The 215,360-nt window shown below is 47.0% G+C and overlaps 81 protein-coding genes across 81 annotated transcripts; 42 read left to right on the forward strand and 39 right to left on the reverse strand.

Moving 5' to 3' along the window:
* Positions 1 to 342: 342 nt before the first annotated feature.
* J7337_002040 (uncharacterized protein) lies at positions 343 to 760 on the forward strand (the record flags this gene model as incomplete). The annotated part of the gene is made up of 2 exons (XM_044819773.1): positions 343 to 682; positions 741 to 760. 2 exons carry the CDS (start codon positions 343 to 345, stop codon positions 758 to 760), a joined length of 360 nt encoding a protein of 119 aa, XP_044684073.1.
* Positions 761 to 1,275: 515 nt separating this feature from the next.
* On the reverse strand, positions 1,276 to 1,762 carry J7337_002041 (uncharacterized protein; the record flags this gene model as incomplete). Its single annotated transcript, XM_044819774.1, has 4 exons — positions 1,276 to 1,329; positions 1,379 to 1,426; positions 1,486 to 1,687; positions 1,749 to 1,762. The coding sequence occupies 4 exons, from the start codon at positions 1,760 to 1,762 to the stop codon at positions 1,276 to 1,278; spliced, it is 318 nt and encodes a 105-aa protein (XP_044684074.1).
* Positions 1,763 to 2,610: 848 nt separating this feature from the next.
* Positions 2,611 to 3,464, forward strand: J7337_002042 (uncharacterized protein; the record flags this gene model as incomplete). Its single annotated transcript, XM_044819775.1, has 2 exons — positions 2,611 to 2,758; positions 2,812 to 3,464. 2 exons carry the CDS (start codon positions 2,611 to 2,613, stop codon positions 3,462 to 3,464), a joined length of 801 nt encoding a protein of 266 aa, XP_044684075.1.
* Positions 3,465 to 4,157: 693 nt separating this feature from the next.
* J7337_002043 (uncharacterized protein) lies at positions 4,158 to 5,434 on the forward strand (the record flags this gene model as incomplete). The annotated part of the gene is made up of 4 exons (XM_044819776.1): positions 4,158 to 4,676; positions 4,742 to 4,904; positions 4,958 to 5,150; positions 5,203 to 5,434. 4 exons carry the CDS (start codon positions 4,158 to 4,160, stop codon positions 5,432 to 5,434), a joined length of 1,107 nt encoding a protein of 368 aa, XP_044684076.1.
* Positions 5,435 to 6,603: 1,169 nt separating this feature from the next.
* J7337_002044 (uncharacterized protein) lies at positions 6,604 to 8,442 on the forward strand (the record flags this gene model as incomplete). The annotated part of the gene is made up of 1 exon (XM_044819777.1): positions 6,604 to 8,442. The coding sequence occupies one exon, from the start codon at positions 6,604 to 6,606 to the stop codon at positions 8,440 to 8,442; it is 1,839 nt and encodes a 612-aa protein (XP_044684077.1).
* A 113-nt stretch (positions 8,443 to 8,555) lies between these two features.
* J7337_002045 (uncharacterized protein) lies at positions 8,556 to 9,796 on the reverse strand (the record flags this gene model as incomplete). The annotated part of the gene is made up of 4 exons (XM_044819778.1): positions 8,556 to 8,650; positions 8,725 to 9,464; positions 9,515 to 9,662; positions 9,766 to 9,796. 4 exons carry the CDS (start codon positions 9,794 to 9,796, stop codon positions 8,556 to 8,558), a joined length of 1,014 nt encoding a protein of 337 aa, XP_044684078.1.
* A 352-nt stretch (positions 9,797 to 10,148) lies between these two features.
* Positions 10,149 to 11,863, forward strand: J7337_002046 (uncharacterized protein; the record flags this gene model as incomplete). The annotated part of the gene is made up of 2 exons (XM_044819779.1): positions 10,149 to 11,503; positions 11,566 to 11,863. The coding sequence occupies 2 exons, from the start codon at positions 10,149 to 10,151 to the stop codon at positions 11,861 to 11,863; spliced, it is 1,653 nt and encodes a 550-aa protein (XP_044684079.1).
* A 344-nt stretch (positions 11,864 to 12,207) lies between these two features.
* J7337_002047 (uncharacterized protein) lies at positions 12,208 to 13,161 on the reverse strand (the record flags this gene model as incomplete). The annotated part of the gene is made up of 2 exons (XM_044819780.1): positions 12,208 to 12,993; positions 13,045 to 13,161. The coding sequence occupies 2 exons, from the start codon at positions 13,159 to 13,161 to the stop codon at positions 12,208 to 12,210; spliced, it is 903 nt and encodes a 300-aa protein (XP_044684080.1).
* A 1,390-nt stretch (positions 13,162 to 14,551) lies between these two features.
* J7337_002048 (uncharacterized protein) lies at positions 14,552 to 14,956 on the reverse strand (the record flags this gene model as incomplete). The annotated part of the gene is made up of 2 exons (XM_044819781.1): positions 14,552 to 14,671; positions 14,780 to 14,956. 2 exons carry the CDS (start codon positions 14,954 to 14,956, stop codon positions 14,552 to 14,554), a joined length of 297 nt encoding a protein of 98 aa, XP_044684081.1.
* Positions 14,957 to 15,688: 732 nt separating this feature from the next.
* On the reverse strand, positions 15,689 to 16,570 carry J7337_002049 (uncharacterized protein; the record flags this gene model as incomplete). Its single annotated transcript, XM_044819782.1, has 1 exon — positions 15,689 to 16,570. The coding sequence occupies one exon, from the start codon at positions 16,568 to 16,570 to the stop codon at positions 15,689 to 15,691; it is 882 nt and encodes a 293-aa protein (XP_044684082.1).
* Positions 16,571 to 16,994: 424 nt separating this feature from the next.
* J7337_002050 (uncharacterized protein) lies at positions 16,995 to 18,444 on the reverse strand (the record flags this gene model as incomplete). The annotated part of the gene is made up of 6 exons (XM_044819783.1): positions 16,995 to 17,769; positions 17,819 to 17,850; positions 17,903 to 17,935; positions 17,990 to 18,068; positions 18,115 to 18,329; positions 18,376 to 18,444. The coding sequence occupies 6 exons, from the start codon at positions 18,442 to 18,444 to the stop codon at positions 16,995 to 16,997; spliced, it is 1,203 nt and encodes a 400-aa protein (XP_044684083.1).
* Positions 18,445 to 20,288: 1,844 nt separating this feature from the next.
* J7337_002051 (uncharacterized protein) lies at positions 20,289 to 23,069 on the forward strand (the record flags this gene model as incomplete). The annotated part of the gene is made up of 1 exon (XM_044819784.1): positions 20,289 to 23,069. The coding sequence occupies one exon, from the start codon at positions 20,289 to 20,291 to the stop codon at positions 23,067 to 23,069; it is 2,781 nt and encodes a 926-aa protein (XP_044684084.1).
* Positions 23,070 to 23,892: 823 nt separating this feature from the next.
* J7337_002052 (uncharacterized protein) lies at positions 23,893 to 25,214 on the forward strand (the record flags this gene model as incomplete). Its single annotated transcript, XM_044819785.1, has 2 exons — positions 23,893 to 24,861; positions 24,915 to 25,214. The coding sequence occupies 2 exons, from the start codon at positions 23,893 to 23,895 to the stop codon at positions 25,212 to 25,214; spliced, it is 1,269 nt and encodes a 422-aa protein (XP_044684085.1).
* Positions 25,215 to 27,347: 2,133 nt separating this feature from the next.
* J7337_002053 (uncharacterized protein) lies at positions 27,348 to 29,211 on the reverse strand (the record flags this gene model as incomplete). The annotated part of the gene is made up of 3 exons (XM_044819786.1): positions 27,348 to 28,210; positions 28,262 to 28,796; positions 28,912 to 29,211. 3 exons carry the CDS (start codon positions 29,209 to 29,211, stop codon positions 27,348 to 27,350), a joined length of 1,698 nt encoding a protein of 565 aa, XP_044684086.1.
* A 1,235-nt stretch (positions 29,212 to 30,446) lies between these two features.
* On the forward strand, positions 30,447 to 30,872 carry J7337_002054 (uncharacterized protein; the record flags this gene model as incomplete). The annotated part of the gene is made up of 2 exons (XM_044819787.1): positions 30,447 to 30,710; positions 30,816 to 30,872. 2 exons carry the CDS (start codon positions 30,447 to 30,449, stop codon positions 30,870 to 30,872), a joined length of 321 nt encoding a protein of 106 aa, XP_044684087.1.
* A 2,088-nt stretch (positions 30,873 to 32,960) lies between these two features.
* Positions 32,961 to 33,765, reverse strand: J7337_002055 (uncharacterized protein; the record flags this gene model as incomplete). The annotated part of the gene is made up of 2 exons (XM_044819788.1): positions 32,961 to 33,262; positions 33,309 to 33,765. The coding sequence occupies 2 exons, from the start codon at positions 33,763 to 33,765 to the stop codon at positions 32,961 to 32,963; spliced, it is 759 nt and encodes a 252-aa protein (XP_044684088.1).
* A 1,116-nt stretch (positions 33,766 to 34,881) lies between these two features.
* Positions 34,882 to 39,889, reverse strand: J7337_002056 (putative NRPS-like protein biosynthetic cluster; the record flags this gene model as incomplete). Its single annotated transcript, XM_044819789.1, has 3 exons — positions 34,882 to 38,596; positions 38,641 to 38,940; positions 38,988 to 39,889. The coding sequence occupies 3 exons, from the start codon at positions 39,887 to 39,889 to the stop codon at positions 34,882 to 34,884; spliced, it is 4,917 nt and encodes a 1,638-aa protein (XP_044684089.1).
* Positions 39,890 to 43,471: 3,582 nt separating this feature from the next.
* Positions 43,472 to 44,429, reverse strand: J7337_002057 (uncharacterized protein; the record flags this gene model as incomplete). Its single annotated transcript, XM_044819790.1, has 2 exons — positions 43,472 to 44,364; positions 44,417 to 44,429. The coding sequence occupies 2 exons, from the start codon at positions 44,427 to 44,429 to the stop codon at positions 43,472 to 43,474; spliced, it is 906 nt and encodes a 301-aa protein (XP_044684090.1).
* Positions 44,430 to 45,747: 1,318 nt separating this feature from the next.
* Positions 45,748 to 48,033, reverse strand: J7337_002058 (uncharacterized protein; the record flags this gene model as incomplete). The annotated part of the gene is made up of 4 exons (XM_044819791.1): positions 45,748 to 46,327; positions 46,387 to 47,034; positions 47,091 to 47,673; positions 47,727 to 48,033. 4 exons carry the CDS (start codon positions 48,031 to 48,033, stop codon positions 45,748 to 45,750), a joined length of 2,118 nt encoding a protein of 705 aa, XP_044684091.1.
* A 555-nt stretch (positions 48,034 to 48,588) lies between these two features.
* On the reverse strand, positions 48,589 to 50,114 carry J7337_002059 (uncharacterized protein; the record flags this gene model as incomplete). The annotated part of the gene is made up of 5 exons (XM_044819792.1): positions 48,589 to 48,658; positions 48,707 to 49,280; positions 49,330 to 49,589; positions 49,644 to 49,958; positions 50,014 to 50,114. The coding sequence occupies 5 exons, from the start codon at positions 50,112 to 50,114 to the stop codon at positions 48,589 to 48,591; spliced, it is 1,320 nt and encodes a 439-aa protein (XP_044684092.1).
* Positions 50,115 to 50,945: 831 nt separating this feature from the next.
* Positions 50,946 to 52,548, forward strand: J7337_002060 (uncharacterized protein; the record flags this gene model as incomplete). The annotated part of the gene is made up of 4 exons (XM_044819793.1): positions 50,946 to 51,129; positions 51,185 to 51,902; positions 51,952 to 52,194; positions 52,248 to 52,548. 4 exons carry the CDS (start codon positions 50,946 to 50,948, stop codon positions 52,546 to 52,548), a joined length of 1,446 nt encoding a protein of 481 aa, XP_044684093.1.
* A 239-nt stretch (positions 52,549 to 52,787) lies between these two features.
* On the reverse strand, positions 52,788 to 53,822 carry J7337_002061 (uncharacterized protein; the record flags this gene model as incomplete). The annotated part of the gene is made up of 1 exon (XM_044819794.1): positions 52,788 to 53,822. The coding sequence occupies one exon, from the start codon at positions 53,820 to 53,822 to the stop codon at positions 52,788 to 52,790; it is 1,035 nt and encodes a 344-aa protein (XP_044684094.1).
* A 3,780-nt stretch (positions 53,823 to 57,602) lies between these two features.
* On the reverse strand, positions 57,603 to 57,857 carry J7337_002062 (uncharacterized protein; the record flags this gene model as incomplete). Its single annotated transcript, XM_044819795.1, has 2 exons — positions 57,603 to 57,768; positions 57,826 to 57,857. 2 exons carry the CDS (start codon positions 57,855 to 57,857, stop codon positions 57,603 to 57,605), a joined length of 198 nt encoding a protein of 65 aa, XP_044684095.1.
* A 355-nt stretch (positions 57,858 to 58,212) lies between these two features.
* On the forward strand, positions 58,213 to 58,458 carry J7337_002063 (uncharacterized protein; the record flags this gene model as incomplete). Its single annotated transcript, XM_044819796.1, has 1 exon — positions 58,213 to 58,458. The coding sequence occupies one exon, from the start codon at positions 58,213 to 58,215 to the stop codon at positions 58,456 to 58,458; it is 246 nt and encodes an 81-aa protein (XP_044684096.1).
* A 1,128-nt stretch (positions 58,459 to 59,586) lies between these two features.
* Positions 59,587 to 60,165, forward strand: J7337_002064 (uncharacterized protein; the record flags this gene model as incomplete). The annotated part of the gene is made up of 1 exon (XM_044819797.1): positions 59,587 to 60,165. The coding sequence occupies one exon, from the start codon at positions 59,587 to 59,589 to the stop codon at positions 60,163 to 60,165; it is 579 nt and encodes a 192-aa protein (XP_044684097.1).
* A 574-nt stretch (positions 60,166 to 60,739) lies between these two features.
* Positions 60,740 to 62,299, reverse strand: J7337_002065 (uncharacterized protein; the record flags this gene model as incomplete). The annotated part of the gene is made up of 1 exon (XM_044819798.1): positions 60,740 to 62,299. One exon carries the CDS (start codon positions 62,297 to 62,299, stop codon positions 60,740 to 60,742), a length of 1,560 nt encoding a protein of 519 aa, XP_044684098.1.
* A 640-nt stretch (positions 62,300 to 62,939) lies between these two features.
* Positions 62,940 to 64,771, reverse strand: J7337_002066 (uncharacterized protein; the record flags this gene model as incomplete). The annotated part of the gene is made up of 5 exons (XM_044819799.1): positions 62,940 to 63,486; positions 63,536 to 63,649; positions 63,808 to 63,916; positions 63,964 to 64,117; positions 64,160 to 64,771. 5 exons carry the CDS (start codon positions 64,769 to 64,771, stop codon positions 62,940 to 62,942), a joined length of 1,536 nt encoding a protein of 511 aa, XP_044684099.1.
* Positions 64,772 to 65,669: 898 nt separating this feature from the next.
* On the forward strand, positions 65,670 to 67,274 carry J7337_002067 (uncharacterized protein; the record flags this gene model as incomplete). The annotated part of the gene is made up of 4 exons (XM_044819800.1): positions 65,670 to 66,141; positions 66,196 to 66,346; positions 66,396 to 67,051; positions 67,102 to 67,274. The coding sequence occupies 4 exons, from the start codon at positions 65,670 to 65,672 to the stop codon at positions 67,272 to 67,274; spliced, it is 1,452 nt and encodes a 483-aa protein (XP_044684100.1).
* Positions 67,275 to 67,298: 24 nt separating this feature from the next.
* J7337_002068 (uncharacterized protein) lies at positions 67,299 to 68,519 on the reverse strand (the record flags this gene model as incomplete). The annotated part of the gene is made up of 2 exons (XM_044819801.1): positions 67,299 to 68,056; positions 68,105 to 68,519. 2 exons carry the CDS (start codon positions 68,517 to 68,519, stop codon positions 67,299 to 67,301), a joined length of 1,173 nt encoding a protein of 390 aa, XP_044684101.1.
* A 1,246-nt stretch (positions 68,520 to 69,765) lies between these two features.
* J7337_002069 (uncharacterized protein) lies at positions 69,766 to 70,640 on the forward strand (the record flags this gene model as incomplete). The annotated part of the gene is made up of 4 exons (XM_044819802.1): positions 69,766 to 69,927; positions 69,988 to 70,053; positions 70,104 to 70,451; positions 70,506 to 70,640. The coding sequence occupies 4 exons, from the start codon at positions 69,766 to 69,768 to the stop codon at positions 70,638 to 70,640; spliced, it is 711 nt and encodes a 236-aa protein (XP_044684102.1).
* Positions 70,641 to 74,595: 3,955 nt separating this feature from the next.
* On the reverse strand, positions 74,596 to 75,573 carry J7337_002070 (uncharacterized protein; the record flags this gene model as incomplete). Its single annotated transcript, XM_044819803.1, has 2 exons — positions 74,596 to 75,366; positions 75,415 to 75,573. 2 exons carry the CDS (start codon positions 75,571 to 75,573, stop codon positions 74,596 to 74,598), a joined length of 930 nt encoding a protein of 309 aa, XP_044684103.1.
* Positions 75,574 to 76,021: 448 nt separating this feature from the next.
* Positions 76,022 to 78,028, reverse strand: J7337_002071 (uncharacterized protein; the record flags this gene model as incomplete). Its single annotated transcript, XM_044819804.1, has 3 exons — positions 76,022 to 76,330; positions 76,382 to 76,649; positions 76,701 to 78,028. The coding sequence occupies 3 exons, from the start codon at positions 78,026 to 78,028 to the stop codon at positions 76,022 to 76,024; spliced, it is 1,905 nt and encodes a 634-aa protein (XP_044684104.1).
* Positions 78,029 to 79,554: 1,526 nt separating this feature from the next.
* On the forward strand, positions 79,555 to 82,640 carry J7337_002072 (uncharacterized protein; the record flags this gene model as incomplete). Its single annotated transcript, XM_044819805.1, has 4 exons — positions 79,555 to 79,964; positions 80,012 to 80,598; positions 80,809 to 80,977; positions 81,023 to 82,640. 4 exons carry the CDS (start codon positions 79,555 to 79,557, stop codon positions 82,638 to 82,640), a joined length of 2,784 nt encoding a protein of 927 aa, XP_044684105.1.
* A 2,997-nt stretch (positions 82,641 to 85,637) lies between these two features.
* Positions 85,638 to 86,475, forward strand: J7337_002073 (uncharacterized protein; the record flags this gene model as incomplete). Its single annotated transcript, XM_044819806.1, has 2 exons — positions 85,638 to 86,093; positions 86,146 to 86,475. 2 exons carry the CDS (start codon positions 85,638 to 85,640, stop codon positions 86,473 to 86,475), a joined length of 786 nt encoding a protein of 261 aa, XP_044684106.1.
* Positions 86,476 to 88,077: 1,602 nt separating this feature from the next.
* J7337_002074 (uncharacterized protein) lies at positions 88,078 to 89,348 on the forward strand (the record flags this gene model as incomplete). Its single annotated transcript, XM_044819807.1, has 4 exons — positions 88,078 to 88,543; positions 88,592 to 88,680; positions 88,728 to 88,896; positions 88,945 to 89,348. 4 exons carry the CDS (start codon positions 88,078 to 88,080, stop codon positions 89,346 to 89,348), a joined length of 1,128 nt encoding a protein of 375 aa, XP_044684107.1.
* Positions 89,349 to 90,087: 739 nt separating this feature from the next.
* On the reverse strand, positions 90,088 to 92,141 carry J7337_002075 (uncharacterized protein; the record flags this gene model as incomplete). The annotated part of the gene is made up of 2 exons (XM_044819808.1): positions 90,088 to 90,594; positions 90,648 to 92,141. The coding sequence occupies 2 exons, from the start codon at positions 92,139 to 92,141 to the stop codon at positions 90,088 to 90,090; spliced, it is 2,001 nt and encodes a 666-aa protein (XP_044684108.1).
* Positions 92,142 to 94,768: 2,627 nt separating this feature from the next.
* J7337_002076 (uncharacterized protein) lies at positions 94,769 to 96,421 on the forward strand (the record flags this gene model as incomplete). Its single annotated transcript, XM_044819809.1, has 4 exons — positions 94,769 to 95,413; positions 95,461 to 95,784; positions 95,840 to 96,023; positions 96,075 to 96,421. 4 exons carry the CDS (start codon positions 94,769 to 94,771, stop codon positions 96,419 to 96,421), a joined length of 1,500 nt encoding a protein of 499 aa, XP_044684109.1.
* A 120-nt stretch (positions 96,422 to 96,541) lies between these two features.
* On the reverse strand, positions 96,542 to 98,312 carry J7337_002077 (uncharacterized protein; the record flags this gene model as incomplete). The annotated part of the gene is made up of 7 exons (XM_044819810.1): positions 96,542 to 96,627; positions 96,679 to 96,984; positions 97,038 to 97,251; positions 97,303 to 97,437; positions 97,489 to 97,696; positions 97,746 to 97,824; positions 97,874 to 98,312. The coding sequence occupies 7 exons, from the start codon at positions 98,310 to 98,312 to the stop codon at positions 96,542 to 96,544; spliced, it is 1,467 nt and encodes a 488-aa protein (XP_044684110.1).
* Positions 98,313 to 99,246: 934 nt separating this feature from the next.
* On the forward strand, positions 99,247 to 100,719 carry J7337_002078 (uncharacterized protein; the record flags this gene model as incomplete). The annotated part of the gene is made up of 1 exon (XM_044819811.1): positions 99,247 to 100,719. One exon carries the CDS (start codon positions 99,247 to 99,249, stop codon positions 100,717 to 100,719), a length of 1,473 nt encoding a protein of 490 aa, XP_044684111.1.
* Positions 100,720 to 101,487: 768 nt separating this feature from the next.
* On the forward strand, positions 101,488 to 103,185 carry J7337_002079 (uncharacterized protein; the record flags this gene model as incomplete). Its single annotated transcript, XM_044819812.1, has 1 exon — positions 101,488 to 103,185. One exon carries the CDS (start codon positions 101,488 to 101,490, stop codon positions 103,183 to 103,185), a length of 1,698 nt encoding a protein of 565 aa, XP_044684112.1.
* Positions 103,186 to 104,480: 1,295 nt separating this feature from the next.
* On the forward strand, positions 104,481 to 105,994 carry J7337_002080 (uncharacterized protein; the record flags this gene model as incomplete). The annotated part of the gene is made up of 2 exons (XM_044819813.1): positions 104,481 to 104,759; positions 104,813 to 105,994. 2 exons carry the CDS (start codon positions 104,481 to 104,483, stop codon positions 105,992 to 105,994), a joined length of 1,461 nt encoding a protein of 486 aa, XP_044684113.1.
* A 187-nt stretch (positions 105,995 to 106,181) lies between these two features.
* Positions 106,182 to 107,593, reverse strand: J7337_002081 (uncharacterized protein; the record flags this gene model as incomplete). Its single annotated transcript, XM_044819814.1, has 3 exons — positions 106,182 to 106,717; positions 106,766 to 107,331; positions 107,385 to 107,593. 3 exons carry the CDS (start codon positions 107,591 to 107,593, stop codon positions 106,182 to 106,184), a joined length of 1,311 nt encoding a protein of 436 aa, XP_044684114.1.
* A 2,212-nt stretch (positions 107,594 to 109,805) lies between these two features.
* On the forward strand, positions 109,806 to 110,587 carry J7337_002082 (uncharacterized protein; the record flags this gene model as incomplete). The annotated part of the gene is made up of 2 exons (XM_044819815.1): positions 109,806 to 110,077; positions 110,137 to 110,587. The coding sequence occupies 2 exons, from the start codon at positions 109,806 to 109,808 to the stop codon at positions 110,585 to 110,587; spliced, it is 723 nt and encodes a 240-aa protein (XP_044684115.1).
* A 246-nt stretch (positions 110,588 to 110,833) lies between these two features.
* Positions 110,834 to 111,924, reverse strand: J7337_002083 (uncharacterized protein; the record flags this gene model as incomplete). The annotated part of the gene is made up of 2 exons (XM_044819816.1): positions 110,834 to 110,994; positions 111,045 to 111,924. 2 exons carry the CDS (start codon positions 111,922 to 111,924, stop codon positions 110,834 to 110,836), a joined length of 1,041 nt encoding a protein of 346 aa, XP_044684116.1.
* A 408-nt stretch (positions 111,925 to 112,332) lies between these two features.
* On the reverse strand, positions 112,333 to 113,292 carry J7337_002084 (uncharacterized protein; the record flags this gene model as incomplete). The annotated part of the gene is made up of 1 exon (XM_044819817.1): positions 112,333 to 113,292. The coding sequence occupies one exon, from the start codon at positions 113,290 to 113,292 to the stop codon at positions 112,333 to 112,335; it is 960 nt and encodes a 319-aa protein (XP_044684117.1).
* Positions 113,293 to 122,277: 8,985 nt separating this feature from the next.
* On the forward strand, positions 122,278 to 123,880 carry J7337_002085 (uncharacterized protein; the record flags this gene model as incomplete). Its single annotated transcript, XM_044819818.1, has 2 exons — positions 122,278 to 123,551; positions 123,601 to 123,880. 2 exons carry the CDS (start codon positions 122,278 to 122,280, stop codon positions 123,878 to 123,880), a joined length of 1,554 nt encoding a protein of 517 aa, XP_044684118.1.
* A 705-nt stretch (positions 123,881 to 124,585) lies between these two features.
* On the forward strand, positions 124,586 to 126,771 carry J7337_002086 (uncharacterized protein; the record flags this gene model as incomplete). Its single annotated transcript, XM_044819819.1, has 5 exons — positions 124,586 to 124,711; positions 124,763 to 125,227; positions 125,276 to 125,389; positions 125,443 to 125,632; positions 125,684 to 126,771. 5 exons carry the CDS (start codon positions 124,586 to 124,588, stop codon positions 126,769 to 126,771), a joined length of 1,983 nt encoding a protein of 660 aa, XP_044684119.1.
* Positions 126,772 to 128,326: 1,555 nt separating this feature from the next.
* Positions 128,327 to 129,070, forward strand: J7337_002087 (uncharacterized protein; the record flags this gene model as incomplete). The annotated part of the gene is made up of 1 exon (XM_044819820.1): positions 128,327 to 129,070. The coding sequence occupies one exon, from the start codon at positions 128,327 to 128,329 to the stop codon at positions 129,068 to 129,070; it is 744 nt and encodes a 247-aa protein (XP_044684120.1).
* A 2,026-nt stretch (positions 129,071 to 131,096) lies between these two features.
* On the forward strand, positions 131,097 to 131,417 carry J7337_002088 (uncharacterized protein; the record flags this gene model as incomplete). The annotated part of the gene is made up of 1 exon (XM_044819821.1): positions 131,097 to 131,417. The coding sequence occupies one exon, from the start codon at positions 131,097 to 131,099 to the stop codon at positions 131,415 to 131,417; it is 321 nt and encodes a 106-aa protein (XP_044684121.1).
* A 1,514-nt stretch (positions 131,418 to 132,931) lies between these two features.
* Positions 132,932 to 133,492, reverse strand: J7337_002089 (uncharacterized protein; the record flags this gene model as incomplete). The annotated part of the gene is made up of 1 exon (XM_044819822.1): positions 132,932 to 133,492. One exon carries the CDS (start codon positions 133,490 to 133,492, stop codon positions 132,932 to 132,934), a length of 561 nt encoding a protein of 186 aa, XP_044684122.1.
* Positions 133,493 to 133,555: 63 nt separating this feature from the next.
* On the reverse strand, positions 133,556 to 134,390 carry J7337_002090 (uncharacterized protein; the record flags this gene model as incomplete). The annotated part of the gene is made up of 2 exons (XM_044819823.1): positions 133,556 to 134,248; positions 134,301 to 134,390. 2 exons carry the CDS (start codon positions 134,388 to 134,390, stop codon positions 133,556 to 133,558), a joined length of 783 nt encoding a protein of 260 aa, XP_044684123.1.
* A 911-nt stretch (positions 134,391 to 135,301) lies between these two features.
* J7337_002091 (uncharacterized protein) lies at positions 135,302 to 136,516 on the forward strand (the record flags this gene model as incomplete). The annotated part of the gene is made up of 1 exon (XM_044819824.1): positions 135,302 to 136,516. One exon carries the CDS (start codon positions 135,302 to 135,304, stop codon positions 136,514 to 136,516), a length of 1,215 nt encoding a protein of 404 aa, XP_044684124.1.
* A 269-nt stretch (positions 136,517 to 136,785) lies between these two features.
* Positions 136,786 to 138,664, reverse strand: J7337_002092 (uncharacterized protein; the record flags this gene model as incomplete). The annotated part of the gene is made up of 4 exons (XM_044819825.1): positions 136,786 to 137,632; positions 137,679 to 137,937; positions 137,981 to 138,097; positions 138,145 to 138,664. 4 exons carry the CDS (start codon positions 138,662 to 138,664, stop codon positions 136,786 to 136,788), a joined length of 1,743 nt encoding a protein of 580 aa, XP_044684125.1.
* A 761-nt stretch (positions 138,665 to 139,425) lies between these two features.
* Positions 139,426 to 142,555, reverse strand: J7337_002093 (uncharacterized protein; the record flags this gene model as incomplete). The annotated part of the gene is made up of 3 exons (XM_044819826.1): positions 139,426 to 139,777; positions 139,827 to 140,077; positions 140,207 to 142,555. 3 exons carry the CDS (start codon positions 142,553 to 142,555, stop codon positions 139,426 to 139,428), a joined length of 2,952 nt encoding a protein of 983 aa, XP_044684126.1.
* Positions 142,556 to 143,419: 864 nt separating this feature from the next.
* J7337_002094 (uncharacterized protein) lies at positions 143,420 to 145,079 on the forward strand (the record flags this gene model as incomplete). The annotated part of the gene is made up of 2 exons (XM_044819827.1): positions 143,420 to 144,427; positions 144,486 to 145,079. 2 exons carry the CDS (start codon positions 143,420 to 143,422, stop codon positions 145,077 to 145,079), a joined length of 1,602 nt encoding a protein of 533 aa, XP_044684127.1.
* Positions 145,080 to 146,975: 1,896 nt separating this feature from the next.
* On the reverse strand, positions 146,976 to 147,974 carry J7337_002095 (uncharacterized protein; the record flags this gene model as incomplete). Its single annotated transcript, XM_044819828.1, has 3 exons — positions 146,976 to 147,399; positions 147,453 to 147,905; positions 147,955 to 147,974. 3 exons carry the CDS (start codon positions 147,972 to 147,974, stop codon positions 146,976 to 146,978), a joined length of 897 nt encoding a protein of 298 aa, XP_044684128.1.
* A 3,416-nt stretch (positions 147,975 to 151,390) lies between these two features.
* Positions 151,391 to 152,035, reverse strand: J7337_002096 (uncharacterized protein; the record flags this gene model as incomplete). Its single annotated transcript, XM_044819829.1, has 2 exons — positions 151,391 to 151,960; positions 151,994 to 152,035. The coding sequence occupies 2 exons, from the start codon at positions 152,033 to 152,035 to the stop codon at positions 151,391 to 151,393; spliced, it is 612 nt and encodes a 203-aa protein (XP_044684129.1).
* Positions 152,036 to 154,240: 2,205 nt separating this feature from the next.
* On the reverse strand, positions 154,241 to 156,092 carry J7337_002097 (uncharacterized protein; the record flags this gene model as incomplete). Its single annotated transcript, XM_044819830.1, has 7 exons — positions 154,241 to 154,456; positions 154,512 to 154,919; positions 154,974 to 155,237; positions 155,295 to 155,556; positions 155,612 to 155,736; positions 155,799 to 155,892; positions 155,965 to 156,092. The coding sequence occupies 7 exons, from the start codon at positions 156,090 to 156,092 to the stop codon at positions 154,241 to 154,243; spliced, it is 1,497 nt and encodes a 498-aa protein (XP_044684130.1).
* A 1,214-nt stretch (positions 156,093 to 157,306) lies between these two features.
* On the forward strand, positions 157,307 to 158,642 carry J7337_002098 (uncharacterized protein; the record flags this gene model as incomplete). The annotated part of the gene is made up of 2 exons (XM_044819831.1): positions 157,307 to 158,170; positions 158,229 to 158,642. The coding sequence occupies 2 exons, from the start codon at positions 157,307 to 157,309 to the stop codon at positions 158,640 to 158,642; spliced, it is 1,278 nt and encodes a 425-aa protein (XP_044684131.1).
* Positions 158,643 to 158,988: 346 nt separating this feature from the next.
* J7337_002099 (uncharacterized protein) lies at positions 158,989 to 160,394 on the forward strand (the record flags this gene model as incomplete). Its single annotated transcript, XM_044819832.1, has 3 exons — positions 158,989 to 159,135; positions 159,187 to 159,956; positions 160,022 to 160,394. The coding sequence occupies 3 exons, from the start codon at positions 158,989 to 158,991 to the stop codon at positions 160,392 to 160,394; spliced, it is 1,290 nt and encodes a 429-aa protein (XP_044684132.1).
* Positions 160,395 to 162,496: 2,102 nt separating this feature from the next.
* Positions 162,497 to 163,260, forward strand: J7337_002100 (uncharacterized protein; the record flags this gene model as incomplete). The annotated part of the gene is made up of 2 exons (XM_044819833.1): positions 162,497 to 162,793; positions 162,847 to 163,260. The coding sequence occupies 2 exons, from the start codon at positions 162,497 to 162,499 to the stop codon at positions 163,258 to 163,260; spliced, it is 711 nt and encodes a 236-aa protein (XP_044684133.1).
* A 376-nt stretch (positions 163,261 to 163,636) lies between these two features.
* J7337_002101 (uncharacterized protein) lies at positions 163,637 to 165,383 on the reverse strand (the record flags this gene model as incomplete). Its single annotated transcript, XM_044819834.1, has 4 exons — positions 163,637 to 164,006; positions 164,057 to 164,685; positions 164,734 to 165,149; positions 165,200 to 165,383. The coding sequence occupies 4 exons, from the start codon at positions 165,381 to 165,383 to the stop codon at positions 163,637 to 163,639; spliced, it is 1,599 nt and encodes a 532-aa protein (XP_044684134.1).
* Positions 165,384 to 165,890: 507 nt separating this feature from the next.
* J7337_002102 (uncharacterized protein) lies at positions 165,891 to 167,458 on the reverse strand (the record flags this gene model as incomplete). Its single annotated transcript, XM_044819835.1, has 2 exons — positions 165,891 to 167,254; positions 167,305 to 167,458. The coding sequence occupies 2 exons, from the start codon at positions 167,456 to 167,458 to the stop codon at positions 165,891 to 165,893; spliced, it is 1,518 nt and encodes a 505-aa protein (XP_044684135.1).
* A 627-nt stretch (positions 167,459 to 168,085) lies between these two features.
* J7337_002103 (uncharacterized protein) lies at positions 168,086 to 168,674 on the forward strand (the record flags this gene model as incomplete). Its single annotated transcript, XM_044819836.1, has 2 exons — positions 168,086 to 168,343; positions 168,624 to 168,674. 2 exons carry the CDS (start codon positions 168,086 to 168,088, stop codon positions 168,672 to 168,674), a joined length of 309 nt encoding a protein of 102 aa, XP_044684136.1.
* Positions 168,675 to 169,150: 476 nt separating this feature from the next.
* Positions 169,151 to 170,873, reverse strand: J7337_002104 (uncharacterized protein; the record flags this gene model as incomplete). Its single annotated transcript, XM_044819837.1, has 6 exons — positions 169,151 to 169,156; positions 169,188 to 169,628; positions 169,676 to 170,549; positions 170,615 to 170,659; positions 170,765 to 170,779; positions 170,839 to 170,873. 6 exons carry the CDS (start codon positions 170,871 to 170,873, stop codon positions 169,151 to 169,153), a joined length of 1,416 nt encoding a protein of 471 aa, XP_044684137.1.
* Positions 170,874 to 176,940: 6,067 nt separating this feature from the next.
* Positions 176,941 to 177,575, forward strand: J7337_002105 (uncharacterized protein; the record flags this gene model as incomplete). Its single annotated transcript, XM_044819838.1, has 3 exons — positions 176,941 to 176,958; positions 177,014 to 177,232; positions 177,288 to 177,575. 3 exons carry the CDS (start codon positions 176,941 to 176,943, stop codon positions 177,573 to 177,575), a joined length of 525 nt encoding a protein of 174 aa, XP_044684138.1.
* A 3,464-nt stretch (positions 177,576 to 181,039) lies between these two features.
* On the forward strand, positions 181,040 to 183,085 carry J7337_002106 (uncharacterized protein; the record flags this gene model as incomplete). The annotated part of the gene is made up of 3 exons (XM_044819839.1): positions 181,040 to 181,332; positions 181,389 to 181,597; positions 181,650 to 183,085. The coding sequence occupies 3 exons, from the start codon at positions 181,040 to 181,042 to the stop codon at positions 183,083 to 183,085; spliced, it is 1,938 nt and encodes a 645-aa protein (XP_044684139.1).
* A 944-nt stretch (positions 183,086 to 184,029) lies between these two features.
* On the reverse strand, positions 184,030 to 185,265 carry FCK3 (putative glycosyl transferase fck3; the record flags this gene model as incomplete). Its single annotated transcript, XM_044819840.1, has 2 exons — positions 184,030 to 184,657; positions 184,709 to 185,265. The coding sequence occupies 2 exons, from the start codon at positions 185,263 to 185,265 to the stop codon at positions 184,030 to 184,032; spliced, it is 1,185 nt and encodes a 394-aa protein (XP_044684140.1).
* A 737-nt stretch (positions 185,266 to 186,002) lies between these two features.
* FCK2 (Cytochrome P450 monooxygenase fck2) lies at positions 186,003 to 188,017 on the reverse strand (the record flags this gene model as incomplete). The annotated part of the gene is made up of 7 exons (XM_044819841.1): positions 186,003 to 186,193; positions 186,254 to 186,355; positions 186,419 to 186,714; positions 186,765 to 186,889; positions 186,951 to 187,285; positions 187,334 to 187,516; positions 187,594 to 188,017. 7 exons carry the CDS (start codon positions 188,015 to 188,017, stop codon positions 186,003 to 186,005), a joined length of 1,656 nt encoding a protein of 551 aa, XP_044684141.1.
* A 281-nt stretch (positions 188,018 to 188,298) lies between these two features.
* Positions 188,299 to 189,108, reverse strand: FCK1 (Bifunctional cytokinin biosynthesis protein; the record flags this gene model as incomplete). The annotated part of the gene is made up of 2 exons (XM_044819842.1): positions 188,299 to 188,908; positions 188,963 to 189,108. The coding sequence occupies 2 exons, from the start codon at positions 189,106 to 189,108 to the stop codon at positions 188,299 to 188,301; spliced, it is 756 nt and encodes a 251-aa protein (XP_044684142.1).
* A 3,164-nt stretch (positions 189,109 to 192,272) lies between these two features.
* Positions 192,273 to 193,529, forward strand: FCK4 (putative alcohol acetyltransferase fck4; the record flags this gene model as incomplete). The annotated part of the gene is made up of 1 exon (XM_044819843.1): positions 192,273 to 193,529. One exon carries the CDS (start codon positions 192,273 to 192,275, stop codon positions 193,527 to 193,529), a length of 1,257 nt encoding a protein of 418 aa, XP_044684143.1.
* A 484-nt stretch (positions 193,530 to 194,013) lies between these two features.
* J7337_002111 (uncharacterized protein) lies at positions 194,014 to 195,353 on the forward strand (the record flags this gene model as incomplete). The annotated part of the gene is made up of 2 exons (XM_044819844.1): positions 194,014 to 195,183; positions 195,207 to 195,353. The coding sequence occupies 2 exons, from the start codon at positions 194,014 to 194,016 to the stop codon at positions 195,351 to 195,353; spliced, it is 1,317 nt and encodes a 438-aa protein (XP_044684144.1).
* Positions 195,354 to 195,812: 459 nt separating this feature from the next.
* J7337_002112 (uncharacterized protein) lies at positions 195,813 to 196,616 on the forward strand (the record flags this gene model as incomplete). The annotated part of the gene is made up of 2 exons (XM_044819845.1): positions 195,813 to 196,080; positions 196,126 to 196,616. The coding sequence occupies 2 exons, from the start codon at positions 195,813 to 195,815 to the stop codon at positions 196,614 to 196,616; spliced, it is 759 nt and encodes a 252-aa protein (XP_044684145.1).
* Positions 196,617 to 196,627: 11 nt separating this feature from the next.
* On the forward strand, positions 196,628 to 197,173 carry J7337_002113 (uncharacterized protein; the record flags this gene model as incomplete). The annotated part of the gene is made up of 2 exons (XM_044819846.1): positions 196,628 to 196,965; positions 197,011 to 197,173. The coding sequence occupies 2 exons, from the start codon at positions 196,628 to 196,630 to the stop codon at positions 197,171 to 197,173; spliced, it is 501 nt and encodes a 166-aa protein (XP_044684146.1).
* A 382-nt stretch (positions 197,174 to 197,555) lies between these two features.
* Positions 197,556 to 198,777, forward strand: J7337_002114 (uncharacterized protein; the record flags this gene model as incomplete). The annotated part of the gene is made up of 2 exons (XM_044819847.1): positions 197,556 to 198,077; positions 198,130 to 198,777. 2 exons carry the CDS (start codon positions 197,556 to 197,558, stop codon positions 198,775 to 198,777), a joined length of 1,170 nt encoding a protein of 389 aa, XP_044684147.1.
* A 914-nt stretch (positions 198,778 to 199,691) lies between these two features.
* On the reverse strand, positions 199,692 to 200,969 carry J7337_002115 (uncharacterized protein; the record flags this gene model as incomplete). Its single annotated transcript, XM_044819848.1, has 1 exon — positions 199,692 to 200,969. One exon carries the CDS (start codon positions 200,967 to 200,969, stop codon positions 199,692 to 199,694), a length of 1,278 nt encoding a protein of 425 aa, XP_044684148.1.
* Positions 200,970 to 202,629: 1,660 nt separating this feature from the next.
* Positions 202,630 to 204,156, forward strand: J7337_002116 (uncharacterized protein; the record flags this gene model as incomplete). The annotated part of the gene is made up of 1 exon (XM_044819849.1): positions 202,630 to 204,156. One exon carries the CDS (start codon positions 202,630 to 202,632, stop codon positions 204,154 to 204,156), a length of 1,527 nt encoding a protein of 508 aa, XP_044684149.1.
* Positions 204,157 to 205,190: 1,034 nt separating this feature from the next.
* J7337_002117 (uncharacterized protein) lies at positions 205,191 to 205,742 on the forward strand (the record flags this gene model as incomplete). Its single annotated transcript, XM_044819850.1, has 1 exon — positions 205,191 to 205,742. The coding sequence occupies one exon, from the start codon at positions 205,191 to 205,193 to the stop codon at positions 205,740 to 205,742; it is 552 nt and encodes a 183-aa protein (XP_044684150.1).
* A 3,162-nt stretch (positions 205,743 to 208,904) lies between these two features.
* Positions 208,905 to 211,137, forward strand: J7337_002118 (uncharacterized protein; the record flags this gene model as incomplete). The annotated part of the gene is made up of 2 exons (XM_044819851.1): positions 208,905 to 209,119; positions 209,178 to 211,137. The coding sequence occupies 2 exons, from the start codon at positions 208,905 to 208,907 to the stop codon at positions 211,135 to 211,137; spliced, it is 2,175 nt and encodes a 724-aa protein (XP_044684151.1).
* A 769-nt stretch (positions 211,138 to 211,906) lies between these two features.
* Positions 211,907 to 212,625, reverse strand: J7337_002119 (uncharacterized protein; the record flags this gene model as incomplete). Its single annotated transcript, XM_044819852.1, has 2 exons — positions 211,907 to 212,126; positions 212,606 to 212,625. 2 exons carry the CDS (start codon positions 212,623 to 212,625, stop codon positions 211,907 to 211,909), a joined length of 240 nt encoding a protein of 79 aa, XP_044684152.1.
* A 792-nt stretch (positions 212,626 to 213,417) lies between these two features.
* J7337_002120 (uncharacterized protein) lies at positions 213,418 to 215,090 on the forward strand (the record flags this gene model as incomplete). Its single annotated transcript, XM_044819853.1, has 3 exons — positions 213,418 to 213,747; positions 213,795 to 213,853; positions 213,908 to 215,090. 3 exons carry the CDS (start codon positions 213,418 to 213,420, stop codon positions 215,088 to 215,090), a joined length of 1,572 nt encoding a protein of 523 aa, XP_044684153.1.
* Between the last annotated feature and the right edge of the window lie 270 nt (positions 215,091 to 215,360).

Below are 215,360 nucleotides of genomic sequence, written 5' to 3' on the forward strand. Positions count from 1 at the left end.
ACACCTGTATGTACGTGTCGGCCGCCCGTACAACGCCACGTTGATATTGAGCTGCAGTCTGATGCTGTACAAGAATTACGAAAATCAGCTATCGGACATCATTTCCTAGTTGAGGATGGCTGTCGCAGTCTAGAATTGTCTGTCTCGCAAGTGGCGGGCTCAAAGGCAGAGGCAGTTTACGATACCAATGGCGCCACAACGTATTAATCCTCTCTGATTAAGTATATAAGCAGGCTCTGCTATTCCCTCTCTCCCATTCTTCTTAACTCAACTCACTTCAACATTTCAGATACATCAGTACCACAATTCTTACTATTTCCCTACATTGATCTTCATTCCATCATGGGTGATACACGATCCGTTACGATTACAATCGTCAACTCAACCGAGTTGACACTCACGCTTTCTCAGGACAAGCTGAACAACGGCAATTGGGTGACTTCTCCACCAGGCACAATCAACCCAGGCGAAACGACACCGCCCTTCGAAGCAACTGCCGGTTTTCAAGAGAATGGTGTAGACGGTAGCGTCGTTTATGGCAGTCAAATTGGTCTAATTACCTTTTCCTTCGACAACCCCAACAGCGGCCTGAACACATTTTCTGGAAAGACCGAAAATCCCAATTATAACATTAGTCATTCGACTGGTGCAGGTGAAGTCGCTGATGTGACCTACATACTTGGTAAGATTAATTTCCATACCTTTCTTTTTATCCCATTGTTTTCTAACTGTTTATCCAGAGAGCGATCCTACCAGCTAAATCCTAACCGCTGTCAACTTCTGTGAAGAAGTCGTAATGAAGGGGTCATGCTGGGTCTCTACGGTTAGGGGTTTACTTTCTCTGGCCGCTATATTTCTCATTGTTTCACCGAGTGTTTCGTGGTGGCATGAGCTCTCAGCTGCGACTCTTAACTATAAATAACACATTACACATCTCGAAATATCCTAGTAGCAGAAGAATGGAATAGCACAAAATTCTTTCCTTAATGGCCACACTGCCTAGTGCGCTTACTAAATCAAAAAGTAGGCAGGAATATGCCTCTGTAGGTTCCGTATTATTGCCAAGGTCCTGGTTCAGACCAGCTTCACCAGACCTGTTCTTACTCTCGAACAGCTCGTGCGAGTCTTAGAAAGCATTGAGATAATTGGACTTTCTATAGCGTGTTTTTAAAACATCGGTCACTTGTACTAAAGTAGTGACAGTTTAGACACGTGGATGTCTTGAATCAAGTCTATGATCAAACTGCCACGTTACACTACAAATGTTCTAGCCCTTCAGTCAGCCTCAGCACCCTGAGCGCCACACTTCTCTTCGCAGTAATAAGTGAACTATGGACTGATTAGTATCTATGATTCATCTTAGTCTTTCTAGTCTTACCTCATCGCCACCGATATGGCCCTCTGCCGAGTTACATATCGTTCCATCCTAGTGAAATGATTAGCAAAAATAGCAACTAAGTTTAAACTACTTGGTCTAAAGCTCACAAAAGTACAATCGGTACATGTGTTCCACCACTCATCCCCCTTGCTTCGCTGCTTATACATATCGCAAGCGCACTTGGTAGCATCGGGAAGGACTTCATAGGTGGTTTGCCAGTTGTAGCTTGGGCTGAATGGGGTTCCACCAACTGGGGATGACATCCTGTTAGACACACAAGCAGCGGCCTTGTGGGTAGCAGCATGAGCACTGTCGAAGGTGTTAGCTTCTCTGGAAGAAGACGTTGGGGGGCTGGGTAGGCACGACAAACCCGCTGACGGCCATGATGGCCAGTGTGAAGAGAGAAAATTGCATGATGAAGAAGAAACAAGAGAAAGTGATAGGTTGAGAAACTTGGGTTGTCTGGTCTCATTTCTTCGGTACTTGAGCTTGAGTCTTTATACAGTTTGTCTCTCTCCTCCATTTGATCAACTTCTTGCTTCTTGCCGGTCCGAGAAGAGTTGCTATGATAATACAAAGACTTACATGACAACTCTTTGAGCCCAAATAGGATATTCGTAAATCGATCATCGGTGAAGCCGTGCGTCGGCAGTTGAATTTGGCATAATATTCGCGCCTATCAGGTAACACGAATATCGTAGTTTCATGCCATGATTCAAGAACCCAGCATAGAAGAGTCCAACGTCTTTCTCTATACGAGCGGCTGAAACTAGTAGTTGGGTTGCCCCACCAATGAACTAACTGGAATAGTGACTTGATCATCAACAACCCTGAGGAACATGAGACGATTCTCCACTTATGAACTACACGATTCGCTTCAGAATAGGAAAGTGCGTTATTTAGCTACCCCAGATTAAAGTTTATTGAGATAGGGATTGACATCATGCTTAAAAGCTGTCATACGTATGGAGTGACGTAGAGTCGTGATCTATTTTCTCAATAGCACTAGGAGAACCGTTAGACTTAGTGCTGCTACGCAACGTGAAAGTCGGAAGCTGATACTTTCATTGCAAAAAGACCCAACATTTGATCATTAGGTTTGACTTTCTCACCCGAGCATAAATACCTGGCTGTCTCCGACTTAGCCAAGAACAAAGCAAGCACACCAACTCAGTCAGTCACATTCTCCTTCATCATTTCATATCGAACTCAAGTCCGATAATCTTTATAAGATGCATCATCTCGGCCTCGTCTACGCCTTGCTCATCTCTGCTACTGGTGCGATTCCGGTGGAAGATTCACCCTTCCCAGGAGCCATCAAGTGGACTCCCAACCACCAAATTCAGCCCAGCGATGTTATTGTTCCTGTGAAGGGCGTTTGTAAGTTGACATTCTACACATCGCCTTGAGAAAATATGCTGAGAACCTGATAGCCTACGTCGTCAAGGAGGAGGCCTACCTTGCCAAGCTCAAGGCCGAGGGCATCAAGATCGGTGCTCCCAAGCTGGACCCGTCTTGGGTCTCTTACAACAGCACCAATCTTCCCAAGGCCAAGTACCCCAAGGTCTCAAAGGGCCAGCTCGGAAAGAGGGACGACTGTGACGGCACCTTCTACATCACCACCGACAAGACTGAGACTTTTGTCGACTGGGACGTGCAGATGTCGCCTGTTGTCTGCGCCGTCGGCGACATGGACATCAGCGTGTCTTCAGGCTACAGCGTTTCCAACACTGTTGGAGGCAGTGCTGGGGTCGATCTCACCTTCGTCAAGGACAAGCTGGCTGGGTCTCTTGGTATCGACTATAGCCGCACGTGGACCACGCAGACCTCCGTCATCACCAAGGCTACTATCAAGGACGGTCAGTGTGGTGTCATGATCACCAAGCCTCTCACCACTCGCCGTTCTGGTCGTCAGTTCCGTGGCTGCATTGGATCTGCTACTGAGATTGGTACTTGGTATGCTGACAGCCGTGGCGAGGGAAGCTACAACGGCATCACATGGATTGAAGGTGCTATCTCTGCTTGTGCTAAGCCTGGTAGCAACCCTCCCCTATCTCGATGCAACGGAGAAGGAAACTTCCGATGAGCGGAGAGAAAGTTCAAGAGTGAGGGGCGATGAGACAAGATGTCCTAGTTGGGGAGAATCAGGTCTCTGGTTTCAGGGAGAAATGCCGAGAAGGAAGGCATTTAGATCGCTTAGTGGCTGTGATGGAGCTATATAGAAACTTTAATTACAACCCTTCCGGGGAACCCACCTTGTTGGAGCATATCATAAAACTTACCGTTGTCACGTAAAGTCCCTTTAGTCAAAACAGGACAAATCAGCCCCCTGAGTGCAAAGTCCAGTGCCTCGCCGGCTTCTCGTTTAGTGCCCACAAGGCTTCCTACAATGCTCAGCTTCCTTTTCATGATAAGAGCTGCGGTAGAAAAGTTGCTTCTGACAACCATTCCCGTCATTTTATAACCCGCGATTCCCAGTGATGAGAGAACGACGGGAGATGACTCCCGGGAGTTCTCTTTACCTGAAATCCTGCTTTTTAACTTTTCTTCTTACATAACCCGGATCGGAGACCGGATCTGGGTCCGGGTACCGGGTACCGGGCGGCGGCCGGACTAGTTTCCACACTCGCGCAGTCCCATTCGGGAACATGTAAAGACCAGCTGCTTAGCGCATAAGGCAATTCCATTATTTACTAGTGCTCCCGCCAAACAGTCTCGAATATTTAGATCCTCGAATATCAACAAATTGCTTTCTGACCTGCTCTCACACACAATCACCATGGGCAATTTCAAAGTCTGTATAGTTGGCGGTGGCCTAGCAGGCTCACTACTGGCTAACGGGCTCATCAACAATGGCATTGACACTATTGTTTTCGAGAGAGATGAGGAAAGCCTCAAGAGGGAAGGATACCAGATCCGTCTGGGTGATCCGGCTTTGACGGGCCTGGCCTCGTGTCTGACCGATTCGCAGTTGGAATCAATCGTGCAGAGGCTCGGGAGATACTCTGGCTCTACCAAGACGGCTCCAAGTATCTGCAACACCAAGTTCCAGACTATCCTTGACTTGTCGGCGCTCCCGACTTACTCCAAGTCGGCGGCCATCAATCGCGTTGTGCTGCGTGATTTGCTTCTTGGCCCCGTCGTTACCAAGGGAAGGGTCAAGTTCGGCAAGCAATTCTCACATTACGAGATCATCAAGAATGGGCCTGGTGGGAGCGAGAGTGTCAAAGTGAATTTTAAGGACGGCTCGTCGGAGCATTGTGACATTCTTGTCGCTGCGGATGGTAGCGGATCAAAGGTAAGGCATCATTCATGCTCAATCACACCCACCTCATTAGAACGGCTACCAAGATCAATGCACAGATAAACAAGCAGATTGGGGCAAGGAATCTGGTGGATATGAGTAGTCATCTGGCCTTTTTGTCAAAAGGGAATGCTACCAAGGCACGCCTGCGCCAGCTGCCGCCCCGTCTTCTGAATGGACCAACCCTAACCTTCAAGAACGGCATCTCTCTCTACTACGCGCGTAGGATATTCCTGGCTCAGATACACTTGCATTTCACCACTAACATTGTCCAGTTTACTTGCCGGCACCTCAAAAGACGGGTGGAGATGGAGAGCAAGATGATGATTTTGACTTCGACGAAAATCAAGCATCATTCTACTGGGGCCTAAATGTTCCCCGTGAGCTGTGCCCCTTCAGCGACGCTGAAGATATTCCCGACAGACGACAATTTTGTCTTGACATAGTTCGCGACTGGGCTCCAGAATAGTAAGCTTGACACTCCATCGCCGTACATATGTCAGTCACTAAACCTCGTCAGCCATGTCATGCTCTCCGCTGGAGCCAGTGATGAGGACAAGATCACAATGACAATGCTCCGGGCCAGTACAAAGCTCCCCAAGAACTGGCGGGAGCGACTTCAGGCACAGAACGGCAACAACGCGGAAGAGGGCCACCCACGCGTGTGGCTCATAGGCGACGCTGTACATGCCATGCAGCCAAACCGGCAAGTCGATTCACCATCTCCAGATAAGAACTTTCTAACAAGATAAAGTGGAATGGGCGGGAACCAAGCCATGCGAGACGTTGCCGACATGTTGCCTGAGTTGCTAGAGCTGAACAAGGCGGCCGAAGCAGGTCCGTCACTGAGCACCACGGAGATCGAGATTAGGTGCCATGCATACGAGAAAAAGATGTTTGACCGCTCATTTGCTTGGGTGGCTAAGAGCGGGGCACAGCCCTGCCGGTAAGTCAATACCTATCTTGTCCTGTTATACAGAGCTTTGAAGTGCTGACCTTGTCAAGACCGTCGACCTCGACGGGCTTCTGGGCAAGGTAATATCCCTCGTAGCAGGCTTGCTGCTGCCTGTAGCAACTATCTTGTTCAAGGCAGTCAAAAGATATAATGAATAGATGTACGAGAGATGGATTCGTCATATGACGTTGACTTGGCTGGCGATATTGCGCCATCCCGGCTTTTGAAAACACCGAGACGGAGGCCGGCCATTTTGAAGGCCGTGATAGCCGGTGGTAGCGTTTAGAGGCGGGGTATTTATCTGGGGTATGGGGTTAAAGTTTGGGACAGGATCACTCCAAATCTTGTAGTTATGTTATGCTTGTATCCGTATCATCATATAGCTTTTCAATTGCGTAGATAGGCTATTCCACTTGGTACAGTCAAACTCGGACTATTATTGACATGTACCACGTGATGCTCTGGTCAGCAGCAACCTCGCCGTCCAAATATTCTGCCAGCCCAATATGCATGCCATGTTATTTCGGAGATAGTCGGAGCTAATCATGTCCCACACACTCGGCAGTTACATTCACTAATTGTCCCCAACATCCCCGCATTCTGACGGTTAGTTTCATCGGTAGTCCACTTACAAAACTCAAAGACTTTCTGGGGTACGTTGTATACAACCCATTAATTCTTCTCTTTCTCCTCCCTTTCTACTCCGGACTCACAAAGCCATACGACAAATGCCCATGTAACATGCCAACCAAAAGGCTGAGCGATAGCCTGCGGCGTCGATGTGTGGCAGCATGCGAAAGCTGCAAACGCCGAAAAGAGCGATGCGACGGCAACTTGCCATGCCGTCGATGCGCCATCCGCCAGATCGCCTCGGCATGTCGCTATTCGGCTCCAAAACGGCCTGTGTCCATCTCATCCCGCCAAAGTCCCAGCGTAGGAGATCCAAAAGACGCCCCGGAGCCGCTGATGGACATGATGCTGAGCTATTCGGCGGTTGCCCAGGACCAGCCACTTGGCCAGACGGCGAGCCAACTTGAAGACTCGTTTTTAGACATTGGCACAGCGTTTCCCGACACGTATCGACTGGCGGAGAACGACCAGCAAGGCTCTGTCTATTTTGGGGATGCGGCCAATGAATCCTTTCTTCAGCAGATCCGTCAACTCGTGGCTCGTATACTGGGGCCATGCTCTTTTGCCGAACAGCCGATACAGTATCATACCAATCATGACCCCTCTTGTCCAGTGTCTGTGTCCGATCCTCCACCAAAGCCCAGCCCTTTGGATGCGAAGAAGCTTGTGAGTTGGGGCATGCTGGCGACAAGCCATTTGCTGGGTGCTTTGGACGAATCAGAGGTACAGACACAAATAGAAGAGTGGCTACAGCAAGACAACAGTGCTGAACATCTCTCCTCCGCGATTTGCTATCTGATTCTAGCAAATGGTGCACTTACGTGCCCGGCTGATGAAGACGCGACCGCCGAGGCATACTACACATATGCGAGATATCTGACAAATTCGAAATCAAACCAAGGGCCAGATCTCTCGTTGATCCTTTGTCACAACTTGATCGCTTTCTACCAGATAAACTCAGGAAGACGAGATGCCGCCTATCACTCCATCGGAGTTGCATGCCGACTTGCATGCGCCGTGGGCATTAACCGAATGGACAAACCGCGCCACATGAGCCACGCTGATTTTGCATTCCGCGAACGTCTATGGAACGCATTACGGCTGTTCGATTCATTCGCCAGCGGTTCTCTAGGTCGACCTATCAGCACCTACGAGACCCGCAACACAAAGGCCGAAAAGGGCTATTCCTCCGCCATCGACATGGCAGCTATCATCCAAGCCGTTATGAGGGAAGTCTACGGCCCTTCCAAGGTCTCCAGGCACTTTATCACAACCATGACTCAGGAGCATCGCTCGTGGGCGACTCGCATGACCTCTTGTCCGAAGACGAATGGGATAGAGTCCGCGGAACAAACCCAGGGATACGACTCGGCACCAACTCTGGCATCGTCTAATATAAAGGAGTCATACTACTGGTCAATCATGCTGCTGACACGGCCTGTTCTCCTTGATCGAGCGGCGAAGCAGGCGATGCGTGGATCGGTCGGTGATAACAGCTATCGCGATCAACAAGGGGCCTCCCCATCACAGTCCGACACAGCGCTTTTGTATGCTTCAGCTGACTCGGCGGTGCGAATAGTTCGCTTGTTGGAGACAGTTCTTACCAGGGAAGACCTGCCCAAACGGCTACCATTTCCAGTCCACTCCGCCTTTACAGCTGCTCTAACACTAGGTGTCGCTACATTTGCAGACTTGGACCATGTTTTCCCACTGCGGCCAAATTTGGAAATTGTGGGACAGTTGCTGCAGAGGTTTGAAAAACATGACAGTATTGCGAGGTACTACTGTCAAGTTGTGCAGCAGCTGAAATCTGCATGTGACGAGTACGTGGAGCAGCGGAATACCCGGATAGTTGAGAAGCAGGTCGGTGATCTGTTCGGACGCCTTCAGGAGAAGACTTCTTTGTCAAGACACGAGCGCGGGATGACGGACAGTGGGTGGGCTGATGGTGAGACGGCTACCGCCCAGGGGATGCCCAGCCCTTTAGCTTCTCTACCAACCATCTGTTTGACGGAGAATTCAGCCCTAGATGATGAAACTATCACAGTTGGTGGGGCCTTTCCCGATATCTCCTTAGACACGTTCGATGAGTCTTCTTTGATTGACATATCTTGTATTGAAGATACTTCTGATGTAGGTAGCCTAGCATATTCTAGCTTGAGCTGGTTCCAATGAAAGCGAGAACATGTATTTTATTATAATAACGTATGTGAGGCGCGTGATGTGAGCCATCAGCGGTGGGTTATATCAACCAATGTTTCTAGTCCTTGCTAACGCTGGCCCACAAGTCAGATCTCCAAGTTGTAAACCTTCCCAGGCTGCGTATCAATAGCTCTAGCCGCTGTCTCCTGCTCCAGCTTATCTTTCGCGGCAGTGACATCCACTCTGAAAGGTTTGATAATACTTGAAGAAGTTAGCTGTGTGATAGGATTCGAGACAGGACTATAATAATCTCACTTTTGATCATTGAGGCAGAAATGCTGCTAGGTTCACCGAGCCACTTTGCCTGCTTGACAAGGAACTCGGCTGCCGAGCCTTGGAACGGTCTGCCATCAAGATTTGCTCGACCGCCTACTCCCATGATAGCAACAGTGGGCTTAGGCGTTAGATATTGGGCGATGCCTTGGTAGACGCCCAAGTGACTGTTGAACAAGATGCTTTTATCGTCAGCGACGAAATTATACATCAGCTGGCCGCCGTCAAAGTGCGACATGACGTGCTTCCGACGGTCCTGCACATAATCGGCAAAGGCCCGTGTCCCTGGGTCCATCTTTTCCTCGGGCAGAAACTCCTTCATTTTGAAAAGGCCAAACTGCATCAGTCTGGTAATGTCCAGGGAACACGCATAGGGGGTCACTTCGCCGGTATAGCGCTCGGCGGTATCGAATTCTTCGGGCAGGTCGTGTGGTGTAACTGCCGGGATCAAAGAGTGCAGTGAGGGCCATACGTGGACTGCCGCTGTGGCATACTTGACATGGGGCGTGGGAGGCGCCGTCGGTGGTGCTGGAGCTCGATCAATCATGCCTTCCGCAGCCTTTCTCAGAATCTCCTTGCTGAATAAGGGCACTCTTTCACCGCCGCTGACTGGGATTAACTGCGTGTCGGGGACGCCTGCATCTCGAAGGCATTTGATAGCCTCGCCATTGGCAATCACCGTAGCTCCTGTTCTGAGAGCCAATTGATCCGCGCCGGGAAGGCTGTCGGCGAATTAATTTCTCGTACAAGTGAGATACTGGCTTAGACTTACTGATCGAAGTGGGCGTGCGAGATGACGATGTAATCCAGTTCAGTTACTTCCTCAAGCTCGAGGTATCGTTTCAGACCCGGAGGTTTGTCGAGCCAAGTGTCGTGAAATATGGTTAAGCCTTTCCATTTCAGCCGAAAAGTTGTTGTTCCTGTAGTATTCCATTAGTAAGTGAACAGAGATCCCGTTTCCAGACTTCGGCAGCCAGTATAGTGGAAGTAGATTGAGATGCTTGCGAATTTCAGGAAACATACCGAAGAACTCCAGTGTCGCTTCTACCATCATGGTTGCTCAAAGTCTTATGAGAGAGGAATGCGTGGAAAACAAAACCCTTCTTGACGGCTGTCGAGGCTCTGTGATATCAGAATCTTTGCGGGGGTGGAGGCGGAGGTGGGGGCGGTGTTTGCTCCGACCCGGCCGGCTTCCGGTCTTCCAGACCCCGGTTCAGGGCTTCCAAGGTTCCGAAATACCAGCAGACCCGAAAATCACATCACTAATCTTAAGTATCCGTTAGAGCCCTGAATACATAGCGGCTTCTTGGCCAAGTCTACATACCTCTCATCAATAACGACCCGCCAGGACTCAACCCTCATTCTATCCGCTGCACACATCAAGCCATTCCTCTGACCGTACCAACATGGGAGAACCAGACAACTGGGTGCCCGTACAGGAAGGCCCTGCTTTTCAGCCGCGTAAACTCAAGGTTGTTTGCATAGGCGCTGGGTACGCAGGGCTGATGCTCTCGTATCAGTACAAGCATGGAGACACGCCTTTGGAGCAATTTATGGATCTGAAGATCTATGAGAAGAATGATAATATCGGGGGAACTTGGCTGGTTAATAAATATCCCGGGGTTGCGTGCGACGTTCCCGCACATATCTACACATTCCCCTTTGAGCCGAATCCCTCTTGGAGCCAGTTCTATGCCACAGGTCCAGAAATATGGAGATATATCAAAAATACATCCGATAAGTATAAGTTGGACGAGCCTGTCATACTAAATACTGAAGTTGTGTCCTCAGTTTGGGACGATGACACCGGCAAGTGGCGCCTCGAAATCAAACAGGGTCATAGTCATGATATCATCCAGGAGGAAGCAGATATCGTCATCAACGCCACTGGGTTCCTCAGCAAATGGACCTGGCCTACGATACCTGGACTGGATAAGTTCAAAGGGAAAATGGTCCACACCGCTGCCTGGGATACAAGTCTGGACTGGTCCGGCAAGAGAGTCGCCATCATCGGAAACGGCTCTTCCGCTGTTCAAGTCCTTCCACAAATGCAACCTACAGCAGCCAAGATCGTCAACTATGCGCGCAGCCCGCTTTGGATCAGTAGCGCATTCGCCTCAGAGTTTACACCTGAGGGCAAGAACTTTACATACACCGATCAAGAGATCCAAGCATTCAAGGACGATGAGGGCATGTTATTTAAGCTCCGTCATAGTATCGAGCATTCCTTCAACAAATTCTTCAAGGTCTCTCTTAAGGATAGTCCAGAGCAGAAACAGGCTTTCCAGTTCTTCAAGGCAAAAATGGAGGAAGCACTCAACCACGACCCCGTTCTGTGTGCCAAACTTATCCCGACATTTCAAGTCGGTTGTCGCCGACTCTCTCCCGGTGAAAACTATCTTCAAGCACTACAGCAAGACAACGTCACCCTCCAAGATGAGGCTATCCAGGAGATTGTTGAGACTGGGATCCGCAGCCTAACAAAGACGGAAGAGTTTGATATAATTGTCTGCGCGACAGGCTTCGATGTCAGCTTTATTCCGGGATGGAAAGTTGTAGGCCAGAATGGGATTTCACTTGCTGAGCAGTGGAAAGATGCCCCAGAGGCCTACTTTGGGGTATTTGCTGCCAACATGCCAAATTTGTTGACTGTCAACGGACCAAACACTCCTTTAGCACATGGAAGCTTACTGGCCGTGATGTCGTTCACGGTGGACTACATCGCAAGATGGATCCGGAAAATATCGACACAGAATATCAAGTAGGTCATACGTTGTTGCCAACTCACGAGAGCTCATGCTGACTGACTATCGCTCCATCTAGGTCAGTCCAAGTCCGTCAGGATGCGTTGGATGACTTCAATACCTACGCCCAAGAATTGATCAAGGGGACTGTTTGGACGGGCGACTGCAGGTCCTGGTTCAAAAAGGGAAAGGCAGACGGTAGGGTGACGGCTATGTACCCTGGTAGTGTCATTCACTACAAGGAGATTCTTGATGAGTTTAGAACTGAGGACTTCGAGTATAAGTACATCAGCGGGAACAGGTTCCGGTTCATGGGCAATGGAATGACCTTTAGGGAGAAGAACGACGAGGACTTGGCATGGTATATGCGGAAATAGCGAAGTAGGACTTGTTCAGACTTGGACTTCAGTCACATTTATACTTATATAGTGAGATTGTCCCTTTTGCGCATACAGTAACTCTAAAAATGAAGATAGTGCTGACCTTGTGGTAGACGATTCTCAGACAATACGATCTTGGTAACTTGCCTATAGCTCCACTTCCTCGAACGATGTAAGACTCGTCGACCCTTTCGCCTGTTGAAAAAGAAATGCCGCCAATTAGCTATCCTATCCATTTTTCGACCATCGAAGTGTAGCTAGGGACGCTCATATGTAAAATTCATGTTATAACTGTATTAAGGAGAGATTATGACTTCTAAGTCTACAAGAGATCAAGCATCCTAGATAGTATCCTTCAGGAAGGCCAACTGTTTCTCGACATTCTCCTCAAAGGCCTTGCCATGATAGGGGTCGAAGTGGCCAGAACCCTTCAAAATAACCAGCTTCTTCGGCTCATAAGCCAAAGCGTAGGCCTTAAGCTGCGTAGTAGTCGGTGCACATAAATCCCTGTCTGCACAGACCAAGAGGAACGGCGTAGGGGCGATGCGGTGAACAAAAGCCAGAGGTTCAAATGCAATCATGTCAAGAAGTGTTTGGGGAGTGACATTAGGAGACCAAGGCAGATTATCCTTATTCAAAGCCTTGATGAAATCACAGAGGTTCTCATCGCGTATAAGGGCTTTTGTGTCCTGCTGGAGACTCTCCTCGGGAGTCTCAGCGAAAAGCTTGATCAGCGGGGCGGGTTTGCCAGCTTTGAGCTGTTGTCGGCTGCTGTACAGGGACCCGATCATGGGTGCGAGGTGCGTGCTAAGCAGTTCCCCAGATACAAAGGGGACTTGTGAGATCACCGCTCGAATACGCTTATCGAATGCTGCGGCGTGCAGAACGGAGCCGCCGCACATGCTGGTGCCCCAGTAGACGATCCTAGAAGAATCGACCTCGTCCAACGAGGCAACGTAATCAAAGGCATCTGAGTAGTCGCGACCGGTCTGAATGGGGTTCGTCTCATTTCGTGGAAGACCATCGCTTGCACCCCAATTGCGATGGTCAAAGAGCAGGACTCCATAGCCAGCGGCTTGGAACCGGTGGGCAAAGTTGGGGCAGAACTGCTCCTTCAAACCTGCCAGCTAGGATAGACATTAGTGGATATTCCAGTTGATTGCTCTAAAGAAGCTCACTCCGTTCGCCATAATGATGCATGGGTGCTTCCCATCTCCACTGGCGGTGTAGAACCAACCCCTAAGGGTTAGTCCGTCAACAGTGGGGAACTCAACGTCTCGACGGCCTGCTGCCATTTTCTAGGAGATAATGGTGATTGAGAATAAAGCAACTATTGAAGGATGGTCATAAGCAGAAGTGATTTCGTGACAGGTCAAATGCCCTTCTTAAGTATGTTTATAAGTTCATATTGACCATAGACCTGCTCGTGACAGTTCATCGGCTGAAGCAAAAGTCCTTCAGGCTTTCGGATCGGATCCAGGCCATACATTAGTAGCCTTCCGATTCGGAAACACAGACTGAATAGGGTTGACTACTACCCTGAATACCAATCATCATACACTCCATAGTTAGTAAGGAATAAAGAGCAGCCTCAGACCTGGAGATTTTAGTACTATAGATCATCAATGCGCGCCATCACAGGGCTTGGCTACCGCGAAATTATTACAAAGCGGCGCTACTGTATTGAGAGAGTTGCCAGAGGCACCACGAACCATAGGAATAAACTTTTCAAGGGTTGGCAGGGTTTTAATATATAAAATCCACTTCAGAGAGGGTTCGATATCCACCTTTCGTCAGCACGGATACAAAGATAAGGGCGAAATAAAACACCGAGGTTATGATTTGCGATCTTGAGTTTTATTGGTATCGGTCCTTTTTTATCCACCAAGTAAATAGCGAGTTTCTAATTTTGAACTGGATCATATGTCTCGGCAGTTGAATAGTCGGTAAGGAGGGCCGTGACAGGTGTTTACAAGGACCGAAGAAGAAACCTGACTTGGAGTATTTACACCAGCTTGGTATCACCAGTATTTAGTCTCTCGTTTATCTTCGACTCAAAACTCTACGAACCATAGCGTCAAAATACCCACAATGCAACTCTCGAGCATCTTGGTCTTGGCAGCTGCCTTTATGCCTTTCGCCACTGCAGATAATTGCGTGTCGCGAACCACGCCTTGTGTAAGTGGACATCATCTTTGACGTAGTGGTAAATTACTCATAATAAATACCAGTCTCCAATTGAAGTCTGCCAGAGTTTAAGTGGCATCAATGTATGTGGCACAACAGAACATGCTAGCCAATGCTCTACAATGGTTGTTCCTGACGACGATTCTGGATCTGTTTCGGTAAGTCTAAAACAACTCCAGCCTCATGAATGAGTAGCTAATAGTCCAAAAGTGTAAGTGCTGTAAGGCCTACGAGCACGTCGCATAAGTTTGCCTAAGTCAAGTTCCTGTACTACAGCAAGAGTTCTCATTGAAAAGGCTAGATTGAGTTATAAATATTATTATCTTTGGCTTCTACTACCTATAAAGTATTAAGGGTTGGACCATCTGTAAATTTACCATCATATGCCATGTTATTGATGTCCACCAAGAATGCACGCGATAAGCGCCAACAGTCAGTCAGCATTACTATAAGATCGTTATTGTCCGCTACTTTGACCATAGAAATGTAGCCGTCGTCTTACTCCTTCTCCTTCCTCTGATGCTCAATACACTCAATGTCAGTCGCCTCAAACTTCTTCTCGGGTGCATCCTCAGAGTACTTCCCGAACACCTCGGAAATCTCTTCGAGCGATCGATTCTATGAACACAGTCAGCACAGGTCAATGATGAAAAAGCATGCCAAGGCAAGCCTATCGTGGTGGTCAATGGTGGGTCACCAATTGACACGAGGGCGTTGATTGATGACGTTGATGCAGTCATCTATGCGTGGTTTCCTGGTATGGAGTTTGGTAATGCGCTGGCTAGAGTGGTCTCCGGAGAAGTATCGCCATGCGCTCGACTTCCAACTACGTTTTGGGGTACGGTGGAAAATTACCCAGCTGACCACGTGGAGAGCCTTATGACTCCTAACAAGGAGATACATTATCGCGAGGGTCTCTACGCCGGGTACCGTCAACAGTCACTTCAGGCATACACCCCGCGTTTCGCTTTTGGCCATGGACTGTCATACACCGCATTCAGCTGTTCTATCAAGAGCCCGGCCTTGTCTGCATTTGGTCCGCGTCAAGAAATGGTAAAGGTCAGTGTAGAAATTCGAAACACTGGGTCGATGGCTGCCAGTCAGACTATTCTCCTTTCCATCGAAGCCTTGGAGCCAGCGACACCAAGACCAAGCGTAGAGCTACGAGCATTTGCAAAGACGGAAGTTCTGGAGCCGGGAACTTCCCAAGATATGGAGTTCTGCTTGAAAGTTCGGGACTTCTCGTATTGGGATGTCAAAGACCATCTTTGGCGCGTTGACGCGGGAAATTACATGAAAGCAGGGCGAACTCCATCAGTTATTGGGAGATCAATACCTGTAGTGGCTGAAAAATCGACTGTCCCGAAGTTTAACCTTTCGCCAGTGGAATACAGTACGGTAATAGACCGCATTAATATATGCATTAAACACTAAATATCAAGAGAAAAGTGTGAAGAGATTATTTATTGATCTTGACCCTGAATTGGCGGGCTTAAAAGTCCAATCCTAAAATACCTCGCCTCGGCCAGGTCTCACAGCCAAATGGGACCGGTGACAAGAGGAGCAGGTTATGTCAAACATCTTGGCCCAGAGGTCCAGATGGGCTATAGAGTCATGGAATCATTTTACTTATAATTATTTAGTATGTTTGTTCGGAGTCTCAGCAAACAGTTTATATATAGCCATCATATCCTCCTCCCCCAATCCATTTTCGTGAGCTTCTCTATAGAGAGAATTGCAAACTTGGATAAATGGGGTTTGAACTTGCGCACCTTCAGCTGCAGATTTGATGAGTTCTGTGCTGTTATAACAGTCTTTGATAGCAGCCTGCGGTGTCCAGTCCCCTTTGAGTATCTTTCCGATCTTCATCTTGGAGTATACGGATGCCATAGGACTATTGTTCAGAACCTCGCCAAAAGCCTCCAAGTCTAAGCCTTGAGCTCGTGCAAGATTCATCGACTCAGCAAGGCCCGTTGTTACGGAGATTAGGAAAAGGTTGGTCGCATATTTTGCCTTCAAGCCAGACCCGATTGGGCCACAGTAGATAGCGGCACGAGTGACAGGATCGACGACGGGCTTGAGTTGTTCAACAACCTCTCGGTCTCCAGCCATCATGCCTACAAGTTTTCCTTGCTCAGCTGGGACTTTACTGCCACTCACAGGCATCTCGACAAACTTCCCTCCCGCATCTTGGACCTGCTGCGCAAGCTTATGGCTGAAGTCAACAGACACAGAGCTTGTGTTGATGAGCGTTTTGCCACGGATGGCTTTCATGAATTTGTCATTGGCTTCGCTGTCGATCATAGATTGGATTGCTCGGCCGTCGAAGAGCATTGTGAAGATGACATCGGATTTCTCGACTACCTCTGAGGGCGTCCTTGCGGCTGTAGCACCAGCCTCAACGAGGGGCGTGCATTTGGCAGCATTTCGATTCCAGACGGTGACGGGGAATTGCCGACGAAGATTGAGGGCCATGGGCGTGCCCATCGTTCCCAAGCCTAGGAAGCCGATTCTCATATTGGCTATAAGGCGTATTGATGGAATTTGGAGTATACAGAAAATACACTATTCCGTGGGATCACTTTGTCTAATGAAGGCTTCGATCACGGCCAGTAAGTGATTTGGAGAGAGTTTGGTTAATTTTATGCCAGAGGAGAAATAATGCATCGTACGCCCTTGGCAATACAAGTCGCTCTACGGGCGCACCGGCTTTGGCAACAAACCCGATGGGTTGCGAAACGCCGATGGTAACCGCGAAGACATATTGACACCTGGACTACACCAGTTTAGATAGGATTGTATAAGGTACCTAGCTATGTCACTTTCTGTAGGGTAGAATTGAAGAAGCATGACGTTGATATAAGAATGACAGTAAGTATTAATTTACAATATAATAAATACAGGCGTAGCGAAGTACAACCCCCTCCGCAAGCCTTCCGCTCTATTGCGAGCAAGATGAGCAATCAACATTTCCATCCTTTTCATAATACTTAGTTCCGCTTTGAGATGAAGTACCAGAATCTCCCGGATTGCCACTGTAACTCGAGCAAAGACCCCCATTAGGAAGTCCTACGTAATCACCGAACTGGCAGCTCGGGTTGCCGTCGCAGCGCTGCATACACTCCTCAAAACTACCAACATAGACGTTGAAGTCTATTTGTCTGAAAAACACTGAGTTATCAACATCCACTGCCGTGTCGCAAAGGACCTCGAACTTGCACTGGCATGCGCTTTGAGGTGTGTAGGTGGTGCAGATTGGACCGACGGAGCGGGTCTTGGTAGTGATGGATGTAGTCTTGTCGACTTCGGTGGCTATCTGGGTGATGGTGGAGGTCTCTTGATCATCAGTGAAGGAGGTCAAAACTGTGGTAGCGTCGGCGGTTGTGGTTTCAGTGATTTGGGGTCCTGGGAGAGTGACGGTCACGTATCGAGTCTTTGCTGGAAGTGTCGTAGTGATGGTCACTGCAGGCTGGGTCTCCGTGTGGACATTGACAATCGTTTCCGGATGGGGCTCAACAGTCTCGGTGATGATGGAAACAGTCCCCTCGATAGTAGTTTCTTGAACTCCCATACAGGCACAAGCACTGCTGTACTGTTCGGCATCCGTGCATGATCCAGCATAGGATGGGATATCGGTTGGCCTGAGGATGTTCTTGGTGGATCGAGCGGCAATAGCACGCTTCGAGGGGAGGCCATAATAGGTTGTTTCCGTAATGCTAAAGGAGAGTCAGAATGAGACTTCACGAATGAGAGGTCAGTACATACGTGTTCACGTCAGTCTGAACAACTGTTTTGGTCTATGTTCTGTCAGCCCTTACATTCCTCAAATGGGTATCTCGATATGCTTACGTTGACGTCGGTTTCAAGGTAAGGGTCTGGTGTCTGTAAAACAATCAGCAATATGATCTCATGACGTATGAGCTTTCTAGAACTTACAATAGTGATGGTGACGGTCTTGGTAGGAGTGACAGCAACATAGACGGTCACAGGGTCCGATGTGACGCTGGTTGTGGCGCTAGATGGTGTCAGTTCTGCCTGCAGCATATGGACAGGGGGCCTACGTTTGATCGGACTGTGTCGCAGTCGCTTCATCCGTCTCCGGGCCCAGAGTCTCGGTATCCTTCAGGGTCACGGTCGATTGCTCCCCAGTCGCAGTCACAGTCGTTGCTGCAGGGACGGAAGTGTATCGAAGGAATGAAGAGCAGTCGCTCTCATGTGCAGGCGGCCATCTTCGAGCTCGACAATTAGAAAGTCCAACTGCTTTGAGGCATGTGTCCTGCGATGGTCAGTGAGGGAATGTTATAGTGAATATTTGTATTTACCTTGGTACAAGTGCCTGCATCGGCAGACACTGATGCGATAAGCAGAGCGGATAGCAATGTCACCTGCATTGTGAATTGTCTACGTCACGCGAACAGGAATGGCTGAACTAAAAACGCCATGAATCGAGGAGAACGGGATTCCTTATTTACTTGCTATCGGCATCTATTTCCGGTCCCTTTCGTGAATCTCATCTCATGAAGCTGTTGGTGAGAAAATAGTGCCGTAAAAAGCAGCCCATCTATAAACTATCGATTCTCAGAAGCATTCGGATCTTTGATAGCCAATCAAATGTTCCCTCACTGGCCCAAAACCTCCTAGCTTCGATTCTGCTTCCAATAGCGGCGGGCCTTACCCGACGCAATTTCCCGTTACGCGAGCTGACTACCCTAGAAGAAAGCCACCCGGTAAGGCTAGCCCTCGAAACTTGTAAAGCTCAACTTTCCAGAAGTTCCCAGCGGACTTTTTCCTTTTCTTTATACCACAGTCCTTCTACTGAAGATGTTTCGCAAGGTAATCCATAACTTGAATCCTCTGCGTGGACCCAGTGTGTTTGGAACGTTCATTTAGTGACTGGGAAATTTTGGGGATTGCCACAGCAATTCGCGCCTGTGAAAGGACCTTCTTATTTTCTGATTTGCGCTATTGGAGCATTATTCCGCGATATGCTCTATAACTGATGGAACAAGTCATCCCTGTCTCTGAGAGTCGCCGAGTAATCATTTCCATTATCGTTACACCATAACCGAATGGTGTGTGAACTGCCATTTAAGCCCTGTGTGCCGGGATAAGCTCTCAGCCACACGTCTCAATGCAAATAACACATCTAGATAACAAAGCAACCGCAGATGACGTCAAATAGGTAGTCGTTCCAGGCTCTGTTGTTTGTATTGTGAGGCCCAAGACGAAGTCTATCGTATATTGATAGACCAGCTCGGTTCAATTCCGTATATGGCGCGACGTGTAGGGCGTTGTCTAGGGATCATCGGTCTCAAAGACGTGGAATGCTGCAAGATTGTCAACCTATGTCTTGTCCTTAACTTCCCTAATGTTTTCGAGAAACTCAGGCTTATTGAATCACGCTCTCTGATAAAAGGCCTGCACATAGCAAGCAGACATCAAATTTCGCTCGGTCAAATATTAGACATATAGGGTAGTTTACTGCAGATAACGTACCAATGATGAGTCCAGGTGACAGGGCCGAAAGCCGAAGCGGGAACGTCTGACATTTGGCCAAGTCCGGAGCTTCCGATTGCTCCGCGTTTTTCCCAGTTGGAGCTGCATGTAAAATCACCTATTGCAGCTACCGCTTTTGTTGCTGAATCCCATATTTATCAGGGTCTCCAATCCAGAGCGGTGGCGTGACTTACGGCAAGCATATTTAGAAGATTAAATAGTGTCAAGCGCTATATCGCGCTATTGGCTTCCAGGCTTTCGCAGAACTTTGACAGACAGAGGCTAGTGGCTAGTCTCAAGCTGAAGTCAGGGGTAGTTTAATGTCAGTGACCACAGAAAACAACAGAATTATTTTCATCATGGAGGTCATTGCAATCAACCAGGATAATACTCTTGAACTGTTCATACTAAATGCCGGAGTGAAAAGACTCTCAAATGTAGCCAAACAACATCTCAATGCACCTTTTAACCATTCTGATTCCGCAAAGGCGGAAACATTTCACTTTCGGAACGGCGGACGAGGCGTTCGCTAGTTGTCACCGATTGAGCGGACCCGTTGATTTTGCGTAAATAGTCTCATCGCGTAGAGATAAGTGTCTCGACGACTCTCAGGGTCTAAGGTCACTGTAGCCCGCAGCCAGTATCCTCATAAACAGTCGACATGCCGCTGCGCGAATCTTGCTCTTTTTGCTAACCATCCCAACGCCTCTCTTGGCTACCACACTCGTTATCTTTCGCCATGCGTTCTGCCTTTGCTCTGGCGGGCCTGGCTATCCTGAGCAACATTAATGTTGCACTCGCAGGTCCATGCAAGCCTCATGGTACGACCAGTCACACCGAAGCAACATTGACGACAGCTGCCCCGACCACCTCCGAGACAAAGGAACCCCTCGTTGTCAAGAACGTGATTGGTAACGGAAACTTCGCCGTCAGAGACCCCACTAACCCAAGCAACATCCCCAATTACACCGTCGAAGGTCAGGGTCAAATCGTCGAGAATAAGGGCTATACCGGCGACGGCAGCAAAGAGAAGGGTTGCGTCGAGCTGCAAGCTTCCAATACCCCTACCGGACGCAAGCGAGCGATTGGAAACATCGTCAGCATCTCTCAACAGCTTGACTCCCTCGACATCAAGAAGAAGTACACTATTCGCTTCTTTTACGCCGTAATTACTGCCAGCCAGATCAACGTCTGTACCCTGAGCGCTTCCATCGCCGGTCATGTGTTCTATACATCCACGATCCTTAGTATCGGAACGGCTATTGACTGGAATACTGTTCTTGAGCAGACTGATGTTCCCAACGCGCAGGGTGCCTTTTCAGTGTCAGTCAATTGCCCTATTGGTGGGATTGCGGCTATTTATGTCGACTCGATCTTTATGTCTAACCAGGTCACTCCTGAGACGATCGACGATGTAGCGATTGACTTTGGCGATGGAGGTGTCGCTACTACTACCAGTAGGTTGCCGGCTGGAACTACGACCTCCAAAGCACTGAGCAGTGAGGAGAGCACCAAGTCCTCCACTGGAACAGATGCCTTCACTTCGGAAACTGGACGCCTGACAACTAGTCTTTCCTTGGGTCCTGCTACCGAGACTTTCCATCCATCAACCAAGTCTTTCACTACTGTGTCTTTCATCGGTAGTGAGACCACTGTCAGTCAGGAGCCTAGTACTGCGAATGAGTTCACTGTCCCGACTCTGGATCCATCTACAGCATCAGAGAAGCAGTTCACAACCCTCACACTGGACCCAACCACCAGCGCCCCCCGTCCTTCAACCGCAAGTGAGATCACCATCGATACCGCAAGCTCCTTGCCGACTGGCTCGCGCGTCTGCCCCGCAGGAGCCCCTCCACCAGGATACTGCACCCCTGTGCAGCCAGAGGTAACCCAGATGGTGTCCCTGCCTGGAATTCAACAAGTCGATGATAATGACCAACCCACCGCCCCGAGAGCCTGCTGGGCTTTTGGAAAGGCAAAGCGTGGTCCATGGGGTCAAACAAGGTCAAGCCACCCTAGGCAAAACTCCATCGCGGATTGTGCTTTGCTTTGCAAGCAAGTAGGAGATGCTTGCAAGGCCTTTGCGCTGGGCACCTTGGGCTCGGAGCCTAGCTGCTGGATGCTTGGTGATACACTGGGCGTCGCTGGTATTGATCTCAATGCGCAAAATTCTCTGATGTGGAATGATTATGATTGCTTTGAGTGTCATGATTGCGACATCAAGAACCCAGCGGATATCGAGACTTCAACCCTTGCACCATCAACCACCACACTTGCAGCGATTGAGACTACATCGTCTTCTCCCTCCATTCCTACTCTTTGTCCCAACTGCCATCTGAAGAGCTCGCCATCTTCTGACCTCGTCTGTGAGAAGATTGGTAACCTCGGCACTGTTGATCTCGAGCCTTATGCCAACAACGACTTCGACATTGCCACTATGCAGACAAACTCGGAACAGTGCGCGACTATTTGCTATCAGATAGACGGCTGTGCTGCCTCTGCTCACGATGCCGCGCGTGGACGATGCATCTTTACCAATGTCGCTATGACGAGCAGCTCATTCCAGGTAGCACAGAACTTAGACGCTCATGATTACATTCTACCATGGAGTTCTCGGGGCTGCTGGTCCTGCTCCACTGACTGCTCAGCTCAGCATGATACCACCAGCCAGGCTCCTAGCTCCACTGAACATACCGTTGAATCTACGACGATGATTCCTACACGTACTGAACCTCTTACCACCTTCAGCTCTTCTTACGTCCCAACAATTACGGAGTCTTCCATGCCTCAATGCACTCTTGCTTTATCCGATGGATGCACCTTTGATCAGAACGACTATGACTACCAAGATTGTAATAAACAGGGAACTATGAGGAACACTTTTACACTTGAAGACAATGAGTACCCCTGGCAAGAGGGTGCTAACAGTTACCAAAACTGTGTAGCCTTGTGCAACCAGATGCCCCACCGCTGCAAGTCTTCCGCATGGGATCAGAACCAACAAGCCTGTGTCTTCTCCTCCAACTCCATCTTCACCTCCGCCTTCACCCCCGGCAACAGTGGCGACCAAGACATGCAGTGGAGTGACCAGAGCTGCTTTAAATGCTTCTGCCACGACCAAGATCGCGATGCATACTCCGCGTCGCTGAGAACTTCCCTCCCTACAGCGACTTGCGCACCAAGCATTACGAGCGAGGACGCTGTTTGTTCGCTCAAGCAGGCTGACATGGGTGATTTAGTCTGCCAACATCAGGGTTATTTCCCGTGGCAGTGGGATGAGGCACCTTCCAAGTTCCCCAACCAGGATTCGGAGGAGCGTTGTGCAGCTCTTTGTAACTCGAACCCTGACTGTCAAGCATCGGGCTGGTCTGAGGAGTATGGCAAATGCGCAATTGGAGTTTGGCAGCTTAAGGGTATTAATTGGCAGCAGTTTGGTGAGACGAAGTTGAGCTGGAGTGACAAAGGCTGTTGGGACTGCTCTGACTGTATCAAGAGTCAGAAATGGCGAATTTGGAACTAGTTTCTGCTCTACGGAGAAGACCGTTGTAGTAAAGCTTAATTGTGTGCTGATGGCGCATTCATAGAAATAGAGATTCGATGACCCGATTGTATTTCAATCAATGATGTCCATGTGCTTCATAACTCAACCTGGAATTGACCCGACGGAGTAGTACGTAATTCGGATCCTTTCGGCAAGGATTAGCACCGTTCTCTAGCTACAGAGGCTGCAGGGAATGCAAACTACAGGAATCATCTTTCTAGTGAAAGCCAATGGAATAGAAAAGGTGTTCTTCGGGATAGCGGACAGAGCTCTATGAAAATATGCTAGATTTACCGCTTAACGCGACGAATACGGCCAACACGAACAACACGAACAACACGGCTGATACGACAAATACGATTTGTGGAGTAACTAGTGTGCAGTTAGAATAAGGGCATCGAGACGGGTGACCAATAACTAGGCTCCATTGTCGACTCATGCTGCGATGGCTTACACTAACTAAGGCATTTATGGCCGTTATATCCGTTCTAGAAGCTCTCGCTTTTGGATCAATGAATCTCAAGGAGTTCCATGATTCTGGTTTTTGAATTTATTTCACTGCGGATGGAAAATCCTCTCGCTCATTTGGCCATCCCATCGGGCCCCAATTACCCCGAGGTGCTGTATTTCTTACTCGCGCCTTTTGCAGTCGAGGCTTGTGGCTGGGAGTTAGTATCATAACTGAGAGCTTAGCGCCTTTTGTAATGTTCCGCGGTTATAAGAGCTCTGCTGGAAGCATCACTTACCGAATCATTCTCCCATCAGAGTATTCCAGACAAATTGACAATCTGTTGCGGTCAATATGATGCATATCATCATTGTCGGCGCCGGTCCAGCAGGCCTTGCAGCCGCCCTCGCACTCTCCCAAACAACCATTCAAGGCTCACCACCTCACATCACGATTCTCGAGCTGCGCCCGAAAGTCGAAACCCTCGGAGGAACTCTTCTGTTGACGCCTTTGGCACTACGCTACCTCGATACACTTGGCGTCGGATCACGATTACGGAAGCTGGGTATCCCGATCCGCGGTATCGACGTAGTGTCTCTTCGAACGGGCCATAGGCTGGGCGTGATGTTACCAGGAACAGATGGGCTGAGAGTGATGAGGCATCATCTCGTGCAGTGCATGGCGGATGCAGTTGCTGAATTGCCGAAAGACCTGGTCACCTTACGATATAGTGCGAGGGTCACCGACATACAACAGGTGGACGACCAAGAAGATGATGAGGGAACTGTTCGTGTTGATGTTCAATTTGATGCTGACAAGTCGCAAGATTTCATCAGCTGTGATGTTCTGCTTGGATGCGACGGTATACACTCTTTCGTTCGGTCCACGGTTGTCGATCGTGAACGGAAGAAGACATATTCCGGTCGTGCCATCGCTTACGGATACGTCGACAGTGATTCTATTGGACAGATTGGTGCCACGAAATTGGGTGAGAAGCCAATCCTCCGGGATTCTACCATGATTCAAGGTCAGCATGGATCGTTCTTGATGACCTACTTCGAGCCATTGCGGGAGAAGGTATACGCTCTAGCTATCATGCCAATGGCAGAGAACCAAGACTCAAGGGAAGGATGGAAGGCTTTAGGGGAAGACAAAGTCACACTCAAACGGGATATCATTGGTCGCTTCAAGGATGGCGGTATCAAAGGTTTAGAGCTTCTCATTAACGAAAGCGACTGGTACTTCTATCCTGTCTATATACTTCCTCCTGGGGGAAAATGGAGCCAGGGGAGAGTGCTTCTTCTTGGGGATGCCGCTCATGCTGTAAGCAATGTAACCCTTTCACACTGATAACATCATCTGACATCAAGAAATAGATGCCACCACAGGGCGAAAGCACAGGTATCGCAATCGAAGACGGTGTCCTGTTCGCCCACGTGCTTAGCGAGGGGATAAAAAAGGGCGTCCCTTATGTGATGGAAGCCTACGAGGCCTTGAGACGGGATGATATTAAGAAGCTGTACGACGAGACGATGTTTCGCTGGAAAGCTGGAGGCTCGTCTTCGTGGCTATGGAGCATTTTTATGGAATTCGCGACTTGGGTTTATCTTCTTCTTGCCAACTATCGACAAGAAGATTACTTTAAGCGGGATGTGAGAAGCTTCAAGCTTCCGTGAGCATAACGAGCGCTTTATGGATAGGCTCTGGAACAACCTTGCACAAGAAGATTCACAAACTGGCAGCAATCGTTATCAATGACACCGCGGCCAATTTATGAGATAATTTAAGATTTTTATAATACTCTAAGTGGATGCTTATGGAGGAGGACCTGAATATAGCTGAAAACAATACCAGGCTGCGCCTCCACCAATAAGTATGCTGCGCCACGACTGATAAGCTGCGCCTCTATCAATAACTACTTCAATTCCACAAATTCCTCTCTAGCTTTGCCGCCCACCAGAGGCATCGAATCCATCAAATCGCGTTGACGAACTTCATCATGGCCTCATCCACATCCTACAGTCAAGGAGAAGCCTCACAGCGAGCTCCGTACAGGCGAACCAACGTGGGATGGGTCTCCCCCTGTATGTACTTGCTGACCTCGACCCTGTATTCTAATCATTAACGCCAACGGTAGCCCAACCGCCAAAAGCAACTATCAACGATAACTACGGCCCTGCGCTCACAAACGAAGAACTATATGCTGTAGCGCGCAGCCTCTCTAAACTAGACCAGTTTCTTCTTCTCTATTGTCAGCACTTCTGCCAGCAAATCGCGTCTGGAGAACTCAACCCAGGCGATGTACCTGCGCAGAGACTGGCTCTGAACGACTTGGAGGATCTTCAGACAATCATAACTCAGATTCAAGATATTAACAACGGCCGGTTCATCTTCAGCAGCCTCTATCTAAAGGAGAGGCATATCCTTTACTATTGGGGAAGGGCTTTTTCGTTTCTCTCTCAGAATCTCTTGGCCGGGGATGAAATACACCAGCCCTCGCTGGGGAACCTCAAGAGAATCATCGAATATGCCTCTGATATAGAGAGTGCAGTACTTGATGCAGGCTCGGCGGGAGTGCTGACATCTGAATATCGATTGGTCCTTTCCGAGCGATGGGATCTTCTTGAAAGTGCACTCAATCTATACCATCAGCATTCGCAGTCTCTTCGCACGGTTGCAAAATGGTGAGTCATCCAGTACATTATAAAGAAGCAAGCTGAAACATGTTGTAGGCCAGAAATAGCACGAAAGATCCAAGCGGCACCAAAAGTGGTGCCTCGAGACACAAAAGAAGGTCTTCCTACGCAGTCCGGTGTGCGTGTATCTTTTGACCAAACTTCGGACATAAACTTACCTTTACCTTATAGACATTCACCACGATACTCTGGCTGACATTCATCGGGACTACCTTGTCTAATGTCTGGACCTTTGCTCTTGCCTACAACTACTCAGAACATAAACCCGGAACTATAAAAGACGCAGATTTCTGGTTTCTCATGCAAAGCTGCATCACCCAGGGGTTCACCCTGATCATCTCAGGCATTCCTTTAAGGGCTGATCCCCGATTGCGGAAGCGCACTTGGGTACCTCCCATGCTGCTAGCATTGATCTGCACGATCACAGCCCCACCACTATATCTCACAGCTCCGACAGAGTGGTCGAGCTTTGTTGGTCTCATAGCCACAGGCATTCAAGCCTTTATGGTTCTGCAGCTTGTGACAGTTTCAGGATGAGTGCGGGACTATAGTTCTCATGGCTGTTCTGGTTTGACTCATGCGAACTAGCTTTTCAAGAATCCCTTATTAATGTGTATAAGAAGCCCACCCTGGGTGGTAGTTTGATTGAGACAGATTGACGAGACTTTAAGCTAGAAGGTGGAAAAGCAACAGCCGAACTTACGATCAGCAAATTTAAGTTTCATTGCTACCCTACTACTTGCTGGACAGAACGCTAGACTTTCTACTTGACATATGTACAAGTAAATAAAATACTCGTGATGTAATGTTTGAGTAGCTTAGGAGGCGTATGAATGGCTACCCATTTTGCTTCGTCAGGGATATCGGGTAATCACAACTCAGCGTTATCGTCTAATAGACCTTGAACTTGTGTTACGAAATAAATATCCAGCTCAAGTACTCTTACTACTACAGTAGCTTCGATTCAATCAAGTATTGTATCTCCTTTGCACCCGGATTTACCACAACATCAACAAAAGATCACATAGTCATTCACTCCCCAACATAGTCCTATCTAGCGGGCACTTTGAAATAGCTTAGATTTAGTAGCGGTATAGAAGGTCATTAGTTCTCCTAGGCCGCCATGATTCCAGGCGCCGTACTGGGATCAAAGACATTCCACACAAATGGCATTCCTTGGCTACATCCATCAGGACCAAGCTTTCTCCCCTTGACCTCTGTGCTGAACTTCGATAGAGTAGCTGAATACACTTTGGCAGCTATACGTGCCTTGTTGTTGATGTGGGAGTGGAACTCGGTGTCGTTAAAAAGGAAACGCAGCGAATCGGAAGTATCAGCAATAGGTGCTTGGTTGAACGAAGCTACAAGCGCGATCTGCTGTATCGAGGCTTCCAAGTCAGGGAGAAATGGTACGAGGCTGGAGACGCCCTTTTCCTTTGGCAGCGGTCGGTAAAGAGAGAATGGGTGCATTGGCAGAACGGCACTGTAGTGTACAAGGCTATTGCTGTTCAATGAGCCGTGAAGAATTGAGATGAGATAGGCGTGATGCGACAGCACGTCCACGAGTCCGCGTTTGCTTGAGATAGAAGCTGGGAAGTCGACGATATCGGCGGCGCGGGCTGCTTCATGAAACCATGCGACGAGCTCCTTGTCCGCGGTGATCGCGTCGTCCGACGAGTAGTATGCGTCAACATACGCGGTGATAAATGTTCGTAAGGCACCGAAGATGACTGAAGCATCCTCGTAGTAGGGAAATGACTTCAACTTAGGACCATAATCGCAGTTTATCAAACCCCGCCTGGTGAGCTTCGTCTCCAGATAATTCGCCTGCCAGGGAGCGGACTCTGATTTCCAAAGCTGCTTACTGTAGTCGATAGCCTGGTCACCATTCCAAGCAAAGTTCTTCTCAATCTCGCCTCCGGGGTTGACTAGAGTCTCGCTAGCTCCCACGCGGTATGCGAAAGAGTTAACGGCCACTACGAGACTCGATTAGGCGTGCGATTTGAGCGAGGTTGGGAGTAACTTACCGCGACGCATCAGACCCCAGACTGGGTGCATGTCACTGAATGATCGGGTGGCCGACATGTAGACGAGGTCGGAAGTGACGTGAACTGCGGAGAGGTGATACCACTGATTATGCCAGACATCGTTCATGTTGAGCAGTATCTTGGCCAGCGTCCAGTCATTCTCTTCATCTAGAGGAGTATAGACCAAAGGCGAACCGTTGTTGGGACGAATGGCCAGTGGCAAGAAGTCCTGCGAAACAGGATGAATGAAGAACAGCGCCTCACAAGCACCAGCGTAGCGACCTTTTGTCAAAGTCAGATTCGCCAGGGTGCTATGGTCCACGATGAATAGGCGGCCTTCTTTCTGGAGAGATCGCTGTGTCTTTGTCGTGATCTTTCGCGCAATCTTGTCGTCGACACGTAGTGCCACGCGTTCGTCTGGTTTGACTCGTCGTAGGCTTTCGGGATGGACAGAAAGGCGCTCCATGGAGAAGGACAGATCTGACTTGGCATTCCGAAGGACTCCTGCGGCGAGTCCATCTGGAACGCTCTTCTGCTACTGGCCATCGTATAGCTTGAAATAGGCTTCGAACGAGTCTAACTGGAGAGTCTTCTCAGAAGAATTAGCAACGATAATGATCAGCATTCCCAGACGGATGGTTATGACATACCCCGTTGAGGGATGCCTGGGCCTGAGCAGTATCCTCGTCAACATGCTTGTAGATAGATGCCTCAGATTTCTCAAAAGCGCTGTACTGGGCCTTGATGGCATTTTTTCCAAGCGGTCCCGCGGGCCATGGGTTCACACGGATGAGGGTATCATCCGTTCCGTACTGGAAACCCTGTCGTGTCTTTTCAACCTCGGCGGCGCGGCCTGAGTCGGTGCTTGACGGGAGTGAAAATAGGCGTGGCTGACTCGCTGCGCTCAAGGCCCCGGCGACATTGAACAGTAACGCGAAGTTCAACAACATTTCGAATCCACGGCCAAAAAATAAAGCTAAGGACTAAGGTCTGGTCGATGTAGCTGTCGGGCAAGGCATGTCCTTGATACATATAATTGCCATCCAGCATCGGGCGCGCGCACAGCGAGAGAAAACGGCCGTCATGATAATTGTGCAGTAGCGGTGCTAGTGAATTGACTTTGGCTATCATTCCCGAATTACCCGTGTGAGCGGCTTAAAGTTTGAACTTGTGACCGGAAGTTGCCTACGGGGCCGCGAACGCCAATGAACTATGAACAAGCCTCGACAAATTCTAGAATTGTAGCGGCTATCTGTCGCGGTGCGCGCGTCTATAGATGAAACTCGGGCCCGCGGGAGCCGGGGATCGCAGGCCCCCCTAGCAAAACAACAAGGTCTAACCAAGCACCGACGTCAATTGCATAATGCGGAAACCAAAGCGTCAGCAATAAATAGCCTATGTTGCGCCATTTCTCAAACTATCTAGATATTGCAACAACGGTTTGGAAGCGCCCAGCGAACGAAAAAGACCACCGCCCCTAACTTTACCCCATCATGTTCGAAAATCTCAGTTTCCGAATTCCCTACCCTCCGCCACAAGAAGGATTTTGGGGGGAGCCAACTTCTACCTTAAATTGGTGCGAGGAAGTCAGTTTATTTCCCATATCCTTGAACGCTTCCAATTTTCCATCAACTGGTTCAGATCTAATACATACACCAGGACTATGTTATCAGCCACTATGCTGCGGAAATCACCAACACCTTGACCAACGCGCTCTTCATCGCGCTTGGCGTTCGCGGAGTACGGAATTGCTTCAAGTACAAACATGACACCGTGTTTGTCATCGCATATCTGGGCTATTTATTAGTTGGTTGCGGCAGTTTCGCTTTCCACGCAACCTTGTCATGTACCGTACTCCCTTTCCGGTAAGCGGTGCAAGCTCGCTGACAAGTGCCTAGATCCAATGCAGCTCGTAGATGAGCTCTCCATGATTTATACGACATCTATCCTCTGCTATGCAATCTTCACACATGATAGGTCTCGTTTGTTCTCCATAGCTCTTGGCATCGGACTCGTTGTGCTGTCTATCTCCATCACAGTACGTGCTTGGAATCCTCCCAGCGTAATAATCCTCTAACTTCACTGTTTCTCTCAGGTATATTATCACTACATTCAAGACCCTACATTTCACCAGAATGCCTTTAGTATCCTTTTCCTCGCCACAGTCTTCAGAAGTCTGTACACGATGGAAGCAATTTTGCGTCCCAGCCTGAACAACAACTATGTAAACAAGTCCCCGGGGGCTTCACTCTCAGACGGGGAAGCGCGATCTTCTGGTCAAAGGCCTCAGGTTATAATTCGTGAGATGCGATGGATTGTGGCCATGGGGTTCATCACCTGTGCAGCTGGTATTGCGGCCTGGAAATTCGACAACGTGCACTGTAGTGATCTCGTCCGGTGGAGACATCAGGTGGGATTGCCATGGGGAATACTTCTCGAAGGCCATGGGGTACGTATGACTTCGTGATTCTCGCGTTCAGACAGCTAACAAGTGGCAGTGGTGGTATGTTACTGCACAGAGATAGTGTATTATTCTTTTACTAATGATGTCTAGGCACCTGATGACTGGGCTGGGTGTGAACTACTTTATCACCTGGGGTATTTGGCTTAGGCACTGTTTAAATGGCCTGCAAGATCAATACACCTTGCAGTGGCCACATAAACTGCTGTCCCTTCCGAATGTGGTTCCCTCGGTGAAAGACTCGAAATACCAGAGGTTACAGTATGCAAAGGATGATACATTCCTATCCACGAGTTTGGGAAAGAAAGAGATGTAGTTATGCATCATCATCGCTGTCCTTGCTGGTACCAATATGATAGAAAGTACAGACGAGAACGCAAAGGTATGACTATCACGGACGAAGATGTTGTCTGAATGAGTGGCTTGACTTGGAGATAGTATGCGGGTCAACGGAATATCATAGTTAAGTCTGGATAAAAGAAATATTATTAAATATTTATAAAATGCAACCCTTTCTGTTCTCGCAGAATTTATCTATACACGTGATCTAATAGACTGTCCTTGACTATCCTACAAACTATTCAAAGGCAAGTGTGAAATCTCTATACCAAGAACAAACTTTCCGTATAAGGGCCGTATCCTGTTCAGAGCCATTAATTCTCCACCTACGTCAAAGTTAGCCACTGCCACGGTCAAAGTATAACACCGGAATATAGGAATTGTTTAACAAGACATACAAGGCGAATGTCCCATCATCGCTACAAGAAGCGAACAGCGAGGGACACGAAGTATGAATAGCAATGTAGTTGCAAAGCTCATTATGCGCTTTACCGCGAGATACCAAAGCACCTGCAGCTCGGTCCAAGATAAAGATATAGCCATCTGATTTGCAGAACTAGCCAGATGTGTATAAAACTGAATGCAAGGATAGTTTACCGTCACCCCCAGTAAGAACGAGAGATTCATCATCTCCCCAAAACAACATCCAATTACATAATCACTAGGAGTCCCGCCATATGAAAGGGGTCGAATGGAGCCAGAGGTCGAGTTGGCCAAGGCCATCCTCCCACTTGCCAGCCGCACTAGAACGCTCTCTGAATCCTTACTTACTGAGATAGAACTAGGGCGGCCGGTAAGCCGTATTGTGAGCTCCAGATTTTGATCATCTGTTGTGTAGATATTAAGTGAGAGTCTATCATCGATAGCAGCGAGGCGTTTTCCATTAGCGAACAATTCAGAAAACTGCACACGATATTTCTCCCAAAAATTCGGTGTTTCGACCTCAATGTCGCCCTTCATGAAACCATGAACGTTATCTAAACAACTAGCGAGGAAAGACCGGCTATCTGGCAACCAAGCACAATGCGATAGCGGTTCTCCGCTGATGTGTCTGAAACATCTCAACAAAGACGCACTCTGTGTGAAGGTTAGTAAAGGTCTTGTAAGGCGCTGTTGGTATGGAGATAAATGAGAAGTCTTGAGACTCCACAATCACAAACTCATCTCGACATCCCAAAGACGCAAGTAACCATCACGACAACACGTCAGTAACGTGGAACTATTGGGCCCCCAAGCAGCGTTAGATACCCCTCCGTCATGCCCTGGGAGAGAGACCTTGGGACTCCCTGTATATACGTCTCAGGCAAGAACAAGGCTTCAATCTTGACAAACTGCCAAGTACCTACCATCAGAGGGAAACTCAAGAGACTATATCTCAGAACCACCGCTGTCGACGGTACATATCCTGGAAATGCTCATCTCTTTTGATGGAATGGAATTAATGGCCTATATTTGCCCCGTAGCCTTCTCACAAGCTAGCGGTGCAGTAGGGTTATCCCAGATATCTTCATCGGGAAGCTGTATAGACGCGGTTACAAGCGCTGTAGTCCTTTCTGGGGCCAGATCAAGGACTCTTGGATCATCAGGTAACATCCACGATCATCGCGCACCTTAGCTCGATATGCTTTAAGTAAAAGCCAGTGATAGGGTGAGGGTGAATCAACTCGTGTCTGACGAAGATATAAGACGGAATGAAACTGTGTCACCAGCATTCAATGATGCCAAGGCTGAGCTGATGCATTATGAAATGCTTCCCAGTTGCTGCCTAACAAATAAGAGACGAGCCACAATACAGAATGCACGTCACAAGAGAGTAAGCAGGTCTGACTAAGCTTTCTGTAATACTGAATACTCAGTATAAGAGAATTGTTGAGTATTGCATTTGTAACTACCTTTCAATTAACTATAATCAGTTTCTGTGTCGCCGATATTCTCGCCATTCTTTATCCGGTCATCCCACCACTTGTGAATGTCTGGTGCTCCCGACACCAGCATCTTGACGTCTCCATCAATCAGGAAACTGTCCAGGGCACTCTCTTCAAAGTTATCCATGTTATCCATTCGCAACGCGCGAAGAGAGTAGCTTTGACAAAATGATATCAAGTTCGGTGCCAAGACTGAATGCGGTTTGGTAATGAGATGAGGGAGTCGTTCCATAAATCCTGTTCCTCTTCTACCCTCCATTGCCGAGATAGATTCAGCTGAACATAATTAGATTTGACCAAAAATGGGGGAAGCAATACTTACCTAGTCCAAAGCGAATAAGCTCACGCTCCGTTTCTAAGATGCGATAATTCGAGAATATCGAATTGGCTGTCTCCATCTTGCGTGCGATGATGTGCAGGTAGTATACCAACAATTCAAAGGGATAAGAGTTCTCAATCCAGATATCCCAAAAGTTTCCACCGTGCGCCATCTCAATGGATGAGACCATGTCATTCCATATAGGCTTCTCGATGATCCACTGGAGAGATTCCAACAACCAAAGTTGATCACCGAAAGAATCGATAGACCGCCCGAGAGTAGCCGCTGCTTTGCTCATCAGAAACTTCTCGCGGTCCTGGAATGACATTCTCGAGCGCCATACGATAGGGTTTTGCAGATGTCCCTCAAAGATATCCCTGATTTCGCCTGGCGCGACAAATATCGCCTCCGAGTCAAGCCACATAGCCATGTCGTAGTCAAAATGCTCGGCCGCAGACATCTTCTTGATCGATTGATAAGCATATTTGTCGAATTTCTTCAATAAACCGCTCGTGTCTTCGGGTGTTAGGTCCGTTCGCAATCTGGCGGGAAGGATGTCGTAAAGATTCACGATGTTGAAAATCGGATCCTTCCCGGGAACATTATCCTTCGGTGTTTTCCAACGACTGAAAGTTTGGTGACAGTCTTCAAGAGTCGCAAGGAGCTTCGTAAGCCCTTCGACTTCGGCGGAGTTGGATACAATGATGTGCCAATCCACCTTGTCATGATCGACGCAGAGACACTTGACGGATTGAAAGTAGCGAAAGACTTGGGGGAAATGTCCATCCTCGATATAGTGTTAGATTTGCGAACACAATGGTGAAGAAGGAGGGTCTCACAAAGGTTGGCAGTAATACGGCGAGGCGCTTGGTTTCTATGGGTTGCACCTCGCTGAATACGGGATGTTCAGGTTTGTAATTGACGAGCCGGTCGGTGTATCGACTATCGTTGGCCGGCTGCGGCGGCCATGATGGCGGGTCTGATGGAACCCATGGAGTCTCGATGTCGTTCGGTCGGAATGGGAGGTGAGGCGATGTGTGAAGCGCGAAGAAGACGACCGTGGAAAATGTCAGAACCGAAACTCCAATTAGAGCGTTTTTGAGCCTGCATCGCCAGTTAGTGTTGCTTACAGGATGCCTGAGACGGGAAGCTAACTTGCCACGAAAGATAGTTGGGCTTGACAAAGAGCTGTTCGTACGAGTATGACATCTTCATGTCAAACATCCTATTTACAACAGCGGCGAACAGAAGATTATCTTGGGGAGGGGGAATTTGGTTCAGGGATGGAGAAATGCGAAATGCTTCTAAATCCCATAAATCACATGATGGAGTCCAGACCGCGAAACCTTTAGCAGCATGCCAGCTCGTGTTCTAGCTCTGCGACTAGTAAAGCTTGTTCTATCCCATTCCTCTAATAAGGCTAGCGAAGCACATCGCGCAATGAAAGCAGGTCGCTAAACTGAAACTAAGCCTGAATTAATTGACTGGAATGAAGACCATCTATTTCTACCGAACCAAACCCCATGACAAGGAATTCTATATCGCTATGCCACCCAATCACTCCCCCACATGTAAATCAAATCCGTTTTCCGCTAAACTCCTCTGCTGGCCAACCCTGCATCGTCCTCCTCTCCTCGACAACATCGCCACCCATGATAAGCGTATGCTCCAGTAAGCAGCTATCACTCTTCATCAGCGCGCCACTCAGAAGTCGGCTTCCTGTTCGGAGTACGCATCTATCACCAATCTCGACTCTGTTCAAATCGAACTTGCCACGTGTGTTAATGTGCGCGACGACACTGGCGTCATCGACGACAACGCGATCGCCAAGCGTGATAAGATCAGGCTCAGTGAACATAAGGCTTGGGGTGCCATTGACGAAGAGCGCACAGTCTTTGCCAATCTTGGCGCCCATGAGCTTGAAGTAGATAACCATCCAGTGAGTACCAGTCAGCAGATTCAGAATACCATTGCCTTTGTAGCACTGCCGGCGAAGGCGCTCAATGCCGAGGAAGATCTGCCAGCGCTGGCAATACGGAGACTTGTCCCAATCGTAGTTACCAGCCTTGCGACGGCCCATGAGTAGCCACTTTGATCCAATGATGATCGCCAGCGCAAGGACAGATTGAATGGTGGAGAGAACGGCGATGCCGGCAAACATGGTGAGGAAGATGGCGACAAGGTCAAACCAGACGTTCATACCACGAGGAAAAGAGCTTCGGAACATGATACCAACGAATTGAATAGATGAGACGCTGGGAACATCCCAGTATACGGCGGTGAAGACTGTGAAGAAGGCAGAGTAGCAGAAGATGGCAAAGGGGCCTAGGACATGATAAGGTGCTAGCTTTAGATAGAAAGCTCGACCGAATGGAGAGAGATGCTGTGCCCAGTTTCCTTTGCCATCACTGCCTTCGGTGTCGCTTCCTGATGTGATGCTAGGCTGTGTATCTGGACGTTCTTTCTCGTCATTCAACTTCTTTTCGTTCGTGAGGGTATCCTCCGACTTAATGTTGCGGATGTGAGAGCGAGAGACCTTGGTATCACTACCGGTCAACAAGCACACTGCATCTCCTGCCTTGGAGCCAACATAGGTACCGTCAGAGGCATAGTTTCCGTTTCTCTTGGTCAAGGCACCGGAGCCCATAGTGGTTCGTTCACCAACAGTAACACCAGGGAGAAGACAAACACGATCCGCGATCATGGCACGGTCCTGGATGGTGACCTTCTCAGACGCGATCGCATCAGAAGTGACGAGATGAGAACGGGAACCAAAGACTACATCGTTACCAACGTCAATGAGATGATAGTCTCCGATGCTAGGGCCAGTACCAGGCCAGTACACACGTTCACCAATCTTAGCACCAAGTATTCTCAACGCAATAGATGTAGCCTCGTAGTGCTGACCAAACAAAGATGTCATCCGATGTAATTTGCCCTCAGGCAACAGCGTCTTGATCAAGTTCGCCCTCCAGATATCCACCGTGGATCGCGAATTGGCTTTGAGTTTGCCAAAGATGCAGTCCAGAGTAGACTTGACTAGGATGACGAACCCAAAGAGAAAGAATGGACCGAATAGACATCCGAGAGCAAGAGCGAGGTAATGGTATGCGATTCGGTTGGGCTGCGTGAACCAGTCCACACTGCTTCTCAATGGAGCCTTGTGGTTAACCTTTTGACCCTGTGTAGTTACCATGCCGACAAGACCGGCCATCCAAGGAACTGCGGAGAGGAATAAGCCGATGAGCTTGAGAGGCATTGTGAAGAGCAGGCTCAACGCCCAGTGAGGCTTGGGCTTCTCACTTGGAAGCTGGTCTCTGTACTCCTCACTTGCATCCTGCATCTCCCAGCTCGATGAGTTGAAGCCAAGGCATGTATTGGGAGGCATGATAGTTCCAGGCGCGATGATGGAAGACACTCCAACAGAGCAGTTGCTTCTAATGGTGATGCGACCAAGATACATCGACGTATTCCCCTCAGCAGCAAAAGGTCGACAAATGCACTTTGTAAGGTTACAATCATCACCAATATCAATCAAATCCCACTCTCCAATCGCCACACCCTCCAGCTTCACCTTCTTCCCGATCTTGGCCCCCATAAGCCGACAGTAGATCCTCTCCGTCGTCTCATTTGCATCAAAGAAGCCCTTGCCACAGATTGCAACAATCTTTTGCACAAGCCACCATCGGGTATGATACATTCCCCACATCGGGTACAGACCCTCGCGATAGCGGCCGATGATGAGCCACTTGCAAATGATGCCGACGATGGGTGATACAAAACCAATGATGATGCGCGCGATGAGCATGGAAACGGTGAGGTTGAGAAACCGTCCGGGCAGGGAGTGGTTGGTAGGGAGTTTTTGAGAGTGCGCGAGGGTCACGAAGAATATTGTCCATTGGACTGCGCGGCGGAGGGGGTAGAAGACCACGAGGGGGAAGAGCTGCAGGATCATGAGGAAGGGGTTCGTGGAACTGCAAGTCTCGGTACATCCGACGATAGCGCTTGGCTGGTCAGACTCATCGGTCTTGCTATCGAGCATCTTATCAATTTGTACAGCGATGGAAGTCACGGTGCCGCCGTTGAAGACTGCTGTGATGGGCAGGCTGATGCTGAACTCGGAACGGAGCATTGAGAGAAGACGGCCGGCGCGGAGGGAGTCACCGCCGAGGCTGAAGAAGTCGACGTCACGGGGGATGTCTGCGGGTGGGATGGATAGGACCTCGGCGAAGGTTTTGGTCACTAGGCCTTCTGTGCTGGCTGCTAGTTTGTTGAGTGATGCCAATTGGAGTTGCTCGAGTTCTGAGCGGAGTACCTCGACGTCGATCTTTCCAGATGAGTCCTTTTGGAATGGGTGAGGCATGAGGTGTATCTCGGTAGGGATCATGTAATTGTCGATTATTGATGCCAATTGGTGTCGAATGCTGTTGACAATATCAGAGCCGACAGAACCTCCAGCTTTAGGCGCAAGGACGACTTCAGGCGAACCATCATGATTGCTGGGCAGGCAAAAGACGTCAAGCTCTGGAGCCATGTTCTGAACGTGAGTCGCAAGCTTGGTGTAGTCAACAGCACAAGACGAGCACTGTATGGCCTCTGACAGAGGGGTATCAGCAGGAGGACAAACGGCATCCCAGTGCCTCCCCATATAAGGCGTATCATCAGTAACAGAAGGGAGTCCCAGCCGTTGACCAAGCTTTATGCGTAGGACCTTGTTGTTGTTCTTAGGAAGGTCATCCATGTAAGTGATCAACACGGGCCACTTTGCCTGCTGAAGAGAAGACTTCAACGCACCGTGCAGCGTCCTCAGATCAACACGCGGAGCACCCGGAGGCGTGACAAGAACGGTAGCGACAACCTCTTGTAGAACATCATGCGATGCCGAGAACGCCAAAGCCTGCGAAACCCTCCCGTGTATAGGCGAGTCACTCGTTTTCGAAGCCGTCATGATAGCATTCTCAACCTCAAATGGAGATATCAACTCTCCACCACGGTTGATGACCTCTTTACTCCGACCGGTGATGTAAAGATATCCATCTTCGTCCATGTATCCAAGATCACCAGTGTCGAACCAGCCGGCCTCGTTGAATGGTGACTTGTCATATGTCCCATCAGGCTTGAGATAGCCCGGGAAGAGAGGTTCTCCGCGAACGCAGATACGACCGACGGTGCCGTTCAGAACGGTTTGTTCAGACCAGTCGAGGACTGTGAGTTCGGGGCCGGTGCTGATACCTGATGTACCTTCGCGATCGAGACGGTAGTCTAGTGGGGGTGTAGAAATGGGCATGCATCTGTTCCTGTTAGCATGTATCATCTTGAAGGTGAAATGACTTACTCTGTCATTCCATAACTCGGTAAGACGACACAGTTGAACGTGTCCCTCAATTGATACGCCAAAGACGGTAATAGGCCACCAGCAGCGTTACAAGCTAACCGTATCCGACTCTTTCGAAGAGCTTCGGGTCGCGCCGCGGCTTCTGCGATGATGATGGAGTGCATCGATGGTGAAGCGTAGTACCATGTTGGTTGAATAGTCTCAGCGACGTCCCAAAACAGATTGGCATCGAAGGAGGGACAGCAGACTGTAGAACCGCCGGAGAAGATTGGTGCAAAAATGTTGCGAACTAGCCCTCCTCTGCATAATATTAGCAAAAGCGAGTCAAAGACGAGTAGGTGGCTTACACGTGGTAGAGGGGCATCATGTTCAGACAAATGTCACTGGCTGTGAGACCCCATGATTCAATGACGAATGCAACACCAGCTATGATGGAGTGAACTGTTAGTGGGACTACCTTCTTGGTGCCCGACGTTCCACTCGTGAAGAGAATCAGACCAATGTCATCAGCCTTGTTAGCGACTCGCTCAGCGCTGGCAGTGGGGATAGCTTCTCCATCGACTGTCCTTAGCGAGATGCCCTCATCTCGAGTCCAGTTCATGATGAAGATCTGGATCTTGTTATCTGATACCCAATTGGCATCAAGCTGCAGTTTTGTGTACTCATCCTTCGTTGTGAGGATAAAGTCTGCTCGGGCTTGGAGAATGTCCGCTCTGAATTGTTCTGCTCCAGCGGCGGGGTTAATTGGCGATGCGGTGTAGTAAGTCGTGACTGCGATGCATGTAGCTGCTAGTAATGGACCATTTGGTAACGCGATAGAAACAACAGGCTTTTTATCTGATATATTGACGGGAAGTCGGAAGTTGTCAACGAAGTGTCGTGTTTCACGGTGGGAGATGACATCCTCATCTGTGGGGGCTCGTAGGGCTGGCTTGTCATCGCGACCAATGAACTGCGCAAAGGATGTATACGACCTCTTGACTAGCGTTGAAGCTCGTTCAATTAGGGAAGAGATCTCGTGGGTGCCTTTTGTCTTGGCCTCTTCCGGAAGCTGGGTGTAGATGCGTGTATAAGTCTTGATGAGTTGGAAGACTGGCCATGGACCAGGCAATTCCTCAAGGAGATGACATAGAGTGTAGAGGGAGGAGATGGAATGCTGTTGGGTTGTAGGAATGGCAGCCAAGAGATCAGCTCTGCCTGGGTTCAGTGCTACAAGGGACTTGAACTGTTGACTCTCCCTGACCGCCATTGGTGGGATGTCACACAGCTCCCGTAGTAAACACAGCACACTCATATCTCGATCAACAAAGCGTTAATAAAGATGATCCTTTGATTCTGAGTAATGAAGATCTGATAATCCTCTTCATCACAGCGCTCTCGCATCTCTATATAACCATCCGTCCAGCCTGGCAGCTCTCATCACAGCCCTTCCACTTTTTTACCCAATTTCGTCTCGCCGGCAGATCAACAGGCAGAACATGAAGTCTAATCTGCAATGTCACGTCCAAAGATCAACCAAACCTGAAATCAAATCACGGAGGTCCTACCGCCGGTCCACTCCATCCCACTTAGACTTATTGGCGCCCCGATTTACGACAAGGGATTCTCCTGTAGATCCGATTCGATCTTCACGGCATTTTCTCTTGGGCTCCATACTAACTAGCTAGATAAGAGGTGAGTGGGTGGACCGTCCGGCATTGCCACGGGTTAATCACAACTGGCAAGCACGACAAGTTCCACGAGTGCCGGCGCTTGCTGGTTACTAAGATGGTACTAAGGGGCGGAGTGACATATGATTTTTCCTTGGTGGCCGTGCAGAAGCGGTTCGTGCGCTGATGTCACAAAAAGACTTACGACGCGAATAGTGTTCTTGACTCGCGAAAAAAGTCCAGTTTGAGGCTATGGTTATATCCACCGATTGAGTTTACGTCAATGTAACAGGTCGAACCGTAAATGCTCCTTGTTCATCTATTTCCCGATTGGCAGGGGTGATGTAACATGGTCTTTGAGCCGCATGGTGCAGGGATCTACGACCCCGGTCTCGGAGGGAAAACACGTAAGCTCAGCTCATGAGCCCTGATGATACTGATTTGATAAAGTGAGTGAGTTTCAAAAGGTTCGGGGATCACTAAGGCATTTGTAGATCGGTAGTTGGACACGAGGTGGGCTTGGTGATCCTGAGTCAGGCAGGGTTGAGAGACTGAGCGGCCGAGTGGCGCAGCGGCTGGATGCGAGGCATTGTGCGATGCAGGTGATATAATTGAGCGTGCTATCATTACCATCTTAGGCAAAGAAAAAAATTCCCAGCTCTGTATGATGATTTCAACTCTTAGCCACAAGTCTTGATTGCAAATATTCGATTTTCCGCACAGGAGTCACTGCCTGGCTGAGACGCGTATCTCATGGCGTGTCATGACACTTGCTCCAGTAGACATTCTATCAATTAAGCGAATCATCAAGCTTATCCCCATAAATTACCAGCGTCCCAAAGAAAAGACTATCATCAGGATAATCTCAATCTCGCGGGATAATGAAACCTTCGATAAAGTATTTCCAGATTATTAACGACCTTCCAAAGTGGGACTTCGACACGTCATCTGTCATTGGGCCTCCCGTAAATCTATATCAAGACAGCCCCGCCCATTAAACTATCCGTCACTGCGGCTTTCCCGCCTCTTTCTGCTCCCCGAAGCCTTACTGGACTTCATCTTACTCTCTTGAGATTGGGCTGACGAATGGCTTTGTTAATGTCATGAGAGCAACTGCCGAAAGAGCCATTAGTGGCTAACAGACTCATCATGCACAGGTTGCCTTGTGAGGCGGTATGGGTTACGAGACTCGAATGAGAAGTATCTAGTCTTACACAGAAGATAAAATCGTTCAGGTTTCGTACTGGTATCAGTAGCAAGTAATCATGGCTAGGCATCGACTCCCTACTCATGCCGCATCTCACTCGTCTAACGAGATAGCAGTTAGATATCAATGCACAAGCTTGTAATCTCATTACGAGATGCAATAATTTTCATGTGTTAGAGAGCAATAGTGACTCGTCGACTTCCGGTCATCTCTATTGTTGCACAGGATATCCCAGCACTCACGCTCCAACCAATCACTATCACGCTCAAATGTCACACTCCGTCTTATCTGCATAGCACCACACCTACTCTTACCGTCGATGCTACAGACCATCCTGCCGCTTTTCCCGCTTCTTCTGATGTACGCTAAAGCTTTATTCACTGGTCTTATCTCCTCCATGCCCTGGGCTGCAGTTCGTCGGCGCTAATGTAATAGAGATCTTCCAGCCATTGACCTCCCTGTCTACGCAGTGGATTCCTCATTGAGATCGAGCATCATTGGAGATTTACGTCTTGATTAGCGGCAATTTCATGCAATTGAGTTTGGCCGTTGATTTCAATACCGCTCGCGATCAGCACAAACCCCAAACTCCCCTCGAGTATATTTTAACTATTATATTAAAACCGAAATGTATTTTCTAACCTTATAACTGACTTATAAACTTAATACTACTACTACCTTCTAATTACCTTAAACCTTCTTCTAACCTTTATTTTAGCTCTAATAGTACTAATATATATATTATTATAAAACTTTTTTTAAGCTTTTCTTATATATTAGTATTTTTTAATAAATCTAATTATTATATATTATACCTAAAAGTCCTTTTTAATAAATTACTATCTATATATTAAATATAAATATAATTTAAATATAGTTTTTTTAAAATAGCTTTTTAATTATTTTAATTCTCTTTTTATTTTTTAAATTATATAAAAAAATAGTATTACTTTTTTTATTAAGTAATATTAATAATACTTATAAAGAATTAAGCTATTATATAAGTAATAGTCTTATAATTAAATAAAGTAAGCTTAATAAGAAATTTATTACTTAGCTAATTAAAGTCTTATATAAAGATATACTTTATAATAGCTTTATAATTAAATTTATTATAGCTATAATTATATTATAAAGTTACTTTATATATTACTATAGTAAAAAGTATAATATTAGCTTTATAAATATAATTATTAATATAAGTTTAATTAAGATATTTTTACTAAAAGACTAGTTTTATTAAAGCTATTATTTTAAAAAACTAAGTTATTTATAGTATTAAGCTAACCTTTTTTAACTAAAGGATTAAAAGTAACTTTTTATATATCTTTAAGGCTAGCTAAAGAGTTATTATTTAAGTTCTTATTATATTAGCTTTATATTATAGCTATTAGTTAGTTATTATAGTATTAATATCTAAATTATAGGCTAGAAGTGTTATTTATAGTTAAGGCTTATAGCTATAAGCTTATTCTAGTAGAGAGAACCTAGAGTATATTTTAAATATCCTAATACCTTTGATAGGGCGGTATTTATGTTCTCGTGGATCACGGTGTGAGGTATCTTATTTGCGAGGGGATGAAGGCCTGAAAGCCCATATTCCCCGGCATGCTTTAGTCCAATGGCGTCCTGATGTTTGTGGTGGAGCGGGTGGCAAGGCTACTACGCCAAACCAATTACGTTCTCTCAAGACCGCAACCTAAATGCGCAATGAACACTAAGTTGTAAGCCAAAGCGTCAAATCCCGGCTGAGAAGAAACGTGTACTGCGTGGTAGGAGTTGATTCATGATTGACTACGTATTCAAACTGTAAGTCCCCTCACATAGAATGCTCTGGAACTATAATATGGTATACATTAGATTAAGTCATCTTGGATTCCCCTAGCATAATTCCCCGCGCCCTGAGGAAGATTGTTCTTGATTTCCGTATGTCCTTCTTGTTAACCAAGAACTGCATTATGAACAATTAAAAGAGTCAGGCAAGCTTCCAGTTTGTTGGGGGAGCAACGAGATGGCTTTCTGGGTTCAAATGGTGGTCAGCCTGATAGCTTGTACCGTGCCCTTCCCGCCAACGATGAATCCTAATCTCTTGGATCAAAGAGCAAAAGGCTTGGGTGACATCCTCAGTGGGTTGTTTCATGTGCTTCCAGAGTTTTTCCGGTTTGGTGTTTGCCCTCCATACTATCAGATCCAGCGGAGTTTGGTCGTAGGCGTCTCTGCCATCTGGATCCGGTTCTGTAAGACCCTGCTTACGCAGGTACGAAATGTGATCCAGGTCTCCGTACATAGCTGCGTAATGCAAGATAGATCTTTTCATAACGGTGAGAAGATCAAGTCTTGCGCCTCTTGTGTGGAGAACATCAAAGACGCTATTACACCAGGGAATACAAGACGCGAGATGGATAGGTGTCCAGCCATGTGCATCCGGCGCATCGATATCGGCTCCTCCCTTCAGAAGTGTCTCCAGCTTTCCATTGCAGTCCCATGGCTCAGCCGCATTGCGACTTGCCTCGATGAGGTGATGTATTGGAGCAAAGCCTGTAACATCGGCCTTATGATTCGGATCAGCACCATGCTTTAGCAGAACCTGAACTACTTCCTTTGAGCCTTCGTCTACAGAGGCGCAGGCAGCATGCAATGCGGTACATCCCTTCGAGTCCTGGATATCAGGGTTGCTGCCCAATTTGAGCAGAGCCTCAACGACATCAACCCATCCGTAGAAAGCAGCGACGTGGAGGTGAGTATGGCACCACACGTTATTGACAAGATCGAGGCGAGCCAGGCGCCAGAAGATGGTGAGTGTGACATTCAGGAAGACAAAGTCATCAGGATCCTTCTCGACCTGGACAAAGTGCTGTTTGCGACCGTCTATTGAAGTGGTCAGTCGCATGGTCATACTTAGGGAACAGAGTAGATTAACGAGACTTAGACATGGTAAGTGTTGACAGATCTCAAACACTTAGGTAGAAGAAAGGTTTGGCTTATATCATGTGGTGACGGAGGTCCAGCATGAACTCGTAGATTGTGGGAGCAGTCAAGCTTTTTATGCACAGTGAGGAGTCAGTCGGGCTATGGCAACGCAGACTTCGAGAAGCATCCTCACTGATGGATACTTAAAGCTTATGACGTCGCTCAGCGAGACATATCGAGCCAACACACTGAAAAGTCCCGATTAACTTTAGCTTTCCAAAGACAATATGCGCATAGGGGGCCTCAGCAAAGATAAGTCACCCAATCGTCGAGAAGCATTCTCACGGAGCTCTAACATTCAGACTTTGTGAGAGGGGAAAGCATCCGTTGTTCTTATTGGGCGGGATGTTCTGCAGAGTATACCTTAAACGCTATGTGTTATCGATAAGCTAATTCTGACACATGAGGACAGTTTAATAAGCCACCAGTGAACCATGTTGTTTCCTGGGAGTGGCTCAGATCGTTCCACGCGTGTTGTAAGTAAGTTTACCAAGGCTTATCTTAGGAAATAACTCGCATAGCTCTCTTGTCATTGGTCAATTGAGTTTAAGCTCGGCGTGGATTATAAAGCTCTAGTGGAACGTCAGTCACGCAAGCTCACGTGTCGAAGCATGTCAATCACTTTTCACCAGTGATCGACGTTCGATATGTCGCGTGGCTAGATGTATCATCTGTAGTCAAGAACTTTCTTTAGCACGGACAATTTCTTTCAATGTGTGGCTTCGTTGCCTGGAATTTCAAAGTCTAATTCTGTCTCGTCGAGGGGACTGCTTCGAATCACTCGCCACCAATCGTGGCAAAAGGTTATCTGATTTGTCCATGTCTAGGTTAAAGTCCAGCCACTTTGGGCGGACGAACGGGTTCCGTGCCGTCAGCCAATCCATACCATCGTGGCTGAATCCAGATGCGAGCCTTGCCTCAACTCTCACAGTAGGTTGACTGTGAGCATGCTCTGAACCTATCACTACAGTTCATTTCGGCATTTCCAATAAGAGCCCTTGTAAGTGATTCAGTTCATGGACAGCGCGGCATATCATTGGTTCTAGCCGTTTGACTTTCGCCCGAGATGAAGTATATCACGCTTGAACGCAAAGTACCTTATGTCGGATTGGGCGTAGAACATGTCAGAATTGAAGACATAACATATCAAAACACTGATGCATTGCGGCTTACGATCCATGTCCAGACGATAAGAAATCTTCCTAAGTTCAGTGAGTTTTTCTCTTGGCAGTAAATAGCATTTCCCCCGCAACCCCAATACCCCACGTGTTCCAATCAAACTCAATTCTTGTCCTGATACAGTTTCTTCCAGTAAATCGCGTCAACCTTGACGATAGCAAAGCGGAGAAAGGGCCACGACTGCATTCGCGTGCGGAGAGTCTTTCTCCACGTCGCGAGAAGGTTCTGGTCATATGCCGTCATATCAGGTTGCCGTTTCTGCAGACAGAGCATGTAGCAGAATAGTCCGGGATATGCTAGACAGTTCCGTGTATATGCAGGCCAGAACGCTGATTGATGTCTGGCATCTAGGCCACGGATGAACTTGATGACTGTTTGGATGAGACCGCGACAAGCTTGGAGGACTGTCTCTACGGAGGATTGCATGTGGGTGAGCTGTGTGTCACTGTCGATAATGGGACGTAGCAATGCTCGCAAGACGAGGATATGCGTGGTGTAGTATGCTACGTAGAGGGATCTGTGACTCTTGACTGAGTCATCTGCGTCGCTTTCGCTCGGCTCTGGTCTGAGAGCCAGAGATTCTGGTAGGTCTTCCAGCCATTTGAGTAGCTGCTGACGTGGACCCCGAGCCTGTTCAAGTAGAGAGTCGAGGATTTGAGGCCGTGATGCAGCACGAAGGGAGCTATTGCTGTCAGTCCGGAGCAATTGGTGGTCATAAATGGGGCTACGAAGGGGTCTTACAAGAATTGCCGACAGATTGCAGAAGTGATCTCGGTCAATGAGCACAAACGGATAAAATAGTCAAGTGACTGATCCCGAATGTTTTCCGGTATGCTGGCTGTAGGATCAATGGTAAAATCGGCAGATGTAAGTGGTGAAACATCCCAGTCGTCGTCAGATATCATGGAAGATCGTCCATGAGTTACTGCACGCCAAGTATACTCAACATAAACAGCCCACCATAACCGTCTCCGAAGTCGAACCTCCCACGCCGGTAACTTCCATCCACTCGGGTTGACATTCAAGCCAAGTGACTGAGCCATGGCCAGCATAGAAGCTGCCAACGACCATACAAAGGGGTTCTCCACAACGACGACATCAAAGGGAGTGTGATTCAGTAGGAGGATAAATATCTGGATGGTTGAGAGACGAGGAAAGTGGAGTTCCTTTTGTAGACAGGTGTAGGAGACTTGCCAGAGATCGTTGACATCCGGCTTGAAATATGCACTGTCAAGACAGAGTTTCTCATCCCAGGGCGTGAAGGGCAGTGCAAGCGCGTATACGCCCGCAAGTAAACCAGTAGATGCCTCTGCGACAAACCTATTCAAGTCTTCAAAGATAAGAGAGCGAGAAAGGATGGGTAAATCTTCGAAAACAAATCTGAAGTACCTGTACAATAAGTAAGTAAGTACATGTTCAAAGTAAAGAGAAGGATAGAGGCATACAACTTGACTAAAGCCACGCCTGTTTCTCGATCCACCAATTTCTCAAGATGTTCCCTATCACCAAGCGACGACATACACTTATCCACAATCTTCTGACTCTCAATCGCAGTCCCAGTCTGACTCTGCAAAAAGTGAATCGGAGGATTCGCCGGAAATGCATGTTGCTGCCGTCGATACGCAACGCGATAAAAGTCGACTTCATCACTACTCGAATACGGGAAGTGATTAAGAGAAAAAGGATCAGATTCGTTGGAAAAGCCAATTAGTGAGGTTGAGTGGTCTGGCCGTTGGTCGAATGAGAGGCGTTCGAATAGGGCTGTTGGGCTGGCGGGGAGATCTGCTGATTTACCTGGGGTGAGGGTAGGGATTTCGCCGTAGTCTGAGGGCGTTGGATCATCAAGGGGTTCGAGATTGGGGAGTTCGCCGTTGGCGAAGAAGTCGAATGGTTGATCGCTGCCGTCTATGCCGTGATCGAATGAGATGTCCCAGTTGATACCGCCCCCAGGTGAGAAAATGGATTGCGACACTGTGCCATCCAGAGGAGTCAAATCGAGGCCTGTGTCAATGCCTGCAGATTGGACCTCTATTATTCGTCAGGTTATATCTTTTGCATCATTGTTCATTGTCTCATCTCACCATCCGGCATCCGCAACGCCTCATAAACATCAACATCCTGCGCAAGCGGCTGCGGCACAACAATCGGCGTCCCTCCACCACCGTCAGAATCCAGCCTTCTCGTGCGACTATCCCTGGGCTTCTTATTAGGATTTCCCACAAACGTGCAATCGCGTCCAGTGCGATCGCAGAGCTGGCATGGACGCGTCGGATCAGGGATGTTGCAGAGCACTTTTCGAGCGCGACATAAATCGCATGGTCTTTGGGACTTGGAGCGGTAGCGTCTTACACCCGCGACTTGACGATGCGGGTGCTCGTCATGACTCATTGTGAGGGGGATGCTGAGGTGAAGCTCGCGGTATGCGATTGATGAAGTGAGTTACCGATAGCGGGGTCCGAGTTGGCCGATAACCGGCACGTGATTGAAGCCAGTAAGGTAGTTAGCGTTGGTGGACATGATTGATGTCTGTCATGGAATACAGATTATCGCATTGTACGACATGAAATAAAAGTCTAAGGAATAAACGAAGGCAATTTAGGGCGATATTAGTGATATTTATTCCATAGGTTCATAGCCTTAAGGTCTCTTAAATGAGGGACTGCTTTGATCTGTATCGCTGAGATTCCACAACCTTATCATGGAGTCAATCATGGGATCAGTGAGTGTCATATTTCTGGTTGATAGTTATTTGGTATTCCTGGCTCCCACGATTGTTACAACTGATTATTCTACAATTGATTCTAATGCCGGAAAGAAATCATGTCCCGCTCTCATACCAGCTCAATGTTCACATCATGACTCGTTCTTCAGTGTAATTAAGAAAGATTTGCAATTTCTCTACATACTACACAATTAAATTCATGATACCAACTATCCAAGTCACTAATTCCTGTTGGCGCGAAGTTTATCATATCGCAAAACCGCTCCCAGAAGAACACTGGCACCAAGCGCACTGCATCATGTTAGCACTCCCAACTCCTCTACGACGAAGAAAACTTACCAATCTTCAGGCGAGCAATACTCTGTTGGGTTATGGCTGATCCCCGATCTCGTCGGCGTAAAGATCATACTCGTAGGACAAACCCGATTTGTGTAGCAGCTATCATGCCCCGCACCACTAATCATATCCCTCCAAAGCTTCCCCTCCCCAACCGTCGAGCAGACATCCTTCGCGCTCTGCTCCACCACCGAAATACACTCCTGGTTAAACTTGACTGCAGGACTATCCACAAGAAGCTCCCAGTCAACCTCACAGCCCTTCTCACTATCGTCGTGAGAAATGCGCTGGAACTCGGCTTCGCATTCTTTTACCATCTCGGCGAGGAATTCATCCTTGACGTGGCGGAGGTCGAGGGTGAATTTTACGGTGTGCGCCATTGTGTTGACGGTGCCGGGGTCGGTGGTGAAGATGCCGGTTGTTGCGAGGCCGTCGTGCTTTTTGGCGATTGTGTTGGCGGCGACGAGCATCTTGCTGGCGGATAGGACGGGGTCTTTGCGGGCGTAGAGTGGTGTTGTGCCTGCGTGGCTGTCGCGGCCTTTGACGGTGATGTTGAACCATTTGAATGCTTGGACTCCTATATCCGCTGTTAATCCTGTACAATGCCCGTAAAGGGATTTTCTTACCGTGCACAACGCCAATCTTAAGACCCTCGTCTTCAAGAATGGGACCTTGCTCGATGTGAAGCTCGAAATGCGCGGCGAAGGGATTTGATCGATATGAAGCAGGCTGGTCACCGCAGTAGCCTATCCTGTCGAGCTCCTCCTTCATCGACTTGGGGTCAGCAGCCAAAACTTCCCTTAAATTCCATGCAGTTTCGAGAGGGATGACATCGGCCCAAACACCTGAAGACACAGCCATCTTGGGAAAGCGAGCACCCTCCTCGCTACGAAAAAGTCAGCCAAGTCCTCATCGCGCTTACTCGTGGCGGGATACGTACTTGGTCCAGTTCACAACTCCAATAGGCCCCGCAGTCTCATACCCATGATCATTCAAGGTTCGCAAAACCTCAAGACCCGAAATGACACCAAGAATGCCATCGTATCGTCCACCAGTAGGCTGCGTATCCAAATGCGAACCCATCATGACTGGGGGCAGATCATTGTTCTTGCCTGGTCTAATCGCAAATAGATTCCCCATTTGATCAATTGAAGTCTTTAGTCCAAGCGACTTGGCGTAGGTGATGAACCAATCTCGAACTTGCTTGTCCGAGTCGTCCAGACTGAGCCGCGCCATGCCAGTTTCTGTGGAAGCCCTAGGGTAAATGGGTTAATTTTTGAGAATATGGTGGGTTTGTGAGAATAGCTTACTTTCCATAGCGGTGCGCGGCGCCGAATTGACAGCTTTCGTGAAGTGATTTTGCGAGATCGACTTCGCTGATTTTGAATGGTGGTAGATCGAGTGAGCCCATGATGCTGGTTCTGATTTGTGTGCTGTTTGTCTCTAGAGGTTGGTGATTTCGAGCAAGACCTCAAATGTCTAACCTTAAGATATCTGCTGTTAATATTCAATCTTTCGATAACAGCACCTTGATAAATCCAAGTCTTGTCTAATTATGTATTATCTCCCCTCAATTGTTATCCTTTATCGTCCCCGACGGTCATAATTCCTCTCAACATTAGCAATCACGGCCGAGTGCTGCGAGTGGGGTCATTATCCGCCGTCGGCCGTCGGCGGAGACTAGTCTCCATTGGGAAGCTTATTGGAGCTCGGAACTGAACTGCAATCTTGCCGATGAACTATGACATAACCTTTGTGCATGGCTACAAGGATAAAAACGCGGGGTAACAGCCAGTAACTTTATCTTCAATTGACTTCTAGAGGCAGTGATTGCTGAGGAAGTTTGTTTATAACGGCTTCTGATTGATTGCGTTGTGGATTGGCTTTTTTAAATCTCATCGGAGATCATCGGAGCATGGTTCATCGCCGTAGCTCCAGTCTTCAGTCTGGAGAGTCTTATCGTCTCGTATCAGTCTTATCTCATCTCTATCACATATAATCCTTCAAAAAGGAAGGATTTACCATAATCATCTCCACTAGTGGAGTATTCCCATCTCCGCCGACGGTTTGTTACAACTTGACTATCAGACTATCAAATGCGGGGGTGGATAAGTGACCATCGTGCTGCAGATCACCTGGTGATAGCTCGGATATGCAAGTGACCTTAAAAGAACCAGTAATCCACATTTCACTTCTCGTATTCTCGCATTGCCTTGTTCAATACATACTCAAACTTGTCACGATGGAAGCCGCAGAGAAACAGTCGGAGCTCAAGATGCCGCTTGAGCAAGAGCTCGATCAGAACTCTGGCGAGATGAATGACCTCACGGAAGTTGAGAAAAAGGTGTTGTCGAAATTTGACAAGTTTGTTATGCCGCAGATGGCTCTTCTTGTTCTATTCGCTTACCTCGATCGAACAAATATCGGTAAGGACCTTGCAAACCCCAACTCCAGTTCCGAAAGCTAACCATGATACTCAAGGCAACGCACGTGTATTCGGCTTCGAAGAAGATACAGGCATGCATGGAACTCAATTCAACGACGTATCAATGTATTTCTACATCTCATACGTCGTCTTTGAAACGCCATGGGTCCTCGCCGTCAAGAAATTCGGTCCAGGTCGTGTCCTTGCTATCGCCATCATAAGCTGGAGTTTCATCACTCTGGGAACTGGCTTCGTCCACAGCTATGGCCAAGTCATAGCCTGCCGAGTCCTCCTCGGTTTCTTCGAGGCTGGTCTTTTTCCTTCTCTCACCTTCGTCGTCTCTCAGATCTACCCTCCTGCATCGCAAGGAAAACGCGTTGCGGTCCTTTATGTCTCGATTGCACTTTCTGGAGCCCTTGGTGGACTTATTGCGTATGGGATTCAGTCGATGGGTGCGAGACATGGGTTGTCGGCTTGGCGATGGCTCTTCATCATCGAGGGTGCTATCTCGCTTGTCATCGGAGCTGTTTGCTGGCTGAGTCTTCCGACTTCTCCGCAAACAGCTTGGTTCCTCTCAGAAGAAGAGAAATCAACTATGATGCTTATCAAAGAGCGCAACCATCCTTTCAAAGAAACCGAAGGCTTCTCGTGGAAGCAGGTCGTCATGGCCCTCACGGATCCCCTCGTTTGGCTTGCTTCCATCTCACTATTCTGCGCTTCCATCGCACTTTTCGGCTTCGGCACATTCCTCCCAACTCTTCTCAAGGGCCTCGAGTAAGTATCTTGACCGCTTTGATTCAGATTCAACTAATCACTTATGCAGTTACACTTCTCTACAAGCCAACTATCTTAGCATTCCTGTCTACGTTCTGGCATCCATCTTCACTGCTGCCACCACCTACGTCTCAGACCGCCTCAACCGCCGAGCCATCTGCCTCATCCACTCCCCACTACTAGTCATCGTCGGATATGCCATAGTCGTTGGTACCGGGCACAAAGCCGCGGGTTTCTTTGCCATGTTCCTCGTCGGCGGTGGCGTCTACTCTTTCAACACTGTCTTGGTAACGTATGTCAACACCCCAACTCTGTGAATTGAAGCACCGCGCTAACGATTTGTAGATGGGTATCAAACAATATGCAGCCAGACTACAAGCGCTCTGTTGCGATTTCCATGCTCATCTCACTCGCAAACGCATCTGGAATGGCGGCGTCACAGATCTATCCCATCGGGGATGCTCCTCGCTACGTCATGGGTAATGCAATCTCTCTTGGAGGAGAGGTCTTGGCACTTGTTTGCGTTGGACTCATTTATGCTCTTCTGAAGTACCGCATGCGACAGAAGGAGAAGTTGATCGCGGAGGGTAAGGATAGCAATGGAAAAGAGGGAGATCAGAGCTTGGAGTTCAAGTATGTCTTTTAAAGAGCTCTGATACGCCAAAACACAGATACCCGGTTACAGAATGCGAGGTTGCAATAACAAGACTTAGAGTTATAAAGCGTTGGTCATGATAGAGTCGACTATTGTTACGTGCATTGTCGAGAATGGTAGTGTCATTGAGTGTTATGTATTAAAATAGCTATATACTCGAAGATATTTTGGGCTTCATGACTGAAGCGCTATATACTTTGCTATATGTACTAGTAGAACGGAGCAGCAGCTTAACCACCGTAGCCAAAGTCAGGGAAAGGAGTTGTGCTCTCGTCACAGGCGAAGCGAACAAAGTACTTGTTATCGCTACCATCACCGTTGACAATGACCGTTCCATCAGGAGCCTGCACCTCAGCGATGAAGTTAAGATCGCCCTGAGCATTAGCCCACAGGAGTCGGAAGGGGGTATAAGTGCCAGCCTCGAGGTGAATGGTGTAAGACTTGGAAGTGCCACCAGGGTAGTCCTGCTCAAGGTTGGCATTCTCACGAGTCCAGCCAGAGAGGGCATTGTCGCCGAACCAGATGAGGGTGATCTCATCAGAGTTGGGGATGGTGACGACGTAGTCACCGCTCTCGGGGGCGTAGAGGTATGCGCGGTGGTTGACGGCCTTGTACTGCCAGAGCTGCTCGGGGCTGTCATCGTAGATGGCGAAGACAGTGTCGGAATGAGTACCGGGGGTGATACCGATGCGAGTGGTCTCGCCCTCGTGGGTAGGGGTGGCGGTATGGAAGAAATCAACGTCGAAGGAGGAGAAGTCAGGAGGATTATCGTTGTGGAAGCTGTGCTGGTAGATGGCATACTCCAGGCCAGCGTTGTCGCAAGACTGGTCTGCAGTGGGCTCAGCAGTGGTAGTGGTGGTGGTTGCGGCATCCGTGGTGGTCTCGGCCTCAGTAGTAGTAGCCTCAGCAGCAGTGGTGGTACCCTCGGCAGTGGTGGTAGCAGCAGTGGTGGTGTCGGCAGCGCTTGTCTCAGCTGTAGTAGTACCGGCAGCACTTGTCTCGGCAGTAGTGGTGCCTGTCTCAGCAGCGCTGGTCTCGGTGGCGCTAGTCTCGGAGACAATCACAGTAGCGAGAGTGGAGCTCTCCGAGACAACAGGGACGGAATAGTCCGTGCTAGTAGAAACAGCAGCGGTCTCAGTACCAGTGGAGGAAGGGACCTCAGTAGAGGAGACAGCAGCAGCAGTTGTGGTGGTGCGAGGCTTGCAGGGGCCAGCGGCAGCGAAGCTGGCAAAGGCCAAGCCCGCAAAGGTAACGAACGACTTCATATTGGTAAAGAACGTGATGAACAGTAAAGAATGACTGGGTGGAAAACAGAATGAACGAGTGAGTGAGTGAGTGAGGGATCTGCAGGCAGAATAAGGATCGTCCCGCTGTTAAATACAAGGTCTTCTACTCCGTAATCTACTCTTCTAATCTACTCCCATGTCAAAGAGGCGTTTTACTAGAAATGGCAATTTCATCGCAGCGGTCCAAACACTGACTCGTCTTTACGAGGGTAATATAACCATACTGCGCCAGGCTCAAAACTTTCAGCTGTTGTTTAAATTGCGACGTTGCTTTGGCTGAGCTAAAACCCACGCTGTATCCCGAATACCCCGTATTCCTCTTGGCATGGGCTCATGTTTTGTTTCTTTGCAGGGTTCAGGGATGTTTGATCTAGTTAGCTGCTCATCAAAAGGCAGAGGCTAGCAACGGTCATCGCGGTTTGTTCAGATGGTAGGGCAGTGGTCTGGGCCATCTCTGGTACTAAACCTGAAACCCGGTTACTGGTTGAAATTTACGTCATGGCGTTTATGTTTCTTGATGAGCCAATCAAGTGTCGAACAGCTTTTTTTAGTGCACTTGCACAGACTGTAATTTCTAGGCCGTTAGCTCGAGGACCGTTGAGGCTTGAGCTGCCCCTTTACCCTACAGTTTCGCAGCCCAATGGGATGAAAAGAGCAGCAGACTATTGGAACTAGTACCTGGATCCGTCCCTCAGCTGACAGCCTGGCTGCATCGTTACTGTCAACTCTCACGCCTTTTTTGTGCAGCTATTTTCGCATCATAACAATAACGCAAAGTCGCGATTTGAAAAGAAGAAATCACGCACGCGGTGAGGCGCAGCCCAAAGTGTTTTCGCTATCTTGACAGTTTTGCAACGCCGAAGCCTGCTCTAGATTTCCGCACCCCCAGCGGGGACCTAGAGATATCTTTGATTGCCGTAGCGCCACTCAGCACCATTTTACGCCACAGCTCTCGCTCCAGGATGTTCAGCGCTGTCTCTACCCCCGCTGTTGCCATTCACGGCTAAACACCATAGCGCTGACCGTCCGAACAAGCAAAGATCTGCCCCTAAAGCTAGGGCTTCAGAGACCTCTGTACCCTTAGTGATCCCACAGTCCAGTAGGACCGGGTAAAGCCTCGAATGTTGCTGGAACACTGTCGAGCTGCCAACCTCGGAGGTTTAACGCAATGCTGGCGTCGACCCCTGCTTCTACTGCTAAGAGGGCATCTTCAGCTGTGAGAACTCTCTCGCGTTGCGTTGAGGTAGGACGTAAGTGACGTCTATGTCGCCGTTGTTTCCAGTCGCTGATAAGCGCTTGGTGCTATGGCCATAGAATGTCTTAGTGATAATCAAATATCTGTGTTGAGGTGACTCATCTTCACGTGGGAGCTGTGATAAACTGATAAGGTTAAGGTGTGAAAAGCAGCTCAAGCCCCCTATTCACCCCACGCGACGCGACTGTCATCAGCTACGTCTGGTCAGCTCTAGGGTAGTAACAATGACGTTTGTATCCCTCTTGATTCCGCAAAGTTGTCGGTTGATCATCAGTCCATTCAACTAAGAGTGCTAGAGATATGCCGGTAAACGCTTTTAAGCCAAGGCTTTGATTTCGTCGACTGTGCTAGGCCTTGCATCCTTTGCATTTGTTCTATCTTAGAATCAAGTTTGGTTTCATGGTGAAGTGAGCTACCCGGTGTGTTTCTTGGAAGAAATGGTATTAGAGATGAAGAACGGGAGTTAATTGATGTCTTCCATAGAAATATCACTTCGCTAGTGTTTGTTACAATTGAACGATGCTAGGACGACTTGGCCACTGAGCCTTTATTGAGCTGAGTGTTAAGACATGCGCAGATCGGGGAGTCCGACGATCGGCGCCGTTAGCTTCGGGCGGAGTCCGCGAGATCTTCCCCACATCTCACGCAGACCCACGCCATTGGGTCAACGTCCGAGGGCTCTGTTGTTTGCGGTAATAACAGACTTATGGCGCGGAAACGGTCTGTCACGCGATTGCTGGAGCAGATTGAGGCTTTGGAGGGCAAGTTTCGGGTCATGACTGAGGAGAACACCGTAACGACGACGCTTCTGCAACGATTGAGCATGATAAAGATATTGAATATTTGACAGACAGGTACCGATTATGCATGCTGTGGCTCAGAATTCGAACCACTTTCATGACTGGTCGTTTCTATCTCTCTCCTCACTGGCGACAGCTCTTTGACTATGACATTTACATGTTTATACCTTCGCCGTTCTCTGTATGTAACTTCGAAGCTTGTCTGGGACTATTCGTGAGACTCCCAGTGGTCAAATGTAATGCAATAGGTGCAGATCAGAGCATGGTAAAGCCGAATGCCACTCATGTTTTCACCAGCTCCGTTTGCGAGGGTAAGATAGTACCGGGTTGTGGTATTGTTAACTTCGGACTTCAAACCTTACAAGACACTCGATGTTCAATGTCGAGAACTTGGCTCGATAACAAAGTCTCCCAACAACGATCTGCGAGGTGCTTGGCCTGCGTTTCGTTGGCAATGAGAAGATTCTGGTTGAGGCTATGGCCAATGGTACCGAGCCCAGACTTTTTCTCATTGGGCTGCTAAAAGAGGTACTCGCAGGATTTACAATTTGTGGATTCGTATGTACATAGTCAAGTCGATCTAACATCAAGAGAAGCCGTTCTTGATCCCCATCCGAGACTCGAGCCTGTTGGTTATTGAGGTTTTGCCACAGGGAACTGTGCAATATGCAACTTGGCCGATCCTAATGGGACCAACTTTATCTTTTCCTTCTTATCCTTGCCCACCACTGGGTCGATTGCAGGCCACGCTGCTGTGTCATTGTCTCCTAGCCAGGCAATCCTTCCAAGCATCGACTGTAAGAAAGACAGGGGGAGCATCCTTTGCAAAGATCGGATTGGGCAGGTCCCCAACGGTTGATGTAGACTTCTCGACGATGATGCTATCTGGATCGATTGCGTACTGCCAGAGCTCAGTCGGTTCTAACACGGAGTCGTGGGATTTGGGGTGCACCTCCTCATCTGACAGAGGCTTGCGATCGGTCTAGTTCAGTGGTTGGTGGTGCGTCTCCGTATAAGGGATATCGAATGTATAGAGCAATGGGCCGTAGTATATACTAGCAGATGAGTTACGCATTGTCATCCGAACCTCCATAGGTAGTTCCAGCGTCAAAGTCGTGGTTCCCGGAAGAATTGCTATGTGATGCAACCCAGAGTCATCTGGAGTGACTATCTTGCTCCGGCCACCATTCTTCTCGATATTCGCCCTCGGAGTGGTCCAACCGGGGATCCTGACGGCAAAGTCGAATTTAGTGTGACTCTCAATCGTGTTTTTGAGGACGGATTCAAATGGATAGCTCGTTTCGCATTTGACTTTTCTCATGATATAAGCCATTGAAAGACCACAGTAAACACAAGTCTAGAGTCTCACCTTTGACTGTTTTGCCTTTAATCTGAGTTTCAACAGATGTAGGTCCAAGGAGAATGTGCGCAAGACTGCTTTCATTGATCTTCGCATGAGACGAGGCTACGTACTAAGCATACGCTTGACGGTGGTTGACTGTACAGCAGGGCTGGGTACAAGAGATGAGTTTAGGAGCGTTTATCAATTGTAAAGTTGTCGACTCACAAAATTGGGTTCCAAGCCGTATGTATTGGCGTAAGAAACGACATTGAAAAATGGGTTTTGGGTCAGATTCCCTGAGAAGACTTGGTTTGTTTGCGTGACATACTGGCGAGAGCACCCTGCATCGAATTAGCAGTGTGTTATACTGAGCGCAAGATCATTCTGTCCTTACAGTCTGGGCTCATGGCGGCTGGAAATGCGTTGAAGGCTGCAAGTTCTGCTTTGTCTGCGAAGCTGTTGTCCCCATGAATACGGTATAGGAAGGCGTAGGAAAAGACGCACTCGACTGCCATACAGAGCTCTGACCTAGATTTGTGTGTTTAGTTTCACAATTTGGGGGTTCCCAATCATTCGGAGACGTACTGGGCTTCAACGTACCTAGTGGCGGGCGCCATGTTTTAGCACAGTGTTACGATAGAGTAAGCGGCAGGGCTAAAGCCCATGCTTCTCGTACGTGTCATGTGCCCAGCACGCTCCCGTGTTGGTTGGAGGTTGGATATGTCGTAAACGCTTCTGAGTGGACAGTGATGCAGCGAATGCCAGGTCTCTCAATGATTAATCAGCCGTGTCCCCTGTATATATCCCCTGCTCTCCCAGCTGATCTGATCTAAGAGTTTACACTGTTAGTTCTCCTCCGCCCAGCCAACGATTCTTCTCGGCCACAATATCAGTAAGTCATGAAAAGCAGTCGTTGGAATTCTCCATTGACCGTTCCATAGAAGAGTATCAGACGCATCCATCATTTTAATAATGCCTGAGAGTACCGAAGCTACGAAGCTGGCTCAGCGCGCATTGAAAGAACATGGACCCTTGAAAGAGGTAGAGCCCAACATTGTCGGCATCGATGGGCATCGCTTTCGTATCAACTATGGAGTGCCGCAAGAGGTTACAGATAGACTAAATGCGCTCTGTGATCAGGATGAAGTCAAGTACGAGGATATCCCTGATGATTTGAAGGCATATGAGGTCAAGGAGGACTCGAATAATGGCAAGTAGTTGTGCGATCAACACAAGAGTTTTGACTGTCAAAGACCCGGTTCTTCATCATACCTCAACCAGATAGTTGAGGATGGCGCAATACAAATGACATTCTAATTGCTTTGCAGCTTTCAGAAATCACAACCCCTTGCACAATTGCTACGATACTTCTCATGGGAGGAATGAATGGTATTGTTATTGGCTACCAACGCGTAATTTAGGTGCACCGCGCGGCACAATCTGGAGTCCAGAACATATTAACTAAATTTGCGGCATTTTTTGCCGCTGTTTCTTTCCAAGCTCGTGCACTAACAGTTATCGTCTTATCGGCTGTTTAAGCCTCTGATGATACCGCCTTACGGCCCGACCAAGTGCATTTTGAATGGATAGGATTTGTCTCAAAAGTTCCTTACATGTGATTTGCTGGTACCAGTTGATCATAATCACCAGAGCGCGCCTTACCTGTGCCTGTTAATTGCACTGCCATTGGTTAATAACTGCCGAAAAGAGGTCAGGGCCCCCATGCTGTTGGTTCTACTCCGGAAGCACGGCACAAAAGTATGCTGGTTAGAACCAACAGCATATACGAGGGTCGAACAGACGGCGGCCACGAGTTACACCGGGGAAGAAAGGCTATGCCGTCCAAGACTCTGATACAAAAATTCCTGTGCTCATCCAGCGTGATGTATCCCGACTTTTATTGCGCCAAGGAAAAGTCTGAGTGGTATTCATTGTGTGATGCCTGAATACTGCCATTGCAGAAAGTCCAATTAAAAGGTACAACAAGAAAATAGAAAGAGGGAGAATGGCAGGAGGCACTAATTGTAACAAAAGGACCTTGCTGGACTAGAAGCGGAGGGAACCTCGTCTTGTGATCCTAGAATATGCTGTTGGCTCTAAGTGCATTTTCACAATGCTCTCCAACGGCTAACGCAGCATTTATTGTTTGCCGCTGGATCTTCTGTTCCCACGGCCTAAACACCGAGCACAAGATCGCCTATCCGTTTTTCTTGATGATGGATATAAAAGGCTGGGCTCATCCCCAAGCAATTATCACATCTCCAGAACACACACGGCTCAGCAGCTACCTACCAAGCACATTAGTCTCAGTATACTTTGATCCAACCAAAGATTCAATATTGAATCATGCATTTCACCCAGATTTTTCTCACCTCCCTGGCCACTCTTGACGCTGCATCAGCTGTGACCATTCGCAACTTCCGCACTGGTACTTGCAAAGGCAATTACCGAGAATGCACAAGAATTCAAACCTACTCCTGCTGTGCTGAGAGAATCGGTAATGTCTTCTCTTCCAGTCTCATCAGCGGCATGCCTCCTACAGGTATTGGAGCTATTTGTGTTGGAAAGCAGGGCAAGAATTGTGGTGAAGTCAAAAAAGGCGGTTTTGGATCGCCTCTTTGCCTTGGGAGTGGCAACTCAAAAGGAACATTTTGGTTTGACTGTGCTCAAACCCATCATTGCCATGCCCGTCGTGGTGCCAGATCACTCGATGTCCAGTTGCGGGATATATCTACCCCTGACAAGATTTCGACCCCCGATTTTGTTGGAATCGATGATCATAGGTTTTTCACAAACGAGACTACTCCTGAGGAGATCGTGCGTGGCTTGCTCGAGTTGGTTGAGACTGATGTGAGCTATGATGACATTCCGGTCGAGTTTAAGAAATACGAGGCAGGTAATCATGGAGCTGAGATGGATGAGTGAGAATTTTAAGATTTATTTGATAGGGTGGAACACGAGACCGAACCAAGAGTGTTCTCACACTAATAGATATGTTGGCATTGTGGTGGAATGTGATCTGGGGTGATACTGGGGGATCGGATTTGGACCAAGACAGGGTCGTGCGTGGAGGGAGAAGCTGTACAGGCCAGATAGCAGAAAATACTCTGATTTAGTCAATGATTTCCCAGATAACTCGCGAAGATCGCATATAGCAATCACAAACTATGTACAGTGGTTGAGTGTGCACATGGGCAGTCTACTCAACCATTTTCGTAAAGTTATATCATCTTAGCTGTGACAAGTGAAATCATTCGATGAATCGAGGCGTAAATCGGATTTCAAAGCCACCGAGGCTCATGCGCTTGTCACAAAAAAACAATATTTGACTTGAGATAAGGCTCGACAACCATCAGCTCTCGTAGTATATCCCTATCTTCCTTTCTGACATATTGTCAACACTTGCCAGTTTTCCATTTCACTTGCTGCTCCTCTTCATTTCATACTCCCGAATTTCACTCTTTCTTGGTTTGTGTGACGGTGTAAACTTCTTCCCGACCTACGCTGCCTGCATGCGTATCACCTTGTCACAGTTCAGTATGCACAATGGGTCAAATGCATTTTTCATCTGTGCCACCGAGTTAGAATCAGACATAATTGGCAGTTCGTTACTTACCGATCGCATCGCATCCACAGCCTCTTTACCGAGTTCCTTCTCCAAATAGTCCCTCTTCACAAGTCCGACGCCATGCTCGCCCGTCGCTGTGCCTTTCATCTCGATAGCCTTGTCGACCATTCTGTGAACAACTTCTTCAGCGATGTGTCGCTTCTCCTCGGGGAAGAGTAACAGGGTATGGAAGTTTCCGTCGCCAACGTGCCCTACGATTGAGCCAAGCAACCCTGACTTCTCGATGTCGGCTTTGGCAAACTCAATGATATCGGGAAGCCTGCTTAGAGGAACAGCGACGTCAGTGGTCCAGACTTTATCAGTTGGTGAATTTCTCATGGCTAGCATGCTCCATAGTGCGTTCTTTCTTGCGGACCACAATTCGTTGCGCTCAGTCTCGTCGGAGGCGAATGTGTATGTAGTGCTGTGGTTTTGCTTCGTGATACTTCCGACTTGTTTGGCGAGGTGATCCACGATGAACTCATCGCTCCCTGTGAACTTGAAGAACAAAGTTGGATCTTCCTTCCATTTCAACCTTGTCAAAGCAGAATCGTTGATGCTCTTCATCTGTACTTCGTCAAGGATCTCAACAGCCGCCACATGGATGCCATTGGACAGCACTTCGCGCACCGCAGATGCCGCATCTCGAAGTGTTGGAAAGGTACATACAGCCACGGCTTCGCAAGGCGGCTTGACTGCTAGCTTGAGAGTAGCTTCTGTAACCAGTCCAAGTGTCCCTTCACTTCCGATGAAGGTTCTTGTTAAATCATATCCGGCGCTCGACTTTCTTGCCCTCTGCCGAGTCTTGATAATCGTGCCATCGGCAAGAACCACGGTGAGTGACAAGACCCAGTCTTTCATAGTTCCGTATGCCGCTGCGTTTGTCCCAGAGCATCCTGTACCCACCATTCCTCCAATCATAGCGCCAGGACCAGGATCTGGTGGGAAGAACAAACCGTGGCCTGCTAGCTCTTCGTTAAGGTCCATCCACCCTATTCCAGGCTGCACAACACAGTCGAGATCATATTTGTTGAGCTCTACTATGTTGTTCATTCGACCGAAGTCAATACATATGCCCTGCAGATGGGGTATGTACTGGCCTTCGATCGACGTCCCTCCCGAGTACGGCGTGACTGGCAGCCGGCGTCGAAAGCATACTTTCATAAGTTCTGAAACCTGTTCTGTAGTCTCTGGGTAGAGAATTACTTGCGAAAGGATGGCCGACTCTTCAGTCCAGGCGTACGACTGATAGTCTGAGCCAGAATGGGTAACGAGATCGGTACGTTCTGTTGAGACATTCTCAGGCCCCAAGATAGCAGTGAACTCTTTACAAGCGCCGTGAATATTTGATGCAGACAAGTTATGCTGAATCTCGGGAGTGTCCACCAATGCCTGTGTCGATGATAAATGCGTTTTGGTTGGTTGGCTACTGACACTCAGCGCTCCAGCCATGCCGACTGTTAATGCTGCCAACCCCAGTACGTATGACCCTTGGTGAAGTTAGTCTCTGTTCTATGAACGCAATCAAGGACTTACCTCTGCTACTTGTGTGCCATTGCTTTGATACCAAGGTTGATGGTTTTGGTGTGTTTGAAGCTGACCGAAAGAACTGGGTTGGTAGTCGAGTCCGAGAAGGCGATGGTCGTGGCCCGACACATGGTACCCGCTGTAAAGATTTGTGTAGAGCCGACATAACAACTTTGGTAGATCACAGCGAGTCTGAGGAGAGATTGAGTTGGAACAGAAAGAAGCAATTAATAGTAATTAATTAATAATTTCAGATTCTCTTCTTTACCCACTTCAATTTCTCATTGACCGTCCAGTTTCCAAGTCACTTCGGCGATGGTGCCATCGGCTATGGGCAATACCATTCCCGAGAAACCAATTTCCATTCTTGGAGTAGCAGAAAAGACTACTGGTTCTAGCCACATCCCTTCAGCCAATGCCATGGCAAGTCATAGGTAAGTTAACCTCCGATCCCCGGACACCCACCAACCCCAACAACATGCCAAGAATATGCAGTTTGTCACGTTACAGCCACGGATCAAGACTACATATGCCGAGACTACAATAGAGTCTCATAGCCCCTTTGTTATTCTATAGGCTCAGTGTTTGCTATTCCCAGATCGGCCAGAAAGTACATGGCTTGATACTGGAACGAGTCCGGGTGCGGAAACTCCATGCCATTACTCGACTGGACGCCTGAAAAGACGCCGTTTGCCAGGTATGTAGGCCAAAACCCGCCTCCCTCAAATCCCGAGCTTTGGTCAAATGCGAAGTTGTGGTCTTCAAAGCCTGTCGCGTCATGTGCGGCTTGGTCAGCTGGTGCAGTGTTCCTCTGGACATCGATTTCGAGGACCTGATTCGCGCTGGTATTTCTCATCTCAGTACTTATTCCCTCGCCTTCTACGTCGTCTCCATTTGAGTTCGTGGGCTGTGTCTGTGATTCTTCCGCGGGTGGGCGATTCAGGATATCCATGAAGAAGTTCTTGATCCATCGCGCCAAGATGTAGACTGATTCAAACTGCTTGAGAGCCAGTAATCCGGGCCGGATCTTGACGAAGATCTGGTCACTTTGGGGCGCTGATGTTTTGACATCAACTGCAAGAGCCATCATCGCAGAGAAGAGAGCAGAGACACTGAGAGTTTGGTGAGTCCACTGTGACAAGAGCTTCCCGAAAAACTTACTATATCATGGGAAAGTGCTCCGGTGTCCAGAACAGCAATGAGTTCTCGACCAGGCTGAATATATGTGCTGCCGCGTCAAGGACGGGCTTGACCTCCTTAAGGCCATTGCACTGCCTTTGCAGCCTCTGGCTGAGGTTTATCAAGTAGTAACTAACAAATCAGCCTCGTATTTGACTACCGAGAGACTTCATACGTACTGGTAGCAGACTTTCAAAGTCAGACTTAGATGATGATGGCCATTTGAGAAGTTCAAGCCTTGACAAGAATCATACCAAGCTTGCAGTGTTGACTGGATATCTCTCATGGCTTCATGTAGCAAATGAACTTCCTTGCACAGCGAAAGGCGAGATGGCGAGCAATAGGAGAAGTACAGCCGGGCCACTGTTTCGTTAGTGCTTTTAGTAAAGATTGGACATTGGCGAACCTACTGGCTTTACTCAACTTGACCTGTGATACGATGTATTGTACCGTCTCCGGGCCTTCTTCAGTGAAGTCTTCTTCAGAAAGTTCTTCGACATCGTGATCTTCATCGTTGATAACCATTGGTGTCCCGGTGGAGATGGCAATCTGACGATCAAGGACCTGATCTGTTAGTTGATGTTTGCTATCACCAGAGGTACTCACATAAAGACACCACCAGATGCGCTTCCACCGCGACCTCTCCTCTGGCGCCATCTTGCTATTCCTTGTGCTCCTATGATATCCTGTACACTGCGCAGATCGTATCGCAGCAGCGAGCCACCAGTGGCAATCGTGATAAGCTGTCGGACTTCCAAACCAGTAGTGAAGCAGGTAAGACGACAGGATCATATGTGTACGACTCGATTCTCGATCAGCATCAAACGCTGCGCTGGCCTTGTTGTACAGAGCATTGTTGGCATCCCATCGAGTGCTGTAACCCATGAGATGCAATACTTCGCGATCACAATGCAATGATGCCACAAAGAGGACACTTCGGAGTAAGGTCGCGGATATTGTCCTATCCTCGAGAGACGCGAGGAAATACTTTTTGCCAAGGATCGGACAAAAGGTGTGAAATCTGTTGAAGTAGGCCTTGATGAGACGGTCCACCAAGTCTGGTGATGGGAGATCCGACAGTGTTGTCTTCTCACGAGGTATGGTTGGTCGACTGTAGACACTGTCCCTTCTCGTGTCCCGTGTTACGCTCTGAACAGTCTCGTTACAATCCCCAATTAGACGGTGAACACTGTTGTGGCCGGGCGTGTAACCTCTCATTACATAGGAAGCGTACCAGCTCTCTCCAACGACGCTTGGTTGGGTGTTAGGACTCGCATGCTGATCGGAGGCAGGCCTAGTGATAGTCGTATCGCCCGGTTGTTGCATTGGAGCCCTGTTGTGCTCCCCTTCTGTCGGAGAGTCTCCCGTAGTCAAGGCCATAGATTCATCCTCATTGCTTGGGGCAATGCCAGGACTGCCTGAGCTGCGACGTGATTCGATGTTAGGCAGCAACGTGTATCTCCCATCAGGACCTCTACAAGGCAAAGATCAGTCTCGCTTCACTACACGGTCATGGGGACCCTACCTTCGACGTTTGGACTGGATAAGGGCGCACTGCCCATCATGGCCACTCTTCCTGCAGGGAGAACATGGCACCCCAGTAACAGATCCATCGCACTTGGTTCTTCGCCGATTGCAACGCTCACAAGCCGTACCTCTCTTCCTGCCATGGTTGAGCGTTCTCCTGCTGCGCCGTAAAGAGCTTCCTTGGTCCATTGCGCCCAAACGTGATCTGTAACTGCCTACTCATTACACTCCAGAAACTGCATCCCTCTTCTTCCCCGCCTGGTGCAATCCAGGGCGTGCCACCATAGTGGGCCTGGATCAAGGATGTAGTCTACCCCGCAGACTCACCACGCTAGATCGATTCAAGCTTAACCGACCTGTTTGTTTACACAGAGATGTTAGCGGGAATTACCATAGCCGATGGTCATCCGCATCATCGGTTATGGTTAGCCCTGTAGATCCTCCACCCTTCACGTTTCCCTTCTCAAACTAGAAAGCTACCAAATGAGATGATCTTGGCCCAGAATGCTCGTCTATAAAAGTAACCCCAGACTTCCCCGGATTTGATCGAGACCTGTATGAGCTCATCTCTTGCTTGCTCACTATCACAATGGCCAACAGCACCGTTCGCCCAGAGATTGACATGTCTCACGAAGAAAAGCATGAGCTCGAACAGATTGAGACCAAGGACAATGTCCAGTCATCCCAGGACGCTAAGTTCGAGAAGCGCGTGCTTCGCAAGATCGATACTCGACTCCTACCTATCCTTGGATGTCTTTACACAATCGCCCTCGTTGACCGATCCAACGTTGCCGTCGCTCGCATCTCCGGCATGGATGAGGACCTCGACCTCGCCGTCGGTAACCGCGTGTCTATCGTCTTAATGGTCTTCTTCATCGGGTACATCCTCTTCGAGATCCCCAGCAATGCCTTCATTCACAAGCTTGGTGCAGCAAACTGGCTAGCCTTTCTTGCCTTCGCCTGGGGTTTGGTGTCCCTTGGCATTGGCTTTCTCAATAACTGGGCAGGACTCGCTGTGCTGAGAGCTCTTCTTGGTGTTTTCGAGGCTGGCTTCTTTCCAGGTAAACGCCCCTTGTCGCAACTTCGAGTTGAATAATTTACTGATCGGTGCCCAGGCTGTGTGTATCTTGTATCGTCCTGGTACAAGCGATACGAGGTACAGAAGCGTATGGCGGGCTTCTTCTTGACAGCCTCTGCGCTGTCAGCTTTCGCCAACATCCTCGCATATGGCCTCATTCAGATCTCCAAGACTCATCATTACAAAGGGTAAGCATACACGCGTGACTCCCCACCTCCCATAAACTGACTGTTTCAGATGGCGCTGGATCTTCATCGTCGAAGGTGCCATCACAGTCGTCGCTGGCATCGGCTCATGGTTCATCATCGTCGACTTTCCCGACTCCGATAAAAACACATTCCTCACCCCGGAGGAACGAGCCTTTGTCAAAGAACGACTAGCCGAGGACCGCGGCCCCGAAGAACGAGAAAAAGTGACCATGAAGATCATTGGGCAGACAGCCGCTGACTGGAAGCCCTGGGCCTATTCGCTAATGTACATGGCCGGCGCCGTTGGAGTGTATGCTTTTTTGTTCTTCCTGCCTATTATTCTACGAGGTGGTCTTGGATACTCCCTTGAGCTTTCGTTCATTCTGAGTACGCCTCCAGCACTGTTTGCTGTCGTTGAGGCGATGAGTATCTCGTGGCTTGCTGATAAGACGAGACTTCGAGGCCCGTTCGTCATCTTCCAAGGTCTGATTGGCATCATTGGTCTATGCATGACTGGATTCCTCAATTCGCCTACACCTCGCTACGTTGGCACATTTCTCGGCGTCGCTGGTGCTAATGGTCTCGTGGTGACGACACTTGCGTGGCAGGCCAACAACATTGTCGGTGATGCTCGTCGCGCTGTATCCACTGGCTTCCTCATTAGCATGAGTGGTGTTGGTGGGATTTACTCCAGCATGGTATTCCGTAAGTTGGCAACTCTTCCGTTGAAATATCACATCTAACGAGCAATACAGGCCAACAAGACGCACCAAACTACATTCCTGGACTCGTCGCTGTCATGGCCATCAACGTGGCTGCCGTTGTGGTAGCCGCGCTAACAATGCTTATGCTCCGCCACAACAACAGACAGGCAGATCAAGGGAAGTACCTATGCGAGGGTCGAGAAGGATTCAGATATACATTGTAGATTTTTTGATAATATGATTGACTTTCATGACTCGCTGCAGTCTTCGAAATGCTCTGCGTCGTCCAAGTTGCTGTCGGTATCAGAGATAGGGGGGGCATCGCCGCCGCCCGTGCCACCCGTCGCAGGATTCTCACTCTTCGACACTACGGTAAAGCTTTCCATGGCACGAATAGCCTTTTCCAGTCGTTCGCCAGCCTGAGCACAGTATATTTTATCTTCCCTTTCCATGCGGCGCAAGTTATCCTGCTCTTTCTGATCCAGTTCGGCACGCTGCCTCGCTACCTCCTCTTGAGCCTCCTGCAGCAGCTGCTGAATGGATTGTTTGTTCTCTGTAAGCTCTTTGAGCGTTGATTGAGTATCCAATCTGAGCTTCGCGATAGACTGTGTATATATATCGTCCCCTAGAGCTTTGGTAAGGTCTTCTGCGTCTGCGAGAAATCGCTGTAGTCCTGTTGAATCGGTGCGAAGGCGATGGACTGCTGTATGTCTTATTTGTGCAATCGATGGTAATAGTTTTTTGCCGGACTTTTTCTTGCCCTTCAGCTTTAACTTTCCTCCATTTCCGAGCAAGTCCGCCCATTGGCTAAGCTCTACTGCTTCGGGGCAGTCCCAGTGGCGCTCGTGCATGATACTCGAAAGTTCTCTTACTCCATACTCGTAACACGCAGCTTCCAGGACCTTTTGAAGTTTCTGCATGAGAAGATGCTCGGTAGGAAACGGCAGGTAGACTAGGGGTGACAATGAGGTGCCAGCAATGTCGCACGCATTACCGTCACTAGCGTCTGTCCAGCCTTAGACACTATTGATCAACTTGAATGGACGAGACATACCCTGGACTGGCTTAGTATCTTGTTCTGTGTGAACGGTCTCCTGACTTTTGTCCGAGTTGGCCAGTCTGACATCCTCAACCATGACCTGCTCAGTCCTGGTGGTTTCTGCTTCTACTTGCGTGCTGACCGCCGTCTGTACTGATGCCGGCTCGGATAGTTCGGGAAAGCGTTGACTAGCAATTGCCGCTGACTCGTAAACCCTTTCTACAAGTAGCTTTAACACTGCTTCAGCGACAGCGTCATAGCCGTGGTCAGTAACGACTTGCTGCACCGGGTTGCCCACCAGTAAGTTGTTGTTAATCGACTGTCTTACAACCCTAAGTTCTCGTATTTTGGCGTACTTCCCAACGAAAACATGCTTTGTCGCTTGATAGATCACTCGCTCATCCAGCTGCGTGCCGATAACTGGACCCATATTGAGCCGTCCAGGAAGTCGAAGCTGTACTCGTGAGGTATAGCAGACGATATATAGAATGAAGAGTGCAATTACGTAACCTCCCAAAATTCGTTTGATCAGGAGAATTATCGAATTTGCAAATGACGCCTAGGTTCGTGCTAGATATACTGCCGGGCTAGGAAGCGGGGAAGCCATCATGGTAGGCCTCCTGAGACTAAGAAAGCCTATTTGCTGAATAGTCAAGTATCTACCACGTCATAGATGTAGAACGTTAGAGTACCTATACGGCTACTCAATAATCTGTTGGTGCTCAATGTGCAATTAATCATCGTGTTTCTTGGGTCATGTTCTCGTGGTTAACAAGGCCTATTCTGTGTAACACACAATTGCGCTTATGGTATTTTATAGGCAATTGAAAAGAGGCATTTATTAGGCAGATTGACATAAACATGCTCAGTATTACTGATGTGAACATTCTTTACCCGTTTTGCTATAGCCCAGCGACCTGTTTGGCATTATGTAAACAGTAAAACAAACTGGCCAGATATAGGGTACCTTATGACGTGCTGTCATCGGGTCTGGGCTAAACGGACTTTTACTTCCATTTCCATCTTCTGAGACTTTGCATGTGAAAGCGATTTAATTACTTCAAATCTGAAATGCCCAAAAAGAGAAAGTGATTTAAGGAATAACGATATGCCATACAGACATTAGAATCAACCAAAAATCTACGCCTCCGACCTCCGGGAGGCGCAACAAGATTGTCGCGCGAGTAGCTCTCGCTTCATTAAGCGTTATACCAAGCCAACAGCGGAGAGGTAATCGCCAACATCGGTTCGGTAAACCTTGAAAGATGTGTTCAATTCCGTGAGCGTTTTCTTTGCTATCTGCAGCCCAGATATAGGAATCATAGCAATATAGAAACTGCTATCAACAGTTCTCATCTGCATAAGCGCGTGATCGGCGCCCCTCTATTTTTTACACTAGGGCGTGGTTGACATTAGGGCGTGGCCACAACGGCTATAGCCACTTACTGTGCTTACGTGTTTTTACTAACAGGATGTGCCTTGCAACACTCTTGAAATAGCATATCCCTTCAAGCGGCAAAGAAATTCTTAACCTCGTGTATGGTTGCTATGCTGTTGCTAAGCACAGCTAGTTCTTCATACTTTCATCAATAACTATTGCCCCATTCAAAGGCTAAGCTTCGAGATACTTCACGTCATAAACCCCAAGAAGAGAGCTATTGCGCAACAATCTCGCAATGGCAAAGCCGACCGTCACTCTTATCCCATGGGATCCAAGCTCCCCCGACCATGTGAATCGCATGGTCGAGCAGCGAATAATCTGTGGCTGGCAAGCATCAATTGTCCCGACTGTGTGGAAAGATGGACATATCAATGGGACAAAATGCGTTTACTGGATTGTAAGTCCCATATCATAACACACCACTCTATTGTATTGATCATTCTGACTCCTTTTTTAGATATTTCAAGAAGACGAACCGCAGCGTGAGAAGTTTCTCAAGTCGCACACTAAGGCTTATCCCAAGGTAAGTGCAGCAAATGGGGGCAATGTGACCTACAAACTCATGCTTTGTAGGAGACAGAAGAACTCTTCGACTCAAGCAAGACGTTACTCGGAAAACCGCGAGTTCCCACAGGTGCAAAATTCCTTCCGGTTGGGCACATCGCTCTCGACACCCATATCGCCGATTATGCAGAAAAGCTCGACCTGAGCATTCCTAAATCTGGTGCATACTGGGTCAAGAGTCTCTACGTATCTTACACACTTCAAGGCCTGGGTATCGGTGGAGTTGCTATGAGTATCGCTGAACGCATGGCCATCGAGGAGCCCCTCAATGCTAGACATCTCCTACTGGACACGGTGCACCACGAAGATCAGGCCGATGAGGAGTTTGCGCTTGCCAACTACGGAGGAGCTTTCAAAGTAAGTTTCTGTTGCGAAACATTGATGTATGAAAAATGCTAATTATTGATCTAGATTCCCACTCAGGCTTGGTATGAGAGACGGGGTTATAGATTGATTGGTGTAGCCGAGAACGTCTACCAATACCCAGACGCGAATGGCAAAATTTGGCCTTGTAGGACAGTCTTCTTACAGAAGGACATAGTTTAGAACTGTGAATTGATACTGATGTAATTTGGCGTTCTTCCAATAATCTTGGGCTGACAGATAAACTTAAGTGTCCCAAGTCTGCCGAATATTACAACAATTGGTACATAGCCAGAACGTAGAAAATCCGAGCGTTTGGGCTTTCCAGGATCCTAGATGAGTGAATCACATCCTCAACATTCATCATGCACGTTTCCCTATCTACTATATTGTCTCTATTCGACTTGGATCAATCTTGTCATGTGGACTTTCACTCCACTGAATCCCAGAACATAAAGCCCTCCTCTACTTCCTCGACAGTTGAGATACTATGTCCGACCATTTGAAGAGCCCTGATAAATACTTCATAGATATCACTGCCCTTTGAATTTGCAAACTCATAAGGTGTTATCTCTATGGCGACGCCGCCTTCATCCAGCACTACGCGTGAAGTTTGATGAGGGTTAAACCCCAATTCCAGAGCAAACACGATAGCTTCAAGGCCCCCGGATTCAATAGCAATGTGCAAGATGGTCCGGCCTCGAAAATCCACATGATGCACAAGGTCCGGGGGCATTACCTCTGCGAGACGTTTCAGTACCGCAGTATTATTCATGCTTGCTGCGCCAAACGCAGGCGTCCATCCAACATCGGTGTCCATCAACAATGGTGATGCGCCGAGGCGGATAAGTGCATTTATATCCCCCACGGTTCCCCATAAAGCAGCTCGATGCAACACCGTGGCTCCATACCGGTCCTGAACATCAATATCTGTGAATGAGTTACAAGATAGGAGTTCAAAGAACTCAGGAGGGACTTCTGGGAAATCCTTTTGAAAGAGTAGCATTGCTGGAGTCCATCCACGGTAGCAGAGATAGTCTAAGGAAGCCCCTTGCGCGAGGAAGAAGCGCGCAATTTCGATATGCCTGGTTCGAAATGCCCATTCTAGAGGGCTTCTTGGAAAACGTAATCGTCAGTAGAATCCACTGGATGAGCTTGTGTCTATAAAATAGACTCACGTCTCGAACTTTCCAAATGTCGTATTGACATCAGCACCATAGTGGCAGAGCAACTTGACCAACTCTAAGGACCCGCTCTCGATGGCGAACTAAGTGTGTAAGTAACTCCTTCAATACAAGTAGTTGTGCGGTTCTTACCCGCAATGGTCCACAATTTGACTGAGTCACATGGTATGGAGATGATCTTCGAGACGCAAATAATCTTTGAACAGTGGAAATGTCCCCTCGCTTGCAGGCTGTGATTATTTCAGAGTCGTCAGGTATGACAGTTTTGACTGAGAGACCTCCCCTCAGGATAGAGAAGCCCATGTTAGCTAAAGGGAATATGCGAAGTCCAATATTAACTAAAACAACTTTCTCCAGTGGTGATTTCCAGAGAAATAACTTCCCGGAAAATAAAAAGGTGGTATGGAGTGAATTCCCATAGATGGTTAGTATCAGTTGAAGCCGAAGCCAGGACAAGACTGAGGTGTCCCTCGAGCGCCATGACCCGTAGAATGAGTTTTGAAGCTGTGGATTCCTATCGAAGAGATTATAGAGTGGTGTGTTTCTAAAATGGATATTTTCGTTGATCGACTGTCTTGGGTGTAATATATTGTCCGCTTGTTTTTCCACGGGCTTTTGAGAGTCTTGCATCGAAGCGACCAGCTTGCAAGAAAATGCGCTTAAGCGACTATGCGAGAATTTATAAATGATTTCTACAGGGCTTGATTTGATTACTTACATGTTCACAAGCAACAGGACGTTCGTAAGACCTGCCTCCACATGGCCAAGGCTAGTCAGCAAGTCTTCGGTCTGGGATTTGCTTCTCATTGCCCATCGAAGCCTAGCTTTAGACCCGTACTTATGTGTCTGTATGTTGTTCAAAGCATCATAAGTGTTGGACAGGAGCTCACTTGCATTGCTCAGTGCTTGCCTGAGTAGCTCAATCTCGGTTGGAAGCAGTAGCAAATCATCGCTCTGAGAGGTTTTGTGCTCAATGTCAGATAACAGACACAGCTCACAATGCAAGATGCTCAGCTGTTGAGTGAGTCGGGATAGCTCTCTGGGTGCATCGCGCAAGTCCTTAACCAAGCGGGAGGCAGCACGGAAGGATTTCAGAGTGATTTCGGCGAGCGCTGCAATCGAAGCAGCTGCTCCTACTGCTTCCATGACTAGCTCAAGTACAAAAGCAAAAGATCTGACGAATGAAAGAAACAAAAGGCACTGAGATACCTGTATTTTTGAGATGAATGTTGATAATCTCAAGGTTTCAATGGGGCTGGGGCTTCATGGGGCGGACAAGGCAGAAAAAAGCTCCGGTGACTTGCCTGATCTTCACTGGGGTCGGGGAGCCTTGATGTCAGATTCTGAGCCAAGTCCAGTGGCGATTGGCTGTGATGTGCCGCTGACCACCCTACTATAGCAAAATCATGCAGTCTGACGTGGCAGGCATGAAATGGGTTGAAAATGAATCAATCGTGCTGACTCAATTCCATGTCACTTTCAGCTATTTAAAGGGCTTATATTCCGAGAAGTAACATCTAACGTCAATAGTTCCGAAAATAACAGTCAGGCAGCCTGGTTACAAGATGCCTTGCCCGACTTGTGGCAATACTTATTGTACTTGCGGCGATCCCACGATTGTTTTCCCCAATTTTGGGACCACGGCCATTGTTGTTTCTGGTAACATGGTCCTGTTAGGGGATCAGGTTATCTTGTACCCAATTGACTCAATGTGAGTTGCCGTCGACTCATGACTAATAAGGAATCTTACTTAAGGGTTAGCGATCGGCATTCTCAAGCGCGCACGACCGACCAGCCTCATAAGGACGCACCACCACCTAGCCGAAAAGCCTAGTAAGCTATCATTCCTAGCTAATGAACAGGCTATCAATGTCAGATTATCTGACAAGTCGCAGATACCCTTGTCGATCATTGGAGAGTTTGGAGACCTCCAGAAATACTTATCAAACGGCGCGGCCGTGGATCGCTACCGCCTGTCTCTTACGGCAGCAGACCCTTTAGACACGCCCCTCCTGACAGCTTCAGGATTAGCCACGTTCAGGAGACTTGGCCCGCAGTGCAGTTGGATTGAAAGAGAGGCCGGAAATCCAATTGCGGTATTCGTTTACTATCTCATGTGTCTGCATACAGCGCCATGCTTGCCAAGTGTTCTGTTCTGAAGATTGAGAGGGAGGGAAGAACTCGGCATTATCGGATCATGGGGCATTGAGTGCGAGAGCTGTGGAGAGACTGATAAAGCCTCTGCCAGTTCTACAGTAAATTCGCTCCAAGGACCTGGGAATGTCTAACTTGAATCGGGTAGCTGACAGCCAAACTATAGCAAGGGCATGTTTCCATTGAGACCATTCGGGCATCTTTTTAATTTCGTATGGAGAGTCAAATAGAGTGTCTTGTCATTCGGTCTACCATTAGCTTTATGTACTGTGCTGCCATATTTGTTGGAGACATCTATCTGCCAATGCCGAAGAAGCCTATTTTACAGGGATCAAACCAACCGACCCACAGACAGGGAACAGCTCAACCGTAACCATACTCTGGATGCGACAGTGTCTTGGTCACACAGGATTGAAACACCCTGTTATTAAGTCTCTGAGGCTGTTCTTACGCCAGACAAATATGGGAGCATTCATATGGCACTGGCAACACTTAACTCCGATAGCGCATTGAGCATGCAAACATATAGACAAGTAATCACCAGTAAACATTTATTTTACGGCGCACAGAACAATTTGTCAACGAGACAGTGTCTTGGCCTTGACCTAACTACAGGCTTGCACGCTACAATCCACGTCACGACATCGAATACCAATCCCTGGACTTCATCATCGCCTCCCTAGAACACCTTGAGTGCTTCATCAATTGTGAGGCTAGCCGGACATATGGATGAGCTGCTTCATTATGTTAACAATCTTATCCCAATTGCGACAGAGGATCAGGACATACTGAGACTCCCATCATGAATGGCGGCAGTTACAGCTTTGGCAACGAATAACGTAGCGAGATGCCTCTGCAAGAATGTTGGCGGGCTCTTCGATGTAGCAACCAAAATGATTCTTGCAATTACGACATTTGGTGGTCGAGCCTACTTGCTGCATGATGTTTGTGACCTTTTGGGCAGCGAGATCTCGATCCCCTTCTAGTTTGCGTATGGTCTCGTTGTGCTTGTTGTTCACCTCGTTCGCAGCGCTCAAGTCTTCCACCAGCTTTTGGATTCTCTTGCCACAGGCCTCAAGGATCTCAATTGTGAGTTGGTGTTCCAGGTCGATTGTTTGAAGAGCTTGCGACGCGGCGAGTTCCTCAATGTGCTGGGCGGTTGCCGACGCGATGACAGAGCGAGTTTCAGGATCTCTGTTTGCGGTAGCCATCTCGGCGATGGCTTGAGGAATGACGGAGAAGTCTGTGTTACTCTTGAAAAGGAAGGCGATCCTGCGAGTCGAGAGATTTGCCAACTTCTGGATTCCGTAGTAGTCTGCGATGGCGTTGACGCGAAGATGGGATACAATCTTGTAGACAGTCTGGTTTGCAATCCTCTGAGACTCTCGAGAAGCTTCGGCCATGCGCTCCTCGTCGGTAACGATCTCGCCCTCCTCCCTCTTCGAGTCCTCCGCAGGCTTCTTCTCGGGTTCGGGAGCGAGTCTGTAGTCGGCACCGTAGAGAAAACCAACCATGTACTGCACGGTACGGACATCGAACTCATTAACAGTAATGATCTTTGAAGTTGCTTCCTGCTAAGAGCGTTAGTAAGCGCTGGTGTGGTGGGCGTTCGCACGTACCTCAAAGCCGCCGTTGAGCGCCGCAGAGATGACGGGCGACTGGGGGCATACAATCATCTGGTGAAGCTTAAATTCGCGGTCCTTGCAGCGTAGAACGAAGTCGCTGTACTCGCCTGACTGCAACAAGTGCATCAGAACGGAATGAGGCTGAGGCGGCATCGTCGCGAGCCTTCGGTTCGATTGATGAGGCCTGGTGGTGAGGTGTGAAGATGCGAAGAGGTGAAGACTTGGTTGACATTTTGGAGAAGAAAAGAAAAAGCAGCACGGCGGTGAATGATGTCATAAAGGTGCAGAGAGTCCTCTCTCCTGTTTGCTTAATGACTAACGCGTTGCATGTTTATCGGTAGCTTGCAGTGCCTGACACTGCCTTGCGGCCCACGGTCGAATGGTCCCCCAACATTAAGCCAATTCTTCACATTGCCGATTGTTGCATCACAATGATCGGTAGACGAAAGGAAATTTAATCATATCTTTGTTTCAAAAGTGGGATAAATTCACTACAGACTCTTCTAAGGGTTACAGTCGCATTTGATCGTGGTGGACTCACGACACAGTGAATGTGACACTTCCACTTTACGTTACACCACCTGCTTGGCCCCAATTCAGCTTACAGATACCCATGCACCTCCAACCACGAACGAACATCGGAGATGTCACGTTCAGCCCTCGATCTCCGGTTCTCCATGCCCTCCAAGTTCTGCTCAATCGGAATCTTCGTATCGCGCCCGCCAAAGAATGCTCTCACGTCCTCAATTTGATCCTTGGTATGCAGACCCTCAAGAGCAAGCCTAAGGAACTCAGGCGCAATATCATCCGGACCCTGCTCCTCAACTCTCTCCCAGTTATGCTTGGTCCACTCCCAAAGCTCAATCGCGCCATGAGCCGTATCACGAATCAGCCAAATGAGGTAGAACATCTAATCTCCCGTTAGCTTCACCTTTCTCTGTGTAGATATATATCAACTCACGTCCTTGTTCTTGACAGTGTCGGTCAGCAGGTGGCTGAGAACCCATTTCATAAGCTCAGCATTGGATGCCCGTCCGAGACTTTGCAAGGCATGATTCTGTTCGTGCTCATCGGAGGAATTCTCCCAGAGATCGACGAGGCTTTGGAGTTCTTCAAGGCCGCCGTGGGCTGCGACGGTTCTAAAGACCCCACACCATAGTAACTCTGGGATTGCATTTTCGTCGCCAGCCATGCGTTTTGCAAAGAGTTCCTTTGCGGCTGAGACGACACTGCACAGAGACTGTCAGCCGCGAATAAGACAGGAAGAATAATGAACTTACCTGGGGTGTCCTGCAAAGCCCGCACCACCGAACATCGATGTCTTGAACGTGATGAGGTTCTCGTCATCATCCTTCGAGATGGTCCACCCAAGTTCCTCAGCCTTGGGACCGATAACGTCCCTGGTCAATTTCTGAAGAGCCTCATTCAATTCAGGCCCGTGAAACTTGTAGATAGACTGAATGGATCTGAGGTTGCGGTCGATAATTTCCCAAACATAGAATGAGTCTAGTTTAGCAAACTTGGCGTTGAGATCGAGCAGTTCGCTGGTCCTATTCACTCCTGCGGCAACCAAAGCTTCCAGGTCGCACGATAATCCGATGCAGTCGCGAAGGCTGAGGTTTCCCTTTGAAGCCTCCTCGAGTAGACCTGTGAGTAGTTCATGTGAGTAGGAAGTGCGAAAGAAGCTCCCATGGTCCACGTTGACTTTGAATAGGCCGTCAGAGGGAGGAAGAATGAGCTCCCTTGTATTCATGTCAACAGTTTCGACTCCGTGTGGCTGCCGGATTGCAATCCTGAGTGGATAGATTGTATCAGATGCCGCATCCTCTTCCTTTGCCACACCGCTGGCCAAGAAGCGTTGCTGGAAGAGTCGAACACCGCCACTCTCGTCGAGAATCTCAGACACTCGAACGAGTGGGAAACCGGCCTCCTTGGTCCAGACACTCATTCTCGCTGCCATAGGTTCGCCGGTAACCTCCTCCCAGGCCATCCAAAGGTCATTCGGCCTGGTGTGCTGGAACTGGTGTCGTCTGAGATACAGCTTCACGCCGTCGAAGAATTTGGTGTCGCGCAGATTGTGTAGAACCATCCAAAAGATACACGAGCCCTTCTGAAAAGAGATCTCGTCATATAGCCGCTCCGCGTCGACGACTGCATAACTGCCGTCAAGGGAGTCTTGGCTCAGCGCTTCCTGAAGGATATTGGCGATGTAGGAATGCCAGAAATGCCAGCTTGGAAACATCTTGTCTGCCGCGTACCACGACATAAAAGTAGCGAAACTTTCCTCCATCCACAGGGCATCCCAGGATCTCATTCTAACCAGGTTACCGATCCACATGTAAGAGATCTCACGGAGGATTACCTCTGCGACACTCTTCTTCTTATCTAGAGTAGAGCCTTCTGGGTCGAGCAAAAGGTTTGCTGCGCTGAAGATGATTGCTCCCCAAGACCGCGTGTGCGTGGAGAATTCTGGAAGGGCGATCAAATCGAGCTTTGGGAGCGGGTATGGTAGGCCGAAGCAGTCTTCGAAGAACTGAAAGCCTTGGGCTGCGAGGTCCACTGCAAATGTAGCCTGCTCTTCAGTGCCGAGAGGGCAAAAGACAGACATGGGGATCCTGCTGTTGGTGCATTTCACCTCGGCCAGGGGTCCGGCTACCAGAAAGAGATGCTTTGACAGTCAGACCATGCGTTTGTCACTTTTGTGGGGTGGCACTCACATATGTCGGCATCGAAACGCTCTTGTGAAATGTTACTATCTTCTTAGAATAATGCTCCACGGTCGAAGTGGTTTGCACGGGCATATTCGAAACGGTGACAAAAGACTCGTCTACGGCGACGGAAAGGGTGAACTCGGCTTCCGTGAAAGAATTGCCAAAACAGGGGAAGACCTATGAGAAGTCAGTCGTCGTTGCAAAGTAATGCCTCAAGGTCCGGTGACTCTTACCTCTTCCGCGTATGTCGACTCCAGCGCTGTGGCCGCAATGCGATGCTTCACACCATCATGTGTCTCATAGCTCGCCTGGTAGAGCCCAGTCGAATCGCCGCGAAACTTGCCGGTGTAGGAAAGGATAATTGCAAGTTGGTTTGAGTCCCCTGGGGAAATCTCTTGGGGGAGTTCGATTGTCAAAGTGTAGCGTGCCTCGTTGTAGCTTTGCCGTCGTAGCTTGTTAATGAATGGCGATCGCGGTAGCGCTCCTGATTTGGACGTACCTCAGTGTATCCAGAACGTCCCAGCTATCATTCTTGAACTTGACGAGCGCTTTCTTTACCCTGATTGACTTGGAATGCAATTCAAGAGATGAGCAGGTGCCAATCACGGTGCAGCTGTGAACAAAGTCTGTCAGTGCTGCAAAACACCCAACGCGCCGCCCTTAGCTAGAAGGCCTCACCTGATTATGACAAAGCCTTGGAATTTCTCCTCGTCGAAATCAGGATGGAGTCTGATCTCGTATGAAATAGGCTTGACACTGATCGACGGGAGGTGCAGGTGCCGTAACATGCCTGCCTACCTCTTTCTCGCTCATATCCCACCCTAAGGTACTCAGTGCCGTTGGCTTAACGAGGCAAGGCGATGAAGCCAAGGAAGCTTGCAGGTGCTTGTCACTGTCTGTCAGTGCGGCATGGACGGATATTGGTATTATGATGCCATACTCTTAAGTTCCATCCTGGGGATATCAGGATTACATGATGAGATTACTCCAGTAGCTCGTTGAAATTGACCACAGCATCTCAAGTTGCACTACAGCAGTTCTAGCACTTGTACTGCGAATCCTCTCAATGTACTCGCTCAGCCTGATTGACAACCCCGCCATAGGGATATTCCTCCTTGATGCACAGGGCATTGTTGCATTGACTTGCGCTTAATTCTCACTCACATACCAAAACTAATTGCCTGCCAACCTATAGAATGCCTTGTTGAGTCACACCGCCCAAGGGGACTCGGAAGAAAAGGACTTTATTCCGAAAGGCCGACCTCGTGCAGTATGCCTTGTGGGCGCAGTCTGCCCACAGCCTACCTAATCCAAAAAAAAATATGAAATCAGGCTCCCAACAAGTTGGACTCATCGGCTTCTTGTTGAAACAAAACCAGAACCTCGATGCATCAGGCTTTGCGTATGCAAGCTTTCACACGCAATGGACCCCTTGGGCGCGACCGCGTCCATCATCGCTATTCTACAGCTCTCAACTGCAGCGACACACTATGTGGTCAGCGCCAAGGGAGCCACCAAACAACAAAGGCGGCTTCACGAGGAACTCCGTGGCTGTGAGGACATGCTCCTCCAATTAAAGGATATTCTTGAGAATGAGCAACCAGACCCAACACGCGGGCCACTGTTTTCACTTCTCCAAGGACCGCACAGTCTTTTCGAGCGGTTGGAGACCTTGTTTGAATCGATCAAGACAAGGCTGTACCCTAAAAAAGGTCTGACCAGGGTGTTTTCGTCCTTGGCTTGGCCTTTCAACGAGAGGGACGTCAATGAGTTGATTGCCGCCATACAACGCGAAAAATGCCTTTTACAGCTGGCTTTGGAGAGTGATAGCCGGTAGGCTCAATTTGTTTGTCGAAAAAATAATAATTACTGACTTTTAGGCCCAGAGCCGACCTGAAGGACTTCATTCAAACAGCCCAAGAAAATCATAATCGCTTGATGGACCTGATGCAAAATCTCAAAGAGGATTCGGACGAGCAAAAGGATCAATTTAAGGAATTGAGCACAGCACTTGAATCTATTCAGAGCACTCAAGAAACCGTTTCGAACAGTCTGGACAATCTTGCCACTGCTGAGGCGGCAGAACGACGACTCAAAATCCTTGATTGGATTACACCAATGGACTTCAAATCTGATCAAGAAGATCATCTAGACCGACTTCAGCCTGGGACCGGCCAGTGGCTCTTGGATTCGGCTCAGTTCAAACAGTGGGTAGGGGTGAAGTACCAGACTCTCTACTGTCCTGGTATTCCTGGAGCAGGAAAGACCATTCTTACGTCGCTAATCATTAATCATCTGCAAAATCAGTATCAACCGGAAAATGTAGGGGTCGCCTATATTTACTGTAACTTTAGCCGCCAAGGAGATCAGACACCAAAAGCTTTGCTTGCCTCACTTCTCAGACAGACGATCCAACGTAAAGGTCAAATCGACACACAAGTCACGCGCCTCTACGAAACCCGAGACTGTACAGAACCGTCACTCTCTCGTGAAGCAACAATTGAGCTACTTGGTTCCTCCATTTCGTCTTATACGAGGGTCTTTGTTGTTGTTGATGCAATAGATGAACTTGACACGTCCCGAGGTTATCGCAACATTTTTCTCCAATCACTGAGCACCATCTCAGCAAGGTTTGTAGAGAAAGTCAGCCTTCTCGTGACCTCTCGAATAATTCCAGATATTGCTCGAAGTCTTCAGTTCAGCACTACCCTGGAGATAAAGGCATCCGAAACGGATATCAGCAATTTCACGCAGGGGCAGATGTCACGGCTACCGTCTTTCGTTACAAGGAGACCTGACCTTCAGATTGAGATCTCGGAGACTATTGTTACAGCTGCACAAGGAATGTATGTATCTTCAGACTTGATCCTTTGTTAATAAATCTGGTGAAGGTTTCTTCTAGCCGAGCTGCACGTTGGATCTCTTGTGGGAAGCGCTTCCCCCAAAGCCCTTCGTAACGCCCTAAAGCAATTACCAACCGGTTACGATCAAGCATACAGAAACATCATGGGGCGTATTGGCCACGAAAAAACACAATCCCAGCGGGATTTGGCATATCAGGTCTTGGAATGGCTTACGCGTGCCAAGCGTGCTCTCACTCTTCGTGAGTTACAGCACGCACTTGCAGTAGAACCTGACAGTACAGAGCACTGCCTAGACACAGAGAACCTTCCAGAAGAAGATGAACTAGTGTGCGCCTGTGCAGGGTTGGTCGCTGTGGACAAAGCTAGTGGTATCATACGACTAGTCCACTATACTGCGCAAGATTTCTTCGAGAAGACCCAGTTCCAAGTGTTTCCAGGAGATGAGATAGGCATCGCAAGGATATGCCTAAAGTATCTCTCGTTTGAAGGCTTGAGCGGGCCTTGCAATTCAGACGATGAATATGAAAGCCGTTTAAGGAGTAACCCTTTTTACAGTTATGCAGCGCGGAACTGGGGCCATCATGCGCGCAATTCTGATATGAACCAGATATCTGACATCGCCCTCAAGCTTCTCGAAAGGTCGACTACAATCGAAGCCATGAGCCAGGCCTTATTCACAGGAACTCAAGAAACCCTTTTTGAGACGCGTTACCCAGGACACAGTCAACTTTTCCCCCGACAGATGCACGGGCTGCACCTGGCCGCATACTTCGGCTTGGAAGGGCTAGTCCAGAGCTTGGTCGTTTCGCAAGATCCAAATCTTTGTGACGGCCGCGGTATGTCCGTCCTGTCGTGGGCGGCTTCGAGGGGCCATTTAGGCGTTGTCAGATTTCTGGTGGAACGCAGCACGGTCAACATCGCTATTGACAAGAGCGACCATTACGGCTTTACTCCGCTTCTCCTGGCTGCCCGTAATGGCCATGAAACGACAGTCGAGTACCTCCTAGGTAAAGGAGCAAGTATTGATGCAGCGGATCGCCATGGTAGAACGCCACTGTCCTGGGCTGCTGGGGAAGGCCATTCCCCAGTTGTTGGTGCTCTTCTAGCGTGGCACCTGGGAGTAGATGTTGACGCGGTGGACGAGAAGGGCCGATCGTCGCTGTTGTTGGCAGCCCAAAGAGGCTTCGGCACTGTTGTTAAGCTTCTTCTGGATGCAGGAGCAGCACCTGGCAAAGCAGATAAGCTTGGCCGAACACCCCTATCATGGAGAGTAAAATGCCCAGAGATTGTGGAGCTTTTGCTCCGTGCAAAGGCCGACATGAACACCAGTGATATGTATCAGCACTCCCCGTTGTCTTATGCAGCTGCTGGGGCATATGAGACTACAGTCAAGTTACTCCTCGAACATGGAGCCGATGTCGACACCAAAGACGTCAACGGTTGGACGCCTCTGCTGTGGGCCACGTCAAAGGGGTCTGAGAAGATTGTCAGCGTGCTTCGTGAATATGGTTGCCCGGGAGATGTAAACGACGATCAGAAACGCACCTTCACAGAACATATTGTAGGAACGAGTGGCAAATGCGAGATACTGGACCCCCGTAAGCACAATCAACGCCTTTGGAGAAATGGGCAAACTAACGGTTGAAGGATATCGAGTTTCCCCCCCGCATATGTTTCAACCCGGCGAAGTAGGTTGTGGACCTGACATTAAGGCGAATATTTTCTGACCATATTAAAGGTGTTTAAGGTCCAGTGGCCTGAACCATCAGGCACGGGGGCTTACAATTGTGCGAGTACCATCTCGAACCACAAGTTCGACAATCAGTATGGACCGATCATCTTCCATTTTCGACGTTTCATAGTCCTTTTTCATGATGCGAACTATTGTACCTGCGTGTAAGCTTTCTCTGTCTAGATAGTATGCTGCTGTGGACTGTCCCTTACTTTGAATAGCCCAATTTCTACCTACCGCAGAAAGGCATGCAAGAAGTCGGGAGTTAAAGAAGAATATCATGGGATTGCTTGTGAAACTGGAAAAGAACCTACCCTGTTGTCAAATGAGCCGAGTCTTGGCTTTGCACCTATTCGGGTGTCTATCCATGAACCTGGCGAAAGGCTCCCAGAGGAGTGCCGGGTAAATTACGCGAAGTTGATCACAGTTGAGTACAATGTTAAGGTCTCATTCATTGGGTGCGTTGTTACTGAAGACTGGGATATTGTAACAGATGCTGTGAATCAAAGCTGGAATAGGAAAAGACATCAGAAGAAAAAGAGCAGGAAAACGGAACAGTCACTCTAGTATGAATCCCAGCTGCAATACTTTGGAATGAGGAAAAGCCTAAGGGAACCTGTCCTTCGTTCATTATAATAGGAATGCCGCCTCGCATGGGGTTCTGTCGTCTTCATGCCTTGTATTGCGTCTGCATGCTGAACCTGTCCGCCTCAGACATTGACCTATAGCCCATTGGAAGATGTCATGTATGGAGGACGGTGGATCCGTATGAGAGGAATCCTCTACAGTATCATCAATAGTGAGAGCCAAATAAGAATAGCGCAGCTTCTACATAATTTCGCCAGTATGTTCGTGAAACAGCCGTCTTAAGTTAAATAAAACATCAGGGCAAGGTAGTCGGGCGAGAACTTTAGATGAGAGGAAGGATTGGCTGTAGTTACCTTTACTTCCTTCAGATGGAGGAACGACATCCTGGTGAATGTACAAGAAGAAGATAAATTGATGAACCGAGGGATATTGAGTGGTATTGGCGTCATTAATCTGGTACCCAGGTACTGATAGCGAGTAGGAGGGCATAAATCAGGATCTCGTTCATATCCTTGTACTATCACCCCACATTGAATCCTTCCTTCACCACAACACCAATCACATCCAAACCTTTCAGCCTCAAGCTTATCTTCCAAGCTGAACCGCAGCACAACCTCGTCACCTGGCTCTGCATCCTAGCCCCTCCGCTGATCCCTCATCTCAGGCAATCACCACTCATGTACTGGGGATGATACAGCTCCAGCGGCGGCCGCTGCGGCGACGTGTGCATTTCATAAGCAAACTGGGTATTTCCCAACTCCAGCATGGGAGACGGATACGCAGGCGTCTGGGAATACTCGCTTCGGCTGGAACTCGAGGCCCAGGTGTCGCGTGCCCCAGCCGGCGTTGGGGGCGAGGACATGAAAGGACGTGGTGGCTTCTGTGCCGGTTGGCCCAACGGTGACGGTGGATTGACCTTGAACAAAAACCGTGACGGTTCGTTTATGTGTTGTGATTGAGGTTGAGTACTTGGTCGTCCATTCGGTCTTTGTTTTTGTATCGGTAATTGTTGTCATTGCTTTTCTGTCTCATAGACTGTCTTTGTGTCTGTAGCTCGTCTGTGGATGGGGATCCCTCGTCGAGTAAGGCCGTCAGCGTGGTAGGGCTTCGGGATACTGTCACAAACACGGTGGTCTCTATGGTCGACACGGTTTTCACGATCGTTGTGCCGTTGGTCGTAACGGTATCGGTGTCGGTGTCGGTGTCGGTTTCAGTCGCTCAAGAAGTCGTTGTATCGGTCACAGTTGCTCTGGACAACGTCAGCGAAGCATCAATCGGACCTTAAAGGCCGCCTCACGTAGTATTGACGCTTGTTTGGGCATCATTGTCGCGCTTCTGGTCTTTATCACAGCACTGGCGTTATCAGCACAGCACCATCCATTGGCATGGGTACCGCAGCATTGAGGGGCAGTATCAGGGCATCCGTTATTGTTTCGAAAGCATTTTACGAGTTGACGTTGACGTCGGCCAAGAGGGAGATCCCAAGTTGGAAGTTGGGATGCTAATGGAGCGAATTCGAGTCGTTTGATCGCGCCTGGTCTAGTCCACTCTTGAACAAAGAGTTTGACTTCTTCGGGGGCTGTTATGTTGAGATCTTGGATGCTTTGCTCGAGGTAAGTTGGAGAAGTTGAAACAATCAGGCTCCGTAAACAGGCGAAAGCCCATACAACCCATCCTAAACACATCATTTTGAAGTCGTGGACTGCCGTCAGTAGTAAATTGAAAGAAAAGTATAAGACAAATGAGGCGAAAATGAAGATTGGTGTAACCAAAATATCCTGCCTCTTTCCTCTTGAGCTGCTTTCCTTCGTATGCTAGCCGTAGGGCTTCATCTCCCACTGACGCCACGCATGGAGATATCACACAGGTAATGCAACTAGTGAACGCCTGCATGTCGACAAGCACGATAAAAGAAATACTTACCCCGCCCGAAACATTTGATGAACAGCCAATTAGGGAGCCATATTGAGAGCCTGATTGAGGTTGCACATAAGAGTAAGAGAGATGGGGGCATGGGTATTGAAAGTCAGGTTCATCGTTTATCCGGCCTAGTGGCCCATCATGTAGATTGTCATCTCTTGTCCATCTGGTTAGTTCTTCTCCTTCAATTAGTACACAGGTCACATTCAAAGAATGGAATCTGCTTATTACCTTTCCTGAGCTATACTAGATCTGGTACATATCAGCTTACACGCGGAATTCCGTTGAGCGGAACTCCGTTTAGCGCTTACGCGACTATATAAAGCAGTAACTGAGCGCTTACACAAAATCTAACTGTATCAACATTCCATTATCCTATCTTTATCTTTCTAAATCTACAAAATGGTAGACAGAAAGCCTCTCATCGTCATTGTTCCAGGCGGCTTCTGCAGCCCCGAAGTGTACCAACCTGTCGCCAACATTCTAGAGCAAGACGAGTTCACCGTCGTCATCCCGAGATTAACCGTTGCTAAAACCCTCACTTCCAAAGACCCCTCGAGCCAGGAGTTCCAAGGCTTAGCCACCAAAGGTCTTCTTGATGATGTGAAAGAAATCCACGACCGTCTGGCTTCAGAACTCGAAAAAGGGTCTGAGGTTGTGATTTTCGGACATAGCTATGGAAGTCTCCCCGCTCTACTCGCCATCGAAGGGCACACTGTTACAGAACGCAAGGCTAAGGGACTTTCTGGTGGTTTCAAAGGATATGTCGCTGTCGCTGGGTTTGCATATGCACAGAGGGGGAAGAACGCTAGAGGCGACACGGAGCCAGCGCCGCCGATGCCGTATTTCGAGCATGAGGTATGTCAATCACCTACCCTGCATGTAATCCCGCTGACATAATTGACCACAGGATGGGGTCTTCCACATGACAGAGGCCGCAAAGCCTCTCTTCTTCAGCGATCTTTCCCCGGAGGAACAAGATGAAGCTTGGAAGCTGGTCCTAGGAAGTCAAAGCCAGAAGAGTCTCAGCGACGTATCGGAGTTCATCAACTCTGACGTCACGATTCCAAAGACATATGTTTTGTGCGAAAAGGATCAGACTGTTCCTCCGGAGTTACAGGAGATGCTTATTCAGGCTGGAAGCTTTGATAAGGTAGAGAAGCTGTCGTCAGGGCATTTCCCTTTCGTTAGTATTCCTGAGGAGACGGCTAAGCTGTTTGCGCAAATTGCCCGACGATAAAAGAGAGGCAAGTTGCTAGGGAAGTTGGATAACTATAATTGAGGAGATATGAATGCTAGATATTTATGTGATTGGAGCGAATAACGACTTGGCCGACTTCATGAGAACAGGATAACTATTCGCATGTGACTGCATCTACTTTGAACCCATGTCAGCTGCCGAAGGCAATTCAGCATGCTACTAATGCTCATACGGATAATGCTCATCGGATATACGGGATGGTCCGTTTCATCAATCTGTTTCTCGTTCAATGTCTAACCAGAACAAGAACGGAGTTAAGGGACAATCTAGGAAACGCTGTTCTTTCATTCACACCGCGTATCAACCTTACCTCCGTTTCATGCTAGATGGGATGATCGGATCTGTATATGCTCCAATAATCAGTCGCCCTACGCATTAGCAGTTGATGAATGTCACTGGCACTTATACGATTGTCACGACCGTTGTAACGAAGCTAACATTGTGTTAAAACCGAAGTGTATTTTCTAACCTTATAACTAACTTATAAACTTAATACCGCTACTACCTTTTAATTACCCTGAACCTTCTTCTAACCTTTATCTTAGCCCTAATAGTACTAATATATATATTATTATAAAACTTTCTTTAAGTTAAGCTTTTTTTATATATTAGTATTTCTTAATAATTCTAATAGCTTTATATTATACTTATTCCTTTTAGTAAATTGCTTTTTATACTTTAATTAGAGACTTAATTTACTTCTAGTTTTTTCTTTTAATTAACTTTATAGTCTTCTTATATCTAGCTTTATTATTAAAAAAGGCTTTTAGTACCTCCCTCTTTTACTTAATAGCTTTTTTAACCTTTTAAAAAAGTCTTTAAATAATATAAATAAAAGTATATATATTAAAAATAGCTAATTATTAAATAAAGTTATTTAAAAGCCTTTTTTATTCCTTAAACTTAATAGCTTTAAAAATTTTATCTTTTTTATTTTTAATAGCCTTAAAGCTATTTTCTTTTTTAAAAATCTATTAATAATCCTTAATATTATTAAAGTTAAAGGGAATTCTATTAATATATTATTACTAGAATTTATCTAGATATACTATATAAATAAGCTTTTATTTAAGTATATATATTACTATATTACTTTATTATTATCTTATATTTAGTTATCTTAAGAAATATACTAAAGCTTCTTATAGCCTATAATAGCAGGAAAATAAGTTATCTTTTAGGTTTTAATAATATTAGTATTTTACTATAACTATTAGTTAGTTATTATAGTATTAATATCTAAGTTATAGGCTTAAAATATTATTTATAGTTAAGATTTATAGCTGTAAGCTTATTCTAGCAGAGAGAACCTAGTAACGAAGCTAACGGAATTAAGGGCTGTATAGGGCTATACTGGCTTGTCACTGACGGAAATAATATTCTCCACTCAGCCTGGAGTCCACTTCAACTGTGCTTTAGATTTAACTGAAACAAGGAGCTAGATAACTTCGCAAAGGCCAATTTCTCCGAAGAATAATCCGACAAAACCGCGTATCCCTTTACTATAATTCAGATGATGGCTTGAATCAATACGAGACTATTTATCCAGTCCATCTCTTGGCTTTATCAATTATCGCCATCATGAAGTTCACCCTCTACCTCAGCGCCCTCACAGCGCTCCTCACCCCCATAACCGCCCAGAAACTCTCCGGTTCAGCACAAGGTTTTGCACAAGGTGTAACAGGCGGTGGTTCCGCTGCAGTAGTTACGCCCAAGAATATTCAAGAGCTGGTGACTTATCTCACCGACAAGACGCCCCGCGTTATTGTCCTTGATCGAACATACGACTTTATCGATTCAGAGGGTACCGTTAAAGAGAAGGGATGTGCGCCGTGGAAGACTGGTGCGGGATGTCAGTTGGCTATCAACGCAGCTGGGAATTGGTGTGGTGATAATCCTAAGGTCGATGTTACGTACAGCAAGGCGGGGACGAGTGGGATTAACGTTGCTTCTGATAAGACGATTATCGGGGTTGGGAATAAAGGTATCATCAAGGGAAAGGGATTGCGATTTGTTAATGTCAAGAACATTATTGTTCAAAACATTCGTACGTTGATTACCTACTTCCTATATGAGTTCTCTAACAAGCTTGCAGATATCACGAACTTGAACCCTCAGTATGTCTGGGGCGGTGATGCTTTCACCTTCTCCGGCACGAGCAAGATCTGGATTGATCACTGCACCGTAAGTTCGTCTCGTCAGGTAACTCGAACGATTACCAAGATTTCTAGACATCTCTACTTGGTCGCCAGCACTACGTCTTTGGCCGCGATAAGAGCACTGGCATCACCCTCTCCAACAATCACATCGACGGCCGTACACAGTGGTCCGCTGGCTGTGACGGTTACCACTACTGGACAATTGAGATGGTCGGCCAGGGTGATCAAATTACCCTTCAGAGTACACCTCCCCCACCCATAGCTCAAAAACTCTACTAACATCTTCCAGACAACCTCATCGAGCACACCGCAGGCCGTGGCCCAGCCCTCTCAGCAACCACATTCCTCCACGCCGTCAACAACGTCTGGCGCGACATCAACGGCCACGCCATCGAAGGCGACACAGCCGGCAAGGGTCTTTTCGAGGGCAACGTCTTCCAGAACGTCAAGCAAGTCGTCGTGCCCGACTTCAAGGGCCAACTCAACAGTTGTCCTGATAACGCTGCTGCTAGCGCTACGCAGCAGTACCTCGGTCGCGTGTGCCAGGGTAATATCTTCGTTTCGTCTGGTACGTTGAACAGGAAGGACACTGGCTTTATGACGGAGTTTAAGGGGCTGCCTATTGCGAGGTCTACACAGGCTACTACTGCGCAGAGCAAGGTTCCTGGAAACGCTGGATTCGGAAAGATCTGATAATTTCGCCTTCAGAGGCCTGAGAGGGGTGTCGCGAGAACTGGGCTTACGTGAGATTCTGGGGTCGCGATGTGCGTAGTTCTCAAAACATTTTAACAGCCGTTCGCAGTATATATCTTTATTTCGGTACATTAAAACCAATCAATTTATCTGCAAATATGCCTTCTTCAGACTCTACATCAGCCGACATTGTCTACCCCACGCCATGATAGATAATGTGTCGGTCCTGAAGTTTCTCGTCATGGCATGGACCATGCGCTTCAACGATATCTTGAACGCCGATAAGCTTCATAAATCACTGTCGGAATTATTTAACATTAGCGATTGGAAGAACCTCGGTGAAAGATCAAGCCATAGGCGTAGCAAACAAGGAGCTCCGGAGGTTCATATCCCAAGTCCTTACGAAACTGAACGGCCCGCCGTGTCTTACTCGTATCAACATTACGATATCAGCATCGAAGAACACAATGCAGCAAAGCTATTGGCAAAAGCAACTAGTCTACCGTCAACCTCTGCAGGCGCATCGGGACCTCGAGACTTTGGCATGCTACCTGATGCACCGACATCAATGAATAAGGATTATACCAGTCAGAATGTTCCCATGATAGGTCTTCACATTATCACATTTCAAGACGGGACACTTGTTACTCCTACTTGGCCACATATTCTCTTCGACATAGCTGGGTTCTCTTATTTGATTTAGAGAGAAAAACTACTTATCAAGCAACACTCCCGTCAGCTAGTGATGAGAATGAACACAAGCCCCACGAGTCTGAAGCCTCTGCACAGATCTCTTCCCCTCCTCCGACAAATCCCTCCCCTGAATCCCCCCAACACTCCTCCTCTTAATCATCCTCCCAACATCATCATCATTCGCAAACTTCGCCTTAACGCCATTCTTAAAGTCAACCTCATCAGCGATATACACTACCTCACCACCAACCATCGTCAGCAGTGTCTTTTGTCTAGCGATATGCTCCTCCGGCACTTCAAAATAATTAGCCTTGAGGACAATGGCATCTGCAAGTTTTCCAACTTCAAGGGAACCGATGTAGGCATCAGCGCGCAGGAAGCGGGCGCTCTCGGTCGTGATGGCGCGGATGGCTTGATCCCGTGTGAGAGTCAAACCTGGAAGACCGTTGCCATCGTAGGGTGCGCCTTGTGAAGCCGGAGAGTGAGGGTTCTTAGGATCGCCGGAGCGTGTGACGCCGGCCTTGATGGCGAGCCATTCGTCAAGAGGATCAATCTACGAAGGATGTTAGTCTCGATGTTCTTCAGATTCATTTAGTGGTGGCTTACTGGCCAGTCGCTACCGTAAACAATAGCAGACCCAAACTTGGCAAGTTCTCCAAAAGCTTCCATGTAATGCGATCGTCTTGGACCCATACTCTTAACACCATTCGGGAGCCAGACTGAACTAGCTTGTGACCACTGGAAGCTCATGATAGGATCGGCCTTGAGTTCAGCGAAGCGAGGCCAGTCTGAAGGATCGGTTACTTCGTTATGCGCGAATCCAACGCGGTAATCACGAAGCTTTGGGTTCTTGTTACGCAGCTCTTCGAGGGCATCGAGAGCTGTTCGAACCGCGAGATCTCCGTCAACGTGGATCTGAGCGTCGATATTGTTCTTGAACAGCTTTGTTAGAGTTAGGCTGAGCAGCTCCTTGTCCCAGTATGTTTTGGGTCCGAAGTCTGACTTGGGTGCCCACATGGAGGTATTAGCCACAGGCTGAAAGTATGGCTCGATGAGGGATCCGGTGTTGGCGGGGTATAAGAGAACGCCGTCCATGAACATCTTCACAGCGTGCCATTTCATAGAGGGCTTGGGGCCCAACTCCTTCTTGTCATTCCACGTCGAAGTAACATTGACGACGTCCTTGACGAGATCATCAATCCCCGCGGTGTTGTTGGGTGGCTGCACGAGATAGTCGAAAAACCCGCGGGCTGTTAAACCTCCCTCTTTCTTAATAGCTGCAAACGCAAGAGCTGCGTCCTCGCTGGACGCAGCCTCCTGGAAACTTGTCACGCCTTCCTCACGGAGGAGCTTCAACGCTGCTCTGGCAGATCGAATGTTGTCCTCGGCTGTTGGTGGTGCCGGCCCTGCTAACAAGCTCGTTGCGGAATCTTGTAAAATTCCTGAAAGTTCTTGACTTCCGGGAAGTCTTTCAAATTTGCCGTTTCGTGGGTCTTTGGTCTTGCTTGTGAGTGAAGATACCTTCAACGCAGCTGAGTTGACCCAGAAGGTATGCGAATCAGCTGACGCGACCAGAATAGGCCTTTTTGTCTTCAGCTTATCCAGGTCCTTCTTTGTGACGCCACCCGTATCGTCAACCAAGGCGTAGTAGTCAAGAGAAATGACCTCTAGCCAATCTTCATCACTCTTATCCTTGTCGTCATCAAGACAACTCTGAATCTTCTCGAGGACTTTGCTGAGACCCAAGGGCTGAAAGTTCATGTTGCACTTGAGAAGACCAGCCCCGCCACTAATGGGATGCATATGGGCGTCCACGAGGCCGGGCATCATCATACGGCCTTCAAGGTTGAAGACTGAGGTATTTTTCGCAACATATGACTGAATGCTTTCTTCATCGCCTAAGAAGGTGATGTATCCATCTTTGACGGCGAGGGCAGAGTATTTTGTGGAGAGAAGATCGAGAGAGTAGATGGAGCCATTGTGAAAGACAGCGTCAGCGATGACTGTCTTGTTGTTTGACTTCTTGGAAGTAGCTGAGCCTGGTGAAACCAGAAGAGCTACCGCCAGAAGCAGGCTGGAGACAGAACTTGGAGCCTTCATTGATTCGTTTGAGAACTGAAATAATGACGAGGTGGAATGGTGCCTATTTCATTCTCTTCTGCCATCGCGATAGCCTTATATAGTTATTGTACCTACGCTGCGTTCCTAATACCCAAGCGTAAGTCATGGTCGTTCCGCATTCACCTGCCAAATTGATAAGCGATGCTGAATCGTATACTGGAGTCGGCTCCCGCTTCCATAATCGATCTAGATGCGGGAGGTAGATAAATTTATGCTTGATGATAGGCTTGTTCGTAATTCTGCAGGTGATCGTGACCATCTTATCAAGCCCCATGTCGCGATCCGTAGGTTTGCGGGGAAGTCGCTTGAACTATCCTTTTTGGTTATAGGTTATCTCGCTTCCCACCGACTTGGTGCTATGGACTATTGATCTGTACTCAAGAGCTTCTAGACTAATACGCCAGCCGCTCTTGTCTTGGTACGTCATTTGATCTTGGTAAGCTTGACAACCCGATAGAAGATCGCGTCGTGCCACGATACTGACCTACGGTTCATCTAAGCGTAGGTAGGCGAGCTGACCGTCTCTGCCTTCAGTTCGATAATATTGCATGCAGTCCCCTGGTCGACACGAAATCAAAGACACCTCACTTGTACCATTTTCAAAGTCGCACTGATCGTAAGTTAATCGAGTGTACGAAATAGAGTTCGGGATCCTTGCTCTACCTCGGCATCGGTGAATGTTTAAGCATCAATCAACCTACTAACTCCATGAGGCTATGCTCTAGCGAGCTTTAGCGGACCGCTTTACGGTCGCGACTTGATACAATATGAATGTTGCAATCAATTGACTTCTTTCATATTAGCGCATCTTAACAGGGGAGGTTTTCTTATCATCCCGGGTAGATATGACTTGGGAACCCTTTACCGTCCCACGACATCGCTAACGGCTGGGAATAAGTGACGGAAATTACACATCTCTGGCCAAGAGGTGCTAAGAGCCGGGAACAAGATGATGACGAGACCGACGCAAAGGACGATTTGAAAGAAGACATATACAATCGTTTCCCGTTTAGCGCCGATGAATCGACCTTGCGTCGATTTCGTCCTCGGTTCCCCGAGCAATACTAGCTACTTTGCTGGAATTTCCGAAGTTGTACAAAAGGTTATGGAAGGCTACAGCGACTTGCCGCCTGGCTCCTGGAGACGAAGGCTATTTGACATGAGAGATGAAGTCATCGATGTTCTTCTCTATTCAAGTGAGGTGGCCATTGGCGAACATGTTTATATTTTACCGTTCACGAGGTTTTCGGACTTGTGGGACAGAAAAGTCCTTCAAAGAGCTCCAGTCCCCTCAGTGCCCCCAGGCTAGCTACCTATCATGTTCTTAGTTAAGGTTTCGTGATATGGTCTACTGTCTGGTTATATTTGTTAATCCAGCCTGTCAAATAGCTTTCAATGGACATTGCTCTGCTTCGTTGCTAAGAGGATATGATAACCATATTCTCTGTAGTTGCTCTCCAGGGTGAGCGTATGATGGAGACTATCGATGTCTAAGTTGTGGGCTAGAAGTGTTATTTGCAGTTGAGACTTGGGGCTGAGAGCTTGTTCCGGCAGAGAGAACCTAGTGTATGATGGAGAACTTCAATCTAGTGATCACCTAGAGTAAGGTTGCAGCAATCCTTTAAGATGTCTCTGTTTATCCCGACTGTCTGCATATAAGATCAGGTGACAGTATCTGCGTAGCAAATCCATCATTTCTCGGTCTTTTGCCCGATATGCATATCCGCTAGGCTCGCTTACTCTCCGCACGGCCGATCGCACCTCAACATCCATTTTGCCTAATAGTAAAGATGGACTTGATTGGCAGAACAAGGATACGTGCATCGTTTACCGTTGCATTCAAACCCCAACTCGCGTTTCAATAGGAAATCTCGGAAGATACATTACAAAAGTACCTCGGCATGCGGTTGAGATTGTCTCGATAGCTACTTCTGGCTCCGAGAGTCCTTGTCTGAACCAAAGTTTGTCGAGGTGGAGAGCCTTGATATTAGCCATATACCAGTAAAGCTCGCTGCCGGGTCACAGTATTTTCAAGTCTGCATTATCTTTCCCTCGCCAATCGGCATCCTAAGATCTGTCTCGTTCCAAGATATCTGACTCGTATCGAATTAGAGCATCAAGATAAGAGAACAGGCAAACGCAACCAACTCCGTGATGTTATCTCCGTAGGTGCAGCCTAATACTACCCTCGCTCCCAATCTGTACAACACCCATCAAACAGCACATACGAAAACCAGCGCCCTCCCCACAAGTGAGCGGGTCATCGTGACACCCCCGAGTCATAGACCTTGCTCGTGCCCATTTTACCCCAGAATCAACCCGACTCAGATGCGGGGTAGTCTCGTCAATTGCGGGGGATGATCTACCGACTCGAAGCAATCGCCTTGTTTCTCGTTGGTCGACCCGCTGGTGATGTTGCATGTCTCGCTGATCTGTTACCAATTATGATGCAGATTCGGTGTATTCCTTTGCCGAGTCTTGTGCCGGGTTTGCTTGGGGGGCTTTATATACCGTCATCGTAGCTGAATTCTTGGTCCCCAACACACTCTGTCTTCCACCGAAGTAGTGAAGCTCGTATTTTGCCACCTGGTACTCTTGACGCAATAATGGACACAGGCAAAGCATCTGTCCAAATGGACGAAGGCGATACAGGCCGTGAGCAAAATCTCGAGTCGTGGGACTTCAACGCCCAAACCGAAGAATGGCGCAAAGACTTTGACAAGAAACTCCTCCGAAAAGTCGACATGCGACTAATGCCGACTCTCGTGGTCATGTATCTCCTCAACTTTCTCGACCGCTCGAATCTCGCACAAGCAAGGCAAGGATCCCTCGAGGAAGATCTCGGCATGTCAGGCACAGATTTTAACCTCGCCACGTCGATTTTCTTCGTGGGATATCTCCTCATGCAACTCCCCTCCAATCTCATCCTCACAAAACTTCGGCCGTCGCTGTACCTTAGCGCGTCTTGTTGTCTCTGGGGCGTTGTGTCGACGTGTAATGCCGCTTCTGATAGCTTCACGCATTTAATTGTGATTAGATTCTTCCTGGGTTTTGTTGAAGCGCCGTTCTTTCCCGGGGCGGTGTTTTTGATGAGTTCATGGTATACGAGAGCTGAACTTACTCGACGAATTGCGTGGCTTTATTCGGGAAATGCGTTGGCGAATATGTTTGGCGGTGTTCTTGGTGCGGCGATTTTGGGAGATCTTGAGGGAGCGCATGGGATTGCAGGCTGGAGATGGCTTTTCATCATTGTAAGTTGATCTTGACATTGATGTGACAAAGCTAATAAATAATACAGGAGGGCGTAGCCGCCATTGGATTCTCCTTCATCGCCTCAGTCGCTCTGCCCAATTATCCTCACACCACGAAATGGCTCACCCAAGAAGAGCGAGCATTTGCAGCATGGCGATTGGCACAAGATATCAGCGAAGTCGACGCATACGGCGAAAAGACAATCTGGGATGGTGTTAAGATGGCTGTACGCGATTATCGGCTCTACCTCTTTGTTCTTCTTCAGCACGTCAGCTTGATTTCCCAGACATTCCAATACTTCTTCCCAACTATTGTTGGAACGCTTGGATATGGAAAGATCACCACTCTGTGGCTCACTGCTCCAGCTTGGGTAAGTCGAGACGTTATTCTTTGAGATATAGTAAGATTTACTGACTGACCTTCAGTTTGCGACTTTCCTCCTCTCTGTCTGCGTCACGTTGAGCTCTGCCAAGACGAACGATAGATCGCTTCATATCATTTGTCTCATGCTCGTAGCAGCCATCGGAAACGCCATCGCAGCTGGGACAACCGTTGTCGGGGCTCGCTTCTTTGCTATGTTTCTCATGCCCATGGGCTCCGTCGCTTCTTGTAAGATCAACAATCCAGGCTGTTCTGGAATCGTCAACTGACACTTTACAGATCAAATCATTGTATCATGGGTCGCGAACTCTTTCCCCCGTCCTCTAGTAAAGCGCTCTGCCGTCATCGCCATCTGCAACATGATCGGCAACACAGCGAGTATCTACGGTTCATACATGTATCCAAGCAAAGACGGGCCCCAATACACACCAGGCGGTAGCGCCAATGCCGCGATCTGTGTTGTCGTCGCCCTTCTTGCTCTGTTGCTACGATATGTTCATAAGTGGGAAAACAAGAAGTTGGATAAGGCAGAGGCTGAAGCGAATGTTGTGGCTACTGAGGATGGAAAGATCGATATGGCTACGGCCACAGCAACTCAACGATCAGGGTTCAGGTATATTTACTAGAGAGTCATCCCATAGTTACCAATTCTAGAAAACTCTCGCCCCATTTTGAGGTTCCCTCATGTCCGCATTTGTTGGACTGGTCCCTGGTCCGTGTTGCAGCAAGCCTCCAATAAGGGCACCTCAAAAGCTGCCCCAGTAATGTTTATCATAGTCACCGCTCGGCTTCCACAGAGCAGCTGGCGTGTAGACTGGAATAGGGACATCAGCTATAAAAGATAGTCAGCGCATACACATTCAAACCCTATCAAGTATCTTACTTCCATAACCAGTGCTTGCCGCAGCCCACGTAGGTAACGATGGAGTTGTCCAGCCAGTAGGAGTAGCGGTGACAGTGTAACTGCTCGTGTACGCAGTAGTTGCCTGGCCAGACGAAAGTGATTTGATGCCATTCGCCTCTCCATATGAATTATCGCCATGGCCAAAGATGTTGCTAATCTTGTTCACGACTGATGTCCCCGATTCAGTCCAGATACTAAAGTCTTCGACCGTGACGTTGGTGGCGAATGATAGATCATTGGCCACCAGAAAAAGAGGAGGTCGCTTAGAACCATCGGCGACAGATCCTGGGACACGACGGTTAGTCTTCCGAGCTTGCTACGATTATGCTTAAACATACCGGAGAAGTTCTTAAAAACAAGGTTACTCAAAGCCACAGCTCCGGTGTCAGGCTCAAAGGTATTCTGCCAATACTGGTTGACGTCCAAGCCATAGAGAGAAGCCTTGGATCGGAAATTCTCAAAGGTGATGTTGGTGAGGTAGCCAGACCCGCCTGGGTAAGTCTTGATGAAAGCAATATTATTTCCCTGGATGATGTTGATGTTGCGTGCATGCTAGGAGAATTGAGTCAACCCCGTCATGTCTTATAGATAGGTTTTACTTACGATATTAGCGATGGATGCAGACACGTTGAGACTGCCAATCGAGATACCAGACCCAGCTTGGTTACAAACCAAATTCTCGATAAGAGCATGGTTAGAGGGGCTTTTCACTGACACGCATTCGTCTCGGTTTGTAACCTGATATGATAAGTTCATGATCAATTTAGTTTCGGGCTGAGAAATTCGTACCTCGATGTCGTGGATCCAATAATTGGTGCCCACCACGTCAACGCCATCATAGGAACCGAGGTTGGCCCCTCGGATGGTTAGATGATATACCTCGAGGTTCTCAGCAAAGTCAAAGACGATGTGAAACTTGGGACTGTCGACGAGGATAAGATCGTGCACAGAAGTGTTGATCGGTGAAATTATTCTGACAAGCCGAGGACGGAAAGTGCTAGTGAAGATGAGTCTCTTGCAATACTTTACTAAGGAGCGAGACTTACTTTGCCAGGTTTCTGTAGATGTATCCTTGGCCTTGAATGGCGCCCTTCCCATTCTGTGAATAGAACTCAAAGTCGACAGCTAGTCCTTTGTCAATAGCTGTAACACAGGCCAGTAAGAGAATACGCACGATTTATAATGGTAAGTCCATTCTGCAAGAATTGCCCATCACCTTCACCATTGATAGTCTCGTTCAGCAGCTCAACACCCGCAAAGCCCTGCAATACCAACTTACGATCAACAGTCCAGTTCCCACCATAAGCCAAAGTGATGAGCCCATCGAGCTGCAACGCCCAGTTTGTGCCGTTTGAAAGAACGACTGAGCGTTTGATCAGGTACTGTCCATCGGGGATGATAAGACGACTTCCAGTGTTTGGGAGGACGCAGGTCTTGAAAGTCTTCTCAATAGCGTCTGCGGTGTCAGTGGAGTTGTCATTGACGGCGCCGTAGTCGAGAATGTTGCACTCGTGGGTTTTTTGGGAGAGGGCTGTGAGGGGGCCGACGGGACCTGTGAGTTGAGCGGATGCTAGGAAGGCTGAGAATAAGCCTGAGAAGAGAACGAGTTTCATCTTGAGAAAGTCTTATCTTAGATGTTAAAGTTCCTTTAACCTCCAAAGTCTAGTCTAATATATATACTCATTCCAAGAACCGTCGCCCGATTCAATACCAACGCGCACTGGTTCAGAAGCTATCACTAATACCCATCATAAGCACGACATATCGTCCTCATCTTACATTTCCCCCAGATTAGAATGGTGTTGCCGTTGTTCCGGTCAGATTTATAAAGCACGATCTATTGAGACGGTCACTTCGCTCTTACTACCACATCTCGCAATATTGAATCGTACACACAGCTGATACCTCTCGGGCCATCGCTCCTTTCCGAGACTAGAGGATGTCTCGATTGTTCTAAGCTTTACTCTATCAAGTCCTAGAAACCCAGAGACTCCCTGCATGTACCAGTACATCTGCTAAATGCTCCTTGTCGAGACTCATACGTTGGGGGTTCCTGACAGTCGTAGTCGAATCCCTACACCTCGGCCGTTCAGACCCATGCTATATCCAGAAGTAGCGCGGATGTCACAATCGATTCTAAGTGCCCTCATTGGTGCGCTTTTTCTGATGCCGCGGATGAACCAATCTGACAGCTGGACACTAGGTTGTTTGCACACTTGATCGACATGGTTGAGGCTCAATTCTGAGTAGTTTCACGAAGTGAGGATGATAAGCACGGATATTCGGCATCGTCTGCATGTCGGTTACGGAGTACATATCATCAACTGTTTAATTGCGTGGGATGTTGTATTATATAAATCTTGCTGGATGGCGACATAGTCTGGTTCGTCACGCCATCGTCAACCTTGACACTAGCCAGCACCTCAGCGCCCGAACCTCAAGCAAAGGCAAGAGCAAAAAGACAAGATCATAATCCTGTTACCTCCAATTCTCATTTAAATTTTAGCATCATAAGCCATTGCTCAGCTATTTACTACTCCACTCAACATGACGGCAAAAAACGTCCTCCTGCTTGTCGCAGACGACCTAGGCAAACAACTAGGCTGCTACGGTCATCCCAATTCCAAAACCCCAAACATCGACAACCTCGCTTCCCAAGGTGTACGATTCGACAGAGCATTTGCATCCACCGCCTCATGCAGCGGAAGTCGCTCTACCATCTACACCGGATTGCACACCCACCAAAACGGCCAGTACGGCCTCAACAGTGGAAAGCATCATTTCATGACCTTTGACCACATCCAGTCCGCTCCAGCCATCTTAGCCAAAAACGGTGTGAGGACTGGAATTATTGGCAAGATTCACGTTGGGCCTGATGCTGCGTATCCTTGGGAGTGGAGAGCTGAGAGTTTGACGAGAGATGTCTGGTGGTCTTCGCAAAAGGCGAAGGAGTTCTTTGCTGTGGGGAAAGAAGATGGGAGGCCGTTTGTCTTGACGGTTGGTTACCATGATCCGCATCGTGATCGGACGCGTGGCGGCTTTGGGAACGATGAGCCTGTTGATGATCGTGTACAAAGTGTCAAGTATCGCTCTGAAGATATGGTTGTTCCTGAATTCTTGTCCAATACTCCTGGAGCTAGACACGAGCTTGCAGAGTATCTGGAAGCCATAAGTCGCTTAGATCAGGGCATTGGCTTTATCCTCGATGAGCTTGAGAACGCAGGTCTTGCCTCGACTACGTTGGTTATCTTCATGAGCGACAACGGGCCTCCGTTTATGAACTCAAAGACAACTTTGTACGACGCAGGTGTTCAGCTTCCACTTATTGTGCGACACCCAGACTTCAGAGCTGCTGTGAACACAAATCTGGTGTCGTATGTGGACATTTTACCAACCATACTTGACTGGGTGCTCGGTCAAGCCGCTGAAGGGTCGAAGAAGCACCTATCAGGTCGCTCGTTTCTCAAGATTCTCAACGAGGAAACGAATCTCGAAGCTTGGGACCACGTTTTTGGCTCACATACCTTCCATGAATCTACCAACTACTGGCCCACCCGCTTTATCCGCACGCGACGCTACAAATACCATCGCAATATAGCTTGGAGACTAGACTTTCCATTCGCGAACGACATCTACGGCTCATTAGCATGGGAAGACATTCGCAACTCTGAAGATAGTCCCAAGAAGATTGGGCAGAGGAACCTGAAAGATTACTTCTTCCGTCCGGCTGAAGAGCTGTACGATTTAGAACTTGACCCATATGAAGTTGTGAACCTCGCTAAAGACCCTAAGTATGAAGATGTTTTGGAGGAGTTGAGGGATAGACTTGAGAATTGGCAGCGGAGGACGAATGATCCTTGGCTTTATCGTGATGGAGTTTCTGTTCTGTTGAATAAGCATCATCTTGATGCTGGGTTGGAAGTTCCTGATAAGTGGGATCTTGATGTTGAGCATCCTGAGACAAAGGGGGTTGCAAAGTACAGGAATCTGCCATTCGGTATAGCGGGGACGAGGGATTGATTATTAGAATCCTTTTTATCCTTCTAGAGCTTTGATAAAAATATGTGGCTTCCATTTGTTGTTTCTCAAGTGATGAGTATGTCAGTTAGCCGCCATCAGGGTCCTGATTCACTTTCAAAACGGTCGAAAACATCAAAGGCGTAGGTGTATCTTCTTCGCCTGTTGCAGCCACGTAGCGCTTCTTGTATATCGAAATTCATTATAGATGACTCATGTAGTTCCCCTTGAACTGTTCACACTGAGGCGAGATATCGAAGTGCACAGGATATGTCATTGTCTCACGCACATTGGCTCATGCGCTTAGCACTGCACCGTAAGGGTATATCTCTGGTCAGGCCGACTAACCGTATGCACCCCCAATGAAGCCCCATCCTTTGTATCTATACATTCCTCCTCGTGGAAGGGTCGCTACATAGCTCCGGGCGGCATCCCGCTTATGGAAATAGGTGTTGGGGGTTAGCTGGTCAATCCCCATTTATCTCCATAATGTCGTGATAGCTTCTCGGATCATCGGTGCCGAAATGAACAAGGCAGTAGGCTTGAATTGATGGTTATCTCTGAAACTGGATCCTCGGATGGTCACACCATTTGCACGCATCAGCACGTTGAAGATGGCCTCCTACGCTGGGTATAAGTCAGATTGTGAAAGAAGTGTTTACATATAAGAGCAATAACAGTCGCTCCTGAAGATAAAATATCATCAAACCCATTTCTAGAAGTTCTCAACCCTGAAATACCTTGAGTAACATTCGGCTTCTTTTGCCCAGAATGGCTCAGCCTAGTCATCAAGACATTGACACGAAGGCACCATCTTTTGAGATCACCTCCCCCAAAGATGAATCAACAGATCTGGTAGAGCCCCAAGACACAAGCAGAAACATCGGTATATGGGAAGCCCTAACCCAACGCACCAAACCCGCCGATCTCGACGCCATCGCCACAGAGCGCAGCGTCTTCGACGATCCGCATCTCTCCCAATTCTACCAACCCCCTCCAGAGTACGAAAACTTCCATCGCTTCGACCCCAACGAGCGATGGACGTACCGCGAAGAATACGCCGTCCGCCGCAAAACAGACCTAAAGATCTTTATCTGGATCCTCGTCATGTTCTTTGGTCTTAACATCGATCGCGGAAATCTCGGCAACGCAGCTGCTGATAATTTACTCGACGATCTTGGCCTCAACACCAACGACTTTAATAATGCGCAGAACATGTATCGTATTGGTTTTCTCGTCGCGGAGATTCCGTCGCAGATGATCGGCAAGCGTCTTGGTCCTGATCGCTGGATCCCTGTTCAGATCATCCTCTGGAGTTTAGCGTCGGGAGGGCAATTTTTCATGCATAACCGTGCGGGTTTCTTTGCGTGTCGTTTTTTCATCGGCTTGTTCATGGGCGGTTTCATTCCAGACTCGATTCTTTATCTCTCGTACTTTTATAAAAAGACCGAGATGCCTATTCGTCTTGCGCTCTTTTGGTTTGTGGACTCCATGTCTGGTGTTGTTGCTTCGTTCATGGCCTACGGTATCCTACACATGCGTGGTGTCGCTGGCCGGGAAGGCTGGCGCTGGCTATTCCTTTTGGAAGCTTTGGTCAGTCTGGTAGTTGGCGTCCTGAGTTTTCTCTTCCTCGTGCCTGGACCAACACAGACTAAGACGTGGTGGAATCCTGGTGGCTACTTTACCGAGCGTGAGGAGAAGATCATTGTCAATCGTGTTCTTCGTGATGATCCGTCCAAGAGCGGTATGCACAACCGCGAACCAATTACATTGGGAATGCTTTGGAAGAGTCTTAAAGATTATGACCTCTGGCCTGTTTATGCTATTGGTATACTGTTTGAGATTCCGACTGCGCCGCCGAAAACGTACCTGACATTATCGCTTCGAGCTTTGGGCTTTAGCACTTTCAACACTACGCTCTTGGCGATTCCAGCTACAGTTTTTGCTGCTGTCAACATGCTTTGGATCACCTTTCTCACCGAAAAGTTCCACCAGATCGCGTTATTTGGCTTACTTACCCAGCTCTGGGTCCTCCCATTGCTCATCGTCGAGTATACATCGGTCCAGAATCTATCGCATTGGGCTCAATACGCTGTTGCATTCTTGATCATCGGCCAACCGTCCGTCCATGCAGCTCAAGTCGGTTGGTGTTCCAGGCTTTCCGGGTCAGTGCGAACACGAGCCATCAGTGCGGCTTTATACAATATCACCATCCAATTGTCGGGCATTGCGTCGTCCAACATTTATCGGGAGGATGACAAGCCACTCTATCATCGTGGAAACAAGAACTTGATTGGTATCACGGCGGGGACTATCTTTGCATATGCTTTTGCCAAGGGCTATTATACCTACCGAAATAAGTCTAAGAGGAGCAAATGGGAGAGCATGACTGCTCATGAAAAGGCGAATTACCTCAATAATACTGGCGACCAGGGCAACAAACGTTTGGACTTTTTCTTCGATAGTTAAGTAAGCAAGCTGTAAGTAGAAGGTCAGCTACGCATTCTCTTCCCAGTTTTAACTCTAATATGGGTTGCAAGACAAAGCGATGATTCGAGCGGGGCTCGTGTATCGTACCCTCGGATCTGAGGTTATTATGCGATACAGATATTTCAATATACATTAATCGGTGTAAGATCTTATAATCATTGAAACCCATTGCTGGTACATAATTCTCACCAGCCATTTCACTGCGTTGTCCTCTTCGCCAGTGATAATCGTAACTGGTCCGGTCGAAATGCGCCTTCAGTAACTGACGCCGTCGTGCAGGGTACCTAGACATCACAAAAGGGCTATCAAAAACGACAACGATGGAAGATGGGCAAAGTCGCTTAGTAGAACGAATAAATAGGCAAGGTTTTGGGTGAAATTGACTGTGAGCTAGTTCATGGTGTTGCGACGAATTACGCAACCGAGAAGTACGAGAAGTTGGATTCTCAAGTCATTGAGCCCATTAGTGTGTGTGTTCTTCAGAAAATCAAGTCCACGCACATGAATCATTACTATTGTCTGGTACCAAGACCATTAGAGATACTGCACCTGCTATAGTCCACCATAATACAATAGCAAGCGCTTCAAATAGTAGCCTAAACCATAACTTAAGCATAGATAACCACGGAGCAAAAAAGCAAGCTTGGATCTGTGATCGGCATTAATCCCCTATCAATTCAATCGCCGTAACGATTCCTCCAATCATCCCCCGTCAAGCCTGCTCTAGGGTCACATTGCGTCTTTAACCTTACGATAAGATTTTAAAAAAAGAACCCATCGGCTCTATGTCCGAGAAAAGAAGTAAATCCATTAAGCTTAACTTACCTGCCGAACTAGGACTGGCACACTCCCCGCCAAGCATGGCGAAAGATATACCTTGTATCCAATGAGCTTCAGCGTGCTAGAACTTTTGCAAGACATTCTCTGTGCAGAGTTGCAGTGAAGGTTCTGATAACAGAGCGGGTGTGCGGTAGACACCTTCCAGATCTGGGGTGCACAACAAATGCCGTCACTATCGCCAAGTTGAGATAATGGTTTCGGTGCAACGCTGGGGAGAATATGATTGGTGATGGGGAGATCGCGAGGCGCGAATGTGCATTGACCCTCCGGCGGTGATCGCTTATGGTAGGATTGCCGGTATACGTGATCTACAAATATTCCAGGCTGCATCCCTAGATAGCAATACCGCCAGATGATACATAAAAGGCACCTTTCCTCGTCCAACATGTTGCTCCTTTCACTCCATCCCCAACTATCATCCCCAATCTTTCATGATGGTCAAGTCCACTCTCCTCCTCGGCGCCCTCGCCGCTATGACCTCCTACATCGCCGCCAAGGAGATCAAGGTCAACGAGGAGAAGGCCGCTAGGCTATACGACTCAGGCGAGGTGCACAACAAGCTCATGGCCAGCAAGCAGGCTGTCTGGGCGAAGCAAGAGGCCGCTGGTGCTTTCGCCAGCGAGCAGTATCCCAAGCTCGGCTACACAAAGTGTGTCGACGGTTACGCAGAGGCTATCAAGGGTGATGCCAACAACACCTTTGCCTGCCACAACGTTAGTATCACCCCTCGTATAACAACTAGTTACACTGTCTAACGAGTCTCTAGGCTGATCTTTACTCGTTCTTGAGTCATGCTGCGCTGGGTAGCACCGGCGGTCGAGGCTCGTCCTCGTGGGGATGGACTTCCGATACCGGACGTGAGTTCGTCGCTATCGGTCAGTACGACGGCACTGCGTTCGCAGAAATCACCAAGAAGGGACAGCTCGTCTATCTCGGTCGTCTGCCCGAGTACTCTGTCCCCTCCCAGTGGCGCGAGATCCGCACGTACAAGAACTACGTCATCATCGGATCCGAAGCCGTCGGTCACGGTATTCAGATCTTTGACATGAAGAAGCTTCTCAAGATCAACCCCAAGAGCCCTGTTGTCTTTGACGCGAAGAAAGATCTCACCAGCCACTTTTCTGCTCTGCTGCCTGTTGGTCGGGCTCACAATGTTGTTGTCAATGAGGAGTTGAAGTATGGTGTTGCTGTTGGTGCTCAGCCGCGCACTGACCCCAATTGTCTCTCTGGACTTAACTTTTTCGATCTTACTGATCCCTCTAACCCGGAGTCTCTTGGGTGCGCCAAGGGCGATGGATACGTCCACGATGCGCAGTGTCTTGTTTATCGTGGTCCTGATAAGCGCTACCAGGGCCGTGATATCTGCTACGGATATAACGAAGATACTCTGACTATATACGATGTCACTGACAAGGCTAATGTCACCAATATCATCTCCAAGATCTCTTACGAGGGTGCTTCTTACACTCATCAAGGCTGGGTTCTCGACACTCAAAACCAAGAATTCCTCGTCTTGGACGACGAACTCGATGAGCGTGATGGTAAGGGCCCTGGCTCTGACGGTTACCCCGTTACTTTCATCTGGGACATCCGTGATCTTGAGAACCCTAAGCAGACCGGTGTTTTCAAGCACCCCACCAAGTCCATCGACCACAACCAGTACGTCATCAACAACTACATCTACCAGTCTCACTACGGCGCTGGTCTCCGCGTCCTCGATGGCCGCTCCATTCCTCAAGACCCTACCGGTGCTGGTGTTTACGAAGCCGCTTGGTTTGACATCTACCCCGAGGATGATGCTCTTCCCGGTGGTGGCACTGTTGCTTTTGTCGGAACTTGGTCTTCTTATGCTTACTTCAAGTCGGGATACATCTTCATCAACACTATTGAGCGGGGTGCTTTCGTTGTTAAGCTTACCAAGGATGCTTTCAAGAAGCCAAAGAACTAGAAGGTCATGGTGCTTCACGCTGGGTTAAAGTTGTGTTGGTAAGAATAATCATATAGTTCGCAAATCAAAACAGAAATCAATAATTTCATCTATCTACTGATCGAATTCCTCAATCTAAAATACTTACCAATTCTCCCTTTCCCTTTCCCAAGCTCCCCGAACTAGTAAACTACCACCAGTGCCAATCTTACTCTGCCTGCTCAGTTGAGTCTTCCGCAAACCATGGATGACGGAGGATCTCCTCAGCCGAGGGTCTCTTGGCCGGATCGTACTGAAGGATCCATCGGACGAGTGTCTTGACCTCCTGCGCCTCCTCCTCTGTCAGTTCGGGACTCTTCTCGTGGAAGGCTTGTTCCATGGAACATTGTTCTAGCATAAGCGGCTCCTCACCCTCAGGAACACCACCGATCATACAATTGTACTTAGTCCTATCCTGGGTGTAATAGCGCGAAGAGGTCTTCCAGTGGCTGTAAAGCTCATCGGGAAGTGGACCAAGACTATCCACGATCTCAAGAAGATATTCGTCATCTAGCAAGGAAGGATCGTCTTCGGCTGAGCCACCAAATACGTAGAAGAGAGGCCTTCCGGCGAACAATTCGAAAACAAGACACCCGAAGCTCCAGATATCCTGGGTCTTGTCGATTTCTCCTTTGAGGACTAGCTCTGGGGCGCGAAGGGCACGAGGAACTATCGAGTCCTTGGGAGGGTCGTTGAGGAAGTATGCTATTAACTGTTAGCCTAGACTCATCTGAAGAGGGAAAATGGACTTACCGCCGCCCATGTCAGCTAGTTTAATTTTGAGGTTTTCGTCAATACTCGTGTAGTCCGTTAGCGGCTCTGCAGTCCACAGATATTTGGGTGCCCATCTGTCTTTCTTGCCATCAATTCTCTTGATACGATAGCGCTCGTTCGGCGTTTCCTTCTGACGTAGGGTTGCTTCGTCACAGGAATCGATGTTGTTGAGCGAGAATAGCATATTTCCAGGTTGAAAGTCTGCGTGGGCGATACCATGCTTATGAAGAAACGCCAACCCTTTCAATGAGTCTCGGAGGATGCGCTTCGCCGTCTGGGGCGGATACTTTACCTCACTTGGCCACTTGGTCCCTCCGTAGGCAAGTTCCAGAAGCATTTGATTGACAGACGGTCCCATGGGTTCGAAGACAAGGCATTTATGTGTACCGTTGGGGCCTTTATGTTCAAATTCGGCGAGAAGCTGCGTGGTCCGCTGCGATGATTCGAGGGGAGCGACCTTGGCAAGATGTTGTAAAATCTCTACTTCCTGGGACTGTTCTGTCTCATCCGAGACAAGGATCTTCAGGGCTACATATCGCGCGTTTCTATCAATAGTTTTAGCAAGCGGCCAGTAGTGAATGGAGGATAATTAACTTACATCAAGTCATGGGCGAGCCAGACGATGGAGAAACATCCGTCTCCAAGCTTTCGAATGACCTTGTACTGGCCATCGTTAAGAGTATCTCCCAGGTCAATCGGATGATAGCCTCCAGGCCGGTAAGCATCAGGATACTCGCCAGGTGAGATACAGTTCTTCAACCTCTGTTTGAAAGGGGCGGTTGGGGTAGGTGGGGGAGAGTCAGTCATGGTTGTAGTAGGTAGGGTACAGCAGTTTTGACTTTTGGTTGATCTTGTGGAAGTGTTGTGAAGTTGGGTATGGAGAAGGATGAATGACTAGAAGCTGGAGAAAGGTGCAGGTGGCTTTATATATTTTGGAGGGCAGTAGACACCGATGGGCTGTCCTGACAGTGAAGCGACTGCGAAGCAAAAGATCAAATCCATAGAGTACCAGATGAAACACTTTTTTTGGTCTGTTCCAGTATGGTTCAACAAAACAGCCAACAAAGTGGTCGCACAGTGTGTTGATTGCTGCTGACAGGCAAAGGTTTTAGGAACAGAAAAGAATGGAATGACTAGGTTATGTGAACAGCCGCAACTGAAATCATACCAATCGCTCTTGAGCCCATCAGTATGAAAGAGCCAGTATGGCTGATAAAGACACAAAGGAAGCCAATCAGAGGCACCGTTTGATGTTTGGACTATGAGGTGACGCAACATTCTTTGTCTCGACCTGCAGGGCTACTGGACGCAGCAACCACCTGCATTGAATCAGAGTAGCTCCCTACGGATTGTGTTGTTCTGCCTGTGGTTGGTGATTTTCTTTGTTCGCGCTTTGACATCAATGCATCGGCTTGGCCATGACACAGAGGACTGTTCAGCCACAGGCAGAAAGCCTTCTATATTGCATGTATTTAGTGAACCACCCACATGATTCCTCTGACAGTAAATTTTGTTCCGAATCAGCGTGAAGCATGGGGTATGTTTGGGAAATAGACACTGGCGCAAGGCCACGCGTATTGGAATTCAATCGAACACAAGATATGATTGCTGAACATGAAAATAACAGTGGCTTAATTAGCACGAACAGAATTCCTCAGACAGAGCTATCTTTTTCTGTCCGTTCAATCACAGTCCTAGCTTCTGGGTCATCACCTCTGATTTTCCCAGCACCAAACTCCCTCGGAATTTCTGCACCATCTCGACTTTGGAATAGACTGATATACCCAGAGATATACGCAAACTGCACTTGTCAATATCACCGCATCCTTGGCAAACATGGGCAATACCAAGGCCACATTCGATTCGGGAAAGCATGTATAACGGCCAAACATAAACAAATGGTCGGGCAAAGCGACTGGTTGTAGTCAGCCACGCCGCAGAGCAAGCTCCTGGTAATGCTAACTAAAGCAAGCGTCGTGAATGGATGGCACACCAATAAGAGCGACGAGAACCAGCACTGTACAGTCGACTACCGATGCAACGGCAAAAACAAACGCCGTCATATCTACGACACCGATAGGGCAAATTAGTAGAGGCGGGAGATGGTTCCGGAGCTGTACACGTCACTGTTGTCAAGGTCTGACTACTATGATGGCAATGGTGATTTCATCAATCGGAATCATGCTACCTAACCCTCCGAGAGATATTGCGCGGATCTATGGTGCCAGGAAGATTCGTGTTTGAGTTCTTTGGCGTTTTCCTGTGTATGAAGTTAAGTCGGTGAATTCCTGTGATAGAGCCATGAGGTGAGTGGTTGAAAGCTGCCTCAACCTTGGAGCAAAGGTAAAGCAAACGAGTTGCTTAGTTTTCTGTTCTATTTAGGCAAGCTATAACCTGGCGGAGGTTCCCATAGTCAGGTTTGCATTTAGGCGTTAGACGTCTGTAGTAAATAGAGCAAGACTACTTCCGAACAGAAAACTTCCTTTTCCATTTTGAGTATCTCGCGGCTTCATCCGAATCTCTTTAGTCATCGACTTAACCCAATCCTGGTAGTGATGTTCTATATGCTCCGCCAAGCCACTTCCTATACTACATATCATCGGCTCGACGGTCATCTTGATCCGAAAAATGCATGAAGCGATATGATTAAATATGTATAATACCGATTAACCCTGAAAAATCATCCAGTCAAAAGACGGATAAATAGATTGTTTCACACCCCTTCCACGGAAGAATTCCCGTCATGCTCGTCTTAGGTTTCACCTCATGGCCCGACAAGGAAATTGCGGGCTCTCGATTCCGAACTAACCGCAACACCCCCTGCACGGCCAATGACAGCCTCAAGCGAGAGAACCGCCCTGTTTCAGGCTTCAGTCCCTAATATCGTCCGTCTCTCACTTTCAGCTCAGCTCATATATAGATCTCGCATCTTCCTTTCGTTCTTGGCATCTTGGCTCTTCACTTCACTTCTTTCAGTCTATACTTCAATTCTCGTATACCTTTTTTTTTTCACCCCGTCATGCTTCGTCAAGTTGCTCTTGCTGCACTCTCCGTGCTGCCCCTCGCCCTCGGCCAGGTCGCTGAGGATTTCGAGAGCGGTTGGGATAAGGTCGCTTGGCCGACCTATGCGCCTGATTGCGATCAGGGCGGCAGTGTCGAGCTTGATAAGACTACCGCGCATAGTGGAAAGAACTCTATCAAGGTCACTGGTGGACCCAATGGTTTCTGCGGACACAAGTTCTTTGGAACTGATGCTGTTCCCGAGGGTCACGTCTACGTCCGAACTTGGATGTAAGTTGCTAGCTGAACATGCCAAGAGAATAGCTACTGATCAACTTTTGTGACTGTAGGAAGACTGCCAAGGCTTTTGATGACTCACACGTCACTTTCATCACTATGCCTGACGCTACACAGGGCAAGGGCAAGCATCTCCGCATCGGCGGCCAGAGCAAGATCATGATGTACAACCACGAGTCCGACGACGCCACTCTTCCCGACCTTTCCCCCGACGGTATCGCCGCGTCAAAGAGCATCCCCGCCAACACCTGGCAGTGCCTCGAGTACCACCTCTCCCCCGATGGTACCATCGCCACTTGGCTCAACGACAACCCCGTGCACGGTCTTGTCTACAAGCCCGAGGCTCCCAGCTCTTATGCCAACGGCTGGGCCAGGAGCAAGCCTAAGCCCAAGGTTCAGGGTGTTTACTTTGGTTGGGAGTCCTATAGCGGTGCTGTCAACACTTTCTGGTTTGACGACATTGCTATTGACTCTAAGCGCATTGGATGTGCTGTCAAGAAGTAAGCTTGGGCTGGTTATGATGAAGTATATATGAGATTGAGTGTAGGAGTTGCCAGGTGCAACGTTCTTGTATCTATTTTGAGAGTATTTACATACGACGTATTTATGCCGATTGTGATCTTGTGACTCTAATTCCCTATTCGCGTATCGGCTTCATTCAAACGTACGGAATCATTGTGGCTTGTCCATGAACCGTTAAACCTATGCCGGCGCCAAGGTTTTGATGACCATCCGAACAGCCCAGATTGCTTACTGAGTGCCCAGCGCAAAGTTCCTCCTGGTACCATAAAACCCAACGTCCAGTGTAACCAAATCATCCAAGTACCCCAAGTCAACCTTTGACAGGCTATCATCATCGTCACCAAAGAACTTGGCCACTCTCTTCGCAGTCCATTTAGGATTCTCGTCCGCTGCTCATCAATCAGCTAGATCCTTTATCAGTGTCAGTAGGAAAACTCACCAACCCAGTGTCCAGCTTTCGGAATGACGTCAATCTCAAGTTCAGATGAAACGGGTTCAAAGGTTTGTTTTAGAACCGACTTCAATCCCAAACTCGCCTCCCCACCCATACCAAGAAGCGGCACGCTCAATCGACTCTCATTCAACGCAGCCTTGAAGAAATTCCCATCTTGGTAAACAGTTGAACTTGAGAACGGTCCAAGCATGGCTCTCAAAAACCCTGGCTTCGAGATACTGCTCGTATATCTGTTGACTGTTTCTTCGCTAAAACTCTCAACGCCAGAGTAACTCCCGTGGTAGAAATACCATTGCAAGAATTGCTTTTCCTTGCCTGACATGAGAAACTCGGCGAGATCAGGGACTTGGAAGAAAGCCAACTGCCAGTTCTGATAGAGATCCCAGAACGGCGCTGGGTTGGATGATTGTTCGTAGGTGAAGCCGGGGAGAACATACTCAGCCAGAGCAAGTCTCTTGACGAGATCTGGATACTTGATCGCCAGTGCCGTTGCCATCCCGACACCTTTGTCATGCGCAAAGACATACGCGGAGGTGACGTTCAAGAAATCCAAGACGCCTTTTAGATCTTCTGCTGATGCAGCGGCTGTGTAGTTTCCATCGGGTGGAACACTAGAATCACCAGCGCCTCGGTTATCGGGAGCAATGACGGTGTAGTTCTGAGCCAGGATGGGGCCGATAAATTGCCATGAAAGACTGTGCTGGGGATTTCCGTGGACGAGAAGAAGAGGCGGTCCTGAGCCGGCGTAGCGGAAATGAATGCTCACGTCTTGCAGAGCAACTCGGCCGTGAGCCCAAGTATCGAAGGATGAAGTCGCTGCTCCGACGGAGGCCAATGAGGCTAGAGCGAGTTGAAAGAAGCGCATCTTCACCGATATCTCAAGAAACAATGAAGCAATTAATGAACCAAGTGGTGAGTCTGATCGCCATCCATTGTTCCCCCTATTTATACCGAAGTCAATATATCATCTCACTGCATAGCTTTGCAGGCAATGACATACCTCCAGCCATGGTTTTCAAGCTCCGGATGCTCCTTTGGGGAGGTGGGTCTTGACCACTGCAACTATTCGCTGACACTTCTGTAGGATCGATGAGTAAAATTGATATGCTTAAAAATTAATGGGCTACAGAAGATCTAATTGGTTCAGATGCAAGATGCTTACGAAAACCGGCTGACAAACCTTGCGGCTTATGGGCTTTTACCAAAAGGACTTTCGGATGTGACTTATAACATTGGCTTGGCGACATAAAATTTGGCCACTCCCAAAAGCCTTCTATCGCTCTAAATGCTTATTCACAAAAGAACTAATCATCTTTCGTCCCTCTGCACCCTCACTATGCGGGAGTAGAGGCCAGACATGAAGCATCCCCTCCTTCTCAACATACACAAGCCGATCCGTCTCGACACTCCCCTCCGGAGCCTCATCCACGTCTTCGCCCAGCAACTTGGACTTTAAACGTCTAGCATCAGCACAGAGCAGATCCATTGGGCCACCAAACATCAGTAACGGTGGAAGTTTATCCATGTCGCCGTATAGCGGGCTGACGAGGGGATGCTTTATTGGTAAGTCTCCTGCAAACATCTTGCCTGAGATGCGGAGACCCGTTACACCAAGCCAGAAATCTATCTTGGCGAGACGGAGGGCTTCGGGATGGTCGACTGCACAGTCGAGAAGAGGCGCTATCAGAATCAAAGAGCGTAGTTTTTCGAATAGGTCTGGCGCTGTGTCTCGAAGATGGAGAGTCGTTGATAGAGCGAGTGTACCGCCTGCTGAATCACCCGCGATGCTCACGATAGGCTGCTTCGATAAACGACAGATATCGACAAACCCATCGGCAAGCTTCTGCGCTGTGGCCACTGGTCTCGGGACCAGCGGATAAATCGGTATCAAGACGTCCAGATCCGTCTCACTAACAATCTGCGCGGCTAGTTTCCAATGCTGGGGATATATCTCCTTATAGAACGATCCGCCATGAATGTAAAGAAGGGCCTTGCGGTGCTGACTCTTACTCTGAGAGTTTGTTGTGGATATCTTGTATAAAGGCCATTCCTGTACATCGACGCGATCAATGGTGATGTTTGAGCCGAGACTGCTGGGAGGGCGATGGTCTTGCGGTCGGGTGTAGGTGTTTTGAATGTCCTGACGCGTCGCCTCTTCATCTTCTTGAGCGGCCTTGTTTGCGCGGAACCATTTTATGAGAAGAGCGACTACGGAGGCTGATATAGAAGGCATTTGACAGGCGCGTTGATGTGAATGAGTCGAGAGAAGATTAAGTTTCGTGAATCTAGGGTCGGAGCGTGATTGACTTTGATTGATCTGCGATTTGCTTGGGACGGTTAAACCTTTAAAGATTCAGGCGCTACCCCGCAAACTTTAAAGCTAGATGCCTCGGCACCTCGGGAAACAGAGAGCTAATAAAATGGAGTTGGAAAATGACATTTATGCTGTTCCTACTGGCTCTTGGGATGGATTGCTTGAGTCTAAAGAAGCCTGGCCAGTTCAGCTGATATCTTGTGGAACGAGGAGGTCCGCGGGCACGGAGCTTCGCTACCCGCGGGCACTGTCGACTTCCTACCCATATATCAGCTGCCAATCCTTTGAATAGCTTCTATATCAAGCCGTTGCGGAGAAGCGATTTATATATGATTTCCTCTAGCTTTTCTTATTATTGTTTATCGTAAATGGGGTCTATTGGATTCACTCCAGTTCTCAACTGTTCTAGTGTGCGAAGATTGAATAGTCTGGTAAAGAAGAAACCATGCATGATCCGTATCAGGCTTCCAGAGTGAGTACCTGTGCGACTGACGTTTCCAGTGCCCTTGGACAAGCCGGATAATAGGCCATTGGTGTACAGGTCCGCGGACGCCGACCACTGCTCTGCACTGCTCGACCTTTCCGGCCTCCTGAAATGTCTCGCATTCTCACTTCTCTCTTTCTATTGATTCATCTTTATGACATCCATTGTAACCGTTATCAACTTCAGAAACCGTTCTCACGTCTTTTGGTGTCATGTCGCCAAATTGATCCAAGCTGTTCAGCATTTGGGTATTGCCATTGTGGCTTGGCACAAGTGAGCGCCACATCTCAGCTATCTAATCGATAAGGTGACACAATCGATAATGATAAGAGCTTGGAATCTGAAGATGATAAGGATAAGGATAAGGATAAGGATAAGAATTGAAATAGCATTGGTTTTTAGCTGGATATGCTTCAGGGTAGGAGATGCTGGCAGATATCATTTTCCAGTTTATGTTAAATAATTCTATCTTATGAACCTTGTGCTGCTGAGAGACCTTTCTGAGGTTTAACCAAGATAATCTATGCTTATTCGCAACCATAAAGTATGATCTCTCATGGTGCTTATCCCCGCATTTTGCAGTTCACAGATTGAGCCATGATTGTCAGAAGCTACCGTCAATTACTTACGGAGCCTCAATTCGACTTTTTATGTCTTGACTGGAATTCAATCTCATTTGCAAACGTTACGGGCCAATTCATCAACATATGGAGATACTATATTATGTCCGAACTCCATCATCATCGTACTATTCACATCCATAAATGCCACCGAAGAACAACCTCAATGCATGCAAAGTCGACGCTGTAATTAGTACAGCAACTCGGATATGTACAGGCGATACTCTCGGCCGCACAGAAACACCACATCTGCTTCCAGCCTCATCTCGTGATGTGGGCAATCGCACCGATATGTAATACGCGAATCTCGCGGTCACATCAAAGGTCCAAGCTCATCACATCTCACGAACAAAACCGGTCCCGGCGCCGTTCTTATAAAGTAATGCCGTTGAGCATATGTAACGTTGAGCGGGCCATGGGGGCTTGAGGCTCCAGATTTTACGAGTCATCTAAACTGGAGACATTTCACGACTGTGGATCAACGAAGCATTAAGAGAATTTTTGTTGAGCAAGTGATATGGGGTAGACTAGAAATACCCATAACGGAGTATTTACTTTTAGTTTGAGATTCCCCGTGGAGGTAAAGGGTCCTTTTCCCATAAATTTATAAATGATGTTTGTGTAATTGGTCAGAGATATCAAGTTCCCCGATATCTCTCTCGTCGCTCTATTACATACTCTATACTACTTTCAACGTGCTAAATCAGATGGTTTACCTCGATTAAAAGACGTCATTTGCTGATCTTACATAAGCGCTCGAATACCGGACAACGGATCGGCCAAGAGCGCTACAGTATAAAAGATATAGATATAGTAAAGTCAGACTAACCCCCCCTAACTTAGGCCAGATAGTCCCCTTACTAGTATAAAAAAAGCAGGTTAGAAAATCTAATATCTAGACTATCTTTTAATTAATCTAATTAGCTATAATTTATAAAGTATAGTCTAGCTTAAAGCCCTCTTTTTTAAGACCTTTTATTTTCCTTTTTTTTACCTTTTTTATTATATTAATTTATACTTTATTAGTAAATTATATATAATATAAATATATAATAAATATACTACTTTTTAATATCTTTTTAAGCTTTAAAACTACCTTATTAAAGTAAAATATATTAGATTTTATTAAAAATAATATAATTATATATAATAAAATATAAGCCTTATAATAATTACTTTAACTTAAAGACCTTAATATTTTTAAAAAGGAAATATCTTATATATATTTTTAATAGCTAATACCCCTTAAATATATTACTAATATATTTAAAATATATTTAATATATATAAATAACTTAATATATATATACTTATATTATTAAACCCTTTTAACTTAAGTAAATATAGTAATAAGGAAAATATAATTAAAGTAAAGAGTTTTATATTTATAAAGACTATACTAGTATAGCCTATAAGTATAATAAATAGTATTACCTATATTATTAAGTAAGTAAGCTTAAAAGGTAAAAAGGTAAAAAGACTATTTAAGTAAATTAATAGGTTATTAACTATATATTACTTATATATTACTAATATATATTAGATTCTTTATAATACTATTTATATAAAAAGTAGTTTTTCTTAACTTACTATATACTTAGCTTTTTTATAAAATATAGAATACTTATATTAAAAATATTAATATATAGGCATTAAGGCCTATATATATATTAATAAGTAGCTATAAGAGTTTAAGTACTTTAAGGTTATATATTATTATTAAGAAATATATATATCTATTAATAAGGCTAATATTAAAGCAGATTTTAAAAAAAAAGCAGTTAAGTATATATTATTTATTAAAATATAATATATTACTAATATATTTAAATAGATTTCTACTATTATTAATAATTATAATACCTTTCTTATATATAAAAATATAATTAGTAGTTAAATAGGAATATACTAACTTTAATTTTATAAATTAAAGATTAAAGTAAGTCTTTACTAAGTAAATTATTAATATATTATTAATATATAGTTAATAGATTACTTTAATTAATTAGTAGATTTTATTAGTAAAGTATTTAATACTATAACTATAAGTATTAAAATAGGTATTAATATATAATTATCCCTAATAACTTTTAAAAGTATAAGTTAATATTTAAGAATTACCTAAATCCCCTTTAACTAAATATACTAAACCTAACCTCTTATTATACTACTATTAATATAGCTACTTAAAAATAAAAAAAGTATAATAAGTATCTTAATAATAAATAGTAATTATATTTATAATATATTACTAATATATTACTATTAGATTTTAAATATATTCTATTTAGTCCTAGCTTAATAAAGTATATATAATATAAAATAGAATTTAAAATATAGATACTTACTAATATTAATAAGCCTTATATTATTCTTACTTTATATAGTAAATATAAATACCTGCTACTGCCCCTTTTAAGGATTCTTACTTAACTTAAAGTAAACTTTAAGGCTATATTATAAAGTCTTAGACTAGAACTAAGTATATTATATATATATTAATAGTTAATTAATAATCTATTACTAATATACTTTTAATAGACTAATAGCTATAATCTACTAATATTAAAAACTTACTTAATTATTATAATAAAAAGTCCTTAATATTTATTTATAAAAGCTTTATAAATTATAGTAAGTTATAAAAGCTACTTTATTACTATATAATTATATACTTTTTTATAAAGTAATTTTAATTTAATCTTAGATATAAATATTATATAAACTATTATATAAATAGTAAATTAGTAAGTTATAGCTAATATATTATAGCTATATTACTAATAAATTATAGTATATTAAGATTTATTTTAATAATAGCCCTAATTATCTTATAGTATATTTTTATAAGTAATAAATAGAGGTATTTTATAAAAATAAGATTATATTATTTTAAGTAGATATAAACTATAAGTATATTACTAGTTTAAAAGATAAAAAAGTAATCTAAGGCTAGTAAAGCAAGTAAGTAAATATATATAAGTTTTTTATAATACCTTACTAATATATTACTAATATATTAATAAGCTATTCCCTTTATATAAGCTATTATAAATTACTAGTCTATAATTATATATAAAAATATATATAAGTATATATTTAAATTCCTTTAATTAAAGTATAATATTAAGGTTTAATAGCAATATATAAATAATTATAAAGCTAGTATTTATAATATAATAGTTAATTAAAACTAGGGAAATATTATTAGTATATATTATAAGTATATTATAAAGATATACTAAATATATTTTATAGGTTTTAGTAACTACCTTACTAATATTAATCTAATTTCTTTAAGTAATTAGTAATTTTATATTAAATATTATATATATCTTTATTTAATTTACTTTAAAAAAAGTATAAGTAAGTATTTAAATTATATTAGAAATATATTTATAATAAATAACTAATTATATATATATAAATTAAGAATTAAAATAATAAGGACTTTTAGGTAATATTAATCTATACTACTTAATAATATTACTTCTATTAGCTAAGAGTAAGGTAATCTATTAAAAGATTTATAATACTCTTTTAACTTATATAATATTAATATATTAATAATACATTTTATATAGCTTATATATTCTTTAGGTTATCCTTATATTAAAGAGTAAGTTACTTATAAGCAAAATCTAATTATTATAGTAAGGTTAAATTACTTATATTTATTAATAACTTAATTATAATAGTAAAAGCTTAATAAAAATAGTAATATTATTAAAGAGCTTTATAATAAATTATATTAAAAAAGTAAGTAATACTTATTACTTATTAAAGTTATTATAAAGTAAAGTCTTAATATATTACCTATATATTATATATTTAATATATATACTTTAGTAATACTATTAAGGATCTTAAGTTAATTAATTAATATCTTACCTATATTAACTATAAGGCTTTAATTAGCTACCTTAATAATACTATTACTAATAAATAATAGTAAAATAACTAAAGAAACTATAAGTTATTATAAATATATTTATAATATATTACTAACCTTTATATAATAAAGGCTATAAATTAAATTAAAGCTTTAATTTAAAAAGTAACTTTCTTATTTAAAATAACTAAATACTTTAATATATTAAATAGTAATTACCCTTATAATCCTTTTTACTAAAAATAACCTTTATTATATTATCTAAAGTTTTATAATATATAATATATATATAATATATTTATAATATAATATTAATTATTTACTTAGTAACTTTAGTATACTATAGTATTAAAGCCTTAAGGTAATAAATACCTTTATTATAAAGTATTAAATATAAAAGGAAAGAATAGTAATTATAGAATTAAAGTTAGAAAAACTTTAAGCCTAGGTATAAAAATAAAAAAGATATATATAATATATTATTAATATAATACTAATTATTTACTATTAAAAATAATTTAAATACTTATTAAAACTAGATATAGTAATAAGATTATAAATATAAAGCTATATTACTTATAGTAATACTAAAGATAAAAATACTTAAAAAGTAAATTTAATTAAAAATAGTTATTAATATATTACTAATATATTAATATTAAATTATTAAACTATTATTTAAATTAATATTACCTTTAAAAAATTTTTACTTTATTACTAAACTATTAAATTATTTATAATATATTACTTTATAATATATTACTTATATATTAGTAATTACTTAGTAATAGTAACTTTTATATTTTAGGCCTTTTTAATTTCTTTTTTTTTAAGGTATAGTAAAGTAAAATTAATATACTATTTCTAAATATTATAGCTTTAATTAAGTTAATTTAATATATATTTATTTAAGATATATTAATAATATATTATTAATATAATATTAAGGACTTACTATTATACCTATACTTACTATAGCTAAAGTAGGTATTTTTATTAGCCTTTATACCTTTAGACTTTTTATATTTTATTTTTATAGTATAAAGGTTAGCTTATAATATATTAGTAACTATTTAGCTATTAATTATTAAGTAACTTATATTACTTTTTTTATAAATACTTTTTTTACTTAACTTATATTTAAGGAAATTAAAGTTTATATTTAAGTTATTTATATTTAAGTTATTTTTTATAATTTTAAGTAAAAGCTAAGTATATTAGTAATATATTAGTAATATATTTATAATATATATATTAGTAAGTAGCTTATTAACTAACTTATTAAAGATATTATTAATCTAGAAAAGTAAGTTAATATTTTATAAGTATTTAAAATATATTATAAATTACTTATTAATTTAAATAAGATATTTTTAAAGCTAAACTTCTCTTTAAGCTTAATAATAGTAAGCGCTTCTTTTACTAATTTAGCTTTAGCTACTAATTTCTTTAACTATTTAGTTATAATTTTATTATAATTAAGGTTAAGAAGGATCTAGATATATTAGTAATATATAGCTAATATATTATAAATAACTTACTAATAGAGCTTTAATTATTATTTCTTTTATTATTAGCTTTTTTACTAATTTATTATTAGGGCTAGTAAGGGTTATAAATAGCTTAGAAGGGGGGGGGGTAGGTATAGGTATAAAGAGTATAGGTAAGGTAGGTATAGATATAAAGGGCTTAGGTAAGGCAGGTATAGGTATAAAGGGGTTAAGTAAGGTAAGCTTAGGCTATATAGATATATTAGCTATACTTTAATAATATATTAATAGTAACTTATAATAGCCTTTTTTTTAAGCTTAAGCTTAGGCTTAAGCTTATTTTATTATATTATATTAGTAATTATTTATTAATATAATAAATATAACTTATAAGCTTATACCTTTTTAATTTAGTATACTTAAGCTTATTATTATCTTTAAACTAAAAAGGAAGAGCTATATAATAATCTTTAGTATTAAATCTATAAAATATATTACCCTAGGATCTATTAATAATATATTAAATATATATTAATAATATATAATTTACTTTATTATTAATAACTTTAGAGGCAGATTTAATAAAAACTATTACTAGGCTATTAGGAATAATAACTTAAGTAATATTACTTTTAGCTTAAGATAGAGCTATAGCTACCTTATATTTCTAAGAGAGTATAATAAAGGGTTTATTATTTTTAATTACTTTTTTTTATATAATATATTAATTATATATTAATAATATATTATTAATAGTTTATTATACTATTTTATAAGGTACCTTAAGTATAAGTAATTTATTATTATCTAGAAGCTTTACTTAAATAAAAAGCTTAATATAATACTTTAGTAAATAGTTAGTATTTATAATATATAGCTAATATATAAGAAATATATTTAAAAAAACTTATTAGTAAAACGCTTATACTTAAGATTAGTTAATATATTACTATAAGTATTACTAATCTAGAGGTTTAATTTACTATATAAACTATTTTATAAGAAATAACTGTTTTTAATATAAATAACTAGGTTTTATAGTAAGTACTTTTAAAGCTATATATTATTAATAAATATATAAAATATTATTAATATATTAGTAATAAGACTTATATTAATATAAAGTATACCTAGCTTTAAAATAGGATTATATTTTATATAGTAAAATACTTTATTAAAAGGGATAAGGAGAATATTAGTATCTTAAGATATATTAGTAATATATTAGTAATATATTAATAATATATATAATCTTAAATTACTTAAGGTAAAGTTACTATTTACTTTTATTATTAATACTTATAATATACTTAAAGTATATAAATAATTATATAAAGGTAAGTATTTATATAAATATAATTAAATAAAAAAGAATAAAAAATATAAAAGTAATATACTAATAATAAATTATAAATATATTATACTATTAATTTATTTTAAGATCTATATTATAAAGAAAAAAAGATAAAAAAAAAAAGAAAATATAATTTATAAATTAAAGATATAAAGCTAGACTATGTTTTATAAATTATAGCTAATTAGATTAATTAAGGGATAGTTTAGATATTAGATTTTTTAACCTGCTTTTCTTATACTAGTAAGGGGACTATCTGGCCTAAGTTAGGGGGGTTAGTCTGACTTTACTATAACTACTAAAAGATCAACGGTGCTTCTCCCTAGAAATTTTCTAGAATGATTCGAATCGGGACAGTCTGTCAGTAAGCTTCCCGGCCTGCGTCTCTTCAAATCTGAACTCCGAAGACTATTTGAAGCTTAATCTTTTAACCAGCGTCGATTAAAAACGTTCTAGACGATGTAGATGATCCCACCAGGCTCCGCAATCTCCCGTAAACACCTCTCGTCTGGTGCAGGCAATAAGATGCTAGCATCGTGAAGGTGCCGTTTTTGCCGTTCGCGACCAGGGGCAGCAGGTCTCTACCGGACCCGCAGCCATCCAATGCCGTGCATGAGCCTCATCGCTTGGCGATAAGGAATGCCTATTGCAGTTACTCCGAGCCTTATCGCTGCGAGATTTTGCATTCTCTGACTCGCGGGCTATGACGATTGCGGAGCTCACGGACCCGTTTCGCGGGACCCGATATCCACTGTCGAAATGGCACCTCCGAAAAGAGACCGTGCCGTATTATCCGATGAACCCCAAATCCTCACCGTGAGAAGAAACATGGCCATGGCAGGAAGAAAAGCAATCTCATGATTATTGTTACAATGAGCTTTGATCAACTAAATCTTATCCCCACATACGAGGGGTTTTTTCTTGTCTTCTCCATGGGGCTCCGCAGAAATCTGGAGTCCCTAGCCCGGTTGATGAGATTGTTATAAAACCTAGCTCACGAACCTCCAAATGAATCTCCAACCCAGGCCACTTCCCCAACCCGTTCTCCAAATTCTTAAGCCAAGATGAGCGTGCCAACATATATGGGCGTCAGCGGCAAGTCCCTCGCCATCCTCCAGATCGCCGCCATCGTCGCCCCCTCCTTCGTCCTCTTCGGTTACAACCAAGCTGGCATCGGCGGTCTCCTCTCCGAAGAAGACTGGGTCAAGACGTTCCCCGAGATCGACACCGTCAACTCCACCGGCGCTGACAAGAGCTCCAAATCTACCCTCCAGGGCTTCGTCGTCGCGACCTTTGTCATCGGTGCCCTGATCGGTTCGCTGAGTTGCTCGTATACGGGTGATAAGTTTGGACGCAGGAATGTCATCTTTGTTGCGGCGATTTGCTCCTTGATTGGAGAGATCCTCGAGGCTTCGTCTTTTGGACTTGCGCAGTTCATTGTTGGACGGGTTATTATTGGTCTGGGTATTGGACAGTTGAGTTCCATTGTGCCGGTTTGGCAGAGTGAGACGTCGGCGGCTGTGAACCGCGGTCGGCAGGTTGTCTTGACGGGCCTTTTCATCTGTCTTGGTTACGTTCTTGAGTCGTGGATCAACCTTGGTTTCTTCGAGTTTCACCATGGTCCTGTTACATGGAGACCCCCGATCGCCATCGCCATTGCCTTTTCCCTCATCCTCATAGCCAGCATTTACTTCTTCCCCGAGAGTCCTCGATGGCTCGTTCTCAAGAACCGATCTGAAGAAGCTCGTTACGCCGTCGCTGCTCTCCGGGGTCTTCCCATTGACTCCACTGAGGTTCTCGCTGAAGTTGCTGGCATTGAGCACTCCCTCGAAGAAACTTCCGATAATGCTGCTCGTCTGGGTGATATGCTCAAGATGGGTGAGGATAAGCTCCTGTACCGCTTCATCCTCTGCATCCTCCTTCAGTTCTACCAGCAGATGAGTGGTTCCAATCTGGTCAGCGTCTACGCCAACGTTCTCTTCCAGAAGAACCTGGGCATGAGCGCCGAGACTGCCAAGATTCTCACTGGAGGAGCTCTCACTTGGAAGTTCCTTGCTTCTTTCATCGCTTTCTTCACCATCGATCGTTTCGGTCGTCGCGCCGTCTTCATGATCAGTGGTGCTGGCATGTCAGCCTGTATGATCGCCCTCGCTATCACCACCTCCTTCGGCAGCGAGAACAAGCCTGCCATGATTGCTGCCGGTTGCTTCATTTACCTTTATAACACCTTTGTTCCCATCGGTTTCCTGGGCGCCAACTTCTTGTACTGTACTGAGGTTGCTCCCATCCGCCTCCGAATGGCCATGTCTTCCATCTCGACCGGTAACCACTGGCTCTGGTATGTTTCCCTTCCTCATGTCTATCACCCCATATATTAACATCAGTAGGAACTTCATCGTCGTCATGGTCACCCCCGTCGCTCTCGAGAGTATCGGCTGGCAGTACTACATCGTGTACGCCGTCATCGCCGCATGCGTTCCCATCTCGGTCTTCTTGTTCTTCCCCGAAACCATGGGTCGCAACCTCGAAGAGATCGAGCTCATCTTCAAGGAATCGCCCTCCGTGTTCTCAACGGTCAAGTTCGCAAAGACTCGACCTCGCAACACTCCTCAGCAATTCCTCGCAAGCAAGGAAAAGGCCGATCACCTGGAGCAAAGCGAAGACTAATTGGGGGATAAAAAATGGAAGCAAATTGTTTTATGTGTTTTACGAAATGAAATAGCGATAGAAAGGCAGAATGCTAGTATGATTATGACATGACATGATATAGCCAAGTGACATTTATCCGGCCTCTCATCATGTGAACACGCCTTGGCCCATTGTGATTTATCGCGTTAATTCGTGGATGAATTAGAGGAAATTGTGCAATCGGAAAAGCTAAGCTTGTTTTGGTGAGCTACACCGAGTTCAATCATGAAGATCACGACAAAATACGACTCAGGTCCACACAAGCTTCTACCATGCGCACGAATCATTTTTCTACCCCCTCAAGACCCCTGCCATTTTTACCCCAACTCGAAAAACGAAGCCATGATCGACAGTTTTTAGTAAACGTCATGATCAACCCCCCAGAATTTAACCGTTTTTCTCACGATCGTCCCCCCGCGTTCGGGTAAAGTTGACTGGTGTCAAACTGTCAATGGCTTCCTCGGCAGTGACCATGATACGATCGTCAAAGTGCGGAGAAGCTTATCTTGTCAATTATTGGACCGCTTGTTTCCTGCAGGAACGGAATGGGGTTGGTTAAGCCGGTTGAATTGTGCAGGTTTGTGCCTGAATTGACGGATTACACTATATAAGACCGAAGCAGCGTCGCAGTGTTTGAAAATCTCACCTCATCAGCAAGGCAAGGTCAATCGAAACCCTGACATCATGGTTCGCTTCAGTTCAATCCTTGCGGCTGCGGCTTGCTTCGTGGCTGTTGAGTCAGTCAACATCAAGGTCGACAGCAAGGGCGGAAACGCTACTAGCGGTCACCAATATGGCTTCCTTCACGAGGTTGGTATTGACACACCACTGGCGATGATTGGGATGCTGACTTGGAGCTAGGATATCAACAATTCCGGTGATGGTGGCATCTACGCTGAGCTCATCCGCAATCGTGCTTTCCAGTACAGCAAGAAATACCCTGTTTCTCTATCTGGCTGGAGACCCATCAACGATGCTAAGCTCTCCCTCAACCGTCTCGACACTCCTCTCTCCGACGCTCTCCCCGTTTCCATGAACGTCAAGCCTGGAAAGGGCAAGGCCAAGGAGATTGGTTTCCTCAACGAGGGTTACTGGGGAATGGATGTCAAGAAGCAAAAGTACACTGGCTCTTTCTGGGTTAAGGGCGCTTACAAGGGCCACTTTACAGCTTCTTTGCGATCTAACCTTACCGACGATGTCTTTGGCAGCGTCAAGGTCAAGTCTAAGGCCAACAAGAAGCAGTGGGTTGAGCATGAGTTTGTGCTTACTCCTAACAAGAATGCCCCTAACAGCAACAACACTTTTGCTATCACCTACGATCCCAAGGTGAGTAACAATCAAAACTGGGACGTGATGTATACTGACAATTTGTAGGGCGCTGATGGAGCTCTTGACTTCAACCTCATTAGCTTGTTCCCTCCCACCTACAAGGGCCGCAAGAACGGTCTTCGAGTTGATCTTGCCGAGGCTCTCGAAGGTCTCCACCCCGTAAGGTTTACCGTCTCACGTGTATCGTGAACAGTCGCTGACTTGTAGAAAAGAGCCTGCTGCGCTTCCCCGGTGGTAACATGCTCGAGGGCAACACCAACAAGACCTGGTGGGACTGGAAGGATACCCTCGGACCTCTCCGCAACCGTCCTGGTTTCGAGGGTGTCTGGAACTACCAGCAGACCCACGGTCTTGGAATCTTGGAGTACCTCCAGTGGGCTGAGGACATGAACCTTGAAATCAGTAGGTTCTATAAAATTCAGTGACGGTTATGTGCATGCTAACAGATTTCAGTTGTCGGTGTCTACGCTGGCCTCTCCCTCGACGGCTCCGTCACCCCCAAGGACCAACTCCAGCCCCTCATCGACGACGCGCTCGACGAGATCGAATTCATCCGAGGTCCCGTCACTTCAAAGTGGGGAAAGAAGCGCGCTGAGCTCGGCCACCCCAAGCCTTTCAGACTCTCCTACGTTGAAGTCGGAAACGAGGACTGGCTCGCTGGTTATCCCACTGGCTGGAACTCTTACAAGGAGTACCGCTTCCCCATGTTCCTCGAGGCTATCAAGAAAGCTCACCCCGATCTCACCGTCATCTCCTCTGGTGCTTCTATTGACCCCGTTGGCAAGAAGGATGCTGGTTTCGATATTCCTGCTCCTGGAATCGGTGACTACCACCCTTACCGCGAGCCTGATGTTCTTGTTGAGGAGTTCAACCTGTTTGATAACAATAAGTATGGTCACATCATTGGTGAGGTTGCTTCTACCCACCCCAACGGTGGAACTGGCTGGAGTGGTAACCTTATGCCTTACCCCTGGTGGATCTCTGGTGTTGGCGAGGCCGTCGCTCTCTGTGGTTATGAGCGCAACGCCGATCGTATTCCCGGAACATTCTACGCTCCTATCCTCAAGAACGAGAACCGTTGGCAGTGGGCTATCACCATGATCCAATTCGCCGCCGACTCTGCCATGACCACCCGCTCCACCAGCTGGTATGTCTGGTCACTCTTCGCAGGCCACCCCATGACCCATACTCTCCCCGCCACCGCCGACTTCGACCCTCTCTACTATGTCGCTGGCAAGAACGAGGACAAGGGCACTCTTATCTGGAAGGGTGCTGCGTATAACACCACCAAGGGCGCTGACGTTCCCGTGTCTCTGTCCTTCAAGGGTGTCAAGCCCGGTGCTCAGGCTGAGCTTACTCTTCTGACCAACAAGGAGAAGGATCCTTTTGCGTTCAATGATCCTCACAAGGGCAACAATGTTGTTGATACTAAGAAGACTGTTCTCAAGGCCGATGGAAAGGGTGCTTTCAACTTCAAGCTTCCCAACCTTAGTGTCGCTGTTCTTGAGACCCTCAAGAAGGGAAAGCCTTACTCTAGCTAGATGGCTCGCAATGCCTTGATGAGTTAAGATAGAAAGAAAACGCTTAAATATGTTTATGGTGAATTGAAGAGTAAATGATCCAAACAGCCAAGTCTCATTATCCTTCGAGAGTGTGACTGACTGTACCTCATCTCCATCGTCCGATCCTCGCATATTCATAAGTCGCTTTAGAATAATCATTCCATTTTTTCTCTCGGAAACCCAAAATCAAAGTTGGCTCTCAGGCTATTCCCTTCGCCTGGGAAGATATATAACACGGGAGTATTAATCCTGATAATTAACGCATTGGTTTCGTTCAGGGATAATCTCAAAAGCTGAGCTTTTGGACGATTGTTCGGTAGTTAATAAACCATACTTCTTTAATAAATTTATATCCCTGCTTGCACCACATCTCACCTATCGACTTGTTTGCAGACTTATCCAGACTTAGCTAACATACCTTTGCTAGTCAGCTTTCCAAGAGCGGTATGAAATATATATATTAAGTATTCACGATAAATGGAGCACTATAACATATATTTCTAATTAATAAATATAAGCTAACGTTTATCTTTTAGTATAGTACTTTTTCTCTGGGAATCAATGTATTTGAAAATAGGACTTTTATTACTACTAAGGTTGGTTTAAAGTACGCGCAGAGAATAGCGGACCTTATAAACTTCTCCTGGGTCACTCTTGGAGGCATAAGTGGAGATACTTGCTTGAATGATATCCTTCTTTAGAAAAGGGTTCTGTAATTTTGCTTGCACCGTTATCTAAAGGAGACTTTACTTGCAGAAGTCGTTAAGCTATGTATGAATGATGCTGACTATCAATGTCTTGCGAGACGTATCGAGCTCGCTTTAGAAACACGTTAGTGACTTCCGGACAACGTGTACCATAAGAATATATATAACATATAACAAGCTTTCGTCCTCTTGTCGTCGATATATCGCGAAAACTTTGGGCACTTCATTATGTTACATAAAGCGTAGACTAGTCACGACGAGCATTCCAGCCTTGATTAAAGAGCCCTATTTTCTTCAATTGAAGGTGGCGGTCGGATTGACCTTATCAAGCTACGGAAAGCGTAGTGGGTTCAATTTGACCAATCAGAGAGTGCTATATTGTTTGCTCCGTACAGCTCATTGGGAGTTGTACAGGCCTCAAGGGTCTGTTTTGTTAGCTTCCTGCTAACTGGGTACTAACTGTGCTATAGAAATAATATGTAAGAAGAAGTATCTTACATTTGGTGTGGCATCCAGTATAACGTAGGCGGGACGGGGTAGAAGTAAATGTTCTCTAATTGGCTGAACTATGTCCAGTGTGCTCAGCTGGGCTTAGCGACACCTTCTTCTTCTCCCTTTCCTCTGACATCGGCTTCATATCCCATAAAAGAGCTTCACCATGGTCTCTGTTTCATGACTTTTATTTTTCTTCATCAGCACACATTGTCTCCTTATCGCCATTCTGCACAGTGCATTATACTCACCGGCAAATTATTATTCCATTTTTTATTTCCAGGAATTATACCTGTAATAAATGTTTATTTAGACTACCTACTCTTAGACCTGCCATGTCGCCCCGAGACAACGCTGCAGCTCAGCTGCTATCGCCCTTCACGTCATCTGAGAATGACTTTCAAGTTGATCACGTAACTGACCAACTCTCTTACAACGCGCCGCCGAAGTATCCTTGCTTCACCGAGATATATCTAGAGACGAGCATCCACGACGTCCAGGTGGGACATGTCAATGCGCTCTCGACGCCTGTGATTCCTATTTGGAAACCCGGGTCTACCGTCACCTACACCATCGATATTGGAACATTCCCTAGTCCTGCTCATGTGGCGACTGCTACCAATGCTTTGGCTTCTGCCGCTCAACAGTGGAATGACAGTCTTATCCCCGTCAACTTTCGCTCAGCTGGACTAGGCGAACATGCCACTTTCGTCCTTAAATATGGAAAAAGAGCAGGCAATGTCGGTGTCCTAGCGAGTGCATTTTTGCCTGACCATTTCGACCCAACTATGTATATATACCCTCTCGCCTTCACAACACCGTATCGCAGGGACATGGACAAAGTCTTTCAGCATGAGCTTGGTCACGTTTTGGGTTTGAGACATGAGTTCGCCGCGACTTCTGAGACGCATTCAGTTCAAATCGGAAGCAGCAATTCTCTCTCGGTCATGAATTATCACAACGACTTGGACTTTGGCATCCAACCTTCTGACGTCGAGGGCTTGAAAGCTTTGTATAAGCTGAAGAGCGGTCAGTCCATTAATGGCTTCATGGTCGACGTCTTGGACCCCGAGCAGTAGGATCACTGGCTGATCCTTAGCTGCACAAAAAACAGCCATTTTTATTATTTTCCGACCAGAAGGAGTTCATTTCGACAATACCCTCGGCGCTTTAAATTTGGACTCGTGATAAGACTGGCAAGGTTCAGTAAAAGGCATTTCTATGTTGTTGAAGATAGTTCTGAAGGATTCAGTTAGCTGTGACGGAGTTTTGATGTATGAAACAAAATGGTCCTTAGACTGATAACTCGGATTAACGCAATAAAAACAATTTCTGCTTTTCAGTATATACGCTTATTTAAGTCGCGATGGATAAATCTCTATAGTTTTAACATACTTTGTTTTTTATTTAATATAACAGTTAAAGGAATAATCTATTTAATATATTTATATCTAAGGTCCCTGTAACCTAGAAGAGAAACCAGAAATCATTACTAAAAAGGCTATTTACACTCTATAGATTAAGTAACTTAATGTTATTTACTCTTAACTAAGATTATCTATTTTATACTAGGTTCTCTTTACTAGAATAAGCTTATAGCTATAAATCTTAACTATAAATAACACTTTAAGCCTATAACTTAAATATTAATACTATAATAATTAACTAATAATTATAGTAAAATATAAATATTATTAAAACTTAAAAAATAACTTATTTACTTACTATTATAAGCTATAAGAAAGTACTTCTAATATATTTCTTAAAATAACTAAATATAAGATAATAATAAAGTAATATAATAATATATATATTTAAATAAAAGCTTATTTATATAATAAATTTAAATAAATTTTAATAATAATATATTAATAGAATTCCTTTTAACTTTAATAATATTAAGGATTATTAATAAACTTTTAAAAAAGAAAATAGCTTTAAGGCTATTAAAAATAAAAAAGATAAAATTTTTAAAGTTATTAAATTTAAAGAATAAAATAAGCTTTTAAATAACCTTATTTAGTAATTAGCTATTTTTAATATATATACTTTTACTTATATTATTTAAAGACTTTTTTAAAAAGTTAAAAAAGCTATTAAGTAAAAAAAAGAGGTATTAAAAGCCTTTTTTAATAATAAAGCTAAATATAAAAAGACTATAAAGTTAATTAAAAAAAGAAACTAAAAGTAAATTAAGTCTTTAATTAAAATATAAAAAGTAATTTATTAAAAGGAACTTCTAAATATAATATAAAGCTATTAAAATTATTAAGAAATACTAATATATAAAAAAAGCTTAATTTAAAGAAAGTTTTATAATAATATATATATTAGTACTATTAAAGCTAAGAGAAGGTTTAAAGTAATTAAAAAGTAGTAGTAATATTAAGTTTATAAGTTAGTTATAAGGTTAGAAAATATACTTTAGTTTTAATATAATAGTCTATTTTACATATTAATGAGAAGTACCTTGTTTAACTTATTTAACTGAGCTCTTAACGCTTCGGCTACTTCTGCCCTGAGAATACTTTGCGCCGATCGCCTGCAATGACTTATTTCCATCACAAGATCCTGGCGAGTATATACACAATATGCCTCCCATACCTGGGTGGGAACCAGTACAAGGTAAAGATACTTAGTAAAGTGCCGAAATGCACAATCAATTTCCCGACGCGCCATGCTAGCTTATTATGTATTGCTCACTCTATTTGGAATTTTCCCTAACCTGAGGCAAAGATCTGGTGCTGACCCCGCATTTGCTCATGATGCCCCAACTTGAGCCTGGCCATCTCGATCTAGGCACATTCAACCACCAACAACCAACAGCCAACACGACAACTCAACTTCCTTCACTCAACCCACCAACCGTTCCCACATTTGGGCCTCAAACTTCAGCAACCAACAAAATAACCTCTTTGATCTACACTTGGCGCTGCGCTTTGATAGTCAGCTCGGTGATTTCCTGATTCAACCTGTCTTCGACAACCAGCATTGAACAGCGCCATTCAAAATAGACAACAAACAAAAGTCTAGGCAAGACCAAAGAGTGAAAAGAACAAAAATAGCCAGCTTATCCCGCTCTGAAACACTCCCCTCTACTCCAGCATGACATCCAGGAACCTCAACAAGACCTGGCGCGACATCGTCTTTGAACAGTACGAAGCCGATCACGCAGCTGACGTCCCCTTTCCAATCCACTACATGATCTACGGCGACCAGTGGAAAACAGACATCATCATTGATATCCCAAACAAGATTGGCGTCCCCGTCTTTCGTCAAGCTCTCCTCCACGCCGCTAGTACTAGACGCCTTGAAAAGGACCCAACATACGAAGACGACCTGATCAAGATCCGACCACGTATTCCGCCAAGCAAGAATGATGCTCACTCACAAGATGACGCTGCTGCTCCTGGCAACAGCGGCTAATGCTTGGACGTTCACTATCTATGGTGACGACTACTGCGAGAGTCGACTCCGTCCGGTGACCTCCGGAGAGACGGTAATCAAGGTTCTTACTGAATCTTAGTGATACTTCTAGTAATGATGAATAATACCCTCTCGCCCGCACAGGCTGTGAAAGTATTCCAAACCCTCATAGAGGGTTCTGGCTTGAAGATTTAGGTGACTGCCAGATTGATCTGTATGCCAACGAGGGCGATTGCAATTCTGGCGTACCGCAGAAGTTTTATGATGCGAACAATGAGGACATCTGCATTGGGCCTCAGTTCCAATGGGATTCCTATACTGTAGTTGGCTGTTAGGAAGCTTTACCATACTGGCACCGTGTAGCGAAGCCATAAGCTATTAAATTGTCTTTAATTGGGACCAGTCCCATCTATCATGCCTATTTGTCGTTGTGGATGGACCCCGTGCTTAGACTGCAGGTATATACAATAGCCCAGAACACAATCTCATATAGCTTCATCATAAGTGTCTCCATCCTCATCGCCCCATTCGATTCCTCACATGAAGTCATTATTTAGCACAGTGTGCACGCGCAGGGGACCATATAAATGCCCGAGGTGCAGTTGAGACCGCGACAGCATCTGTCGCGCTCTATATCGTCACGAGGGCGTCTGCGATCGGCTCTAGGATCTTGTGGTCGTTGGAATTCTATATCAAGATATGAATCAGCATGTAAGCGCCTGATAATTGAGATAAAGCACATACTCATAGGCTGTTGCGTTCTTGGTTGAGACATTTGCACAGGCAGAGAAGCCTTCGCACCGGCAGGCTGGGCGGCTGGTTGTGGTTCAGAAATCGGTGACATATTGATGATATAACGTGGAAACAACGATACGAGTAACATTTCAAGTATGCAGACACTAACGTTAGAATAAATACCATAGCTCTTGTGTTGGTTCCGACAATGATTGACAGCTAAGCCCCGATGGTGGGGGCTTAGCCTCTCAAAGGATCGCAGCATGCCCACTAAAAGTGCACCAACAAGAGGCAGAGCACTCAGCTGACGGGAGTCTAACCGAGATTTCAGTCTAGTCTGCCTTGCAGGGTACGAAAAGTGCCTGAAGGATTCTCGCCTTGACTGTCTTGGAGACCCAATGACGTCGCATATGGAGAAAAACGTGTCGTCTCATGTCACCTAACATAATGCCAAGATAAGCTTATTCACCCCCGAAGGCTATGTAGCAGTTCTAGAAACTGAAGTTGGCTTGGTAAACTGTTGCTATTTCCATTGACGGATAATGAATCTTATAGTATGTATGCCACGTGTTGATGAAGAGCCCTCCCCTATAATTATTGATGAGAACATTCAAGTCTGTGAAATAAAACTAATTCTTAGTGAACGTTCTTATGTGGAGTTCCCTAGCCTTCTGTGAGCGTTTCTACTTCAAAGCCTCCACGCAGAAAGGGTTCGCCGTAAAAGTTTCTTCGGGTCATACTTCTGTCTGATCTTCTGCATCTTCTTATACGTCTCCAGATCATAATAGAACTGCCAAGCATCCTTCATATTCCAAACCGTACGATCCCCACAGAACACGACGATCTTTCTTACTAAAATACTTCGGCCGACCCTCATCATTCACCGCCTGCCACTTCCCAGCTGCTTCCCCCTTAGTACCCTCATAGAAAACATCCCAAGTTCCGCCAAAGGTAGCATCTCGGAAGCAGTACGCTGTGCCGTTACCTGCGTTTCTGCGAAACATGGATTGCTCGCCGCCGTAGACTTGGAGTTGGGAAGGGACCCAGAGACCGTTGTGCTGATCTTTAATAACCTCGTTGATACGGCCGGAGAACCAAGATGACCAGCCTGTTTTGGAGAGATCGGTTGAGGTGGTGCTGTTGGTGCGCTTGTCGTAAGGGTAGGGAAACTCGTGGGGACTGCCGAATAACCACATGGAAGCGACAACGGACATTAGGGTGCCTTCAGGAGCCTCTTTGACGATCTTGAACTCATTTGGTACGTTGTTGATTTGGGTAAAGAGATCGGGTGAATATGGCTCTTCGTTGAGATTGACCCATTGGGCATAGACGACAATCATTGCATGCTTGAACTTGAGAAGATCAGCAAAATTGTCCTTTCCATCATGAACATCATCTGGCAATTACTGCTTAAGCTCGTCCTCAGAACCCTGGAAAAGATCCAAAAGATTAGCCTGTCTGCTGACAATGTTGACCGTAAAATCATAGCCCCGAGGCAACTTGGAATCCTCTCCCTTCTGCACAAGAATATCGAGTAGAGCTTCGAGCGTCTCCTCCTTGTAAGCGAAACCAGCCCAAAGACCCTTGGAGCCCTGATGATCCTTGTCATCCTGAACTCCAATCTTGAAGTGTGTCAGGACACCAAGGTTGCCGGGACTGCCACCGAGAAACCCGTAGAAGAGATCTGGGTGGGACTCTTTGGTAACCTTGACTACATCGCCTTTATAGTCGACAGTTTCAAGCTCACGAACCCAATCTCCAAGAAGACCGAATGATCGTGCAAGCATGCCATAACCGCCGATCTGAACGTGTCCACCAAGACAGACGGTAGAACGCTGTCCAGTTGGCATAAAAACGCCGTTATCTTTAAGAAAGTCAAAGATTTCGGTCAGTTGCCAGCTGAAACTAGAGCGAAGGTACACTTTGCCATTCTCCTGCAGGATATTAAGATCAATGTTGGGCCGGCGAAAGGTAGGCTTCAAGTCTAGCTGAATACCCTGGGAGCCAGTTGAAGATGCACCACTGTATTGATGACCGCCAGATCTGATGGCAAGAGGCTTGCCCGTTTTGGCAGCGGTTGACGACTTGTTGGATGTCTTCGACACTTGCGGGCTGGAGGATCTCGGAGGGGTTCATGTCGCGACTAACGCCGTAGGTAGAGGTGGCGTAGATGTTGTTGGCGCGATTGTAGGCAGCTGTACCGGGAAAGAATTGGTTGCCTTGGAAAGATGGCTCCATTTTGGTGGTGATAGTCATGGAAGAGAGTAGAAGTAGCTTCTTGTGATGAATCAATGGAGAACACGAGACGAAGGTAGCTGATATGACGTTTTCTCTTTATAACCATTGTCCAAACCTCCATGAGAGGCCATTTTACATGTGAAACACCGCACAGGCCGCCAAATCACACAGCTGGACACCCAAAATGAATTTTTCGACTCTTCCTGGACATCTGCATTCCAATATCTTCAGCTCCCATCTCACACGCCAATAAAAAGACCAATATTCACAAACAAAAACGGGATGAGTGCCCGTTTCATTGCAGGTATGTGACAGACCAACACGGTAAAGCGCACTAAAATACGACCAATCTAGACTCACCGGGACGGGCCGTATGCGCAAGAATTCAATCCCGCCCTCATTCTTGGCTGCGGGGAAGTTGAGGTGCCGGTAAGCCACAGGTGTTCAGCTTGCCAATTCGAGACTGCTCATTGGTTAGGAAGGGAAGTTGAGACCGTGTTCAGTCAGCCACTGAACGTAAATACTGGCAGATAATCTGAGTTGAGATATGTGACGCTCTTAGCGTGCTTCTGCCGCGTCACGTTTTGGGGAAGATGTGTTTGTGATGTGAACGTTGCCACTGGGCGGTATGGCAACGGATGAAGAGCTTTACTACGTTCAGTGAGCTATTGGGGGTAGGCTTGTACTGCTGTGGTATAGATCGACTGTGAAGAGGCATGTGAAGTGCCAATTGAAAGTTAGATAGGTGTTGGTATTGATCTAAACCGGTAGACCGGCAACGTGCGGACAATTAACTACTTCTGAGCGAGTATAAGATCAGTGAGTGTTTCCTACATAAAATCAATATTCCTCGCCAGGAACTCCAAACACTCCCAATTAATTCAGACCCCTTTTGAATCATAGCAAGTATAATGGCCCCCAAAGAATCATCCCGTGCGGGTATCCATCTCGGCGTAGACTTCCAATACGACGAAGTCAACTTCGACCCTACCCCTCCTCCGCCAAAGGACGACCCCGATCCTCCTCTGGGTATCTTGGCCAGCTTCACCGGAGCCTGGACTGGAACTGGCTTCAACAACATCTTTCGACCAAACTCTGTCGCCCCCACCACCACCACCTTCACCAATCCTGTCCTCCCTGCCCCTCCCACTCCTCCCAATGTCTCAGTTCTCGAGCTCAACCTCACACAAGAGGATCTCGTATTTTCTAACCCGTTGGGAAAAGTCCCTAATCGTGGTCTTGAGCAGCAGAATGACATTATCATTAATGGTGTCACGTATCTTCAGACTGTGAATGATGTTACAAACACTGCTACAGGTAGAGGTGATGGTGCCAAGACGGGTATTCATACTGAAACTGGCTTTTGGTTGAATGTTCCTCAGACTAATAATAATCCTGTGGAGGGGAATACGCTTGTTAGGCTTGGATCTATTCCTCATGGAACTACCGTCAACGCACAGGGGAATCCTCCAGTCGTGACTGACGGACCACCAGACATTGGCCCGCGACCAATTAATCCTTTTGTCATTGGAAACCCGAAGGATCTTCAGATCATGCCCAGTCAGACAGCTTCTCAGAATAACACAGCGCGTCTGCCCCAGGATCTCAGTCTCTTCATTGAGCAAGGATCCATCAACCAGGACATTCTCAACAATCCAATTCAAATCCTTCTCGACATCAACAGTCAGCTCGATATCACCAAGACCAACACTTTCACAGTCTCTACCCAGTTTGCTCCAACACCAGGCGGTGGAACAGCCAACATCGCTTTCCTCGTCGGAGCGAGTAGCCAAGGTCCTAATGCAAACGCCGTGCAGATGGAGTCTACATTCTGGGTCGAGATTGTCGAGTCTGAGATCACGGTTCAGGGCTACACTCCTGGAAAGCCTCTCCTTCTGCAGCCAGCTTATAAGCCGATTCAGGGTAAGACAACTCCGCCACTGCCAACATTCTCTGTCACGCCTCCTGGTCCTGTTACCGGCCCCAAGACTATCCCCGTGACTTATACACAGATTCAGTACTCTCAGACTGTGAACCTTAACTTTTGTGGGTTGACTTGGCCGCATCTGTCGCTGGCTACGCTGGTTCCTTCTCAGCCTATCGAGATTGATTATCCGTCCTCTTAATGGAGGGGTCATTGATGGTATTGGAATACACGAGGAATTGAACTTGTGACAAAGCTTATTAGTTCGTCCAGGAAAATGAATGGATGAAAATGAAAATCCGTCAACCTATTCTCATCGTGACATATACATACACGAAGTAGTTTTTTCCGTTCGAATTTTAATACAGTGTTCTATCAACGGCTGAGACTACCCACTTGGGACTTCACGTGTTTCTGTTGCTTGCGTGGGCGTGAGCCTCGTCCTCGACCGCACCCATGAATTGTGCCACATCAATTATCCTTGTGCAGTTCAACCCTATAACCCACAAGCTCAAGCTTTTCAACCGTCCTATCACTACCCTGTCCAGACTCCGTAAACACAAAATGATCATGCGACAACAGCTGATACACAATACGATCCAAGGATGCCCAAGTATTACAGTTCCCATCAGGCCAGGCCAAGAGCGCATTCGCTTCCTCGTTGTCCTCCTCAGACCCAGCAGTGAACATCATTCGCCAAGATGACTCCGTATCACTTTGCAGGCCAGTTGGATACAAGCGGAAGCGGACCTGGCCAGGGGGTGTTGGAAATGTCGGTGGTAGCCCAATGCTAAGATACGTGCCTGCAATATCAACTCCTCTGACTGTCCAGTTCGTGATGTGAAATCCAGGCTCATCATCGACTGAGAGAGTGAGAGTAGAGTTCGTCTTGGCGTCAGTGTATGTGCCACCATAGATCTTGGCTGCTTCATCCTTTCCAGCCTCCTCGATAGCAGGAAGTAATTCCCTGGCGATTTCAGAAAAAAGAGTTTGGAGAAGACCACCACTGACCTCCGGACCAGCGTTAAAAAGGGTGACGGTGAGGTTATAGTCTGGGATCAACACCATGAATGAGTGATATGTGGTGATATCGCCGGCTTTAGTGTAGAACTCAATGAGGCGGCCGTCTTTGGTGATGTTATCGGCACGGAATATCTCCCATGGTTCTCCAAGCAAGATACCTCTTGACGAAGTGCTCGTAGCAGGCTTCAGCCACTTTCTTGTCCCTGCGGGACTGAGAAGTTTGTTATTGAGGATAGCGTCCCCAAAAGCCATTATGTCATTAATAGAAGAGTAATATTCTCCGGCACTGGGTAAACTGGTTAGCGTTTGTCGCCCGATATATAGTATCTGGGTCAACTTACGGATCACCATAGCCAAGGGTTGCGTTCCACCACTCATCATCAACAGGGATGAATCCCAAGGAGTCATCGGGCTTTGAGTCAAATGTATGTTTCATTCCAGTAGGATCCCAGATTTCCTTCTTGATGAACTCTCCGGAAGGCATACCACTAACCTTCTCAATGACCCATCCCATTATGGCAAACCCTACGTTTGAGTAAACAGGGTTTACGGCGTAGGGTGCGTACACGGGAGGCCTCTCGCCAAAACGCTCAAAGAAATCTGTCTAGTTAGCACATATCAACCACGAGATATGAGATCTTACCTTCTTTGGTGCACTGTGGAAGACCTAAAAGACCTGAGCAGTTGAGGCTTTTGGTTGGGTCAGGTGGCGGGTAGCCAAGCTTTGTCCAGTCTCCATAAGGCTCGACATCAGTCACCACTAGACATATTAGCACAACACCACTTCTTGTTCAGATGAATACTTACAGTCGGCTGGTATGCCGCTAATGTGAGACGCCAAGGCCCCGATGGTGACTTCATCCCAGTCAACCGCCCAAACAGCATCTTGCTTTCGAGCTTGTTTGTTCAGTGCGCGAAGTTCAGGAACGTATTTCGTAACAGCATCGTCAAGATCAACCTCGTGAAGTTTTAACAGAGCCAGGACAGGGAACACCTTGGAGAGACTGGCCAAGCGAAAGACAGTGTCGGAGTCTACGTTGTCAACTCCCCGAGGATCGATCTTTGGAGGCGTATTGGCAAATTCGAGCATGTAGTCATCTTCGTAGGTTGATTTTATGGCGATTGCTATAGAGGAAAGATTGTAGGAATTTGTTTCTTCTTCAAGTCTTGCTTTGATAGCAGCTACTGCTGACTTGACTGAAGCATGGTTGGAAGGGTGGACAGGTGCAGGAAGGACTGGACCAAGAGGGGGACAATGGCCTCCGCGAGCTGCTAGTGAACTTCTCAAGAAGAGAGATGTATAGACATAATACTGAAATGGCTTCATATTGACTGAGCTTCGACCAGACCTGAACTATATCTGAGAAAACGGGAGTAGCAGGCAATGAGCTACTTATTACATTTATACTGAATCAAGTCCTCTGAAGACCAACGGCTAACGGAGCAATATTAGCCCTTCTCCGCGGAGGAAGGAATCATTATGATTGAAATATTGCTTACTCCCCCGCAAGTCCAAGTCATGAGATATCATACGTAAGCTTACGGAGTTTTTCAGATGACGGAGGATTCATCACATCATGGTAGGAAAACTACCAGATGAAGCCTTCACTAGCCGTTTTGGAATCCTGTTTCTGTAAGATATCCCACGTCCAATGATATTTATTACGTTTATGACTTACAAACCATCTTAATGTGAGCCTCGTAGAGCTGAAGGAAAGCATACATCGAGATCTTGCAGCGGGAGACCATGTGTCTTGGCAGTAAGACGGTGTCAGCTGTGCGGCTCAATTAGGCTATTCACAGCCGCTGAGTGACGTAAGGACTGCGCGGATAGGTTCCTATGGGGTATTCCCAGGGAGAGTTTTATATAATTCTTGTCCGGTTCTTTAGATCCGAGGGACCTGATGCTCTGGGCGGGCGCGTGGATGGACTCATGTCATTCATTAATATAATATGTATAGTAGTAGCTTATCTAGACAGCATCACTCCGTCTAAAGACGAAAGGAATATATATCACGCAGAGCTAAGTCCTCGCGTGGATAATTGATATGTGACACAAGGTTCATCATCTAGAGTTTGGCACAGTACTTAACTAGCCTGAGGACCGCAAAGCTTCGTGAAAGTGATGTCATCAACATTGATCGTAAGCTGATCATACTCTCCAGAGCATGCCAACACAAGCGACAAGTCGGCTTGAGCCACGGCGTTACCGGCGCTTGACCAGGTCTGACTCTCAGGAATCCAACCGGTGTAGTCGCCGGGATAAACACCAAGCAGGACATCGCCTCCAACCTTGGGAGTGATGCTACACGAAAAGCCAGCGCCGACGCCGACGCCGGAGAAGACGCCCCAGTTGTACGAGAGTCGGTAGGTGCCGTCGAGTTTGGTCAGAGTCTGGGAGATCTGTGCGTCGCCTCCACCATTGGAAAAGACGAAAGAGCTGGAGTGCTCTTAGCGCGGAGGAGATGGAGAGAGTTGGATGGATTTACATGGCATTGGGAGCGGAATTGGCGCCGTCGGTGATGATTGAGCCGTCGCCGGACCAAGGTGATTTACTGCTGGCACTGTCGTCGAAGCCGGGGTTGACGACGACTTGGGTTTCGACACAGGCGGGCTCTTCTGTCGTCGTGGTGCTCTCTGCGACGGCAGTAGAAGTTGTCTCCACAAGGGCAGTTGTTGCAGTGGTAGCCAAGGTAGTGACCGTCGTATCGGAAGCGATTAAGTATCGTAAGGCTAGTAGCTAAAGAACATCAATGTACTAAACATAGGAATCCTTAAGTTGTTGGTCCATTCTTCCAGATTCGTGATTTTCTGGCGGTGCCACTGACGGCTAATCGAACCATGCTTCTTCGGTAAATATCCCTCGAACCCTGTTCCAGCGTAAATCGTTTGTGGAGATAGCATAGAACGGCAGTGGCTTATCATGCCCACGGACTTCCAGACCAGTCGCATCTATGAGGTCTCGACAAACAAATCCTTCCCCGTCTTCCAAGCCATCTTTCTGTGAGATCGAATGATAGATTCCAGCATTGCTGGTTCTCAACGCGACTAAGGCTGGGCCAGCATTGCTATCAACCCGGATGAATATATAGCCGCCATCGATGACAGTGTTGGTTAGAAGTGGTACGTCAATCGAGAAGCCATCATCAGCCTTCCTCGAAAACAGGGTGTTGAACGGCCCCCGTGTGTGGAGCACATTGCGGCTCTCCATTCGCAGCAGGATGGCTATCAGGTCTTGGTGATGCATGCGAGTGACAGACACAACCTCGGAGACGGACCGACAAACAACTCGACCTCGCAAGAAGTCACGCCAGGGCCAATCTTGAACTCTTAACGACTTGAAAAACACCATGGCGAAACCAGCTGCAGCCCATGCAAGAGCCGTCAAATTTGATGGGTCTACCCCATTTGCCTTTTCTCCTATAGCAATGGCGGCCACTCCACCTGCAATCATGAAAGCACATACCCCGAGAGTTATGTACGAATACCAGCCATGCTGTATGATGACTGCCTTCTCATCTATAGTCCAGTGCTGTCCCACCTCAAATTTCTTTTTCTGTAACTGGTTGTTCAGCTCTCCACAACGAGCTTTCTTGGCCATGTCGGTCTCAAAAACATTCCTCGCAAGACCAGTAACCTTAGGCGGCCGAAGTCTTTTGTACTCTGAGGTATTGATTCTTGCCGTTGTCAGATAAGGCTCTTGACGATAGTATCGAACTGGAGTTGAGGGGTCAGAGATCGTCATCACCACGTTTGCGAAGGTTGACAGAGCGCTAGCGAATGAACCGCAGTACATCATATAGGGAACCATAGCCCCGATTATTTCTTTCATGTTACCCAGCTGTACTTGGGTATCATGGGGTTTGATGGTGTTGCGAGATGTTGACTCCGATTCAGAAAAGGATTTCCGACTCCATGTTACTGTGGTATAGCTGGGTGCCTCTCTATCATCAAATTGTCTCAAGTACTCCCAGATCTCGAGTCCTATGTGGAATGCAACACCGGCAAAGTCTATAACTCTCTGGTCAGATGCAGCGCCGATATTCCCGTCACGCTCCTGACACAGCTGAGTCCGTTTTCCATCGAAACCGGTGTGATAAATAACAGTACTCGTCTCGAATATATCTGCTTTCTGTTCACTCTCCTCGTTCCACTTGAGGTCCACGTTGGCAGACTCTATCAACATGCTGATGAAATGGCGAAAAGTGTCCATCTCAAGAAAGTATCTGGCCCCGGATGTATCAATATCCTCTTGCAAAGCCTTTTGTTGTTTCGCAAGACGATCATCATCGGATTTGGATACGATGGCCTCTACAGCATTCTGGGCCCCTCTGACATCTGATTCGTGCGCGATTCGATATTGGCAGTCCTTATGCGCCTGAAGAGTCTTCTCGAAAGCCGTAGGCAGATCTACACCAACAATCTTGCATTTTGCCGCAAATTTGGCGAGAACAGTAATGCAGTTGTCAACCCAAAGCTTTCCATTCATGCTCCTCATTAATAGTCGCGCCAAGACCGCGGTAATGTAGTTGAGGAGATCGTGGAGTGCTTCGTCGTTATGACTGTCAATTTTGATACGCCGTTTGTATCGAATGGACCCTTGATCCTGATCAAAGATTTTGCAAATCCTTCTGTGTGCAATATCATAACTTGTATCATTCGCAAGGCGTGGCTCGTGCTCAAGCATAACAAGCTCGTTATCGTGGATACAGATATCGATGGCATAGGAAACTTGCATTGCGAGTCTGTGTAAACAATTATAACCCGAGGTATCCGCTTGGCCGAACCAGACTGGGTCTCCTTCCAGGAACGGCGGTTCAACAGAACTGGCAGCATCCTTCAGCCGATGGACTTCGAACTCCCAAAGATCACGCTCTTTATCTTCAGTGATACCATATCGAGTCAGATCGTCGAACTTCGGTAGATCTTCCATTGCGTAACCTTCCTTGACAGGAAAGTGGAGGTCGGAACGCAGTGAGCTGATGATTTGAGTCACGTCGATGTTCAAATCTTCAAGTCGGAACTTCCCACGCTGAACCTCATCGTCCTCTTCAATCTTCTGCTTATTGGCTTCGTTGCACCTGCCTAACGGAGTCGAAAACGTGCTACGGGTGGACAAAGCGAAACGGGCTGTATCCTGTCGTCTCAAAGGACGATGAATATTGCCCATTTCAATGTCGGAAATACCCTCGCCTGAAGTAGTGTCCAACTCAGACATATTGGGTTGTCTTTCTCTTGTAGAGCTTTTTCACGCCGAAAATAAAAATGATCTGGATATGCGGTTTCTCGAATCTTTTGAGATATTGTAAGCTTGAAGGAATGCCTCTGAAGTTCCAAAGAAATGCTTCTTGATAATAGGTATTCGCTCGACTAAGATTGAGTTGGAACCCCCATAGATATATCACAATCTCCATATCTACATACTAAGAAATGGGAGGGAAAAGAAAAGGATTCATGGCCAGCTCATCATGGATGTGGGAGCACAAAAAGAGAACCATGCATATCAGGCTGGCGCGTAAACTGCCCTTCTGATAGGTGTCTCTGCCACTACGCAGTCTGATCATGATATGACTTTCCATTTTGGCTTATCTGCATATTCTAGAGCAAGGCCATGCATTCGTATCACCATAATCACAGTCCGTGTCGCATATCAGCCTATAGGGAGATCGTCCGCGATGCATATTGATCTTCAGCCAGCCACTACATGCAGCCAAGACAGCATTCCTTCTCTGAACTCATTTTGAGGCCACGAAAAAGGCGATCATGCCCAGTAAATTCTAGTCGGTGTGGTCTATATCAATGCGGCCAACATAGCCGGCCTAACATATTTCACCGCAGTGGGGTCCTCTAGCACTCTGCTGAGTATCCCCTGCTATGGGAGGGTGTCTGACGTGTACATACAGTTGGACAGGCTTGTGTAACGAGAAAGCTTTAGGCAATCATAAAAAGTCTCCAGATGTTGTGAAGGGGCCTTTTCTGGGCTTGGCTCTTGAAACCTAGACTGCTCTATTTTGATTAAATCATTAATCTGTCACTGGAAACACAATTCGAGCATATTTTAAAGCTTAACGTCTCTTATAAAATGTCCTCGCAACTCCCGTCGGGATTCGCCCAGTACAAAGCCGCCACAGGCTACTCAGGGAAACCAGATGACCTGAACAATCCTGATGGCGAACAACAACTCACCTTCAATGGATGTTTCGTGGATGTCCAAGAGATTTATCAGGACGACAAATTTATCACATTGATAAAGTCAGGCTCCGCATTCAAGCATGAGAATGAGAAGCGGGCTCGATTCGATGATTATTCTCTGGTCCTCCGTAGGATTACCGACACAAAAGGGAACAAGAAACCCAAACTCCAACTCGAAATTCAGTCCAAATGCCTTCGTACTGCTTTCGCCAAGATTGCAAGTAACATAACAACCATCGCACTCAAGAACGATCCAATCGTCATTCCGGAGCCATATCAAGAGATTTACTATTCCCTTGACAAAATCGAAAAAGCCCTGGAGGATGCCAAAGATACCGAGACCAAGACGGAACTGCGGCTTCTTGTCAACTTTCAAGAAGAGTTTATGAAAGAAACGATCAGAATGTGCAAGCAGTTCGACCGTCACAGATACATTGAGTTCCAATGGCTTTGGTCAATCTTCCCACCTGGAGAACCTGTAATTATTGAGAATCCCTCGGCAACAGATGCACCGATACAGTGGTGCGCTGCCGTAAAGAAGTTCCAGTTAGAAGTTCATGACACTGGAGTGGCTATATGGAGCATCACCGTCACCCACAGCGCATTCAATGGATGGAGATTTGGGAAAGCTGAATCATATTTCCAATTTCCTTCTTTTACTGGGACTAAGGGTATCACTGAACTCCCCGCATATCCACTGCGATTTGCTGAAGATAGGGATGAGGTCTTGAGAAAAGCTCTTGAACGCGGCAAAGCTTACGAGAATTATTGCCTGAATAGTTCTAAAAGGGATGAGAAGGTGAACGGCACACCAAGTTGGCATGAAGGCCCTATGTGGCTGCAACGAAAGCCGGGGGAGCTGACCGGATGTCGTATTATAGATCTCCCCACTAGAACCGTGAGTCTTGTCCTGTTTAATAGTCATGGGAGCTAATCAATGGGTTTGCTGGATTTAGGTGAAGGGAAGGGTTATTGTCGACTTTGAAGGCTTCTATGCGCGATTCCCGGAATTTAGACATATCTTGATTTTCGATCATAGCAAAGAAGAGCAGGTGGAGGAGGATAACGGTTCAGATTACTATTTTGAGCATAGGAAACGTTATGCGTTAAGACGGGCTATGACGGATCGTTCAGTATCAGGCCTAGGCGCTCCCGATACGGAACCATCACTCTCGGATGAAGAACTCGTCACATTCGCTCCAATGGTTCCAGTTTATTCTTTCTCGGTACGTGTCTGGGGTTTGATCTTTATTGATCAACTCCAAACTATCCAGTGGGATAGAGAAGCTTTTGGTTCGCTTCAGGTTGATGATGAGATCAAAGACGCCATTCAAGGATTGATACGAGGATTCTCAAGTCATGCTACAGAGTTTGATGATTTCATCGACGGGAAGGGTGGTGGACTGGTGTTCTTGCTGCATGGCCCTCCAGGATGTGGCAAGACGATGACAGCTGGCAAGTTGGCGCCCTTTGTACCCAGATCGATGCTAACTATTCTCGCTGCAAAGAAAGCATTTCAGAAGATTCACAGAAACCTCTCTATCATATAAGCGGCGGAGAGCTGGGAACATCCGTGGAGTCAATCCAAGATTCACTCGAAGCGGCCTTCAGAATGGCCTCACGGTGGGACGCAATCCTCCTGCTCGATGAGGCAGATGCTTTCTTAGCAAAGCGGGAAGGTAGTGATATTGAAAGGAATTCTATGATTGCTGGTATGTACTACCGGCATTCTCCCGATACATAACGCTGATATCGTAAAGTGTTCTTGCGATTGTTAGAGTACCAGTCGGGCATCATCTTTTTGACGACTAACCGATTTGGTGATTTCGATCCGGCATTCAGATCTCGTATCCATCTCCAGATGCGTTTCAAGCCTCTGGACAATTCAAAGAGAGAGGCAATCTGGACACGGCTCTCAGAGAGGAGTAACCACTGTTCTCTCACACACACCCAAGCGACCCTTCTCGGTAGACTGCCATTGAACGGTCGGCGTATCAAAAATGTCCTTCGTTTAGCTTCTCTGTTTGCTGCGGATAGACATGAGCGCAATCTCACGGAGAAGCCTGTCGCCGGCACTGTGGAAGCCTCGGTAGTTAAGCAGGTGAAAACAACTTTTGGAGATATCCAGAAAGTTCTTCCACTGGCAATCGCCTGTGACTTGGTGGATGACGGATCTGATAAACGAGACCAGGCCCAGGAAAAAGAACTTGCAGATGCCTTGACATGTGTGATGGCTGAAATGAATTAAACAAGGGTTGTGCTAGTACCTATCATTAGCTATATCACATATCTGACAAAGACGTGTGTTAGGCCCTGTTAAACATAAACGTGCCTCTTCCGCTTCTGCTTTACCAAGCCAGTTATTTGTTATCGCCCAGGTTCTATAGAACTGCATGATAGATGTCGACTGTATAGGGCCTTTGATTCGTCATTGAATATTTGCGCCATAATTTATTTCATCTGAATTCTATGGTGGACATACGAGACCCGGCCTAATAATGGTTTACCCCCTTCCATGTTTACCTCATCCTCCAAGGCGACTACATCCCTTGGGACCCGTGCAGTCTCCAGGTTGAAACTTCTCATTGATGTGGCGAGTAGATACGCTTCATCACCCACAATACCCCCGTTGGCTCTCTTGACTACAACCGGCATTCCGCGCAGGATCTTTCATATACACCCAGCGATCACGAAACTCCCTCGTTGCTCTGTGAAGTCCTCGACAGGTTGAATCGTTAGATACTTTCTCCTCCGCCATTCCCGCATAGAAAAATTCAGCCTTACCAAAACATACCCCATCTCTTACCTCCCATAGTGCCCAACACATGAAGAAAGCCGACTAACTGGAATGCGTTTATAAGATGCACAGTCTCATCAATGAAATTTCCATCTGAGATCCGCCCAGTAGTACAGGCCGAGAGATATGCTAGCAGTGGGGACTGCTTGTAGATGTTCATTGCTAACAGATCCTCTAATGTCAGGGGATCGATTTCCCAGCCTTCTAGCAGCAAATGGCTGAGCAAAGGGTTCTGAAGATGCGCCATGCCGTGGCCCGCAAAGAGAATTACGGTGCAGCCACTGAGACATGATAGAACTCTCTCTTGCTTTCGACTAGGTACTATCGGTGTAATTAACCCTAACCCCCGTTCCCGGCAAGATATACTTCTCGGCTCATACGACATAGGCCAAATCCGCAACTAGTCGCCTGATAGGCACTTGGAACAATTAGTCAAGAACAGAAGCGAGGACATCAAGTCTGGCAGAAGAACTGTCAGGAAGATGCGACTTTGACGGAATCCCAATTCCTGGAAATATGTTTGTATTAAAGTGTAAATATATAACTTGCTGCGGAGAATATGTATGAATAATGCTGGATAATATATAACATCAAGCAAGGGCCTGTTCGATAGCAAGAAACCATAGCTCAGCCAATCATGAATCTGCTATCAGACGCCCATTCTAGCACGTCTCGGACCAAGCCTCATGTCTTCTTCGGGCACAGGCACCGATTTACCGCGCACAATAGAAACGCTATCAACAAGGAATTCGTACCTCTCGCCCTGGTTTATAACGACAGAAACGCAAAGGTCAATTGAGTCAATACTTGGGCCAGTATACTGGAAGGTGTTGGAGTATTCATGGTACTGGTTATCCCTACTGACTGGTTTCGCTTCCGAGTCAAACACCCCATCGATGGAAAGTTTAAACGAGTGGGTGTTGTTGTCGCAGTCGAGGTCCTCTCCCTCTCCAGCGGAGTAATAAGTACAGCCCTGTCTCAGATGTGCCGCGAAAGTGTACTCGTAGCCCTGTTGGATATCTAACAGCTGGCAGATTTTGGCTGTGTTTCCATTATACGATCCTGGGAGGTCCCTGTAGCTGATTAGCTGAAGAAAAAAGTACATGGGGCTGCTGGGGGTACGTACGCGCACTGGTTCCCTTGGTAGTAAGCAAGGCCCCGGACGAGGACTGCTGTGGTTCCGGTACTCTCCCAAGGTGCGAGGGTAGCATCCTCGAAATCGCCGTTGGGTGGAGTCTGTGCACTCTGGGCGGGAGATGTTGTGGTAGTAGTTGCGTCTTCGGTCGTGTGAGTTGATGCCTCAGCGGCAGATGTCGAAACCTGAAAAGTTGTTAACTCCAGAGTTGGCGACTCCAAAGTTGATGACTCTAAAGTCGACGTCTCAAAAGCAGAAGTCGACACCGTCACCGAGGTTTCAACGGCGCTCTCAGACTCAGTAGTAGTGGTAGTCTGTTTAGGAGCCACTCCAGAAATAGTCGTCGTTGCGATTTCCGTAGTGGTAGATGCTATAGCCGTCGCAGTGTCTGTTTCGCTGGACCATGACGACGTTGCTGTTGTTGATCGAGGCTGGCGCGCAAGCCTAGCAATGAAATGAGCTTTGGTGAGAACGCGTAGTCTCTGGCATTTACGCGAGCGGCGCAAAGCCCATCGCTGAGGATCAGAGGCCCCAGAGTCGTATGGACACGCATCGCAGCAGAATTTCAGTAGTAATGAGTGACTAAGAAGTAAAGCAGAAGCGCCAAATGATTGACAATAAATACAGCCGGGGAAGAAGAGAAGAAGCAGAAACAAAGGGGAGGAGAAAAAGCAGACTTATCATTTATTATTAATTGGCCCATGCCCGGTTGGGCTGAAGATACAAGTTAGATCTATTGATTCAAGCGTGCGCTAAGCCTACAGAAATGGCTAGTCAAATTCATAGTCTCTGCAAAGCCCCTATGTTTTTGTTTATTTTAAGATAAGGAGTGCTATAAGCATAAATTACAGCCTAATTATGCTTTCTGACTCTGTTAGACCTACTAGAAGTTTAGTGATAGAAAACATGATAATATAAAATCAGACCTAAGGCTAGTTCAAACCCCTATTGTAATCAGGCCTCTTTATAGTAAATTCTGCCGGCTAAGTTACGTTAATTATAATCAGCTATTTGTTTATCTTATTATCTATCCTCTAAGCTAATAGCTTATAAGAAGCTCTTTTATACTTTCCTTAAACTATTATTTTATAATAAATTCCTTATTAATTTTAACTTTATAAGTTTTATTATTTTTAAGATTTTCTACTTTTTACTATTTCTAAACCTTAGGTTATCTTATAATTACCTTAGTATATTCTTTAGCTATGCTACCTAGCGAGAGTTAGATCTTTCCACTCCACTTTCTATACGTAATATAAGGGAAGATCCTGGATTTTAATTGATCCTTGCACTGAAATATAAGTTGTGAATAAAGTTTATTGCTTATGATATTAACCCAGGCCAAGACAGTAAACACAAAAATCCCGATATACCAAGCGAGGGGAATAAAAATATGTTAAGGTTTCGATGCTATTTTTTTTTTAATTTTGATAATAATAATCGGTATGGTCCTCAAGAAAAAAGGTTTCACTGTCCCTTCGTGTATCCTCCCACTGCGCACGTTCAAGCCTTTTTTTCAGATCAATCGTGTAGTAGTTTTCTATTAAGCTATATTAAGTTCATATCTGACATAGTTTAGGACGGAAACATACGTTGACATACTTCTACATCCCAAGTACTCTCAAAAAATGGATGGATGTTCCAGCAGGCCGCGTCGAGGTCCTCGGAAGTTGGCGCCCTGCCAACGCCTAAATAATCGGGACAAGGAGTCTTATAGCTATCACACCACAGAGGCTGACTACTGGTCTCAGGAATATTACGCGATGATTTGGGGATCGGAACAGGTTGTGTCGAGGGAGTCCGAGTCATTTGGCCTCCGCTGCGTGTGGCGGGTGACACGGACTTGGTCCGTGGTTTGTGTAATACCAAGGTCCTGCCCTCAGTGTTCCTGCTATGGAGCTTGCTCTGTTATTAGTGTATGATTGAGGATGACCAAGACGACTTATACGAACCGCCTGACGTGGAGAGAGTTTGCCAAAGGGCTGAGTATTCGACCGATCAGGATATATGTGGTGTGTATGGCCAATCTTCTTCCCACAAGTGTAGCACTGCGAGGTACAGAAGATTAGAACTTTATTCAGAACTGCTTTCCAAACCCTGAAAGGGCCCTTATACTCGACGCTGCAGTGGTTCTTAAGAGTCATGATTGGTTCTGACTGTGTCTTTGATGGGAGGTTCCTTAACGGCCAAAAAGGTGAGCTTTTGGTTTGGCTCTGGTAAGGTCTGACAACGATATTTAAGTTCAGTCGACTGGGATAGGACGTTCTGTCAAGCTAGGGAGCAGAGCCCTACAGAAGTTAATTCAGTATGCCCAGCGACTTTGTAGATTTAGCCAATTTAGACTTCAATCACACCATCTCTGTCTTTCTCTTCTCATATCTGATTGGCTTGAACGGGACAGATCAGGAATATTGGCAAGCCATGGCACGCTACTCTGCCGTGAAGGTCCATACTGACACCTCTGCTGGAATTCTGCCACTACCCAACCTCGTCCGTGTCCTGGTAGCAGAAAGGCCATAAACAATAGCAAAGACAAGTTGTCTCATGTTCAATCCTCTTGTAAACCTAAACCGGCAATGAACTCATGTACTTGTTCACAATCAACATTTCTAACGTTCGTCCCGTTACAAGGAGATCTCCGAGATTGTCTTAACACCCCCACTTGCTAAGAATCGAAATGTCTCACCAGTCTCACGCCGCGCATCTTGTGCCGTTGTCTTACTTTCAGCTACACGTGGTCTATGCGAACATGTCGCCACCGCTGGGTTCAAATGCATATCCCTTGCATGAGTCTTCACAAAAACGCCGAGGCCTTGACGCTTTTAACTTAGGATATCCTTGCCATCCACGTTATCGATACCAATGGCTTGGGATAACCGACTCGATCGGGCACAAGAGGGGAGTGTCGCATCGGATGTTACCTACCTAGTCTGAGACCATGTTTTAGTTATCTGTGGTGAGGACACGAGGGAATGGTTAGCGTGGCCACAGCTGAAACATTATATCGCCACCATTGGAAACATGACGCATCTTGTGCATCGAGGTTATTGTGGAAGATCGGAGTGTTTTCTGACGGCTGTTAACCGTCTCATGTCGGTCTCGCCAGATTGTCCATAAGCCGGCACCTGAGTCCAGGCCAACGGCTCGGCACCGTTTATGATGGTCTTAGCGGAATCCGTGTCGCTAGTACGGAATGAAGCATAACGAGCCTTGGCATTTTCTCTTCCTGAGCTATTCCGTAAGAGCTTTAAGCCACAAAACCCTCTTCATCTACCTCCTCAATACTTTAAAGCAGGGCTTGCGTCAGAAGGGGTGGAGCCGCCCAAGCTTCTGGCTACACACATGATTGTTTGAGTAGCCACGAGTTAGTCGCCTTGATATAGAAAGGCATAAGATAGTATGCGGTTACGGATTTCTTGTCCCCACTTTCTATGCAACAATGTTTTCCTCTGATTTCATATACAGTGAACCGTTATCTGTGTGTGGGCATGATGTATCTCGTTGAGCCGTCATAAGCTTTCAGTGTCAAGCAATGTACAGTGAACCATGCCCCGGCCATATCGCCTCAGAGTATTTGAAGTTGAGACTTGTGGCTCAGGGCTAAGACTTGTCAACGCTCACCTATGTGACGCAGTACGGCTACTTGGTTGGGGCCATTAAGTACGCAAACCAGGTCATCCTCCTGCGTTTTGGTAGAAGCCTCCTAACGTAGTCTTCATTGATCTCAGCTACATAGTAAATTTCAATTTATTTAATATTCTAATAGTAGCTTAAAAAGCCTTATTCTATCCAATATTAAAAAAATTAACAGAAGTAACTTGTGTAGTTGTCACTCAGTTAAAAGGTGTTTTATTATCTCAATGGCAAGAAACTAAAGCTCAAAAAACTCATTAAACTCGACTGCGCTTGACTCGATTTAGGTCAATATATTACCACTGGCCGGAGTGAGACTTCACGAAGTCAACTACAGCTTCTATGTCCTCCAGAACCGTGGGTCCTGTAAGGTTCCAGCCCAACACCTCTTTGGTCCTTGCACTCGAGGCAGTGTTGTCAGCCATAGCTCCGAATTGAAACCAGCCAAAATGTTCCGGCACCTTCTCTGGAGAAATGCTGAGGATAGGGATATTCAATTGTTTGCCAACTTCGGTGGCAATATCCTTGACTGTCACGCCCTCCTCGGCAACGGCATGGAAAATGGATCCAGCCTCTGCTTTTTCGATAGCTAGACGGTACAATCTAGCTGCGTCGTCACGATGAGCAGCGCACCAATGATTCTTGCCATCGCCAACATATGCAGAGACGCCTTTCTCAAGTGCGACGTTCACAAATGGGCCCATGAACCCAGAAACTCCGGGCCCATGCGTGGTAGGAGGGAGTCGAACAACACTAGCTCGAACACCTTGCTTGGCGAATTCGAGACATACTTTCTCAGAAGCCCCGCGAGCTGCTGCAAAAGGATAGCTCATGTCAGGCTCGTCGTCCTCATAGCCCAGCTTTCCCTAAGCAAGCATCATAGTACCTGAAGTAATGACCAAGGCGCGATTGCCACCGGCCGCAACCAAGGCAGAACCCATAGCAGTAATAGCCGCACGGTCAATGGCGCAACAACCGATAAAATCAGCAAAGTTTTATACAAAGGCCAGATATATAACGGCATCAGACTCAAAAGCCCCTTTCTTAAGAACTTCCAAGTCCTCGATTGTACCAAAAAGGGCTTCAGCGCCTTAGCTCTTGAGCTGCTCGACTCCTATATCACTGCAGGCCAGGCCTAGAACAGAGTGACCGGCAGCTAAGAGCTCTTTGACGACAGCTAAGCCGACAAAGCCTATTGCGCCTGTAACAAAAACACGCATGATAGTAGGTAGTTTAAATGGATAAGCTTAAAAATGAAATACCAGCTTAGTAGATAATTAAAAGACAGTTTCTTTAAGAATTCAAATAACTAGAATAGGATACACTGTCTCGTGTAGAACGAAAGACATGGCTCATGAACTGCTTTTATATTCATTATTTCTTCTGTCTTCCTCCTCAGTTCTCTCAGATTACCGGCACCCTCAACTTTTCTCATAACAAAAGACAATACCAATTTAGAGGTAAAGACACCTGGTTCAAGATACTTCTCTTATCTAACTGGGACATTTTAATCACAGGTAGAACTATCGTCGACCAATCAAAATGGTGCAATCCCGAGCAGAGGTTAGTATAAATTTGCTTATTATAAATGAAGATCATATCAAGTCTAGTCCGGGCAGAGTTATTAATCGGTCGGGTTTAAGGATATTACCAATCTCCGCAAGAACATTCTTTATCGGCTTATCAACATCAAGACCTTGAACAGCGAACAAGAGCCTGTCAAGTAGTTTATTAAATATTCATCAATTATGAGCTCAGCGACGATTCCAGTCACCAAGAGGCGAGAAATGCAATGTGGCCGAAAGTCACGATTCGGTTATCGGAACTGCAAGCTGAGGAAAGTGAAGGTAGGCCAATAAGGAGGTTCCTCTACCTCTCAAGCTTAGGTGGCTTATCTTCGACGACTCAGTGTGACGAGGCGAGGCCATGTTGCGTCAAATGCCGGATTTACGGCGTCGTATGTAACTTCGGGTTCAATATACCGGATTTCCAGTCACTTCCTGAAGAACAAACCAAGAAGAACATGCCAAAGCATCTTACAATTCCGTCACCACAGCGGTCTATGGGTAACTGCGTATGGGTAGCAGATGAAACAACTTTCTACATGCTCAATGCGCATGACCAAGACCTTTTCAATCGTTTCCAGTGCAGAACTCTACAATCTCTTAACGGGTCAGAGACAGTAGAGACACACAACAGGCACATGTTGGAGTTATCTTTTAAGGTGAGTACAAGCCCAAAGTAAACAAAAAAAAAATAACTTATAATTGCCTTGCAGAGTACATTTTTATTGCATGGCATGTTGGCCGTGACGGCTGTTCATGATCGTTACCTTGGGGTAACGCCAGCCCATCGTCGATCATTTTGTGAAACATACCACTGGTCTCAATGCACTTCATTGTTCAATAAGTCTCTGGGACAGCCTATCAAAGAAGAGCACAAGGATACTATCTGGGCCGCAGCAAGCACGCTTGGCATCCTTGCCTTCTCGTCTATCAATGCGTGCCCCGTGGAGGAAACTTGGCCTCTTGGACCGCCGGACTCTTCTGACCTTGAATGGTTACGACTTGCAGCTGGCAAGATGAGACTATGTCAACTATTGAACCCTTTGCGAGCATCAAGTGTCTTTAAGCCAATGGCTGACACTTTTGTGACAATGCATCAGTCCTTGCCCATCGAAGGCATTAATGGTGTATTAGTGGAGCTAAGGCAGCTGTGTATGCTTGAAGAGACATCTACGGCATGTACTAATCCTTATTTTAGGGTTGCACATGGCTTGTCTGAACTGCTAGCAATACCTGCTGGCCAAGCTACACTCGGCAAAGCTATGAAGGTTTCAACCAAGATACGGGGAGAATTTAAAACATTACTGGAAGGGAAAGATCCAATAGCTCTTACACTCTTATACCTATGGTACACTAGGGCACGTGAATGCAGGTGGTGGATAGATATTCGTGCCACGAATGAGATGCCTGCTATTCGCGCCTATTTACAGCGGTATTGTCAAAATTGGGGACATGTCCAAGAGCTTTTGTCTGGAGTAGATAAAGGGTCGCCATAGTCTTCTAGTTCGAGGAATGGGATTTAATTAGCTAGTTGGAACTTAAAGGCAAAGAGCGGCGTATTCCTTTGCGGTTGCGTGATCCCTAGAGGTAGTATCGGAAGTTCTTATTCTCAAAGTCCGTCTCGTCAGTTGCCTCCATCACCGCACCAGACATGGCATCTCGATCTGGTGACTCAGCATCAATGTGCACTCCCTGAGCCTTGTCGCGCCTCGAGTTCTCCCAGGCCAGATACTGCCTGAAAGCAAGAATAAGACCAATGAGGATACAGAAGATCACAAACAAGGCAGTAAAAGCCGTCTACAGAGTAAGTTAGCCTTGAAGTGGACTAGAGAGTGTGAGGATATGTTCCTACCTCGTATTTGGGTGCCTCGGTTGGAATGAAGAACTGTGGACCAGCAATGTTGCCTGCACAGTATCCAAGGAAGAAGACAGCGTTGACTGTTGACTTCTTGGTAAAGCCGGCCACGTTGCTCGAGATGAGGCTCAGCATCATGGGGAATACGTTGGCGCATGACGCGCACAGGATGAGCCCTATATATCGACCCGCATTGTTTGTGGATGGCAGCTGACGGACCAGAATGGTGCCCACCAGTGAAAGAGCCGAGGCACCTGCGGCAATAAGGCAACGAGACTTGCGGAATCTCTCGGCCAGCGAGGCGGAAAGGAGAACTATGATGACATTATAGGCAGCCAGAGGCATGCCGAGGAGGAGCGACTGTCGGGAGTCAAAGTTCAAGCCTCGGATGATTAGAGAGCTGAACTACAAGAGCGATTCGTGTTAGCAGGCTAAGCGTCAGCTGAGTGTATGACTTACATTGGCAATGACTCCATTACTTAGGGACACCGTAGTAATGACAAAGAACTGAAACCACGTCTTGGGGTCCAGCATCGCCTCGAATAGCTGTCCATTTGACCATTTGTTCGTCTTGAAACTCCTCTGAGCCACCTGAGGCCTCTGCGTCGCCCAGACTCTCTGAGCTGGGTTGAGAAATCTGGCTGTCGCTGGCGTGTCTGGAAGCCAGATGTATAGGACCACAGCCCAGCCAGCTGTTATTATGCCGAGAACGATAAATAACCACTAAGACGCCCGGTCAGTTTGTTGTGAGAAAACAAGTTCGACAAGAGTTAGGCTTACTCTCCATGGTGCGAGGGGCCCGCCAGTGATGAAGGTGCAGCCGTAAGCAATGAGACTACCGATAAGAGACCCCACGGCGTTACCGACGAACCAAAGGCTGTGGCGTCTGGCGTGCTCTGACGGTTTGTACCAGAGTCCTGTGATGAGTGTGAAGCCGGGGCTGATGGTGGCCTCGAACGCACCAAGGAGCACACGTAAGGAGCAGAGGGCTGCGAAGTTCTCGCCAGCAGCATGACATCCGAGAACCAGCGCCCATATCAAACTGAGTTACAATGATCAGCTTTGGTCGCTATGGCGGGGAGGGAATGCGAGCTAACATGGATGCTGCCAGGACCTTGGCAATCGGGAACTTCACGAGAAGTACGGAGACTGGGTATGTGGCGCCGAGGTATCCAAAGTAAAAAGCACTATTAAGCCAGGGGAACTCTTGACCAACCAATTTCTACAACGCAATTTGGTCAGTGGTCACATTCCAGAACTTGTCTCTGATTGACACCAACATACCGTATCCTGGATGATACCGAGGAGAGAGGCAGTGTTCAAACTGCTCTTGTCGAGATACTGCAGTATGTAGATGGCTATGAGGATAGGCATCAGGCTGTGCGGGTTTTGTGTCAGTGGATAGGAATTCCGTAGATTCGGTACTGAAGTGCACCGTTTAGGTACTTACTGAAGGTCAATTTTTCTGACCAGAGGCTGCTCCTCGACATTGGAAATGGGGAGATCATCGTCCTGTTCCATCACCGACATAGCCTTCTCATCAACAACCTCAGGTTTGGTGTCAGGAGGCGAAGCCATTTTGGGTCTGATACTAAGCTATTAAACGTGACGACTGGTACTCGGATGACTTTAAATATGCTTGCCGAAATATACTGGGGAGAAATGACTTTACAGATGGAGTTTTAGGATGCTTTATATCTATCCCTGCGAGATCGGATCCGAACCTACACTACGCTAGCTCAAGCATTTCCACCGATTCACACTAATAACAAGACGATAAACTAAACAGGCACTCGGTTATCAATTACCCCACCACCCTTATCGAAATCGACTAACTAACTGGGAGGGGGCTGGTTAGATTGGATAACCGTAGACGACGAAGCTGATAGCCGGTGTAATCGGAGACGACCGGTTAACCCAATATATCGCCAGTTGATCCACCTTTTAAGCCCAGTAACCCAGATTCCCCAGCGATGCTCGTCACGCCACCACTTCCTACCTACAACCCCTCCCCCTTCCTCGTCTGCGCTCTACGGCTGAAAGGACACTTCTGCTTTGCTTGGCAGGCGTCGTCGTCAACAATCGCACCTCCACCTTTCCCAGAAGACGAGAGACGACGACCCGGCACCACGATAACGATGCCCGATGGCTCGACACAGATGACTAGGGTGGGGAAACGACAAAGCAAAGGACGATCTAGACTAGGTGCGTTGAGCAAATGAGAGTCGTACCCCAGCGATCCTGAGATAACCTTGCCGAGATTGTCATGCTGACCATGCACGTTTATCATCACTTTAGGGTGTCTCACGTGTAGGGCAAAGCATGTCAAGTGTGATGAGCGCCTACCCATTTGCCGGCGGTGCGAGCGGCTGAATCTCAGCTGCAGTCCATATTGGACTCACGAGGCAGCCTCGTCTTCCAGGAGATCATCCTCAACGTCTTCTTCACCTCGGATGCCGCAGCCGAGAAGGCGCCCTGTAGCTCATGAGGATAGACCACCGGTCCAGGACTTCAATCTCCCGAGCAACAGCCAGGATCCACCAAGCTGGGCTGTCTTGGATGATCTATCTAGCGATACCATATCGTCTCAGTTCCAACGCGACGATGTGCAAAGCTCATCTCTCGCGACCAGTATGGCACAGGCCTCCGCATGGGCTCATTCCCCAGAATCATCAGCTCTAGAAACTACACCCTTTTCAGGCAATGGAGGAGCCATGGATTGCATCGTGACGCACTTATCACCAGGATTGCTGCCCCTTATTAACCACATTAGTTCATCCCAGACCGAAATTATGGGCCACGGCAGCCTCACTCTTGGCCATGAGGAATATAAGGCTCTGGGACACTATCAGAATGGATTCTGCTTGGTACATACCTCCAAGGCCGCGGCGTGGTCTTTCCCTGTGCTTCTGCTACAGAAAGTCTCTTACAGCGCCATCGCTTTGCGCTACGCAGTGGCTGTCGCGCTTCAGGACCTCGATGCGCGACGCCATACCGAGGGCCTTACTCTTAGTGGACAAGAGTCAGCGCTGGCGTTTTCGCACTTCGCTCGGGCATCGTCGGCATTCCGAGAAGCCATACGGCAACCAGTCAAGCCTGTCGACCACGTTGAGACCCTCGCTACACTCTACTTCCACTACGTCTACCTCACGCACCAACGCGCCGTTGATAAGGAAGAGCTGCATAAGCTCAGCCAGGCCGTCGTGCGCTATCTCCAACGTTCATCGATAGGGGACGTGTTGACCAGATCGGCGACGGAGTCAGTTGCGACAATGACCCCTTCCATGCGTAGCTTCCTGTGTCGCCTACTTCTATGGGTTTACAGAGAGGATGTCTATGCGATGGGGTATCGCTGCGCTGGTGAAGTCGCGCGATACATGTCGGGCCGTCCAAAACTTCTCCGACGACTATGCGTGGTCTCACGGCCAGTATTGCAGCTGAACTGGGGTACTTTGTATCCAACTGAGCAACGTCTGGACGACGTTTTCTCGGCTCAGCATCTGGATATGCTAGTTCGCATGATCCAACTTCAGTTCCAGATTACAGAGTTCGGGTGGTCAACAATGGACTCAGTCATGTCAGATGAATCTTCAGGCACACAAAGACCAGAAGTGCGAAACGCGCAGATAGAGGAAAAGCTAAATCTTATAGAGACGGTAAGCTATCACTCAGGACCTGAGCATGTTAACATGTGCTGATGCTACCTTATCTCAGGAATTTTCTGCTACGTTCCAGATGATCACGATGCCTGATGATAACCATGTAGCCTCGGCATGCGATCTTGTTGAAAGCGCTGCCGTATTCGTGACCATCTACTACGCGTGGAAAATGATCTATTACCGATGCGCAGGCATGCCCGAAGATAGGATCCAAGACGTCTTAGCCATGCTTATGCAGGCGGCCCAGCATACCATACGTAAGGTCCATCTTAAAGACCTGCGAAGGGCACTTCTGGCGGCTGTGATTGAGACCAAGAATCCGATTCACAAGGACTGGATCATGAGCAAGCTCGGGCCGCGATGGAGATCGGTGCTCGAACATGCACTAGATAGGCACTCTCGGTTGGGGCAGCACATCAGTATCTGGACACTCTATGAGCTGGCCTCGGATACCAGCGGCATTTGGTGAGATTGCGGCTCTCATATCCCAAGTTAAGGGAATTGGACCCTAAATCGAAGAGGCCTGAGACTGGCATCTCTGGTATCTGGGTGAGCGGGTCTCCAAGGCCCACATAGTGCCTTTTTAGACGACGAAGCTAATGACGGTGGATCCTTTAGACGATGATGCCGTCTAGTCTGTCACCGAGGTCGGGCGCGATAACAAGGCCATCATGTCTCCTCCGGATGTTGGAGACAGACTTAAACGGATGATGGTGTTGTTGTTCATATCTAAGCCTGTCTCCTGCTTGAGCAGACCACCGAGCAGCCACTCAACGTCGCATCATTCCCTCGATTATACCAATAGGTCTCACAAGATGGCTACCATTACCAGTGTTACGCAGACCGCCAATCCTGACACGGAGAGGCAGGTTATCGGTGCGGTTAATGGCGAAAGCTCCTTTGACGCAATAGTCAGTGCCGTGGATCAGGAGCTGAATGCTCTGCGAAAGATCAACAGTGCGGTATGACTGTCCTCGTCACTTGCATCATGCACCAACTGACCCATGCTACAGATACACGACAACCCTGAGCTATGCTTCAAAGAGTTTAAAGCTCACGATAACATCACAGCTCTCTTGGAGTCCCTTGGCTTCGCCGTAGAGAGGCACGCATATAGCCTTGACACATCCTTCGTTGCAGAGTACGGCCAGGGTGGTCGCCTGGTGACCATCTGCTCTGAGTATGATGCCCTCGAGGGCGTAGGCCATGCTTGCGGACATAATCTCATTGCCACCGCCTCTATAGCTTCTTTTCTAGGCATCGCTGCTGCCCTTAAACAATCTGGCGCACCAGGTCGAGTACGTATCCTCGGCTGTCCTGCTGAGGAGGGCGGTGGAGGCAAGATCAAGCTCATTCAAGCCGGCGCGTTTAAGGATGTCGATGCTGCGCTCATGGTTCACGCGAGCACGCCCTTGGACATTCCTCAACCTGATGGCGCAGCGGCCGTCGGTGGCAGGTCAGTGGCCATCTTCAGGGGTATCTTCACTGGCGAGCCGGCACACGCTGGTGTAGTCCCTTGGAATGGCATCAACGCACTGGATGCCGCGTCGTTGACTTATAGCGCGATCAGCATGCTGCGCCAACAGATTAGACCTACAGACCGCCTCAATCTTTACATCAAAGAGGGAGGACAGATGACCAACATCATCACGGCGAGAAGCGTGGTGGAGGTTGGTGTGCGGACCCTTACTCTGAGGGAGAATGAGAAGCTTCAAGAGCGGGTGCGAAACTGCTTCAAGGGAGCTGCCCTTGCCACTGGGTGCAAGATTGAGTTTGAGTCAGTGTATGTATACTCCCAGCCTGATGTATGTACTCGACCACAATGCTGACGATAGACCCCTCGGACAGAATGGACACCTATGCCGACCTCCACTCCAACGAGCCCCTCTGCAACGAGTTCACCGACATCATGTCACGGCACTTTGACAGCCACTTCCACGGCGACATGCGCGATCCACATATCTCGGGCGGCGGCTCGGACTTTGGAAATGTGAGCTATGAGTGTCCATCACTGCACCCTCTGTTTATCATCCCAACCCTGCCGACCGATAACGTACATGCTCCTGGGTTTACAAGGGCGGCTGGTGAGCCTGCGGCGTTCGATGCAGCTATCAAAGCAGCAAAGGGGATTGCACTATTAGGGGTAAAGGTGTTAGCAGATGAAGAGTTTGCAAAAAGGATGAGGGAGGCTTTTGAAGAGGACATGACGAAATATAAATAATTAGACATTCTAATGCAAGTGTATTAACAAGTCTATGCCCAAGGCGAAAAAAGAGAAAACTTGCTTAGGTTGAACAGCCCATAAGACGCAATAGAGAGTGAGGTACCAGTGTTGTTTGATGTTTGCGCTTTGCAGTACCCTCTACCCATTAGCAGAATGAATCTTTGGGAGTACAGTATTTTGGCTTGACCGTCCCTGCGAAATGTGACAAAGTCTGCATTATTCGAACGGTATTCTCATGGAATCCATCCGTTCAATCATACAGAACTGAGAAAGGCATGATATTGGCCAAGATTCGCGGCTGAGGCAGTTGGTGCTGACACTATCTCAAAGCCTACAGGGGACACTTGGGATGAAAACCCCACGTTTCGCATCTTGGCGCCCGCTACTGGATGTCACCCAACCTAGCCAGGGGGTTTCAAGTTTCAGGTGTAGGAGAAGTCATTTGGAAGCTGAAATTATATTGTATCTTACTGTGTAGGCGGCATTGATGACGAGTCGTGCGTGATCTTTTATTATCAGTCCATACGGAGTATTGGGGGGCTTCTTGAAGATAACCTGTCATTACCACCAGGTAGCTCAAAGCTGCTCCGACTCTCATGGTTCAGTAGGCCTATGAATCAAGGTTGCTTTGATAACAATCGTTTTCCCAACTGTCTGTAAATTTTCCGGTTGTTTATTGTACCAAGACATCGGCACATCAGCCGTGCTTGGCGATGCGAAACCTGCATCTTGCCGCCAGAAACCTTGCCCAGGACTATCCTAGTAGCCTACAACGGAACGACCTGAAGTTTATATCCGTAGTTTGTCATTGACTTCGGCATCGTGTAGCTGCCAAAAAGCCCCGAGCTTCCGTCTGTACGCCGCAGTAGTCACTATCTTGCTGTCTAACGATACTGACTCAACGCTTTGTAGTTATGTCCCCTTTTCCCTGCATACATCGTCTTGCCATCAACTGCAGTGTCGTGATGCGAGAGTCAGCAGTGATATCCGCATCACTGCAGTAGCCCCCAAAACCCTAGCTCTAGATTAATCATCCCAGCTGTTCAATCGAACCCCGAAACTTCTCGCAAATTGACCTCAAGCGCCCGGCAATTTGTTTGCCAAGCCGCGGTTTCAGCCAGACCCACGTCTGCCATGCTGTTGGATATTGGAATCTCAACGGTTTTTACGTCGTAGTGATCGTGGATATAATGCTACTCTGCAGAGTCAGTTTATGTACGGAGTATTCCAGACAAATGCGTCGCGGGTCCACCGAATTGTCTCACTTAAAGTATTGTTAGTCTACCAGATCGGATCAATGTAACCATTTCCTTGATCCAGTCAGTGCATCCAAATGCTAAGTCTCAGGGTAAAGTTATGCCATGGAACTCGGCATTCAATTAGAGTGCAGGTGTGGCGGCTTGGATACAGTTTTTTGCTGGTCTCGTTCATCCTCGTTCACCCTCTCGCTTACATCACGCTAAGCTATATACCGTATCGTAATAAAACATTAAACCATCCACAATCGCCTTGCGCTCCAATAAGAGCACATTTTCTAGAAGCCTACCATTCGGAGCCGCAATCATCGGGCAACGGCCTTCCCTCCGCAGAAGCCGGCTATCGAGGCCTGACAGGGATGCACACGCTTAGTTTGATTGGCATCCCGCCAAAACTGTCAAGTCTGAAACACAGTAGCGCAAACTATCACGGTAAACCGGCATCAATAACACGATCTTGATATTAGACGGATCGTTGAATGAAACCATCACGCCTGTGCCTTTCGATTTCCCCCCTCTTGTGTCTGTGAGTCCAGACCGATCCTGGAGATATGGCAGTTGGGAAATACAGGGGTTCGGCATTGGAAACAGCTAGGGATCGATGCACTTAGTAAAATCCTCGTCAGCATCGTGAACCTAGTCAGCTCATCCGCAAGGAAATTACTTGGTGGTGTTCTGGAATGTTGGGTCGTATATAAGACTAGAGCTGCTCTAACCACCAACGAACATCTAATCTCATCAACACATTCTTTTTTCCAACCTTTTATTTCTTCATTCATTCATTCAACATAAACGTCATTCGACATTACATTACATTCATTCATTTCTAACATCAACGCAAACATGTTCGGAAGCTTTTCTACTTACTTCGTCACCCTCTTGGCCGCAGCCTCGACGGTTGCCAACGCCGCTGCTACTTCCAAGAACCCTACCTTCACTGGTCTCGGCACCCGATACGGAGACAGCGATGGCTGCACTGAGGAGAACTGCTGGCAGAAGGGTGCCTGCAGCTTTGTCGGCTACGACCTGCCTGCTGGTATTGACGGATCTACCTGTGTCTCTGAGGATATCTGGCAGGATGGCGCCAACTGCGGTGGATGCATTCAGGTTTCCTACAAGGGCAAGTCCCTCAAGATCATGGTAAGTCCAAGTGCACGACGTTATAGAAATACAAGGGTATCTAACTGGCTTAGGTCACCAACAAGACTGGCGGCGACAAGAACCATCTCGACATGACCCCCGCCACCTGGAAGAAGCTCACCAACGGCATGACCGGCGGTGGTGTCGACGGCATCAAGTGGAAGTGGATTGCCTGCCCTCTCAAGTCCCCTCTCCAGGTCCACATGCACGGTGGCGCCTCCAAGTACTGGTTCGCCGCTACCATCGAGAACATCACCCACCGCGTCAAGGCCGTCGAGGTCAGCAGCGACAACGGCAAGACCTGGAAGAAGACCCAGCTCACCGACCCCAACATGTGGATCCTCAAGGGTACGCTGCCCAACGACACTGCCTGGGTCCGCGTCACCAGCGTCAACAACAAGAAGGTCGTTGTCAAGAACGTTGCTCTCAAGTCTGGTGTCGTCACCAAGGCCAAATCCAACTTTTAAAGCAGTTGAGGAGCATGATGGAGTGGTGGGGGCAGGGCTAGAGGCTCTGGGGCTGTTTTATTTCTTGTGTGTGTTGATAGTGTCAAGCTGGCCTTTATGGTTCATATGAAAAAAGTTTCTTGTATATATATTCTGCTGGGATGGACGCTAGAGGTATCTCTCGGCCCAATAATATGAACCATATCTAATCACTGGCCTCTCTGATGACTGTCACTATAACGAATCGACAACTCCATGACCCTCGCATTGACAAGTGGATTGCTACTCAAAGAACTTAACAATCATTGATTACTTTCCCGGGTATACTCGTGATATGTTGCCTTCCTCCATCCTTGTCCTGTCATCAGTCCCATGTTCACCATGTCATCTCATTCTTCTAACGAGCCTCAATCTCAGTGGCACGAGGTCCCTTGGAATCCAACTCAGTCATCATAACACCTCTCTCCTTCATATCAGCCCTAGCAACCTCGCCAACATCAACCGCATCACCATCGAAGTACTTGGCGATTTCTTCCATAGGTGTGTAGCGGGTCTCGATGAGGAAGAAGTAGATGACATACACCTCAAAGCCGAGGAACACGCAGTAGATGGTATAGTACTTCCAGCCCATAGCTTCAAGAGCAATACCGTTGATGTATTGGTTGAAGAAGAGCGCAGCGGTGACGCAGAAGTTGAGCCATGTGAAACCCTTGGCACGAAGACCATAGGGTAGAATCTCAGTGGTGTAGTTGGCCATGAGACCAGACCTGCATACTGTTAGCTCTAAAGGCGGGGTACGTTAGAGAGGGGTACTCACTTGATGTCGTAGAAAAGGCCATAGATAAAGGTCAGCGCCACAAAAGCATATCCGAGAGCCTTGTTGGGATCGATGTCATATCGAGCTGAGACAATGGTCCAGAATGTGAAGATGACGCAAGTTCCGATGGTCGAGGTGAGATAAATAGGTCGACGACCGAAAATATCAATGAAGAACGCAAAAGCCGTGTTGATGATCAGACCCTGTGTCTTCATACCCGCATTAATGCCAAGCTGAGTCTCAGCCTTGGTGATACCGACAGCATCCATGATACCCTTAAGATAGTAAGAGATCAAACCGTTGCCACTCCACTGACTGAAGAAACCAAGGGCAGTGATGAGGCCAATTCTCTTGCGGTTACCAGGAGTCTTGAGGAAGTCGACCCAGGCTGTCTGTCCGACCTCTTTGTCAAGTGCAATGGCGGCTTTGATCTCACTGAACTCCAGCTGGACAAACTCATCCTCGGGGTCATCCTCTGCGTGGTAGTGGGTGAGAACCCTGAGGGCTTCGTCGTGCTTGTCCTTGCTGAGAAGCCAACGAGGACTCTCGGGCATCCAGAAGATTCCGATGAGGATGATGACACTGCAGATGGATTGAAGAAGACTAGGAAGTCTCCAGGACCAGTTGCTCTGAGAAAATGTCAGCCAGATCACTTTTCTTATGTGAAAATGGCATACCTTAATCTGAAGGGTACCATAGGTGACCCAACTAGAAATGAAAGCACCGGAGTGGTACGAGGCACCACTCAGCGTCACGAGAATAGCACGATCCTGAGGATGCGCAATCTCAGCGATGAGAAGAGGCGCCGATCCAAGAACAATGCAATCACCGAAACCCAGGATGATACGCGCAGCAACAAACATTCCAAAGTTTTGAGCTCCAGCCTGAAGACCAACGGCGAGTAGCATAAGAATACAACCAATCTGCACACCGACCTTACGGCCAGCCCAATCCACCAAATAAGGCACAACAAAAAGACCAATAAGCGAGCCAAGACTCATAGAGGCGTTGAACAGACCAAGGATGGAACCACGTGGATGGTTGAAGTACTCTTGCCAGTACGAGAGGGTCTGAAGACCGTTCATCATAGAACCTAATCATGTTAGCAAACTGTGTAAGCGAGCCAAGTGCAGTGAAGCTTACCATCGAAACCATTGGCAGTGTTGGTGAGAATGAGAATAACAATGTAAAAGTACAAAACCCGCATGTTAGACCTCTTCCACCAAGGCACGCGAGCGAATTCCTTGCCAGCAAAGAAGAAATGTCCCTTTGCTGGCTTATCAGGAATGACCTTTTGGGTCCGCTGAGGAGGAGTGAGAAGACCCATGATGCCTGTAGCTTCTCAGTGAGTGAAGATCTGGGAAGGGATCAACACTGGGGAGATGCAGTAACTTTATATCACTGACTCAGAGACACTACTTAGCCAGACGATCAGAGACCTTGACACCAACAGACTGTTCCAGGGATCCTCCACGCTCAGCGATTGGCTCGGCCTACCCCAAATTGAAGCTTCTTTCCCCGCATGTCTTTATCCGAGCTACGAGGAACGAAAATCATCCCCATGGGGAATTTGCATGTCCAATTGGCGAAAAGCGGTTAATTATTGTGATAGACACGCGCGGGCGTAGAGGTCAATTAGCCTGTTGGGGTTGAGCGGTTAAATGTTAGGCTGAAAGCTTAATCAAGGACCAACAGTAAGTAGAGTCATGTGTTAGAGAGTCATGTGTTAGAGAGTCATGCATTTCACACCAATAGGCTGGAACCGGATATACAACACTGGGAGCGTAGCCGAGCCGAATTCAATCTTAATTGACTTAGCGTTGGGAGCTGTTATCTACTCTACCTGCAGATCGACGACTTCAACCGTGACACTCTTTTGCGCCAAGGCAAACACACCGATAACGGGACCTACAAAGTCTGGTCCAGTCATGTCAAGGGTATCAAGCGTCGCAATATGCTCCCAATCTGTACCGGTTGAGTAAAATACCTGATATTCCTGTTCAGTGTACTCAAAGCGGAATTGGATGGTGTCAACATCCCTGTCCAGTGCGCGCTGTTCCGTCCTTTTAAGATCCTTGGCATTATTGACGAATTCGTAAACTACCGCTCTTTCAGCCGTGTCATAAAAGACCCGCAAGTACCGGTGTTCATCTTTGTAAACTGCCAGCCCAGTCTTGACCTTTGACGATGCGTTGGTCTTGAATGTTGCGCTGCTTTGACCTGCGTGTAGACGCTGTCTCTTACCCACAAAACTAGGTGATTCCTGTGGATGCGACAGATCGACGGGCGATGATGTTACACTGATCGTGCTGTCAATCTTGTAGTTCTGCAAAACTGGGTCTCGGATGTACAGGAAATCCACGCCCTGCACTGCTGTCAATCCCTGCTCTGTGGGTGCACTAGCGAGTCGGGATGTGTTGATTTCAGCCTCGACAGATTCAATGCGGAGCCAATCATCGGTCCATTTTGCGGGTGTGAGATGGGACTCTCGTCCCATGTTGTATCGTCCGTCTTTATCTCTGCGGACTCCGAGGAGGACTCCCCACCATTGACCGTTGTCATCTTCAAACACGTCGCAGTGGCCTGTATGGCGAATGTACATGTCTTTGCTTGCCGGGACTAAGATTGGGTTCTCGGGACATGGCTCGTAGGGACCCCAGACATCGCGGGATCGGGCCATGGTGATCATATGGTCTTCATGAGTTCCTCCCTCGGAAATCATGAGGCAGTACCAACCATTTCGCTTGTAGATATGCGGCCCTTCGGGGTAGACTCCGCCAGTGCCCTCCCAGATGATCTTTTCCTCGGACAGCTTCTTGCCCGTCGTGATATTAATCTCGAATTGGGCGATTCTGGTGTATGGACCAGGCGACTTGGAGCCTTGGATATACGTCTTTCCATCATCGTCGAATAAGATGCTGGGATCAATTCCATCAAAGTCATACCAGATCAAGTCGTTCCAGTGACCTGACCAGATATCCTTCGTGGTAGCAATAAAGTTCTGCAGCGCATACCGAGTATTCTCGGTCGCTCTCACAACATTCGTGCAAACAACGTAGAAAGTACCATTGTTATAGCGAATTGTTGGCGCAAAAAGGCCACCAGTCGCAAGCATCACTTCTCCAACATCAGGCATACGGTTGACTTCAGTATCAGATTGTTTCAGGATAACCTGTCCCGGCCTACTAATGACATTTCCTATATCGCCGTCAATGAACCGTACACACAATAAGACATGGGTCACCTACCGATTTGCTTCCACGACACAAGATCCTTGGAGGCGTAAACGGGAATACCAGGGAACATGTGAAAAGTGGAGTTGACGAGAAAGTACCACTCGCCAACCTTGACGATGGACGGATCGGGCGAGAAGCCAGGGATGATGGGGTTGGAGGGCGACATTGTGGCTGCAGTATCAGTGTCTGGCTTGTTTTGTTGCAGGCTTGACCTTTTCGAGATGGCAGTTGGCATCGGCAGCTGAGTTGATACTTATGTTCTCGCACAATGTGGACATATGCATGTTGGTGATATCCGGCTGGGCTGAATGTATTTATCCACCCAATCGGCTGGCGCTAAATTGAGGGGATGAGTGGTTGAAGTAAGTAGTCTTATCGACCCATTGGAGACAACGCGTGGATGATTGTAGGAAAGCGCTGTGACCTGATGTGCAATAGTGCGGGGTGAAAGCATGATGTTATTTATCAGCGACAAGACGTGTTTGGTGGTTATCAAGGTCTGAGGCTTGTTTAGAAGACATGCTGGGGTTGGGAGCCAGGGATGAGTTTGGCCTACCCTGAACATCTCGCGCGATGATATCAGTCGGATGTGACGGACATGAACTAACACCGCAGGCATCGATTACTTATCAAGGCTGAAGTGTTTCCTAAGCGGTATTATATTAGTTCGAATGATCAGCTATTGATTATATGCGGGCCCGGTTATGAAGGGTCCTTGCGAGAAGATAACAAAGAGTGTTTCCTGACGCTGCATCCTGGACAGATATATACTATCGAAGCATCTATATCACGCATGGAAAGTGGAGTAGGGCGCATTCAACTCCCGCCGGGAAGCACAGCCGAAGAATACAGGGAGGCAATTGCGAAACAACCCAAGGTTCGGAAATGGTGGAAGGCGGATAATTTCGAGAACGGCAAGACTTACAGAATTGGGTTTGATGAGGGATCTGCCATCAAGAAATGGTTTGAAGGCAGCACGGAAGAGCTTCTTCGCAAGCCGTTAGATGACAGGACTGATGGCAAGATGAACAAGGAGCCGGTCATGATCAATGTAACTCAGTCATCCGAGTTTACCATGAAGCGGCCTGACACGGATGGGAGTCTGGACTGGCCTTAGCTTTAACTAGGTACGTGGTATATTCTGCTAGTCTATCTCACGCTTAGGTGCACCGTCTCTCGGTAATCTAATGCGAAGGTTCCTAAGTTGAACAGTTCATTTCAAGCGGAGGGCTGGTAAGCTCGCGATGCCGCGCCATTTCTTGCTGAACTCTCTAACACAAATTAACACTAACATTTGGCATGTATTCGAATCAACACAAAGTATTTAATAGGCAGAAGATGAAAGTCTCGTGGAAGAAACCTCTGCATACGCAAATATCTAAGTTTAAAAAAGCTGTGCGGCGTACAAGATCCCAAGAAGTGAGAATGACAACATGAGGAGTACCGAGGCTTCCTGTAAGCCTTCTTTCTTCCAAAACAGCCATAGTATGAAGAAGGTTAATCCCGGAAGACACGAGACCACGATATAAATTACAACTCTCAAGCCGGACTTCCTTTCTCTTGCGACAATGCCCCAGAACCTCGATCGTTTCTCTCCACTGTAGCTGCAAAGCTCTTTCTTCTGCGGAATTCTGTCCACTGCATCACACTCGTTGCAAATTATTTGTTGGCTTACCAGACAAGCCTCAGAGCGAATTCTTCCATAGAAACGATCATAGAACTCGTGCTTGGATAATGGAGGCTCGTCGAGTGGCCTAGGCTGGTAGAAATAGTCTTTGTCAAATATCGGGGGGACACCGCTGCGACGCTCGCAATACCTTTCTGGGTGCCACTGCTCAAACTAATAGCGTAGGTAAATTTAGGACTAACATTGCCAAGAAAAATATTGGACATACCTGGTAAAAGTCGCAGTGAGAGAATGTCATGAGACCAAACCAAGTCATGAACCACCCTTTGACTTGTCGAAACTCGGATCTCATTTGGCGGAAAAGCTGCTCGTTACATAGAGACTCTGACTCAATAGCACTGAGCTTCAAGCCTCCTGAGTCTACAAAGAACATGATATATCGACTCGTTGACGGCATCGACATGGTCGCTGGGAGCCCGCTTGATATGATGGAACTTTGCCCAGGCGTCGCATGTTGTATCGAGTTTTGCTGATACTTATAGTTGCCTTTACCGGCATTCTGGCTGGAAGAGGGTTCGGTATGACCCCTGAAAAAGTTTGGTGATGCCGCAGTTGATGCAGAAGATGCAGGCAGCGTCTGAGCTCGGATCTTGACAACACGCCGTGCGAAGGCCTCTGGAACCACTTCTCTTCGAATATCTCCGCAAATCTTAAAGTCTGTTAGCTATAGTTTGGATCAACTGGATAGAAACTCACACATGCCCAACTCAAGGTAGCGAAATTGGGCGGTGGCAGTGGCTGGGGCTCCGAAAATGGCCACCAGTTCCACTCGTCTGACAGAGCTGCCCTGAATGCGGATGTTAACTTGTACAGCCACGACATTCTCCCACTTTCTTCCAGATCAATCTTTACTGGTTTCGAATATAGAAGTTCTGATACCGTCTCTGCAACTCTCTTGGACTCTGAATCGTTGAGTTCCTTACTCTGCGACTTGGCCAAACGCTTTAGCCGTGACTCAAAGGATGGGTTAGCCAAATCGACTAATCTCGTGATAAATGCACTGAAAGAGTTCGTAGAGGCGACAAGATTCTGTATGCTGAGCATATCTGGCTGGGCAGCTGGCTCATCTTCGGAGCTAGAATCGTCTGGCTCATCACCTTCAGACACCAAGTCGACTTCCCTGCTCGTAGCGGTACTCTTACTGACATCCTCTCTTTCCTCTTCGTACAATCCATTGATAATCTCACAAGAGAGCAGTCTAGATGACTTCTTGAAGAACCCACCTATTCGTGTCGATTCCGGATACTGCAATTCTGCTGACAAGTCTTGTCCAAATAACTTGAGTACTTTTCGGAGCTTGATTGTAAGCCTTCTCGGATTGATATATTCGTCATTCAAAATAGGCTGTATGAGCTTTCGTAGATCTACGGCGCTGTAGAGAAGGTCGATAAATGCCTCATTTGCTGCGCGCTGTTCAGTGCCTCCACCAGAAACAGAGGTAGGGGCAGTAGATGAAGATTGGCAGCTACTAAAGGCATCACTACTAGTGTAGCCATCAAAGCCATTGTCAAGATGATTCCAATCTTCCTCGACGAGATGGGGTATTGACTGATAAACGAAGCTCGAATTTCTAGGAGGGGCATCTTGCTCACTACATGGTTAGCGGTGAAACAATGCATCGATATTAGAACACACTGTCTCATAATATGTCCGTCGAGAAGATCCTTACGGTGGAAGGTCCTATTGCAGTTTTGAATGGGACACAATAATTCAGGAGGTGAGTGACTAAGTTGATGGCGCCTAGATTGTTAGAGCGATTTATCACCTGTATAGGCGATAACATACCTTAGGTGTTCTGCTCTAGAGAATGTCTGAACGGATTAGAGATAGAATTAATTTTTCTTCAAAAAGAAATGTACCTTAGGACATTGATTACATGGGTGAACTGGAACATGTTTCTTCGCCTTTGTAATCCTTCTAGTGATGGGCGTCAATCTGACGTGAGGCCCTTCGGTGGCCGCTGTGAAAGGCCTCGTTGGTTTGTGAGATGGTGGCTTCGAAGTCATGTCAGTTGAATCGCTTCTGAAATTTGTGTTGACGTGTTCGTCGTCCATCTTAGTTCATGTTCGGTCAATGATAGCGCTTGCGTCTTTTCTCGTTTCTGGCGTTCGACTTTACCAAGGGTCTAGAACTGAAATAAAATAAAGAGTGCTTTTACAAAAGGTAGCAGGGTAGGACTTGCAGGAATAACTTGCTTTACTGAAGAATCAGGAAGGACGTTGTAGCTAACTTTGGCTGTGGCAATTCAGAAAATTGGAAATTTATACAACTAAGTGATTTTTTGAGAACAGGTATGGCTGCCTAAATTCCAACATCGCAGTTGCAGCCTGATTTCTTGGGTTTGTTGATCATTGCTCCATCGGCCTCTCTGTGGCTTGCATATTGGCTGCGGCAAGGCACAAACAGGGGAAGTAGTGATCATTTTCAATGAAGCCAGCCGAATCCTACGCATTTGAAAGAGCCATAAGAATAAATGTAAAAGCTTGCGCAGTGTCTCGCTAACTGTAATAATGCTTTAGGCCTATCTATATTCAGTGAACACCTGCCCAAGCTAGAACTAGCGTCGCAGGTCTAATGGCTGGTAGCCTTTGCTCTCTAGCCAGGTTTTGTTGGTATATTATAATTTAGTATTATATTTAATTAGGCCAGTGTTCGTACCCAAAAAATCGCTGTCTGTAGACTCTTATAATTATTTGCGTGTTGATTTGCTTTCGGAGCAGCTAATAAAACCCGAAGTTTCACTCGGCCGAGTATAATGGGGACAGGAGATAAGATAAGAAATATGGGGCTCTGGAGATTATGCTTGTTTTTACTCCGTAGCATCCACAGACTTCCCGCGGGAAGCTTTGCTTACTTACCGTAACTTGGCCAGTAATGTTCTAAGGGTTATCCCCTGGATCTCCTTGCCGGCGAACGATGATAGAATCAACTTAACCCAGAGGTGCAAGTCATCAACTATGAAGAGTGTACTTAGTGCATAATGCACAAATGGTAATTCCTAGTGATAAAGGAATATAGTGTCCTCATCACCAGTGTTGGGAGCCTAAAGCTTAACCTTATGGACAGTAATCGACTATATGGTTGTTACGACGAAGGCCGCCGGTTAAAAGGTATCACAATGCTATATGTTCATAACACTATTGCAATAATACCGGTGAGGCACGCCTGAGTAGAAACACTCAATGGCCAAGATCGAAGGAGATGTAATTACACAAAGAAAAAGATATAGCACTGGAGAATGTACACTGCTCCATCTCCTGGTTCATAATGTTGAACCTAAGTTATCGACTGATATTTTGAAATGTCCATAAGACTGTGTCCACTCACATGAAGCTTGATCATCAATCAACGAGTGCTTCGCGATGAAGTGGACGACGAAGCACCCGAGGCACGTGAAGCTCCTGAAGCACTTGAGCTAGCTGAAGCTCCCGAGGCCTGAGAAACGCTCCCAGACGCGTTTCCATACATGCCTACAGGAGCGCTTTCAAAAGTGGAGGATGACTGCCGGGAAGAGGAGGATGGTGCAGAACTAGGAGATCTACTGTTAGCCAGACACCGGCGAAGCTCTTGGGGAATGGGTCGAAGTGCTTATCGACATGTACATACCTTTGGCTTCCACTACCTTGATTCGAAGATGGTCCAGCTGGTTGAACGCTTGGAGCAGGCTAGCGAGAACTATAATTACCTCAAGAGCCAGCTGTCGGTGGAGGCTGTTGAGATGGCGCACTGGGAGGAGGTGAAGCGGAGCCGTAACCAGGCCCAGGAGCCAGGCCAGTGATTGTCTCTTTGATGATACACTGGGGGATCTTCCTACGTGGAACCCATGACGTAGCAACGGATGTGATTTTGACGATAGGCACAACTTCCCGAGTAGTAGTTGTGTGGACATCAACGGTTACGACGAGCGGTGTTGGTTTCACGTGGACGGTCGTGTCACGGCATTGACCTAATCCTTCTGTCATTACAGTTAAGAATGGACTCTTCACAATGCAGCATGCCTTCAACGTTTGCCGAATTTGTAGAAACAATGACCTCCACGACAGTACGGGTAGACGAGGGCAGCTCTTGTGAATGCGTCAGTATGATACATCATCCCCCGTTCAGTAGTTTACAAACCGTTATTTCTTCATGCAAATGATAGTTTTGACGTAGCTTGTGACATTGTGTGTGCGGACGACCTTGAAATTTGCTATTGTTCCATAGACCGTAATTGTCGGGTCGCACTCTTCGAGAAGAGCCTCGCTCTCGATAGTCGAGCTAGCATTTGAAACCACGTCCGGCAGGTCTAGTGACGGTTGGGCAACAGTGCCATGAGCAGCAACCGGTTCTAAAGAGCGACATTAATTGTTAGTCGTAATGCATCTAGAGAAGTACATGTCGAGATCAGAAAATGAAGAACCCACCAGGACCAGCGACAGTAAGCCTAGGTAGGATTGTCACAGAACAGCCGACTGCATGAACCAGTTGGCCAACATGTTTGGTGCTCTAGTGATTCATAGAAGATGACGAGACGATGCAGGGGGTGTAAAGCACGACAGCAAGAAGAAAGCCACCGAGAGCGACGCTCGGGGAGTCGCTTGCTAAACAGGCTGCATCTCCTTTGCCCCTATCGAACTCCCTTGACATAAAAAAGAAATGCAAGTACAGAACAGATCATCGGCCGCCATTACGCAGCTCAGCTCTCCACAGTCGCTCCAGCTGGCCCTGTTTATCATGAGTTGCAGCGCCATTGCCTATAACGGGTGATGGCAAACGCTTGAGACGTGTGGACTAAGCGAAGGAGGCGGACAAAAGGTTCCCATGGCTGTCCTGTGACTCCGGTCTCCCATGCTGTAGCTGTGATACGAAGCTATGGACTAAGACCTAACTAGGGTCCGATATTACATTCCAGCGATGCATATCAAGTATTTCGTCCTGACAGAAACATGCAAGGAAACGTTCAGCCAGCCCCATTCTTTCCAGAATAGGAGAGGCTCTTGGTCAAGGAAAGGGACTAGAGCCGGAGGAGAAATTTCTCGTCACATGAATCAATTCGATCGACCGGTGCAGTCATAAAAGGGCGCTGTACTTATCTCGAAAGCAACGTCTTCTAGCTAGTAGATGCCACGACTGAAGAAGGGGCTGATGATAGCTACTCCGCGAGGCTCTGATGACAGACCTGGATCTTACCTCTATCGCGCCCTAATAATTGTGTAACTTGGTTCATGATGTCTCATTAGGTAAGCTCATAATAAGCTGTGTCTACTTCGTGGGCTATGGTTCTCATTGTAGCGAGTACCGGCGGTGCATAGCTACATAACGTCGTATCCTAGGCCAAGGTCTGGAATCATCCGAAACTGTTGCTTTCAATAAACCTTGCGCTTATGCACGCCACAAACCGCGGGTCAATTCCGTCACGCGTGGTTGGCACATAAGACAGGGGAAGGATGGCAGATCAGGCGGTCTATGCGTTGAACATCGTATGTTCACCGGCCTGCAGGCTGCATAAAAAGACGCGAGAGGAAAGGCTTAGACTACGGAGCATTGAAAAAGGCTAATACGGGAACCAGTTACTGCAAACGGTCTCGTTTGTCGTGGAAGCGGCTGGCTGGAGTCTATTGTGGGGATAGCTTCGGCAATTGTGGCTGGCTGGCTGCGGGAGGAGTCCGATGACCGGGTTGTTTCAGCGGCCCGCTGCGTAGTCACTCTTAGCTCAGAAAGGACTATTACGAGTAGTCATTACATAGCTTCTACAAATCATTCTGTATAATATTCTGTACGTATGAGGTATTTGTGAAGTAAGCACCAAGCCACACAGGGAACTCATTTTCGCTTATTGGTTTATATACGATCTGCCCATGAGGGTGAGGAGGGCATCTGATGACCGTGAACCTAATTACGAGGTTCTTGTTATAGCCTGGACTGGCTAGCCCCACTGCACTGTGTACAAGACCTTAATGGTAATAGCAAACTATTATCCTAGGCAAGGCAAAGCTAGAGCCAATTATAATTAATATACTTAATAACTAATATTAGAAAGATTTTTATTAATAATTATATAAAATCAAATTCTTTATATAATTATATTTTCTTAATTAAATATTTTCTATATTATATAGTACAGGTAGTTAGCTGCCCATAGCCGCTCGTGCGGGGTCTTGAAGACCTCATTGCATTAGTGTCCTAGCCCACTGTCTGTAGAGATCTGAATTTATATTACTTTAAGTAAGTTCTGTCTAAATCTGTCCTGCCAGCCAGCCTCATTTCTCAAAAAGGGTTTCTTCGTTCAAGCAGCCACCAGTAAATCCGTTCCTAGCAGGGCGTAGTAATTCACCAGTGTTACTGCGCAAGCATATGGTTGTGGCTTGGAATTCCTCAATTCCTCTACTAGCCCCGCTTTGACACTGCTGGAGACTGATGTATATTGCCAGAATTCGTCACACAATAGCGCATGCATGAACTTTGCCAAAAGGGCTAGACGACGGTTACGCAATACTAATGCATAAATCATCACATCCAGAATGAATTCAACGAGTGACTTGCCGCTCGCTGCCATCCAGAGCGTTACTCATTTGAGCGAGCGCAGGCGAGGTGAGGCACCGGTTTTCAGCATCAATCAACAGCTGGCTAGAGCAAGCTTTAGCCTCTACATGCATTTCTAGTTGTACAAATAGAAAGCGCTTCCCTATGCCCCTAACATCTCTATGCTGGCTTAAGTTGTCAGCCACAAGCCTCAATCGCAAATAAGCTGTTATAGCGCGTGCCTTTCGGCAGTTCAACCTGTCACCGCTTCATCACACTGCAAAGAGAAGGAAAGTGAATAATCACTGCTCACCAGACTGAGAAGTATAACTTGTGCAAGAGGAAGCCTTATCCAATGCTTGTAAGTGGCTGTAAGAGGCGAGCTGGCAATCCTTAAATGGCCAAAGTGGCTATTTAAGCCTTGGCTATGCGATAGTTTAGTAAAGCCTAGGCCAATAGTTCAAGGCTGGCCAGTCGCAAGTAGAACCGGTGCCCCGAATCACAGTCACATATCTTGGCGATTTGAAGTTTCGGTTTGTGGCTGGCGCTGGTACCTAATTTGTAATGTATCGTATTACGCAATCAGCCTTACAGTACGCGGAGCCCCTTAAGGCCCGCTGTCTCTACAGGGTATAGGATATACTATCAAGTAGCTAGCTGGAGCTGTTTTATAGGACTAGTAAGTTATAGACTTTATCTGCCGACAAGCCATCGCCGTGATCTAGACTCTGGTTAACCCAATATACCTGTGGCTATTGCGACATCATACGCTAACATTCGTCCATGGACAGAAGCCACATCACACATAGCAACTGACATATCTGATAGAGGTTGTGACTGAGCACACTTAGTGAGCTGATATACGTCTAAAGTGGGGATCAAGTGGCTGGCTGTGAAGTCTGTGGTGAGCTGAAATTGAATTAGTATGCCTCGTTAGTCTGTGACCATGTGACAAGTCTGCATTTGAGACATAGAAAGTGGCTTGAATCAATATTGCAGCTGTTGTACATATGCTTACAAAAAAGAGCTTCCACTAGACAATCTTGTCGGAGTGCCCAATACCAAACATGAAGCCAAAGCCAGGTATGATGTTCGACTTCACGCCCTTTTGCGGGTCGGAAGCATGGCTACCACAGCTGCTTCTGTCTATCACGCTTGTCTTAGTGTGTCTTCTCTGCATGTCCTGCTTGATCCTTGTTCTGATGTCAATACGGCTTGTGATGCGCAGCGCCAAAGACTCCCAGAAGCTTGAGAAGCAACGTCGAGAGTCGAGATGGGACGGCGAGAAAATTATAAAAGGCGTGACGGATCCCATCCATCATCTTATCGAAACAGCTCATACTCATCTCTCTTCCTTAACACACAAGCCAATAGCCCCTGCTTCACCCATTTCACCCACTCCTCCACCTTCTTCCACAAACCTACCTTCTTCAATAAACCCACCTGTATCATCAACCAGGATGTCTTCTCAACTTCAGGTGCGAGCAAATCCAGTCTCCAGTCCACCACCGAGTTTCTGACTTATGATCACAGGACGTTGCTACCGTTGCGACCCCCCTCGCCAAGCAAGACATCGTTTTCCATGTCCAGGCCGACTTCACCATCGCCTACTGGTCTAGCAAGAAACAAGACGAGAACCTGCGTGAGCAGTATGACACTGCGAACCTGAAGGTCAGCGGGAACTACATCAAGGTCAACCCGGAGCTGCCTATTCTTGCTGCTGTTGCGTATGAGAATAGTGGCCAGGATGTCGTAAGTTGAGTACCAGCTAGGTCAAGAACGAAGCTTACATTTCGCTTTTCCCCAGGTCCGTGTTTTTTACGTCGGCCAAGACTTTACCCTTCGTGAACTTCGTCGTGTTGGTGAACCCGGATCCAAGTGGTATGATGGCGAGTCCTTGAACAGCAAGGAGTGGGACATTGATTCGAAGAGCGGCCTGACTGCAAACATAGTCAAGACAGGCAGCATGGCTCAGCTCAAGGTCTTCTACCAGAAGAAGCCCAATAAGCTTAGCGTTGCCTACAGTGTCCTGAACTTTGTCCAGGACTGGGAGGCCCGTGACGACTGGTCCAACCGCGCTAATGTCACCAACTGAAGGAAATCGCTACGGGATAAGCTTTGCGCATTTTGTTTTATTCATTCCTTTTCAAGTTGTTTCTAGGAGGGTTTTGAGTCCGCGCAGAGGTTTTTCCCTTCTAGAAATAAATAGTAGTATCTGAGTTAGCAACACTTTAGTTCCTTTTATTACCTCAGGATCTTATACATGCTTTGAGTGATACAATATTTTCAACATAATACTCAGTCATGTTAGTAAAAAGAAGAACTGGACAACCCTACTGTACTTAATAATTAATTATAAGTATCTTATGTAAGCTCTTGTTCATGTATGACAACATATCACCGCGATTCTAGACTTCTTTCCAACTTCATCCCTGGAGTACCAGAAGCCTCCCTAACGACCGCAAACCTTAACACGCACGGCGGTGATAGCTTGCGGGGCAAAAGTTTTGGCCGAGACGATGGCGCGAAGAATGTAATAACGCAGTAGCAATTTAAGGTGCTTAATAAAGGTTAGCCTAGGGTTTCCGATGCTAAGATACCCGGCGAGGCAAGGCAAGCGAGTCTGTGGATCCTATATTGATGCATTTTCTATCTAGAACAATCTCTGCGTCGTGTCCTAATCAAGGCAGTCTCTAGTTCATCTCAGAAGCTATTACCCTGCAGCACCTTTATCTTGTTATTGGTCAAGGATGTAAAGGTCACAACAAGCTGACCAAACTGGCTAGAGAGGATGTATACGGGTCCCATGCTCATTGGCCATAGCAGTTACTAGCTACCCAATGCTCAGAATTCTCGCATATCACTACATCATGTCTTTACAGAGTCATAACTACTATGCATTTATCGCTGGCTATGGTTGTTGTAAGAAATCGCTCTAGTGATTTATCAATACTCGTTCTATACCCCGTTTTTTCAGCGTTGGCTAGCTACCAGATCATGTTTCGTATTGATTGGGTATTTGAAGTTCACAGAACAGCCAAGAATGTTGGTGTTGCCTTGTTTAACATCTCTGTTACACGGCCACCGCGAACTTGTAGAATAATACATCTGCAATAAGAGACTCCGTAAATATTGACGTTCACACGCTACTTTGTTCTGATTCTCTTGCATTCATCCTACTTTACCTGCTTCTGTTGTCCAGCCCTCTACGTGGCGGATACTTTGATGCCAATGGTATCACGAGGCATCAAAAACGGTTACCCTCGAAGCCACCTTGAGATTAACGAGTACTAAAGACTGCTAGAAGCACGTTTGACTTTGATCACAACGTACTAGTTTGTTATGTTATGTCAAAAGTTTAATCTTTTGTTTGGCTCATATATTAGTGGGTGGATTTAGGGTGTCTAGAAAAAGGTAGGTTCAGTCAAGCCCCTCGTTGGAGTAACAACTTTAGGATACTGCAGAAGTTGCAGCAATTGAACTTGTCACCAAAGCCTGTTTCCATGTCTGTGAACAATGCTCTATTTGGATAAGTTCAGCAGTAGTTTCCATAGAGAAAGACTCCTAACTGGTTCGCAACATCTCAGTTGCGAAAGCTCTGGTGGGCATAGAATGAGTTGATCTCTGGCCACAAGAAAGGAATACTCTGAAGTCCAGAGGCCAGGTTTAGTTCTTTATTGGTAGTAGAACTTAGTCTCTATTACTCCAGACTCCTTCAATCAAAACCGTCTTGTTCGCCATCAAAGTAATTCATCGTGCATACTTTGTTTGACTGCATGAACTCCTCTGTAGCCCGTGTCCACGAGCTACAAACGACATATCTCAACCATTTCGGGAAAAGTCTAACTGAGAATGGGTACGGAGTAAGCCCAATGATGTCCTCTGCAAAGGAACAATAGCTGTGCCGTACAGGCACCTATATCGTTACTAACTCTTTGCATTACATTTCTGCCCATCTTTCACTGCAACCCGCCTACCTAGAGCAATCCTTTATCATGTGAAAAGCGGTTGAGTTACACAAAGTCCTAGCGTCACGTGCTGTGAAAGTCACAGTCCTAGTTATCTAAAAATACCGATCCTACCACCACAGCCTGACGTGGATTACGAAGGTATCGATTGATTGCCCTATCTTCTGTACATTCAGACTAGCTACCTTTGGTTTCGACCAATTACAGCACAGTGTTTGGCAAGCCAACAAGTCACTCCAACAAGCTGAATATCTGAGGCCCCAAGACTCCATTCACAGGTCTGAGACCCCCCACTGACGACATCCTACGTCATGCTTAAATAGTCTGTGAAACCTCATTTGGTTATGGACCCAAAATTGGAATCATAAAAGTGTGTTTAAGACTTGTAACTAGGACGTGCAAGAGCTACCAATTTTATTAGCTATCAACACGTAATCTAGGGTGCACTGCCCTGCATAATCTGATTTAACCCACTACCTCCGATATTGAGTAATTCATAGTAGGCAACTGAAAAATTACAAGTCTATACCGTATTCTTCCCCTTCCAAACTACCAGGTCTGTATCTCTACTGTAACTCTAAGAGCCTCAAAACTTTGTTGAGACAGACTTGATCGCATGAAATGGCTCCTCGGCATCATCAGCTTGAAGCCAACGATGCAGCGTGAAGCTCTCGCTGACATTTGATTCGCTGCGTGACGCGGTGGCTTTTCCTGCTCCTTGGCCTTTAGGTGTCACGGCGCTTAGCCTGCGGTACGCCTTACCAATCCCCGGCCATGGTCTGGGCACTTCGATTTGCTGAGAGTGCCAAGCCGGGGCAGCGGTCGCATTGCCGTGAGCAGGGTTGAAAGCTTCCTATCTCACATGTCAGCGACACATTCACAGGCATGGTACTCCGTAGAAAGGAGAGAAAGCCTGCCCTAAAGGGTAAGCTCGACTAGTTACTGTACACTAGTACGACATACCATTGGTGATTCACCCTCTGGGCAGGCTTTTGCGTCTTTAGACATAGTCATGTTGAGTGAGTACACGCAAAGAAAGAAGAATTGTAGGTGATTAGCGTGAATCAGAAATGAGAACCGAACAAGATGTCAAAAAGAAGCTTGATGCCAGCTGGAACAGAATGATCAGACATACTGGTTTATATAGATAGTTTTACCTATTCATCGCCTACTACTTCGATAGTCATAGAGGTCTTTCGGAATACTTGGGAAGCCTTTGGGAACCTTCTGTTAACCCCGCCTGACCAATAATATAAAGTCATCTCGGATCGAGTCAGTAGCGGTTCAATATTGTCCAATTATATTCGTTGGGTCGCATCTGGGTCGGGACGTGCGGTTGAAAATGGTTTCAGATAACACGCTTGGACGGAAACCAAACAACATGTACTCAAAGATGTAACCACCTAAAGGTCACCAAGAGATCACTTTCCAGAATCTGCCACGTATATTTAGCGCAACCCCCCTTCTCTTCAATCTTGTTCCAATCCATTCCCTCCACCATCTTTCCAATTTCTCTACACAGCTTCCAGCTACTTTTTTAAGCAACTCACTTCTCCTTAACATCCTCTAGCTCTTGTCATATCACATTCCCATGGACAGCGCCCACTGGCAAAGTTCGGTCACGATGACCGACTGGCAACAGATGGTAGTTCCCGAACAAAACCTTGAAGGGACGGTTCAGCCTTCCCAGATACTTGACCTCGATCCCGGAGCTCTCGACCACCTTCTTGGCATTCCCGAAAATGCATCTTCTAATGGTACCACGCCGCGTATCACTCGGGCAGAGTGGGACCGACATAAAGAAGCCATTGTGGCCATGTATCCTTACAAGACCCTGCCTGATCTCATGAAGTATATGACCGACGTTTATACTTTCAGGGCTAGGTAAGGACAAGGTAATCCGGAACTATAAGAAACACTGTCTGACTAGTTTACAACAGCAAACAACAGTGGAAGAAGAAGCTTCGCGAGTGGAATCTCACCAAGAATCTCTCACACCAAGTGGCAAAATTCGTTGGCAAGCGAGGCCAGAGCCGGCACAGAGGGGGCAAAAAGACCAAGTTCCTCCTTAGGGGGGAACCAGTACCAATTGACAAGGTCCAGCGACACATGCAAGCCTACGAAAACCCTTCCAAAAGCCTGACAGGCAGTAAGTAAGACATCTTTCACCGATATTCTTGCGACTAATGCCCATTCTCAAGGCACTCCCGATGGCCTTACCTACACCACCATCAAATCCCCCGCTTTAGCCAGGCCTAGTATTCCCATTCCATCCCAAACAGCACCGGCTTCCGCTCCACAAATCCCAGCTCCAATGGCCTCTCCCCAAGCACCCTTCATACAACCCCAGGTCGGAGCTGAGATGGATCAAGTTCAAATGGCGTTCTGGAATGGTCGAGATCTGGATGACCTGCTGAAAGATGCTCGAAATGCCTCCCAGCTCGCCATGAAGGGAGATTATATGAGCGCCAAGCCCATCTTCATGGAATGTCTCGACGGTCTGGAGGTAGTTCTGGCGCCTACCCATGCCACCTTTATGAGTGTTCTCCAACAGTATGTCTATTATGCCGTCGACAATAAAGACTTTGACGAAGCAACAGCGAGAGTGCACAAGTCCTACAGTGATCACAAACAGAGGCTAGGTTCTCACGACAAGAAAGTCTGGCAATGCTTGGCGAGACTGGGTCTCTTGTATTACAAGAGGGGCATGGCATCGCAAGCATACCACATGCTTGTCAATGCCAGAAAGGGGCTTCTTGCTGCAACTTCTGGAAAGACTGAGGAGTCATACAATTGCGTGCTCGAAACGGTCAAAGCAATCATCTCCATATCCATCAAACATCATGACTTTGGCGAAGCTGAGCGGGAGCTGTTGGACCTGATCGCGCAAGCGGAGAGCTTGGGTGCAGCATATCAAGACGATGCGTTGAGCCACAAGCATGACCTAGTTCACCTCTACCATGACAACTGGTCACGAAGCAAACACACCTACGGGCATACGCCACCAAACCGGAATCAGACTGAGAGGTTTCTCCTCGAGATTATACACTTTAAGAGTATGTTTCAAGAGGTCACGCATATGCAAACATGCAGCTGGGATAAACTGCGTGACTTTTACGAGACTACAGGCCAACGAGACAAGCTAGAAGAATTGCTGCCAAAGCTCGAAGACCTTCTCAGCAAGGATGGGTTTCTGAGCGCTAGCAATGAGAACTTGCTTGTCTTTAAACAGAACATGATCAACTCGTTTTCGGCTCTCGGTCAATACGAGCAAGCAGAATGGTGGCTACTCCGTATACGGGATGAGGCTGAACACTATTCCTTCGACCGGGTATCCCTCAATATGCGGCTGGCTGATCTGTATTTCCAGATGGAAAAGCCCGACGACGGGCTGGTGATGCTTAAGGAAGCTCAGAGTATCGGCAAAGACATCCTCCCGAAGGATCACACGTTCCATTCAGTTGTCGTGCAGTCCATTAGCGATCGCAAAGTTTCAGGCGGATGCTGCCCAGAATGTCATGTTAATCCGCCGGGGGAGAATCGGAAGCTAAACTCTGCGATCCATGAACTCATAGGATCCGAGACTGATGTCGACTACCCTATGCAGTCTGAGCTTCTTGGCGCAGGTGATGAGTAGGATGAGCAGGATGAGCAGGATGATGAAGAAGGCTTCGATCCTGAGTGATAGTTTTGATCGTGTGTTTGAAGAAGTTAAGTACGTTGGAAACAGTTTGCCTTAGGTATGATCTTGTTTTGATATAGGTAGTCACAGAATGGGTTTTCTTTTTAAGTTTTTATTTCATATGTACGCTTTTAGCGCAGGTAGCTAATGATAACCCTATTCACAATCCAAGCCCGAAGTTGCGTCGTATTCCTCGCCCATTTTCCGTTACGCAACCATTTCTGTCTGTACTGGTGAATTAAGAGCCCAGAGTTGGTATACAGCAGTGGGATCTGACAGCCCTCTCCAAACCACATGATCAAGTGCACTGTTTACACAAGGCAAAGTCGCTGGTATGTCAGACGGCCGATCCAGTATCGTGTCAGCGATTTGAAGTACCGGCTCCAACATACTTGTCAAGCAGGCTCGAGAATTCGTCACACAATGCGGCCGCCGTACAAGACCGCTTCTTACGACCACGTGATTTTAGGAACTGAGCTTAGCTGAGAGGCAGACAACGTGATCCATGGTTGGAAACTGAGGGAGGGATGCAAAGCTGTCTTGGTCAGTCAGTTTCCGAAAAGCCTTCTAGTCTTACGATTTAACCAACGTCCGTAACCCCTCCCCTTCATTGATTGGCCCGCCAGAACGACCGACATAGATAACATGGTGATGCATTACGTGGCGAAAAGCCTAGATGCAACATACACAAAAGATAGCGCTAGTCAACTGACACCACTTCAAACATGCTAGCCAGTGTTGGGCCGGCAGGGAGCCTGTCCGCCTTCCGGGGCACTACAGCCGGACGGGCCGCAACGGGTAGGCTAGATCTACTTATCACATTTACATTGAGCGTGAGGTCGTAGCAAGAACGTTTAAATGTGCCGGCATACAGTTTCGAGAATTCAAGGTTGAACTATCTATGCCTCCAAGAGCCCTTTCTCTATGAGAGTTCTCGGCTCACAAGCCTCCTTGCGCTCAATGTTCTCACGCTTCTGGCGGAAGTGTACCGCTCCGTACCGTAGTAGCTCCCCAAATGTTCCCGGCACACAATCCTGCCCCTCGTTCTGATCCCACAACGTTCCGAGATGTGGTGTATGCGTCAGATTCTTCGCCCGTGTCACCTTCTGAAAGCTTGATTTGCTCAATAATCGCCATACAAGCTTGGACACATCCTTGTAATCTGTCGCATCCGGATCAGCATCAAGACGAATAGTCAAGAGATTGTACATCCGAGGGCCAATGCCATCGAAGCCCAAGGTTTTCTCGCCGCCCCAGACCTCGTGGAGCGCGTCGATGCAGAGAATGTTACGCTGCCAGTATTCAGAACTTTTGAAGCCATCGCCCGTGTCACGAATCAAGCACAAACGTTGCCAGCATAGAACCTGGGCAATGTACTCTAGAAACTGAGTTACCGGTACTTTCCAGTCCCAGTGAAAGTCCGTGGCGTCATCGTAGCGTATATCTTTGATGAATCCCAGCAAGGGATTGTCGCTGATACCCTGCTGGTGGGTTCGACCATTCCACAAGTGCATGAAGAGCTGGTGCCTAGGCCATGGATAATTAGTCCCCTTGTTATCGCGTTCTCATAATACTTACCATTTCTCCATGAAGACGTTGTTCTTCCGAGCGGCAACGAAGTGATTCGCAATCGTCTGGCCATACAAAACCGGTACGGCGATCTCGTACGGCGAATCTGGATCCGCAAGCAAATCCCAGCAAATGCGATCGATGTGTCTAATAAGAAGACACCCGACGTCCATACTCACACCCCCGTACCGGAAGAGAAGCGGACCCCGGATGCAATCAGCAGCATGTTGCCCGGCATGTTGGCCATCCATGGTTCCGCTCAAGAACGCCTCAGGCAGCATCTCCCTGTCAATGAACTTGAGGACGTGATTTGGAGAATTGGGTTTCATATCGAGCACTCGAATGGTCCAATCAGGCCCACAAATACGCACCCAACCGATGACATTTCGCTGGCACCAGGAGGGCATAGTCCGTAAACCTGAATCCCAAAAAGCCCAGATGTTCTTCTCAGAAGTTACAGGCCTGTACTGCTCTAGTGAGGAAAGAATCTCTTCATCGGATCTGAGGTCAACTGGTTCAGTTGCCTCAAGTTCTGATTGATACTCGGGAGGTATAGCGAAATGCATGACGCGAGTTTGAGTCTGGGAAACGAAAAACAATGAGTCTTCTTATTCAAACACGCTTTGAGAAGTGGTGAAGATCTCATTTTCCAAGTACGTCTTACTCCTTTATAAGTTTCCACTCCTGGGGTGTTTCTGCGGTGTGATACAACAGATACTTCCATAGCGTCTAGATTTGCGATCTTCCAACTGCCGAGCCGAGGAAGCATCTGCCTGCCCGCTTACTCTTATCTCTTCTCGTATCCAAGAGACCTTGCTGTAGGTTTGAACTTACTTTGAGGCCAACCATGTCAGCTTCCTTGTCAGTCAATGATCGCCTATTGTATATGCCGGCCGGCATTTCCCAACTCTACGTGGTCTGATAGGCCTGATATAGGGCCCGTTCCGTCCCAATCCTGTGAAAGTAACGTAGTATGATGATGCGCATTGTTAGAAAAATGTGTACCCCATATTGTAGCCACGGAGCATCAGACTTCCTGTAGTAAGTGATTCGTTACAACATGTACCGATCAGAATGGAGGTACGCTTCCTTGGCGAGACGCTTGCGTTTAGTTGAGAGAGTGACATTAAATACAGTCTTATACTGACGAAAATAACAAAATCTCTAGCTAGTCTCACTCCCCTGAGTATAAAACGTGGCAGGCCAGAATGGTTTGCACTACCACAAGTAACAAGCGTCCCGGCGGACCCCCAAATGAATAGTACCCATCCATTTACCGGCGACGCTACCGTGACGAGGACATCTAGGTAGTCCTTCGGGTGAAGACTAAGTGGAGGCTCGACATAGCCAAGGTAAAGCCGTCCCGTAGACCAGCAACGAAGTCTCTAGCAACATCTTGGTGTGCCAGTTCAACATTGAACTTCAGCAATATCTGACTGGCTACAAATCGAATTTCCATCAAACCAAGCTGCTTTCCAACACAAGAGTATTGTCCTACAGCCCAGCACAGGCATTAGCTAGGCCAATACATTCTGGACTTGGGGATACCATTACCAATTGAGAATGGAACAAAAAGTGAAGGGTCTTTCGTGAGTTCCTTCTTTGTTGTCCAACGTTCCGGGATAAACTTGTCAGCATGCGTGAAGAGTCTCTCATCTAAGTAGAAAACCATCCGTTAGTCCCTTCAAAACTGCAAGGTATTATTATCGGACCCCATGCCTCGATTAAATGTGTAGGTTGGAATTGTTACTACAGTATCCCCTGGAAGATGCGTGCTGCCAACATCCAAACCCTCAGGCGGAGTCATTCGCTGCAAGCCTGACGGGATAGCCGGGTAGAGGCGCATAGATTCGTTGATACAAGCTTGCAGATATCTGAGCTTTGACAGACTTGAATGGTCTGGTTTGCCGTGATCTGCGTAATATTGATCGAGTTCTCTCTGGAGATGAAGGCAAGCTTCCGGGTTAGCCGCCAGCTCGAAGAAAAGACAGGCAAGTGATGCCGCCGTAGTATCACTGGTGAACGATTAGTTCCGACATCATCCACTTGCTACAGGACATCATACCTGCCCGCTACAGCGATAAGCTGAGCGTCTCCGTGTAAGTTGATGGTATCTTGAGCAGTCGGCTTGTTGAGAGCGTCGTAGTCAGAGAGTATCCATGAAAATACATCTGGTAAATCCGGCTTGTTCTATAATACAAGTCGTTAGTACATCACGCAAGGTGCCCACCAGAACCCATCTTTTGCATACCTTCTGTCTCCAGTCGACCTGCCGCTTGAGCCATCCTTGAAACTCAAGGTTCTTCCAATTTAATACCGGAATGCGTTTAAGAAGTGGAAAGATCCAGGGCAGGTGACTCAGCGAACCAGCCATTAGCATGTTGGAATGGACCAGTTCCATAAATGGGTGTGCTGTTCCGTTCTTGAGCATATCGAAACTTCTTCCAAAGGCCAAGTTACCCATAACATCAAAGCTATAAAAGTTAAACCATAAAGATGCGTCAATCGGTGTACCCTGGGATGCCTCTATCTGCTCAACTAGTTGGGTAGTGTACCCAGCCACTCGTGCTTCATACTCTCGAAGTGCTTCTCAACATGTCAGCCCTCCTCGCCTGATATTGATACTGCACTTACCCTTGGAGCTGAAAGCCATGTCCCATGCCTTACGTCGATAGGCATGCTCCTCCTTATCTCTGGTCATCTGTAAAGCTTTGATAGGGTGCTCGATGCTGTACCAAGGGCCTTTAGTACAAAGGGAGCTGTTCGAATGGAGAGCTTGCAAAGCACGTGGATCTATGATAGATAGTTCGGTAGGTCCTGTAACATGTGAGTACCACCGCTTTTGTTAGTTTTTGAGCCGGCGAAAGAAGTATCGGCATAGAACAACTACTCACCAACCCGAACAATATCCCCATATTTTCTATGCAACTGCTGCACCTCCTCAAAAAGACGAAATTCTTTGAAGGCATGAAATGTAATGTACAAGTTGGACAGCTTGGCACAAAAGGGGCCTGGAAATCGACTCAATCGGTGAAACCAGCCGCGGTAGATGAGCATGCTAATTGACAGTCCCATCAAGACTGATAGTGTGAAACAAGACGATATGGCAGTGACTTTCCATACAGGGGAATCTCCACCTTCGACTGCTCGAGCAACAATGTAGACCAAAATGCTTTCGAGGACAGCAAAAGCTTGCAAGATGGTGAAAACGTAGAGGTTCCATTCGCCTCGGCGGAAAACGAACAGATGAGCCAAAACACCGAGGACGAAAGACAGGCAATAATAAGCCGGATAGGGGTGAGCGTGTAGGGCAGCCATCGGAATCTAAGTCAATGGGATTGTTGAGTGAACGAAGGCAAAAAAATAATTTTTCTGCCCGCGGCAGCATCTCTTATGAGCTATATATCACGACAGTATAAATTCTGGGCCGTTGTCGTACAGGCTTGTAAGTTTACGACCACGCATCCGTCCGTGACAAGGTTGTTCGAGGGACACCGATCGTGACTGTAGTAACGTTGTCTCCCCCCCGAGTGGCACCCTAATAATTAGAAATCCCGCTATGACCTCGCCAAAGCATATGATGTTACGGCTGTAGTAATCTAAACCCATTCTAGTTCACCCTTTCGAGAAAACTCGGGTGTCTGATCCAGGCACCTGACGACCCCCTCGGCTGTACTAGCAATGCTAAGAATTGAAGCATCTTCTGGGCCAATGAACCCCTCCTGAACCACGTTGCCTAGCCAATTGACGAGCCCGTCAAAGAATCCGCCCGTATTTAGTAGACAGACACCACGGTCATGGATACCTAGCTGATGCCAGGTGACTACCTCAAAGAGCTCTTCGAGAGTGCCATAGCCACCACTCAGTCCAACGAAACCACTTCCCTCGCCCCCAGTGATTACCTCTTGGATCATCAAGCGCTTCCGAGTATGCATATCCTTAACAACGGTTTGCTTACCGTATCTGGCGTAAGAAGGATCCTTGGGATGTCTGCCCGACTCTTTGGCTTCGTATTTGAGTAGTGCCTCGGGGATGATACCATGCACAGCATCAGGCCCAGAAAGGTCAACGAGAGTGCTTGCGATTGCGCCCATCACTCCAGTTGTGCCGCCTCCGTACACAATCTTGATGTTGTGTTCCTGACAGATTCTGCCAAGTGACTTGGCAGCTTCGATATGGGCCGGGTCGTTACCAGATGATGAGCCACCACTAAATAAAGTCAGCTTCTTCTGCGCCCAGCAGTGGGAGATAAGACTTTCTTACAAGATGCATAGAACCCGAGGCTTAGATCCGTTGATAGAATGGAAACTGATCGAAGTTGAAGCATGGCAGAAATCGCTCGCCATTCGAATTGCAGGTTTCTCAACGTCCAAGATCCAAGATGTCTTGTCAACAACCGTAAGGCTCATGTTGGCAATTTTCTCAGCGTGTAAAAACGGTCAAAGTACCTGGCGAATCCATTCGAGTTGCGTAATCCCATATTGAAAGGTGTTTGCTTTCATCGAGGCTAGCCCAGACTTGAGAAGCTGATCACAATGAACGTCCATTTTCCGAGCCGCCAGATATGGGTACAACTCCTGATAACCAATGGCCTTCCAAATACCCTTATGAAAGTCGGGCTTTCCTTTCAGATGCTTGTCTTCGAGGACTTTCAGGCCTGAAAGTTCTTCCATAAGGCCTGCCTCCACCATGTCATCCAGTCTGGATTCGATGTTGCTTAGATACGTAGACTGGTGAGGCAGCAGAGTGATAGCAGCCATACGTCATCCCCGGTTCAAAGCATCGCGCAGGAGAGGCAAAGTGAGCGATGTTGATCCTCCAACGACTACAGGTATGACCCCATGGTCACGGAGTTCCTCCAATCTTTCGATCGCTTCTGCCACAAAACTGGTTGGCTCTTCGTTGGCCTCCAAATATCCGATCATATGGTGGTCGACTCCATCCGTTTCCTCAGTAGTAGGCTTAGCAGTGACAATACTCCCGGGGGAGTAACACTGCAGACTATCGACTAAGACGACTTGGCCATAGATGGACTTGGCTATAGAGACTCCTAATTTAGTCTTGCCAGCACCTGTAGGGCCAAAAACGCCAATCATAAATCGGTTGGTGGACTCCATTATGGTGGTGTTACGACGATAAGCTAGTAGTATGAATGAGAAAGTATTATTGTCTGTATGAGAGTGTGACGGATAGAAAGGAGACTACGATTTTTCACTCCGAAGTAGACGTAAATTTATACCTATACACACTGGACATATCTTGCTCTGCCACGAGTCTGAGCCGTTGACGTGTAAAGTTGCATAAGCCCGAGTCTCTAGGTTCCGAGGCTTACGGATGAATTCCCGTCATCACGCATAAGTCTACAGTAATTCAGGCCGTTCAGGCAATACCAAATGCCGAGAGTGGTGTCAGCGAGACATATTTTTGAGTGACAGACTGAATATCAAGGGCAACGAAAGAGTTTGACATCAGCAATGGAACTTTTGTTCAAATCTGACCGTAAAAGAGGCTCACGCTGTACACTCTATGCTTACACCATCATACATGCATATCATGTCACCAAGAACTCGGCACAACTTCTAAGGTAATCCATTCTATGGACCTAGACTGCGTGTGTGCCGGTGTTGAGTTTGGTCCGACCAACTTTTGCTTCATTAGCTTTGGTTGACTACCCTTCAAAGTGGGTTAAATAGATCATGATTAAAGCCATCATTCTTCAAGCCTCGCTATTTCACCCCTACTTTCACACTCCTCTGTCTGTAACGTTTCTTCCACTCAAGAGAGTAGCAACAAGTGTACTTCGTCAATAGCCCCGGCCTCTGACTACGGACACAGCACTTGACATACCACTGTCTTGCCATGCCGCCGGTTTCCTGTAAGCTTCCAAGCTACCAGCGAGTGCTTGTATAGGTCTCGTGTTGGTTTTACATAACTCCGCCTTTCGCATTCCCGGGTTAGATTGTCACAGTATTCACTCGAGGATTTGTCTGGGACAGAACTTGTAGGTGAATGATACTATCTAATAGGCCTGCTAGTACACAGTAACAAGAATCAGGCCTGGATGTTCTCAGCGAAAGAGCCGGATATAGGTGGCCGGAGCTTCTAGTCCGTTCAACAAGGATGATTATTAGCGGCTTGGATGCAAGGGCATGGCAAGCAAGAGCCTCATTTCCGCTTTGATTCCAGGTGTGCGTTGAAACATTGCAAAACTAAGTTTCTTGTTGCTTTCGGCACGGGACGTGTATTAGATTAGCGGGTGCAAGCCGATTGGTTAGTGCGTTACCATCACCGGCAGGCAATCCGTGGCAGGCAAAAGTCTGCAGGATTCGGAGTCTTAAGTGCCGGCGAAGGCAATGGAGGGCAATGCATATCATTTTAGCAAGTGTTGTGTGGTAGCATCTAAGCATCGCGTCTTATAACTGCCGATGCATGTGATGAGGGAACTAGGTATTTTTGGATTTTGGAATTCATTTCCCGTCGCCCCCGGTATCCTTCAATACGGGGCATTGAACCCGACTTCTACTTTGAAATTGCTGTGAGTATACTTCAGGGTTGTCCTCCTGTGCAGGGGCTGCACAAAGAATCAAGCTGCTGCTCACAGTATGGAATCGGCGCGCTCCCCCTCATCAAGAAGCTTCACATGCCAAGCCATGGCATCACATGGGGTTAGAGAGCTGTCAGGGGAGCACTGTGATGCGCGAGAGAACAGGCAATAGACGAACGACAACACTCGGTAAACCTTGCCGAAACTTTAAGATCAGGAGAGGGAGTCCTTGCGAGTAATGCAGAAACTAGCGCTGAGCAATATTCGAACGAGATTAATTCAGTTTTGAATCTGTATTGGACTCTTGTCAGATACCGAGCCTTGTTTTCATGGCTGCAATTGAAGGGTTGGCCTGCCTCGTATCAGTATCCCTGCACAAGACAGTCGTCCTCGGCCACTGAACATACTCGTATGAGGCATCTGTTATAGATCTATCTACTTGGTTGTTGTATACGAAGCACGACTGCGGTAGGAAATGGTATATTTTTAGTGGCTAGGCTAGGCGTAGTCTGTGTGGGATTAGGAGGGGCTCGGGATGGCCGGCGGCCTTTACATAACTCAAGGATAGATGCGAATACGAACCCACTTACAATTTATCATAGAGCCTAGAGAGCATATCAGCACCAGAAAATGATACTTCATTCAGTTCTTCTCACCCTTCTTGTTTTCATTTCTCTTTCCTTGTGAACGGAGTTTTATTAGCTACCTGAGCTTAATCTGGGGTTACCATCCCGCACCTTTCTCGTTCCAACAAGCATAAACGCGTCATCAAAGATCAGCCATGGCTAATAGGGCTGATTCCAACATCATCAGAAGCTGCAGCGCATCGTAGGAACATGTTCGATACTGGGCTACCGTAAGCTGACTGCAAACAGAGAATCCATATATACCGCCAGCCATGCGCTCGGCATCTACTTCCGCATCGCAAACATCGCCACCTTGACCATTCCGAGAGCAAGATTCAAAAATGGCTCTGCGTTACACTGGATACGCACGGCCGTAGCCCAATTCATGCTCAAGCAGCCGGCGATGCGCGTTGGCATTATTGGCGAAGACTCAAAACAGCCACAGTTCGTTGCCTTGTCGTCTGTTGACTTTTCTCAACAGGTTGAAGAGGCGGAAGCAGCACCATCTGTCGATTCCGTGGCTAGGAACCTAGAAAAGTTATTGTTGCAGCCATGGCCCGATCTTTCGAAGCGCCCAGGCTGGCACGTTCGGGTCTTCCGTGAACCAAACTCGGGAGATAAGAACGTCTGTCGACTGCGAGTTTGCTTGACCGTCCATCACGCCATCTACGACGGGGAAAGCACTGCAAAGTTCCACATATCCTTGACTGACGCTCTCAACAATCCTGATCCCGCCGTCTCGCTGATGATGGACAAAGGTCTCATCGTGAACTTGACTGACCATCTCCACGACTACCCTCACCCACAGGAAGAGCTCATCGACTTCACTGCAAACATCTCCTGGATAGTATCCCAACTCTGGAATATGTATGCACCGTCATGCCTCAAGCCATTTGCATTTCAGAAGTGGGCGGGCAAACCGTGCAACCCTGACATTCAAGCCGTCAACATTCGATACCTTTCGCTAAGTTCCGTACTCACTCAAGCTGTAGTTAGAAGGTGTCGTGAGAAAAAGACTACGATGACAAACCTTCTAAATGCGCTGTGCGCTACGTCGTTGGCGAGACGCGCGCCCCTGACCAAGCAACAGGGCTTTGTGAATCTCACAGCTATCAGCCTTCGACCGTGGATTTCCGACAAAGTGCCCTTCAACACGACTTACATGTCCAAGTGCGCATCATCACACGCGCAGGAAATTGGGCCCGACGTCCTGGCTAGGGTTAGACAGGATGGGGATGCCAACGTCTGGAAGCTCGCGGTTGAATTGCGACGGGACATGAAGAGAAGAACAGACACAATGCCCCATAACGATTTTTCGTATCTTTTCCGTTATGTTGGCGATTGGCGTGATATCTTGCAGGCGAGATACGGAAAGCCGAGGCGGGAGCTATGGACGTTGAGCAACCTGGGCTCTAATGCCGTCCCGGCGTCCAAGGGCCCTTGGGAAATGGAAAATATCTTGTTTGCCCAGTTTGCGCCGGTTTTTAGCTCTGCGCTTGCGGTTAATGCTGCAAGCGTTGAGGGCGGAGATATGATGGTGTCGTTTGTATGGCAAGATGGAATCCTAGACACAGAACTCGTACAGGGGGTGAGAGACGACTTGGAAAAGTGGCTGTATGGACTTGGCAAGGAGGGGAAGCTAGGAATTTCGTCGATCTAGATCAAGAATGAACTGAACAGCGATCTGTGCCTCTGTCTCAGAGGGCTCTCACGATTGAGGATTCTAGTTGCGTGGATAGTTCGAGGCTACTCTCAGGAGTGTGAAGGCAATTCTCAGATACGGGCATCACCCTCTGTGATGACTGGCGATTTGAGGCCAGGAGGGGCAGATATCAGTGATCGTATACTTTTCTGATTCTGCTATCGTCGCAGCAGGAGACCAAGCCCATTCATATGGTCTTTATGTCTCAAACGGCCAAGGACTTCGTTATCTTCACTTCTCTCAATGAAGATAGCTTTCTTGTGCCAGTTAGGAGTGCTTGCGCTTTTTCATGTGGGAGGCCGACCAGCTGAAGAGGGGTTCTCGCTCGCACTTCACAACGTCGTATTTTCTCCCTCATTTTCAGTTACACAACCATTTCCCCTCCCAAACCAACACACACTCCTGTTTATCTTTCCAAAATGACCTGAGATCATCAGAAACGATGAAGATCCTCAACAGCATCACGCGCCGTATCCGTTGCCTCCCCCCCGCAATCTCATCATCATCCCTCCATCGCACGCGCTACACCGGCTCCCTCCTCTTCAACCTCGCATCATTCATCCTCCCCGCTTTATACGGCACCTTGTCCAAACTATGGGTCGCAAACATCGATGCATCAATGGTGGTGCTGACCGATGCGTATACATACATGAACACAGCGTCTGAAGCTGTTAATGAAGGATTACCGAGAGCTGCGTGGGTCATCATTGGAGATAAGGCCTCGCGATCGCTGGGGAAGCGTCTTCAATTGACGCACACTCTTATCGCGTTCCAGTCTGTCATTGGTTTGATACTGAGTATTGTCTTTGTTGCCGCTGCGTCCTCTTTCGCGAATAGCTTCGTTCCCGAGGAAGTTCGCGATGTCAGTTTGACTTATGTGCGTATCGCTTCCTTCACCGTTTTCAGCAGCACGCTCGAGACTGCAGTGGCGACAGCAACAAGAGCCTTGGATAAGCCTGATATTCCACTGGCTATCAGCACCGTCAAGTTTGCCGTTAACATCATCCTCGACTTTCTAATCATTTCAAAATTCCACGTCGGTTCCTTCACCCCGACCGTCAACATGCAAGGCACTATTCAGCTAGTCTGCAATCTCGTTGCAGCTTTCGCAGGGCTTGTTTACTTTCTTTGGTCGAATACGCGGTCGTTCAAGAGACACACACCGCATGATCCTCAAGAGAGGCTGCGTCCGAGCTTAGACGCGCTCAAAGTCCTTCTCCCACCTGGATTGATCTTCTTCACCGAATCAGCTGTCAGAAACGCCTTGTATCTCTGGCTTGTCAGCACCATCGTTGCTCTGGGGGCAGTATACGCTACAGCTTGGGGCGTCTTCAACACCATCCGTTGGGGTTTGATCATGGTCCCTGTCCAGGCCTTGGAGGCAACAGCGCTGCAATTCATTGGTCACAACTGGGGCGATTGGAGAAGACGCGTCGATATCAGCACACGAAAGCCTCAGGCATCATTAAAGGAACTTCGAGGTATCGTGCGCCCAGCTTTCAGATCATTGGCTATCGCCCTCATCTTCGAAGTCCCCATAGCCATCTTCCTCACGCTCTTCGGAGCAAAGCCCTTTGCATCATACATCAGCGGCTCAGATGAAGTCGCAGAGGTCACAGCTTATATGTGGCAAAGTCTCGACTGGTGTTATATCTTTTACGCAATGTCAACTCAACTTGCCACGATCCTTCTGGCGACGCGGCCAAGGTGGTATTTGTATCAGAGTCTCGCGAGCAATTTTCTGTATGTGCTGCCTTGGGCGATCACATGTCAGGTGAGTGACTTGAATGACAGCAACGCGTGGTGGTATTACAAGTTTGTGTTTGGGGGTAGTCTTGTGTTCAGTTTTGGAGCTATTTTGGTGGTTGATTCGTTATGGGCTTGGACATTGTATCATGGGAAGGCTGAGTTGGAGGAGTTCCGAGAGTGAATGCATTCCTGTGATTGAAGGCAGTTCCTGCAGACTTATGCTTTAGTTAACTCTCTGACTGTTTTGTCTTGAGGCCTCTTATTTTTCATGGTTACCACATGCGGAGATTTGCTCCATTTTTGTAGGCATTTGGAGAGTATTGTGTGTTATGGTGCAATCAGTGTTACGCATCACCTCATCATGCAGATCCCACCACCACTTACTACACCTCGTATTAATAATGACCTCCAGACCATTTGATGATTACCGGCAGCTATAGCGAGTGCTTCACAACCTTTTCCCTACATTGTTTCCCATTGACTATCTAAATCATGTCTTTTACAACAACTGTCACCGCGGCACCTCCGCCCGGTCAACCAGATATTGCTTACGCTCCAAACTACCAGAACTACCAAGCCAGAACAGCCAAGCGACTCAAAGAGGGGAACCTCCCGACTTCGATCCCAGAAGGCTTTCCAAAGCAATTGACAGGAGATCTTGTCTGGGAAGGCGATTCAGTTGGCCAAAGTTATGAATGGACTTACAGATTGTCTAAGGAACAGCTCGACGAGATTGATCAAGCTTTACAGCATTTCAGAGGTACGCAGGTTCATCGGCGAAACATCTCACATCTAACACGACCAGGCCTTGGTCTTTCGCTAGGGCATCTCTCGGCAGAGACATTCCCTCTACCAAATCTACACTCAGAATTAAGGAAACTTTCCGATGAGCTACACAAAGGCCACGGGTTCTTCGCCATCCGCGGCGTAAACGTAGATAGCTATACCCGCGAAGAAAACGCCATAATTTACGTCGGCATCTCATCCCACATCGCATCACAGCGCGGTCGTCAGGACAGCAAATTCGAGGGCAAACCCGCCGACGTTGTCCTCACGCACGTCAAGGATCTCAGTGCCGGTCAAGACAAGAGCGCGATTGGAAGTCCGGCTTATACAACTGACAGACAGGTCTTTCATACTGACTCTGGTGATATCGTGTCGCTGTTCTGTCTGGAGACGGCGCTGGAGGGCGGTGCGAGTAGGATTGCGAGTACGTGGAGGGTTTATAATGAGTTGGCGAGGACGAGGCCTGATTTGATTCATACCCTGTCGCAGAATTGGGATGTTGAGAAGTAAGAAGACCGATGATGTTCAAAGGTCGGTTGGCTGACACTTTCAGCTTCGCAAACCCGAATAAGAAGTTTACGACTCGACCGCTTCTCTATCATCAAAAGGCAACCGATACACTGCCTGAGAGAGTTGCCTTGCAGTACGCTCGTCGATACTTCGTTGGATTTGGTGCAATACCAAGAAGCCACGACATTCCACCTATCTCAGAAGCTCAAGCCGAAGCCCTCGATGCACTTCACTTCTTAGGAGATAAACTTAGCGTTTCGACAAACTTTGCAAAAGGCGATATGCAATTCATCAACAATCTCGCTGTATTTCACGCTAGAGATGCATTCACTGACTCGCCAACGCAGCAGTAAGTCTGGCGCCCCAGATCCTAAACATAAGCTAACGATGCAAGGCGCCATCTTCTTCGTCTCTGGTTAAGAGACCCTGAAAATGCTTGGGAGACTCCGGAGCCGCTGCGTGAGAGGTGGGCAGAACTGTATGAGGGTGTGACTCCAGATGCTCAGGTGTTTCCGCTGGAGCCGTATATTCGTAGTGCTAGCAACAAGGCCAGATAGAGGCTTGTGTAGGGAATTTGAGCAATGATGATTTACTCAGGAATTATTCCCCAAGACCACCTTAACTCAGTCGCTCTTGATGCCCTGCGCAAGGTTAGAGATCTTATCAACCAAACCGACATTCAGCTGAGAAGCATATTAATATAACCCTACTAAAAGGCTTACTACATCATAAATAGGATATATATAGGTCCGACAGGCATGGCTAAACCCCATCGCTTGGCCAAGACTAGATCGGCGGTTCAAGATTATCCGCGGCAGACGCCGCTCTCCGCCCACTGCCTGCGATGACTCATCCTCTCCGCATGCACATAGTAATTCGATAAGCGTCTTTCTGACCTTTAAACCTACAGGTTGAGCCTAGAAGAAAGTTCAAGCGAAGATGGACATCACTGATAGACTCCTTACATCGCAAGAACGGCAGAGGCTGAAGGAGGAGCTCCTAGCAACGAACGATGATTTCATACGCCACATCCCAAAGGTCGAACTGCACATCCACATCGATGGAATGGTCACACCAGAACTTCGATGGAAACTAGCCCAAAGAAATGGCTTACAAGTGCGCATGGGAAACAACAAGCCCGTCATCAAATCTCTCGATGACCTGAAGAGAGCTTACGCATCCATCATCTCAACTTCCCAGCGTCGCCAATATGAACATCTCGATCCGTCTCTGATCCCACCTACCTTCTTCGAAGCCTACTACTCTGGCCATGATGTCCTCCGAACGCGACAAGACTTTTATGACGTCGCGATGGCGTATTTTCATGGCGCTTCGGAGATGAATGTGCGGTATTGTGAAGTGTTTTTTGACCCGCAGGCACATACCAGCCGTGCTGTTTCTTGGGAAGATATGATGGGAGGACTTCGTGATGCCCAAAATGAGGCCGCCAGGACGCTAAATGTAAGACTCATACACTGAATTTGATGTACAAGTCTAAAGTGCCTGTTGCTAGGTCAAAGCTGCTTGGATTATGTGCTTCCTCCGCGATCAATCTCCGGACTCTGCAATGGAGCATTATGAAGCAGCACTCCCATATCGAGATATGATTGTTGGCATTGGCCTCGATTCAAATGAACACAAACGCCCTCCTGTTCTATTCAAAGAAGTCTTCCAACAGGCTAAGAACGACGGTTTCAAAATCACAGCGCATTGCGACGTCGGTCAGGAAGACACTTATCAGAATATCCACCAGCTCATCTCACCATCTGAGGGAATTCTCACACCTCGTATTGACCACGGCCTAAACGCAGCAGACAAACCAGAGCTTTTGGAGCTTATCGTGAGCCAAGGCATCGGCATGACAATCTGTCCCTGGGCTTATCTGCGGCGCTTCAATCTCGAGGAAATTGGCCGTCGTATGCGGACGTTGATTGATGCAGGTGTCAAGGTTTGCATTTCTAGCGATGATCCTCCCTTTATGGAGGGGGCATGGATCATGCATAATATGCTGCTCGCTAGACAATTGTGTAGCTTGACTGAAGAGGATATTGTACAGATAATGAAAGATGCGGTGGAGATTTCTTGGGCAGATCAAGACGTGAAGATGGAAATTTTAGCAGAGCTTGACGGAAATTCATACAGATCCAGGAATAATGGATAGCAGTCAGTGTGACTTGGCCTTATCGTCGGTGGTAAAAGTGGCCACCTCAAGTTCGCCATTGAGACATTGAACTGACTACCAAGAGGATCTCTTAATAAAGCGTTGAACAATACAGACTTTCTGATCGCTTATAAGAATAATGTTATATAACCGATAATTCCTATCGTTTATCGTTATGTTCCTTGCAAAGCTTGCGGGATACTACTCAGGGGTTTCGAGTCAACGATAGAGTGTCAGTCAAGCCGGACAGGCCGATGCCAAGAGAAGCCACTTCCCCAGAGATCCGGCCCACGCACGGCCTCATATCCCAGGAACCGGTATCTAGATCCATGTTTCTCCCTGCCATAACACCGATTTGGCAAAACCGCATACGCGTCCCAGGCTAACTCAGCTTTCATGCATCTTGAACCCGCCCTCGGCTCCACATGGTGAGATACGGCTGGAGATTACCGAAGAGATCCCTGAGCTCAGCTTTGCAAAGGCTGCATGATGAAACCTTACTGGGACCCCTGAACGCTGGCGGACCGACGAGTGGTCCGACGCCAGATCTCCAACCGTGGGTGTCTAGATCATGGACCCACGACAAGAGTCTCGATCACAACCTATACCTAAAAGGGTACTCGTTTATGCGGGCTCAGCTGGAGAGTGGAGGGCGTGATCAAAATCGCCGAACTTAGATCTAGAACCCTTGCATGAAAACAATTGGAAATGTCAAAAATGTTTCAAAACGCCGATGCGGCAGTTCTATTTTTACTGAACCCGCCTCTCTAGTGAATTCTATTCTACTCAGACCAGCTGAAACATAATCATACCAGAATAAAACTATGAAAGACAAAAATGACTCCGATCTATATTCTATAAGCGCCCAATAAAAGTACCCTGTGCCAAACCATATCCTTATAACGTTAGTCTGTTTACTGCGATTGTATCTTAGTCCCATTCGCCTCCAGAAATCTACACAGGTCCTGGCAACTTTCAAGCAATGTTTTCTGGGGCTTCCATCCCAGTTGAGTCATGGCCCTTCCGGGATCAGCGACACAAACTCCCACGTCACCTTGGCGGCGTCCCACTTTCACCACGGGAATATCTCTCCCTGACGCAGACTTCATAGCTTCAACAACCTCGTAGACCGTCTGGCCAGTTCCAGTGCCAATGTTGAAAGTCTGGAAGCCTTGTCCTTCTTTCACCGCAAGGGCGGCAAGATGACCCCTGGCAAGATCAGAGACGTGGATGAAGTCTCGGATAGCTGTTCCGTCCCGGGTGTCCCAGTCTGTACCAAACACTTGCAGGTGGTCGATCTCGCCAAGCATGACTTTGAGGAGGACGGGCATCAAGTTGGTTGGTGCAACACGGGGATCTTCCCCTAACCGACCAGACTCGTCACAACCAATAGGGTTGAAATATCGTAAGGCCGTGATAGTCCACTCAGGATCCGCAACGGCCAAGTCAGAAAGGATAGCTTCGCAGATCCATTTTGTTCGTCCATATGGATTCGTGAGACCCGTGCACCCCTGAAGAGTTGTTTGATTCTTGCCGCTGTCATCGCGCCACTCCGTTGTAGTATGGGCACAAGACTCTTCGACCAACCGACCACCAGCATCTGCGAGTGAACCATACACAGTAGCTGACGATGAGAAGATGAGGTTCTTGATACTAAAGGTTGATAATGTGTTGCAGAATCTGATGAGTCCACCGACGTTGTTGTCATAGTATTTGAGTGGCTGCTCAATACTTTCCGAGACAGACTTGTATGCAGCAAAGTGAATCACTCGTTTGATTTGTGATCCAGAAGGTGAGGAGTAACGGAACAGAATCTCCTGAATCTTAGTATCGTCTCGAAAGTCCGCCTCGTAGAAGTGAAGCTCTGGACGACGACGACTCATGGTGAAGCGTTGGTCCGTCATGTCATTGAGTGTATCAAGAACATGAACAAAAGCATTGCTGAGGTTATCAATGACAACTACATTGCTTCCATCTTTGAGGAGCTCCCATGTTGTGTGGCTGCCGATGTAGCCAAGGCCACCAACGACGAGGACGTACTCATCTGGAGTTGTACGGGTGGGAGAGGGAGGACGACTGAATAGGACGTCTTTTCCAGTTGCAGGAGTACTCGGTCGAGAAGATGACCTCAATGATTGGGCAGTGCTTGTGAGAGGGGTTGTTGTGCCTGAGGACAATACAAGAGAATCCATGATGAAGACTTGGGGTAGAACAAAGGGAGACACAGATTAGGTATACTGCGTAAGTGAGCTGATAGACAACGCAAGAACGATTGTTGTGGTAAGTGGTGCTCCTTATTTCAAAAACTGAATTCAAGCGGCTCAAGAGCGGTTCATATACCTCCATCCCGAACAACAACCCTCAAAGAACAACGCCGAACAGCAGAAATTTCTTCAAAGATCCCAACTAAAAGTCCTCACAACGAGAAAATTTTCAATGATTCCGCAGCCTGACTGAGAACCCCATCGTACCGTAGCTTCAGCGCAAATCGAAGTTCGTAACTCGAAACCGGGTCAGCGGTCTAGAACAGAATCGATGAAACAGGTGATACAGGTGATACAGGCGTCAGACTTCTACTCCTATGTTCTAGATGCGTTGCGGTACTGTTCCGTTTGCACTAACAGCGTGCACGTTCATCTCGTGATGTTGACGGGCTTATCCACTTAGTCACTTTGTTAATGCCCTGTCTAGGAATAGGACGTAATGATTATCATTATCAAGAACGGGGCCTGTGTCATTGTAAACCACATAAATCCAGGCTCTATTACGCTAGCTATTCTCTTTTAAAGGCAATTTGACTGCTATTTCTACTAGGACGGACTCGGTGTACCAACGAAAGACCCACGAGCCAAATCTAATGAAGAGAAGAAAAAGAAAACCCGTTAGTAATCCGCTCTCCATGATTCCGCCGTTCCTCGGTACGTTCGGAAGGTGCATAACTTATACTACAACGGCCGGGCATCCCGGGGGAAAGGCTAAGGTGATAAGCGAGGTGGATTCGCCATGTGGCAGACCGTTGAAAACTTTATCTTTTGCCCACTTTAGCGAACAGAGGGTTTTACCGGGAACGACATCGTGGTCTTTGCTCCTTTCGGCAATGCTGACCGATCTGGAGAGCTTGCGGTTCAGCTGCCATACCCTCGGCTCATCCGCAATGTTTCTCGTCATACGATTTTGCTAGAAAGATGAGGCTGTTGGTAATTTTCTCGAAAAGTTCGCCGATCATCGGTGGGGATATTTTTCTGCTTCTTTTAGTTATTAGGTAGTCTTGGTGTAGGGATGATTTACAAGTTCTTTGTGCTCTTGGATTTTGTCACTCTCTTTCCACTGTTTGGTTCTTTCCTCTGTCCAGTGTTATCCTCTCATTACCTACCTTTTCTATAATCACACTTGAGAAGTACATTCGTTTAGATGGCTATCAAAAGCAACAATCCCTTTTGGAGCATTGAAGATCCTTCATACGAAGATCTAACTCTCCCCTGCAATGCCAGACTAGATCCCTCAGTCCAAGATCTTCACCTACATCAGCCTCATCCAACTCTCCCCATTAGCCTTTCTACACACTCTCTCAACAACCCTTTTGCAACTCCCCCACCAAGTCCACCCATCAGCCCAATATCTACCCCACCGCCAGCCATATCCTCCGACCGCAGCGCTCGCAAAGTTGGCATCTACAGTCCTTCCACTTCCTCCCTAAGCAGTTTCTCCAACGAAAGACCCGCCAGCAATCTTCTTCGCCCTAAGTCTACCAAGAAGGCATCAATATGGACAAGATTCTGGCGTTCGTTGAATAATCAGTTCTCCCCAAAGGCCTTCTGGGAACTTATCCACCCGAAAGAGTACATCTACCCCATGACGCTCAAGAAGGGCGCTGCACTTGCATTCGTTTGTTCTTGTATTGCTGCGCTTGTTATCTCGAATTGGTTCACTGGTTGGATGGGAAAGGCTATTGCTCAGACTCGGAGTTACATGCTCCCTGTTCTTGTTATTGTTCTTACTCTTGAACCTCTTATGTTTCTTATAATCTTGTCTATTGCGAGAGTTCCACCATATAACCCGCCCAAGACGCATTCCCCTTCGGTTGTGCGGGAGACTGTGAATGAGAAGAATCCTAGCGATCTAGAGCGCGGCGTGGTGGCGGCCGTCGCAGAGGCCTGGGAAACCGCCTTTGTGATTCCTTGCCACAATTCAGACCGCGAAGCTTTACGAAAGGTGATCGAGTCCGCATATCCCCATTTCAGACCCCAAGACATCTTCATCATTGACAACGGTCGATCTCGCCATCCGCAAGACCTCTCCTTCCGCCACTGGCTCAAGAAACTCCATCCCGATATCGTCTACATCTGGTCCCCCATCGGTTCAAAGAACGCAGCTCAACTCGTCGGTTCCCTGGCAGCCAAGAACTACAAGTACATCCTAACAACAGACGATGATGTCTCTCTCCCCGAGAACTACCGCCATCCAATTCATCTCATGAACGGCCACCTCCGCGCCGTTGCTTTTCCTCTAGCAGGCACTGATGCAGAGGGTAATATCCCCCTAGGTATGGTCTCTTGGCAAGACTGTGAGTACCGCATGGCTGGTCTTGTCAAACTCGCTGAGGATCCTACATGCGGCGTTAACTTTCCCCACGGCGCTGGATGGTTCGTCGATCGCGATATATTCGTTGAGCTTCTATCGAAATATCATCCTATGGATTTCATTGCTGAAGATGCTAATGCTGGGTTTTCTATCATGCGTCTTGGGAAGGGTATTGCTTTTGATGCGCAGGTTACGCTTGCGACTGAAGTTCCGGCGACTGTGCTTGGTCCGGGGCTGAACTGGTGCAAGCAGAGGATCAAGTCATGGGAAATGGGAAGGCATAGTCTGATCTGGAAGATAATGCGTCATCTATTTCGCATGAACGGGCAGAGAACGATCCAAGGAGTTCTTATGCAAAAAGGTCTCTTTCTTTACGTCCTCGCCTGCCTAGTCATCGACTGGGTGCGTATTCCCGTCCTGGTCGCTCTCGGCGCGCATAAAGAATACTGGATCTTTTTCTTCAGTCTTGCCTTTGTCGCCTGTATTCCTCCCCTTCTCTACAACTATCTCAGTTGCTGGCACCGTCCTGATATGCGCATTGGACTTGCCACCATCGCTACTTATCCTGTTTACAAGCAGCTGTACAGTTTTGTCTCTGTTTTTGGTGCTGTTCGTTGGGCACTGTTTTACATTGGGGGACATGTGAGAGCGAAGCCTATTCGGAAGATGCTCAAGGATGGAGATGAAGCGTGTTTCTGGCTGGACCCAAGATTTGAGACGAATCCTGCTTGGTTGGCGGATGAGAAGGAAAAGATGGTAGCTGATGAATTGGCAATGAGAGACGTTGGATCGACATAATAACGAGGTTACACTCAAGGAGTTGACTATCCATATAATGAATTTCGCCGAGTATAAGGCATCTCTGACTATAGTCTACTGGTTGAATTTGGAACAGTGTATGGCCATTACCGTGCAGCTAGCGATACACGGGATAATATTTCTTCAATTGTCACTCATGATTCGAATAACATCGATTTCAAGTTCATGCTGCAGTTGGTGACTGTCACATGATATAAACGTCGCTTATAGAAGGCTAGCAGTTTCACCATGTTTGGAAATAAGCGATCGCAATCTCCACGCTTCCAGTAGCTTCCTCGGTCACCATCAATTATTCTGTTCTATACCCAATTGCGATACTTCAATAGAGTTACACCAGACATGCCACTGCATTCAATATGGCGTCACGTCAAAAATGCTGTCAGGCTTCCATCAGGCTTCCAAGTTGGTTGACTTTTTCAACGTCTGTCTGTGCATGATGCAGCCAATTTCCGAACTGATCTGATCTTCCATGCCCGCCAAGAGCGGGAAGTGGTCCCCTTACATCATATCAATCTGCCTTTTCAGCTGCATCAACCATCAACCATCACCATCACCATCACCATCACCAGAGTCACTACTATATCAAGCTCAACTTCATCTACAACTCTCCATCGGAAGGTCTTCATGACGATTTCCTCCGCTTACGTAGTGTTCATCCTCCAAAAAACCTGCCTCTAATCTTTACCCAAGTTGCCTAGCAACTGGATCCTCCTCACAAGGGATCCATCCTTGCACTTGATACGAGCCTTAGCTCATGCTACTAAATTTGGAGTGGCGATGCTGATAGGCCAAGACCCCGGATTAACCCCTTAATGCGAGTCCTAGCGGCCTCTAGCCAGAGACAAAAACTGGCCCGTCCCATGCTAAGCCCATCCCTCAGCCGACGCGTAACTTTTTCTTGTTCCTCCATCATCATCACCAAAACCAACATTCGTTATTCCTTTTTCACCTACAGTCGCTATTCTTTCAAGTCTTTTTCATAGTATTTTTCTACACACAAACACTTCGCCATCATGTCTTCCACAACCCTCAGCACCGCCAGCGCCGTCCCCACGGCCTGCACAAACCTCTATGACACCCCCAACCAGGACAACACCTGCGCCATGCCCTTCAAGGCCAACCACACCGAGATCATGCAGAAGTGCTGCGGCGATGCCAAGATCGTGAGCTACTACAACGGCTGCGGCCTCTACTGCGTCGCCCTCGACCAGACTATCGGCGACCTCGCAAAGTGCCTCTTCGCCAACGGTGCCCCCGATGCCGACGTCTTCTGCAGCGGCAGCAAGAAGACCACAAAGACAAAGGACGCCGACGTCCCCGCTACCGCCCAGGCTAGCGTCATCTCCGGCGACGATGATGATAAGGACGATGATGACAAGAGCTCTACTGGTACTGCTTCTGGTACCTCCACTGCCACTGGTACCAGCTCTTCCAGCTCCGAGACTTCTACTGAGAGTGGAAACGCCGCCGCTGGCTTCGCTCCCAAGTCTAGCATCAACACCCTTGGTCTCGCCATTGGTGCTCTGCTCTTCTCCTCCATGGCTGCTGGTGCTTTCCAGCTGTAAGCAGCTACCTACCTACCTACCATTGGGTGGATGTTTTTTGCTTCGGTCATTCTATGTCGATAATTTGGAAACGGATCAAATAATGTTTGCGTGCATCTAGCATTTGGGCGGTGCGTAAAATATTGATGGATATCATATCATAATTGGATTCATGTGCTTTGGAAAATGGAAATGTACACTTTAATAGGCAGTCTATCGCTTGATATACAAAATTGCTCTCCCCCAGTTTGTTTACCCCATTGCCGTGACTCGTGCTGCCTCCACTAGTAAGCGATAAACAGACTAAATTTAATCGTGATCGATGAATGGAACGCAAGCAGTGTAACGTCGTGCGACGTCATTGAATCCATGTGTAAGGTAGACCATGTGTCGAACTGGAAATGGCTTGCCAAGGCAAACCGTCCAAAAAGTCAATTCCACGAGGCCGTTTGCGATGTGAATCCGGGAAGACGGGTCGGAAGCAAGATAAGAGGGATTCAGGCTGACAAGATATCGCCGCTTTTGGATGCAATCTTGCCCCCAAAAAAATGCTTCATTTGAAGGATCCTTTGGAAGAATGAATTGCGATCAACCTTCGTCATCACACAAGTCTTTTGCCGGATATCCGCGGTTCCAAGACAATGTCACACCAGTTAGTGTACAGGGTAAACTCAACATTTTGAAGCAATCTCGATCAAGTATCATAGCAGGTCAATTGATACTTCGAGTTGTTCCCCCGGTGAGCTAGAGGGCGCCATATTAGTTATCATCAGTCAGTTAGTTGTAGTCCTTTTTTTCCTGTATACTGGAAAAATCCCCGATAAAACAGCTAGTCAATCTTCATTTGATCGCGATAAACAACAATTATCTTTACTCCAAGTCACTACTGTAAACAAGCACAAAAACACAAGCAAGATGGGAATGTCTCAGTAATTGTTAGAGCCTCCTTCTCCTATCTCCGCATTCTCCCAATCTCCCCCTAAATCATCCCCAATTATTCCCATCGTCATAGACATCTCATGACCCCATTCCAGCGATCACCAATCGTCTTCCCCCCCCTCTTTCTCCCCAGCTTCACATTCCATCGACATAGGGGGGCCACCCTTGCAGTGTCTCACACCTCTCTTGTTCGCCGATTAGCCTCGGGGCCGGGAGCCAAAGCTTGTTCCTGAGACATACACAAATCATGCATTCCCGCCTTGTGCAAGAAATGAAGGGCTGGCCGATGCAGGGGAATTTTCTCTACTGCGGGTTTTGTGCTTTGTTTGATCTCCGTGCGATTCGGGCGCTAGGTGCACCTTACAAGGCTGGAGGGAACTGGGGTTACAAAGGGAGGGAGATCCTGCAGGTGGGCAGTTGACTTCGATCCAATGCTACTGTGGTAGGCGAATTACAGGGCTGTACAGGTCGGACAATTCACTGCATGCTTTCGTCCCATTCCTCACGTCTGCTATACGACGGAACAACAGGTTGCCGAGTGGTAGCCCATAAGCTTAACAAAGCTAAGCATCACGACTTGAGTAATCATCAAGGTGCAAACACCATCACTAGAAAATTACCGTGATAACAAAACCTTGCTTCAAGTGATTGACGTGATTTAGACGCGCTAATACCAACAAGTCCCAACGCTTTCCAACGCTCCACCAAACGTTCGAACTGCAACCGGCGCTCAACTGGGCTGCCGTTTAGTTCCAACGCTAAAGAATAAGCGCTGTCACTCTTGCGGTCTTCTTGAAATAACTAGCGTAGGGTAGATTCCCGTCGATAATCACGGAGTTTCTTTTGCCCTTGCATCAGTGACATCCAGATCTCAGCGTACAGAGCATGGTATTGTATGCATGTCACCAGCCGGAGTAAATAATGAAGCTTTGACCTGTTGTTTTGCTTGGCATGATAGAGCATCGTAGAACCGTTGTACGATAGTATCTTGCTATTGATCAAATCGTCTTGGAGTACAGAGTAGCTCTCATCGAATCCACTGGGCGATCGTTAGAGACAACACACTATGTTCAAGACATGATCAAATGGCTCCATCGCCGGTTCCTTGTTTCCGGTAATCTGAACCACACCATATCTCCGCAACCATTCACACACAATAATCCAAATGGGCTTATGGCAGGATCACAAGTGCAGCATTCAACCACACACAAGAATTTCCCAGCCACATACCTAGCTAGGCAATTGCGGGAGAAACACTGTAAATTACCACTTACGCGTCCGAACCTCCTGCAAGGCACAGATACCTCACTGGCTGTGTTCATCCATGTGCGGTTGTGACATGCATTCTTCCCCCTACGGGACAGCCGTGTCTGAGCCCGAACATGCCTTTTGAAATTTTGTTGCTGAAGACACCAGATGAGGGGGTTTTCCTGTATAGCCTGTTGTCACGGGCATTAATGGGGAAATGTGATAAGTGGGAAGGATTGTTTGACTTTAAACTAAGGTATTGTACATTTCTTGCAAGTCTTGGCTTGTCTCTTGTTATCACTCGTCTGGGACAGGTTATATGCGGGTTATAACTCTATTGCTATGGTGCTTTGATAAAGACTTGGTGTGGCTGGTTAACAAAAGCTTGGTACGCCTTGCAAAACATAGTAACACTTTAAGCTTGTGCATTTCTCTATACTAGTATTATTTACCAGAAAACACTGTTGTTGGAATTCGTTGGTGAAATTGCCTTATCAAGGGAGACATAGGGGGGCCGCTCCCGTATCTTCAACACCCAAAAACACACACTCCAAAAATACGAAAGCAAAAAAAAGTCGTAGCTTAGGCGGTAGTCTGCAAATAGCTAGACAGAAAGCTTGAAGAATGGAATACTATCGTCTAGGCTGATTAATCGTGCCTATGCTGGTGAGACATTTTCTCTTTTGGTCCACACCGGGTGGAGTGATGGTATCGCCCTTGCATGCTTTCGGATCTAGCAACCGTACATGAGGAATGTACGCATGCAGGAGACCAATATTCCCAAGGGCAATCACCTTGATCAATATGGTGCAAATGGGCACTGCTATGTGATGTGCAGAATCTTGTATATATAGAGGCTGGTGTTCTTGTCCAGAATATTCTCATCTCATCCTCACTCTCAATCTTCCCATCGAGGACCAGTTCCATTCGTTTCCAAAACCAAATTCATTCACTCACTTAATACATTCGCTCAACAAGCAAAAAACCTACCTAATCATGCGTTTCTCTACCGGTCTGCTCCTGGCTGCGGCCTCGAGCGTCATGGGTCAGCGGTTCACCAACTCCAGTATGCCTGCTACTGAGTCCGCTACCACTACAACCGGTGCTGCTCCCACCGGCTCTGCTGTAGCTGCTAAGCCTGTCGATCTCGGCAGTGCCAAACTGGGACCCGGAGCCTCGTTCGTCACTCGTGCTGATGGAACCATCGCTGTGTAAGTTCTGCTCCCAAACGGCCCGCGGTCTAGTCACAAACTCTAACCAGCCCTATAGTGCCCTGGTCGCTGGCCCCAATGGTAAAGCTTCTTTCCAAATTGGCATCCCCGACGACGACTTCAGCGACTTCTCTATTGGAGACCTGTTCGAGTTGCTCTTTGAAATTCTAACCGCGATCCTTGAGAATAGCCGGAAGCGTGCTGCGACCGACTGCACTCTTGATGTCACTGTTGACGGTGAGAGCGTCTACTCAAATGGTCTCTCCACCGGCTCTAGCTCCGAGCGCACCGATAGCACTCCTTCCACTGGTAACGCCCCCAACGTTGAGTTTGTCCAGTCTTGTGGTGCTACCGGTGCTCGCCTCGAAGTCTCCAACCTTGCTATCGGTCCCCCTGGATCCAGCAACCCTGGTGGCGGCAACGGCGGCGGCAGCGAGACTGGCACTGACACCACTGGTACTGCTGAGCCTACCAACACCAACTCTGAGGGAGCTACCACCAACTCCGAGGGCCAGACCATCGAGCCTACTGGCACCGAGACTGGCGCTGCTACCAACTCTGAGGGTGCCACCACCAACAGCGAGGGCCAGACCATCGAGCCTACTGGAACTGAGACCGAGACTGCTGCTACCAACTCCGAGGGTGCTACCACCAACTCTGAGGGTGAGACTATCCAGCCCACTGGCACCGAGACCGGCACCGAGACTGGTACTGAGACCGGTACTGAGGCCACTTCTTCTGCTACATCTGCTCCTGGCTTCCCCGGATCCATCCTCGACTTTGCTTTCTTCGGCTGTGTCGGTTCCACCGAGGGCTTCCCTACCTTCGAGCTCCTTCAAAGCTCTGGCTCCATGGATCTCAACCTCTGCGCCAGCCTTGCCGAGGGCCGTGCTTACTTTGGTGTCCACGATGAGGACTGCTATGCCGGTGACGAGATTGACGGCGACAAGACCAGCCGTGTCGACTCCGACCAGTGTGATATTGAGTGCCCCGGTGACGACTCTGAGTTCTGTGGTGGTGATGCTCCTCTTACTCGCCGCAGCCGCATCCAGGCCCGCCAGGCTATCCCCAACACCATCCGCCTCACTGTCTACGTCGCTGTCAACGGCCCTGATGTTACTGTCACCGATGTCCTCACTGCTACTGTCACTGACCAGTCTACCCTGACCACCACCTTCACCACCACCATCTCCGATGCCACTGCCACTACCACCCAGACCGTCACTGCTATCTACGTCTGCTCCAACGGCAAGTGCTACCCCGAGAACGACAACGGTTCCAAGGTTGTCTACATCTTCGTTGGTTACCCCGGTGAGGACTGCGACGGCGAGCTCGTCTACATCTCTGAGGCCTGCTCTTGCCAGGGTGGATCTCAATACGTCCCCAAGTACTGCTCCAACGGCAGCTGCCACGGTCTCACTGTCTACAAGCCTGAGGAGTGCAAGGACTGGTACAACCACGACAACTTCTTCGTCCCCGCTAACTGCGATGTTTGCGAGCACGGCGACATCGTCTACAAGCCTTGGGAGAACTCCTGGGGTACCCCCGCTGAGTGCCACGAGGCTGAGGTCCCCAGCTGCACCAAGGATACCTGCCCTACCAACGGCGGTGGCTCCAAGGGAGGCAACGGCGGTAACGGTGGCATGGGCGGTAACGGCGGAAAGGGTGGAAACGGCGGCAATGGAGGCAACGGAGGCAACGGAGGAAACGGCGGCAATGGAGGCAACGGTGGAAACGGAGGCAATGGAGGCTCCGGCTCTAACGGTGGTTCCGGTTCCAACGGTAGCTCTGGTTCCAACGGCGGATCTGGCTCTAACGGTGGCTCTGGTTCCAACGGCGGATCTGGCTCCGAGGGCTCTGGCTCCAAGGGCAGCTCCGGCTCCGAGGGCTCTGGCTCCAAGGGCGAGAGCGGCTCCAGCTGCGAGGGTGACCACTGTGTCCCCGTCACTGTCAGCAGCGCTGGCAAGCAGGCCATCAGCGCCCTTGCTCTCCTCGCTGCTGTTGCCGCTCTTCTCTAAGCGAATTTCACACACCGCTGAGAGTTTCTGATCTTGTTTGCCTTCGTTTCTGGTTTTCTCTTTGGGAAGATCCGCTATACAAATGGTGGCATTATCTTGTGCCACTGACTTTGTAGTTAGACTTAATGCAGTTTCAATTCTACTTGGGTTTAGGGGAATAGCCTATCTGTAGTCAACTAATAATGACGCTCTTTTGCTTTCAACTATCATTACTTGCCTAGTGGCTTCAAACTTGTTGACAATCATGCCGCTCAGTTATTTCTTTGGACTTTGGTTGCTTTGGATGATGCTTGGTATGCTCTGTTCCACCTGACTCCTGCCTTGTTTATGTCTCAGTCAACGCGATGTGGATGACGAACTTTGAAACATATAAAGAATGTGGCTCTCCTTGTGGATGCTGCGTGAGATGCGCAGCCATGCAGCCATGTTAATCACCTAGCCCTGGGGAGCAAGGGAATATGAGACTTTGGAAGAGGATGCTAAAATAAACCCAGTAAAGAGCCCCTGTAGACTTGAGCTAAATTGCCCAAGTCTTTTTATCACTTAGTACAGAGTTCCTCAGGTTTCTTGCCTCTCTCTGCCTTAGTTACTCTAAACGAAGCCTGGCAAGGCAAGAATGCAGTTTGTGTCGATCTAGCTTTCAAAAACATGTGAAGCGACTTACACACTACACTCACTCCTCATGCATACATAACAGGTGTTTCTTCTCACCCTTTACTCGATGTACAAGAATGTATAATGTTTGTCACAAAACCCCCGAGCGCCTCAACTAAGACGAGGATCCACTAGAGGATGAGCTACCAGACAAGCTCTCGTTTGCTTCATCAGTATTCCAGCCACTTCCAGAATCGCTGCCTCCCTCGAACACAACCTCAGCAGAGTTGTCCTCATATGCTGGACCAGGCTGCTCCTCCTGTTGATCGTAGACTGGAGCACCATTATCCTCCTTCTGGTAATCAGGCGTCCATTCTGAAGGCATCTTGATGTGACTAGTCTCAGTCAGCGTTAGTGGTTCAACAGATTCAGAGCATAGGACAGGGGACGTACATGACAATTTATCAACGTTAACAGCGGAGTATCTTTTTGAGGTCAAGCTCTTTGACTTCTACAACGGGGGTGTCAGCTAATATCTTCTTAAGAGGAATACGTGGGCAATGGCAAACATACAGAAGGGATGAGTGCCAGCGATATTTTCCTGTTACACGAGGAAGAAGAGCCTCACTTTATAGAAATTGGTTCGGGATGAATGTCGCTCTGTGGTCGACCGATGCCTGGTATAACTACAGCTTCACATATCAACCAGGCGAGATAGTCTACGCTGTGGCGCAACTATTACAGCTACACTTTCTAATGGGTGAGGTTCTATAGGCATGAGTCTTTGTGGTGGTGCTGCAAAGTGCAAGTAGGCTACCTATGAGATGCGAGTAGTGCACGGCCTTGGGGGCCTCAAAATATGCTTCTTAGATACATGATGAGTTGTTTCTCCATTTTGCATCGATGACCACGAAACTTGAAGATTCGAGCTAATAACAAGAACTTGCACTTTCGCCTTATTGTTAGACCATTGGTGAGGCACTACGCCCTTGAAGATAAAATACTTTGAGATCATGATGATCTGATTGAAGCAGCGATTGCCGCCATTGTATCGATTATACCAATGGCATAGTATTACGATGCTCAAATAGATCATAGTGCTTTGGATCCAGTTGGCTTTTATCATCTTCTTACTCGGACGCGAGTTTATCTACACAACCCATGACCAATCTCACGATATCAAGCGACATGCCTGTTCTTGGCAATAATTTTCGCTTACACCATGTCCCCCCACTTGTAAGAGATAAACACACAACACGGCAGAATTACCAGATCCGTTAATTTTCCCCAGTCAAGCCTTCACATTCGCGATCGGACCGCCTCCTCCAGTACATCCTCTGTTGGAAAAGGTATAGATCTGAGCAGACGGTCTCGCACATAATCGGCCGTGATAAAGATATAAGCTTAACCTGCAAGCGTCGGGTCTTGGCCGACGGGAATAGCCTGTTTGGGAGAATGTCGTTCTTTGGGCGGCGAATGACGCGAGAACTGCAGATGCTGGAGTGACCCGCTAAATTCCTATCTCGAGTTTCACATCTGTCATGGTTTGTTGAATTGCGGATGATGTGAAGACAGGGTCGCGATCTGTTGATATGTATATAACCCTAAGCCGTCTTTCCATTGATGGATCTTTGCTTTGTTTGTTATCAGTTTATATACTCATTTCTTTGAGAAATAGCTGTGATCATGGCGACTATCAGAACTGAACAGACGGATACAGTTGAGACTGTGACATATCCTCTTCAAACGGGCATCTTTAAACACATCTCTAGAGCGATACCCTACTTTCGCAATCCAAGACATGTCTTGATTCTTAAGCTTGATTGTCTTCTTTTGACATGGACTTTCATTGCTGGTATCATGAAGGAGATGGATCAGTCTGCAACGACACAGGCATATGTTTCTGGAATGCGAGAAGCCTTGGGTTTATACGGCAATGAGTTGGTCTTTTTCAACACTTACTTCTCTATCGGATATGCCATTGGTCTTGTTCCTGGACAGTTGGCTCAGACGAGGGTGAGTTGAACAACCCTGGTGCTTTGGGTCTTACTAATCAGTTCCAGGTCCGACCATCTCTGTTTCTACCAACCTGCGAGATCATCTGGGGTCTATTCGTCATTGTGTAAGTCTTTACTCATACGCCTATGTGATCATGCTCCACTAACACAGACATCAGCACCTGCAAAGCCCAGAACGCAACAACCGTCTACGCCCTCCGCTTCTTCCTCGGTCTCTTCTCAGCCGTATTCTGGCCCAGCGTCGTCTCCCTCATCTTCAACTGGTACACCCCCAAAGAACTCGCCTTCCGAATCGCCTGCTTCAACGTCTCCGACGTCGCCGGCGCCATGTTTCTCGGCGCCCTCCAAGCAGCTCTGTACCGTAACCTAAACGGCGCCCATGGAATCGCCGGCTGGCAGTGGCTTTTCATTGTTTCGGGCGTCATCACCATCGCTCAGGGAATTGTTGGCTTCTTTATCATTCCTGATACGCCTGCGTACACGCGTGTCAAGTGGTTGACAGAGGATGAGAAGAAGTTGTCTCGTGAGCGCATGGAGGGCTTTGGTGCGAATACGTCGAAACTTATCCCTCCGGCTATCTTGAAGCAGAAGCTGCGCAGGTTGATCGTTCATCCTGTGACGTACTTCTTCCTCGTTGCTTTTGCTTTGAGCGCTTGGGCACACCGTGCGACTTCTTACTTTGTCCTTTATATCGAAAGTCTCAAGGATGAAGCTGGGAATCGTATGTATAGCACATACCAGGTCAACGTCCTTCCTCTCGGTGGATATGCTCTGCAGATTGTTTCAAATCTTATCCTTAACGGCTTGTCTGATTGGAAACACTGGAGATGGCAGATCAGTACTGGATCTACATTTTCATTTGGGGTCCTGCTTTGCGTTCTTTGTGCTTGGCCTTCGGACCAGAAGGTCGTTATGGCATTCTACTTCATGACCTACGCTGCCAACGCCGGAGCTCCATCGCTGATGGCTTGGTTTGCGGAACTCATGAGAAAGGAGCCAGAAGCGAGAGCGATTGTTGTTGCGATCACAGTTATGATCGTGTATATCGGCCATGCGACGATTCCACTTCGTGCTTTCAGAGTTGCAGATGCGCCACAGTACCCTATTGGATTTCCATTGGCTACAGCAATGTCTTTTGCTTCGGTGTTCGTGCAACTTGGCTTGCTATGGTGGAGTCGAAAAAACCCTCAGCTTGTCAAGCGTGGTTACGAGGGCACTACACTCGACTCGAGAGTGTCTGATGAGGAGAGCTCTGGAAGTATCGGTGATGGAGCAAGTGAACGAGAGGGAAGAGATGGAGAGAAGACTGCAGATTCAGTAGTTTCAAAGGTCAACCAGTAGAATTATCTTGACGCTCTTTGTAGATAATTCAGTTTAAGATATACCCTCGACAGTTTCAGCATAGCAAATTTCCCAGAACACAAACCACGCATGTCTACAAATAATACTAGCATCTTCTCCTTCCCAAATAAGTAATCAGCTACATAAACTCTATTAGATGAAATCTGTGAGTCTGGTCGGCTAAGAAATAAGCTTAATTCGACCAGGTCCAAGTGTAACATAACGCCCGCAGGCATGTCGGCTAAGCTAGGTTGATCACAGTAATTCTAA

This window comes from Fusarium musae, chromosome 2 (assembly GCF_019915245.1).
Source record: "Fusarium musae strain F31 chromosome 2, whole genome shotgun sequence".
NCBI classification, from domain to species: Eukaryota; Fungi; Ascomycota; class Sordariomycetes; order Hypocreales; family Nectriaceae; genus Fusarium; species Fusarium musae.